Source organism: Podarcis cretensis (genome assembly GCF_951804945.1).
Source record: "Podarcis cretensis genome assembly, chromosome: 2".
Taxonomy (NCBI): domain Eukaryota; kingdom Metazoa; phylum Chordata; class Lepidosauria; order Squamata; family Lacertidae; genus Podarcis; species Podarcis cretensis.
Window position 1 is genome coordinate 47140721 of NC_137171.1, and position 288358 is coordinate 47429078.

General features: G+C 40.7%; 1 long non-coding RNA gene across 1 annotated transcript; it reads right to left on the minus strand.

The window, feature by feature from the left end:
• Nucleotides 1–48165: 48165 nt before the first annotated feature.
• LOC307209652 lies at nucleotides 48166–191751 on the minus strand. Its single transcript, XR_013835697.1, has 3 exons — nucleotides 191561–191751; nucleotides 189645–189774; nucleotides 48166–48254 (listed from the first exon to the last, which is right to left on the minus strand). It is a non-coding gene; the product is annotated as an uncharacterized lncRNA (long non-coding RNA).
• Between the last annotated feature and the right edge of the window lie 96607 nt (nucleotides 191752–288358).

Here is a 288358-nt window from a genome sequence, read left to right on the forward strand (position 1 = left end):
TGAGGCCTACCAAGCGTTGGAAAGGGTGCACCACAGAACCACGGCTGGGGCAAAAATACACACCACCAGACGCTTGTTTGAGATGAAGTTACGTCCTGGGGATAGCATCAGGAAGCATGTAACTGATATGCTGGCTGTGTTTAACCAGCTGAGACTGTTACAAGTCAACTTCTCAGAGGAGCTGAAAGTGTACATTTTGCTCAGCTCTCTGGACAAGAGTTATGATAATCTGTGTCTAACTCTGGAATCGATGGATCCCCAAACGCTGACTTTGAATTACGTCACAGGACGCTTATCAGATGAAGAAGAGCGCCGCCACAGAGAGGGCAAAGCTGGCACCGGGGGCTCTGGGTGTAAGGGCGGAGCCAAGCCAGCGGAATACACGGTCCAGGCTTTTTCCGTTCGTCGTTGTTACATCTGTAATTCGACTGAACATCTGCGTCGCAACTGCCCCCACCGGAGCAGAGAGGCAAGGCAGGATGTTGCCAAGGTCACTTCCCACGGGAACCAGCCAGGTTTCCATGGCAACCAGTCTGGCAAGGCAGCCAGACGTGGAGCTGAGCAGAGCGGACGTGCTAAACGCGAAGAGGAAGCTTATCAGCTGGCTGCCAGTATGGTTTTGTTTGAGAACAACTCTGAGAGACACACTAATTTTCGTTTTTTAATCGACTCAGGAGCTAACTGCAACCTGATCTCAGAGACCCCTGCAGTCGAGATGTGGAATTGCAAGGCAATTCTGGCTGGGAAAACTGTTCAGTTTGCAAGTGGGGAAAAGAAAAATGTGAATAACATTGCAAATGTATTGTTTTCTGTTTTGCAGGAGCAGATGGAAGTTTGCATTGTGCCAGGAGTGCAACACTGTATTTTATCTGTGCCTTATTTGTTGAAAAAGGGGTTTAAGGTTTGCTTTGAACACGATGTTTGTACAATCTCCAAAGGAGGGAAGCAACTGGTCAGAGTTGCAAAGGGGCAGAATGATCTCTTCATTCTTAAAACGTCCCTGGAGGGTGAGGGGAAGGTTGAGAAAGCACAAGCCCTGCGTGCTACAGTTCCCACTCATGTTTCATGTTCTTGTGGGTGGCATAAGAAGACAGCTCATGCTTGTCTTGAAGAACTACAGGTGCTACCTGAGGTTTCCAAAGGCTGTAGAATTGCGGAATGTGCAAGAGTCCTAGATTGTCAGGCTTGCAGACAGGCAAAGGTAAGAGGGTGCAGTTACCCCAGGGTGGAGAGGGTAACCACAAAACCTTTTGATCTTGTGCACATAGATCTGTTGGGTCCCATGAAGGAACCAAGTTTGGGAGGGGCCAGGTTTCTGCTGACACTGCAGGATGATTTTTCGCAGAACACCTGGACACATGGTCTCAAATCCAAGGAAGATGCAGCACAGCTGATCAGTCGTTGGATTGAGGAGGTGGAACTAAGGTTCTCCACCAGAGTCAGGGAAATTGCTAGTGACAGAGGTTCACAGTTTACTGGGTCTGCTTTGCAGAAGTTCTTTCACAAGAAAGGGATAAGTCACACAGTGACTTCTCCTCAACAGAGGGGGGTGGCAGAGCTCAGAAGTGAGGCTCTGGTTAAGGCTGCACAGGTGATGCTGTCAGATTCTGGGTTATCTCCGAGGTTTTGGATGGAGGCAGTTAAATATGTGAGCTTCACCTGGAATCGGTCCTACAATTCAGTGGTAGGAGACACACCGTTTTTCATGCTTCACGGGAGGAAACCACAGGTTCACTTCCTCCGTGCGTTCGGATCAACGGCCTCGCTGCCGGTGCCTGAAGCTTTGCGAGGGCCAGGTGAACCCAAGTTCCAGAAAATGATCTTCTGTGGGTATGAGCCAACGGCTCGTGCATGGAGGTTTGCGTACCCGTCAGGTGATCAGAGTAAGCTGCTGATCAGTAAACACGCTGAATTCTGTAAGCAGGAGGAAAGGTCAAAGACCCCTGCCAGACGCGATATTCTTTCAGAATGTCTTTCTGATTCAGAGCAGGAAGGTTCTGATGAGGAGGAAGGAGAGCCAGGGGCTGAGTCTGCTGATGACGATCAGCTCACTGACCAAAGTCAGGAGCAGGATGGGGCATCTCCGCAAGTTGTAAAAAGGGAGCCCAAGAGTGAGCCTAGTTCTCCTGTGAGGGTAATTCCAAGGGTTCGAAGACGCGTTAAGTCAGAGGGGGAATCCCAGGATGCAAGGGACACACCTGCTGACCACAGTGAGTCAGAGGAAGTGCCTGAGTTTGTGCCCAGGCGGTCCAGTCGCACAACGAAGGGAATTCCACCTGAGAGGTATCAGGCCACAGGTGCGTGGGTAAGTTTCGCACAGTGCGAATCTGAAAGTTGTGAGGATGTTCCACAGATGCCTGACAGGAATGCCAGGAGAGGGCGCAAGGCATTGGGGAAGAGATTGATCTCACAGAGGTCTGCAAAGGTACATCCACAGGTCTTGTCAGAATGCTCAGCAAGAGGGGGTGTTGGGATTCAGAACTTACTGGGTTAATTGTGTTCTGAGTTGTGCCTCCCATTCTGACGTTTTAGAAGGAGGGAGGAGCTCTACTTGTTGTTCTCTCTGTGTCTCTGAGAGAGAAGGACGCCATGAATGCTAGCAGTCCAGGAGAATCTGAGGAATGCTGAGCTGTAAATATTTGCTGCAATAAAGAACTGATGAATTTGGACACACAATGCTTGGTGTGTTTGTCTGGATCTGAAGCAGACTGCAACGGTTTTGATCCGCTGTGTTTTTACTCTGCAAGGCGAAACCGGAGAAGAAGAAGGTCTGAGAGCAGCTTGGCTGGGAAGCGTGCCGGACCGCATTATGCTGGGGCTAATTGGGGCCATAAAGTAATTAGACAGCCAGTGCCAATTAAGATCTTATCAGATTTCGTCACAGGAATAACTCCACACCTACTTCACACACTCTTCTGGGACAATCCCCTGACCCCCAACCAACCCAGTTTCAGGTGATAATAACATGGAACTTCTCCCCACCAAATAGTAACAGGACTGGACGGCATGCAGAAGTCCCGTTGCTGAATGGTTCTGCCTTTCTGGCTATTTCCTTCAGTGTGGCAACAAACACGCCCCCAGATGCAGAAGTATTGGGACTGATGAGGAGTTTTCATGGGCTTTTTTCCCTATTTTCCTTTGAGTACATAAAACACTGTCTGGTTTTCTTTTTCACTTTGATGAGATTTGATGAGATTGGCTGACAATACTGAATAGATATTTAATTCAAAAGGCAGGCTTTTCCATGAAGTTAGCTTTTCTAAAGCAGGGGTAAGAATGGAAAACACCACAGTAGTACTGTTTTATCACTTGCCTGGGGGCAGTACAATTTATTTCAGCCAATTAAAATAACAATTACTGTTAGTGACACTAATAGGAACACCCTTCTGCTAGTTAGCCCCACATCCCTGATGGCATGATTAAAACTCCTGAACTTCAAATTACAGCATTGTGCTAGATAGCTCTACTTCAAAAGAATATTTACAAGAATGCTGAATAAAATTCATTTTGTGGTGAATGAAATTGCTTTTTAAAAAAATTGTTTTATCATCTTTTTCCCTCATAAGTTTCCCAGTGTCTTTAATGATTGGAATTTTTTTAATGGTAGTAAGCGAATAACAAACAAGGACCACATTACTTTTCTACCACTGAACTCCGTCTCTCTCAAATTTGGCAATATATGGTATGTATGTGTAATATCACCAATTAATTTATTCTTTTCTTCTAATGTTTCTATTCCCTGTTATATTGAGCATATTCTAATCTTATAAGCTGCTTAATATAGCCACATTCCATATTCATATGCATTCATAATCATATGCACATCCATAACAATCCTGCTTGATACAGCCCCAGACTCCAACTAATTTAACATTCTGTTTTCTATAATTGCCAGGCAGATGGTACTGGGTGCCATGACTCCCTCTGAATCAGAGCATGGGGGACTTGAGGAGGAGAAAGGGTGGAAGGGAGATGGGGATGAGACATGGGAGCAGAACCCAGTGGACAGAGGGCCCCCTGGAAATGTCCAGCTCTGCTGTTGAAGCAGGAGTCCCAGAGCTTCCTCTTCCCTACCTGTGGAAGAGAGGAACATGTTAGAGACAGTGGAGGCTTCTTATGCAGTGAGAGATGGAGAACACTTGGGGCATTGTCTGTTGGGACAGAGTGAGACACTTCAGAGGTGCAGCTGGGTTTGGCGTGGTCTCCCAGGGTAAAGCAAGAGAAAAAGGAGGCATCGTGCCCAACTTTTGGCCAGCAATTCCTAAAGGGACAAGGATTTGTACGAGTAGCTTTTTCCACCTCTACTTAAAAGCTTGTCAGGTAGACGGGAAAACTTGTTGGAACAACTTTGCAGCCTTGAACTAAGGAACCTTGGCACTTGCTTCTAGACTGGCCTTCTTTCTGCCTATACTCCACCTTGTAAGATCTGCTGGACTGTATCTGGCTCTTTCCATGCTTCTGAGTCTTTACTGTTAATTAGTTTCAATAAATTATCACTTCCTTACTTGTAAGTACATGCACCTGCTGTCAAGGTTGTTTTTTTTAGTGAAAACCAGGATATTAGGAAGGCCACAATCAGAAGATAAAGGCAACAGAAATCTCCTTGTTTACCCACCGCCAGCTAGTATTCAGAGTCACAGTGTCTCTGAACAAGTTCAATTGTGGTCCCTCAAGGCTCTGTCTCTAGCCTTCTCCTATTCTCTCTGTACATGCCATCAATGGATGATGTCATCGCATTCCATGGTTAACCATATTAACATAAATTTAATCACCATAATCAGAACATGAATCATAACAATAGCAATAAGCTAGAATTGCCACTCATTTCACATAAAGCAAAATTTGAAGCAAATTCACTGGGTCCAGCCCTCTTCTATAAACCTATGGACCCTCTTACAAATATTGTACACATACAACACATTTTAAGAGGGATAGGCAGCATGGGAAAATAAGAAATTCTTCAATAATTGGAATGTGTGTGTGGATGCGATAGGAGATTATTAGAGAACATACCTCTGGCTAGGCCTAGAGGCTGTCTTAAAGGAGAAAAATACGTAAATTTATCTCTTTCCCTACAGAAGAGAGTAGCTTGAGAATAGTTCTAGTTCAAATCAAACTAGCATGCATTTTAGTTGGTATGCACCTAATTTAGATGAAAAGAGTTAGCTTGAGAAATATAGGATTGTTAAAATACAGTATCTAGATTTTTAAGAAATTGGGACCTTCCATCGATAACCAGAAATACGCTTTGTTAAAAAATGTTGATTTACAAGTGAGCTTCTTCACATAGTCACGCATCTGAGGATCTAGAGGCGGCATTTGTTTGTTTGTTCATCCATAACACAGCTTGCAATGATAAAATACATAGCATACAACCTTTAAAACACAATTTAAATAACTTTTTTTTTTAAGAAGAGCACTACCACAACTAAACAGACCATATGGTGTTTAATGCTACATTGATCCTCCCACCCACTGCCACAGATACAAGTTAACATGTGATGCAGCTGGTTGAGGCTGGTCTGAAGGCTGCAGCTGGTGCAGAACACGCTGGCTGGGTTGCATGTGGACTATAACACCCTATTGTGGGATTTGCACTGGCTGGCAATCTGCTACCATGCCAAGTGGGGGCGCGGGTGGTGCTGTGGTTTAAACCACTGAGCCTCTTGGGCTTGCAGATCAGAAGATCAGCAGTTCAAATCTGTGTGATGGGGTGAGCTCCTGTTGCTCTGTCCCAGCTTCTGCCAACCCAGCAGTTTGAAAGCACGCCAGTCAAGGGGATAAATAGGTACCGCTGTGGTGGGAAGGTAAACGTTGTTTCTGTGTGCTCTGGTTTCCATCATGGTGTTCCATTGTGCCAGAAGCAGTTTAGTCATGCTGGCCACATGAACCAGAAATCTATTGTGGACAAATGCTGGCTCCCTTGGCCTGAAAGCAGAGATGAGCACCGCACCCCGCAGTCACCTTTGACTGGACTTAACCATCCAGGAGTCCTTTACCTTTACCATGCCAAGTTCAAAGTTTTGGCACTAACAGGTCCTATGCAGCTCAAGACCAGGTGGCTACAGTCTGTGGGACAGCTTCTTTTCCAGGTTCCAAAGATCTCAGAAGCTCACTCCAGAGTAAGTCAGAAAAGGCTATTTGTGCAGCTGACCCTGTTCTGAGGAACAGCATTCCTGTTGAGATACGGCAGATATCTGCATTTGCCATTTAGGGCCTTTTTTCTTACAGCAAGCTTTCCCACATGGATGAATAGTTCTTTGCCATGAGTGTCTACTTTTAAAAAAAAATGCTGTTATTTTCTGTCTTGATTTCAATCATAGAAGCCAACTCCTAGGGCCGAGGGGGCTTTGGCTCCCTCGATAAATGATTTGAGGGGACCGGTCCTCCCTCCCCCCCCCCCAAGTTGATGGGCATTGCCATTCAAATGGTGTGCATCATGTGACCGATTATGCGGGTGGGGCTTACCTCCCCCCAGTATTTTATTCAAGTTGGCATGCCTGATTTTAATTGTTTTATTTTAGTTGTTTTATTGCCTTTTTGTACATCCCCTTGATGTATGTGTGTGGAGGGTGATGAATAAATAAATCACAACCATCATAAAAAAGGCACACACATTCCCCGATTCATAAACCATTAAAATGGACCTATGTATTAAGTATCTTTGTCACATGCTGCTGGTGTATATTGAACAGGTTATATGGGCACATGTTCCTTCCCTAGAACATATCCCATTTTCTCAGCTACCACCTTAACTTCTATAGTCAAGGAAAACTTTATCATTTTACAAAACACTGTATATGGCCTTTCCACCTATGAGACTTGTTTTCTATCTTGGGGCTTAATTAGGTCAGTCAGTGCTTGTATTAAATTCTGAATTCCCCTACCTCTGTGCACCTGATGACCATGCTTCCGCTTGCAAGTTAAGAGTGCCTAATTAACTAGGGTAATTCTCCTTGCTTATTGTGCATACCAGCCACACAATTAAATTCTTGATTGTGTAAACAAATTGAAGAATGTCATGAATGGGTAATTCTTACTGGAACACTAACACGCAAACAAATCCTGAAGAAGCAGATGTAAAGAAAAGAGAAGAAATAGACACCCCAATCATAAGAATTACATTTATTTGTAATTTATTTCATTGTAATTTATTTTCAAGTATGTTTGATTGGGATCACAGCCTTTCTTTTTTCCTTTTTTTTCTTTCTTTCTTTTTATCTTTCTTTCTAAAACTGTTCTACATCTATAATATCCCAGGGTTCTAATTACAATACATAATTATAATTTTTTTATTAAAAAATCAATTAATATCCATTAAAATACACACCAATAACATTTACAAATGATCAAATCAAAGCAATACAATGCAACAGAGCAGTGAACAATAACTACAATGATCCTGAATACCTCAATCTGTCTGTCCCAGTGTCTTCAGACACCGCTGAAACCTCAGAAATGAGGAAAAACAACCTTGTATTAGCAGGGGATTCAGCAGCTGGCATGCTACCACCAAGAAGTCACCATACAATGGGCTACTGTTATCACATGCAGCCGAGAAGCCTGATTTCGGTGATAATGATAGAGACACTGCTTCAACTATTGAAGACCTTGGTTATTCAGGGCCAGAGCTGGCCCAAGACATTTTGGTACCAGAGGCAAACCACAAAATGGTGCCTCTCGGCGGGCCAGGGAAAAAGGGGTTAGTGAAGATCTACATTAGGAACAAGAATGGGAGAAGACTAGCAGTACCTCTTATTCACCAAGAGGCCAGTGTTGAGGTGCAAGTTTTATAGCTAATGAAGCAGTATCTTGCAATCAGATGCCTGGTGCTCTTACATTCCCATAAAAATAACTGAATAAATGTAAGTACAATAAAGATTTCAACGAAGTCAGCAAGATTAGGAGAGGTATTAAATAATTACTTGAGAAAACTAAGCAAACTTGCAATCAAAATGCAGGAAACTGACAGCTGCCAAACACCTAAGGTCCAAAATTCATGTGGCAATAGAGAGATGGGTCACCCTATCATAAAAAAATTGGAGTTGTGGGTAACCTTACCAAAGAGATTAGGAACCACAGGTATAGAGTGCAAATGGAAAATGGACAGGCCCTAAGGTGACGTTGCAGGAACCTAAGACTTGCTCCTAGACTCCTGTGGCTGAAGCAGCAGAAAAGCCAAAGCCCATAGTCAAGAAGGTTGAAACCACAGCTGATTAGGCCATGGAGAGCATGAGGAAGAGAAGAGGAAAGGCTCATTCCATTAGCAGGACTTCTTGCACTAGCTCCTGCTATCACAACTGTTTGGTTGATTCCAGACCCCAGATTGAAGAGCCACAAAGATTGAAGAGCATTGCAATAATTGATCCTAAAATTTGCAGTGAAATAAATATTTATTGTTAGATCCCCAATCCACTGTAAAGTTCCCAGAGAATGGTTAGAGGTCATGTGATGCAAAAGCTTGGTTGAAACCAACCTTATTTAGGTCATATCCGTGCCTGGTTGGGAGACCGCTTGAAGGCCCCATGTATAACACATTGAGTTCTATGATGTAGAAGTACTAGGATATTATTGTGTTAAATCAACTTTCTTAAACTTGGTGCCCTCAAAATGTTTTGGACTTCCAGATCCCATGACCCCTAGTCTACACAGCTTTGTTGGCTGTGGCTGATTGGAGTTGAACTCCAAAACATCTGCAGGTTACCAGCTTGGTAAAGGTTGTATTTAATAAATTGCTGAAAAAGATTTTTTTAAAAAAATCATAAGAAGATATAAATAGGTGCATGGGGGGGGGGGGAGAGAGAGGTGTCATTAAAGAGGATGAAGAGAGAGTCACAATTGATAGAAGCATTCAGAATCAATTAGACAGCAATGATGACGTCGCATGGAAGTCCAAAAGGGACCATAAATCTTTCCCAATGTTGACAAAAATAAAACCTTAATTATTCATGTTTCAAGACAGCATTGACATCCCACTAATTTCCTCCCCATCCCAGGAGAAGCCAGGCCATGCACCCAGGAGGGCAGCCCAGATGCCTCCTTTTCAGCAGTGGTGCTGAGGCACCTGTGCAAAGACCACATCAATTCATACAAATATGCACCTGTCAGATCCTTCTAATTAAATCTGGCAGACAGGAAACCTTGCTCAAAAATTTTAGTTTCCCATGTTAGATGCCATGACAACTGTATTCAGCGAGTCACAAAAAGCATGTAAGGGAGGGGTGGGGGGAATGTGCTCTATGTTAAAAAAAAGAAATGCCCCTAGCAATGGAAGCAATGCTAACTCTTGCTGTGATGGTGTGCTGTGCGGGATGCAAAAATTAGGATTCCTGGTTAATGTGAAATGACAGGGAGACTTTAGATCGTTGAGGAATTAATTATATGAATGATGGCTGGAGGTTAGGCCCTTGCCCCTGGTATCCCCTGGTCTCAGGCCCATCACTGGCCTCACCCCCTGGGCATCCATGCCTTGGTCTGGAGTCTTTCAGGGCAGGAAACCACTGTATGAGCAGGTGAAGAAACCAGCACCACCACATGACACACAAGGGGTGTGGCCAGCAGCACAGTCACATTCTTCAGACGGAGGTGCCCCCTCCATACTATTAATATTAAAAATAATTTATTATTTGTACCCCGCCCATCTGGCTGGGTTTCCCCAGCCACTCTGGGCGGCTTCCACAGAGACCAAAAATACACTAAAATGTCACACATTAAACAGGGCTGCCTTAAGATGTCTTCTGAATGTCAGGTAGTTGTTTATCTCTTTGACATCTGATGGGAGGGTGTTCCACAGGGCGGGCGCCACTACCGAGAAGGCCCTCTGCCTGGTTCCCTGTAACTTTGCTTCTCGCAATGAGGGAACCGCCAGAAGGCCCTCGGCGCTGGACCTCAGCGTCTGGGCAGAACGATGGGGGTGGAGACGCTTCTTCAGGTATACTGGGCCGAGGCCGTTTAGGGCCCATGCATAAAGCGGACTTAAATTCTTACAGAGCATAAAAAATCTTAAACTCTGACAAAACTACAACAGTCTGTGAACTTCTGTGGGTTTGAAGCGTGTAAGTTAAATGTCCAGTCCTTAGGATACTACCTCTTTAGAGATGGCATTGCTGTTTTGTTGCTTGCTTCCTTACCTACAGCTTTGTGCCTTCAGGTTAGCTGCCCTGCAGGCCAAGCCGGATTTTCCTATAGCTGTAGGGGAGTTATGGACATGATTTTTGCCTTCAGGCCAGCGGTTGCTAACTGGCTTATTGCTGAAATATTCTGTAGCTGCAGACAGCTGTGACCCTGATTTCTTGCCTTTAGGCTGGCAGTGACACATGGCACTTTTAAAAACCAGATTTTATGCTCTCTCTAGGTATGAACTGATTCTCTCTCTCCACCTCCCCGCCCTGATTTCCATTCCTTTTCAGGCATGAGCTGATTTCTCCAGATTTCCATCCCTTTATAATTGAATCGAGTCAGGCTGTGCTGTGCTTCTCTTCTCCAGAATTCTAGTTTAATCCAGAGAATTTCTAAAATTAATTAGGGGTAAGTTACAGTGGATAAGACCATGCCTGTCAGCCTGCTGAGATTTCTGGCTGCAGAGGCTGCCCAGCTATAAGAGCAAGTCCAGCCAAGGAGGTTTGCTAGCAAGAGAAACAGGTGAGGAGGCCAAAGGAGTGAAATGAGAGATGTCACAGCTGCAGTGAATGAGATTTTAAAATGAGCCCAGATGAAACTCTGAGAAAAAGAAAACAGGGAGGAGGTGGAAGAGAGAAGACAGAGTCTTTTCTTCATTGGGGTTAGTGATTTGGGTCTTATGCATTTGTTTTCCATGTGGAACAAGAATCTCTGGGGCTCCGTGTTGGAAGTTTTCTGTGGTTTGTGAAAGATGTGGGGCTCTATGAACAGCTGTGAGTGAGGTATTTTTGTGTCTGGGTGCAGTGATATTGCTACTCCCCTGTTGCTGTGTATGTAGAAGTTGAAAGGACCACAGTACAATGTTCTTTTGGTTCAAATTAGGCTACAGCTTTATTGATTACAGATTGGTTTGGGGTTTTGGTTTAGGCATTGGGTATCTCCTATATCAACCAGTCCACCTGCTGGAAGATTCTATTGGGGTCGTTCCTGGTATAGGCCTGGCCTATAACATACATCAAATAGGTGCAACTCCCTCAGGATCACCACCTTGGTGAGTGTTATGGCCCTCAGACCCCGCCAGGGTGCATAAACAGAAGCACCTCCCTTAGGATCCTATTAATGCAGTGTTTCTCAAAATTGGGTCTCTAGCTGTTGGACTACATCTCCCATCATCCCTGGTTAGCAGGAGCAATGTTCAAAGATGATGGGAGTCGTAGCCCAACAACAGCTGTAGATCACCAAATGAAAAAGATAAGGCTCATGCCCCCTTAATTTTTGTTATGCAAGAAACATCTGTTGCAACTCCTTATTCTATACAACTATTAAAGTTGCAGGAGTTGCAGAGAGCCAGTGTGGTGTAGTGGGTAAGAGCGGTAGACTCGTAATCTGGGGAACCGGGTTCAAGTCTCCGCTCCTCCACATGCAGCTGCTGGGTGACCTTGGGCTAGTCACACTTCTTTGAAGTCTCTCAGCCCCACTCACCTCACAGAGTGTGTTTGTTGTGGGGGAGGAAGGGAAAGGAGAATGTTAGCCACTTTGAGACTCCTTCGTGTAGAGATAAAGTGGGATATCAAATCCAAACTACTACTACTACTACTACTCTTCTTCTTCTTCTTCTTCTTCTTCTTCCTGTCCTTTTCCCCATCTGTGCACACTCTTGGGATAATGGTGACATTGCTTGTGGAAGATGTTTGCAGAATGTTAGGCTCGGATCCTAGAAATTTACAAGGCTTTTCAATTTGAAAGTGAAATGGCTACAAGGGCTACAGTTACTTCTGCAGGGGAGCTAGGAGTTAAATGAAAACTCCTTTTTAACTTGTGTTTGAAACACTAGCACCATCTCACGCTTCACCCAGTCAATCCAGCACATTGATTTCAATCTTTATATTGGCGTGTGTTGATCCTGCATAGCAGTCTGTACAAATTGAAAGAGTCAGTCTGCTTAAATATTCATGGTATGTTTCTGGGTGATAGTCCATGACTTTGACAGGGAAGGAAACTCACAAAATGCAAAAGCTATATAACATGGGTAGCTGCTGTAAAATGCAGAATACTGCCCCAATGGGGATGCCACCTTTTTGTTCTGGCAAGACTGATGAGCCTTTAACAGCTGCACAGCATGTAGAAATTCAACAGTAAAAAGGACCTTCCTAGCATGGAAATGTAGCAGTTTGAATGCTTTACCGGCAGAATTACTTCTTGTCATACATCTATCAAAAGCACAAAACCTCCGCCCTGAGGGGGGGGGGGAGAGAAGCAGCGGTCATTCTGGCAAGCAAGCAGGTTATTTTCTGCTTGCATGAGATGTCTTGCTTGTTTTATCTACGATCTGCTCTGAATGTTGCTGGGAAAAAATCATTGCAGGGGTGTCGATGATTTTCTAACCACAGAGAAGCTGATCTGTTACAGGGGAGAAATGATCAGGGAGTGAATGCTGAGGAGGAGAAGGGAAGTCAAGATGGGCTAATTAGCCTTGTCCTGCTTCTAGCAAGCTGTCCTTATGTCTGAACCATCTGCTAGATAATTTAGAAAACACCTATTTGCTTCTAGTCTCAGTGCTGAAAACAAGCAATTTCTCAGGGATTGTAATTCCAACTGGTATACATAATTTGTCGTTTATAATTTCCATTCAGAGTAGCATTTATTCCTGTGTTAAGTTGCATTTGCGCCATGGGTACAGTTTCAATTTTAGCAGCTGATAGGTGGATCTGAAAAAACATAAGGGCAATCTTCATGTTGAAGATGATGCATATAGCAGTATGTTTGCTTTTATTTCCCTTGCTTGTATAAACATTTTATGCATTGTTTTACTACATATTATCATGTAGATCGTGAATTGTGCTAGACAAATATCCTGGCCATATGCCATATTGACATGGATGAAAACCAGATTCGTATTTCTGTCTCACCCATGCTTTTTAACTTTCATGGATCTAAACAAAAAAAAAAAAACAAAAAGGCTTCCCAGTTTTCATCCTCTCTCTTGCCTATGTTCTCAATTTTATTCTAAACTCCAACTCCATCATTTACGGTATTTCCCATTCTCTCATTCCTGGCGTCATTTTTTCTGTGTTGTAAAAGCAAAAATATTTTACAATTGCTGTTGCCCTGCATGCTAAGTGGACAGTCCCAGGTCACCTGTTAAAAATCAGAACATTTCCTTGGATTAAGAGAGGAATGGGGACTCTAGTTGCTTCTACACTAAATACTTCCTCTAGTTTCTGTTCAGTCAATGGATTCCCATGACATTGCTCCATTTCAGTGTGTTTTCTTCTTGTTATGTTTTTTTCATACCCTAACTCATGGCAAAAAATTATAATTTAAAAAACACAGTTGCACCGCCACCTGATTCAGTGTAGACTGGCAAATCACTATTAAGGCTTCTAAGGGCAATTATTCTTTCAACATAACGCTTCCTGTTTGCCAGTTTTATTTTGTTTTTTTGCTCAGTGAAGCTGGTAGTTTAGTGATTAATTGTCCCATTTATTTACATTGCAATCCTATACATGTCTGCTTGGAAGTAAGCCCCATTGACTTTAATGCAGGAAACAGCATACAATTGCCACCTTATTCAGTTTTTGCCACCACTGGAGGGTAGTGCCTCTCTTTTCAGGTTTGCCTTTTCGTTCTTCCTTTTTTAGTAAAAAAAAAGAAAAAAGAAAGCTTCATTTGTGCAGTATACAGTGCTTTTTTCTATAAAAATGTTTAGGGGTACTCTCATTTTGACTCAAGAAAATCACAATTTTATAGTTCAGATCGGGGAAAATAAATACAGTAAACGGACAAAAGTACGAAGATTCACACACAAAAAAAGCACTGGCAATATACATGAGGGTTACATGAAAGGCTGTATACATCCTTTTTTATTACTCTTATTTACTGAATCTCTTTTTGCTTCTCTCACATTTTCGATATGTTTATCATTTACTTTTGGAGCAACTGTGTGGCAAATCTAGTCACAGGTCTTGCATTTCCTTCTGCATGAAAGGAAAAGGCAGATGATGGCCACAGCAGTTTGTCTCTCGACTTGCTTTTATGTTTTCAGTGTCTCTTAATTAATGGATGCTTCCTTTTAAGAAATTTTGCTAGTGCTCTCAAAGCTCATGCCCTGAAATCTCTCAAGGGGAAACCAGATGATAAATCCATGGGATGTTCCAAATGGGGAGCCTCTTCAACATCTATTAAGGTAATATGTCATAGGATGGTGGCCTAGACTTCTAGATCAGCCTTGTTCAGTACAACTCCATCAGTCTTAGCCTGCACAGCCAATCAGCAGGTAAGATCAGTTGTAGTAAAAAAAAAAAAAAAAAAAACACCTCTAGACTTCACCATATTGAGGAAGGCTATTCCAGATTATTTCATACTGTACCGTGTAACTAGTTAAAGCTGTAGTGAGCGGAGAGGTTAAATGAGAGCCAGAAAAAGGTTAACATTGTCCAGACAAGGAGCAGAGAGGCTTTATGGTCCTTCCTGTTGAGGAGAGCTGATAGGCAACTTGGTTGGGCAGAGTCAGGCTAATACTTAGACACATTTTGCTGTACAAAAAGAATTAGCTGCTATTTCTGCATTATAGGGGGTTGGACTAGACGATCGTTGGGGTCCCTTCAAACTCTACAATTCTGTGAGATGCTCCACCTTGTAGTTCTGGGGGCTCATCACACAATGGGGAAGCTGGGTACAGAGCTGTCAGTTCCTAGTTCTAACACTCACGGTGGCTGACAAATGGTGAACGTATCAAAACCATCACAGCCAATATGCTGTGTCAGTATTTTCTTTGGCAGCTGTATCCTATTCTGTTTGTTCACATCAGCGAGACTTCTCTGCTGTAGCAAATATCTCTTACAATGTTTTTATTTACATGTGTTGCACCCATCAGCTTGGTGCATAGAGAGGTATGCATTCAGTTATTATACCAAGAGTTTCCCTCCCCATGTATACAGGAGAAAGACATCAGACTTGATAGACATTTCCTTTTAGTGACAGCTTCCTTATATTATACTATGTTCTCTTGCTTCTATAATTGAAAGATTCCCATTTTTAATAATAATAAAATAAAACCTGTCACCATGGAATGGATAACATTCTCAGATAAGTTTGGGTGTCTTTTTATAAGTTTCCCATTGAGTATATGGTATTGAGATGAAGGAAGCTGACACCAGCTGAATTACTTGGTGAGATTTCAGTTTTTAATAGTGTGAATGAGGGGAAGGATACTGCTGGATGATCTTTGCTGAATTCATTGGGCAGAATTACTGTCATCGTCATTGCATTGATCGAGATATATTCCTTATTAAAACAACTTAGAGTAATAGGGAAGAACACCTTCAATATTAGAAACATTTTCATTTAAAACAAATAAAAAACAATGACCCAATAGTGTTGTACACTATTGTAGCCAAGGTTTCTGTCAACAGAATGTGGTTGGAAGCAGTTTCTGACCATTCCCCCCAGTACAGCCCTCGTCCCTCAAATCTGTTGCAAATGGTAGGGGGAACACTTTAAAACAGATTTAGAGGAGGGGTGCAGGTTGAGGGGAATAACTGAAAATTGCTTCCGTCCCCATTCTGCTGACAAAACCTTTGCCATCAACCGATTGACATTGTTGGATACAACTCAATGTATACACATGTAATAATTGTTACATGCCTCAATCTCCAAGCGGTGGGGGGGCTTGGCGCTTACTCGGGATTCGTGTTTCCTCTGGAAGTTAGGCATTTGGCACAGTTTAATCAAACCTTGATTAATTCTAACTTTTACTAAATCCAGGAATTATGGGTAGTCCCCCCCCACACACACATCGTGTTCCTATTTCTGAAATGCAAGAAGAGCCCTGCTGGACCAGACCAAAGGGGCACCTAGACTAGCATATTGATCTCACAGTGGCCAGCCAGATGCCCATTTGCCTTGCAACAGCCCTCTTTTGTGGGAAGAAAATAAAGATCCATGACCGATGTTATAATGAACAAAAGAATTGGCTGGATGCCTGGATTCAAACCATGGGGTTTAACACATCCAACAGGGGAGAGCCCCCACAGAGTTTAAAACAGTCACAAAATTAAGCAGCAGTATCGCACCAGGATATAGGTTGCCTTTTCCTGGCAATGAACAGGTCCAACACACTGTTAAGTAAGTTTATTATAATAATAACTATTTGTTTATTTATTTGTCGCCCATCTGACTGGATTGCCACAGCCACTCTGAGTGACTTCAGACAATTTTAAAACTACCATAAAAATGCTTTACTTACAAAGTCCAAAGGTCTGATTCATGTTCCATTCCATGCTGCAGCTAGGACTACAAAATACAGATAGATAGTTTCAAACATCCTTTCTGGTCAATAACATGGTGTGAAGAGAGAGAAGAAGCTTCACTTCCTTCCCCACCAGAGGTAAGAGGTGTGTGACCTAACTTAGTCTAGGAACACAGTTCTACGGTCTTAACTTCTTCATGCACTAGCTAGCACTCGTGCAGTTCTGTTTGACTGCAATTTCCCACGCCTCCCTCTACTTCTGCTTCCAGGCAACTGGTATGTGGTGGCAATACCACATTTGATATCAACAGCCATTACTTGCTCTATATTCCATGAATTTGTCTAACTCCTTTTTAACGTCACTTAGGTTGGTGGCCTCTACTACATTTTGTAGCTCCTATGTTATGAACCACCCTGAGATCTTATGATGAAGGGAAGTATATAAGTCTAATAAATAAAAATTAAAAATAGTGTTGAATTCAATAGATTGAACTGTGCCCTGTGTGAATAAGTATTTCCTTTTCACTGTCCTAAATCCCCCAAATTCAATGTCACTATGCACTTTGAACAATTTATATCACAAGAGTTTTCTGCTGTGTTACAGCCACCTGTCACAAGTACAACTGGAAACAAAGTTTTTTTGTAGATTTACAGCTGTGATAATTTCCAAGTGAAACTTCTGACACACTGTGGTTCCTTGAACTTTTTACAGTAGTTATGAACTCTTGTTTTTATGGATTATTCTTTCAGTGTTGTTTGTCCTTGCAAAATATGTTGTGTTTTCCCAGTACAGTTGCTTTTGTGTATCTGTCCTTGAGTGTATGTTCTTTATAATATAGTTGTTTTTAGAAGTGTGAGCCTCTCTTTTAATTACCAACCATGGATGTAGTGGTGATCTCAGGTGATACTTACGTTTGAGATTACACCAATGTGAAATTAACTCTGAACATGCATTCCACAATACCAAGAGGAGTCACCATTCTGTCTTTGAGTGCAAGAACTACAAAGGATGGATTTTGGAATCAATACTCAATAGATGGCCCTCTCTAATTTTTTTCTGGCACATTTCCAAGGAAATAGAAATTTAGCTGTACTGTATTCTTGCTCAGATAGTTATTCTGCATAATTGTACATTCATTTTTTTTACTACTGCCATTTAACAAATTAATGCTCCAAATCTAGGCACAATTTCCCTGCGAATAACCATACTGAAAAAGAGGGCCATATTTCAGAGTAAGCATGTGTAGGATTGGGCTGTATGAATACAGTTTTTGTCCAAGTATTGTAAAAGGTTTCATTGACACATCATCATATTATATGGTGTTGTGAACATCTGTTGTTATTGCTGCACATCTAGTGTGGTGCATGTGGTCCTAGCGTTCAGCAAACGCAGGCTATGATAGTAGTGGAACCTGACAATTGTTTGCTGATTCGGTAAAGCTACTTCTAGAAATCCATTGTTTTAGACTGCACATTTTTAATGGCACTTGTTACTGGACACATCTAGATTAATGTTCCCTAGAGTTCTGCTATGCAGTCTTAACTTATATTTGAACTCAAATCAATTGCCACAACAGAAATAAGTTAATCTCTTTGAACGAAATCTGATTAAACCAGCTTCAATGCAGGCACATGTGCTTAACTGTATTTTCAGTCAGAGTATAAGGGCATTCCATCTTTCCCCTGCCTGTGTTTACATTTATATAACTTAAATGGCTGACATGTGAACTGTGATCAAGCCTTGCCAGTGTCATTGGTAAACATGCACAGACTTTGTACAGCTCTTTGATTAGGATAAATGGCAAAGTGGTACCTTGGGTTACAGACACTTCAGGTTACATACGCTTCAGGTTACAGACTCCGCTAACCCAGAAATAGTACCTCGGGTTAAGAACTTTGCTTCAGGATGAGAACAGAAATCACGTGGCGGCGGCACTGCAGTAGTGGGAGGCCCCTTTAGCTAAAGCGGTGCTTCAGGTTAAGAACAGTTTCAGGTTAAGAACGGACCTCCAGAACGAATTAAGTTCTTAACCCGAGGTACCACTGTACCACAATTTCCTTCTTGAAGATGAGTCGTGTCCATCTAGGATACTAGTCAATTTATTCTATTACATTTTATACCACCCTGCCAACCCAAGACACCACTAACACAAAATTCTCAAAATACAGTATTCAATAAAATGCCACAAATTGAAAAGCAAGCCAACTATAATCTGTAAAGCACAACATCAGCAGCATATATTTTAGTTGAATATACAATCCTGTTCTTAGATAGGGCTAATCGTTGTTGTATCTTTCTGTGCCAAAGTAATTAAGTTCCCATGGTTAATAATTCTTTTTTTTTCATCTGTTATTGTTTGTTTCTATATATTTTTTATTCCTTTCTTACTTCAAGGAGTTTAGGGTCATGTACATGCTCCACTTTATATCACCCCAGCAGCTTTGTGAGGTATATTTGGACTCTGGCAGCTACATGTCAACTGGGATGGGTTAGCCTGAGCATGCTTTTGGACACAATTCAAAGTGATGAGATTCACCTCCAAAGCTGTAAATGGCTTAGGAGCAGGTTATGTGAAGGATCATCTTCTCCCACCATTTATTGACTGTGCACTTTGCCTTTAAGTACATTCCAGCCATCAGTTCCCTTGTTTCCCTTTCTTCCCTTAGACTAGGACAGGAGATTTGACTATTCTGTTGCCCTCTTGAAGTTGTTTGACTTCAACTCCTATCAGACCCAGCCAGCATGGCCTGGAATAATGGGAGTTGGCATCAAACAACATTGGGGGGGGGGCACAGGTTAGCCCACCCCAAGGCTATTAGAAACCTTGCTACAAGCCCAAGTTAAGGGCTCTGCCAGGGATAGTAACTATCTTAGTTATCAGTACCTGCGTGGAGCCTGCATACAGTAAAGACTAAACAGCTGAGCCAGCTGTGAGTTGGAGATCCTGTTTTTGTGTGTAGGCAAGACCAAAAGGCCATGATCCTTGTAACCCTGGCATATCCAGAGGTTATGCTGACTACCAATTCCAGAGGCTGATACTAGGCCTCCGTGTGGCTCAGGGGGTTATGTATATACAAAGCCACAAAACCTAAGGTCCCCACTCCCAATCTTGACACATTAAAAAATGAGGGAAGCTCACCTAGAGATCACTTACTATTATATGGAATGTGGTTTCACAAAGTGCGTTAAAACCTAACTTGTGTTTTTTAGACCTGTTCACTGCCATCTTTTAAACTCCTGTTTTGGGAGTTTATTCAAAATTAACTCATGGCCAGACCAATGAATGGGGCATACCAATATATTTATTCTTCTCTATGTAGGGCCCTATTCCATGAAGATTTCTTCCTGCCCTTAATTTTATGTCCATTGAGTATTCCTTTTGAAGCAGAATGCCAACAGAAAGTGCCTGAAGTTAGGAATATGTATAGGTCTTTGTACGAGCAGAGCTCTAATTAGCTGCACACATCACACAAATCACCATACTGCTTTCAAGTCAGAGAGATTATTTAATAGTGAGGAGCTTTTGTGAGATAAGACAACTTGCCTATGACACCATTTATTCGACAGCAGCTTCCTTTTTCTTTCATGTGTGCTTTCCTTCCTGCATTCTGACTTGGCATTGGTGTGAGAGGACTTCCTAGACAAGTTACCAAATGCTCTTTATCACTAGCAATGTTCAAACCTGGGACACCAGCCGTAGATGCTTCAGACAGTTTGACTGTGCAGTCCTATCCATGTCTATACAGAAGTAAGCCCCAATCAGTTCAGTGGGTTTACTCTGAGGAAAGCAGTTACTGTTTTGGAGTTTGTTGTCAGCAATATGATGACACACAGCACTACTTCTTTACATCTGCAGGTGTGGCAATGAATGTGTAGGACTGTTGTCTTGCCTCAGTAATGGACTGGATGAGAGCCAACAAACTGAAATTCAGTCCAGATAAGATTGAGATCCTTTTAGTGGGTGGTTCCCCAGTCCAGATGGATGGAAGGTTGCCTTGATGGGGTTACACTTACTCTGAAGTAGCAGGTACACAGCTTGTGGGTCCTTCTGGGTCCCCTGTTGTTGCTTGAGGCTCGGTGGTGCAGAGTGCCTTCTATCAGCTTTGGCTACCAGCTGTGAACTTATCTGGACAGAAATAATCTAACTTCTGTTGTCTATGCTCTGGTAATCACTAGGTTAGATTACTGCAATGTGTTATACATGGGGCTGCCTCTGAAGATGGTTCAGAAGCTTACCTGGTGCAGAATTCAGCAACCAGGTTGCTCACTGGGGCAGGATTTGAGCATATAATTCCAATCCTGGCCTGGCTGCAGGATTGTGCCAATTCGTCTCCGGGCACAATTCAAAGTGCTGGTTTTGACCTGTAAAGCCTTAAACGGTTCAGGACTGCAGTACCTCAAGGAGTAGTTCTCTCCATGTGAACCAATTCAGACTCTGCAGTCATCATCTGAGGCCCTTCTTTGTTTGTGTCCTCTGCCAGAGATCCAGAGGGCAGCAACACGAGAATGGGCCTTTTCTGTGGTGGCTCCCCCTTGTGGAATGCTTTCCCTAGGGAGGTTCACCTGGTACCTTTGTTGCAAATCTTAAGGTCCCAGGCAAAACCATTTCTAGTCTCCTGTGCCTTAGGCCAATTAAACAATCTATGGCCTTTTAAACTGTGTGTGCAGAGTTGGGTTTTTTTTTTTTTTTTTACTATGTAATGCATTTTTCCCCTTCATGGATCACTGCCTTGCCGTGGCAAAGGGGCTTGAAGAACTCAGAGAAGCTATGAACTATGCCGAGCAGGGCACCCAAGATGAACAGGTCATAGTGGAGAGTTTTGACCAAACGTGATCCACCTGGAGGAGGAACCGGCAAGCCACTCCAGTATCCCTGCCAAGAAAACTCCATGGACAAAGACAACAGGCATATAAAAGTTAAGACACTGGAAGATGAGCCCTTCAGGTCAGAAGACGTCCAACATGCTACTGGGGAAGAGCGGAGGACAAGTACAAGTAGATCCAGAGCTGATGAAGCGGCTGGGCTAAAGCCGAAAGGACGTTCAGTTGCGGATATGCCTGGAAGCGAAAGGAAAGTCCAATGCTGTAAAGAAAAATATTGCATAGGAACCTGGAATGTAAGAACCATGAACCTGGGTAAGTTGGATGTGGTCAAAAATGAGATGGCAAGAATAAATATTGACATCCTGGGCATCAGTGAGCTAAAATGGATGGGAATGGGCGAATTTAGTTCGGATGACCATCATATCTACTACTGTGGGCAAGAAACCCGCAAAAGAAATGGAGTGGCCCTCATAGTCAACAAAAGAGTTGCGAAAGCAGTACTGGGTTGCAATCTCAAAAATAATAGAATGATCTCGATACGAATCCAAGGCAGACCTTTTAACATAACAGTAATCCAAGTTTATGCACCAACTACTGGTGTGGAAGAAACTGAAATTGACCAATTCTATGAAGACTTACAACACCTTATAGAAGTGACACCAAAGAAGGATGTTCTTCTCATTATAGGAGATTGGAATGCTAAAGTAGGGAACCAAGAGATAAAAGGAACACCTGGCAAGTTTGGCCTTGGAGAGCAAAATGAAGCAGGGCAAAGGCTAATAGAGTTCTGTCAAGAGAACAAGCTGGTCATCACAAACACACTTTTCCAACAACACAAGAGACGACTCTACACGTGGACATCACCAGATGGGCAGCATCGAAATCAGATTGATTATATTCTCTGCAGCCAAAGATGGAGAAGCTCGATACAGTCAGCAAAAACAAGACCTGGAGCTGACTGTGGCTCAGATCATCAGCTTCTTATAGCAAAATTCAAGCTTAAACTGAAGAAAGTAGGAAAAACCACTGGGCCGGTAAGATACAATCTAAATCAAATCCCTTATGAATACACAGTGGAAGTGAGGAACAGGTTTAAGGATTTAGATCTGCTGGACAGAGTGCCTGAAGAACTATGGATGGAGGCTCGTAACATTATACAGGAGGCAGCAACGAAAACCATCCCAATGAAAAGGAAATGCAAGAAAGCAAAGTGGCTGTCCAACGAGGCCTTACAAATAGCGGGGGAGAGAAAGCAAGCAAAATGCGAGGGAGATAGAGAAAGATACAGGAAATTGAATGCAGATTTCCAAAAAATAGCAAGGAGAGATAAGAAGGCCTTCTTAAATGAGCAATGCAAAGAAATAGAGGAAAACAACAGAATGGGAAGAACCAGAGATCTGTTCAAGAAAATTGGAGATATGAAAGGAACATTTCGTTCAAAGATTTCCATAATAAAGGACAAAAGTGGTAAGGACCTAACAGAAGCAGAAGACATCAAGAAGAGGTGGCAAGAATACACAGAGGAATTATACCAGAAAGATATGGATGTCTCGTACACCCCAGGTAGTGGGGTTGCTGACCTTGAGCCAGACATCCTGGAGAGTGAAGTTAAATGGGCCTTAGAAAGCACTGCAAATAACAAGGCCAGTGGAAGTGATGGTATTCCAGCTGAACTATTTAAAATTTTAAAAGATGATGCTGTTAAGGTGCTACACTCAATATGCCAGCAAGTTTGGAAAACTCAGCAGTGGCCAGAGGATTGGAGAAGATCAGTCTACATCCCAATCCCAAAGAAGGGCAGTGCCAAAGAATGCTCCAACTACCGCACAATTTCACTCATTTCACACGCTAGCAAGGTTATGCTTAAAATTCTACAAGGAAGGCTCAAGCAGTATGTGGACCGAGAACTCCCAGAAGTGCAAGCTGGATTTAGAAGAGGCAGAGGAACCAGAGACCAAATTGCAAACATGCGCTGGATTATGGAGAAAGCTAGAGAGTTCCAGAAAGACATCTACTTCTGCTTCATTGACTATGCAAAAGCCTTTGACTGTGTCGACCACAGCAAACTATGGCAAGTTCTTAAAGAAATGGGAGTGCCTGATCACCTCATCTGTCTCCTGAGAAATCTCTATGTGGGACAAGAAGCTACAGTTAGAACTGGATATGGAACAACTGATTGGTTCAAAATTGGGAAAGGAGTACGACAAGGCTGTATATTGTCTCCCTGCTTATTTAACTTATATGCAGAATTCATCATGCGAAAGGCTGGGCTGGATGAATCCGAAGCCGGAATTAAGATTGCCGGAAGAAATATCAACAACCTCAGATATGCAGATGACACAACCTTGATGGCAGAAAGTGAGGAGGAATTAAAGAACCTTTTATTGAGGGTGAAAGAGGAGAGTGCAAAATATGGTCTGAAGCTCAACATCAAAAAAACGAAGATCATGGCCACTGGTCCCATCACCTCCTGGCAAATAGAAGGAGAAGAAATGGAGGCAGTGAGAGATTTTACTTTCTTGGGCTCCATGATCACTGCAGATGGTGACAGCAGCCACGAAATTAAGAGACGCCTGCTTCTTGGGAGGAAAGCAATGACAAACCTAGACAGCATCTTAAAAAGTAGAGACATCACCTTGCCAACAAAGGTCCGTATAGTAAAAGCTATGGTTTTCCCAGTAGTGATGTATGGAAGCGAGAGCTGGACCATAAAGAAGGCAGATCGCCGAAGAATTGATTCCTTTGAATTATGGTGCTGGAGGAGACTCTTGAGAGTCCCATGGACTGCAAGAAGAACAAACCGATCCATTCTTAAGGAAATCAGCCCTGAGTGCTCACTGGAAGGACAGATCGTGAAGCTGAGGCTCCAATACTTTGGCCACCTCATGAGAAGAGAAGACTCCCTGGAAAAGACCCTGATGTTGGGAAAGATGGAGGGCACAAGGAGAAGGGGACGACAGAGGACGAGATGGTTGGATAGTGTCTTCGAAGCTACAAACATGAGTCTGACCAAACTGCGGGAGGCAGTGGAAGACAGGAGGGCCTGGCGTGCTCTGGTCCATGGGGTCACGAAGAGTCGGACACGACTAAACGACTAAACAACAACAATGCATTTTTGTGTTTTATATTGCAAACTGCCCTGTGATACTCAGGTGAGGGTGATACAGAAAATAATAATAAGAATAAGAATAAGAAGAAGAAGAAGAAGAAGAAGAAGAAGAAGAAGAAGAAGAAGATTGTGCTCTAATTTAGAAGCTTATAGGGTTTCCCAAACAGATTCTTGCTTCTGCTTCCTGTTTTTTGCCCTGTAGTGAAAACATTGTATTGGGTAATAGAGCATCTTAATGAATATGCTTTGTGTATATTTTTAAGCACTTTGTGATTTGCACATGTATGACCCACAATTTATCAGCAAGATGCTGCTCATCGGATTCAACTTGGTGATGCAGTGCTAAAGCCCAAAATAACTATTTCCCCCCATTTTTGAAATTTTATCCCAATAATATTTATGCAACATAGTACCCCCCCCCAATGTACAGCTTTAAGTGATTAATAAACCTTATTTATTTATGCCACTTTAAAGGTAAAACTACAAACCTTCTTTAGATGGTTTACAAAATAAGAACAGAAGCATGAAAAACCTCATATAAATTAATTGCAAATAACTAAAAAGGGCTTAAGAAAACATTCCAGTTAAGAGCATGACTGTAAAATATAAAACCACTATTGATTAAAGCAACCTTCTTTTTAGAGCCTGTATTAGCCTTTGGTAGGCTAGAGCTAAATCTCAGGCAAACCTTTTTGGTTCAAAAGCCAAGGATTTGAAGGAGGAGGCTCATCTTCACCTTTTTCATTTCCATTTGCTATCTGTTTATGTCCCTTATGTCAGCAACTGCAGTTCTCTCCTGTTGCTGAATCTCATTCTCTCTGTCTGTCTGTCTCTCTGTATTTAGCCAGAACAAGGTCAGCGAGCATTCCATTCACTCTTGCATGATTTCAGTGACACCGAGTAGCCAAATCTCACTGGATATGTTGCATCATCATGAGGGCAGAAGTTTCTGTCTTTCTATGCCCTTTGGTTTAAAAGTGGAGAGGGCAACAAAGCGTCCTGCAGCTGCAGGGAGCATGATCATGGCTGCAGTAAGTCCTTGCTTTCATGCCCTTCCTGTAAAAAGAGACTCCCTATCGTAGTCTCCAAAGGTGGAGAACTCCAGGGCATTTCAGTTCTAATGTTACAAGTCTGGGAGTGCACTATGTTGGCTACCCTTGATATAAGGTTTGCCCATGCTGGTTTGATAGCCTTTTAAGACCTTTCAGGGCTAAGAGCCCATTACCGCTTTCCCTGGTTTCAGTTTGCTCCAACCACTGGTGCCATGAAGCCATGTTGTTAGCCACATTTTGTATGCACCCTGCAGTTTGTTGAGAAATACTTCAAACGGGCTTCCATCTGATTTGTAAACGCAAGCTGCCATTAAGATGAAGGGTGTACAGTTCAGACAGTCATTGTGCATGCGCAGATGACAACTTCCTTGAATAGATGTGGCCAGTGGCGGAGCTTCATGCTCTGGTACCGGGGACGGAGAGCAGGCAGGGCCGTGGCGTGCCACCCGCAGGGGCGTGGCACGCGTCCTGGGGGTGTGGCACACCAACCGCAATGGGACCCCACGGGATTGTGGTGCTGGGGTGGTACACTCCCCCCACCTCTCTTTCTCTTCCAGTGGATGTGGCAGGCTGGGAGTGTTTGCAGTACAGAGAAACAAATCAGGTACAGCACACTGGGTGAAGACAACCACCCACCTCTGGTGTGAACAGCAAGCGCAAATGTGACTTGAAACGCAGTGGCAGGAGCACAGCCTCACTGCCTTTTAAGATGCTAATGTGCATATACATTCTGATATCAAGAACTATGCAGGTAGTTCCATGTACATATCAGTTTATGCATCTGCACACATAGCCAACATCTCTGAAAACTTTAGATACTTTTATGAAAGGAAGATGGGTCTGTTCTTCCAAATAAAAAGACAACTGTCATACCCAAGTTCTTTCTCATTGGATCTTGGTGATTTTATTGTTTTTCTTAAAAAGTGAAACCATCTCTCCACAGAGACAGCAGTAGAAAAGTAGTTTTGAAATTCTGCAACTTCATTACCGCAATAATGATCTTTCTTCCTATCGAGACATTAATGCTAGATGATGCTATGCATATTTCCACTTGCATGCAAAATTACATTTGAATGACTAAAAGATACAGAGATTAATTTAATTATCACATTAGTAGTCAGTGCTTCATTGTCCAGGATCATAGAACAGAACAGCAGCAAAGCGTAGTTGGCATCAGTAACGCTAACTGTACCCTGCAAAGAGCAACACACCACCCCCATATCGGAAGATGACTAATGTGATTCAGAGAGGAAGATATCCATGTAATATTCACATTAGTGCTTGTTCTGAAGTTAAAATCCCATGTTTAGCAGCAACAGCTTGTCAAATAATACTACTGCTGGTTTTGACCTATAAAGTGTTAAGCAAAACACTTGGGACCATGTTGCCTGTAGAAGACCTTATTCAGCATATTCCTGCTCAAGAGCTGAGATCTTGCCCAGAAGCCTTCTCATTGTCCTTTCAGGAATTCAATAAGTGACAATAAAGATGAGGGCCTTTTTCTGTGAATAACCCTCTCCAATATCCTCTGAAACCCCCTGACCTGGGAAATTCAGGTGGCTTCCTGACTTGCTTCATTTATGAGGTAGTTTAAAAGATTTTCTTCTCTCCAACTCCTGAGCCCTCTGATACATTTTTCTGCTGCTGTGGGTTTTGTTCTTTGTTGGTCTGTTATATTGTTCTATAATTTTTAGTGAACTCTGATCTCCTTAGGGATGAAGAGCAAGATATACATGAATAATTTTAAACCTGAAATGAGCTCTCAAACCAGTTGACTTTTTCTGTAGAATACGAGATCAGACAAATTCTGGGTTGAGACCAAGTCAGTCATAATCAGAGCACAGCCATTTTAATCAGTGGTCTTAACCTAGTCATGGCCTTTGATTTCAGTGGGTTTACCCAATGTTGTCAGCCTCCCTGAGATCTACAGATGAAGGATTGTATACACACTAACTAACTAACTAACTAACTAACTAACTAACTAACTAACTAACTAAATCTGTGATCCCCACAGGCTTGAATTCAACCCCATGAATTCAACTTCTCCTAACATTTAGCTGTATTTTCTCTGTAGATATAGTCACTCAGTGTAAAAGTCACTGAAGACATCTTGAATTTCACAGAAGAGACTTTATCTCCACTTCCTGGAAGCAACAACCTTTGGGTTCCAGGTGAGTACACAGTTACATTTTCATCATTTGAATTGCAACAATAATTAAAGATATGAGATTCTACTCATCACCAGGTATTTTTGTCAGAAATTCTGCATTGTACTACATTGAAGCTTGTTAGTAAATGTTGTTTGGTTAAATTTATATGGTTATTGAATGCTTTCAGAGTTGAGTGCAGCCAGAATGAGACAGATAATTTCAAAATGGTGCCTATGAATGAGAACATAAAAAAGCGCTCCACAAACATTTCAATACTTGAGTATATTATTGAGTTGTTGTCTGGAAATGTGAATATGAGTGAGAGTTTTGTATATTTTACATGCCAGTTTATTGCATTAATATATTCTTTTACACATTTTCTATTTCCTACCTGTTAAACTGATGTGAAATTAATGCCTTAAAAATATTCCGGATATGTAGTCTGAATTTTGAGAGATCAGAAACTTTCATATTGATATTACTTGCTTTTATGGAAAGTTGCAAAGTGGTATTCCATCTTTCTTCTGGGAAATTTATGAAATATTTGTGTAATACAATTCGGTTTGGAAAATAATATGCATAAGTTGTAGTCAACCCTCGCACAGTTCCACTCAAATATGGGACATGATTTAACAACTTTAATTTTCAGCTGGATTCTGCCAGTAGAAATGATGTTCCGTCATATTTCAGGACCAGGAGGGGCTGCAATAAGAAAGAGGTCAGAGAAAGCCTGCTTGCAGTGTTTTAGATGTGACTCTTTGGAGCGTGACCATAAAGTTATAGAACTGGCTATGCTGCTAAACATTCTTTTGAGAAGTTGTGGGTTTTTTTAAAGCAATGTTATGAGAGTGATAAAGGAACCAGGGAAGTAATTATTATGACCTATATTTTGGAGAAGTGGGATGCGGGTGGTGCTGTGGTGTAAACCACTGAGCCTTGGGCTTGCCGATTGGAAGGCTGGCTGTTTGAATCTCTGCGATGGGGTGAGCTCCCATTGTTTGGTCCCAGCTGCTGCCAACCTAGCAGTTCAAATGCATGCCAAAGTGCAAGTAGCTAAATAGGTACCTCTCCGGTGGGAAGGTAAACACCGTTTCCGTGTGCTGCCCTGGTTTTGCCAGAAGTGGCCACATGACCTGGAAAAACTGTCTGCAGACAAACGTTGGCACTCTCAGCCAGCAATAAGATGAGTGCCGCAGTCCCAGAGACGTTTGCGACTGGACTTAACTGTCAGGGGTCCTTTACCTTTACCTTTTATATTTTGGAGATATTCTTCATTTAGTGCCTTGAAGATCAATTGCTTTTCTATTTGAGATATTTTAATGGTCCTAGGTACTAGAGCAAAAGCAATACTTGCTTACCTGTTTATGTAGAAGAATTTACGTATTCACCTGAAAACAACTACAATTCTTTTGCTAACACCTTGAAGGAAATTTTTAAATGGTCAATTTATTTATAACTCAATTGTGCAAGCAAAAAACAAACTTCCTTTGCATATAAAATAAACAGTGCTTAGCTGGGATATATTCTGGGAAGGGAGAATGTGGGAGGAAGAATATTCTGTTATACTGGGGTAAAAGTTTCCTATCTCCAAATGTCTGAATAATTAGATGTGGGAAACGCAATGCTGTGGAAGAACTTATGATTTTATTTCTGTTTCACTATGTGGCAATTATAATAAGACTGAGAAACTATGGAAGAACAGAGTGATTGATTGTTTATTCATTTAGCCTACCACTAAGGCATTTCTCAGCAAAATCACCCACTGATACAAGTACTGTCTATGAAGACTCAGTGCACGGTCACTTAGCAGTTCAAAAGGTGAAGATTTATGGCTCAGTGGGGCAACCTCTAAGTGGCAAGTGGATTTGTCTGTAGCCCTTGTCCTAATTTCAAAACTCCTGTGAAAGCTATTAGTTAGCCCTGTGGCTAGAGCTGACTGCTGGGCACAAAAGGGGTGAGAAGGAGGCAGGAAGAGAGAGTTAAGTGGTGGCAGAAAGAGAAGAAGGTCTGGCTCACCACTTACCTTGACAGACTAAAGATTGCCTACTCCTATTCTATGATGTCTCTCTCCTTCTTTGGTAAAAGCACACCCAACAATTAAGTTTTGCACCAGTTTTTTTCTCATTTGTAGAATATTTTCTTAAACGTTAGCTTTCTGTTGTTTTATTATTAGTAATAATTCTGGGGGCTGTGTGTGTGTGTGTCCATATCCAAAGTACTTTCTCATTGATGTGACAATGACTAAGTGTCAGTGGTGGGTAAATGGGACATGTACTTCAAATATTTAAGAAGTATCTGTCTGAGCTTCTGGTGTGGTGTATGAATGCGTGTGCTAATGCTGTTAGCATAGGACAGAAAATGGAAGGAAGCCATTTAAAGACCAAACCCATGCCCTCTTTGATACAGGTTTTCTGTTCTCATTACAGATGCAGAAATAAAGCATCTAGTGTATAAGGCTCAAACTGTTTGGGAATGCAAAGAGCTTTTCACACTACACCGTGCACATGCCATTCTTAATAGTATATTTGCAAGCAATGAGTGGAGTCCGATTTCTGCTCTAGCACTTGCCGAAGTGCTTTTGATCCAATAGATGCCTTTGGCAACAGAAGAGCAGGGGATGAAATTTACAACAATTCCCATTCCACCCTGCAGCCCACATGCCACCTTCCATGTTGTTCTGAGGGTCCCTCAACTATCTGGGGGTGGTGATTCCCAACCATCTCCTTCCCTCCTTTTCTCTTGGGGATTAAAAGGGTGCCAGCTGGATTCCACCTGCTGTATTTATTCAATTCCCTCAATCAAAGAGGAGGAAAAATGTGCTCTGAATGATCTCACATACAAGGCTTCTTGATTTCAGAATCTAAGATTTGTGTGCACTATTCCAAACAAATTGTTTCCAGTGGTACATATCTTGTGGAGCGTAAGAGTAGAGAGCTGAATTCAGTCTGACTCCCTGCAAAAAAACAAGCATGTAAAGATAACTGATGGAGTCTCTGTTCCTAGATCAGGCTTTTCAGCTCAGGAAAATAGGATTTTCTGCAAAGGGTATCTGATGTTGCTTCTGTAAAAAATTAATTATAATTTGCAAATTGTTGGGTATCATTAGTGAAACCGTAGTAACTAAATGACTGGTAGCTAACCATTGAGGCTAATAAAGTTTAGGAATACTAAGAAATATATCATTGATTGAATCGGATTTCTCTTAGTCATTAAATTGGTGTTCAGGAAATAGCATTGCATTACAGTATTTTGCATAAAGAAATTCCCAGTTTTCCCATTAATTATCTTCAACTTGTTTATGAAGAATAAGCCTACAGTTCTCTATATCTCTAAAGGTTATCAAGTAAAAACAATAGTCATTGTCTCTTTCATCTATGGATTTATTGTCCAGCTGTGCACCACAGTTAACTCTGAATCGTTTTGGAAACCATGGTAACAACTGTCATTATTTGTGCTATATTATAGCACTGTTGATTATTCTCAAGAAGACCTCTGCAGAGCAACCATCACTTATGCATGAAAAGCTTTCTAGTGCAGATCCTGATCTATATGATTGAACTGATTTGAAGCCCATTTCATACAACCTAATTGCTAGATATAGCATGAGTCCTATGCACAAGCATGTTATCCACCAAATAGTTCACATGCACACACTATGTTTGTAGGTTCAGGTTGTTGTTCATAGGATTGACAATAAGTGCATGTATATGTTCATCCATACACAGGCATTTATCATGTGAGCTGTCCAGTGTCTGAAAATAGTTTGTCATTCAGTTAGATACCATTCAGGAGTCTTTCTGTATGTGGCAGATCCAGGGTCAGAGCTCTGTAAGTAAAATAACACTGCAGGAAACATTGTGCAAACTAATACTGCAGAGAACAATGGCCAGAGGGCTCTGTGTGCAAAGCAATAAGCATCTCAGTGCATGAATGTGCAAGACCCTGAACAAGCAAATGTGCAGTGTGAGGCATGTAAATAAAGCAAAACAGCCAGTGCACTTGGACAAATCTGAATTCTGGTATTTTGTCTCTCGTGGTTTGTGCACGAGTTTGCTTGTATTAAGAAAACAGTGCTCTCTCTGTAAGCAGAAGAATGTTTTGCATGTAGAACAACTTACCCTTGTGTTTTTTAAACTCACTTTGTCAGCTGCAAACTCGTGGGGAAGAGTTGTGGCTCAGTGATGGAGCACATGCATCATATACAAAAGGTCACAGGTTCAATCCTGGGCATCTTTAGTCTGGTCCGAGAGAGACTCCTGCCTGTGACTCTAGAGAGCTACTGCTAGTTTCTGTATTGATAATTCTGAGCTGGCTGCACCATTGATCTGACTTGCTATGACGCAAAACCCCATGTTCTTGTGCATGTCACAAAATACTGTCAGAGTGATTGGTGGCTTGTTCAGTCTTTCTCTTTACCTAAGCATAAAGGGAGGATCCTGATGTATGTTGATCATGCAATTACTGACCAGCCAAGTTTCCTCCTATAGCGCTTACCCCTTCCTATGTTATGACATCCTTTTTTATGCAGGTCAGGAAACTGCATGGGTCTTCCCTCTCCAAAATAGTGTGGAAAGATCACACCAATTGGCTGTTGTAAGTGTTACAACATACACAAGGCACCTGAATTGACATCACATGCAGTCCCCTACTACAGGGACCCATTTAGTCCTATTAACGTATGGACTGGGCCTAGATTATCCTAGATAGCCCTGCGACTATAGCCCTAAACTGCGTATTGGTTTATACCGATGCAGTTGACAAATGTACAAATGTACAGCATTTATTGTCCAATGTAGTTTTTCAGGGTGATGTGTTCTGGTATAATTACAGAGAGAATGTCCTGAAGTTGTGTGGTTTAGTGGTTTTTAAGTTAGAACTATGAATCCCTAGAGAACATCTTCACTGCATGCTGAGATTGTTTGCAGAGTCTCTCAACCATTACTGGAGAGCTTGACTTGCAAATGCAGAGAGGGCAACATGTCCATATATTACTAAGGGCCTTTCATTAAATCTTTCTTTTAAAAATAATTGGTTCTTTTAATCTATAATGGAACATGGACTTACAGGCTGCCTGTGATTAAAATTAAGGCTTATTTGTCATTTAATATGGTGCTATGTTTCTTCCGTAATTGAGCAGGGATCGATGCCAGCCGTGTGATGGACAGTAAGCTTATCCAACATGACTGAGATGGATTTCAGGGAAGACAAGCTTTGCTGTTCTATGTACAAGTGGGATGTGCTCACCATATCAGCAACATTTAATTATTTTGTAGGTAATTATTCATTTGAGGGACACAAGTTTCAGAGTAATATTAGAAGAGCTGACAGACCAGTACAGTCATTGTTTGTCTTAATACATTGTTTGGATTTCTTGGTGGGAGACAATAATTAGTTTTTCATTATATTTGCATAAAGCGATGTTTTACGAAATGAGGAGGTTTGGTTTACACTAGATCAAAATGCAGCAGCAGTTTCTTTTCTTTCTTTTAATCAGAAGAACATTGATGTGATGAGAGAGTTATGACACAGTATATCAGGAAATGCATACTGAGGGGTCATTTGTCAGAGAGGATATGGCTCTGCTTGTTGTACTTTCGGGGGATAAAAAGAAAAGAAAATAACCACCCAATATTATTCTGTGGGAGTTTTCAGGCGAAGGCATGAGGGGAAAAATAAAATGTAATACAGGCTTTCATAATGAATATGTTCCGCTCCAGCTTGAACAGACTTATTTGAGACTGTGTTTGTGAATACGATTCTTGATCAGGAAAACTGGATTTCTTTTGCTCCATTGTCTGTGTTTCCTGCACCATAAATAATTGTTATCTCTCTGCTGGTTGCTAAGCTATAAATATTAATGTTTCCCAACCAATATTAGCAGAAGCAAAAACTCTGCTTTTGGCAGCATCTGTGAACTGGAAGAGCGATGTCTCAAGCAGGTATTATCTATCTGTTGGGATTTCCATCTTTTAATTTTACAGAGCAGAGAATGTTGTGTCTCCATCTTTACCTTTTTCATACTAAACTGCGGTTGGATGCATTGGGACGCACATATTGTTAAATGGACGTGTCTCAGTCTGGTTGGTGCAAAGGTTTCTGAGTTTTTCTGTTTGTTTCCCCCCCCCCCCCCCGCCCCGAACATCTCTAGATCTCTGATTTCAAGGCCCATCTTGCTGCCTGTCAAAATGCAATATCCACTGAGATAATATACATCATTTCCATGGCTACTGCAGTGTGACATGATTTCATGCTATTTGTCATGAAAACCAATGGAGATTCTAAGAAAAGTAATCAAGGTCTTCTGATTTGGACTTTGATAATTTTTCATTAATGAAAGAAGAACTTCAGGCATTAAAAATGTGGTGATCTACTAAAACCTGGTCCCTCAATGTTCTGCCATAGACCTGGTGTAGACATTTTACTTAGCGCATATGTAAGTCCTCTTTCATATAGGGCTTAATGTTTGTGGAGCCAAGGGCAGAAGAGGCGCTCAATACAACATAGGCAGAATTAAAACAGATGACAGCAGTAGGGGATTAAACACGCCAGAACTTTATTGATTACAGATATCAGCAGGTTTTGGCGTAGGCATTGGGTATGTATCTTGACATCAACCAGCCTGCCTGCCAGTTGATGACGTGACAGGGTTGACCAAGGTTACAGGTTGACCCTTTGATTTGCATCAATTCTCAGCCACCATTTGGGGGTGCTATGGCCTGTCCGCCCCATGCTCCCTTTAACTGCAGTGCAAGGAAGCCCCACCCCTCACACACTTAGTCGAAGGATTCATCTTCAGTGCCTTGTCTGCCATCAAGTTCTGACAGTTGCTATGAGCTAGGCAGAAACCCCAGACCAGCCAATTGGCCTCAAGGGAAAATTTATTCCTGGCCCCCCAAATGGTGACCAAAGCACTTCCGTAGCAAGGCACACAGAAGCTAGCCCACTTGCACCTGGGCAGCTACCAAACACAAATCAAATGGAAGGAAGGGTAGGAATCCAGAGGAGAACTGTAGCCAAGGCATGGGTGTGGCGGGCTTAGATTTCCAGGGAGTGGACCAGAGGGAAGACTGTGAGGCGAAGTCTGCCCTGTTGCCCTCTCCCTATGCCATGCCAATGAATGCCCCTGTGATTAACTGTGCTGCCTGTGAAAGAGGCCCCAGTAACCGGCATAGCTGGCAAAAGTGGCATGAACTCACTCCACACAAACACACCAGCCCGTGCTGCAGAAGGGAGCCCCATTTGCCAGAAATCAGGTAAACAGACCTTTTAGAAATGGTTTTGCACACCAAACATACACAAACTTCAGCTTTCCACATTAGGAATCCATCTTCATGATAATTTGTTAAGACTGCCTCATTTCAATGTATACATCCACCCAAGCAGTTGCTGACTGTGCCAGAGCACCCGAGTCAAGACTATGCTGCATTCTGTTTTCTGCGGTGATTCATGACAGCAAGGAAATGGGTACGGCTGAGGAATTCAGTATTTGTGAATTCCTGTATGAAATAACTCAATATTCTCTCAGACTGATATGCAGAACAAATTCTGTGGCATCCAGGTGTCACACTGCCTGGGTGTTTAGATGCAATTTTGGGGTCAAAGATTGCGATTTTGATAAAATATGCATGTAGACATTTTCACTTGGGCAACCTCTGAACTGCACTGGGGATGGGAGACAACCTCTTCTATATTTTTCATTCCTCTCTGGCTGCTCAGAATAAATGCAAGTACTGGGACATTGGTATGGTACAAGACACATTGAGTAGCAGCCTTTAAAGAATAAAATTGCCACTAATGAAACATTGATATCTGCCTCTAGCTCAACAGTACTAGTTAAAAGTGTAAATACTGCCAATTTCTAGTCAATTTCTAGGAGATGGCCACACTTCTCAGATGGCTGAATTCAGGCAGTCTTTAGCTCTGCGTTTCTTAGCGCCCCTGAGGCATGCAGTAGTGGCTCAGGGAAGAACTATCTATATGGCGTGCTTTACTTAATATTCATTTATTCCAGTCATGCTTATTAACTCATTCATGCATTTTTTATAACTTCCAAGAGATAAGTTACCTGTAATTTACTTGGATAAATTACATGCAGATGTGGATGTTAAACACTTGCAGCGTCAGACCGCATTTCCATACTTGCTGAAAAGTTACAATGTACTCAGCAGTGGGGGGTGGGACTTTAAACCTTTTTTAATTTAATGTTTCATCATGCTTGTTTTGCTTGGGCAAGGAGCGAAACATCAGCGTAGGAGCAGAGCAAAATGTTTGGTACCAGCTTGGTTGCAGGAGTTGCTGGAAGGAGGCATGCAAGGTGCCATCCTGCCATCTTAGGGAATCCACTATGGATTTGTGTTGTTTACTCCTTAGCCTTTTCTTCTCCCAAAGATGCCCCACAAAGCAGCAGAGTTTTAGGGTCGGTTTTCCTTCTCCTAGATGGGCTACCTTCCCAGTTGATGAGTCCCATCTGTCCCTCACTTCCCTCTACAGCACATGTAGAAACCGCCTTCTTGATTGTAGGACCTTCTATTGGTCTTGTCCGCTCAATACTCCAGAGGAGGCATACAGGAGAAGTCCCATCAGCTACTCTCACCTGGTATGGCCTGCCAGTCAAAGCCATTCGCAGGGTGTAGCCACTGTCACATGCTGACAGCTTCTAGGAGCCACAGGTGAGAGCAGAGTGCAGGGTGGGGACCAAAGGTGGACAAAATACCCCAGAAGGAGCACATGTTCCGCACCAGAGGTACTACAACCCCAACACTCCATACATGCCACACCTAGAGAAGGATGTCAGAAAATGATCTCGAGGACCAGCTAGACATTTGTAGGAAGATGTGATCTAATGTGTCACCAGGCCCTGAGCCATTTAGGACTTCAAAGTCGGGGTCAGGGAAACTTTCCCATCCAGAGAATCACATTCCCTTAGTGGTAACCTTCTCTGGTGCTGGGCAGAACAAGAGGTAAAATCAGGTGGAACAACAAGAGCAAATGCTAGCTGTGTACAGTAGGTTAATTTCTACACATGCACATGCCTCTGTCCTCCACACTGGAAAGAAACTTGATGGCAACATTCCAACCAGGCAACAATACTCAGGCTGTGAAGCAGGAGCTGTGAGGAATATGAATTGGGGACAGTTCAACAGGCCAGATAGAGAAGGCTTGAGGGCCACATTTGGTCTATAGGCTTGACGTTTCCCATCTCTGCATTAGTGGTTAGCAACAGTCAAAGATTTTTAAAAACAACAACATGGCTTTCCAATTGCCCTGTGCTCTATGTTGGCTTTCACTTTCCCTTCAAGAAACTATCCTTTGCTTTCTTCTCTTCCTCCCGCCCACAATTCCAATTTAAAGCACCTTTCAATCACCTGCTCCTTTTTAAAGTGCATATTAGACCAAGGAGTCCTTGGATCATTTTGCTGTTTTCTCTAGAAAATTCCCTGTTTTTGCCTTCTGCAAAAGGGGGTGTAGCACAAGTGACTGACTTCTCTTGTAAATCACTTTGGGATTCCTTTCACTTGTGTGAAGTGATAAGTAAAATTAATAATCTGAGCTAAACTAACAAAGGCCATATACATTGCAGAAAGGGACCTTCCGACCAAATATTTCCAGATGACACATACACATAAACAGGCTGGTCACACTAGAGGCGATAGATAGGGCAGCAAGAAAATGTAGAGAAGTGTAGGAGGGGAATATGTGGATTGTAGAGTAAATGGAAATTAGTCCACATGAGAAATAATTTGGGACAGGAAAAGATGGGAATTTGGTATAACGTCCATATAATATGTCTTGTAGTGGAGGTATTTTATATCACCCATTGTTAAAATGGGTTCTAAAGGAGTAAATTCCATTGAACACATTGGGATTTACTTCTGAGTAAATATGCATAGGCTTGCATAGCTAAATGATACAAATGTGACGCTACAAACCAGAGGAGTGATCTGCACAGGTCGTTGTAAAGAGCAATTGGGATTTTGAACAAAGGATAATATTTTCAATGCAAAGGTAACATGAATTTTTAGGCTCTCATTCCATCACCCCTTCCAAAAAAACCCCAGATCCCATCCTTATTTAATAAACAATCTTGATTAAAAAAACAATGCAAATTCTTACTTACCTAATTTTTGGCTTGGCATGCCTGCAGGATTTCTAAAAAGTTTATTTTGCACCCTCCTCCAACAATTCACTTTAAGAAACCATGTCATACATTCTTCCCTATGTGGTTCAATAGAATGCAATACAGTACAATAATAAAAGACCTGGAGGGATCCAGGAGTCAGCTGAGGATGTCAGCTAAGGCTATTCTTCTTTCCATTTGTTTGTTTCATACCAAGCTCGTTGTTGGCTTTTGGCACCCCTCCAAAGAACTTCCTTCCCTTTGTCCCCTCCTCCACCCTTTCCTCTCCTGACTCCCATGTTGGACTTCATATTAGGGCTTTGAAGTTCGATCCTTGCATTTACTTGTTGCTGATTTCCCCAGAAGAGGTCCTGTTTGCCTTTAGCAAGAGACGGTCACTGGTTGCTGTTTGTCATGTACTGTGATTACTAAATGTCGAGTGGGAGGAGACATGTACATATACCCAAATACCTCTGATATCTTTGTGGTTGGGTTTTAATTGTTGCAGGCCACTTGGGGAGCCCCTCTTGGCTGAAAAACAGCATATAAACCAACTAATGAATTTAATATATTTGGCATGATTTTCACATACTGCTTTGGAGGATGTCAGTTGCGGGTGAAATGCTAGGGCACTGGTCAAAATATTAATGTTCTTCCTCCTTTATAGATTTCACTTGATAAATGCCAAGCCTACATTGCCATTCCAGCATCTTTGACTCTTTGTTTGGTTAAACAGCTAAGCTGTTTGTATAAAGAGAGCCAGACCAGTAATGAAATAATTATTATATACGTAAGGATGGAGATAAGGGAATAAATTGTTGTTTTAAGTGTATTAAACTAGAATGTAGGAGCGGGAGATGTGAGGAAGTCCAGAAGTGATAAGAAAATATGTGATATGCAATGTTAAGTTCACTTTTTTTTTTTTTACTGTAAATGAAAAATTCTTAATAAATATTTTTTTTTAAAAAAAGAAGAAATAATTATTATATAAAGCCCTCGAAGCTAGCTAATATAAGAGTTCACCAAGGACTAGAAAAGCTTTTTATAAAACTCATTAGTTAAGCCATCTGGATAAGTTGCTTACAAGTTTGGTTCTTAATACGCATTTCTTTTAGTATTATTAGTTTTATTGCTATTATTATCATTATGGAAAAATGATCTTATCCCAAAGGGTACTATACTGTCAACACCAAGAGGCGGAACAACTAGCTATAGATCATTGATAAAAATGTGTTTGCAAGAGAGGAAAAAAATAGTGGAGCCCGCCAATTCAGCTCATTGATATTAAATGTGCACTGATATGCACATTTTAAATATTTCAGAATGCTGGCTGCATTTGCAAATTCTCTGAATTTGTGTTGTACATGGGAGTAATTGCAAATGGGCTGTTGCCCTCTTGGATTACAATCTACCAGTTTAAATTCCCCTCAGAATATTGCTGGCTAGGCATGCATACTAGACTTGCTTTTTTAGACCAACTGACTTTTTATTTTATTTTATTTTTTAAAAACGCACTTACAAACTGGGAGGGAAGACATATCTTGGCATTTACCTGTGCATAGATTAGCTTAATTTTCAGCTGAAGGAGGATAGTAAACAATGGTGTTGCCAGGTTTGAGAGGATCCTGGGCAAGATGTCCCCTCTGCACTGGACTGGCCACTCCATTACCCTGTTGTTCTTCCCCACCCCACCTTGCTCATTCACTTTTCAAAAAAATATATATCATTTTGCTCCTCTTGTCCCTATTGCATGTGTGAGGGTTTTTCCGTTGTTAACTAAACCTTCCACTTTTCTCATGGTATCTGTGTTTGTCAACACTCTGTGACAGATCCTATCAGCATTATATTTCAGCAGCACTTTTCAGCTGCTTCCCTGCAAAGCAGGGAAGCTTAAACAACCCCTGGCCCAAAACTTCATATTTTATTATGTGAAGCCAGCAATGGTCAAAAACATTTTGTAATTTTGGGATTTTAAAACAGGAACATTGCAGTATCCACCACAACAAAAAGCAAACCAACCAACCAACCCTCTCCCCACAACCCTTGTGGTATCATCATATAAAAGCAAGAGATATAATCATATCAGAATCATAGAGCTGGAGAAGGGTCATCCAGCCCAGCCCCTGGCAATGCAGGAACCTTTTTGCCCAACTAGGTGCTCAAACCCAAGATCCTGAGATTAAAAGTCTCATGCTCTACCAACTGAGCTATCCTTTGCACATTAACAGAGAGCATGTCAGTAAAATACAACCTCCACTGTCATGTTTGATATAGTGTGAACACTATCAACTTTGATAAAAAATTGCGTGCTTTTTATTATTTCATAAATGCAGGAACATTTTACATTCAGTTTTATATTTTTGAAGTCCCCATCCATCTTTCCATTGTTACTGAAAATGTTATTGTTGCAATTTGCTAGTATCATTTTCCCAGTTCTATGTGAGTAATATTCAGTTAGTATGAGAATTTCTAAGGACTAGGTTTTAGTTTGTATAGCTGGTTAATGTTGTAATTTCAATATCAGTGTCATGTTGTATTGCCACTAATGTCACATAATTGATAAAACAAGTGCACAGCCAGACTAGTCACATTCATCTTACTAATTAAAAAGGTCTGATAAATTGATTAGCTTGTTTGGTAAGCAAGTCTTTGATGTGCAGAGAAATACAAATGGACCTATTCATGCATATTCCATTAAATTGAAAAAGATGGATGTCTATACAGGTATTGTAAGGTCTGGTAAAAAGAAGATGCACGAGGATTGTTTGAAACACACACTTCCAATTAAGACAGAAGTAACCAGTATCGTTCCTAACAGTACCAGCCTTAAGACCCATTTTACCCAAGGAAAGAATTGTTGATGAACCCAGACTGCCATGGATCCAGATAATCAGTCATACTCAGGAATGAATGAACCTTTATTTGTGTCAGCCATTGGCCATAGCAATAAAACAACAATGTGAGATACAAAGAATAAAAACATACTCAGGAATGTTTGCAGTTGTTTCACCCAACTGATGCATCCCTAAGAAAAAAGGGAATGCATTTTTGCATCAGTCTTCAGTGGTCAACCTCCGCCTGCCCCTTGGATTGGTGTCTGGTGAACTGAGTCAAACACTTTTACCATGCAATACTAGGCATAGTGCAACATCTTTCTTTGCAGGCCATTTTGTGACTGGACCCATAAGACTTGGGACCAGCTTTTATTAATAACATCTGCTGGGGGGTAATGAGAAGTGCAGGAAGTTAATCTTTGTTGTGGCCATGAGCCCAGTGCTGTCCATGGTAAGGTGTCTGGTTATCTATAACCCCAAGGTCTGAGCCTTGTCTTCTAGTGAGTAGGGAGGCCTTCCTGCCCAACCTACCTACTTACTGGGTTAGTGTGGTCAGTTAGCTTGGATATGGGATGTTATTGAGGCTAAGGCCACCGAACCCAGAGATACGTGCCCCTCACCTTCAAAGGTGCACTTTCCTTTCAGACAATGTGACCAATTAACCTATTTAACAACAGCCACCCCTACGTTCTTACTGGCCTTCAGCTTCCAGTGCAGAGGAGACATGCACACACAAAAGCTCCTGCCCAACTTGGCCAATTTGTGGACAGGCAAACAATTCCTACAAGGCCCCAAAGCATCTGTAATTCTGCAGTGCAATAGAATGTGGGGTGGTCAGATGCCCAAAAGGCCAAAGAGGATAAAGGAGGAATGACACGGGCTTACGAATCTCAGTGGTGTGTCCATTGATACTGACATACATGTGCATACCCTGGTGTTCCTGTGTTTTACCTCTCCCCAGCTGGCTGCAGTAGTGCTCCTGAGCCATAGTGTTGAGTGGGTGGAGGAAGCTGAAATGTGGCTATATCCCTGCAGAGAATATAATGCATTGCCCTCTTCTAGTAACATAAAACATTTGTGGATTTTAGACTATGATGATTGCAGCTACTATAGTAACGTTCTTTCAAACTGGGAGTTTGTTTTCATCAACAGCTTGGTTGTGTAATTTTTCTGGGCACAAATAAGATTTCTCACCAAATTAGTTTTTAAAGAAGATCCCTACAATTTATAAAATGTATAGATTCCACACAATGGTTTAAACAGATTCATACCCTGATTTAAATGTGCCAACTGATCATGATTTCAGGATCAAAAATAAAAAAAGCCCCAAACTTTCTTCAAGTTTTCGGATTCCAAGCTTGGAGGTTAACATTTGATTGCCCAGTAATCATATTTCTTCTGCACCTGATTTACTTGGAACATTTTGTAGATGGTCTTATATAAGAGAAGGTCATAGTTCATGCTGCAGGGCATATAAATGGTTCAAACTCCTGGAAAATTTATGGCCCTTGCTGCTTGTATTTCTATGTGATGTATAACTCAGTTCCTCAACAAATTTGGAGGATAATGATTGATCCATTCTTGGAACAGGGGTGAATGAAGTGGGGGTTGCAGGGCGCAGTGTTCCCTAACCCATTAACAAACATGTAGTTGTCCCTTTACAGATAATAAAAGTTGGGTCAGTAATATGTATCATGTTGGAACCAAATTAAGTTTACTCAGATTTCTTATTTGAGTGATTGTGATTCTGATTTAGGTTATTAATGCCATGATGTTAGTTTTGACACCTACATCACATTGACACTGTAGTTGCTTTGCTTTTGTGTAGATGTCACTATCTTTAGCGATAGCTCTGTTGGCTGGTGTGATGCTAATAACACCAGTGTTGCAGGTTCTGTACAGGACAGCATTAACACAATTCTGCGATTCATTTTGCTCTTACCTCACTTCTTTCCAGTCCCTTGCCCTCACCATATGTCTATATGTCTGCCAGTTTAAGCAAATCCTTCATGCATGTGATGAAGTGGTCTATGAAACCTTAGGCCACAAGAAAATTGTTCTTTTTATTGCTTGAGTGCCACTTGGTGTTTTATATTTTGTCAATTCATCCTGAAGTCCCCAGTGCTACACCTCCCCACTGAGCCAGAAGAACCCCCAGTCTCCTGAAACATGTGTTGTTGTTAATCATAGAATCATAGAGTTGGAAGAGACCACAAGGGCCATCAAGTCCAACCCCCTGCCAAGCAGGAAACACCATCAGAGCACTCCTGACATATGGTTGTCAAGCCTCTGCTTAAAGACCTCCAAAGAAGGAGACTCCACCACACTCCTTGGCAGCAAATTCCACTGTCGAACAGCTCTTACTGTCAGGAAGTTCTTCCTAATGTTTAGGTGGAATCTTTTTTCTTGTAGTTTGGATCCATTGCTCCGTGTCCGCTTCTCTGGAGCAGCAGAAAACAACATTTCTCCCTCCTCTATGTGACATCCTTTTATATATTTGAACATGGCTATCATATCACCCCTTAACCTCCTCTTCTCCAGGCTAAACATGCCCAGCTTCCTTAGCCGTTCCTCATAAGGCATCGTTTCCAGGCCTTTGACCATTTTGGTTGCCCTCCTCTGGACATGTTCCAGTTTGTCAGTGTCCTTCTTGAACTGTGGTGCCCAGAACTGGACACAGTACTCCAGGTGAGGTCTGACCAGAGCAGAATACAGTGGCACTATTACTTCCCTTGATCTAGATGCTATACTCCTATTGATGCAGCCCTGAATTGCATTGGCTTTTTTAGCTGCTGCATCACACTGTTGGCTCATGTCAAGTTTGTGGTCAACCAAGACTCCTAGATCCTTTTCACATGCACTGCTCTCAAGCCAGGTGTCACACATCTTGTATTTGTGCCTCTCATTTTTTTTGCCCAAGTGCAATACTTTACATTTCTCCCTGTTAAAATTCATCTTGTTTGTTTTGGCCCAGTTCTCTAATCTGTCAAGGTCGTTTTGAAGTGTGATCCTGTCCTCTGGGGTGTTAGCCACCCCTCCCAGTTTGGTGTCATCTGCAAATTTGATCAGGATGCCCTTGAGTCCATCATCCAAGTCGTTGATAAAGATGTTGAATAAGACCGGGCCCAAGACAGAACCCTGTGGCACCCCACTAGTCACTCTTCTCCAGGATGAAGAGGAACCATTGATGAGCACCCTTTGGGTTCGGTCAGTCAGCCAGTTACAAATCCACTGAGTGGTAGCATAGTCAAGACCGCATTTTACCAGCTTCTTTACAAGAATATCATGGGGCACCTTGTCAAATGCCTTGCTGAAATCAAGGTAGGCTACATCCACTGCGTTCCCTTCATCTACCAGGCTTGTAATTCTGTCAAAAAACGAGATCAGGTTAGTTTGACATGACTTATTTTTCAGAAATCCATGCTGACTATTGGTGATCACAGCATTACTTTCTAGGTGCTCACAGACTGTTTGCTTAATGATCTGCTCCAGAATCTTCCCTGGTATTGATGTCAGACTGACTGGGCGGTAATTATTTGGGTCCTCTCTTTCCCCCCTTTTTGAAAATAGGGAAAACATTTGCCCTCCTCCTGTCTGCTGGGACTTCGCCTGTTCTCCAGGAATTCTCAAAGATGACTGCCAGTGGTTCTGAGATCACATCTGCCAGTTCTTTTAATAATCTTGGATGCAGTTCATCTGGCCCTGGAGACTTGAATACATCTAAACTAGCCAAGTATTCTTGTACTATCTCCTTAGTTATTCTGGGCTGTGTTTCCTCTGCTGAATCATTTGCTCCAAATTCTTCAGGTCGGGCATTGTTTTCTTTATCGGAGAAGACTGAGGCAAAGAAGGCATTGAGTTCAGCCCTTTCTGTGTCCCCTGTTTGCATTTCACCATCTTCTCATCTGAGTGACCCCACTGTTTCTTTGTTCTTCCTTTTGCTACAAACATACACATAAAAGCCTTTTTTGTTGCTTTTAACCTCTCTAGCAAGCCTGAGTTCATTCTGTGCTTTAGCTTTTCTGACTTTGTGTCTACACATGCTGGCTATTTGTTTGAATTCCTCTTTGGTGGTTTCCCCCCTTTTCCATTTTTTGTACACATCCTTTTTTAATCTTAACTCAGTTAAAAGTTCTTTAGATAGCCACCCTGGCTTCTTTAGGCACCTTCCATGTTTCCATCTCATTGGTATTGTCTGAAGTTGTGCTTTTACTATCTCCCTCTTAACAAACTCCCAGCCATCATGAACTCCCCTTCCTTTTCGTATTACTGTCCATGGGATCTCACCCAGCACTTCCGTAAGTTTTATGAAGTCGGCTTTCTTAAAGTCAAGAAATTGAGTCCTAGTATGCTTGGCTGCTCCTTTCCGCTGTATAGTAAACTTCAGAAGAGCATGATCACTCGCGCCTAATGATCCTTCCACTTCTACCCCACTAACCAGGTCATCAACATTGATTAGGACCAGATCTAAAATGGCTGTTCCTCTTGTTGCTTCTCCCACTTTCTGGACAATGAAGTTGTCTGCAAGGCCAGTGAGGAATCTGTTTGACCTTATGCTCTTGGCTGAGTTTGACATCCAACAAATATCCAGGTAATTGAAGTCCCCCAATACTACTATCTCCCTTCCTTTTGCATGCTTGGCCATCTGTTCCAGGAAGGCATCATCTATGTCCTCCGTTTGGCTTGGGGATCTATAGTAAACTCCCACAATGAGGTCACTGTTATTCTTCTCTCCCTTAATTTTGACCCAAATGCTCTCACTTTGGCTTTGAGGTTCTAAATCTTGGATCTCTTCACAGGTATACACATCCCTGACATATAACGCCACTCCTCCTCCTTTCTTGTCTGGTCTGTTTCTCTGAAATAGATTGTATCCCTCCATTATTACATTCCAATCGTGGGACTTATCCCACCAGGTTTCAGTGATGCCTATTATGTCATATTTAGTTTGCTGTACCAAGAGCTCAAGCTCATCTTGTTTATTTCCCATGCTTTGCGCATTAGTGTACAGACATTGAAGTCCATTAATCATTCCCCCGTGTCTCTTATTTAAGGATTTTTTCCTCCCACCACTAGGTCTGCGTGCTGTTTGCTCCATTTGGTCTATGACATTTGGATGATCATCTTCATCGATTGATAGACTCCTACCTTCAGGAGCACTGTCTCCCTCCCCCACATTAGTCAGTTTAAAGCCCTCCTGATGAGGTTTCTGAGATTTTTGGCAAAAACATTTCTCCCAACCATTGTGAGGTGCAGCCCATCGCTTGCCAGAAGTCCATCTTCAAGAAACTGCAGTCCGTGATCTAAGAATCCAAACCGCTCCTGTTTACACCATTTGTGAAGCCAGCTGTTAACTTCCACTATTTTCCCCTCTCTCCCTGGGCCACGTCGTTCAACTGGGAGGACAGATGAGATGACAATTTGTGCATTTAATTGCTTCAATTTCCAGCCCATAGTCTCTTTTGATCTTCTGGAGGCTATTGCTTGCAGTGTCATTGGTTCCCACATGAACCAAGAGGAAGGGGTATTTGTCAGTGGGTTTTATGATTCCTTGCAGTCGTTCAGTTACATCTTGGATCTTAGCCCCGGGGAGACAGCACACTTCCCGAGACATCTTGTCAGGCCCACAGATCACTGCTTCTGTTCCCCTCAGTAGGGAATCCCCTATCTTAGGTCCTCTTAGGTCTGGTCGGGGTTCTTCCGTGAGCTGTCCGTTCCAAGGTCGCCTGCACATTCCCTGAGGACTGACTTTGCTGCTCATCTTCATATACCTGATCGACTGTAATGAGGGAGAGATCCTCAAATGGAGTCTGCTCTTCGTCTTCCATGCTAGGGGAGAGGACCTCAAAGCGATTGTGTATTTCTAAACAATCAGAGCGAACCCTGGGCCTCCTACTTCTTTGAGTCACATTTCTCCATATATCTGGCTCCTGTGTTGGTGAACTAGCCTCCTTCTCAGGGGAGTCCCCTGTCTCCACCTTGGTGGAGACGGTGTGCTCTGTTGCTTCCAAGAAGAGCTCCAGCTCTCTAATTCTTTGGAGCATAGCTACACGTTCCTCCAGTTGCTGGACTTTGTCTTCTAAGAGGGCAATCAACATGCAATTGCTGCAGGTAAAGCTGCCTGTAACCTTTGGCAAGATGGCAAACATTGCGCAGGAACCGCAGGCGACTGCAGCTGTTCCCTCACCCTCCATCTTGAGAACGTGTCGTTGGGGGTGGCTACAGCAGTCCTCCATCATAAAAAGTGTGAAGACGGGACAAATAACTCCCCCCCAAAAAAACCTAGGTCTCCCCCAACAAACGTTTGAGACTAGCTCCCCTAAATCTAAAAGATGGATCAAATTGCGCGTGCCGCTAGGCTCTGACCTTTGCACAGGGAGAGCAGCTAATCAGCCACAAGAAACACACACACAAGAAAACCCTTTTTGCTCCTTCTTCAGCTGCTGCCCTGCAAGCTCTGATAAGCTCCTCCCACAGCTAATCACCTACCTCAACAGAAACCCTGCCCCCTCTGACCTTTGCACAGGGAGAGCAGCTAATCAGCCACAAGAAACACACACACAAGAAAACCCTTTTTGCTCCTTCTTCAGCTGCTGCCCTGCAAGCCCTGCAAGTTTGTGGGAGGGAGAATCAGGGGAAAGTCCCCAATTGTGTTTTCTGCTGGTGGGAGTGGAAATCATGATATAAGTCTTGATAGATATCCACTCTTAGTCATACTATATCTGACCCATTGAAATCAGTGTAACTACTCGGTATATGACTCATTCTGTATATGATTAATTATGTGTTTAGTTGTGTCTGTTATACATTAGTAGTGGTGTTCAACCCAGTGAAGCAATGTATAGGAAATAGTAGCTAAAGATTATCTTTCTAAATTCGTATTTATGGCATCCAACAAGAGTGAGATAAGGTATCTGTTTGTGGTAACAATTTGGAGCTCTGAATTGACAGGATGAAGAAGTGTATCCCATTCCTCATGACTATTCAGCTGACTAATTACCACAAATGTGATTGCTTCCAGAAATGCTTTAGTACCTCAGAACACTAGACTTTTAAGGCAAGATTATCAGCATGAGAATAAATGAGTTGGCAGGAGATAATATACCCTGAAAATAAGTGTTAAATGATTTATGCATCATTCATAGATGTGATGCTGCAGAGTGTTGAAAAGGTTTTCTTCTTCTGGCTTCTGAAAAATAAGGTTAGGAATATATATGAAAATATATAAATGTTAGATTAGTTTAAAAGATGCAACAAGTACTGCGAAACTAGGTAATGTGGGCTTGACTTGAGTTGAAATTTGAATAATCTCTGAATAGAATCTATAAGATCCAATTTGGGTTGGACAAAGTTAATCAGCATAGGTGTGCCAAATTTGCAGTATTAAATATTTGAAGAAATCAATTAAAGAAGAGAATTGGAATCTTTTCACACATTAGGGACTAAAATGTAATTCCACATTTGTAACATTTGAAGCAATTTTCATTGTAATTTTGGTACTTTAAAAATAGTTGTGAAAGTAATTTCTTAAACCGAAAGAAAGAAAGAAAGAAAGAAAGCATTGATGAGCCTAATGGATTATATCTGACATACTGTTGGTCCACAATAGAAGGCTTCTTGATTCAGCAGAGGGAGCAAGGCTATTTTTACCAATTTGCCCACCCTCCTTGAACCACCATCCTTGCTGTGTTATGAAGGTTCCTACAACTGTCTGTAGAGGATTAGGTGATGGAGATTCAGGGATGAGGCTGATTATATGAAAAATGCCTTTCTTCCTTATTCTGTTGATGAAAGTCTGCTGAATAATAATAAAAAAAGTATTCAATCATTGGACATCAGTAGACACAACTCAACAAGAAGAATAAAAATCATTTAAATCAGAAATGTAAAAGACAGACCTTTTTTTTTTTAAAAAAAGTACACAATTCACCTTCTAGGACATTTAGATTAATATAGGAAGCTGCCTTGTATCTTTGGTCCATCTAACGCAGTGTCATCTACTCTACCATCTGCTCTCCAGGATCTCAAGCAGATGGTGTACCTGCTACCTCCTCCTTTTAAAACTTGCCTTTGGCATGTACAGTACATGACCTACAACAGAGAGAGAAAGAGAGATCTCCATTGAATCCCTACGCATCTTACCGTTTGCCAGCTTTAGATATAAAGAAACCAATAGAAGGATCATTCCAGATGTACACAGTAGTAATGTTGGAGGACATATTGCTGTCTTATTGCTTAATATAACTTGGTCTTTGCTAGATGAACATTTGAGTCATAGAACTCAGAGAACTGAGTTATAAGATACTTCTAGGATCATCTAGTCCAGCAGTTCTCAACCTGTGGGTACCTGGATATTGTTGGACTACAGCTCCCATAATCTCTGAGCTCTGGCCTTGCTAGCTAGGGGTGATGGGAGTTGTAGTTCAACAACATCTGGGGACCCACAGGTTGAGAAAGGCTGATCTAGTCCAACCCTCTACAGTGCAGGAATATGCAGCTGTTCCATACAGGGATTGAACCTGCAACCTTGGTGTCATCAGACCACACTCTAAGCATCTGAGCTATCTATCTCTACCAGGTTCTTTGACTTCAGGTGGATCTGAATAAGGAAACAGACTTGGTAATTGCTTTTGAGTGACAATTCCAATTGCCAGAGGTTGGACTTGGGGGTTCCTCCACACTCTACAGTTCTAGGATTCTAGGATTCATTCCTCTCTAGAAGCTGACAGAAGGTAGTAAATGTTCCAGAAAACAATTTTTCTACATAGGTTACAATTACCCATGCCTTCCCAAACAAGTAAGAATTTAGGCTCAAACGCTGGTAGACTTACAGAATCATAGAGTTGAAAGGCACCCCAAGTGTCATCTAATCCAAACCCCAGCAATCCAGGAATCTCTACATGCAGTCTCCCATCTAATTTGAAACTCTACAAGATGCTGCTTAGCTTTGTAAATGTGCTAGCAGTTTTATTGGTGCGCCACTAGGAGGTTCTATGAGATGGTGAATTAGCTAAACAAAAATAAAACAATAATAACCCTTATATTTTGGGTGCCGAATATTAAGTACTACAACCTAAATGAAGCACCTGAGTTAAGTAGGATTCCCAGTCTAATTAGTTGCTTCTAAGTTTAGTTTGTATTTTTAAATGCAAATTACTTTAATTGAAAACTAGAAGAAATAAGTCCAGTTAGTATCTCTCTTCATAACCGGCAACACTCCAATTCATAATACTCAGACTTGCTCATGGACAGCCCTTGAGTTTAAAAAAACAGATTCACAAGCATTTGCGTAAAAGTGAATCATGAATAAATTCAGGGAAATTGCAATCTACTCACGGACATTGTGTATACAGGAAAAAAAGAAGCAGAGTTTGTTGAATAAATTATTCACTGTGAATTATTTGCTTAGCTCTAATGATGGGCTTATCATGCAGTTTAATATTTGAAATTAGCATCAGGACAGCGTATTCCAGTCACATCACTTCTTCTTTCACCTGTGTATTTTTTAATTCATTGACTCCTTTTTTGTTTCTATATGCTATCCAGTGGGTCAATCCATATGCAAAATTTTCGCAACAGTTCTGAGCATACTCAGAAGTGTGATTTTAACTTCTGCAGCCAGCCTACCTCCCTGCCTGTCAGCTAGGATACTCTCCCAGTCTGCATGTCTGTCTGGGAACAAAGGCTCCCATCTGCCATTCATTTCTCTCTCTCTCTCTCTCTCTCTCTCTCTCTCTCTCTCACACACACACACACACACACACACACACACAATATTTGTTTGCTTCAGAATGGGAGCCTATGCCATCTGGATTTTGCAAGCATTCATAAGGAGTGATAACAAAACCAATAAGGCTTTTGAGATGAAGAGGTGATGTTCCTATACAGTGGTACCTCGAGTTAAGAACTTAATTTGTTCCAGAGGGCCATTCTTAACCTAAAACTGTTCTTAATCTGAGGTACCACTTTAGCTAATGGGGCCTCCTGCTGCCATCATGCCACCGCCACATGATTTCTGTTCTCATCCTGAGGCAAAGGTCTTAACCCGAGGTACTATTTCTGGGTTAGGGGAGTCTATAACCTGAAGCATCTGTAATCTGAAGTCTGTAACCCGAAGTACCACAGTGTTAGAGTTCCAAAGTATTTCCCATTTGCGTGGACAGGCGGAGTCCCCAGATCCTGAGCGGTCCCCCCCGTCATGTGGAATAACGACTCAAGACAACATGCTATGGGATTAAATTGGCCACAACTTTATTAAATTTCAAATGTGGGTAGACCTTGGCTCAGGCACTGGGCGTTCTCCCTCCCCAGTCCCCAGCCGGGGACCTAGGGAGCTTCTTCTTTTTTTAAAATAATATTTATTATTTTTAAAACATACAAAAATGAAAAAGAAGAAAAAAGACAAAAAGGAAAAAAAACAAGAAAGGGAAAAAACAAAACAATACAATATATAAACAATACAAAACACAACATTAACACATTGACCTAAACAAAACAAAACAAAAACAATTTAAAAACATACACCATACCATTTCAATACTCTATCTTTCATACCCTTGTTTCATTGACCTCCTCTCGCCTCCCTTTTTGTATTCCACTTCTATTAATTGTTTCAGCAATTCCTTTCCATCTTTCTCTATTTTCTGTCATATAAATATCTTAACTTATTTTTACCCTTATTTTCCATTAATACTATAATGCTTATTTATGCTTAACTCCTTATAACATTTCTACTAAAGCCATAAGATTTCATTCCAACATTTTTCTAACACTCAGTAATTTTACAATATTTCTATTTCTAAAAATAAACTTTAAACTTTTTCCAATCTTCTTCCACCACCTCTTCTCCCTGGTCTCGGATACTGCCAGTCATTCGTCAATTCCATATAGTCCATCAACCTGGTGATCTTCTGTCCGAGGCTCTTAACTCTTTCCAAGTCCCTTCTGCAGGTCTTCTTCATATTTATACATGCACTTTACTTTGTCTTCTACTGATCTTGTTCTTATTTTCCTTCCTTTGATACTGAAGAGCAGATCTCGGGGAAGCTCCAACCTAGCAATGCTTTTATTCCTTCTCGACAGGTCAACCAAATCTCCATGGTTAAATCTAAAATCCATAAGGTATTTCAGGACATGTTTCAAAATTCCTCCAAATCTAAAGGCCCCCACAGCTCCAATCTCCTCACGACCCAAGTCCAAATCCCAAAAGTCAGTAAATCCCTGCATGAAGGGATCTATCCAACTTTTCTTCTCCAGTCCAGGCAGGGCTCCGATCCTCAAAATCTGACTTTTTCTAAATTCAATCATAAAAGGCCTCAACTTATAGTCCTCATTTTGCCTCTGTAAGGCTGGGGCTCCCACTTGTATTACTTTAGGTTCAACAACAGCAACTTTCTCCTTCGCCTTCTCGACAATTTGCCCTGTCAAAATAGATTCCTGTATCAGATCCTGAATAATTTCTGTATTGATGTTCACTTTTTGTCCCAAATTAGTCACTTTTTGTCCCAAGTTAGTCACTTTTTGTCCCAAGTTATCAATTTTAGTAGTCATAACATCTGTCTTCTTGTGGAGTTGTTCCAACGAGTGACTTATCTTGCATAATGCAATCACTAAAGCTTTTTCTGTCGACATTCTCAAATAGTCCAAGGACAATCCCTGATTCTCACAGTCTCTTATCTTGCAGCTGGTTCCCCCAGCTCAGCTCTTATAACAGTTTCAAAGGCTCCCTCTAGAGGGAAACAGTTTCTATTTGTGTCAATCCTTTTAAGCACAGTTCAAACAGTAAATATAGTTTCAATTTTCAGTTACTTTTCCTCCTTTTTAAACGCAGAAGAGGACAATGGAAACAATATATTTCTCTTATTTAGCTAACTGTCAAGATACGTTCTATTCACAGCCAATGAACTTAAAAAGGCAATCTTACTGGCAGCCCCTTTCCAGGTTCCAGAGCGGTGGTGATTTAATTTTCATCACTCTCTCCTGTAGGCTTGCGCGATCCAAAATTTCCCCCCTCTTCTCCTGCTTCCAGGGGGGGTTTAATAGTTTTAATCGATGGAAGTTTAATCCTTTGCGGAAGACTTTCTAAGACCTTAGCTTGCAGCGTCTTTGCTTCAATCTATTTACAAAAGGGGAAGGCGGACTTCCTGTTTGAAACCTTCCTGTTTCAGTGCCAAATTAAGACATTTATAGATCCAATTTTCCGTTCTACTCACGGGTAGTTGTTTAAAATCGAATTGTCCACAGGAAAAAGTCAGCGCTCTCTGGCAACAGCAATGCGGCTTCACTCCGTGAAAGAAGCAATCAATTCGAAGCACCGCGCCGCTCACCCCACATCGCTTCGGATCCCCAAAACCGGGTCTCCCCGCGAGTAGGGGAGGCGCAAAAGGTGCCAGCCGAATCCCAAGTTCACAGGCTTCTCCCGCCTGTGATTTTTAGTGGGTCTCCGCCTTCGCCGTGGCGGCCAGACCCTGTTTCCACGGAGTAAATTCCTCCCGATCAGAGGAATTCCACCATTGCCAGAGGCGCTAACCCGGAAGTCTGGGACCAAGGAGCTTCAGGGTTATCCAGTGTGTGTGGGGGGGGATGGGCCAGCTCTGGAGAACATATGTTCAAGCAGAGATAGCCGCCCCCGTTACGCCGCCGCCGCAGGGGAGAGCAATGACAACCTTTCGGTGTACGGTCAAAGCCTCCCTTCAGAAACCCCTTTAACGGGGAACCCTGGTATGGCCGCCGCAAAGAGGAAGATGGACTAAAGGATTCTGCCCAAGGCCTGATACCACCAAAGTTGTGACGTTTTGCTACGGGAAAGGCGAAACCTGCCAATGCAGGGAAATTCCTTTCCGGCCCTTTAACAGCGACCTTAACGTAGCAGCGCCCGCATACCTGTGAAGAAAAGTTAACCTGCAAAAGAAGACATTAACTGAGGGTGGGTAGGGTGGGAGAAGCTCTGGAGCCAAGTGAGGATTCCCAGGTAAGATCCTCCCTCTATTGTGCGGGCAGGTAATCCCTCCCCTACCTGGCCTGGTCTCCTTGGCAACGCTTCCCCCAGGTGGGATTGGACAACTGACTGAGGTAGGCGGAGACCTCCAGGTATCCCACCTGAGGGAAAGCAAAGCCAAGCCTATGCTGATGGGGCCGCTCCAGATCTAGGGCTGTGCGCGTCTACGCAAAGGGCGCCCCCCGTTTTAAGCGGGGAGCGGTCATTATCATAGCCATTTATATTTCTTTTATTCATAAAAATGTTTGGGTATCACTGTTTCATAAAAAAAGCAAAGCAGTTTACAACCATACATTTACAGAATAAAAACCTTGGAAAAAAATTAACATCAGAGATCATCAGCTATCTATTGCAGAAAGATCTTAATTGCCTGCATAAGCTTGGTAGCATTAAAGTTTTTGGTAGAAGATCTTGATGATCAAGTTGGGATATAAAGATTCAGGTGATACCTGGGACCTAAGTTGTTCAGGTCTTTGTAAATTAATACGAGGACCTGAACCTGGCTCAATAGTGGATGGACTGCCAGTGCAGATGTTCTCAGCCATGTTCCCTCATCAGCAGTCTGGTATACAAGCCCAAGGACAGCCTCTCACTGAGAACATTACAGGAATCCAGCCTCAAGGTTACCAGCACATTGACTACAGTGGTCTGGCTCTCCCTGTCCAGGAAAGGCCCTAGCTGGCGAATCAGACAGAGGTAGTAAAATGCATTTTTAGCACACTTGAGCCTCTCATGACAGAGATGTATTCAGGAGTAACCCAAACCTCTGTAACAGCTCCTTCAGAGTGAGTGTGACCTTAGGCAAGTTACCCTTTATAGCTATCTCCTGAACGTATATGGGAACCACCTACCCAAAGAGTCTCTGTCTTTCATAATACAACAACCAGCCCTGTCAATTTAGCTCAAGGGTGGATGTGTTGTGCACAGTGACACAGTGTGAATACTGAGTTAATGAAAGCCATCTACTGCAAGTTCAGGGCAGAGATATTTGAAATAGGAATTGGTTCGCTATTGCTTCTGCTAGCAGCATTTTTCAGTCATCAAATCAGTGTGAAATGGCAGGGGGGACACACACATTTAATCCAAACAGCTATGGAAATAGTTCCACACATCCAAGGTGGAACTATTACCACAAAAAAAATTCTTTCCAAAAAATTCCAGGAGGATAGTTCCAGAAAGTTTGGTAACTAACTAGAACAGTGTGGGAGATGGTATGATGATTTTGCAGGGGCAATTGGCAAGAATTGCCTGCCCTCCCTTTTTCTTCCAGCAGGAGTCTATAGTGCAGTGGTTCCCAATCTTTTTTTGGCCACTTCCCACCTAAGCATCTCTAAAATCCTGACCCCCCCATGACTAATAATAATAATAATAATAATAATAATAATTCTTCAAAAAGTGAACTCCTATTCACATGGAGGAAGCCTAAATGCCATTAACTATTAATAACTCATTCTCAAATTGCTCCCCTTAAAAATCAAATTGCCTCCCTGTGGTGTGTGTGACCCACGTTAAAAACCATGGCTCTAGTGGATCTCAGTTTCTAGGGACATTTTTGGACACATCCCAGCATGTTTGGGAAGCGGGTGGCACTGTGGGTTAAACCACAGAGCCTAGGACTTGCCAATCAGAAGGTTGGTTGTTCGAAACCCCATGATGGGGTGAGTTCCCATTGCTCGGTCCCTGCTCCTGCCAACCTAGCAGTTCAAAAGCATGTCAAGGTACAAGTAGATAAATAGGTACCACTCCGGCAGGAAGGTAAATGGCATTTCCTTGCACTGCTCTGGTTCGCCAGAAGTGGCTTAGTCATGCTGACCACATGACCCGGAAGCTGTATGTCGGCTCCCTCGGCCAATAAAGCGAGATGAGCGCCGCAACCCCAGAGTTGGCCAAGACTGGACCTAATGGTCAGGGGTCCCTTTACATTTACAGCATTTTTAGAAGAGCAGACATGAATGTGAGAAGCACAATTATTTTTTAGAAATCATCTCAGGACAAATATTGCCCTCTCAAAATGCATTCTGTCTTCTTAGTGCTACGTACCCTCCCCAGTGTTACCCATGGATTGAAAGCAGTGGCAAACTAATTACTCAATAACTAACATTTAACAGAAGCTGGGCTGCAACATCTTCTACCAGCTGAAGCTTACAATAGCATTGTCTAACGTGGATTGAACAAAAGTATTATATTATTTTAAATGATGCATCCTTGTGAAGATGCTCATTGTAAGCAATGCGTATATAACGATATAACTAGAAGTGTATGTTTGCGAGGTGTCTCAAGGACAGTAGTAGAATTAACCAAAAATATTGCAGTTACAAAGTGAGCACGTTGCCTCGGTTTAAGCAGAGCAGCAAAAACATCAATGTACAAAACCAAACGTTTCCCTCCACAGTCTTTGATTGCTTAAGGGTTTTCGACTACTGTTTCCAAGCCTTTGCTGATACCTGTAAGGCACTGTGATCCTTACAAAATATCCTACACTATTTGAGGTTCATGACACAACATCACTCAGTGTTGGATGGGTGGGTGGGTGGATTGATTCTGGGTCACAAGCATCTATCAAAAAAGGGAACAACTCAGATAAAGAGCTAAAGTGGATATGATAGGTTACTGAAAAGGTTATCATGAATACATGAATTATTTTCTTTCTGGCTTTCTTTTCTGACTTGAAAAGAAGGCTAATTTGAAATCTTGACATTTCCCTTGGATGCAAGCTTCATATCCACTTCCAGCTGCAAAAGGTTTTTGCAAAACTAGGCTTGGCCCTGCCATCTTAAGTTTATATAAGGTGCAAGGTACTCAGGGCTGTTGCCAGGAACCTGGTGAAGGACTGTTTTATATATGTGATCAATAAGAGCTGATGCAAACATAACACCAAACACTGCTATTCCCTACAGGGCCTGGAGAGGTCTCTGTTTCCTGAACACATTTATACCTGCATAAGCAGCATATTGAATGCAAGTGCGCAGGCATATGAAGCGTTTCAGCAGCAGGTTGGCGATGTTTATGAAGGTTCACAAGCATGCTCTTGATATATTCAAAGATTATTAAATCCGTGCATTCAAAACTGAATCATTGTGCTTGTTTTATTTATTACCCTTATAATAACTAGCACCAATGTATATCAAAGTGGCATGATGGTATGTGGTGTTTTTCCCCCCTTTGGGTTTTTCACATTTGAAGCAAAAGGATTTCTTGCTTAGGCATGAACATAGGGCCTTTTAATTGTTCTTAAGAATGATGACTCAGGCCAAACTAGATACATGGGGCAATCAGAAGCACAGTCCTGCTCTACTCATTGATAAAGCAAGGGTAGGGAAAGTTGTTCATTACGTAAACAGGAGCCCATGAGGAAAGAGAGACAAATCCAGCCTTGTCCTCAGGGGCGAACAAAGGCGTTGTGACACCCGGGGCGGGGCATCGCTACATAGGGCGCATGTGCGGTGTCACTGCATACGACGCATGCGCCATATGTAGCGGTGCTGCACATGCACTGTACATAGCGGCTTGCCGCCGGTGCCAGGATCTGCTGCTCGCAGCTGCAGCCATGAACGGAGGATCCTCCACATGCAGCTGCAGCAGCGCGATGGCTGCTTGTGCTGCCGCGAGCCCCCACTGAGTGCCTTCTTGTCACCCCCGCAGACATGGCACCCGGGGCTAACCGACCCCCACCCCCCATTGTAATGCCACTGCTTGTCCCCTGCCTAACCTATCTGTGCTCCAAAGATTTAAGTAGTTTCCTACCTGACTGGCATTATAGCCAACTGGGCAGAGACTTTGTAAAATCCACATAGGTGTGGTGATGGACAGGTTTAAATCTGTTCCCCCATGTTCTCCTTTCCCTTCTGGGAACCATGTTCTTAATCACATGCACAGGATTGCTCCATATGTCTAGTCTGGTCCTCGAGAGTGTATAACTTGTGAGCCTTGCCACATATCAAGGTGCTGTGAAGAGAACCTGAGCTTACAGGGTTAAACAGCTCAGAGTATGTGTCCTGCCCTACTGTGGGGCGGAAAGACCCTGGTTTCACTTTTGTCTGGTACAGACATGCTTGTGCGATGTTTCATTCGTGCAGGGAAGCCTGCTGGACTTTATCTCTCTGAGCAATAAATCTTTCTCAGAGGTGCTTCTGATGAATAACCACATAGGGCCTAGGGCAGCCTTTCTCAACCTGTGGATCCCCAGATATTGTTGAACTACAACTCCCATCACCCCTAGCTAGCAAGGCCAGAGCTCGGGGATGATGGGAGTTGTAGTCCAACCCACAGGTTGAGAACCGCTGGCCTAGGGAGAGCAGTGCTTTTCCCTCAGGGGGTACTCAAGGGAACACAGTACCAGCACCTCTTTTTTGTTGTTGTTATAGTCTGAAAATGTGGCACTTACATGGTGAGCATGTGGTAACAACTTCATGGTGAGCACTTATTTTTTCTAGGGAAAAAAGCACTGGAAGAGACAAAGTTATCATGTACATGTCCAAATTCAGCCATCAAGGGTATTTGCCACCATTTAGGTTGGTTTTCAGTAATACATCTAAAGCCATTTTTCTCAGGGGCCATGATGGTAATAGGAAGAAACCCTGACTGAGTGTAGATGATGCATTCAGGAAAAATAGGTGGAAAGGGTTTTTAGTCTAATACAATTTGGTCCACATCAAGCAAAATACCACATTGCTTTTCTTTGGTGTCAAGGGCATTAGGCTGCAGCCTTGTATAGGTGCTCACCTTCACCTTATGACGAGGGCAAGTAGGGCCACATTCACTGGCTGCGCCCCCTTTTCTTGCAACCCCAGTTGCCCAGCCCTGCTGCCTTCCATGCATCAAATGGAAAAGGTCTGAAATGTGGGGCCTGTTCTGTGTGTGTAGACTCCCCATATGATTTACAACAGGGATGGGGAGCATCAGGCCCAGAGCCAAAATGCTTCTTTCTCTGCCCCTTGGAACTCTTTCCCAGACCACACCCATCAGTGGCCCCTGCTTCACACCTCACGTGTTTTTGCCTGGCTGGAATCTGTCCTGAACCTCTTGCTTGCCAGGACCCTCCAGCACCCGCAGAAGGTGTCCAGGCTAAAAGAGGTACCCTACCCCTTATTTAGAATCCTGATTGTGCCGGGATCTCCATCACATGGGGAGCAATAATGTGTAGAGTAGGTTCCCCACTTGAGATCTACCCCACCCAGCTCATGGAAGATGCCAAGCCTGGGCAGCATCATCTCTTCCCATCAGATGATTGTACTTCTCTGAGGGATAGAATTGACCAAGTAGGTCTACCTTGTATCTTAAAAGTGCTTCAGGGATTCTTGTAAATAAGCATGAAGCAAGTAGGTTAAGCACTAACAGAGGAAGATGGAGGTCCTATAATTTAACCATTGTGTAGAAGAGAGAATTGGGGTGACCTTATGGTGAAATGAGAGAAGCTGGAGCTGATCACATCCTATGTTCTCTAGAATTGTTACAGCACCCTGTGTTCCTTTAATAAAATAATACTTTATAAACTGACCTTTCCTGCTTTCAATGACCAGCATCTATACTCGAGGTTTTAAAATCAACCTTTTTGGAAGCACTACTTTTCCATACAACATATGGCTTATGATATGCTCTTTTCAGTGATATTTTGATTTTAAAATAAACCTGGACTTGAATTTTCCTGTGTTTTTACATTTTGACTTACTTTATATAGAATTAACATTTAACTTAAATGTTCTCAATAGTACAATAAAAAGATATACTTTTCACCACTGAATTGATTTAACTGACAGCAACTGTGGACGGCAAAATGGCGGTGTGGTGGGGGAGAGAGAATTAAAATAAAATGTACTTGCTGCATTAACAGCTTTACACAGGAGGGGTTTTAAAAGTTATTTTTCAGGATAAGTGGGTTAAAATTAAATGTCAAATATAATTTGGTTTAAGGAGTTTGAAAGATATGATTGTCCTTAGAGAAATTCTGAAGTCTCAGGTCTCCTTGCCAAATGGATATTTGCATAATAGTGAGGTGTGGGGTTATAGATCACTCTGTGGCAGCATGCCAGACCATAAACAGCTTGGTAAAGATGTTAAAAAAAAAAGTTCCATCGGATCCACATTAATCATAGCAAGAAATTGGAATCTTATTTAAAATATGATGTGCATTGACATCTGTCCCCCCCTTTTTTTTTTACTTTATTAATCAAGTAAAAAATCCGGAAAAACATAGATCTTTTCATTTCTTTAGGTTTCACACAAATGTGGAAACTGAATGTTGACATATATTTATGTGCGTTCTTGTACACCTTACACTTTGTTAAATGCTTTTGAGCATCAGCCTTTTAAAAACGTAATGTCTGAAGAAATTCTCTCAATCCACAGTTGTGAAAATCTTCCAGTCAACAGCTGGAGGGGGGAAGGAGGCAGATTAAAAAGTAGCGGTTGGGGTCTTTGAAAATATTATATACTCACATTTTGGTTAAAATGAAACAAGCTCCACATTACCACCTGGTTCCTTGCTTCTCCTGTATAAATTAGTACGCCTTCTTATACTATATATAATATATTGGAGAGTGACTGAGGAAAAGGCAATTTATAGTTCAATGACAAACTGCATTGTGTGAGAAAAGTACTGCGGACCTGTTTTAAAATAGCAGGCCAGCGTGCACCTAGCTGGCTTTCTTTTATATCCTGTGGATTTTCTACACGGTTGGATAGATGCACTGGCAGCATGCTATGCATCCCAAAGCATTTACCAATTGTTGGTCTCAAGGCTTTGCCTACACTCAGTGGGATTTTGTCAACAGTAACCTTGAGGGCAGGTGTCAAAAAACTGGGTGGAGAGATTTTCCCTTTATTGATCCTCTCCAATTCCACATATACTGGCAAAAATGAAGGAGATTTGTGGTCAAATACAGAATTTGCCGTATCACCCATACTGCAGAAATGAGGACTTAGGATTTTTATGTGGTGTATAGCAACCTGCTGTGCAGTTTATCTACTACAATATCACAGAGTGCTTAGAATCCTTTGTATGCACAGATTATGGTCCCTATTCAGAGAAGACAGACACACTCAGTGGGGAGTCACATTGCAACCTGCTTTTGGAATTACCTCTAATTTTGAGGGGAAGGGGAAGCATCTGGCAGTGTCATGTAGAAGTGATGCTAAAGCATGGCCAGTATACGTGAATCAGTATGTAGATATTATTGTATCACAATATTGTGATTGTTGTAACCCAAAACCATTTATTTCCTCTTGGGCACACCCTCACTTATATCTGTGCTCTGCTCTAGAGACTGCTTATGGGAATCTGAGTTCTGCTGCATTCACGGGACTCATTTGCTCCCATGAGCCTCCACTGAGCAAATGTCAATTGGATTTTCCGTGGATTGACGTTTGCTCTGCTTCAGCACTACATAGCAAGTTTTCCTGGGGGAAAGGTGGGAGAAGTGGAAAACTGTGCTTTCTAGACATGGGGCAAGCAGAAGTCTGGATGAGCCCTTAGTCTTGATTGCTTTCATGAATGGCTTTTCTTTTCTTTCTAATTCTGATGAAAAGCTGTTGTATCAAAGGGTGTAGCATCAGTGGAATGAAGAGGCAAATCCACTCCACTTCCCAGTGGGAAGGAGTTGTGGTGGACCGCGTGGCCACCCACTCTGAACCGGGGGCGGGGGACTTTGTCCCCCATTGCCTGGGGGATCCCGGCCATGTCAGGCCGGCCAGCCAATCCGCTGGCTGGGGGAAATGGCCGGGGCTGTTTAAATGGAGGAGCAAGCCAGAGGACTTCCTCTTTGGCTCGCTTCCTCAATCACCCGCCCTCCCCCCCCCCTATTTTGCAGGTTAGGCAATGGCCTTGCTATGGACTTCGGTTGGTCGTCTTGGTTGTCTGAGCGGCTTGGTAGGGATTTTTCCACTTGGCAAATTGTCACTGGCCACTTGGTTTTCGCCTACCTCGTAGCAATCGTCATAACTTTGTTAGGGTTGCAGTTAGGCATTGTTTGACCTTGTGTGGGGGAGGGGAGGTATGGCCATCACCTGCCCCTCCATGCTTAAGAGTATTCCGTTAAAGGAATCCGGGGGTGTTGATCTTGTCTGAAGCCCGGTTGGGGGCTAGGGCCTTGACACAACTCCGATGGGAACACCAGGGGAGCTTGAGTTGGTTTGCATCGACAGAGCTCCCCCTACCGGTGGTTTACCCTTACCGGACTTCCTGCACAGGGGCAGGAGACAGATATAGTCGGGTCCAATCAATGCCTAAGCCAATATCGCTCACATTCTGTAATTCAATAAAGTTGTGGCCAAAAACCTAATGTGTCCTTGTGCGAGTTATTTCCAACGAGGGGGTGCCTGCGGGGTCTTGACACGCAAGTAATTTCCACCTGTACCCTTTCTCCTTACAGCTCCTCATACCCTCTCCAAATCTGCTTCAGAGGGTTGGGGAACACTTCTGAGAAGATGGAGGAGGCAGGTATGGAAGAATGCGGAGGGGAAGGTTGGAAATTGCTCTTCCTTCATTGATCTGCTAGCAGAAGCCTTGCTGTCAGCCAAGCAATAGTAATGGGGACACACACACACACACACACACACACACACACAATTACTTTATATATCTTTGTATTTTAAAGAGCATTTCGGCAACTACACAATTCTGTTTGTTTCAGTTTCATACCATTGTGTAAGTTAAGAACGCTACACACCACATTGTTGTAGTCTATCCATTTTGCTCCTGAGAAAATCACTAGCATTGGACTTGACAGAAACAAGCGTGCTAAGAACTCCTTCCTTGTTTCTGGAGCTGTGAGTTAATATATAGCTCAGGCTGAATTTATAGCACTGGGTGGTTAATAACTAGGAAGTCACTGCTGCCCAGATTTAACTATAAAGAAGTTAGCTTACTTATTGCTTTAACCGCAGCAAGCTGATATTAAATCTCATAATACTCACAGGCAGTTTGAATGCGTTATTGAGCAGAAGCAGTACAAATGGGGTATGTATGCAGCAACCTGAAGCCAATTCATAATATTTGCCAAGAAAGTTCAGTAATAAGGGCATGGTGGTTGATTTGATACCGTTTGGATAACACTCGCTTGTGTTTTAACGACAGTTCTTGAAACATTGTGCATATTTGAGCTATATTTAAAACATTGTTAATCCTTTCCAAAAAGTCATCATGAAAAGGGCTATTTGCAAGGGTTCTTAAAATAGGTTTAAACTTTTGACTATAAAATTCTGAAAAAATGAAGTATTTGGAATGAGGTGAACACACTGCTTTATTTATTATTACTGCCTTAAGCATAAGTTTCAGGATATGCCAGTAAGTGGCATATGACATATCCAAACACTATTTTAAAATAATCTGCTTCAAGAATTCTAAGTTTTGAAAAACTTTAGTTTGCCTAAGCTTGTGGGTTATTGGCAGGGCTTGTTTTCAGCTGGAACTCACCGGAAATCAGTTCCGGTGCCTCTCAGGTGGGCGCCATTGCCATTACAGTGGTACCTCGAGTTAAGAACTTAATTCGTTCTGGAGGTCCGTTCTTAACCTGAAGCACCACTTTAGCTAATGGGGCCTCCTGCTGCTGCCGCGCCACCAGAGCACAATTTATGTTCTCATCCTGAAGCAAAGTTCTTAACCCGAGGTACTATTTCTGGGTTAGCAGAGTCTGTAACCTGAAGCGTATGTAACCCGAGGTACCACTGTATAAGAGAACAAAGGAGGTGAATTCCAGCACCTCTTTTTCTAGAAAAAGACCACTGGTTATTGGAGATAGCTAAAGATGGACGACAGAGGACGAGATGGTTGGATAGTGTTCTCGAAGCTACCAGCATGAGTTTGACCAAACAACTGCGGGAGGCAGTGGAGGACAGAAGTGCCTGGCGTGCTCTGGTCCATGGGGTCACGAAGAGTCGGAGACGACTAAACGACTAAACAACCAGGGCTGGTGTGGTTTGCCCTTACACTCCATGCCTGCTTTCATCCCATTCCTATTACCATATAGCTATGGGATTGGTGAGTTGGTCTGGATAGGAATCCCTTCCAGACCTGTGATTCTGTATTAGAATCTCAAAGAAGAACCTGCTGAACTGGCCTTGTCACCCTAGGAAAGAGAATAGGCTGAGTTTTTTTGAATGTGCAGTTTTAGGGTAAGCTGGAACCTCTGGGGAGAGGGGCTTGCCATTCTTGGTGTGCTGGATCCAGAGCTTTAGCCTTTGGGAGCTTCCAAAAAAAAAAACAACCAAAAAAACCCCAACACCTAATAAGAAAGCAATATCCTGAAGTGCTAATATTATGAGTCCTTCCATTCTGTGCTCAGGATGTAAATATATGTAAATGAAACAATATATCCTAAATACACCATAGTCTCTGTTGCCCTGTTGGAGGTGGCTGCTACCCAGGTAGTGTTGACTCATGACTGGGCCTTTTCGGTGGTATTGCACATTTGTGGAACCAGCCCACACCCACACCCACACACACACACCCGTGGGATGTGCCTGTCTTTGTCGTTGACTTTCAGAAGAAATTTAAGAACATTTCTGTATTCCTATACTTTTGATGGCTGAAAGATACTGGTCACTTTGAAATTAGCAACTGTGAGGGCATGTTTAAATGCTTCCTTGTGTTCTACATCTTTATAAATTGTTTTGAAATGTTTTATATTATTTTAATTTGCATTGTTTTATCTTTCTGATGTTTGCCACCTTGGGCAGCTTTGGGACAAAGGGTAGGATATAATTATTTTAATGAAATAAATCTAAACTCAGGAACCTACCATTTATGGATACACCTCAAGTAAGGATCATCTCAGGGTGTAACTGCTGACATGGTTGTGAGAATGGGTGGTGAATAAGAGAATAAAGGGGGCTACTTTGCAACATTTGAGATGAACCACTGAATTCAGGAGAGGCTGCTTGGATCTGGTACATAACGGGGAGCACCAAGAAACAGGCCACGTTCCAGTATTTTGCAATGCCAAAATGTAGGTGAAGGCATTCAAAACTGTCTTAAACACAATGTTAAGTTTCAGCTCAACCACCCTTAGTACTTTCTAGAAATCACCCAGCATCTGAGGCTGGCATCTGAGGGACTATAGGACTATAGGACTTGTTAGTTCTTGTTAGTTAGAGATCTGCCCTCAGAGAGGGAGATCTGTCATTGGATGCTTTCCCAGTGAGACTGTGGGGGCAGGTGGAGAGAGGAAGGATCCACATCCCATCCATTATCCTAATATTTCTCCTGAATGAGGAAGAAACGTTGCCAGTCCTGGAATTAGTTTAATTAGTCCCCCCTCAACCCGGTGTCTATGGGAGGGGAAAGGGGTTTAAGAGAGAGAGAATACTTGTATGTGGAACTGAAAATAAAAGAGGGAAAAGGTAGTCCATCTGCCTTGGGTATTAGGGTTGTCATACATCTGGGAATTCCCGAACATGTCCTCTTTTGGGGGTCCTACATACCCATCCGGGGGGAATTTTACATCTAAAGCAAATGTCCTGGATTTGGGGTTGTTGGGGGGTTGGTGTGTGTGTGTGTGTTCGTGACCCCCCGCGCGCGGATGGTTCTGGCTCTGGTGTGGGTGGTTCTGTGACGGAAGTCCTGCCGTCATTAGATGGTGCTTAGCATAGAAAAATGACACAAAGAGGCAGCGAGTATTTTCATGATGGTAAAAGCAGCTCCTTTGGCCACTCTCCTCTGATTTTATTATCCTTTGTTCCCCTCTGCCTGCATGGCTGGTCTGCCAGTGTCTCACGTTACCTCCTAGTAATGGCTTTACACTCCCATCACCATATAAGGTAATCACTGCCCAGAGGAAACACAACTCCATATAGGGTCAATACATTCTAATACATTGTAAGGCACAGAGGTGCTGGTCAACAGGTCAGCAGGCACAATACAAGCCTCTATCATGGCTTTATGACTCCCACAGTTCTGCCTTGGCGACAGCAGAGAATTATTGTATGATTGCCCTAAAAAACCTCTTTGTGTCCAGATTTTATCTCTTGAAATATGGGAACCCTCCCTCCCTCCAGCATTTTGGATTGCTCTGCCCATGAATTTGGCTTCATGCACTTGATGGTGTAATGGTTTTGATGCTGAGTTTTTTTGTTTTTTGAATGAATGAATATCCTTAGCCCAGAAATCCATTGTAAGAAAAATGAAGCTGGGGGAATGCTGCTGCACGTTTAAGTAACAGGACCCATTTGCCACTTCCTCTGTTACAGGTGGCTGTTTGGCAAGGACATGCCATTTAAGAATTCTAGGCTAGGGGATGCCTTTGGGCTGTGAACTTTCCCCCCTCCTCCTTCTTTTAATTGCTCCCAGAAGCCTGTAGAGTTACTCCTTCACCAGAAAAGAAAAGAAGAAAAGATATAAAAAAGAATTACATGTTTTTAAAAAGCACATCCAATTAAGTGCGACTTGCAGTGTTAAGCAGACAGCATTGTTAAAAAAGTCACAACAGACTTGTGAAAACATGTTTCTTCAGTATTAATTATGCAATGATGGAAGACACTGGATGTTACATACATCTTGTCTTAGCTCTAAATTAAATGCACATCCATGCTTTTTCAAGGGAAGCTGTTGTTATTTAACTTGCTTTTGGCACACGATAACATTGGTAACTCATACGTATGTGTCTTTTTTGCTGCTAAACCATGAACATCTAACTGCCATACCATCACAACATTTTATTTTTAAAGGACTTGTTTTCAAATAAATGATTGCACTACATCTACGAAAGCACCAGTAATCAAGTCCAGATCTCGGCACCTCTCATGTATGCTTTTCCAGCAGGAGTTTTACATTGAATCCCTAATTTAAAAAGCTTTTAACAGGAGGCAGCTTGAGTCTGAAGCTGTCAGTTTTCTCCTTGTCCTTGATGCATACCAAGAAAGAGATTTTACTTTTAAAGATGCTTCAGTTCCTTGAGACATTTGTATTCAAACATTACTCCCTCCCCTTTTTTGTGTCTTTCTCATGGGAACACAGCTCTACTCTTCAAATGGAAAAGAAATAATAAAATACATCAGGAACAGTGGACCCCAGACCTAGTGTTTCTCTCCTTGTCTTGGAATGTTATTTCCATATAGAAAGCTACTCTAATGGGACACTTGTAAATGGCAGGGAATTTAGCCCTCGTGGAGTCTTCTCTAGAAATTGGATTTTTGCTTAAGCAAACAGCAAACCATGCAGCAGGGAAAAAGCTATTTATTTGGCTGCCTCTTGAAGAGCCTTACAAAAATACAATTCAGTTTGCTATGATCAGTCAAGTCAATCTAGTCAGCACCATATATATATATATATATATATATATATATATATATATATAGTATTAGTTCAACTAGTAGAATCAGCTCTTTAAAGTGTAGTCAGACTTAGTATCAAATATTTTACATTTTGCCTACATTTAAGTCAGAAAGAAAGCAAAATCAAGCAGCTTTGTCACCAACACAGGGATCTTTGTTTAGAATTCATGAAACCAAGCACCAACATATAGAGGGGATGTATATTTTCAGCTTCTTCTGGAACAAGTAAATGTGACCATGAATCAGATCATCATTTAGGTATGAACTCTATGATCTTTATTTCTGCTTGCCACTTTTCCCTCTTATTTCATTCAAGGCGTGCAGAGCTCACTGTTCAGAATATTCACATTAAGGTTGGAAAAGCATGGAGTCTCAGTATCTGTGCTCATTTATACTGAGATTTCTTCACATCCATGCCTTTTAAAATCACCATGGCCAATCCAAATATTGCCTTTTCTGTGCCTTCTTCAGAAATTTAGAACTGAGAGCCAAACAAAACAGTTGCCTTAATGTACTGCTGCTGACAATGACACACATACACAAACCCATTGCTCTGGTCTGGCTATGGACTGGCAAGATGAAATGAGCAGTTGACATGATTGCTCCCAAGCATCCTTCCTGGCATAGTGGAGCCAGAGTGGCTGCTTGGTATTCTGGGCAGTTTTGGGCTCTGAATCAAGCCAGAGAAAGACCAGTGCAGAATGCTGCAACATGGTTGATGACAGGAGTGAGAACTTGTTATGATCAAAGGTAGCTAGAGGGTATAATTAGCCTATTACTTGGGATGACTTTTAGATGGTGTGGATCTCAGGGTAAAAAAACACAAAAGAACATGTTGACACTGGAATATTGCTAGCTGGAGGGAGCTGCAACTTACAGTAATATTTCAAGAATTCTAACTGTAAGACCTTTACTTAAGCAGAATTGTAGCTGCTAAGAAACAGTTTCAGTGATGTGTTTTATTTTCTCTACTCTATTGATCCTGTGGGTTTGTTTGCATGCAACTAGTTCTATCTTAAAACATTTTTTGTCCTAAGAACAATTTCTTATACTTTTAGCAAGCTTTTGACTTTGGTTCATCAGACCTATTATTCCACTCACCCCATGTCTAAGAGTCAAACTGCACATTACCCTGATATATTCTCGAAGAGACCTAATAGAGTTTCAGGCTGTTTGGCAGAGGTAGTCTGGGAGAAAAAATGCTTTCACCAGCTGACAGTGAAAGGTTCATGGGACAGGAGGATAAACCGGGGGGGGGGGCACTCTGGTTGACCTGCTCTCCCTTTCTCATAAGGGTACTGATGTAGCTGGGGACAAATGATAGCTGCCTATGGCTCAGCCATTAAATATATGTACATTTTAGAGTTGGTTAAGTTTCAGCAGTGAATGACCATGTGCCAACCTGTGCTCAACACAGTAGTGTGCCTACTACAAAACAATTGCAATATTCTCCATTTCATTTGCATGCAGAAAAAAATATATAATTTCCAGGAATGTTGGGAGATTGCCTCAAAATGCATTAAGAATATTGTGGGTTTAGCAAAGTCACGATGCGAATCAGGATCATCAAACTTTGACAGCATCACTAATATTAGTGCCTGGGAACGCTTCCAAATTCCTATAAACTGTACCAGCTACATTTGAAGGCATTCCTTTTAAAGAGAAGACAACGCCAGAAATTCACAGCTAGTGCAAATAAGTAAATAAATGGCACACATACATGTCATTGTCAACCCCACCCCCCAATAGCATTTCACAATATGGCTGACATCAGGAGGTTACATGTTTTTCTTTGTGCCACATTCATTGGTTACCACAGACTGAGAAGAAAATGCAGAGTAGTATGACCAGAGCTTTGAACGGATAATCAGTTTTCTCACTATAAAATCCTCCAGAGCGCTCAGGAGTACATCATATTCCATCAGTCTCTGAGGAGGGGCCCACCAACCTTACAGCGGGGAATTGTTGCTACCAGTCCAAACTTCACCAGAAATGGTCCAGCCATGAAAAACAAAAAGGAAGTGCATTGCTCGCCCCTGCCTTCAGACCTTCAGTTTTGGACTCTCCTCACTTGGGGCAAAGACTACATAAAGGGTATGCCCTCCTCAATGTGTTTGACAAGTGACCATTAGGGACAGCCCCATAGACATATACCCATTACACTTGTCCTTCTGAAATAGCATCCTCCCAAATCAACAGCAGACACTTGAAATACATTTAAAGATGTTTCATGTCAGATGTCTGAAATCTCTATTGCTCTTAAGCCAAGTTCACAGAAGTGTTTCTACTAGGCCGGTGGGAGGTGACCCAAATCCCATTTTCTTGAAGTATTTACCAGCCATCAATGACCTTAATGATTTCTGTTCTCTACAAACACCTAATGAGAGACAGCCATTTTGGTTTGATTGTGTGATTATTTGACCCAGGCTTGGCTGTTGTTTTTGTGAGGAGAAATATGTAGATTATTGTGAAACAATCTAATATCCTCACATAAGTAAAATAGCTGCCATAGAACTGTGAATTTTGGTTTTGGCAGTTCATATTTCTACCTTTTTTATCATCCCATATAATAAGCTAGAAACATTTTATAAACTTCCATCATTTGGAATGCCTGGTGCATCTTGTTGCAAGCATAAGAACTCATATGGTGCCCTTGTGCTTCTCTTCATTGATTTCAATTTAGAGACATCAGCACAGAGAAAAAGGTATTTAACAAAGAAATTGTTAAACCATGTTGGGTAACGTATATGCCAATTACACTGGGACCATGCATGGCTGTGGGGCGTAAGACACATTTGTCACCAAAGGCATCAAGCGTTGTGCACACATCCATGGAGTGAAATCAACTGCTGAGAAAAATACATTGCAGCTGGCTGGCTTTCAGCCTGTGCTGTTAAACAATAGCTTGTGCATAAACATTCACCCAAGTAGGAAATAAATTGTATGCTGATTTCATTTTGTTTTGTTGCGTGTGCTCGTAAAACAAAAGTACCGTCTCCTAGTGTTTAAACACACTGACTCTTAAAATGCTTTGTATTACATTAGTTTGCATTAATGCATTAATGTTTCTAATGCAAGGTTGTAAAACAGGGTCTTCTGATTCTATCTACATGTGAAAACTTCAGGTTTTGGGGGACAGGGATTGTATCAGGAATGTAAGATGATCCCAGATGCAGAAATAGGAGCTCTTTATAACAGCTAAAGCCAATATTCATTTTTTCTTCACTGGTACACCCAGTCAATCATATACATACTATTACATATCTAGTCTGTTTACCTTGAACAAATTCATTTCAGTTCAGCCATTTATCCTCTGGACCTTATATTTGTTTGCTTCCCATTTCTAAAATAATGGCCACATTATTTGATTTTAAATTACATTTTTTATTTTATGTCTAAACTTGTTCTGTTTGATGATATAATCTGCTAGTGGGGCTCCACAGATTTATTCCTTTAAATAAATGTTGGCCCTGCTAGGTATTATGCTGGTTCCCAAAACATTATGAAAAATGTATGTCATTTATTTTTCATTGTTATATATTAAGCATCCCATGTGTATGTGGCTTTTGTATTTCAAAACAAATTAGCAGGGTGAGAATAGTGGCAAAAACCTCATTTCATTTTTGACTGCCCTTCCTTGCAAGCTGAACACATGCACTGGAAAGAAGCTAGAGAGAAAGAGGGTGGAAATCTATTAACAACTCTAGGCTGTGCTTTGAATTTATATCCCAATTTTTAAAATTGTTGTCTTTGTAGGGATATATGCAGGGCAGGGGATACACCACAAAAAACTGATTGTCTACTGTGGAATTTAAGTGTTGCCTCAATTATTCCATACAGCACTTGAATATACTACTATACAATGTTATGTTACGCATCAGTGCCCGTCCGAACGACCAGGTTCCCCCAATTGCAACTCAGTCTCTTTCAACAAATATCCTGGCAATTTCAATTAACTTTATTGCTTTCAAGATCAGCCCATGTTCTTACTTACTGATTATCCTGTGGTTAATGATAAAACTTCATGTCATATCAGTAGGGACAGGAGGCTGGGTTAAGATGGAACCGCAAATGGGAATCTGTATAGTGTATGGAATCTAAGGCCACATTCACACCATGCATTTAAAACACTATAATGCCATTTTAACAGCCACAGCACCACCCAAAGAATTCTGGGAGCTGTAGTTTGTTAAGGGTCCTGAGAGTTGTTAGGAAGCGCCTGTTTCCATTCCACGGCTATAATTCCCAGAGTTCGCTGTAAAGAGGGCTTTATTGTTAAACTGCTTTGCGAGGGGACTAGGGGGTCACCTCACAGAACCCTTAACAATTTACAGCTGCCGTAATTATTCAGGGAAAACTGTGGCTGTTAAAAGTAGTATCGAAGTTGTATGGTGTGGATGTGGCCTCCTTGCTGATTCAATTAAAGCTACATAAAGGTGGCAAGAGGGAGAATATAAGCCCTTGTGTTTTTTAAACTGGGAGGCAGGTGGTGATTAATCTATTGACTTGCCCTACCAGAGAAATAATTGAGTCTGGTACATTGAAGATGACTAATGGAGCAATTCTGTCTATTTCTATACAGAAGTAAGCCATGTAAATCTCAAAGGGACTTACTCTCAAGTAAGTGTATAAAGGACTGCAGTTGTTGAGTTACGCTTCATTTCTGTTATGGGGAGGGGGAAAATGACTATGGGGAGAGGTCAGGGGATGAAGTTAGCTGCAACTAAGTGGCCCCGTTTGTTTCAAGAGCGTAAACAGTGCAATCTAGGGCTTGTATCTCTGAGAGTAAATCTTGTTCTGTTCAGCTTTAGGGGCATAAATGTCCTTGGATTGGAGCCATGGCATTTGGGTGTTCTTCTCTAAGCATTCAGTTCATGATAATTCAAGAATCGTTCACAAGGTAAAGTTGAACATGTCCATTAATTTGTGGTGCTACTGGCTGTAAATAGTATGTGATTCCTAGATGATGTTTTCCAATTATCTCTAATTTGAAGGAAGTGAAACCCCGTGCTTCATAACAAATTAGTGCTTGTGAAACTTTGGCATGCTTGCCCGTCAATTAAGATGCTCACAGTGAGTTACACGGAGCCAGACTCCGCCTGTGGATACTGCACTCTCTTCCTTCTTCATTTCTTGAAAGCACCATCCTCTTCTGCTTTTTAATTCAGCTGAATGGAAACAATGACACAGACATGGGGAATAGCTGCTCTATAAGGCAGACAAATCTATATTCAGCCATGGGCACTTTTCCCCTTTGTTTATGAGGTGCCATGGCAAATGCTAGCACATTGTGGTTGATGAGGGTATGCAGCATAAAGGGCAGGATATAACCGCACATTTAAAATAGTATTACCACCTGCCTATGGATCAGCCTTGCTAGATCAGCAGCAGTAATCAACAATGTTTCAACAGTTTGAATTTATAAAATACTGCAGTGTTGAATCTCGATATTGTAATGCTTGAGCAGCAGTATTAAAGGCAATTTAACTTGAATTAATAGCAGTAAAATGGTAGGACATCAGATAAAATCTAGAAATTCTTACTGTTATGAAACCCAGCAGTCTGAATTGTGATAGAATCTTCTTTTTCTCTTCTTTGCTAAACTATGTTTTTGTTAAAATCCAGTTGTTACAATAAAAATTGTAATTGTAGTAAGTATTGGTAATAGAATGTTTGCTCCCCCCTTTCTTCCTTTTGTTAATGTATGCTTGGAAGAATCATAGCATTCCCCACTCCCTATTTTTTTTAAACAGCAACCAAAGTTTCAAGACAAATACATATGTTCTGTGCCATGTATGTAAAGATGAATTGAAGCAGAGGGGGAAAATTTGCAAAAATTTGCTCTCTTCATAAAGAAAATAATCTTTGGGTGATGCCCCTCCCCCTGAAAGTTATATGCTGATGATTTTGTGTGAGAGAGTATGTTGATCTTTTACTTCTGTTTCCTGCCTCCACAGAGGAAGTTGACTTGTTGGATTCCACAGCCACATTCACACATAGCTGTACACCAAATCATGGCTTAGCGTGAATGTGCAAATGTGCCAGCTCCCAAAGAGGAGATTGCAGCCGCTTTGTTCTTCTGATCCTGTCAGATCAGACCTGGCAGCAGAAAATATGATTTATGATTGCGTCACATGGACTGCAACTGCTAGCATACCATGGCAGAATTTTATAACTGGTTTGTCCTCCACAAACTTCTCCTCAATCCATCCTTCCTCCTTTGATAATGAGAGGACAAAGGAGTCAGTAGGACAGCACTTTCATTACTTATTCCCCATGAGTTGGCAAGAGAGGGCTCATATAAGTGTTTGGGGCAGAGCTGGTGATGAGCCAAATCTTGTGTGAAGACAACAGTGGTACGGTGTTCAGTAATAATTATTTGCTACCAGTGGTTGATTTTATCACCAGTGTCCTAAATGCTAATGCTATCACATTCCTTCAGATAGCTCTAATTTAAGGCGAGAATGCATATGAATTCTCATTTGTACTAAAAAATCTCTCTGAAGACTTGGCAAATGTATGCAATCTGTGGTTTCAGGAACAGTGGTGCAATTACTATATAACCCTGCACTTACCAACCATTTTAACCTCAATTTAATGTGCACAGAAACTCTCCCAGAATAACCTTGATGGTACAAAATGTTTTGCATTTTTAAACAGGCTTGGACAAATATAAGGACGTGTAATTTCAATTAATAGAATATTCTATCCAACACTGATCTAATATTTCACACATTCAGAAAATGTTCCAGTATTTACAGTATCACAAGTGAGACTTAGTCACAGCGATGCCCTTTTGAATTGCACTCCATGTCTTTTCAGTTATTACTTTGAATGTGGAGTGATGCTATTAAGAGACTTGCAAGCCCCCCTTGAAGTAAATTGTACCCTGCAGCTGAAACATGACATGGTGCAAACACTACGTGCAGTGCACTGTACAGACTGTAGCGGTAGACTGCAGCTAGCAAGATCTATTAGAGGCATTTGTGAGCATCTTCAGCATCTAGTCAAACTTTCACTGAACTTGAACATTTGGAAATAACAAATGATAGGCACAGTTGTTGTGAGAAGAGGATGTTACAAAAACATCCCTGGAAAACCTTATCAAAATAAAAAGGCTCAAATGCCGTAACCACAGAAGGTATGGGGATAAAACAGATTTATTTTTATTTTTTTGCATTTTAATGAGAACTTACCCAGTTCTCATTTTTTTCTCAACACAGCTAACCTTCTAAATTTTTGCTGCTTCATATACACACTTATGGATAAATTCATGCCAAAATGCTGGTGCATGAAGAAAACTGTGAATTGCTGTGGAACTGTGAACAACTGAATTTAAGATTTGAAAAATAAGAAACTGAGAGAAACCAAAATTCACAGATTCATTAATCCCTAATCAAATACAATGAGGAAAAAGTTGGTGCCCTTGATTGGGGTGTGGTACTCATCTCGCTTTCAGGCCAAGGGAGCCAGCATTTGTCCACAAACAGCTTTCCGGATCATATTTGGTCAAGGCTTTAAATTTGTATACTTGTCTACAAATTATTTCACTGTGTCTGAGGAATGAGCCATTCTAGAACATGAATTCCTGGATGAATTTAGTTCAGATGTTGTTAGAGAAACATTTCCCAATCCATTCCTAACTATGCTGCTAGAGGATGGGTTTCTGTAGGTCTAGCCACACTGGTCCAAACTAGCAGAGTTAACAAAAATACCAAAAGGAATCAAGTAATTTGATAATAGATGAGAATGCTGATTTGGCATATACTACCGAGACCTGGGTGGGTGAGCTGGGAGTTGATCCTGACCCAGCTCTGTCCACCTGTATATTCAGCTTAGTATTAGCACAGGTTTCAGGGATGTGTGTGTGTGTGTGTGTGTGTGTGTAGTTGCTCTGGTCTACAGAACTGTTGTCTTTTTGGTGCCTACTGAAGACTTTCCTCTTTCAACAAGCCTTTTCAGATGAGATTTTTTTTTGTGTGTGTACCGTCTACATTGGAATTGTTTTAAATATGTCTTTAATAAGTTTATATCTTGGTGTTTGCCATCCTGGACTGCTTTGGGGACAAGCATGGAATATAAATTTAATGCAGAGTCAAGACATTGAGTGAGGTTAAGATACAACATAAGAAGAGCCCTGCTGCATTTTTTGGTTTTATCCATACAGCGCCACCTATATAAAGACAGCACTTTACAAAGAACAGGTGTGATATATTCCTCCTGAAGTGGTTTAACACTTGAACTAGACAGAAGGAAACAACAGAAGAAGGAGGGGGGATGCAGACATGCACATGGCTTCCCCCAAATTCCCCTGGGAATTTTAGTTTACTCCTCACAGAGCTATAATTCCCAGCACCCTTAAAAAGAAGAACTATAGGTGCTTTAACGGTGCTTTAACTGTATGCTTGGGATCTGTCTAATCCCTTTTATTTATTTATTAAATTTATATCCTGCTGTTCCTCCCAAAGGAGGCTAGGATGGGAAAACAATAAACAATAAAAACACATTTAAAACAATTCAAATAAGGATGCAGACTGAGAAAGATCTCAAAAGGCTTGTATTTTTGTCTCTCCTATATGATGCCATGCTTGTGAGAGTGCTAGAACTAGCCTCTCCCCCCCTGCACCCTAATGCAGCGCTTAAAAATAGATGTGCTGGTACTCACCATTAAGTGCCACACTTTTAACATTGGAGGGGAGGGGGGACAAAGGTGCCGGTACTGCATACCCTTAAATATCCCCTGGGGGGAAAACCAGAGCAGAATGTATATATGGAAGATTCTGTCATGCAGGACACACACACCATACACAACATGCCTGGAATCTAAACTGCAGCAGTTGAGGAACAATTTTGCCGCATCATCTGCTCTTGGTAGAGCCTAGCTGATTTTGGCTGGATCATGCTCTATTGTTCCAGAAGACTCCAGACAAGAGTTTATGCAGCTCATTTGATTTCTTTAGGCCATGTCCTTCCATGTCCTTGTCAACACTGCAAGGAGAAAAGCCGTCTTGGAAGATTTGCTAAAAGGCAGAAGCAATTTCACAGCAATCTAAAAAATCTGACCTTTACACGTACAGAAAAATCTCTCTTTAAGTAAATAACCTTTTTAGCTGTAAAATTTTGCAAAGACATTCATTTATCAAAAACCTTGATAAAAATCTTGTTGTGTTTATCTCTCTATACTATTTAAAAGCTGCATTAAGAAGGTGCCCCAGACTGCTACCAATGTATGTAGACTTCAGCAGAGAAAGTCTCCCATTAATAAATTTATCATTTTAAATAGTAGTGCAAATTTAAAGTTTGTAATATTGGGAGTTCAGCAATTAATTATGATAGGCTGTGATTTGTGCATTTACCCCCATTATCACATTCATGAAAAGTGTGTAATGAGGTTCATTTAGCTTCAGATACATTTCCAGGATATAAAGATTCAAAGTCTAATAGAATTTACCGACAAATTAATGAAGAAGCAGTGTAATTATTTATCTTTAAGGAAAACTGTGAACTTTATTGAAGAATTAGAGAGAGATTCTTTGATTACTTGGTGGGGATCTTAGATGCTATAGATTGATTTACTTAATCTAGCACCTTTTTGACTCCCATATTTTAACACCTTACAGGTGTTAAGAGGAGTATCCATCATCTCAATATCTTTTAATATTCTTTACAATTTACATCCTTGTTTTGGTCATTGCGAGTACTCTTTGATCTGCTAAATAATTACCATCCTTTTTTGTATGGAAAATTGAGAGATAGTGGCTGCATTTGGACTTTAAGATTAGTGGTGGGTCTAAACCTGCCCTCTGATTTATTGAAAGATTAGTTTCTGAAATATACTCAGAGTCGCAAAGTGATTTCATGCTCTTTATTCAGCTCATAGTGGTGAGGAGGAATGAATGAAAGTCCCCTCAAGGTATCTGCTTTATATACATTATTTACACAATGGGCTGAACATGATTGGCTAATTCCGGAATTCTACTGTAAGCCAATCAGGTTGTGGATTCACTTCTATCTGGAGCATGATTGGGTAGTTCCTGCCAACCAATCATACTGCTGCATTGTTCTAGGACCAATCAGACTGCTGCATTCTGAATCCTATTGTTCTAGGACCAATCAGGCTGCTGCCTTTTGGATCCTATTGTTCTAGGGCCAATCAGACTGCTGCAGTTTGGATCCTATTCAACCCAGTACATAACACCCCTCCCCTCTAAGTTCCAGTCCTGCCCGGGAGGTCGCATTCATAGTCCTCAAGGTACGCTGGCGGCCTACGTGTGCGTTGCGGCCTGGGGTGTTCCCTGGTCCGGGGTTCAGGTTCTGGCTCGTGTTCCAAGGATGCTGGCTGTGATGGGGCTGTTTGGTCTGGCGCAACCGGCTCACTCAGTCGTGGTTCTGGTTCCGGTGTCCTTTCGGCCTCGCAGGTCCTCTCTGTATTTACTGATTCTGCCTCTCCTGCTGGCCCCTCGTGCTCTATGGGCCTCACTGCCCCTCTGTTCCCTTGGGACTCCTCTGCCCTTTCCTCCTCCTGGTTTTCTCCTGGGAATCGTCGCCGTATCTGGTCGCAGTGGCGGCGCCAGCATTGCCCCCCATCCGTTAGCACCTCATACGACACGGGGCCAGTGACCCTGGTGACTGTGGCGGGTACCCATGCTGGGCCTGCCCCAAAATTCTTTGCGTACACTGGGTCCTGAGCCTCGAAGGTCCGGGGGTTCTTGCCTTCCCCCACCACTGCCTCATCCTGAGCTCTATCGGGGTGAAGGCGGTCCAATCTGATTGCAAGGCGCCGACCCATTAGTAGTTCAGCGGGGCTCCGGCCAGTCGTTGAGCTGGGGGTGCTGTGCTGTGCTAGAAGGAATGTGGCAAGGCGGTACTCCCAATCCCCTTGTGTCATACGGCGAAGGGTGTCCTTGGTGGTCCGCACCATGCGTTCTGCTTGGCCATTGGTGGCAGGGTGGAATGGCGCCGAACGGATGTGGCGGATGGCGTTCTGCGTTGTGAAGGTTTGGAATTCTCCTGACGTAAATGCAGTCCCGTTGTCTGAGACGAGAGTGTCAGGGAGCCCGTGGGTTGCAAACAGCCTGCGTAGTACCCGGATGGCTGCGGACGTAGAAGTGGACGATACCAGTGCGACTTCCAGCCATTTGGTGTAGGAGTCCACCACTATGAAGAATGTTTTCCCCTGAAAGGGGCCAGCGAAGTCCACATGCAGGCGTGACCATGGTGCTCGGGCGGACTCCCAGGACTGGACTGGGGCCCTTGGGGGATCTGGGCGGGATTCTTGGCAGGCCTGGCAGTGTTTGACCCAGGCCTCTATCTCTCCGTCGATCCCCGGCCACCACACATAACTCCTGGCAAGGGCCTTCATTCTTACTACCCCTGGGTGTGTCTCGTGTAGGGCTGTGAGGACCCTTTTGCGGAGGGGCTGGGGAACAACGACCCTGCTTCCCCATAACAGGCACCCCTTGTGGGCTACTTGAGTGCGCTGCTGTACTCGGTGCACCTCCTCCCTGTTGGATCCTGAGTCGTCGGTGAGGTCTTCATGGTGGACCCTCGGTTGGGATGGCTGGCTCGGCCGTGCCTCTTGCGTCGACCTCTCGGCAGCTTCCGTTGCCAGGGCCTCCTCCAGAGCGACCTGGAACGTTAGGTCCTTCTTAGCGTAGAGGCGTCGTTGCAGCTTCTCATCCCTCAGGCCACCGACGAGGCGGTCACGAAGCATGTTCTCCAGCTCTGAGAAGTTGCAGAACCGGGCGGCTTGGCGGAGAGAGGTCACAAACCCAGTTATGGTTTCCCCAGGGGCTTGCCGCTTTGCATAGAAGGCATTTCGACGAGCCACCACTGAGGGCTGTGGCGAAAAGTGCCCCTTCAGCTGTTCCATTATTGTTTTGTATGGAACAGTAGCAACGTCTTCAGGCGCAAGGAGAGCCCGGGCAATTTCAAATGTCTCCTCTCCGCAAACGCTGAAGAATATTGCCCTCTTCTTGGCGTCTTCTTCATCGGTGACCCTTTTGGCTTCTAGGAGGAAGGTGAAACGGGAGGCGTACGCTTCCCAGTCTCCGGATGCTGGGTTGAACGGTGAGAAGCTGCTGTCGGTTGCCATTCTGAGTTCCTTGTGTCCCGGAGCTGAAGCCTGGATACACGGTGCGAGGCAGCGGTGCGGCAGGCGGCGGTGCTGCGGTGCTGTGTGTGGCAGTCAGCTCAGCGGGATCCCACCTTCGTCGCCAGTGAAATATACTCAGAGTCGCAAAGTGATTTCATGCTCTTTATTCAGCTCATAGTGGTGAGGAGGAATGAATGAAAGTCCCCTCAAGGTATCTGCTTTATATACATTATTTACACAATGGGCTGAACATGATTGGCTAATTCCGGAATTCTACTGTAAGCCAATCAGGTTGTGGATTCACTTCTATCTGGAGCATGATTGGGTAGTTCCTGCCAACCAATCATACTGCTGCATTGTTCTAGGACCAATCAGACTGCTGCATTCTGAATCCTATTGTTCTAGGACCAATCAGGCTGCTGCCTTTTGGATCCTATTGTTCTAGGGCCAATCAGACTGCTGCAGTTTGGATCCTATTCAACCCAGTACATAACAGTTTCTCAGCAAAAGATGTATCTATTTTCCTGTTTCATGGCCATGGCCCTTTAGATTCTCTCTCAAATTTTGGTGAGTTGCTGACTTTATTGTTCCAAAGGAGCCTTGAGTGGGTGGTGTGTAGGAATGTCAGAGAATCCCCATGAAAATGGAAAATGAAATGGAAACTGACACACTTTATGTGTTTGTCTGTGATCAGGAATAGAAATCATTCAATCAAATAGGATTGGTACTCATTCAAATTGTTGTTGATTTCTTCAAGTATGCAAACAAGAATGGTTTTTTTTTGTATTTTTAAGTCATTTAGGTAAATTTACATTGAATAGTGGACAGTGAGATGAATAACATAGTATTGACAGAAACTGAACTGTATCAGAATGGAAACAGTGTTGAATGTGTCAAATTCAGATTGGAATGGGAATCACTGCCTTCTTGCATCCTGTGTGTGTTTTTTCCCTTTCCATTAAACATTTCACCAGCACTCTACAGCCTCTTTGGCTCCTTGAGCTTCCTGATCTGGAAAAAAAAATCCCCATGGAAGGAGTTGCCTCTCAGCCCCCCCCCCGAGCTGTAATTGAAAAAATGTGAACAGGGATAGAGTACAGGGCTGGCTACCAAATGCCTGAGATTGCAGCACTAGCTGATTTTAAGTGAAAAAACACTTTCTATATGAACAGCGACCAGAGGCATACAGTAGGCAACCTCCTCCCCTTCCTTTGTTTACATGAAAATGTGGCTGAGGCCATCACATGGTTTTAGGGAAAGCTGCAGAGTACTGATTACTGTAAAGATGGCATGTAAATCAGAGAAAAGGAAAGGCACTCACAAACACTTCAAAAGTAAGATAAGCACAACGGAAAGCCTGTGAACCTCCCACGAATCAATGAGATTTCTCTTCCATTTTTTAAAATACAATTTCTTTCTCTTATAAATAGGAAGGGGGAGGTGCAAGAATGTGGCACATCACTAATGCTGAAGGTCCTAAGTTCTACCTTCAAAGTCTCCAGTTGAAAGAACCAGGCAGCAATTAATGGGATGGACCTCTGCTTAAATTCCAGGAGAGCCACTGCTGTCAAAGTTGATAATACTGGGCGAGATGGGCCAGTGATAACATTCAGTTCACATAGATATCTGAGTTCTCAAATAATTCAATAGAAGCAGCTTGCCTCACCAACCCAGCAACTTCCATTTGTACTTGATCTTTATCTTCAAAGATGTTCTGGGGAGCGTCTTCCAGATTTGCAATCAAAGTAATTATCAAATGTGCAAACAAAATATTGCACTGGCAAAGTGTGAGTTATATAACTTTCCTAGCATTCCCCCCTCTGTGCACACATACAGTGAAATGTCTACACACAGAGAGGCTTCCTCAATTAAAGCTGACAAGAAAAGGGGGAAAAACATGAATTCTCCCAGCAGAAGACAATCTGTGCAAAGAACTGTGAATTCTTCAGTGAAGCAGTAACAAATGGCTGCAAAAATACCATCTGACTTCTCTTCCTGCTGCCTTTGGTGGTAACAAAATTGATGCAGAAGGATTGGGCTCCAGACCAAGAAAGTGAATAAACAAATCTCTTAACAGTTGGAAATCAGATTGAAGCAAATGTTATCAAGGGGGCCTGCGTTGGGAAAATGGAATAAATGTATTTGGAAGTCGAAAAGGAGGCAACCTTATAATACAGCAATGAATGGCAAAAAGGACAGAAAACAAGGAAGGCATATGTAGAATATCTCAATCATATTCCCATCTTGCCTTTTATCCCAAAGGAGCCCAGGGAGGATAAATAAAAACATCTAAAAGCATCTAGAATATGAAGAACTTTTTAAAAAATTATGCTCTCATAGCTAATATTTTCAAGGTTGCCAGGAACAGTATTTGGGGTGAGGGGACAAAAGAGCACCATGTTACAATGGAAGCTTCAATGTCATCATATAGACGATAGGAGGCTGTAGAGAATATCCTATATGGGAGAAAAGGGTGAATAGCTTTTGAAAGAGGAAAAGTGATATATCTGATATTTCCATAAAATAACAGTACTTTCAGGGGCTTAGAGTGGTTTCAGCACCAAAGGCTATTCCACTACTCTGGAAGTATTAATGTGGCCATAAATATTAATATCAACCACCAAATTAACCGTATCAAATTTAGATTGTAAGCTCCTCAGAATGGATATCTGGCCACTTGTGCCATGCACACTGATAGTAGTGCGATGATGGTAATGATTGTTATGCTTTCCACAAGAGTTGAACAAATTTAGTGTTTCTCTTGCATCTTGTTATAGACGTATGTCGTTTAGCATTTACCTTTTTTGCTTTCACACCTTTAATACAGATGTTTATGAAGGTGTTCTCCCATTTGTTGCAAATGTTCATGATATATTTCATCAGCTTTAGCATGTTTCCCTTTTACCAAGTGGCTGGAGATCCCAAAAGAAAACTGCAACCGAATGTGACGGGACGGAGGTTGTTTTTAATGTTATTCCATCCTTCTGCTTCAATGCAACCTCAGTTTCTTCGTTTATAGAATTCCTATTAGTTCCTCTTAATGTTAATCCTTTGAGAAGGCCATGCACAAATAGAGGCATTAATTAAACATTGAAAGTAGAACAGTGAATGAATATCCAAACAAGTGCAGAGATTATAAGCTTCAAGCTTTAGGAGCTATTTCCTAGCTCTTTCACCCGGAACCCAGTCACATGTAGGCTAGCAAAGCTGCTGGTACTTTGTGGTTTCTTAAAGATACACTGCCTTTTTATCGTGCTTCATTTAACAGGTCTAACTCTATATGTTTCCAATGAAAAGTTCTGATAAAGTTAGTACAGTGTTCTGAATTACCCTTTTATCAACTGTTCTCTAAAGTCCCTTCAATCCTTAGTGGCAGATTGCTCTTTCAAAATGTATTTATTTTTTATTCTTTCTCCCTTTTGTTATACAACTGACAGGTCTTCCTCTCTGCCCTTTTCTCCAACTCTTCTCTCCCCCCTCATCTTAAAAAACAAACAAAAAAACCGCATACACCTGAATTGATTTCTATTTTTCTCCCTACTACTTTCACTGGACTTTGCTCCTGGCCGTATTTTCCTACACCTTCTCCCCCTCCCTCAAGCTCTCTTTCAAAACGCATATAGAACCCAATGAAAAATTGGGGCCAAAAGAGGTCAAATTGATTTATCCTACAACTCGTTATATATTATATGTATTGTGCCATTATGAAGTAAGGTGTGTGGATAGATAATGTTTCTCTCTTACTCTGTTTAGAGCAAAACAGAAACCTTGCAGATCCTGAGGTGTCAGTAGGCAGGCATCAGTGCCTACCTGTAAAGCAACAGATTCTGGATAAACCTAGTCGTAAATAATACAGAACAGCAAACACAATTGTCTTTAGCTGATTGACAGCAACCTGTATACTTGTGTTATCCACTTTGAAATGTAAATACCAGCAACAACAGAGAATCAAGCATTTTGGGTGGCATTCACCTAAGTTTTACTCAGAGTAAATCCACTACAATTAATGGACATGGCTAATTTCAGTGGCTTTACTGTGAATAAAACTTACTGAATACCACCTTTTTAAGTTATGTGCTTATGTTTCTGTCTATTTAGGGATGTGGAGGATTGATAGGCAAAAAAGACTGCAATTCTTACCATATCTACTCAGAAGTAACTAAATTCACTAAATTCAATGAGACTTAATCTTCTGTAAATGAGGTTAAGATTGCAGCCTAAATAGATACTATATTAATCTTCTCTTCATGAACTAACGGTGAACTAATGTTGCTCCTTGCAGATTTATCATCACAATGTCCCTCAACACCGTAATAGCCATTATGATTTTTATCCCTGTCCCCCACCTTGCTGTTTAAATGCTCACACTAACAGTTACACCAAATTATTTTACCAATTATTTTTTTTTAATGAGAACTCTGAGGTAATTACAAACCATGAATGTCCTAACAAACTGAGGGGTACTTAATGCCAAGACATGAAGTATAGATAGTAGCTTAGAGACATGTCACTAACAGCTTCCTTGCAGCTAACATCCAAAAACGTGGACTTCATTAATTATGCCAAGGAAGAAGATGAATCTTAATTGTAGTTAATCCAGTGGTTAATTTATTGACTCAGTTTCACAGTGACATGCCTTTGGTATGCTTTTAAGAGGTTGCTTTTAGCAGCTAGATCTGGGTTGAATAGAGTTACGCTTCACTAATTTATAAATATTTGGTTGACGTAGAGCAGTTTTCCTAAAACCACCTAGTGAGTTGGTGGGAGAGGTGAAATCTGAACCACAGGTCTCCTGATTTGTGGCTCAGTCACTTAGTCACACTGGTACATCCTCACTCATAATTTTCTGGTATTTCTTGGCTTGCACAATGTGACAAAGAGAATGCAAAATTGCAATACTCATAAGATTGAATGTTTAAAATAGAAATGTGTGAAACTGTTTGTAGAGGATCTCAATATGAACCCTGTACTTCAACACAGATATTCCATTGCCAGTGCTTCCATTGTTTTGAATTCTCTGTGTATGGGCACATGTAAAATGGCTACCTCTAACCCAAGGACGTCATTATATATGTTAAAGTACAGCAGTATATTTATATATGTACATACACAAGCTGGTGCTTAAAATTTAAAATGCATTGACCTTTGGGTAATACAACCGTATATCTTTACTTGAAGTTTTCATATGTTCGTTTCTGTATCAAAGTGCCCTATTCTACAATATAGCAAGCAGCAGCTGATATGAAAATGAAAGGATATGACACTGTTCTGCTATGTGAAACACTGTGATGTGCCAGGTCGGTCAGCCATTGACAAATCCGCTCCAAAGGGGCTTGCATCTCAACACTACTCCTTAATTCTTTGTTAATTACGTTTTAAGGCCTTTGCACTGGTAGCAAGTGTTTTAATAATTTTAAAAAGTGACATTTGGCATAGCAAAAAGCAGGTGAGATTCAAAGCCAGTGTGATCTCCTCTTTCTCTTGTCTCCTCTCCCTGATCCAAAATATTGTAAGATCGAAGTCCCAGCCTACTTTTGTGAATTCAGGTTTTTTGTTGTTTTTTTTACATTATTATGGCATTCTGCAAAGGCAGTGAGCAAAGACTGAAAAACAATTTCTCATCACGTCCCAATGGCTGGCATCAGAATGCCAATTTACAGCCAAAGGCAGTGCTTGTCTGACTGTGAATTTGATTGCCCACTCTTTGATCAGTGCTATACCCTACCACCATTCCAAGCAAAGAGAAACTGAACAATTTCATTGTGCTTCAAAGGTGAAGCTGAAAAAGGCGAACAATAGAGCATTGGCACAGCTCAAGTGAAACCTTGTGAAGTGCCACTTACTGTGGCAATGTGATTTGAGCAGGCACTGCAAGAGGATGTGTTTTCATCTTTTCAGGAGATTGGATATTTTAGGGAAAAGCAGAGTGCAGTAAGCAATGAAAAGAATAGCAAAAACACCAGGCTAGAGATTATTGTCCCATGAAAATAACTGCCCTGTCCCTTCAGTCACAAACAGTCGCAAGACTCTCAGAATAATGGCTGCCCATTAAAGAATTAGCCAACACAGGCAAACTGAGTATTTGTTTGAGGCACAGATGACTATTATGATCCTTTGGGATTTCAGCCAGGTTTTTTTTCTTCTTCTACAAAGAAGTCTAAATCAAGATAAGAGCATCAGTCCATTTCAGGAGGAGCATCATTCATTGGGCCAGTGGGAACCTCAGCCATATAATTTGTTCGTTCACTTAATCACCCTCTGTTCCTTGAAAAGCCATTCTGTGTGTGATTGGAAAGAATAATGCGCAAAGGTATGTGGTTGCCTTTCTGTTGCACAAAAGTATAACCAGGAGCGTGGCATTTTTGTAAGATTATTTAATATATAATGCAAAGGGGAAGTGAAATTGTGGTATTAATCCCTACTTAAACACATTTAGTGCAATGCAATTATTTTCTGCCTGTCACAGTTTTGTATTAGCTTTCAGAAACACCAATAAACCCATAAACCCAAGACACTAAAAGCAGTTGAAATAATAATAATAAAAACTCAACCAGCTTCCAAAATATCCATGCACGTACACTATAGTTTATATCTGCTTCTCCCAGATTCAATCTCCTGCATTTCCAAGTGAGGCTGGGTTATAACTCTACCTGAAATGCTGGAGAACTGCTGCCAATCATTGTCAACAGTACTGAGCAGGATGGACCAATGGTTTGCCTCAGTATAGACAGCTTCCTGTGCTCCTAAGGTGTACTTCTATTACCACTACTACTACTAAATTTATATGACAACATATCAACATATGCTTTCATAGTGACTCACAGAATCAAGACTATAATCCATTCAATACATACGAGCTTTCTTTATCTTTGCCTTTCAAGCAACTAGACTGTTGGATTAATGGAAGGACTGATACATTATTTCAGCTGAATCCTCAAAGTGTTTTTTCTTAATGTCACATATACTTTTTGTTTTTTTACAGTTACTTATTCTTATATAATTTTTGTAGTATAAGCTCCGTACAAAATAATGATGATGATGATGATGATGATGATGTTGTATACCCTGCCCATCTGGTTGGGTTTCCCCAAAAGCATTACCCAAAACATAACAGGTATTTATTTATGTTTATATACACGGACTCTAGAAAATACCTCTCATGCAATTCGCATGGTTAGGAAGATGTCATTCTTTCTTTTCTTTTCTTTTCCACCAGAACTGCCATGTCTTCTGTCTTTGTAGCTGTATGAATATGAGTGGGTTGTTTTCAGACAGCTGGATCCTTCTTCCCTTCTGCCGTAAAACAGATTTCATTCCGGCTTGGGGTTATCAACCCCATCATGCTAAATGATACTGCACATAGTAGTGTCAGGCCCTATTTGTCTTCTTGGCAGAGCCTTGACAGAAATTGGTCCCTTGATTTTTTTTGTATTAGTAGGCTATATGTATATAACAAGCTATTTATTTATTTTTCAAGATTTCAAGTGACTCATTCTGGGAATGTATAGTGGGAGGAAATAATGTCAATAGTTATATGAAGACATGAATATGAAAAACTGAAAAATGATGACACTTAAATGTTAAATCATTTACAGATCTGCCCACGTTATATAATCAATACTGTGTTTGCATCACAGGTAAATTTACTCACATTTTTGGCACAAGGAAAAGAATAGATAATGAATAAATTACCATCTTTGTTCACATGGAGTAAATTTGAGCCACAGCTTCCAGTTTAGTCCTTTATTGTTGCTGTTCCAATAAGAACTGCAGAAACATATGCTCTTATGGCATAAGAGAGTTTGTACATTTGCATAATTGTAAAAATTAAATAGGAAACTGCAAGAATGGTGATTATTGCAAGCTGTTGGGACTAATTCAGCAGCAACATGGCACAATCAGTGCAAGGATATCTTCTCATCTTTAGAATTCAGTGGCAGGTTGCATAAGCAAATATTGTACCATATTCATTTCCCATAAATTATTGGTTCCACTGAATTGGGATTCATTCTGCAGAACCACAGTTCTCTCAGTGTGATTTTGAATTGCAATGAAGCACCTGGTGTAGTTGTAGTATATACTGTGGGTCAATATTTGGACTATCAAAAGAGGGGGGAAAGTGCAATAGACAGATGGTCAAATCTTGAAACGCAATCCAAGAACTGGTAGGAACAGAGTCAGAAGCAGAGGACTATGCTTAGTAATGGCAGAAGACAAGTCCAGGAGTTTGGTCCTAGGAAGTTAACAAACTCTGAGGCCTAGAAAGCAGCAGTGAGATGGGAGATCTCCAGTAGGAAGATTATCAAATTGCTGTTGATCAAAAGTCAATACTAAGTCTGATTTATTAAGTCATCCTCTCTCTGGGAGTAGCAAGGAGAGACTAAAGGACACAGAATGGGAAGAAATGTGCTGTGTTAGAAACATTCAAGGAAGATGTCCATCTTTCCTTGTGAAAAAAACTTGCTTATCTGTCTTAGTAAAAAGAATGAGTTGTCTTGTTAGTCATTCTAGCTCCTCTAACCAAGACTTCATTAACGGGGGCGGGGGGGGGGAGTTATTTATTTCACAGGGCCACAATACTTCCCCAGTAGCAAGTAAATCTGTTCTGACAGATGCCAGACTGAGCACTAGCAGTCCTGGATTCCAGGTCCAACTATCCACATGAATCTACAACAAAGTGTTTCTCTCACATCTTTTATACACAGTTTAAATGCCGCAGGATTATTCCTTTCCCCACGTAACTCTGGTTTCTAGGCATTTTAAGAGTGGCATGGTTTTGTGCGCACTAATGATTACATTTAACAGCAGCATGGCAACACACGTTTGAGCATATCCAACATAATCAGGTAACCAAAGGAGAACAATTATCTGTCATACTAATTGGCAAGTTCCTTTTAACCTTTAATTAACTGTGAATTTTCAATGGGTCTGAATGGTCTTGTTAGATGTCTCACTGATAGAAGGTCACAGAAATACCTTTTTTCCTGATTGCACAGATACAATATAAATAAAATATAGGGACATGTAGGCACTATAAGGCCATCGTCCTCATTTGCTCTTTGAAGTACATAAAGTATGTAAATCTTATGTGGTGGGAAGGCCTAGTGCTGCCAGGAGTTTGTTTTGCTTCTTTTTAAAAAAACCACACACAAACCCTTCTATCTTCAAAAGAAAATTCAAATAGATTTTACATTCACAGTTTGTTTCTTTTGGCACATTTTTGATACAATCAGCAACCACTACTTGAAAGCTTTAACACTGATTAGCATACTACTAATGTGCCTTCTTCAGATGACATCCTAGAGATTATTCCCTGTAGGGCAAAGGTTAAGATACAGCAAAAAATAAAAATAAATGTTATTTTCCTTTGCACTTCTCTATTCAGCATACTGCTTTTAAGATGCTCCCTTTTGGTAAAGGGCTCATAAGAAATCAGCAGCAAGGACTACACATTTAAAGTAGATACACCTGTTACTTGAGCAGATAGGGAACTTTACATGTCAAATATGAATTTACGTGTTTGATTTCTTGATTGTAGTGATATTCATGTTTTGCTCATATGTGGTAGGGATGGAGTACAAAAGATTGCCCTCTTTCCTTCTAGTCTGGAATACTCACTACTTTACACCTTTGGCTTTTTTAAAAAAAAGGTGAATGCTTTAGAGAAGAAGATGTGGTACCTTTATAATAGTTTATTGGGATCAGGAGAAGGACATTGTTCACGCAAGATGTCACACAAAAACTGGTACCCAATGAGTATAACTTCAAATGGTGATTTGTAATTCTGAAATGATCACCACATACCATCGTAAACAGTATATTCATTGCACTTCATATTTCAATGGAAACAATTCACACATTTAGCAAAAAGTGATGTGGATCGAAAGGATGTACAAATCACACTTAAGATTTCATTTTTCTGTTCTTTTACTCCTTTTCTAGAAAATAGCCAGGAGGGAAACAATATATTAGGTAAAGTATTTTACCTTAGAGGGGAAAGACTTGTTTGGGAAGCTCAGTCAACTAGTTCTACAAGCATGCTTAACGGTGATGGCTACATTAGGATTTTGTAGGGTTTTCCTTCCAGATTGGATTGGCTAAGTAAACTGAGATGCATACAAGTAACAAAAGACCACTCTGTGGCTTGTTGGTGAAGAGTGGGTAATAAATTTCATCATGATGATGATACATCAAATTGTCAGTCAAAAAAGTGGTCCTCATCCTAGTATACCATTAAACTTCAATCAATTGCCAGTTCTGTAAAAGGATTCTCTTTTTCCCTTCTTGATGAAATAGTCCTCCTTTTCTTCTGCCATCCCCATCACTTACACAGCAAGATCTTAAATTTAGGAATATTGGCTGCTCAGACTGTTTTGCCTCTACAGCCATAGGCACAAGCCCCACACACAGGGGTGTATGCTTACTTAGGAATGAATGAAAAATTGAGCCTGTTCTGTTGAGTTTTCATTTGTTCTCAAACAGAAAAAAAGCACTGAATGACACATGGCACCAGGAGGAAGGCAACATTTGCTCCAAGCTTCAGAGGGCTAAGTTAAGGCTGGGGGACCCTGCCAGGGACAGGCTCTTTTCTTTTGTTTGAGTTTATAACTTTCTTCTAGCAAAGTTGCCTCAGACAAACTCTGCACAGCACCAATGGGTTCCGTTTTGACCACCGCATTTGTAGCTGTTAGTCAATCATATTCATCCATCACTTATCTTTCTCTGATGTGATCAGCAGCAAGCAGAATTTGTTTTGATAAACCCTGCAGGCTTCTTTGTCCCCAAGAATTTTGGTGAAGGGGATGAAATGGAGTCCACTACTGGGAAGTGCCTTTTTTTTAATGACAGCTGCCACCATCCAAGAACAACATTCTGGGAAAATAAAATGGTGGCTAGAGTGAGCAGCTACTAATAGAAATTCTGTTGCCACAGTATTAAGAAAGCCCTCCTTTCTCAATAAATGACCCTGCATCAAATTTTCAAAGCAACAGCCTCCCATTGTATTTCCAGTCCTGCTAAAAATGCCTGAGTGCTCTCTCTGACTCGGCCTCTCAGCTGAATCTGTAGCAACACTGTTTGTCTGCTCATCTTACTACCTGAAGGGTTTCCTTCGAAAGGTGGTTATTAACATTCATTTGAAGCCATTAGCTCCCATTCAGAGAATATTTAACGGATCAGCCCTGATCACAGGAACCAATCAGCTCAAGAAAGAATGCAACCATAATGCCATCTTGGCTCAGTGGTTTGGATTAGATGTACAATGAGATGTAGTTCCAGGGTGCTGTAATTCCATGATCTGAGAGGCAAATATTTTAACTGCTTGCTTCATTCTCTCCAGTTGTATTTTAAATTAAAATCTATGTCCTCTGGTCTAAAACTGCATCACACTAAGTACGGCATAGTCTAAAACTGTCAAATCCTTTGCCTGAGTAAATTCATATGGCTGCTAGCTATACCTAGTATTTACCGTACTTAAGATTCATGCTGAGGACCATAATTCACCTTTAACCACAAAACAGAATTTATTTAATTTATTTTTTTGCTTATAGGCCTTTGTTCATCATATCAAATGTAGGTTCTTCAAGGACATGATCTAGTTTAGAACACAAGAAGAGAAAACAACACAAGGCTGTACCTGGGCATACAGTGAACTCCCTGAAGCAATCAACAGATCTACAGATATTTTTAACTAACACTTGACATAAAATATGCCATAGGTTATAGCATACCACCACCCCCTCTCTTCTTCAACTAACAACTCAGCTTTCTTTTCTGAAGGCAAAGGAACCTAGGGACTGATTAGTCAACAACAACAGCTTTCAAAGTCTTCACGACAGTCAAAATAACTCTCTTTTTTTCAAATGTGCAAATCTCAAGGGCATGTTTTCAGTGATTCATTCCCTGCCACATGTGAGCAGAGCCAGCAAAACATGTTTTATTGAGATTTTGGACTCAAGTTATCAAACTGTTGTTTGACATTCTCCAGCCCAAACCCACCCTTCTGTCCAGCTTGAACATGCTCATAAGTGGAGGAAACTCAAAGACAACAAAGCATATTTGAATAAACAACTAGACAGGATGCAAAACCATGCTACTGAAACCAAACAGTAGATTTCCAGAAAAATTAACATTGTTTCCTGTGTTCAAGTCCCAAGTAGTAGTAGAAGAAGAGTTTGGATTTGATATCCTGCCTTTCACTCCCTTTAAGGAGTCTCAAAGCGGCTAGCATTCTCCTTTCCCTTCCTCCCCCACAACAAACTCTCTGTGAGGTGAATGGGGCTGAGAGACTTCAAAGAAGTGTGACTGGCCCAAGGTCACCCAGCAGCTGCATGTGGAGGAGCAGAGACACGAACCCAGTTCCCCAGAATACGAGACTACCGCTGTTAACCACTACACCACACTGGGTCTCACTGTAAGTAATCTTTGTCTTTGATTTGCACTCTCTTAATTCAGATTCCAACTGAGGGATGCTGTTGCTAACAAAGTTGCATCCACACTACTGAGGGACTGGCATTTGCAAGCAGCTGGAAATATGGACAATACATTTAGTTCCCTGTGATCCAAAATGCAGTGCTTGATGCCCATTGCAATGTATCAGTATCCATCCCCACAACATTGGGGAAACGTTTACTGTGCAAGCAAAAAAGTCCATGCATTAGCTCCTTGTTTTTAATTTTATACATAGTTGCACCTTGCTGCAAATTCCCTCCTACCCTGTTTTGCTTCCCATCTAGGCCTTGCAGACTCCATAGGCTTGAGGGATGAATAGGTAAAAATGCTGGGGTGGCAGGACTAGTCCACTAATCCATGCACAGTTCCACATGCCCTTTTATGCTACCGTCCTATGTGCTATGTGGGAGTAAGCCCCAATTGAAGACAATGAGCCTTACTTTAGACCAGGCATAGGCAATCTCGACCCCCCCCCAGATGTTTTCGGACTACAACTCCCATCATCCCTAGCTAACAGGACCAGTGGTCAGTGATGATGGGAATTGTAGTCCCAAAACATCTGGAGGGCCGAGTTTGCCTATGCCTGCTTTAGACTGAGTTAACATTCCTTGTGTGGGCTGTCCTAGGTGCCCCATCACTGACACTAGAGCAGTCTCTTCCACCTTCTTGACACACACATCATTCCATCTGACTTTTCCAAGACTGCTAATGGAAATCCCCCAACTGGTGTGTCAGAGCAGGGCATCAGTGAATTTGGATCTCCAATCCCCCTACCCTAATCCCATTTGTGGCCAAATGTAGACAACGGATGAGAAACACAGTTTTCTTCACTGTGGTGTACAGACCAAGGTGCAATGCTCAGTGTTTCTAATGAGAAACATAGAGGCAACATGAAACAAATATCATTGCATTTAGTATCTCAGAGGCATCTATGTGGGCTGTCCTTAAAAGACTGTTCAGAAACTGCAGTTGGTCCAAAAGACAGCAGAAAGCTTACTGGCTGGGGTTCTGTTAAGAACTCCATCCTGTTTCTAAATAGCTGCATTTACTGTCACTTGGCTTCCAGGTCCAATTAAAGATGCTCACAGTGGTGTTTAAAGCATTGGTGAAGGGCAGGATAGAAGTGCAAAGAATTAATGCATGCCACACAAATGCAATCACACCAAGGCTAGAATCCTAGAGGCCAATTAATTAATTAATTAATTAATTACAGCCTGATTAATCCTTGGAAATGTGAAATGAAGCACACCTCTCTCGATTATTTGTGCTTGTCTCAGAGAGCATCAAACGCCAGGTGGCTAGTTTTGCTTTTGTACTGGTCTGTACTGAAGTTTGAGCATCGAGAACTTGGTGCTTGTTAGATCCAATGTTTCCTTTTGTATGTCACGGAAGTCTGGCTGCTTAAAATGGATGGAATGGAAGGGTTGCCACTAATTGTTTGAAACAATCATTTGCTGATTAGGAATAAAGCTGTGTTAACCTGTTGCAGTTTCCTCTGGCAGATGCCGTTGCTTTGTCCAGCAGCCTTTTATTTTCGTAACAAACTGTCTTTCAGCAGGGAGGGGGAGTAGTCTTTCACATCTCTCCCCTGTTTATGTAATAGTAGGAAATCGCCCAGAAAGGAAATATGGTTCCAAGAAGTCATATTTAGAAATTTTTAAAATATGTGTACCCTTAGTGTGTCCCTTCATGCCAAAGCTTAAAGTGCTTGCTCATTTCACAGGATGTTAGCAGTCTATTGAGGGAGGCTCAACATGCAATATACAGCCCCGGTTTTTCCAGGACAGGACAGGCTTCTTGGTGCAGACTTTCAGCTACCAGTGGGAAGGGGCCTTCAAAAACTATAAAGGAAAACACGGAGAAGGGGCAGGGACCAACAAGCCCCCACTTCTCTCTTGCATGTTAGTCATAATGGGGAGAGAAAATAATGATTGAATAAAGCTTCAGCTGGGTGGTTGCAGAAAACTAGGAGGTATTAGGAAATGTCAAAAAACAACAACAACAAACAAACCCAACCCCATACAGTTTGGATGTTTGCTTTCTTTCAGGTGTGCTTATTACAAATATGAATGACAGCACTGAGCTTTCTTTCTTTTATTAAATGGCCATTGTGATGCATTGCCTAAAAGCTCTTGGGGAGTTTTCAGCTGTCACCTCCAGCCTTCCTGTCAACATCCTGATTGATCTCTGGAATAAGGAATTGACTCTGGCAGTTGACCCAATTGCTCCAAGATATACTGGGGAGTTGCAGTCAATGAAGTGGTGTGGGTGATGACTAGACTGTATGTTGCAAAAGCAACAACACCATGACGTGTCTGACCATGCATGTGATAGAACCTATTTGGAGGCCTGCTCGGTGGCAGTGATTATGAGGGCAGTGAAAGATGCTCATTTCTCTCCCAAAAGAAACTTTCCAAGTGGCCAGGGGCTTTTTCAAACCAGCAGGAGGAACTTTTGCTTGCCCAATATCTTGCTAGATGCGCTTTGCAGAAAGAAACATTTCATCTCTATTTTGACTTGAACCCATCACTGGAGGCAGGTCCTTTATTGGAAATGCCCCATGCACCAGCAAGTGACTTTTGCTTGAATAGGCTTTAGCTGTTAGCCACACACAAGCATTTGCTTTATGTGTTTGAGAAGGCCAGTCCCTGCAGGCTTTCCTGACCTGAGGTTGGGTGGGATGGGTCTTCTCATCTCTTAATGTAACACTGCTCCCCAGGAGACATCACCAGGTGCACTTCTTCCTCTGCACTCTCCTGTTCTGTCACCCCTAAACCCCACTCATTCTCCATAGGTTGGGAAGGGCAAGACCTTAGGGTCCTGCTTCCTATGGTCCAGCTGCATCCATCAATCTCTGATGCATAGTCCCCCTCTTCTTATTCTGAGTCCTCATCCTCAAGTGCCTCCCACTCCTGCTCTGAATCTGAATCTGAAGGCCCAGAGGGAACCAGAACAAGTAACACCATAAGGTCCACCCTCCATGCATTGCAAATGTTGTCTTTGCTTCGTTTTCCATTTTGAAATACAGCACAACTTGTGAAGTTACACATGGCGAAGGCAACTGCCATATTATGCCAGTGGAGTCTTTTTACTGCCGTAGATCGTTATGTCCTCTTGGTCTGTCCTGTCAGAAATGCCTTCCCTTTTTTGTGATTAATCCCTAACAGGAAAAATTGCACTCAGTTAGGTGGAAATGATCAAGACAATTGTAAATGAAAGTTCTCATCTTCTGCAAAGGTTGCAGCACAAGGTCAGGAATAGTGACAAATGTGGAACTGCCCAAAAAAATTTTTTTTTTAAATAGTTTCAGTGAAAATCCAAGTGCTTCATTAAGGGCAGCGTGTGATACCCTTGTTCCATTGGCAAAAGATTTTACACTTTTGTAAAACGCAATGGGACTTCCCCTCCTTCCTCTGCATCCTCTCCTGATCTGCTCTGGGGGCTTAGGAGGGACCCAGAGTAGATTTAGAGGATGCACAGAAGAAAGGGAAGGGAAGTGCAAGCATAAATTATTGTGCTAAAAGAATAAAAGGCTTAGAATGGCTTTGGATAAAAGCCTGAGACCACACACTTTTTTCTGTTTCCCCCATCATCAAACTCAGTAATATATGACAGACTGTGTGTATAATTCCTCTAAATAGTTTTCACTGTATTATCATTTCTTTTGCGGCATTTCTGTTCAGCTGTCAGTTTTCAGTAGTATTTTCCTTCCTTTATTAAACAATATTATAAACTTTTAGTTCTGGGCAAGCTTTATAAGGGGTGGGAAGAGAGAAGGGTGATAATCAACTTCAGTTATTAAGTGATCATCTCTTTCCCACCCCCACCTAGCAGAAAATCCTTTACAGGTGATGTAGAAATGGTTCACTTTGTGTTGTTTGTTTCTAACTCTTCAGCTGCCTTCTGCATGCAGATGACAAACAGTGGCCAGCTGTATGGTTGTTTTTGGTAGCTTCAGGGACGTCAGTGATTTCCATCCATTCAAATTGGTCCAAGCTACTGAACTATTCCCATCTCCAGGGTTTTCAGGGCCAGACCAATTTGCCCTTATCACAACAGAGTTGCTATAGGCTTCGTGAATTTACAAGCTGTTTCTCATGTTTATTGATGGTCTGATGTTTGGCAATAGACTAAGATTTTGTTTTATTTTTTAAAAAGTGAAGAATCATTTCTACTGCAACTAAATCATTCCCTCTCCTCTGCCTCCCCCCCCCCATTTTCTTTCTTTCTTTCTTCCTTCCCCCCCTCCTCCCCCCCTCTTTCTTGGCTTACATAAAGCTCACTTTCCAAGTGTAAGACCTCTGGGAAAGGAAACTGAAGTAATTGAATTGGATTAGACAAGCCAGCAGAACAAAGTCACATTCCATGAGGTTTTTTCCAGTGTTGAGTAGCTGAATTGTAATTATTTAAGGATTAGTGCAAGTCTAAGATGTGGTCTACTCTGAATACTCGTCTTCACCATGTATAAACAAAAGCAAGCGGTAATATATGCTGTTTAAACTTCTTTTATCTATAATAGATTTCTTTTAGAGCTGCAGGAACTTGAAAAAAATCCAGCATGGTGGGTAAGCGCTCTTATTGTTTTTCAATAAAGAATTAAATCCTTGAAGCTCACAATCCTAAGGAGAGCTTAATTAAGAATACTTACTCCTGATTTGAATTTCATTCACTCCTATTTTGCTGGTTCTTTCTCTGAAGTGTTATTAGAGAAATTGGGTTATTTTATAGACCATCTTGCCTACCAGAAATTTGTCATTGCTTCCCAAAGTTACCAACTTCCCACTTTTTCCCAGACAGGAAAAAAATTGAAAGAAATTCTATAGCAGTGGTGGAGAACTTCCAGCCTGCAGGCCAAATAAGTTCCATCAGTCCCCACCCACCTGTCAAAGTGAACAGCAGAAACTATGGAAAGTCAGAGTTTGGCCTGTTGACCAGAACCAGTTCCTACCTCTGTGCTACAGGGTTTTTCTTTGGATGTGAGAGGACTGGAATCTTCAACATATTGGTTTCTAAATGTACAAGCAAAATAGGCTCATTAATTCATTTGGGTTATACTCCACACTGTCCATGTGTGAGTTGAACAGACTTCTACTCATGCAACACAAGTTCACTTGCCTTTACCTTGTACCTCCAAATATGATTCTAGGGGCATGCAGGTGACTGTAGGGGGAGGAGAGGAAGGTCAAAGTCTATTGCACCAGTGAAAGTCTGCTTGTGTAACTCTAGATTCTATCCAGAGTCCATATCACATGCAATGAAAAGATGGTGCTAATGGAATTGCATTTGCAAGTGATGCCTAGCTCCACGTGGTAAAAGTTGAGATGGGCCAACACAAAAGGAATAATTATCAATTGTCTTGTCGGGAAGAAAGGAAGGTGAAGACATGGCATGACATTTTATTCTAGAATCAGTGGAGTACTTGGTTTTTCTACATAGTGCACACACAGTCTAAATCTATTGCATATCTTTGGCTCTGAAAAGCACTTCTTAAAAAATTGTTTAGTTCGGAAAATTAAAGCTGTTTACAGATTGATTCTGCATTACTCTGCAGTGTATCCATTTGAAAACAGATGTAGGCAGTCCTAGCAATGGCGAGTCTATTTACATCTGCCCAATGGTGTTTTGGGTGGGTGCATGCCAAGATTGCATTCATCACTTCCTTTTTCATTCACCTGGAGCACTGCAGGGAGGAAAACCTAATCAAGGGGAAGGATTTCAAACATGCATTAAGAAACCATGCTCACCCTTGTGGGTGGCAGGATCTAGAATCTCAGTTGAAAGCAGTATGTTGAGAATATATATGATCAAATATTTGCTTTTAAAGACTACAAAGCTAAGTAGCTTATCCAAATGTGTTGATCTTTTACTGATGGAACTCAGGATAAGAGAACAATATAAAGTAGTCGTTTTCAAATTTTAATTTTGTGAATTGTAACCAACCACAAAGTCTAGGACCTGTGTAGAATCAGTTAGTGAAGACATGCTCATTCTCACCCTCTTTTAGGCTCCTTTTCAATACTTTGTTGTATACATTACATCTGTGCTTTTACTTTCGAACATCATTTGGTTGTTGTGAATACTGCAATATATTCTTTCTTTTAAAAAATAGTAGAGAGGAACCCAAAGCAGTTGAAATCAAATGATTTCTTCCATTGAGTTTTGTGTGTGTGTGTGTGTGTGTGTGTGTGTGTGTGTGTAGTGAGAATGCACGCGTGTGATGTCTAGCAGAACTCAGATTTTGTTCCCTAATTGGGTGACATGACAGTCATGAAAAGGTTCATTGCTTGAAGGGATCATGGAATGATGAGTCTGTCATCTCTCCACATTAATTCCTTCCCACAGCCACTGAGCTACTTCTCTCAACCACAGCATCCCACAAAACTCTTAATTTCTATCAGTACACACACACACACACATAAACCAGCTGCATCAAAGCGGAAATGGGAGATCTGTAACCTTTGAAAATAATTAGGCATATCATATGGATGGCTTTTATATTTCCAAAAGAGAGCAGATAAGTCATAATTTCTTTGTCCCAAGTTTTTGTGTAACTTGGAAAACTAGTATGCAGCTTGTGCATAAGCTGCTTGTTCTTTGTTGTCTTCCATTTTAATAAAATAATAATAATAATAATAATAATAATAATAATAATACCTGCAGACCTAGTAAGAGTTATGACTGACAACATGGAGAGAAAGAGTGTGTGTTTCCCCTATTTATCCTTGCCTCACCTTCCTCTGTATCACCTCTGTCAAATTTTACATTGTATATTCCTCAGAGCAGGGGCCTGTTCTCTTGCTCTTTATAGAGTGCTTTGCACTCTGTATTTATTTATTTGATTCCATTTATGAATCACTTCCTCAAAAATATCTCAAAGCAACTTCACAGTTAAAAGCATTAGCATTGGAACAGTTCCATATGTAAAACCAAAACCAAAAAAAACTTTCCACTGTTTGGAGGTTTTTTAGGAAATACCCTCCCCCCCCCCCAATACAGTGGCATATAAATTTTATGAAATAAAATAAAAAAGACATACATACATATACAAGCATTTCAGAGCCAAGATAGATACATTGGGTAAACATCTCCACTTTAAAAGGTTTGTTGAAAAAGGAAGGTGTACAACAGGCCCTGAAAATGCAAGAGAAGCCACACCTATCTGATGTGTAATGGGAGTTCCAGGGGACAGACACCAGCACACTAAAGGCCTCCATAAATAAACAACAGTAATAGTTCTCTGCATCTCAAAAGCTAGCATATTTCCCTGAAAAGTAGTTGATCTTGTTAAAATACACTGCTTCCCTAAGTATGTGATTTTTGTTTGTGTTCTGTTCTGCTAGGCCAACACAGATAACTTATTTTGGTAATTCCAAGCTTCCTCAGGTACTCATGCTTTCTGAGTGCATTTAAGAGCATCTTTGTTTAAATGGTTTGTAAGCATTCATAAGGCTCTCAAAGTCCCAGCCGTTATTTTAACAGCTGGAATTGCAAGATGGGTCATGCACTACATAGTACTTTGGGGGCTATTATCCACTCCTGGCAGCCTAGTGGTTTGCCTTCAGCTGTCCTACATACGTATTTACTGCAAGAAGGACTACAGTGTTTTAGCAGTCCTAGGAAGACAATAGGCTGGGAGCAAGCTATTTGTATGGTACAAATAAATGTTCCTTTTATAGCAATTTATAAAACAAACAAACAACAGAATCCCTGCTTTTAATGGTGATGGATATGTGCATGGTTCAAGTGGCTAAGCAACAGTATAGGTTTAAATAAAAACAGATCAATGCTGATGAACAAATACTGCCTTTTCTATCAGCTGCCAAAGGTCTACATGGCAGAGGATGAAAATAATGTGTGTAGCAGTAAATTCTTTAAGCTTCATTCACTTCCAGGTGGGCCACACAAAGATTTCCTACTTCCGATGTAGGAAATATCGTATTTCCTAATTGACTATCCATGCCAATGTCTTCACACAGAACTGGGCAGAATTATTAAGCACTGGCTGCCATTTTGGATTCAGTTTGCTTGCAGAATAATTTTTTTTTGCACTGTTCAGAAAGGTCTGAAAGTTTTGTTTTCTATTCAGAAAGTCAGTTTTGAAAAGGTCATTCAATTAATAAGAGAAGTGGGAAAGATTGTAAAAGGTTAAGATGGCTTACACCACAACCAGGAAGAAAAAAAAGTATCTTTGGATAGTAATGTAAATATAGGCCACTCCTTAGGTATGGAAAAACAGAGTCAACCTCTGCAGCTTTCTTTCTAAATACCTTCCAGTCGTGTTCCTCTTCCTGTGCCAGATCACCATGGAAACAATGTTAAATAGCATTATTTCCATGGAGATCTGACTGACACAGGAAGGGGAACATGTCCAGAAGGAACCCAGAAGGCTGCAGGAATGGACAGTGTCACTGGCTGCAATTAGTGGCAGACAGGGTTTTAAAAAAAGAAGTGGGGGGACACATTACATTTGTTCACCTGATCCGTAGAGTAAATTAATGTCTCCAGTCCCTGGAAATTATCAGAAATTTATCCTGTCCCACCGTAAATCTCTGGAGCATTTTCTTTCCTTCATGTTCTTCCTTCTTTCCTTTGCCTCCCACCATGAAAGCAAATAGAATCAACTTGGCTGAAAATATTGGTGTGGCTTTAGGTTATCTATTTTTAATGTTTTAATTGAACTTTTTTTGAAGATATAAATTGAAAAGGAAGCAAAACAAAACATGCAAATGGTGAGTTATTAACATGACAGGCCTAAAACAGCTTAGAAACTATACATACTGATAATCTTTACACTTTTTTCTATGTATTTTCTTTCCAGGGTTTTTCTTTAATGAAGGGATGAAGGGATAACTTTAAAGGTCCATAGTCTAGGGTGTATCAAGGGCAGAAAGCTGGCATTATTAATTACATGTGAATGATCAATACACATTTTGCATATTTTCTCAAATGGATCTTCTATCATTTGGCCCCTGGTTGCCCTTTGTTTCATGTTAGTTTCTGTAAAAGGGCGCTTTGCCGAATATTTTGGTACCACTGGTCAATATTTATGTTCTGACATTTCTTCCATTTCTGAGCGACAACTGCTTGTACAGCCAATAGTAAATGACTCATACATAAATAGAAAAACATGGGTTCAAGCCAGCATACAAAGACACAATATATGGCAAGCAAAGTACTGTACAACAAATATATTCATCACAATGTACCCGATAGTATAAGGCATCTAGTACATACAAGCCGTATTCCAGATCATCAAAATAAGTACAATATTACAATTAATGATATATTTTCATTATTTCCGACACAAGAAACATATTTAACAACACCAGTGTTGAAGATGGATGTATCCATTGACCGTGATCTCACTGATTTCCTGGCATGCCAACTTTCAAAAAACTTCAGCTTTAGGTTATATGCTTCATCTTTATGACTGATCTAGTATTCATTCAAAACTTATTATTTCTTACATCATCACCAGTGTTAAATGAGTTCATTGTTAACATATGAAAATTTGAAAATACCATGTGATTCTAGTGGCCATTGGCAGGAAGAAGGCAGGGAGACCAACAGCAAGTGGCCTTATAGCCAACTAGTTTTAGTTATGTCATTATCTTCCTCCCTCCTATGTTCTACAAGGACAACACCGACTAGGGAAGAGGAAGTTAACAAGCAGTTCCGCACCTTGGATCAGGTTGTAATAACACAGGCAGGTAGGGGCTGGCTGGGGGCAAACAAGGTGGTGGGGCAGGTCCCCCAAGAAACCTAATGGACCATCAGCAACTGGGGATGCTTTTGCCACAGGGGTTTGTGTTAGGTCTTTGACTTTTTAGATGTGAAGCTAGTTTATCAATTAGAATCCTCTTCATGCGCTCTTTGTAGATGTCTCAATTTATTTTTCGTTTCCTAAATAAATCATATCCTTATTTAGCCATTCTTCATTTGCTTCTAGGGTCTTCAAAGATGTTGCCAACAAAAAGTCTTAAATCACTTTCTTAAAGCACATTCTTCTTGACATAGTATAAAGGGAGAATTAAGAATATTTTGTCATCTCTGGAATTAAATAAAAGTGTGTTCCAAGAAACGAATGTTGCAGTCCTATGAAAGGTTACTTGTGAATAAATCATATTGCATTCATTGTGCCTTCTTCTGCATAGGACAAATGCACAGAATCCATCTTTATGACAGCTGCTCATTTTACCATTCTGGATCTGCACAAAACCCTAGCTGCTGGGCTAGAAACCGATTGGATGATGGAGATATCTTGAGTTTAATGCTAGTATGAAATCTGGTGACTTACTCTTGCTTGTGAGTATTAAAGTTGACCAGAGCTGTTGTGAGTCTGACAAGCATGTACCATCCCTGAATGATTCACTGTACTGCAGTAAATACATATCTTCTTTTACTACTTGAGCAACAGTCATGGATTTAAATAAAAACCAGATACTGATGAACAAATACTTCCTTTTCAATTAGCAGCCAAAGGCATCATTGCCGAGGATAGAAATCATCTGTACCAAGGAGTGGATGGGTGGGTGCACGTGTGCAAAATATTTATCTCACATTCATTTCCATTGGGCTTAGGTGAAAGACAAAGGCTTCCTTGTTGCTGTGTTGAAAGCAACACACACCCTAACCATCATGCCATTTTCTTTGCATTACAATGTGCCCATGACGATAACAAAGCTCATTTTAAGTTCATATAGTAAGTGAGAGAGTTTATTGAGTCTGCTCTCATTTTATATACAGACTGATAAAAACTTTAAGTGGCTTCTATGCACAAGAAGCCTCTGGTGTGATGGGCCCCGTTTTAGATAGTCTGATACAAAGACACTGTTGTTGTTTTTTTTAAAAGGTTGATTTTGGATTTTGGCACATACATTATGTACATACAATAAACCAGTTTCCTATGACTTCCCTGTGAGAGCATAATACAGCACACTTCTGTAATAGAGGCATCTTCAGGAATTGATGATCTGTGCAAGTACAGAAAGTATGAGCAGATTGCACTAGCACTACTGTATCTGTGTATATGAATATACCTAAAGCTTCTCTCAGTGGGTCACAGAGTCCAATTCTTACCATAGGGCAAGCACCCCTGACAGATATCATATTAAACAGATATCATGCCTGCTTTCACACTGGGCATTTACTGTGAAGTAGCTATTCTTTGTTACTTTCTTTTTATGAGGCATCTCAGTAATGGTGTGGTCAAAACATGCTCCTTCCATATTTTATTGTTTAGTTTCTAGCCCCCCCCCCCAAAGCTTAGACAACCCCACTTTTTAACACAGTGGAACAGTTGCTCAACTTCTCCAGTTGTAGATGACCCATTGTGCAGCTGTTCTGTGGGTTCAGGACCAGTTACGGCCTGCATAGATTATGGAAGGAGTGGGAAACCTTTGGCTGTCCAGACTCCAACTCCCATCAGCTCCAGTCAGCACACCCAGTTGCTAGGGATGATGGGAGCTGTAGTTCAACAACTAAAAGCACTGGGTTATGGTAGAGACATTTCCTTCGTTGTAGTTCCTCTTTCCCCTTTAGGAATCAACTCTCTTTAATTTTTCCCTGTTCAAATTGCATTTCTTTTTTTCTATTTCTTTTTCTCATTCTAAAGGGAAGCTGAGGGTGAGAGGAGAGAAATCAATCCTTTGTCCTCATCAATTCTTTTTTTGTTTTTAATGTTATTATGAAGGAATAGGCAGTAAAATGTTAGTGATCATCATGGAAGAGACTAGGTGGGCTCACACATTTTCTCCACAAGTTTGTGTATCTAAATCAGGGGTAAAGAATGTGTGGTCTTTCAGAGGTTGTTGGACTACAACTTCCAGCAGCCTCTGGGAAGATGGGAGTTGTAGGCCTAAAAAATCTGGAGGACCACAGGTTCCCCATCCCTGACCTAAAATCACCATTGTGGAAGGAGAAAGTGCCATTCATTTGTTTGAACCAGTCTGCCAGGGATTCCTACACTCTTACCAGGTTTCAGTGCTAATAATAATGCACCGAAGTGGAGCCTCAGTGTTTTACAACTGCCTTGCTGTCAGGAATGCTCAGCATGGGCCAAATTGCTTCCATTGCTGGGCCCCTTTTTCACATGTGACATTAAATTTTCTTTACACTTACCTAAGTGCTAGCATAAACGAGTATTAATCACCAGCTGAGATTTGTTGATGTTCTAATCTGGTTAGAAAGGGAGTTGACTAACAGTAATCACTTTAGCTACATGATGAAAAGACAGGGTAATCATCACTTACTGCACAGGAAACAGAGAAGCAACCTTTCATCTGAGCTCAATATTGCAACTTGACTTGTTAAACTAGTACCAGTTCTGATGAGTGAAGGACTCAGGCACTAAAATTTTGCACCAACTGCACTTTGATCAAAAGATGTTTCTCTTCTGTCTACCTGACATTTGCTATAATTGGCCTTACCAATTTTCTTCACACTTCAGCTGTGCAGAATATGTAGCACATCAGTAGCAGGCTGTCTCCTTTTGATAACAGGCCCTTTTAATAAATCACTCATCCTTTCTATAATAATAAGTTATTCTGCTGCATTTTCTTCCTTCAGTTTTATGTATTTATTTCATATCCTGCTACATAGCCTTTAAAAGGCCTTGGGGTCATGACAGTCATAACATTCTGGGCTGCCCCAATAGAATAATTTGGCATGAATGCTGAAATACCCTGACACTAAAAAAACTGGAGACTTCAAAATCATGTCTGAGACTACCTTAATGTAAGGGCTAAGCTGTAGGAGCTGAGAAACAGGAGCTGTGTTAGGAAGGCAGAGCCATTTTGGATGACTTGCACAAATTTATGGGAAAGAATAAGAATAAGGCTATCAGTGCGTACTGTCAGTTCTATAAGCCTCTGACAATTTCTGGGATGCACTATTGGGGAGAACCATGCTGCACTCAAGTCCATTTGTGAGCTTCTGAAGGCATCTGTTGACCACCATGCTGGACTAGATGGGCATTTGGCCAGATGTAGCAAGGCTCTTCTTATGTTCTTAGGCAGGAGTCAGAGTCAAGGAATTCAGTTCCTCTGGACTTTGTTCACACAAAGATCAAGAAAGCCCAATAGCCAGCTTGAGTGGGCAGCCCTAATCTCGAGTCTGAGTCCTAGAAGATGCTCCAAAACACAATACCTTGTGCATGGTTATTAGTTCTGCTTCAGCGATTCTTCTGCTGGGTAGAAGGATTGTCTCTATGACCAAGCACCAGGGACTTGTGTTCTGTATAGCCCATGGATTACCTGGAAATGAAGACCAAATTTACTCAGAACACCACCACAATGCTGCTCTTCCCACTGAGGCAGAGCTGAAATTTCCCTTGAATAATTCTGTTATTGGGAGTTAATAATTTTGCAAGTTGTATTCTTTCAAGTTCTCTCCCACCCCCTTCCATGACTATGATATAAATAAATCTGTATGATCTTCAGCAGAAGGATAGGGTTGAAGAAACTGGACTCGGTTTGGTCCATACCAGTTTTGCATTTGACCAACAATTAGTTGTTGTGCATGTTTTTGAAAGACCATGTGTGGTGCTGCTGTTTTTTTAAAAGAAGATTTAGCTGCTTGGAGCAGGAGCGACAGACTTTGAAATGGGGCTGGATTTGTCACTGTGGAGAACAGTATGTCATAAATGTCACAGAAACATTGTATGGGGGAAAATATGACCAATGCCCATCATTGCATGGAAGCAGATAGCTTTCTTTCCTCTTCAAGCACTGTCTTTCTGTGGGATAGTATGTCATCATCTACCATCCCACATAGGGCATTTCCAGCCCCATTCAAAATATTTGGAATCTGATTGCTTTCAAGCTGATCCAAGTACAGTGGTACCTCGGCATGCGAACGGGATCCATTCCAGAGCCCTGTTCGCATCCCAAATGGAACGTAAGACGTGACGGCGCATCTGCGCATGTGCGGGTCGTGTTTTGCCGTTTCAGCGCATGTGCATGATGTCATTTTGAGCACTGTGCATGCGTGAGCGGTGAAACCCGGAAGTAGCATACTCCGTTACTTCTGGGTTGCTGCGGAGCTCGGGCTAGTGAGAATGTGAAGGACCCATGCCCTCTTTTCTCCATGAGAAAGATTCATCAGGGCAGAGTAGAAGGGTGGATACTTGCCTATGCAGAGCAGTGTGACTCCAGTTCCACTTCTGCCAAGGTTCCTGCTTTAGGGCAGGCATGTCCATAGCACGAGACAGGCAAAAATACTAATGGCAAACTGAAGGCACATCTGAAATAAAAATAACAATTTCTCTCTGAAATTATTAATTCCCTTTAAGTTGTGTAGACCTATCATGCTCTGAAGTCATAAATGATTGATACACAACCGAATTAAAATATCAGCTCCATTGAGAACAATGGGACTCGCTCTCAGGGTGTATTATGGATTATGATCATTTCATCCAGCCCAATCACCACCTTACCAGTATGGGAATGTTGTAAAATAAAAAGTAAAATAAAATAAGCTAGTAAAAATAAGGCATTTGCTTGCAAGACTGGCTTGGTGTATCCATTTTAGAGTGACAGAAGTAATTGGCAAATAGATACTGAAAATAGTGAATGTTTTGCTGATTTGTTTTCCCCAAAATAAATTAAGAACCTATTTGATTGTTAAATATACAAGAGACTTAAATTGCATTGAATCCCAGAGTCTTCTGTTTCAAGAAAATATTTTAAATCTCATTTTTTAAAGAGATGTAATATAAACCAAGTAATGTCTTAACAGTTTGGGTGTAACAGTGAAACAATATATTGAACTTTTTTTAGTATGTGGCAATCACTAATCAGCAATCAGACATTTACGTCATTCTGCATATTTTGACGCAGCATTTGTACTGGAGACCAAAGTGAGACCCTATTAAAATATTTTTTATGTGCTTTGAAATGGAATTTGTCGGCTTGAAGTTCACTCGGGGAAAAGGACTATGGTTTTGAACTAAGACCACACTTTGTGTTTTTTTTTAAAAATAATTTTTATTAACTGGCCAATCACATCAAATTAAATCACATCATATAAATTCCGAATTACAAAGCCAAATTTTTAAATTTTGTTGGGGGAACCCATACTTCAAGATCCAAAGGGGAATTCAGATCATCTTCTTATTACTGCGTTAATGTCCAAATCAGTCCCAATCAGTCCAAACAAAGTTCATAATTCTATCCAGTCTTATCTTGGTGTTGCCACATCATATCTTGTTCGTATAATTTCTCTTTTTCCTTTACGATCTCTTCTGTTAGTCTCCTTAAGCCGATAGCAAGTGTAATAATCCTGTGTGGATTTCCCGTTCCTCCACTAAGTCCAGATGGTTTCCATATATCTCCTTCGTAGATAACATCACTTTATCCATCGTAAATTTTGGCATTTGTCGCTCTTAAGTCACACCGAGGAGTTGATTCACGATATGTAAACAACTCTATTTCTCTCTTTCTCCTCCCAGACCCAAGAGCTCCCACAATGCCTCACAAAATGGCGAACGGCATTTTTTCCTGACTGCGTCACTCCAAAACTCTTAGCTTTCCAGCTTCATCTTGAAACATTGCTTTGGATCGAAAGTTTATCTCCACACAGCCTTAAATCCACAGCTTAAGTCCTTAATTTCTGACTCATTAGGGGAGGGGGATTCTTGATAAATCACATAAAAAGGTAGAGGCAGGTTTTTTCCCCCTCCCCCCTCAGTCATTACCGTATCTTGACGTTCTTCTCGTATTTTATTGTTGTCTTGTTATCAGAGATCTCTTCTGTCAGCAGTATTTACTACCCTTTTTCCTTGATGTATGTGCAATTAATCATGTCCAAATTATTTCTTTTAAAGATCATTGCAACCAGCGGCGCGAATCGGGGACGGCGTCGAGGAGTGCCGAAAATCCCACAGGAGGGCTTTGTGCCTAGTGCCCCCACCCCCACAAATTCGGGGGTGGTATAGGGCACAGCAGGCAAGGGCCGTCCCCCCCATAATCCTGGGGGGGTTAAGGAGGCTAATTACCCCCATCATAGCCTCCAAATTACCTCGTGTGGGTCGGAGAGATGTTATTGTCAGCCATCTTCCGATGCGCCACCTAGTGGCCCCCTAAGACCACACTTTGAATGGCAACAGAGGGTCATAAGTCGATTTCATTGTAAATACACAAATGGGGGTAAAATGCTTTACACATCAAGTAAATTGCTCTGAGCAAATAATGCAAGCATTTACAGTTACTATCCCTAAGTGCTATACTGTTTGTATAAATGCTTTGTGTAACCCTGTAGCTAATGGAAAGAAAATGAGCCATAATATCCAGAATATGGCAGAAAATGGTAGCCAATTATATAGCACAATTGGACCTTGATTCAGAGAAATGCACACAGGCATCTATATTTTTCTCCAAAGGAGTCATTTGGATGATGCACCAATGGATCTCCACAACTTTCAAGTTTAAAAAGCAGTATTGAAATTTAAAGCAAAAGCTTTAATGGAGGGAAGACTGCTGGGGGGATAACATTAACCAACACTGTTTCTCTCTTAATACTAAATCCCCCAAATGCCTTCTTAACTCAGATGTGTCCAACCCACAAGTGCAGAGTGGGAAAAGGCAAACCTTAGAGGCCAAACTGAGTTAAAATGAAAGGGCACTAAGGAAAAGGAAAATATTTATGCAAAACATCCACAATAAATTCAGTATAGCTGTTCAATGCAGACATTTCTGGACGTTTTTGCAGTGCCCTGAAAGCAAACAGTAATGTTTCTGAAAACAATGGCATATCCAAGCTGTCTGTTAAAATATCACCAGATTTCCCTGCACTGCTTAATTATAACTGATGCAAAATAATATTAGCACCACACTTTTTGACCAGGAAAGTTTTTATCACATTGATCTTAAAATCATGTATCTTTTTTGCTACCATTTTTCAGCCTTTATGATAGCATTGCATCTAAGATGCAAACAGTAATTTTGTTGATGTTGTCATCCAACTTAGAGTTAATGCCCTGAATTCATATAAGGCTACTGTGAACATAAGGGTGGGGGGGTCGTTCTTCAGCCTAATCTCTCATTGATGGTGCTGTGACTGTCTTTGAAAATAGACTGAACAGTTTCGGCTGTAGAGACTTGATTAAATCTCACTTGTCAAATAAATGTAATGAGCGATCTGACTCTGTTGCATATGAACGTATGCTTTGAAATGTCCTTTTTCCTCAACACATGGCCTCCTCCCACCACTCCTCTCATTCTCCTTATTTTTATTTTTATTTGTATGAGGACAGGATCACATAAGTGAATTTCTTCTTATAACAGTTCTAAATCTCCTTGATCTTCTAACTCAGACTTAAGAAAGCTGCGAACGTTCAATAACGTTTAGAAGATATTATCTGCCTTTGTGAGTGAGGAAGCGCAATCGTGGGAATACTTAAATATCCAACCTATAATTTAGGCTGACTGACACATTAAATCATAGCCTCCAACTGAACCGTTGCTCTTTAAGAAGCATTTTAGTCTCAGATGTAACGTAATTAATGGATGGTAGAAAAAGAACTGTATTATTTTGTTTGGTTGCAACAGCAACAGTACATTTGGGAAATATTTACTGGATCACAAAGAAGATGGGGGAAAATCAGTATTACCAGTTGCTTGCCGAAATCTTTAATTCCTTGGCTACCGTCAGGTTAATTTTTTGGCATATAGATCAGAAATTCTGCTATACCATTAATCAGAGGAATAAATATGAACCAACCTGAAGAGCATCTGTATAAGAAACAAAGTTTCACAGTCAGTGGTGATCCCATATGTGCCATTCCAAGCAGAGGAATTTCTCTAATCTACCAAATTGTATCATAAGTTCTCACAAATGGAACACTAGCACTGTCAGGTCTTTCTTTAAAAGGGAAATAAGTCTTTAAAATATATAGTTATTTTTACACCACCCAAATAAATTTTCCATTAATGATGCTTCCTGTGATGGAACTCTGATCCCATGAGATTTTTATGCCTGCAATATGTCACTTGAGACCAAAACTGTTCCAAAGGTTGGATATTCTGTTGGAATATTCCAAAGGTTGGAATCTTGGCCCAAAATTTAGGAGACAATAGGAAGATCAGATAGCAGCAGGCTGATTCTACACTTGTGCAGTACCAGGAAGCTAGTGCGCCAGGACTTGTGCTGTTGAAATGTGGTTGTAACCCTCTGCAGTGGAAGCAACATCACAACAGCATTTGTAGAGATAAAAGCCAACATAGAAATGCAGGCAGCGATTCCAGCAACTGCTCACTGTATATACTCGTGGTCACTCACCAGTGATGCCTTCACATATTATCTGTATGGGGAAGGCATCAATTGGTTCACAGATATGGTACAAATGCCATATGTCAGTATCCTACCCAGAAAACACATGCAACTGAACAGACAGAATGAGAGACCTCGGCACATTTCCCATTGCAGACTGGGGTGTGTGCTAAGACGGTGACTGGTCAGGCAGCTGACTCCGGAGCTCCACAGATAACTTTGTTAAACCATTGCAGACAGTTATGGTGCAGTAAGTAGGAAAGAAGCCTCTGACAGCTTTGGCTTCAACTCCAGGGCTTCCCACATACAATGATTCAAATCATCCACAAACTTAGTCTATAATTTACAATCCCTTTGCAAGGGTAGGAAAGATAAAGATCATGCTGTTATTCACCAAGACTAATCCATGATCCAGTGGAGGAATACAAAGAGAGCCCATCAGGTCCCACTGCTGGAAAAAAATTCTCATATGGACATCTTTCAAACTATAAATGGGAGAAGTATTAAAACTGGGAAGTTTTAAATACGACACCCACTTTTTAAACAGGGCAGCCCCAATTTCATTTGGGCACAGCAACCCTTCAAGTAGCACCTACTCACATTGGTGTTCTCTGTTGCTCCTTGTCCTCCTTGCGCATACCAACCCCAGTCTTCCTAAATACACAGTTGTATTATTATTATCCATATAATGAGAAGAACATCCTTCTTTGGTGTCACTTCTATAAGGTGTTGTAAGTCTTCATATAATTGGTCAATTTCAGTTTCTTCAGCACCAGTAGTTGGTGCATAAACTTGGATTACTGTGATGTTAAAAGGTCTGCCTTGGTTCGTGTTGAGATCATTCTATCATTTTTGAGATTGCATCCCAGTACAGCTTTCGCCATTCTTTTGTTGAGTATGAGAGCCACTCCATTTTTTTTATGGGATTCTTGCCCACAGCATGAGTTTGACCAAACTGTGGGAGGCAGTGGAAGACAGGAGTGCCTAGCATGCTCTGGTCCATGAGGTCATGAAGAGTCGGACATGACTAAACAACAACAACATTATTATTGTCCAGTCGGTCATTTACACTTTCTTCATGTTTGAGCTGCAGATGTAACCAAGCTTGATAACTTGACATATAATTAGCAGCCCTCTGAAACCCTCTTGGTAACATGAGGAATTGCATGGTAGGAAACTGACAAAAATCAGGAAACACTATAAATTACCCAGAGCATTGCAGAAATGTTTGTGTTGTGTTGATTTAACTGGCCACAAATTTAAACCCACCCATTTAAACAAGAAGAGAGTTTTTCAACACTCCTCTATTTCATTCTCACTGTGCTTGACAATGACACCATAGAAATAGCAGCAAAAGTGTGAGTGTCATTGAACACTGTAAAACCTTCTCAGTGTATCAGCTGTGGAAACACCTATGTTAAACAATTTTGTATTATCTTGTGAAAAGTGCATTCAGTAGCCTTTAGACTTCCTTAACTTTTCTAAGGCAGCAGAATTTATTCAGCTGATCACTTTGGCTTCAGATGAGAACTTGTTTAAGCTTATGAAATGTGGAATATGTTATTTGGGAACTGTGTGGATTACTAGAGCAAAATATGCTGTTTTTCAGTTTATGCCAAGTGTGTTTGCAGAATCAGCTGAATAAGTGTAGTGTGTATTGATTATTGTGATCGCTGCTGTCATCTATGAAAGAAAAATACTGCAGTCCTATAGATAAGATAATCGGTACTGAAATAAAACATTATGTATAAAACTAATGGGACAGCACCATGCTGTATAGATCATAAGGATAAGTCTCACTACGAAGTATGTATAAAGCTTTTAGGACTCTTAGGTATGGGTAAATATCCTCTAATTCTACCTGCCACCTTTGCCCATTTCATGCTTTGACACAGCTTGATAGACCAGTCCAAAATCTTCATGTTGAATACAAATCACTAAAAAGATTTGTGGCATCTTTCATGGACTAGAGCCAATGCAAACCACTTTTATTATATATTAAAGTGTGGGGTTTGTGAGAGAGGGGGAGAGGGAGAGGGAGAGGCGGAGGGCACACAGAGAAGTACTATTTAATTCTTCTGTTTGGGGAGATACTACCAATAACAAAAATTATCTGAGTGGTTTACAAATGAAAACAAACAAGCAACAAAAATTCTAACTGCAAATGAATGTATATCTACTCTGATCAACCTCATTTAGAGTTGTTGGCATCTATCTGCTAAAGAGACAATGGAGTGCACTTCCAGGGGTGAAATCAAACTGCTGCGTTAGCTGAGGCAGTGTGTATGCAGGTTCTGAGGTGCTCAACGACAAGACCCTGTTCTCAGCCTCATGGATTTGGTCCAAAGAAAAGAAAAGTAATAGTTTTAGCAACAGCTTGGCTGCAGGAGTTGCCAGAAGGAGGCATACAAGGCACCATCCAACTATCTTAAGGACTCCACTCTGGACTTGTATAGGGTTTACACCTTGGCCATTTCTTCTTCCTAAGATTTCCTGAAAGGCAGCAGAGTTTTAGGATAAGAGTTTTCCTTCTCCTAGATGGGCTATCTCTCCAGGTGGATGAGCCCCATCTGCCTCTCACTTCTCTACAAGGCCTGCAGGTTTGAGACCCATCCGCTACCCTCACCTGGTTTAGCCAGCCAGTCGAAGTCATTCCTAGAGGTTGACTGCTGTCACATGCTGACAGCTTCTAGAAGTCACAGGTGAGAGCTGAGTGCAGGGTGGGGACCAAAGGCAGACTACCCTAGAAGGAGCATCACGTGATCCTACCCCTCCCTGACACCCATTCACTCATACATTGAGAGTGCTTTATAAAACTTATGGCACAAAGATACAAGTGTATCTTTCATGGCTACTGCTTACTTTGTCTGATGCATGGTGCAAGGCCAAACTAGAGGTGACACCTGTCATGTAGAGTGAACTATTTTAAACAAAGAAAAGTAGAGACTTCCGGGTTAGCGCCATCGCCGAGCTCGGAGGGAATCGGCTTAGCAGGGGTCGGGTCCTGCCACTGCGGCGACGCGGGGACCCTAAAAAACCACAGGCGCGGAAGCCTGTGGACCTGGTGACTCGGCGGGCACAATTTGCGCCCCCCGACCTGCGAAGGAGCCTTTTTAAAGGCTCTGGAACGGGGGACGGGGAGCGGCGTGGTGCTGAGAGTCCTCTGCTTCCCCTGCTGAGTGAAGCCGCATGCCATGGACGGAGAGCGCTGACTTTTTCCTGGGAACATTCGGATTAAAAGCAACAACCCGTGAGTAATACGGAAATTGGACTTCTAAAAGAAAAAAATTTTTTTGAATTTGGCATGATCGGGGAAGACGCAAAGAGGAAGTCCGCCTTCCCTGCCTTGTAAACAATCTGAAGCAAGGACTAAATAATTAAGGTCGAGAGAATATCTCCTTTTTATTGGACTAAACTATTAATTACACGGATTGACAGTATAAGTAATTGTGCTGGAGGATACGAGCTAACTTTGAGAGCTAAAGTTTCCCCCCCCCCCGAGACCCGGGAGTGATCCGCGAGAGGAGCCTGCTGAGGAGACATAGAAGACTTTGACAGCTGTCAAATTAGCTGTCAAAGTGGGAAAAAATAGAGAACTTTGTTTCTGATGTTTTTGCTGGTTACATTCGCTACAATATAGTGATAAATCGTTGAAAATAAAGAAGAAATTGAAACAAAGTAACTGGAATGTTGGGCTGGAAGTGTAAGGAATACTTAATAACCAGAATCCCTCTAGAGGGGGTTCAGGGACACTACAAGAAATGGAAATAGGCCGGAAAATACTAGCTGATCTGGATGAGGTTGCCTTTCTCGTGAGAAAATTGGTAGAGCAAAGTCATGTTTTGTCTACAGTCCAGGCAGCTGAACAAGAAAAGAAACTTGAGAAACTTGAGGAAGTGGAGAAAGGGATATTGGCTGAACAGGAGCAGCAGGAAGGAGGGGCTGAAATGCTGCAGAAGGCAAAGGAGAGCCGGAGGCCTGTCAAGATGGATAAAAAAGAAAAAAAGGACTGGATGATGAAAATTTGGTTTGAATTGAAGAAGAAGGAATGGAAAGATCCCCTTTTGTGGAGATCTGAAGGTTTTGGGACATTTGGATCTAAAAGGATTAAGAAACAAGTTTTGAGTCCCTCCTTTAAATATGGAGGCCCGGCTGGAAGGAACATGGACATTTTTGGTGGTTAATACAAAGGACTATCAAAAAAACCGGCAGATAGGAACTGAGAGAGAATTAAGAACCTCTGATGTGAGAAATCCAGGCTGATACCAGATGGACTAATGGACAATGGTTTAGGGATTGAAACCGGGAAAGGGAGGGTGGGGTTTGGGAATCCGAAGGGTGTACAAATATATTTTGATTCTTTCTAATGTTTCTTCTTTTTTGCTTTGTTATCAATACAGAGATGGGGAATCCGTGGAAGGGAAACTGGGTCGATCTTAGAAAAAGTCTTTAAGCATAATGACCAATGTATATAAGTTAAATTTTGATATATAAATTGTATTAAGTATAATTAATAAATTAGGGTTAAAAAATTAGGGATAAGAACTTGTTGAACTAATATTCGGACATGGAATACAAGAAAGGGAGGCGAGGGGAAGTCGCAGAAAAAAGTTATTGAAAATTAGGATTGTAAATGAGGAATGTTTTCTTTTCTTTTTTAATTTTTGTCTTTTCTGTTTTTTCCTTTCTTTTTCTTTATATTTTCTCTGGAAAGTTGTTTCTGGCTTTCTGTATTTTATGTGAAACTACAATAAATATCATTTAAAAAAAATAAACAAAAAAAAGTAGACGAAGGTGGGGAAGCTAGATTAGAATGATAGTGTAAAAGAGAGGGGCTTTAATGCTTTGTCCCTGCTGAATGTGAATCTGCCACCACATCCACTATCCGCAATGGGAGGAAACCTCCATTGGTGTTAGGGCCAAGGACAAGAGCAATCTGCGCCCCTGCAACTGGTACAGTGGTGCCCCGCAAGACAAACGCCTCGCAAGACGGAAAACCCGCTAGACGAAAGGGTTTTCCGTTTTGGAGGCGCTTCGCAAAACGAATTTCCCTATGGGCTTGCTTCGCAAGACGAAAATGTCTTGAGAGTTCCTGCGGGGTTTTTTTTCCTTTTTTCCACCTTTTCCTAAGTCCTAAGCCGCTTATCAGCTGATCTGCTAAAAGCCGCTAAACCGCTAATAGCGCTAATCCGCTAAGCTGTCAATGGGCTTGCTTCACAAGACAAAAAAAACGCTATACGAAGATCCTCACGGAATGGATTAATTTCGTCTTGCAAGGCACCACTGTATTTGGAAGCATACTGCCTCTAGCCATGGAGACAGAGCATAGTCATCTGGCTTAGGTGACAACTGCTTTGCATGCCACCCACCTCAAGGATTCCTGGTTCTGACAAATCTCTTCCAACCCACTGCAGCTTCCGTTTCATAAACGGCCTTGCTTGGGTATCTGAGGTTGAAGTGTAATAAGAGGAAGTGGGCTTGGCCACCACTGAAGCCATCAGCGCATTTTGCAGGGAACAGTGGTTGTTAATGGTTAGTATATAATTTGGTCCCCATAATTCAAATCAGTTTCTTCTTCTTTTGTGATTGAATGTCACCCGAAAATAGTACGTCAGTGAGATGGCTCAAGGGTAAATGTTATGGTTAATAGAAACAAAAACTCCAGAAATAGTTGTGAAAGAGAACTCAGTAAACTGTAGTTATGATATGTTAATCACCAGAGGCAGTGATTAAATTAGCCTGGCTTTTTAAAAGTCTGCCCCTTCTCCTATGCGATAGAGCTACAGAGAATTTTAGGGGAAGTTCACAATTTTCCATGCCAGTGTTAAATACAGAAGAGGGGAGAAAGCTGGGAAATCTCCACAGAACCCCCAACAACTATAGAAAGCGTTTGTCTAAAACAATGTTTTATGTGCTAAGAAATTACTTTGCAAAACATTTTTAAAGGCAGCCTCTTCACTAAAGAAACTAAGAGCTGTATCAGAAGATAAGGTGATGCAGGATATTTGGTTCTCTTTGTGACACCAGCTTCCCATCATTATATTGCAGGTAATAGTTCTCTTCTTCACCTGTGTATTAAAAGAGGGAGATCTATGGAGGCTGTCAAGTACTCAGATATCACAGGCAAGGAAACCACACAAGGCCAGAGACAGCTATGTCAGTTATCATTAGGTATAATGCAAATATTCTCAGTGTGGATTTGTGCAGATGCATGTGTACACATATTGATGAATATAATGTGTGAAGCAGCATAATTATTAGAGGAATATGACAGAAATAATAAGGTTGACAAGATGGAAATGCCACCAAAAATAAATAAATTAAATTGCCTCCATCAGGCAAAGCCTTTTAAAAACCTCTCTCTCTTTGCGTGTGTGTGTGTGTGTCTTCCCACTGCATGAGGCGGAATGCAAGTTGTTACACAATCACATCTGCACCTCAGACCAAAGGGACTCAGCTTGGAAAAGGTTGATTTTTTTGTGTCAGTGCTCATTTAATCCTCTGTGGTTTTGCACTCATTGTTGAAGGGCAAAAAAGAGTGAGACATTTTATATCTTTCTATTTTCGGGAGATAGGAAATGCTAAAAGAGATGGGGAATTTGTGAAGGGTTTTTAGTGGCGCTTTCTCAAATATGTGATTTTAGAAGACAAACAGCAGTAACACTTGCAGCCTGATCCTAACCCCCACTGTAGCTGTTATGGCACAAGCAGAGGCTTATGAAGCAACAGCTGCAAGTCGGATCTGTGGCGAGACAAATGTCTCTCAAAACATCTCTATCTGCCCTTTGCAGCATGTCACTGCCTGGGCACGTTTGTCTCCATATGAGGTGAATGGCTACATTCCTACAGCCCTAAAGTCGCTACTCAATAAGTTGTGATGAAAAATCCTGCTTCAAAGGGCCCTGAAAGTTTGCAAGTGATGAATGACTTTATTCACTTCCCTGTCCGCTAATCTGACAATGGAAAGGGATCCTTCCTTCCATGCTAAATAAACTAAACTGGCTGAACTAGATATGAGGTTAATTATGTGAATGCAGTTGATGTGCACATTTTTTGTTATGTTACTAGCAGCTTTTGGGAACCATTAGCAGCCCCAGGATGGTGGAGGTGGAGAGGGGAAATGGATTCCTTTCCTAGCCACAGCCCTGAGAAAAATCACTTCTCTAGAGATTTTTTTAAAGGATTAATAGAAAAATTTAATTATGTTCACATGTAAAAGTGAACCTAATCTGTTTTTCACTTTCCAGAGCAATGCTTGAACTGAAACACACATGTCCTTTAAAATTCACACTTTGCTGAATTTTGCAATGTAGTAGCATGTAGCGAAAATGCAATACAGAAATTTATTATATTGGAAAAGTGATAACCTGAGAGAAACTGAAATTGGCATATTTGACCACCCCTAGCCTTTGTCCATACCTTTGGAAAAGCACAAATGGAGAGACGGTGACCATGTACTTGGGTGGGCTAGTTCATCATGACGTTTACTAAGTTGAAATGCTTTTCAGTGGAACACCAACAGAGTGATAGGTGATTCCAAAGGGTTAAATAGCTCCCCCTCCCTCTCTTTATTTATTTCATTATTATTTAAAATATTTTATACCATTTATCATAAACTATCTCAAGGTGATTCCCAATAATAAAATTCACTTAAAAATATATTAAAACAATAAATCCAGCTGCATTTACAAACATAAAAAGCAAGCTGACATCAATACTTAGAAAAGGCCTCAGAAAACAAGTAAGTTCTCAGTAGGTGCTGAAATAATTTCACTGTAACACCTGACCTACTCTAGAAGGGAGGCCATTACACAGACTGGACCCCGCAAGGAAAAAAGGTTGTCATCTTGGTCACTGTTCAACAGTGGAATTGGCTTTTCACATCTTGGCATTTTTGTTCCATTATGGTAGCTATAATTTACACATCAAGGGGGCATCTCTAATTTATTCTCCTTGCCACCATAAAGTGGGGGACTCTGTGACTGCAGTGGCTGTCCCTGCACAATACTCTAGGATTTTTGCCAAGCGCCTTTCCCTGAATACACTCTTTCCCTGCCCCCCTTTAATATTAAACAGAAGATGTTACTAAATATAACTGTGGCATATATCCTTGGGGAGAGACAATTAGTAAATACTAAACATTTACTTCAACAATCTCATTTTGGGTCCCTTATTGAGACTGGTATGCTGAGTTTGGATTTAAAAAAAAAATACTAATTTTCATGGGACTGAATAAGCCAACATCCTGTTAATTAACCCCATCTGCTATAGTTACTTGCAAAGCTGTGGCAATCTGTTCACTAGAGATTCAAATACTGATAAACAAGCTCCCTGTAGTAGAAGCACCTCAAGTGTCTTAGTCTTTAATACCCTCTGTCCAATATTATTATTCTGACTTACAATACCCATCAGTGTTCTTTTCTTGAACAGTTATGGAACTAAGAGCACAACTCTCATTCTCAGGAATCAGATGTTTCTTGAAAATTGTCACATTGAATTTTTTCAAATGTTTACTTAGCCTTCCCTCCTTCTTCCCTTTTCTTATTTCAGCCTTCTGCCTCCTGTTTCTTTAGTGGTTCATTTTCTTTGTTTTCTTTTGTCCACTCCCCACCCTGTTTTGCTTTTACTCTGTTGCTCTTAATCACTCTTTTTGCATGCATTTCTTCAACATTCCTCTCTCAAGCCTGATTTATAATGGGTGTCTGTGGCTGAAGTTCTCACATACGTCAGTGTTCCTCATGTGCCTTGGCACATTTAAATGCAGTCAATGGGTGTGTTGGCCCATTCATATTTACAAAAACATTGGACACGCATCCAAACCATTGGTCACTATTATTACACATGAATGGGCACTTTGAAAGTGTGTTTAAATGTGATCTGGTCTAGGTGGAATGATTACAGTGGTACCTTGGTTTTCGAACAGCTTGGCTCCCCAACAAATCGGCTCCCAACGCCGCAAACAGGAATTGAGTGTTAAGGTTTGTGAACTTTTTTTGGAAGCTGGACATCTGACACAGCTTCCACTTGACTGCAGGAAGCTCCTGCAGCCATTCAGAAGCCATGCCTTGGTTTTCAAACTGTTTTGGGAGTTGAACAGACTCCCGGAACAGATGAAGTTTGAGATCCAAGGTTCCACTGTATATGGATAAGATCCTTCCCGGGGACATACATTTTATATAACAGTGTAATTCCAACTATGCCTATTCAGAACTGAGTGCTGTTGAAGCCAATGAGGATTGTAGTCATATGTGCTGGAGAATCATAGGTCCCTTAGTGTTAAGGGCAGAGGTTCTGAGTCCTTCAATATGGCATTATTCCTGGGATATGCTGTACTTCACTGTTGTCTGTCATTTCCTCTTCCAGAAACCTGAAGTTCTGCCCTTCCTCAGCCATCCCCCCATAATCCCTCCATCAAAAATAAATTGATAGTTCAACATATTGGATCTTACATTACTGAGCAGGAATCTCTGCTTTTCCTCTTTAATTCTGTCATCTGCATCACACATGTGCTGGTAGTAATGAGGGGACTGGAAGAGCACCACCAACCCTAAATTAGCATACTTTTTATTCTAAATAAATTTGGTTCAAGGTAGTAGACAGGTGTGTGTACTAGTAGGCTGGAATTTGTAGGCTGCACCTAGGTCTTTCATTCATGTGATGTGCAGCTGGCAAGCCAACTGCAAAGGGTTTAACTTTCCCACTTTCTTATTTTGACCACACAGCAAAATGAAGAAGCCTTGACATGAGGAGGTTTCTCTGCTTCTTCTTGCTTATTGAAATAATTTCAACGGTTAACAACAATTATCTGAATTTGGCATCTAAACCTTAGAAAGCAATTGTAGGATAAGTGAGCACATGGGTGAACAATTAAATGAGGGAAAGTAGATATGTACTATAAGGTATTGGGATGCTGGGGAAGATGTTTTTATTCTGGGAGAACAATTCTTCTCACTTCTCCTCTCCCATCCCCCTTTTATGTTGTGAGTAAATGATGATCTTGCCAACAGGGGCCAAAGATCATCTTGACTCTCCAGCTGGGTCATGCAAAAATGTGAGCTTTCTATACAAGAATCAGTGCCTTGAAACTTAAAAGTGTAAGTTAGCAATTGAAAAATGTTTCTCCCTCAAATGTGATTTGTTTGCTGATAGCAGGACAAATCTCTGATCATGGATCTTAGGTATCATTAGAGTATAGCCTTCCTGCTACAAGAGTGTGTTTACTGAGCTGCAAAGATGAAAAGTTACTCATTATAGCCAATACTAAAAAGAAAAAGAAAAAAGTTATTAGGGATCCAGACGCATTAAGATATACCAAAGTAAATTTGCCCCGGGATAAAATAGGAAGTCTGGGCAGTATCACATCAAATGTCTCCCATATATAAAAGAGAATGAAAGAGAGGGATTTCTTTTCTTCACAAATCATAAGGGTCAGTCAATCTGCTACTCTGAACAGAAAGGTCTATTTTTATAGATATGTATCTTGCTCCCATATTTGAGGTGTAAATTAAATTCTATGGTGGCTGAACACTTTTAAGTTGCTTGGTGTGAGATTTTCTAAGGTTAACAATGACTGTATGTCTGTTATGGAGTGGACATTATATTTGTCCCAGTTTGTTGTAAAAGTTTCAAATGATATAGTAAGCACTTCAGCAGCAAAAGTCAGCCTACTTATATTGCTTTTCTTTATAGAGGTTTTCTTTCTTTCTACCTTCCTGAAGCACAGAAAGGAATCAGGACCATATGTCGAGAAAAGACTTGAAATTCTTAAAATCATAAATGTGTGTGTGTGTGTGTGTGTGTACACATGAGCACTGTCTCCTAACCAAAAAATCATTCCACTCCCTCCTACACTCATCCCATCAACATACTGGGTTCCAATCCTAACTTAATTTTGTTCTTTCTGAGATAAGAAAAATTGACTGTGCTCAGGAATATAGAGTTCTTTAAAAATGTGAAACCAAAACCTAAGCCTAGGCTTGCAAATTCCAAACTGCTCTTGTGAGTTTAGTTACGTGATGGGCAATATGTGTTTCTGCATATTAAATTTCTACTTTTGATTTTCTATACTTTAATATGTGCCCAGTGTATTCTTCTCATGCAAAGCATAGCAGTGTGGATCCATGTGCATGGCGCATATTTCATAGTTTAAGGTATAGAAATCAGAGCACACTTGAAATCCCAACAGGCAAAATCCAGCAAAGGCACTTCCATTTTTACGAGAAATTACTTTTAGTTTCATATCCTTCCTTTCTCTCCGCCTGCCATATTGGTCTTAAATCTGTGCTCATACTAAAGAACCAGAATCTGGACCTTTTGCATCCTTGTTAACATGCATGTTTATTTTATAGTCCTGTCAGGCATATCCATGAAAAAAGAAACCACATCATTCACCTCGAGTGAATGTCATAGAAAGTTGGAAAGTAACAAACAACTTTCTCTTACCAGTTTTCCAGCACAGCTTTTCAGTTGACTAGAAATATCAAAATTCCAGTTAGCTCAGGTCTGTTGCAGACTCACTGGCAGCGGAGCAGCCTTCAAGAGCCTTCTTGCTGCACCCTTCTGTTGGATAACATAACAAGCCTACTTCCAGAGCTAGTCTGCTGCACTCAGGTGCAGTGGAAAACATTATCCCTCTTCCAGTATGTAAAGGAGGTGCTACTTTGTCCGTGTTCACCTCAGGCCACACAATGTCTTGAGCTGGCCCAGATCATGTTTTGAGGAAAGAAGAAATAATGTATGATTTAAGATTTAGTCTTCTAGTTTGACCAAACTAGTTTGCGGGAGGCAGTGGAAGACAGGAGTGCCTGGCGTGCTCTGGTCCATGGCATCACGAAGAGTCGGACACAACTAAACGACTAAACAACAACAAAGACTGTCTTCCATAAACATGGTTTTAACAGTGAGTCCATAAGTGACTCTGGAGGCCAATTCTGGATCCAGACGTCCTTCCACAGTGGGGATATCGGTTTTTTAGCATGACTATATTTAGTACTAGTCATGCTAACTTGGAAGTAAACCCCCATTCAACTCAGTGGGACTACCTCTTTAGTTAACATACCTGCCACTGAGCATCAGCCCTTCCCCGGAGTCAGGATAGCAAAGCCATCTTCACAGAGCATCTTTCAAGTGTGTTGGTTTTCTTACAAAATAGTATTCCTTTGCAGTTATGTGTAGGTTCCCAAGTTGTGCCAAAATTGAACATCTGTAGAGTTACCCAAATAAATAAATATTTCAAATGGGAGTCTCCAAGTTTCTGAGTCTAATAACTTTGTAACTTCTGTGAAAGAACTTCCAGTAGTCTTGAACTATATCAAAGAACTAAGAAAGTGATACATAGCTCTGAGCCCAAACCTTGAGGGATTTATCTATCATTAATAACAATACAGAATAACATTTGAAGCTCCTGAGGAAATGGTTCTGCACTCAATAGTTTTAACTCCATGCTCACATTCAGAAAACTTAGTTCTGGAGAAAAGTCATTATTTAGTGTTACTATTTTTTTTCTTCATTTAGGCCATATAAGTGCCAGGATTGTCATTATAGATGTCGGGAGAGGGAGAACCAGATTATAGCAGATTTTTTACTATAATTATGAAGTTTGATTAAAAGAAGAAAAACAAGAAACTGATTGAAGCCAAAGTTGATAGATTTGTCCATCCCTACAGATCAACTGTAAAATTTTGAGAAATGCTTATTTCCAGGACAGTTGTGGTAAAATGACTTCAGAAACCCACTGAAGAGCCTAACTATCCAAAAAAACTAAGCTGTTATTTCTCAGCTAAAACCTGCCCTACCTCTGACTATCTTATGTGACTATTTAGCCTTCATTTATCTATTTTTGTCAGTTTGTATACAACCTGTCCACCTTTGCTTTATAGCATAAGAAATCTTTCAAGAATTTTTGTACATTGTGATAAAGACAGAATATTTTTAGTTTAAAAGAAGCCAACTGACAGGATGTGGTGAATCTTTTAAATATAAAAATATAGGTTTGTGTGGAAAGAGCTCAAGATAAATTTCTTTCATACTTTCAGAACACTAGAGGTTTGGACTCATCCAATGAAAATGATAGAAAGTTCAAGACAAAAAGTAAAGTATTACTTCATGCAGAACAAAGTTAACTTAACATAAAGGTGCTATAATGACTACCAGCTAAGATGGAGGAGGTCCATAGCTCAGTAACAGAGCACAGTCCTCGGACCTTATCGTGGTTTTAAAAAATGATCAACTACAACATGCTGGATAGACCCCCATTTCAATCCCAGCCATCTCCAGTTGGGATTGCAAGAAAATCCTGCTTGAATCTCTGGAGAGCCACTCTGTAGACAACCAGGGGTAGATGAACCAAATAGTCTAACTAGCTGCAAGGCAGTAGGATTGTACAAATCCATAAAGGACAGAACTTTTAGTGGCTATTTGTCATCATAACTAAAAATGGGGTTGGGGGAAAGCTGTGGAAATGGCAAGTGGGCCCATTTTTAATTGATAGAATGTTTGTGTGCACAAGCACATGTATGAATGCTTTCTCTTTGCCACTCCATTTTCTCATCCCTGACTTCTGTAGTTTCTGCCTCTGCCTCCTGCCACTCCATTATCCTATCTTTTGTCTCCCATATCCCTGCCCTTTCCTTGCCACCTTACCTCCTTTCACTCTTCCAACATTCTCTTTTGTCCCTTGTGCTTTTAAAGACTGATTGCCAGAATGGGTACTGATCTTTTCCTTGAAAAGCATATAGAGCTGAAAGAGGAAGTGGGAAGGAGTGTTGTTCTCTTAGACCTCCTCTTCAGCTCTATATACTTCTCAATGCAGGAGAAACCTAAAACCCCTTGGCACCTCATGAAAAGAGGGACAATGCGTAGGAGGGCTCAAAGGCTTTGTGGATACCAGAGAAAGTCCTCATGGTTGCCACTGCACTCAGAGGCACTGAGGTGTTTCTTACAGTCAATCTAGAAGAGAAAATAGGGAAGGGGGTTGAGGCATGAGTTCCTAGAAAGCACTTGTTAAGCATTACGTGCAATCAACTTCATTGGTAGCAGAAAAATGCATTTCTTATTTTAGAAAGCTGAGCTCTAAAAGCTTTGATATGCTATATAATTCAGAAATCAGGGAGGGTTCTTGTGAATGCCCAAGCACAAGGGCTCTTATTGCCTTTCAAGCAGCAGTTATAGCAGGTTCAGATGAAGGCAAATGAAGCCGAGGCCTGTTTGGAAGATAATAAGCCACCTAAAGCATTTTTTTTGTTGTACAAATGCATGTATGTGGTTTGATTTGAGCCACCAAACAGTATGCCATCATCATTAATTTGAAATATTAAAAGCGTGTAAACGAGGTTTTGAAAATGACTCTGCTCTCAATCTCACCCAGGTCTCTCTTGGACTAGTGCCCAGAAAGCAGTGTTGGATCAATGACAGGAAGCAAGTCATCTCTTAAAGTGTTTTCTTGTTGAGTTGGGCTTCTCATAGCATCATGCCAAAATACTGGGAAACAGGGTTGTGCATTCCCACACTGAGGGGTTGCCCCATTGTCAGGGCCACCCTGCTGTTTTCTAGTGGTACCCTGTCCAAGTTATTTTTAATGGCTACAACAAGCAACCAGCTTTCAAATTTTAATCATGTGTATGTTCTACTATAGGGAAGGGCATGTTTCTCTTGGATAATTATACTTAGTATTCTACTGACATTGCGGTTACCGTATTGCAACCTGGAGGTGTTGTGTTTTCATTTAAAAGTTAATTACTGGCCTGGTTCTCACACCATGCTAAGCTAGGTGAGGGGAACTTGTGGACCTCCAAATGCTACTGAAGTACAGCTGCCAACGTGGCCAGTAGCCAGGGATTGCACCCCAATAGGCAAATAAAGAGGCAGACACATTAGAAGGGGTTGAACTTTTTTTTATACCTTAAATTGAAATCAACAGAAGGGCAGGACTATGGGGCAGGAACTAACTATGGGGCAGGAACTAACTTAACTGTATAACTGTAGCCATTGGGCAACCCACCCTTGCCTAAGGAATTAGGGCATGGCTTCTTAGCCTGCCCAGATTCCCAGGCCACACCCTGAAGGTGAGAAGGGAGGTCTTACCTTGCCACCACCCCCCGGGACTGCAGAACCCCAGGTGGATGAGGGAGTTTGGCTTCAAAGGAGGCCCCTATATCACCCTCTGAACCGCAGAGCCTGAGAAATGAGCCTCGGGGCTGGCCCATCATCTGAAAGGTACCCAAAGGGCATCACCAGGCTAAACCAAACTATTTCTTTTCCCACACCTAAAGTGCCACTGAAAGGGGACAAATCTCTATTTAGTCCCCTTTCCCCATCCCCGAGAGGCACTGTTGCAGCCCCCTCTGCAGGTTGGATAGAAAGATGTTATTTTCAGCATCCGTTACATGGACTCCATCTGGCTTATACAGTTCAACCCCATCTGCCACGATACCTTCATGGTGGATTACTTGACCTCCTAGGCTCTCAACTGCAAGCCGAACTTCCCTGTTGACTTTTCTCCTTGTCCTGTTTATTCCCCTTGGATCCCAAGAAACCTGTCATACCCTTCTAGGCAGTATTTCAGATCAAACTAATGTAACCGCTGGCCAACGTTGCTGGATAACCTTAAAATCCAAAATGGCGTACAGGCTCAGAGCCTTTCCTTTCAGCAAACACAGATCACTGACACCCAGGTGGACCACCAGCACCTGGGAAGGCTCAGGCATTGCAGCCTCCTGGAACAGCAAAGGGAGCAACCGGTCCCAATGCATGTCTCGGCGGCCCAACCACTAAACTGATGCCAACTGGATCAACCCTAGTTGTGTGCCAAACTTGGAAGCAGCAGCCCTCCAACTGGCTCCCAACACCATGGTGTGGCCGCAGATAAGTACCCTGGACAGCTCCCTCCAAATTTAGGCACCTGCCAAAATAAAACATAGTCAGCAACACATTTCAAGCACTAAGGCTCCCCTTGCCCCTTAGCAGCCACACCTGCCTCCTGTTTGTGATCAAGCCCTTCCCACTCACTCAGACCACCTAAGAAATGAATCAGTCAGTGCAGGGAATTTACCTGCTCTGCCTTTCTTGCCCAACAGCTCACAAAGGTGTCCAGCCTTCTGAGCACTATCTAGGCCTTTTGGCTGAATGTTCTAATGGTACTTGTAGTTCAGTAATATCTCAAGAGCCAAAGATGCACTAAGACAACAACTGTGTGGCTCCCCCAGCTGACATGTGGAAGGTGATAGAGCCACAGATTCTCCTGCCCTGTTTCTTCATCAAACACTTTGCTCCCCTTCTGTTTCCTATATAAAGTGCAGGCAGGAAGGGAGGGAGCAGGACACCAGATCACCTCACCAAAGAAGCTGCAAGTACATTGCAATTTTTGAAGGTTCAACTAGGCAACCCTAACTGGTATTACCATTGCTCGCTCCCGCCTCCATAGCCACCCTGCTCCTGTGTCTTTAACAACAGCCCAAATACACAGCAGTTAAGCAAATGAAGCTTTTCCTGACATCTAGAAAAAAAATGGGGGGGGGCAGGAGTTTTGCCAATTTCATTTTTCATATTTTTCTCCTTTAAGAAAAATAAGAAACCAATCCAAATTTATTTGAATAGATTTCCCTTGGAAGGATATCCTTTATTATCTCTGTCTAAATTGCTCAGCTTTCTGATGTTTTAAAAGGCTGCAAGTATCACAGCAGCTTTAAAATATACAGTTGAATATGATCTATCTAGAGCTACTCATGAACAAACCATAATCAACAAGAGTTGCTTTCAAGCGGGTATGTTGCATTTGCATGTTCACCCCTCCCCTGAAGCTATAATGATGCATACAGACTTCTGACAAAGGGTGCAGAATTGACAATGATGACATTATCAATTAAGACTTTAAGCAAATAAACAATTTCATTTGTTTTTCCATCTCCTTTGATAATCATGGCTATATTGACCCAACTTACTAGTCTAAAATCCCATGTAATTACAGCATTGTCTCTGCTGAGCTTGTTTTCAAATTAATTGCAGTCAATGTGGTGGCAAATTAATTGTGGGAAATCATTAGCGATAAATCGCAAGGTGCACCAACTCTTTGAAGCATTGTTCTGTTCCTCTTTCCAGAGCTTCGGTGGCCATCAGACACAGGCAGTTAATAGCAACACCTGAAGTCTTAATTGGACTCTAATTGTGCTCCTATTTGACCAGGGAAATTATGCCTCTCTTAAACACATATCATTTACACAACCTTGCAGTGATATCCTTCCAGAGGCAATGGGTCTGGAAGGCTGTTGTTGCTGTGCTAGGTTTCAATGGTTGTCATTTTGACATATTATTTTGTGCTTTTCTTCAGAAGACAGAAGTTGATTGAATGTGAGAAAAGTGGGACTTTGACAAGCTGTCAGAAGCCCTTGCAGTGCAAACTTACCTGCCAGCTACCTTGTTTCAGATTTCTTTCAAAGAAGCTTTCCAGTGCACCAGCTTCTATTACTAATCCAAGAAGCTCTAAAATCAGGAGCTCCCTATTTTGAAAAGGCCAAATTAAATAATTTACACTTCAAATTGTTTTAAATCCCAAGGATAGAAATACCTGATAGAGCAAAAAACCAAGGGTGGATTTTGGAGATATGTATGCCCTTCAGTAACCCTGGCAAGTCTGTGCTAATGCAAAGTTAGTTGGTGTTTCATTCCTGCCATCTCCCTCTTTTGTTTTTATTATTTCAGTGAAGGGGGGGGGTTCCCCCCTTCAATTCCTGGAAAACCTTGTGAAATTCAAAAAAGAAAAGAAAAGGCAGCCATGAATTGGTCAAGGAAAGGAAATATGAATAGAAATAAGCTGATTTAAAAGAAAGACCATCTTCTTGGTTTATAGTGTTTTATTATAATAAAATCTGATCTTCAGAGCTATGGGGCTTTGTTTTATTAAAAAAAAACTTTAAATATGCTTTATTTTCTTCAGATGTGATTGTTTTGCTTTTCCTTCTTCAACATGATGATACCCAGCTCTACCTCTCTTTTAAATCAGAACCAGTGAAGGCGGTAAAGGTCCTGTGTGAGTGTCTGGAAGCGGTTGGAGGATGGATGGCGGCTAATAGATTGAGGTTGAATCCTGACAAGACAGAAGTACTGTTTTTGGGGGACAGGAGGCGGGCAGGTGTGGAAGATTCCCTGGTCCTGAATGGGGTAACTGTGCCCCTGAAGGACCAGGTGCGCAGCCTGGGAGTCATTTTGCACTCACAGCTGTCCATGGAGGCACAGGTCAAATCTGTGTCCAGGGCAGCTGTTTACCAGCTCCATCTGGTACGTAGGCTGAGACCCTATCTGCCTGCAGACTGTCTCGCCAGAGTGGTACATGCTCTGGTTATCTCCCGCTTGGACTACTGCAATGCGCTCTACGTGGGGCTACCTTTGAAGGTGACCCGGAAACTACAACTAATCCAGAATGCGGCAGCTAGACTGGTGACTGGGAGCGGCCGCCGAGACCATATAACACCGGTCTTGAAAGACCTACATTGGCTCCCAGTACGTTTCCGAGCACAATTCAAAGTGTTGGTGCTGACCTTTAAAGCCCTAAATGGCCTCGGTCCAGTATATCTGAAGGAGCGTCTCCTCCCCCATCGGTCTGCCCGGACACTGAGGTCCAGCTCCGAGGGCCTTCTGGCGGTTCCCTCACTGCGAGAGGCCAAGTTGCAGGGAACCAGGCAGAGGGCCTTCTCGGTGGTGGCGCCCGCCCTGTGGAATGCCCTCCCATCGGATGTCAAGGCGATGGACAACTACCTGACATTCAGAAAACATCTGAAGGCAGCCCTGTTCAGGGAAGTTTTTAATATGTGACATTTTAGTGTATTTTTCATCTCTGTTGGAAGCCGCCCAGAGTGGCTGGGGAAACCCAGCCAGATGGGCGGGGTACAAATAATAAATTATTATTATTATTATTATTATAACATAGCTAGGCTTTTTCATACATCAATGGCTATTTACTACTCCATCTGTGATAGATAGATATGTTTAGGATTTCAGACATATTTTATTGGTGCTTTTGACAGCTTTCTTAAACTTAGAAATTAAGCAAATCATCTCATGGAAATACATCACCGGGAAAGGTTTAATTTGCTTAGTGTTTGCAAATGTATGGCTTTCTTCTCAGGCAAAATGGAAACCAAATAAGATATGATAAACCTAGTGAAATTTCAGGGGTAAATAATGAGTGGAATCTGCACATCCATAGATTGTCACCATACTTTGGTTAAAGCAGAATTTGAAGCAAAAGTGCTAGCTTCTGAGGAGCATTACACTTTTACTATCACAATAAAATAAAAGCATGAAGATAAGAACTTCACTTTTTCATAATCGTCAGGGCCAACACTACAATTAGGCAAAATGGGGCAACTATCCCAGGCTACTGCGAAACTGCAGCAACTAATGTGGGGGCAAAGGAGAAAGCCCTCTCACTGCCTTCGAGAGCCTTCTTGCTGTACCCTTCTGTTGGAGGGCATAACAAGCCTACCTCCATAGCCAGCCTACTGCACTTTGGTGCAGTGGAAGACACTATTCCACTGTCAGTAATGAAATTAGATTCAACTCCCAGTCCAGTCCAGTCCTTGTCCTTCATCTCAGGCCACGAACATCATGAGCTGGCCCAGATCATGTTTTGAGGAAATAATAAATAATGTGTGATTTAAAACTCCAGTGCTGTTCACACTTTACTTGGAAGTAAAACCCATTCAACTCAGTGGGACATACCTTTTTGGTAAACATGTTTAGGATTGTATGAGTGTATAATCTAGAAAAGCACCAGGAAAGCGACAGTGAATTCAGGGTGATTCAAAGTGGAACATTCCGTCTCAATTCAATGCATTAGGAACATTGGAAACTGCCTTATTCTGAATGGGACCCTTGGCCCATCTAACTCTGCATTGTCCATACTAACTGCAGCAGCTCTCCAGGAATTCTGGCTGGAATGCCTTGCCCTAGCCAGAGACACGAGGGATTGAAACTGGGCACTTCTACATAGAAAACTGGTATTCTATCACAGAGCTATGGCCTTAAACCCATTGAAAGAAAGAGAGAACACTGCAGCAATTGCAAAACTGGTGGGAGTCAAACAGTGCCAGCCCATGACATCTTACTGCCCTCCACTGGGGCCTGAGACTTTCTGCACCATTCAGACATCAGTTCCTGCCTTCATCTATTTCTCCTTCATGTTGCTTCCAGAAGCAGGTGGCTTCATCTTGTTTCATGGCAGGCCCAGTCTTATATGTAAAACAAACAATGGTTGCTTTTTTTTACCTAAAGGGAAGTAGTCAGAGGAAGTTGGGATTCTGTAAGCTCTCTTTGTAGTGCCACTTCACCCTGGCTTGTTTTGCTTTGCTGTAGGGCCTTCTTGCATCTGAATGTGGCTTCCAAGATGCTTTGAAAGATAGCAAAATTATTTTTGCCTTGTAAATGCAGAAAGATCTCTGGCACATTTTATAGAAATGCCTTTCAGTTTGCTCATAATTCCCACTGCTGCTTCCAAGCTCCAGTTTCACTTTAAATTTTCAAAGCTGTAACATTTTGAAAATTTACCAGACTCCAAAGGCTGATTTGCTGTGAGAAAAATCCATCAAGCTATGTGGCTAGTCTTTAAATGTATTAATCACTAAGTAGCTGTCTTTTCTAATTAAGCACGGGTCTTTTAACACCATAACATTTACTTAAACAAAATGCACACTTTTGCACTTTGCCCTGGACCTTATGTTAAAAAGCCTTTAATAATTTGTGTGTAACATTATTACTAACTGCAACTTATAACTAAAGGACAATGAATAAACAGTTGCTGGCACAGGCACATAATGGCCATGGCAGAAAGAAGGGAGCCCACAAAAATGGACACAGGAGATTAGTATTGGGTTGAATTAGGCCACAGCTTTATTGATTACAGGAAATATTAGGTTTGGCTAAAGCACTGGGCATGTATCCAGCATTAGGCAGCCCACCTGCTACCTGATAGGAACCTGGTGGAGTCGATTGTGTGTTGGGGAATTACCCTCAACATTTCTTTTCTTGAAAGTGAGGGGTGTGCCGGTGTGCATGTAAAATTCTTTAAAAGATTTGTAGGGATTATTGTCAGCTGTCACAGGAGTGCATCATCCCTTATCCTACACACACACACACACACACACACACACACACACTTTTTAGCACCTCTTACAGGCTACAACTTCCCTCCAGAATGCACATAGCATCCTTCAGGGCATGGGGGAGGAAGACTGCCGATAGTGAACATACTCAAGACCATGCAGGCCATAAGAATTATGATTGGGAGGCCACAATCCCTTATGTGGAACCTTCTGGCAGCTGCGTGCCAGTAGTGGGTGGAGCAAAAGTCAAAAGTGGGTGAAGCAATGGATGTGACTCTTAGCCTTGCACAACAGGCTACATTCCAGCCATGCAGAAACCGGGCACACATCTCTCTCCATCCAGGCAAGGAAGAGGCACAATTTCTTCAAGAGTACATTCCAGGAGAGCAGGACAGCTCAGGGATGTGTCCGGGGAAGTGGGGTGGCCTAGGGAAAGTCCCAAGGGCCAGGCAGAGGGAGCTAGAGTACTGAATTAGAACCCTGGGCCTGAGGTTGCCTACCCCAGTTACAAGGGCTCAGCAATTGCCCATTCTTCTGTTTACTAGTCTTCTTTTTCTTCCTTCATTAGGGAAAAAGAAGTATGGGATTGGCAATAAGGGCACATGGTGGACTCTTCAGGGACAATCTTATTTCCAACTTTCATTTAGAACTTGTGTGGGGATTTTGTGTGTGTATGTGTGTGTGAGAGAGACTGTGTTGGTTATTGGGGTTGCCCATACTTGAAAAAAGTCAAATAGCTGGAGACTTTCAGAACAGATAAAATGACATTAACATGAACTGTAATAATTCCTTTGCTATTTTTCTGCATTAATAAAGAAATGATACTATAAATGCAGTATACACTATTGATGGGTTTACTATAATAGTCAACTTGGAATTTTTACACCTATTTTATTTTCTACTCTCTGGGGTTTTTTCCACTCCCCCTTTATAAAAAAATAAGAATGTAAAACCTGCAGAAGATTCCATTTATTTCCCTAGGTGCTTTTCTACATGTTTTTCATGGAAGAAAATATTTTTCAATTAAAGCATTCAGACCCCATTTCCTTTATATCTCTTTTGTGAACATTTGTTTTGAGTGGGCAATTCTATAGAAGGCTAAGTGAAAAGATGGGTTCAAGGTTAACATGATAATATGAAGAAAAGTGGGGGGGGGGGGGGGGAGTTGAAAGTACTGCCAGTAATGTCTGCCTATTGCATCTGGTTCAGTTGCTTTTATTACTGAAGCCTTCTGCACATTTTCTGTATTGAATTTTCTTTTCACACACTGGAAACATTTCCCAGTGTAAGCCAGAATCCCCTTCTATCCCATTTGTGTGCTGTGCCCTCAGCCTCTACAGATGCATGTGACTTACTTTAGTCCCTTTGTTTACAAAGAGGGCAGCAAAGCAATTGTATACAAGATGTATGCTAAGGCCTGACAAGAGCTGCTCAGATGTAAAAACTAAATGCCTCTTATCTGTATCTGGGTATGAGCTCTTTGAAATAACTCAATGTGCTTCATGCCCAGAGAGAGAACACTTGAAAGCAAGCAGGTGTATGTGTGTGTTGCTCGAAGGATTCACGGAATTATGAGGGGAAAGTGTACTCTCACAATGTTTAGGAATTTTATTTCATAGAGAAATGCACATGAATGCTGCCTTGAAATGGTTTGTGTTCTCCCCTACTACTTTTTTATTATTATTTCTGAGTATTTCTAACCTGCTCCTCATTGACTATTTCATTCTGGGGGCAGGGAACAATGAAATTAATAATAGTGAAAAATATGCAGGAATTCACACACACACACACACGAATCCATAAGCGTAAGTTCAATAAATAACTCATTTGTAAAACAAACAGAATCTGTTCTACTTGCAGCTTCCAGACCAGATACAAAGGCAGGTGTACATAAAGCATGTTACAGTAATCAAGTTTCGAGGGAACTACTGTGGTCAGTCTATATATTTATAAAAATGTTTTTTAGGTGTTGATTGGAGGTTTTAAAAAAGTCAATCAACGCCTCAGATCTAGTCAGGATCAAATTAAAATCTAATTTGATGGCTTTCCTCGGGGTTAGTGTTGGGAACAGTAAATGCTCATCAGGCCCAACTGTTTATGCTGTTCTTATAGGGGCCTGTGAGAATGCTGGGAGGCCTCTTTCATACTAGTTCTTATACAAAAAGAGAAAGGGAGTCAGGCTGAGCCCTGACCAAATTGAAATTTAAAGACCTTGGAATATGATAACCCTGCCCTCTGTGTCACATTCACCCTGTACTAAGTATAATTAATTCTTCATTGGGACTTATTGTTCCCTAGAATCTTTATATTGCGAGATTCATCTATCTGGAACTGAACTTGCTGTTACAGAGACTGTAGTGCATCTTTATTCTTCTCATTGGCATACAACTTTTCTGTTAAGGGGCTGCAATATACAGCTTAGATCGGATGGTGGTGCTGCAGAAGTTGAAACCACTGTGTGCACTTCCTCTCATACAAGCCCCACTTTTGTTAATTCTCTCTTCCTGCTGCAGCTGCAGATGCCATTCTGTTTGAAAGCATATCCCAACCCACAGAAGCAGATATTTGAAAACGCACACAGAGGTATAAAGCAGGAAATCCCTGGTCTGAGAGTGGAAGTTAAGATTCAAGTCAATTCGGTAAATGATTTCTTGTCATTCACCACCACTATCTGAAGGGCTGAGTAAAAATAATGAGCGGTTTGTCATAATGCTCCATGTTCAATACAGTGGTACCTTGGTTTATAAACTTAATCTGTTCCGGAAGTCCGTTCTTAAACCAAAGCGTTCTTAAACCAAGGTGTGCTTTCCCATAGCAGCGGGGGACTCAATTTACAAATGGAACATACTCAACAGGAAGCGGAACATGTTCTGCTTCCCAGGCAAAGTTCACAAACCAAAACACCTACTTCCGGGTTTGGAGCATTCTTACTCCAAGTTGTTCATAAACTAAGCTGTTCTTAAACCAAGGTACCACTGTTTTAGCCTATGTCCTAAACCCTAACTGATGCCTGAAGCCACAGACTTATATTGTGCCAGACTATACTAGATAATTAAGCCAATTTTGCCATTACCCTCTTCAAGAAACCCTTAGGGGGCTGTAGATCTGTATAGCATGACAAGGTTGCAGAAATTGTGGACCTCTAGATGTTGAAATGCAGCTCCTGTTATCTATGACCACTGAGAATTTTGGCTGAGACTGATGTGAAATTAAGTCCAATGGCATCTGGAGGACCACAAGTTCTCCAAGCCTTACTTTCTTGTAATTCTTACAAGAATTAAAATTGCTGTGGAGCTGGTCTCATACATTCTTATGAGCATAACTTCAAGCTTTCATTCCAAAACACATCCTTTAAGATGAAAATTTGAATTCTATCAATGAATTGACTGGAATTTCTTGCCCATTACAGGATGGAAAAGAGGCTTGTCTGATATACTTTAAGTAAACAGGGAAGGGGAGAATATTTCTTTTTTAAAAATACTCAATACAGGTTTTCAAAACAGCAAGGCATAAATAGTGATGGAAATAGATATCAAGAGTTTATGTTAGTAGGATTAAAGAATTTAGACTGCAGGAATAGTTAGTGATCTTTTTTTATAATTCAGACATGGAGTATATCAGATATCATTTCTTTGTCAAATGGAGCTGTATGTCACATAGATTTCTTTTACCAGTGGAGCAAACATCTCTTCTGTCAGAAGCAAAATAAAAATAGAAAATGCTTTGCACACTGTGAAGAAGAACCATAGCTCAGTGGTAGAACATGTGTTTAAAGGCATATATATATATATATATATATATATTTGTATTCAGGCAGTTTGGAAGAAAACTGCCTGAAGCCCTGGAAAGCCAGTCCTGAACTAGATGCACTAATGACTAATGGAAGAAGGTGGCTTCCTGTTTTTCTTTTGCACACACAGTTTTCTTCATAAGTATAATATATCCTTTAAAAAAGAGAGAGATAGACTTAATAATGTAGGTTATACTTTATCTTTTTAATATTTATGGGAGCCTGATCTGCTTTTGTTAGTTATAGATCTGCACTCTTCAGTTCAGATGTAGAAAGCAAATTCAGCCAGAGATAAAGAGTATATGACCAGTTACTCTCATTGATCAGTGGATTGCCAAGTGCTTTGCGATGCTAAAGCAAATGTCAATACTATACAGCAAAACATAAGTACAATTTGAATAATCCTGCAAAGTAACTCTCTGCAGAAGACAATTGTCCAATAGTAAGTTCCTTAGCACTTGAACATCATGATCTGCCTAATCTGTTGAAGGTCTTCCATCATACGGAAAAAACCAACAACATTTGCACAAGATTGACCTGGCTTCACATCAAAATAATATCCAGCTTCTGGTGAAGTAAATTTAAACTTCTGATTGGACCCAAATACTTCTACACTAGAGCTGCAGCATTCTGGAAGCCACCTTCATCTAAATATTCCGTATGATTGGTATGTTCATGTTCCGCCCCAATCCTTGTGTCAGATTCTGTGTCTTTCCATGTTGGCCTCAGGTCACAGGATATTAAATGGAACAGTCTACAGGCAGCCCAAAGAAAAAGTAATTGTCGTTCTCTTTCTATTTCATCACTGCTTCTGTAATTGAAAGTTATCTGCTTATAATTGCATCTTTAGTGAGCAGTAATTAAAATTCTTATCATTAGCGTTTTCTTTTAATTAGTTTTTTTCCTCTGATAAAAAAATGTATTTTGCACAATGCATGTCTAACTTTATAATAATAGGCAAAACTGGAAAGGTAAAGCAGAAATGTTGTTCAATGCAAAATAAGGCTCTGTTACAATAACCTGGTGACAGAGTAAAAAAAGAGAGAGATACAACCTGTTAGACACAGTAGCACATGAGCTAGAAACAGAAGCACACAATAACTACCTTAATTTAATTTATTGGCTAACATCCAATCTTGTGCAAGTGGATTTGTACTCATGCAACAGGACTTGTTCTTTGTTCCCTCCCTCATGACTGTTCCTTGTGCCACCAAATATTTCCTGGAGGGTCCCAGAGGGGCAGGTTTTGGAGGTATGTGTGGGGTGCTGGGAGGGGGCTACAGATGAAGGGAGAACTATTTCTAGCAATAGTGTCAATTTTGTTGGTGGACTGATGCAGTTGGACTTCACCCATTCTATTTATGCTGCTTTTCTGTTGAGACAAAGTGTCTTAAAATAAAATAAAACACTTATAAAACCAGTTCTCATATGGATGAGACAGAGATTGCACTGTATTTGACAGGGCCTCTATGGTCAGTCTTAAAGGCAGATTCATATGAGAGCTTACAGTTTCTGAGTGTCCCTACCCTTTCAAAGATCAATACCAACACTTTAAATCAAGCACAGAAACAATTGCATATGATCACAGTTATATGTCCTCAAAACCAGATAGCTTGCCTCCTCTGCACTGATGGATTGATGGGTAAATAGATTATAGTCACAGGCCATACAGTCCTCTACACTAGGAATTCCAGATGTTGAGGCCTATGTGTGTCATTTATTTCCACTATATTCTGATTTTGAGCCCTACCCTGACTAAAGCAGCCTCTCCTCCTTCAATATTCTGGCCTAGCATGTTGTTTCAAGTTGTATATCCTGGCCATCTGGTCAACATTTACCAATTAAGCTTCAACAGCATGGAAATCAAGCCTGGCCCAAAGCAGAGGCAGCTGAGGCCTCATACCCAGAAGGGCCAACTTGCTCTGCTAAATGCCTGTTGTGATTCTGGCCTCTGTTCTATGCCTGGCTTTCTCTCTAATTGTGTCAAAGGAAGGCTAAAATATGACTATAGACAAAGCAGGTTGTAAAGACAGCTTGAATAGCATGATGTAGGGAACATTGTCTTAGATCTGATTTCAAAACATAATGTCCATTCCATATCTACTAAAGTATCTTATGAGTATGTTTAAGAAGTGGTACTTTTCAATTAAAATGGAAAGAGGGAATAGGCAAATAGCAAACATGAGCATATCAACTTTTTTTTTTAATGTAAGAATTATGCCTGTCAGTCTTCATTGCTTTCATTTGGCAACAACAACAAACAAACTCCACCTCAGTACAGGGGAGAGAATTTTCATTCATCAGCTTTTGAGGAAAACAGAAATGGAACCTGAAGATTGTAGACTTCTCTATGAATGATGTGTAGAAGAGGATTAAGTTCTGGAATGGTGTCTGCAGTGTATTGAGGACTTGGAATATTCTTTGGAGTGGGGAATGGGCATTTATAAAATAGGTGTTTGTTTGTGGGAAAAGTGAGCTACTGCTATGTTGCTGTTGCCATTTTAAGGATTGCAAACATCCTTATATTTTTGGTGATTTTGCTCAAGCTCAGCAGTGAATAGAAGCACTGCTGAAATGCTGAGCTCTCTGCAGAAACATCCATTAATTTAAGAATTTGTCATGACTGATTTATAAACTTCTGTTCCCTGAAACAGTTATCTAATATTATCTTGAAAACTCCTTTGTAAAATGGAAGTCATGACCAGAAAAAATGTGTCTTAAATCATTTGTTTTTCTGTTTGCTTTCAGTGAAACAAAGAACGCAACGTTCTATTTTCCAATTTATTATGTGAGGAGACGTGGGAAATGCTTTATATCCATCAAATTGTTCTTTTCTATTTTCCACAGAGCTGGAAATCCTTCTCTGCTACTGCCACTTCCCATCCTGTTTATCATCACTAAAATAGCAACCTTTCTTTTCCTTTTCTTCCCCTCCCCCATACTGAAATTTTGCATAACAAATGAGCATAAGGAGGAGGAGGAGGAGGTTATAAGGGAGATGCTAAAGTGATATGAAATTTAAAACGTACCAAATGCAAACAGGTTTTCTCAACAAATACAGTGTTGTTGTTTAAAAAAGAAATAACCAGATTAAAACTGCAACTTTTAAAGTAAGAGATTTATTAGTATGAGCAGAGCTATCAAATTGCAACAAAAGGGCAAAACAGCAATCAGATTATTTGAAATGTGCATTTGAATCAATGAGGTTTACAGGGATTACTTAGGTTATGTGAAAATCCTGGAAGAATGTGGTGACATTTCTGTCAGTATGTACTTGATCAATGCCAGGGTTGGCCAGCATGGTGCTCCCAAATGTTTGTTTGTTTATTATTTATTCTGCATTTTTTATACCAGCCTTTTCTCCAAGGTAGGAATACAGGGTAGCTCACCCCAAAGAGAATTCAGTATAGAAGAGAATATAAAAATATACAGTAGAAACAGTCTAAAATCAAATACACTTTAAACATAAATCAAAACCAATCAGCATCATCTGCTCCGGAATGACTTAAGACATGAAGGCCTGTACATATGAATGATTTTAACATAAATCTTATGTGGAATACAGCCAAATATTACTCAGGAGAGAGTTCTGTAAATGGGGTGCTGCTACCAAGAACATCCTATCTTGTGTTACTATCTTGCAGTGGCGTAGCGTGGGGGGTGCAGGGGGGGCCGGCCGCACCGGGCGCAACATCTGGGGGTTAGGGTTAGGGGGCACAAATCCACGGGTTAGGGGGCGCAGATCCACGGGTTAGGGGGTGCAAATTACTTGCCTTGCCCCGGGTGCTGACAACCCACGCTACGCCACTGCTATCTTGCCAGGGTTGATGAGATCACAAGTAGGGACTCTAGTGTTGCCTGCAGGGCTCAAAGTCAGGAGGTATTGGGGAAAGCACTCTCTCAACATGCTTGTCTCATTTCTAACTATATGATATTTGATTCCTATGATTTGGTGTTTTAGAAATTCTAGTGATCTGCAGTAACGTGGACCCCACTAAATTTTGCTGATGGTGGTAAATTGTTAAAGGTTGTTAAAACAAAAAGAGATTGCAGAAAGCTCCAAAAGGACCTTTCTAAAATGAGTGAGTGGGCAGTAAAATGGCAAATGCAATTCAATGTAAACAAGTGTAAAGTGATGCATGTTGGAACAAAGAATCTTAATTTCACATACATGCTCCTGGGGTCTGAACTGGAGGTGGCAGAGCTGGAGTGAGACTTGGCATGCTAGCAGATACTTCAATAAATATATCTACCCAGTGAGTGGCAGCCATGAAAAAGGCAAATTCCAACCTGTTGTGAAGGAACAAAAACATGTTAGTCATTTGTGCTCTGTTTCGGCTGTAAAATGTTTTAGAGGCTGTGCTGACCAGGAGGGACAAATGTTTAGCTCAGAAAGTTGAACTTTAAGGGGAAATGAAACAAAACAAAACAAAAATGAAGAAAAGAAAGACCTAGAGAACTCTTGTGCCTCTCTGATTGGCCAAATATCTGGGAGGGGGTGTATATAAGTAGAGCTATATAAGTAGAGCTACAGTTCCTAGTGTTCCCTGGGAAGAGAGGATTGATTGTTAAATCATTCTAGAAACAGTAGTTCTGGAAGGAAAATAGGGATATTCTGACAACTATCTGCACCCTTAACAAACTACAGTTCCCAGTATTCTTTGGGGGGTTAGCCATGACTGCCCTCTGCCTACACTTCAGAGCCAGAGAGTCATACGAGGCTGGGCCTCTCTTCTTCCTCCTCCTTGCCCACTCTGCAGCAAGTGCTATGAGCTACCCAAGGGATGAGGCCAGCAGTGGTGGCCATGAAGAGGCCACCACTGCTGCTGCCAGCTCATCCTCCTCCCCAAGCTTGCTGGTGGTGGTGCTGGCAGAATCCAGGATGGCTTTCGTAATTCCGGGGCTGTCCCTGGAAAATAGGGACACTTGGAGGTGTGGGTTACAGTCCATGCACTTGGTATAGGCTTGTCGTATTTCAACAAAAAACTTCTTGAGCTATTTTTGGCAGTTGTTGAGCTTTTTATTTTCCGTCAGTCTTTGCTGCCTACTGTGGTATTTGGATATGTCTGGAATATTCCGGACGTATGGCAACCCTAATCTGGTATGAAGGTTGTGGACCACAGAGACATCTCAGTCATAGTATTTTGAAGTGATAGCGATCGTGTTACATGTGGGTCACAATGGGGTTAGAAAACAATGTTGAAAAGCCCTGAAACTAGAAAGCTGAAATGTGGCTTTAAAAGAACACACACATTGGAAAAAAAGTAAATCCTGAAGGTCTGAATGAAAGCAAGCTGATGGAGGAAACAAAATTACTGTACATTATGGCATTAGTGGCTAAAGGCTGCAATCATATACACACACCCAGGAAGGGGACGGACAGAATGCCTAGGAGCTAGCAAAGCTGATCTGTTTGCCTCAGTGATAACAACACAAAAGACAATCTTTGTATAATATATTTCCAAATATTTATGGCAGAGACAAATCCACAGTAGAACATGCATTCATTTGTCTTTTTTTGGCTTCAAAGCTCCCTCTCCTTAGGTATAATCTCATCATCAGTGGAAGAGCTTTGGTCTGAAATATGCTTTGGTCCCTTAAAATACAGTAATCAGAGGTGATCAGTGGTTGGTACAATTAATGCAAAGTAACAGGTTGCTCAACTCTGTTTGATTCACAGAATGTACTACTTTGACATGCAAAAGTATGAAAACATTATAAAGTATAATTTAGTCCTGGAGACGTGATTTTTGTCAACAAAAGGCAATACCAGAATAACAATGTCTGTAACAGTTCTGTTCATGACACTTATAACTTAGAGGAGTAGCAATTTGGAAGGAGCCATTTTTCAAGCCTAAATATGCACTGCAACCTTGTCCTGGGCTTGCAGATAATTTCAAGAAGTCACTGAAAATGATTGTCTATTAAAGGGTGAGACCTCTGGTATTTCCTAGTCGCTAGAAATCATCATATATTAGAATGGAAAGACCTCTGGTATTTCCAGGTGTCAAAGTCCCAATTTAAGGGAAATGAGAGATTTTATGTAAAAACAAAAACAAATAGAGGCTGATACTTTGTTGTGGCCAGGATAATGGGATTAGAAAAAAGAAAAGATCAAGGATCGTTTAGTGATTTTCTTATTCTACCTCTGGTTCTGGTATTTTTTAAGAGAGAAAGAGAGAATAGTGAAATAAGGGTATTAGGAATAGTGAAGCACAGGAAGGACTACAGAGTATATTCAGCCTGGAATAATTCAGCTTTATCTAGAGATGGAAGGAAAATAGCAGAAAATTCAGATGATTTAATTAAAGAAGTTTAATAATGCAGACTTTTCAACAGCTGGCATTCCTGTGCATCTTTCTCAAAGAACATATTCTGATTACACAGAACTGATCCAAATTCTCCCCTTCTAAATTTAGAACTTATTTGAACCACTACTTTTAGAACCTAAATTTTTTAGCCCATTCACTTGAATGTCTCAGTGAGTGTTGTCTTTGCAGTGTAGGACAAGATTTGTGTGGATTATGAATAGTCTGTTTGTGCATAGTCGTATCATTGTTGCACCACACCATGGGTACCAATTCCCTTCCCTTCTACTTTACTGGTGTAGTCCTCTATATTTCCTGTGCAAGGAAAAAGGTGACTGGGGTCCTGCAAAGGAGCCATGAGGAATGTTTTTAGAAACTGAGCAGAGGTGCTCATTGTCTTCCTTTATTGTACTAACACACTTCTGCTTCCGACCTGATCTATAATGTGAAAATGCTTATATTGTTGATTGGATGAAGTATCAAGCCTCTTCTCCTTCATCATCCTTCTTTGAAAATTGATGCTGCATATCAAGACTTATGTCTGGGATCATGGAACTGAACTACAGCTCCCATCTTCCCAAGCAAAAAATGCCAATGTCAAGTCCTGGTAGGGATGGTGGGACTTGTAGTTCTCTCATTGAGTAAGATGTTTGTCTTCATTGGTATTGAAAACGGCATGGAAAAGGAGGAAGTGCTGTCCTTTCTTTGCCAAATCCATCACTAGAGCCACCATTACTTGCTCCCCCATTTTGAACTTCCTTCTTGGGGACCACTGCAGCGTGGTATGTGACAATACATGGCAGGTTTCACTTGAGTGGGGCCTGATTCGTATACAGGGTGAGTTGCCTTCTTTATGTAAGCATGAAAAATCTCTGAGCCCATGGGTCATTCCTGTAACCCTTCAGGTCCCTCTGTTAGGCCCTAAGGATGCTTTCACAGGCCATGCCCCACACTGTCCCTTCCTCAGGTGTTTTTGCCGGGCTGGAATGTGCCCTTAAACTGTGATAATGCCTTTTGCTTGGCGGGATGAAGGATGGAAGATTTGTGGCTGCATGGGTATGCCTTTTACATGGATGGAATGTGCAAAGACTTTAACCCATTGATCTGCTCAGTTCTGTTTCTGCCCTGCCAACAATGGTCATGTGGTTCTCAGATGGTTCCTTATGAAGGAATGTGCCCAAGGTTAAGTGATGGTGTTGTGCTGGTTCATTGTATCAACCAGTGTGTTGGCAGGAGATAGGAGTCCAGTTCCACCATTACTGAGGCAGCTCACCCTAAGTAAGGGTCTACCTGGCCTGTCACATCTTGTTCTGTATAGTTAGAGTGGTGCTGCCCTAAAATAGGTACTTGTATGCTGGAGGTATCATCCTTTCAGGTCCCAAGTTCCTTGTCATCCCATTTCTACTTCAAGGTATTGATTCAGTCTCAACATACTTTCAGGTGAGAATCATACAGACTTTATGAGTATTAGTTGCACACTCTCCTGCAGCAAAATCACTCAGGCCTCTTGCCTTCTCTGTGTTCTCATTGGGAAAACAAGACATGCACTCAAGGATGTATTTGGCCAATCCCATCTTATTTTCTGCTTGCCTTTTCAGGGTGGCATGCCACCCAAGCAGTGAGAAACCCGGGGCAGCCTGTCCTGTTTCACTGCCTGAGGCAAAACAGGCAGATGCCGTTGATGTAGCGGCTTCCAGTAAGATATTGCTGGGTGGAGGCAGGGCCCCACAGTGCCCTGTGGAATTCCACAACCTGAGGTAGCTGCTTCACTGTACCTCATGGGCAGGCCAGCCCTGGCAGAACCACCTAGTATATCCACACAGCAGTGCCCCAATCACACAGTGTGTCCTTCACAATAACAGTTGCACCCAAGGAGCATAGAAGCCCAAACAAATCTAGTCTCTTCAACCCTTCAAACAGCTTCCACTTAGTCGAGCAATATATGGCACTAAAAGAGGGTCAGTGGTACTCAACATTTGCCCAGGGAAGCCTTGGTTTCGCCAAAGGAGAAAAGGTCGACCCACACAGGGCCACAGACAACCCTCATTCACCAGCCAATGGAAAGTGTTGGGAAAGGGAATGCCCCAGAAAATAGCTAATTATCCTCAATGGGGATATGCAAGCACCTGCCACTCACAATTTGCTACAAATAAGCTGCCACAGCCCAAAATGGTTCCACTGGGCACATTAACCTTCCAGAAGGTTCCAGAAGGCCCTGTTCATACTAGGGAATAAAAGCTCCCGAAACTCAAGGCCCAGCAGCCTCACTGTTTCTTTTGCCACCGCTTCCACATGCAAGCTGTTGAAGTTCACTGCCTCAGCAATACCTTGGTCTGCCACTGCTCTTTCAAGCAATCACACAGACATTGCCTCCTGCTGCAGCCAAGAAGAGTGTAGGACAGGGAGCCTGAATAATTCTGGTTGGGACACATTAAGCCCTTATGCCCTGCAGCCTCACACCATGTTTTATTCTTCCCCAAAGGCGCAGGGCACCCAGGGCAAAGGAGGGACTGCAGAGACTCATAATAGCAGGGGGGAGGTAATTAAACAGGTGATATTTGTTTATGCATTATTTTAGATGAAAACAATTTCACAGCCTGTAAATGTAGTGCCAATTAGTTTGTTAGATGGATTAATGTCTTAATGTGTTCTGGGGGTTGGGCAGCTGAGAATGATGGATTAATTAGAAAATTGTTTGGGGGTTTTGTTTTGTTTTCCTCTTGACCATGCCTGTTATGTTTTTAATAGAACATTTTAAATTCGTAGTGGCACGATTAACATGATAGATTATAATGGCCTTAGAAAAGCCAGCACATTTTATCAGGTCACTAACTACGGATGGAAGACATTTTTAAAGGAAGAAGCAGAATGTTGTAAGATCCATTAGGTTTTGTAGGGTCAAAACATGTTTAAATAGGCATTAAGCCAATTGGCCTGAGGTGTTAATAATGTATTCATGAAATAAAATGTGCCAAAATTCAGAGCACACTGTGCTTTTGATTAAATGTATTTTCTTCATTTACAAGCACAGTCCTTAATACAGTCTTCTCCATTTTGAAAAACTGATTTCCCCAATGGAGCATAGGTCTCCCAGAGGCTCTTTGCCAATGTACATCTAGCAGTTACTTGTTGCTACTACTGGCATCTCCATTCAGGACTGACGAATGATGCTTATTACCTTATCAATGCTGGCTTGATGCTGAAGCAGCAGCAGAAGCTTCCTCAATACAAATACTGTAGTGCTTTCAGCTTGATTTTATATTAACCAAAGCTTCAAATGAATGTTTGCTTGGTTTTTGTTTAAAAAAGTAATAACATAAAATTAGACTTGTGTTAGGAGAAGCACAAACTTGTATTTTTTCTGCTACCTTGTGTTTCTGGGTAGACATGTATTGCTGTTTTATAGCAGCCACACTAAAACCTCAGGTATCTGCTATTGGCAGCTCTCATTTCTGCCCTAGGGGAGATTTAAAAGTGGCTTCCACTGAAAACCTGGGAATTCTCTATCCAGGCAACCTCACACTTTTTCAATCTCTGTGGATCAAGCAGCCATAAGGATTCTGGTAAACCTGTACTAAATATTATTATTATTATTATTATTATTATTATTATTATTGTAAAACTGAACTTTGCTCGGGAGCTCTAGGCCAGGCATCCCCAAACTCGGCCCTCCAAATGTTTTGGGACTACAGTTCCCATCATCCCTGACCACTGGTCCTGTTAGCTAGGGATGATGGAAATTGTAGTCCCAAAACATCTGGAGGGTTTGGGGATGCCTGCTCTAGGCATTCATAGAAGGTGGGGAAAAGACTTATATGTACAGAAAGCTCTTGTGATGTGTGGAAGGACAACTTCCATACAGAGGTTTGCTTAACATACAAAGATTTGTGGGGGAATGGCTGGGGAGTTTGATCCCACTTCTTTCTTCACACTTTCAGGGTGTAGCATAGGACATGTGCAAAGTTCCTTCTCTGCAAAATTCTTCCACAGTTTGCCTTGTTCCTAGTAGCAACCGAGTGGGTTAAGAAAAACAAGTTGTAGGTACTTTACTGTGGATCAAAGGGATATTTTATTTTATTTTTGAAACAGAAGACTGCTGTCACAGGATAATACTTCTCAGAAAACAAGGGCAAATGCATTATGGCTGCTTTCCTCATGTGTTTTATGGATGTGGAGGGACTGGCTTTGAATGGCTCTGCAGGGGCAGCCATAACTTGGCTAACAGTGCTTAAATGAAAGGCAGGGAATCAGGGAAGTCAACGTTTGGGCTAACATCACATTTCTAGCTCCATCTGTTTGTGACAGCAGCACAGCATGGGTCCCAGGCAATATGTCAGGCTCTGCTTTGAATTTCCTACCTTGTGTCAGTTTGTGTCATACCTTTTACTGGAAAAAAAAGACCCCAGCCCAAAAAACCCTGGTTCTTACAGTTAAGAATATACATGCTCGATTCTTCATGAGACACCCCCCAGAAAGAGGAAAGTTCTGCTTGAATACCTGTCTAGCAAGTATACTGTATGCATTTCTCATTGTGGGGAAAATTATATGTATATAAAATCTATATGCAACCAGAGGAATCTGGTGCAGGTGTCATGCAACCCATAGGAAATGATGTTCCTGAGCTTGAAGGAGTGAGCTGGCCTTAAGGATAAAACTACTTCTCCAGTTCTCCAGGAAAGTAAGATTGATTGAAATAGAGGACAAGCTGGCAGGGACAGCTAGAGACAAGCTTAGTTTTTTGTTTTGGTTTTTCAGAGTTCTCTGAGAAAGCCTGGGGAAAATGAATTAATTACAGGTTGAGCTGTGGGGGCCTCACCCATCACTAATGTGCGGAGTTTGGTTTTATAAAGGCTTAAATGCCCGTTGCATGGTTGTGGGGCTTGCAGCCACACCATAGAAATTTTAATTTTATCATAGTGGGGGTTTGGGGGAAGTGTTCCTTCAGGACCTGAGAGAGCCAGTGACAGCCACACATACCGTGCAGGTATGTTGGTGAGTTTGCACTGCGACAGCTTCAGCACTTTCTCCCCCTCTCCATCCTTGTAAGTCACAGTGATACTGGTGATGGGCGATCAGAAAAGCAATAGTGCCCCACTGGCCATTGCTTCAGCATACAGGAAAGGGAGAATGATCATTGTCTTCCCAGTGGCTGATAGAAATCTGCCCAAACCCAAGATGATAGGAGATAGGGGGAGAAAAATGCATTGTGGGGTATGTTTCTAGGGCCCAGCTAATTTTTATGTCGGCAAGTTGTTTTTTAACCTTTTTTAATATTGTTTGATAGGGACGCAGGTGGCGCTGTGGGTTAAACCACAGAGCCTAGGACTTGCTGATCAGAAGGTCGGCGGTTTGAATTCCCATGACGGGGTGAGCTCCCGTTGCTCGGTCCCTGCTCCTGCCAACCTAGCAGTTTGAAAGCACATCAAAGTGCAAGTAGATAAATAGGTACCGCTCTGGTGGGAAGGTAAACAGAGTTTCTGTGTGCTGCTCTGGTTCGCCAGAAGCGGCTTAGTCATGCTGGCCACATGACCCGGAAGCTGTAGGCTGGCTCCCTCGGCCAGTAAAGCGAGATGAGCGCCGCAACCCCAGAGTCGGTCACGACTGGACCTAATGGTCAGGTGTTCCTTTACCTTTACCTAATATCATTTGATATTAACTTTTTAATATGAATATTGTTTTTAATGCTGTAGCCCATCCTGGGATCTTATGGTGAAGGGCAGGTAATAAACAAAATAAGATGATGATACTTTCCATAGAGATTGTAGCTGGGAATGGAAAGTTTAACCCCTCTATGAAAACGCTGTGGTCCAATGGAAATTGCTCACCCTTGTGTCTGGGATTCATTTTTAAAATAATTTTGCATGGCTGCAGTTAATGAATGTGTAATTCATCTCATAGTTACCTGAAAGTAGAATGGTGCATTGGGAAACCTGTTTATTTATTTTAAATTTTTGCCTTCTGGATCCCTCCTAGTATGCTATTTGTGGAACTGTTATGGAACTGCCCTAGATGTGGGATCTATACAGGACAGCCAGCACATATCTCCTGTACTTAAAAGCTTGCAATGGCTGCCCATGTGTTACTGACCCATGTTCAAGGTTCTTGTTTTAATTTACAAAGACCCTCAACTACTGAGGTCCAGAAAGCAAAAAAGACTCCCTGGTTCAAGCACTTAAATCTTTAGGGGTGTCTGGATTCAAGTAATCTGGTGCACTAGCAGAAACAAGCACAAAGACTTCCACTAACTTCCACTCTCCCCTCCCTCAAATCTGTTCAGGACGGTCAGCAAAACCACCAGAACAGTGTGACGGGGAAGAGATGGGAGATCATTCCATCTAGCAAGCTGAAGGAATGGTCATATCAGCACAAGGTTAAATTCCACTCTGTTACTGATCCCCCATGGCTCAGGCACATGGTTCATATCCATCAGGAGCTGTGTATTCAGTACTGTGGGTCCTGTTCTGTGTAAGTCCCTCCCAGCTAAGATCAGATAGGCCTCTTCTGTGCTGAACCTCTGGTGCTTGATGGAAACTTTTTGTTTTATTTCAGCATTTTAAGTAATGTTGACTGGTGTTATCTACTGTCTCTATTTTGCATCTTTACTGTACACAGCTTAGAGGCTATGGGGTTTAGTGGTATATGAATTGTAGAAATAAAAATGTAAAGTAAAGAATCCAACCATTATATGCAGCTAAATGCAGGAGTAGCTGGTGGAGCAGGGTACCAATGTAGAACAGACCTCCTGGCAGCTTCATTGATGTCATTTACTGGGAGGGTAGGACAGGCACACAAGCAGTAGTGCTGGATTGACTCTTCCAGTGTGCCGGTGCCCAGTGCTGTTTTTCTAGAAAAAGAGACCCTGCAACTCACCATGAGTGCCTCCCTTGTTCTCTTAGAATAACAATGGAGCCCACTGGAGAGGGGCCAGAACTGAGTTCCAGAGAGTTCTGGCTGAGGAAAAGCCCTGCCTGTACCCACAAACACCACCACCCCCTGGCACCACATGGTGAGCCATAGTGACAAATTTTCTAGGAAGCTGGCTTTGCATTGTCACTTCACAAGTTGTGTCTGGTTGTCTGTGGACTGAAAGGTCTGTTTTATTTAAGTTTTTCTCCTACATGTAAGGACAGTATTAAACTTGATTTGAGATTATACAGAGGTCATCCTATTAAAAAAAAAAAAGAACCAAGATTTATCACTGTTTCTGAAGGAAATTGCAAAAGGCTGTTGCTAAGTTTTAAAAGCAACAATTAGGCGAATGCTTTTATTAGCATTTTAAACAAGCCGCAATTGACCAGTGTAGTTTTAGACACAGGTTTATCTGCTAAATAATGTACACTGGATGAATAGTGAAACACAGGTCAGAGGGCTGCTGCTGACAAAGTTAAGCCACTCAGATGAAGCTTTTAATCTATTCTTACTCTGGCCATTCATGTAATCAAAATCTTTTAAATATGAAAGAGTTCTAGATCTAGTTTGGTTCAGGTAATGTTGCATGCATCACAAGCTACCACATGCTCAGATGCACAATAGTTGTCTAATTGCTGGATGTCTAATTGCTTTGGCCTGTGATGAGCCGGAATGAAATTTATTCAGCTTATCACAATGTGATTGCCTATGTGGTTGGGTGACCTCATCGCCATATGTCCAGGTACAAGTTTGATCACTCAGTGCACACTTCAAAAGAACATAAGAAGAGAGCTGCTGGATCAGGCCAGCATCCTGTTCTCACGGTGGTCAATCATGAGCTGTATCAGCTCATGCAAAGCACAGTCCTAATTGGCCCCCACTCTCATTGCAAAGACAATTCAATAAATTCAAAATTACATACCTCTTAACAAGTTAGTGCATGTGGGGCACAGCAATCCAAACAGGGTGGGGAATGACGGCAGAAATACTGCCAGAACCAAATACCTGTCAGGCCCATATCAGCAGGGCAGAAGGTTTCCTTTTCGTTTTCCTCCCCCCCTTTTTTTTCTTTTTTTTTTGCTTTCATTAGTTGACATACTGCCTTCCCTTGTAAAAATCTGGACTTTTAATTCAGTGGATCCAAAGCTTCACCCGATCTACCCCTGGAACACATCCTCTTTGTCACCTCCAGTGTCGCTAGTACTGGCAGAGGAAGGATATTGATACATGACTGCTGTGTGGTGGTGTCTGTATGTGGAGGTCTCCTGCTCTACTTGAGGAACTCTGACTTCACCAGGAGTGTCTAATGAACCTGAGTGATGGGAGATCCAGGACAGACAATGTACTTCTTCATATATCCCATAGTTAAACTATGGACAGCTTTCCCACTAGACATGACGGACACCAACTTCGGTGGCTTTGACAGGAGCTTAGACAAATTCATTTCGGATAGCGGTCTCAGCATGCTTCTGAATACCAGCTGCTGGATAATTGCTTGTGCATTTCCTGTAGGCAAATGGTTCCCCACTATGGGCAACAGGATTCTGGACTAGATCTCTGCTCTGATCCAACAGGTGCCTTCTTATGTTTTTATGTAACATAGTCACTGTGGACAAATTGCCAAACATAGTAGCATTAATAAAGCTGGAATGAGAATGAGCATGCTAATGTGAAATTAATATGCTCCCTGACAAACTGATTACCCAAACACAGTAGTAAAGGATGGAGCATCTAAACAGTGTATAACTTGGAGAAATGAAGTTATGCAGCTAAAATGTCATTAATTAACCCAGAGAAGAGAAAACATAGCTCACAGCTTTACATGTAGAGCAGCAGTTAGTATGAGGGCACTTGGCTATGTAATCTAAGGAGACTAGTATGCAACAGACAGAGAAGAAAGTAATTATTGGCCCTTTCAGTTAGCAAAATATCCTGTTTTCTATTCCAAATTCAATTTCATAGTGAATGCCAGGACCGGGGGTGGGGGAAGGGAGCAAATATATTTCTACTGGAAGAATCAGTTCAGGTTTATATATTATACAACAGTATGATTAATCATGGTTTACAGAATCCATCCTGGTTTCTGATTCGATCCTAGAATGGCCCACTTTTCCTTAGAATGTCCCTATTTTCATCAAAAAAATATCGGAATTGGGTATGGAGTTATGTATTTCCTGATACAAAGTCAAGGAGATAATTAACTATACAACCTTTAGAAGACATCTGAAGGCAGTCCTATATATGGAAGTTTTTTAAAATGTTAAATGTTTTATTATGTTGGGAGCCACCCAGATTGGCTGGGGCAACCCAGTCAGATGGGTGGGATATAAATAAAATTATATAATAATAATAATAATAATAATAATAATAATAATAATAATAAATATTTAATAGGACATCCCTCTTTTCCCTGGAGAATGTTGTAGGGTATGGGACTGCGGCCAGTGTAAAATGAGCTAATTATAAATCTACATGCAATTTTAACAGCTGGGCAGGTCTGCAAATGGTCAGGCACACTTTAGGCAGGTGGCCTCCTGGTATTGTTTGAATTAATATAGCAGCAGTGGAATTCTCCCCAAGGTTGCAAATTTGATGAGTGTCGTCAGTAAAGGTGACCCTGTGGCTATAAATATAAGTATCACTTTTGTTAAACCAGATTTTAAATTATTGGTATGGCCTATCTATGCCACAAAACTACACAAATATTCTTAATATAGTTGCAATTATCGGGGTACCAGGTGGAGGTAAGCAAGCAGAAATACAGAAAGAAGTTTACAAAAAGAGCACGTGACATGTAAAAAAGGGGAAAGCACAAAACCTTGTAACTCTCTCTTTAAAACTAGGAAATGTCATTTCTACAGGATTTTTCAGCGAGCCTTCAGAATTGAGGAGCTACGTTTGTGCGATAGACAGACATTTATATGACAGTTTCTAAATGCTAAAGAAAGGTTATCATTCTCTGAAGGGCCTATCTATGGGGATATGGTTTCCATGCCAATGAGTGCAGTAATTATGTTCTTGAGCATCTGCATGTCTCTTTCATTGTGTCTATAGAAGTGGTGATGCACTACAAAAGCTCCATTGCCTCCCTTTCCCAGGTACTCAATCCTTACAGATGAGTTAAGATTGACTTTGAGACTCAGATGCCCAGGCAACCTAGCTCATAAGGGAAAGCCCAAGTGAATAGTTCTGTGGGTTACTTGTTTCTTTGCCATTTAGTCCAACTGATCAGTCTGCACTTGTAACATGTACAGACATGCAGGCCAGAATTAGGCATGGCGACAAGCATGTTCTTGCTGCCAAAACCACGTGTTAAGCTTACCCTCTTCTGCCCTGCAGTTGTAGAAACATAGGATGTGTTGCTAGCATGCCTCATCGTTATTAGCTTTCACAGTAGATGTGTAGGGTGCCCAAACATCACAGGTCTCCATAACTCCACATGGCAAGGAGTAGTAGCAGGAACTTGACACAGGATTGGCAGCCTTGTGTGAAGACTCTGTTGCTTGAGCTTTGTTGGTCCACCCTTCTTTGGGGGAAGGCCATAGCTTAGTGTCAGGGCGCATGCTTTGCAAACTAAAGGTCCAAGGTGCAAACTCTGGCAGCTCCAGGGAGGGCTGGGAATCACTGCTGTCTGAAACTATGGGGAGCCATTTCCAGAGGTTCTCCAGCAATGGTGTAAACAATATGGAGCTAACTGGGCTAATAGCCTATAAGGCAGCTACTGACATTCCTTCCTAAGTTCCCCCATGTAGCAAATTTCAAGCAACAAAACAAAGTTGTCAAGGAAAAGGATAGTAGTGTAATAGTTCCATAACATGCTAATTCTCTTGCTTATACAGTACATTATTGAATGCTCACCTGTGCCAACACCTCTGTTTTATACACATTTACTTTGACGGAAGTCCCATTGATTTCAGTGGAATTCCAAGTAAGTTTGCTTAGGAGTTCAGCCTCAGATTAATTGGTGGCTTATTGGCTTCAAACCCAAGCATAGATTCAAACACATTGCTATCACATGTGCATGCGAGTGAAAGAGTGACGTTTCTGATTTAATAACTACATTTTGTGTCATATGAACGGCATAACAACATTGGGGTATTTGAGTGTCTCTAAACTCTACCACTGGCTGCTGTTAAATATTTATATGCCTACTGTTAAGAACAAATCATTTTCTCAATCTATTTCACTAATACAAATTATTTATAAGTACGTCATTAATTATTTAGATTTTCCTGGTATTATATTTGCATTAATAATTCAAATTCATATAATTATCTATTAAATCATATAAATATTATTTAGCTTCAATTGTTGTCTGGAGCACAAACAGCAAGTCTGTCATGGACCATAAACACATAAAACATGATTTCCGTCACTAATAAGCATCTATTGCCTGCTAAAAGTCATGACAGTATCATGCTGAGCTAACTTGCCACTTAATATCTCTGCCATATAATTACTGTACCTCTGAAACTTCGTGGTCTCTCATGGCTGGGATGCCTTTTGTCCACTGGCTATTGTTTTATAATACAGGTAAGCCAGCAGTCATAACGAAAGTTTCTTTACACTGTTCACCAATTACTTTTATGTGTCCTGAGGGGGATTAGCACTCCCCCATCCCCCCCTTTTTCGTGTGTGTGTGTGGGGGGGGGGTATGGTAGGCAAAAATTGATTCACACTCCAGGAAACATCAGTCATCTCCTCATTAAAAACTTCAAAGCAAGCCACAGCTGAACAAAATGTATAACACCAGAGCTTAAACCCATAAGTTATAATACATCCTGAGGGGAACTTTGCTTTTGTAGAGCACATATCTGCACATTTTAAGTTGCTTGTTATCCCTAATATATTCAACTCTGCACTTACACATGATGAAATTGCAATGGGTTTATTATGGTTTAATCTGACTGACTTGTGGCCTGATCCCCATGCCCCAAAGGCACAGCAGTGGCAGCAAAGCACAACATTTCTTATAAAGGTACAAGCATTTGTTGGGGTGAGGAGGTCACAATTTCCTTTTCCACCTGTATAGTTGCTCCAGTGCACAGGATATGTGCCAGAGTGGTGCAGCTGTGGCATACAAGAAAGAATGTGTCCTACAGGCCTACTGAGAACACCTGCCATTCCAGAGCTTGGGTGTTAGCGTAACACTGAAAATTTGTGGCACCAAGGGAAATTGGTTTTGTTCAGGGTATTTTTCAATAGAAGTGTCCCATTTATCTAGCACAGGATTGCAAGTGGCAACGTAGAGGCAAGCTACCTATGACTAATTATTATTTGTGTTCAGTGTTATTAGCATTAGCATTTATTTACTATCAACGTACATAGCTATGTACAGAATGAAATTTAAAAGGTTCCTAAACTGAAGGGAGTTAGAATGATCACACTATAACCCACGGCAAACTTTCATAGTGCTTAAATGGGAAGTACTTCCAAAAACCTTAGAATTCATAATAATTAAGTAATTCAGTCTTTGTGAATCCTGACATGAAATTACCAGTTCTGCACCTGACATATGTGCAAAGGCAGTTCTCAACAATTTAAACATAAGGAAATACATATTTATGTGTGGATTTTGAAGGACAACACACATATTCTGAGAGAAAAGGCACATCTAAGTACATATTCTGATTATCCGATATATGTACGTCTGAGATAGTTGGGCAGTTTTAACAGCAGAAATGAAACAGAATTCAGTTATGGGAAACAGGCAAAAGCAACACTCACTGAAAATAGAAAGGTTCACACTTCCTGAGGTAAAAGAACCAAGTTTCTTCTGCATCCCAACCACCATGAGTCCTACCTAATGAGTTGCTGAGTTTTATTTGCATGATAAAAAAGCAGGCCCAGTTTAAGGAATTGTTTACCTGGGACTGAAGATAGCTACTTCCCCCTTTGTTTTAGTTTGGCAACAGAAGGATTTTGTAAGCTGGACTAATTAAAATACAAAGGGCTTTGGCTTTAAACAGCTGTTTTCTTTCAACTGCTTCACTTCAGCAACCCAGCTTATGTAAATATTCACTCCAGCACTATTATTAAGACTTTTCCTTTCTTTCTCTCTCTTTTTTGGTTGTTGTTTTGTTTTGTTTATACAACTGCCTGAATGCCCTTAGATATATTCTGCTTCACTCTCAATAAAAGTCCCTAGTTGAAAATTCAGCATGGTAGACTTTCTAAATAGATGAGCCCGAACAGTAGAATTTCAAAATTAGCAGTTGGCCTTCTAACAAGGATCTACTGCATGCTATGTATGGCCTTATCATTTGTCAAAAGCCAGGACTTCTGCTTCTAGAAAAGTAAGAAGGAAAACAATTGAATGACACAATTTTTCTTAGAGCTATTTCACCCATGTGCGTGTGTGTACACACACACACACACACACACACACACACACACACTTCCTTGGGATTGTAACTGTGCTGCCTTTAATTAGGGCCTTTATTACAGCCCTTTATTCTGTTAACCTATTTCCATCCATGCTAGATTAGTATACAAGTGAGAGTAATTTTAATGGCTTACCAAGCAAGAGGTCCCATGGGATGCTTTGGGACACTGTGAACTACTGTGATGAGGAGCAGAGCTGATGCCAACATGTTTAACTTTTTAATTTGAAGATTATGTTGGAATTGAAACACACTCTCCAAGGTGAATAACAAGCACTTTTGCTGCAGTACTTAACCTTAGCTGTGAGTTAACATTAATTACCTGGCACACTTGTGTCTATCTGTTGTACGTATATTAGAAAACAATTGCTCTCAAACAATGGTACATGGACCTCTGGTGACATGCCATGGTCCTTATTGCTGCTTCCATCAGCCTGATGATGAGGGAGCATTTAGAGTGAGAAGTCCCAGAAGCATCCTGGCAATCACTAATTGTGCACGTCTTTGTCTTCATGCTGAGCTCTCTTATTATGGCAGCTGACAATCTATACGAGCCTCTTCCTTTGCCTGCTGCTTTTTGCTGAAAGTAAATGACAGTGAGAGTCATGATATCATTAACACTGAACCCACCAAGGTGAATGCAGCTAGTTATAGTGGTTTGCCAGGTAACCTGCACAGTGCTTAACACCCCTCCCTATTTCTGCAGTATGGCGCAGGCAATCTCTTCTGGAAGGATATGATGTATGACTTGTGTTATGTGTTTGACTTGCTGGTTGTGCAGGTCTGGAACACAGATATGGTGTTTTCAAAGCTCAAGTCTGTTTCAGATATGTATGTACAAAATGAAAACCTACTCTTGTGCTGAAGCAGACAGTGGGGTAACACACTGTATGTTTGAGGAGTTCAAAAAGGGACACTGCACATTTACTATTAAATGTGTGAAGAACTCTGCCAATAAAATGGGGAAACTGGACCAGGCAGTGTGCAAGAGCGCTCTTGATGTATGCCAGAACATGCGTAGGGCTCTTTCTCATACTTGTCCAGCAGAAGATATGGCAGTAGAAGGGGATGGGACAAGCTTGTGCCACCTTGTCACATGCTTTTAATGGTCTGGATGCTCCATATGCTCCCATCACAGCTGAATATTTGAACCACTTCCACTGAAAAGTATTGGGTCTGCAGTGACATAAAATAGCATTTCAGCTCAGTCAGGGTGTTTCTGTCTGTGGTGATCATTTCACACATGTAAATTATGGTTTGATATTTTAGACACCGTTCCAAAAGTACATGTGTGGTCACACCTGTTGTCATCCCTGCATATTCTCGTCTGACATGTCTTTTGCCTTTGTGGGTTCAGCCACAGGTGATGGTGTGCTGTGATTGGAGTCACCCATATGCCCTTCAGTGCAAGTGCGCCTGCCAGTCCCTCTGGGGCGACACCAGTGAATGGTCTCAGTAAAAATCCCCATACACAAGATACTATTTCTCCTCCTTGTTTGCTTCTGCCTCCACTGACTCATCTTCTTCTACACTAAAGATGCATACACACACACATTCTGCAAACAAACACACACCACAATCTAGTCAGATTCTTTATAGCAAGGAGAGTGGATCCTTTGATCACCAGGGAAGGCCTATGCAGGTACATCTGCAGAACAAACTGGCACATTGCTGACTTCTGGGATACAGAATTAGATGTAAGTGTGCTGCTACCCTTTGCCACTCTCATTCTGCCCACAATTCCATTTCAACCATTCTACCAGTATATATATTATGAAAGCAGAATATCCAGTATTCTTTCAGCATAGAAGGTCTTCCGCTGAATCCTATACCCTCTGACTTGGCAGTTCTTCAATATAGGATTGCACCCTATGACATCTTAATGAAGCACACAATGCCATCAGGCTTTGTTTTACTCTGAAGAGACATCTAGACTTATTAAGACTTTTGTAAACCAGCACATTCCCTTGAACGAAAATCATTAAATTAAATGTAAATTAAATTTAAATATAGACAAAAAGTTGGCATGTATCCATTTCCATACCACAAGTCAATTGACAATGAGGATAGAAAGAAAACCTTTAACGTTAGATTGAAGGTTTCTAAACTTTGACATATGTGCACAAACAATTCTGTGTTTTGAGTTAAAAATAATTTGGTATTACATCTTTATTTATTTTACTTCCTGCCAGGGAAGAGATCTGAGGTTACTGAGCTGCCAATTGATAGTGGAATTTTCATTTAAGCTGTTTTGCCATTTAAATTGTCCTTGTATTCGGCTAAGCTGTACTCAGAGGAGACACTCTGAAATCAGTGCTAGTCAAAGTTAGCCATAGCTAACTCAAATTAATTTATTTCAGTCGGTCTGTTGTAACAGTGAAGTACAAATTTGTCACTTAGCTGATTTATTTATTTGAATATGTTGAATTACAGCACCATTTTATGCATGTTTGGTTTGAAGTAAGAGTGTTTAATGGAGCTTTCTCCCTGGTGTGTTTAGAATGGCTGCCTCAGACCTCTTTCAAAAGTCCTTAAAAACTCCCCAAGGTATGTGATAAATTTGACTGTGTCTAGTTAGTTGCTTACAAGACAAATACAAAAAGATAGATATAGTTCTATCCTGGTTCTGCTGGATAAACCATCTCTCAGATGTTTAGCATTAAAAAGTAACTTACTTTTTGTGTGTAAATAAATAGGTTACTTACTAGTGAAACATCTAAAGGATAGTTTATTTCAATTAACCTTCTACTTTTTCCTGAAAGCAAAGCAACATCAGGAAGAAATTCAACCGGTAAAGTTTTAATTGTCATGCCTGCCATGGAGTTGTTAAAAGCTTGAATTTCTACCTGCTGTGGAATTGTTAAAAGTATGCCAGAGAAAGATGACAACTAGTGTGAAAGAGTGTCTATTGCTAAGTCCTGGTTCGTAACAAATCATCTTCCTGAGCAGTGTTCTAGTGGGGTTCATATAGTTCAATGCTTATAATGCACAAAGAAATGCATTAATTCAAATGTCATCTTCGCTAGGTATCAGAGGAGGAAATTGTAGCTTCCTGTACTTTTCAATGTGAAGTTTGTGTTGCTGTTAGAGTTATGGCTCATCATGACTGTATCTTTAAGTGCAAAATTAATATTTCATCTCAGTACTATCCCTGTACAAAATGGTTTGATTTTAATGAGTGCACTTTACAAGATGAAAACTGCTTCCACCTGAAATGCTTCAATTTAACAGAGCTTATTTGTCTCCATCCATATTAAAATGTGATTAGAATTGCATGTGAAATTATTGTATTCGGAGATCCACCCTGACAGCAGTTCTAAACTTGAAACGCTGAGTATAGCTAGCTGAATCAGACTCAGAACTGTGAATTAGTACAGCGATGCTTGATTGCATTAATATCAATATTTATACCGCTATAAAGTATGTTTATGACACTGTAATTGATAAGGCTATTAATATTAGCTAAACTTAGGACCTGCAATTATACTGCTATAAACTAAAATTTATTGTTACACTAATGGTCCCTAGCACTCAGCTTGAGAGACCTGAAGCTGTATTATGTAAATCCATAAAGCTATGGACTGTATTTCCTTTTCTCATTTCTGTCAAAGACTATATTTACATTGTAAAATTAGAGTTTGCTTTCATTTGGAGTAATGCTTGCACTTTTGAGAAAGTGCTTTTAATTAATTTTCATGTTTGTTCATCTGGAAACCACATGGAAAAAGCTACGCCACCATGCTTGTATACTATACTAGTAAATTAAGCATGCATATTGCAGGCAGAGAACAATGTTCCTGGCTGCTGTGTGGGGTAGTCCCTCTCCCATATTAAATTATGAAATGAACCCCTGTACCCCAGCATCAGCAGGAATCCTCACTCTTGACTTTCTGCCTATGTAGTTGTTTGGGTTTTATTTTAATTAATCAGTCATTTTGCTTTCTACAGGTTTTGATCGCTTTTTAATACTTTTAAACTGCTGTACACTGCCCTGATATTTTATGAGGTGGTATGTAAATACCTTTATAAATAAAAACATTCTGACTAGGGCTTGCTGTGTGCTGAAGTGTTCCCATCTATGATAAGATCACTGGTAGAGGAAGGGGGGGGGGAGCGCACCGCCCCTGGCAGCGTGATCCTGGTGGGGTGCCATTGCAGCTGCCCCGCTGCCAATGCTAGGCGCCACGCCCTCAGGACGCATGTTACGCTCCTGCGGGCAGTGCGCCACGCCTCTGGGATGCACACCAGCCCCTGCCTGCTCTCTCTCTCCCCCCCCCCCCCCCGGTACTGGAGAATGAAGTTCCGCCACTGGATAAGGTAAATGTCATGCCCCACATGTTACATAAGGCCTGTGGGTATAGGGCAGCATATAAATTCAATAATACTAATAATAAAATCCAATATTCAACATTTTCTAGTTTGCCAATTTGCCTTGGAATAAGTGCCACATTTCAAGTTTTTTCTGTGTTAATCATTTTGTAATAGACTTTTAGCTATTTATTTATAGGAACAGATAGGTCTCCTTCTAACATTTCTACTAGTAATCAAAGTGTCTTGGGCTAAGTACAGTGGTACCTCAGGATGCGAACGGGATCCATTCCAGAGCCCCGTTCGCATCCCGAACAGAACGTAAGACGTGACAGCGCGTCTGCACTGGTCGCATTTCTCCTGTTTTGCACATGCGCATGATGTTATTTTGACCATCTGCGCATGTGAGAGCAGCGAAATCTGGAAGTAACGCGCTCCGTTACTTTTGGTCGCCGTGGAACGCAAACCGAAAGCGCTCAACCTAAAGCGTATTTATCCCGAGGTATGACTGTATGTGCAAAGTTTCAACTTCTGACTAGAATACAAGGAACTGAACAATTTTACAGTACATCAGAGCTCCAGATTTGAAGAAGAAATGTACAAATTTATACTTCACGGGAAAGTATTACAATTTTAATGTGAGTAAGAACAGACACACGTATACCAAAAATACTTGCTAAACCCACAAATATCACTATTATAGGCTTGTAAAAATAAAATTATATGCTTGTTATAGCAGGATTTAGACTCTGATATCTGTAGTATTTTGGTTCCAAAAATTGCAATGTTCACCAATTCAATAAATGTAGGAATGAAGTTCCCAATCAGACACAAAACACAAAATGTTTTATATCTTTTGTACATGCTTTTCAGGATACCAAACCACTCTTCTAGTTAACTGAATATACATTGCATAAATTTTCCAAAATAATATCTCAGCATTTTGACAAATCTTGAGTAAAATATAATTTATTGAAATGTGTAAGATACATACAGTGGTACTTCGGGTTACAGACGCTTCAGGTTACAGATTCTGCTAACCTAGAAATAGTACCTTGGGTTAAGAACTTTGCTTCAGAATAAGAACAGAAATTGCTCAACGGCGGAGCGGCAGCAGCAAGAGGCACCATTAGCTACAGTGGTACCTCAGGTTAAGAACAGTTTCAGGTTAAGAAGAGACCTCCAGAACGAATTAAGTTCTTAACCTGAGGTACCACTGTATTTTAAAAATCTTCCTTGTTCTGTATTCCTGGTCCAAAGTTAGGGATTTCTATGAAAAATTCATTGCCTAGTTCAAAATGCATCTGGCTTCAGTTATTCAGTGAAATGTTGAGCACAGATGTTGTCACACATGGATTTTTCCCTTGTGTTTACACTGCATAATGAGCTTTGTATTTACAGTGCTGCATAAATACTTAGGGTATTACACTGCCCTTTATGTATGGAAGTCATGGTGCACCCTGTTTGGAAAGTCTTGATATTCCAAGAATCATGGGTTAATGGAGAGGTGTGCTCAGATTGGGTTCTGGTGCAGCTATGCACAGGAGTTTTCAACTGCTCCTTTGCAGTGTTAGTGCAACTAGTATATAATGTTTAAATTTGGTCTTTCAAAAGCTTGAGCCTGTGTCTTACATCAGTCAAGTTGGAACTGCCTGGCAATTAGTAGGTTGTTTTCCTGCTTCCTTTCTAGGAATGAGAGGGAATGAGTGGAAATGCTAAATTACAATATTTGCTGTACAGTAAATGCTACATTTCTCTCATCTTATTCAAGAATGAAGTGCTGACATGTGGATTACATGTGAATATAAAGTACGCATGAGTCAAAATATTGTAGTAACTTCTGAGCCACTTTGTGTTTTCGGATTTAGTTGTTGGCATTCAGCAGTCAATGTAAGGCAGAGCAGCTGGGCTTCAGATATATACATGCTTGTTTGTTTCTGGGTGCCATTTGAAAGGGTCCTGCAACACTGTATCTCTTCTGTTTGTGACATTTCTATTTTCAGATGGTGGCAATATCACTGAGAGAACAGGTTGCACATTATTTAAACCTTAAAAACACTTCCCGGGAGACCAGAGGGAGGGGTGTGTGATATACATGAAGATAAACAAAATGCATAAATAGTCACGGAGAATTTCAGAAGGATCAAAATGCACTTTGGATTTTTTATATTGCACCAGGCTTTTTCAGCAATAACTAAACTCTTCATCTGAGAAAGAAAACCAGCTTCATATTATGTGAAGTAAAATAATGCAAAAATAAGTACATCCAAACAAGGATCTGCAACAATTAATTCTGCTTTGTTCTCTTTTCCATTTAAAAGTCTAGAACAGTGGTTGGTGCTGATGTAGAAAATTCATGCATAGTGTGTTTCTGAATTCTGTTTGTTTTGAATTCAGACATCCCACTCCAATTACTGCCGCCATATAATAACTGCATGTAAATAATATTTCGTAAAATATTGGCTTTTAATAGTGGGGGGAATTCACATCAGTCACCCTTAAGATTATCACTGATGTGATAATAAAGTCCTCACGGTCACACAGCTGAAGGGGGCGGGGGTTCAACAGATGAATACCATCACAGAGAATGTCCTCCACTGTATCACCAAATAATGGACATACCTTAATGATAGAATGCAGAGGGAAAACCCCCTTTGTGGTTCTTAAGGCACTGGCAAGTTCATGAGTGACCAGAGTGGTGCTGTGCCATACTCATGTTGCTTTATGGGGTGGGACTGGACAGCAGCAGGGTTGGGCTGCTCCTGAACAGACTAGAATATCTGGGGGCCCAAAGTGGTCCATGCAGTTACCGGGCCTGCAGTGCAATCTGTGCCCCTCTTATGAACCACGTACCAAATGAAATATGTGAATACAAAATGTGGCGAATAATGACTATGTGTGACAGGAGCACTTTACATTGAGGCCCACATGCATGAAGGACTTATGTTAGGACCCATATTATGGAACTCAAGCACTCAGTTGTATATATCGTATTATAGAGAACTAGCATTGAGAGCAGAAGGAAAGCCTTGCCAGATCAGGCCTGTGACCCATCTCACAGTCACCAACCAGATGTCCCTCCGGAAGCCAGCAAGCAGAACCCCTGAGTGCAACCACATTCTTCCCTCCTATATCCAAGTTTTACTCAGAATAGACCCAATTAAATTGGTGAACGTGACTAAGTTAGGGCCATAATTTTAATAGGTCTACTCTGAGTGAAACTTAGTTGGGTACCACTGTCTGCTATCTGGGAGAAACTCTATTTTGCTATTTTAATGGAAGGAAACGTGGTTACATCTAAAGCATTTGTACTGATGTGTGGATGAGTGCTATTCAAGAAGTGTATATTAGTCATCTCAAATTCTGTTTGAGTGGGGGGGGGGGTTAGTTTTGTAATTGCATGAAAAATAAAATAAAGATGTTAAAAAAAAGCTGGTTTCAAAACAGGCTAAATACTATACAATATGATAAACTACAACCGTTCTTACCATTTTTTTTTTTAATTTATGTGTTGTGATAGCCATGGCTTTTGTAATATACCTCAACAAAGGTAACTGAAAAATAGCATTTCCTTTCTCTTTCTAAAAATGCTTCATCTCTCTCTCTCTCTCTCTCTCTCTCTCTCTCTCTATCTCTCTCTCTCTCTCTATCTCTATCTTTATCCTGTGATACTGGATATGACATCAAAAACTTATCTATCATAGCTAGAATATTCTGGATGTTATCCAATTTTGAAATTAAAGGTAAAGGTACAGGGCTTATTTTTGTCCCCCCCCCCCCTGTTTTTTGTATGACATACTTTCCTCTATCATCACCTCACCCCTCAAAAAGAACCAACAATTCTCTTCACTTAGCCATATTTCTCTAATCATAACTGGGACTCCTTGTTTTTCAAAGAAGTCATTTGTGCAATGACAACCAGTCAGGGAGTCATGCAATGAATAGAGGCCACTGATTTGTCTTTTTATTGGGGTGGGGGGTGACTGAGCCATGCATATATATTTGGCATATATACTAAGAACCAATCATCACTGGGCATAAAAATGTGACAGTGCTTTTACCAAAAGGAAACAGGAAGAGGTGCTGTTGTCTCTAAGCGAGGCATAAGTAGCATACTGTTAAAGAGAAAGACAGAGATGCTATCATGAAGCAAAATCTGACATTTAACTTAGTTAACTGTAAGACAATGGAAGTGTTAATTTAAATGAAAAGTGGGTCTCCTGTGGAACTCATAGTGCAACCAGCGATTAAAATACACAGAATTTTTGTGTGTGCAGGTATCCAAGACTCATTAGCTTGAGACAAGGGGATTCATATTCTATTTAGCAAGATTTCATATTGAGCCATTTTCCATTTACAGTATATTCCTAAAGGTGGAAGCAGCAGGGAAATGAAATTACTTCATTTACTGGAATTACAGCTTCTTTTGTGTAAAACTTTAATCATCTTATATATGACAACCTTATGCTTAATGTTTTTGGAACACTCTTCATAACACATTATTTAGTGAATGCATAGACTCTTCCCACTGAGCTCATTGCTGCTTTCAATGGTTGTGCTAATCTAGTTTGAATATATGCAGTAGTTAATCTTAATTATGATGCCGAAGTCTATACCATGTTAATTATTCATTTCACATGTTCCTTCCACTTTATTGTAACTCCTAATTTACTTTAACTAAATGTAGCTTTTAATTATAGCTTTGAGAATTTGGTGAAATTTTGTCTGGCAAGCACACATGAGTTTGGGGGGAGGAAGATGGGGGAAATATGCCAAATTGGCAAGAGAGGGGAAGCTAAATAACATAGGAACTCAACTCGCCCACCATTCCAACTGTAGCAATGGAATTATCCGAGACACTTCTTATGAACATTTGCTGAGCTGGAACAAAAAGCCCTGTTTATTCTGCTTGTGTGTTGTATGTATGCTAGATTCTGGAAGGCTGCATTATGCAAGACATCCATTTCTGAAAATATCATAAATAAAAAATTGTCCAGTAGCACCTTAGAGACCAACTAAGTTTGTTCTGGGTATAAGCTTTCATGCGCATGCACACTTCTTCAGTTACACTGAAACAGAAGTCACTAGACCCTTATATATAGTGGGAGGGTGGGGTGGATTTTTTCTCAGAAGGGTGGAAGGAGATGGGTGATTGACTCAGTGGGTATGGTAAACCTGTTGACGACTGTTAACGACTGCAATTAGCCTTACAGGAAAAAGCAAGGGATAGTATGCAGATGACCAAAAATAGCTTTAGCTTTGGCTATTTTTAGAGACAAGAATCCAATATCTCTATTCAGACCAGGTCTCGCCATAGTTTTCAGTTTAGTAATAAGTTGTAATTCAGCAACTTCTCAACATGAAAAATACCATGTCAGTCTTCAGCATATTAACAATGGGGGGGTGGGGGGGTGCACACACATAAACACCCACTGGGTAGGTAGGCAACTAGTGTAAATACAATGCTGAAAAAATAGTGTTCTATGGGAATGAATGCTACCAATGCAAAACTTAATACAAGCATAATGGATGCTGGACTAGACGGGCCATTGGCCTGATCTAGAAGTCTCTTCTTATGTCCTTATGTTCTCTGACACCGAGCTATGGATCCTCCTTCAACAATTCTATGCATGTTTACTCAAATGTAAGTCAGACTGAGTTCAGTGGGGCTTTCTTCCAAATGAATATGCTTAGAGTTGTATTCTAAAGGTATTCTTTAATTTTAGAATAATTGAAATATCCACGGGATAAACTTACCTTGTTCAAAGTATGAACTCAGATCTCAACCTGAAAAGTGGCACCAAAGAAGCTGCTAACATGTGTTGATATAATAAAATAAAATAAAATAAAATAAAATAAAATAAAATAAAATAAAATAAAATAATAATAGGAAATGGCACATATGCTTATGAGGATCCCCTGCATATTCTTATACATGTTTATATTTTACCCAAATATGACAAGACACACATGTCATGCACCACAGTAAGTCAGATATTATTTTGTGCAGTAAGTTTGATGCACTCATGTATTCATTACACTTAAAAAGGCAAGAACTGGCTGAAATTGCATAGTCAGGGTGGCAGTTTTCCAGAAAGGAAGCAGCATCCTGATTAAGGATAAAGATCCCTGTAATCATGATGTCAGCTTCCCTGTTACACAACTTTGGACAGAGTAAATGGAGAAAGAGGCTCAGAGAACTGAGCAACTGGAGACAGCAACACTATGAGAACTTTGGGGAAAGAGACATTTTCAGGCAAAAATTTTGGCAGCACTTCGTCTGTGCTACTAGACTGGCCATAGAGAAGGAAACTATCATTTGTAATTGCATCCCAGCCAAACATCTGGGAATGCAATGCATAACTGATAATTTTTGAATAGGTGAAATTAATAAATCACTTTTTACTGCTGGTACAGTTGTCTTGGTCCCTGTGCTTTCCCCCTCCAATCCCTGGTTGTATTCATGTCACATAGATATTTTGCCCTTTCAGTCTCTGGGCAGGAAAAAGGTAAAGGAGAAATGCTAGTTACTAGTGTAGGTTGGGTCTGCTCAGATAAGAAATGTCTATGACCTCATAAGGAAAATGATAGTTTTGGAGCACTTGCAACAGCTGTTGATTGAAGCTGGTTATAAAATTGCTGGGGGGAGAATTAATCTTTTTCCAGTCTAAAAGATATACTGCCCCAAATGAACAGCCACATAAACTTTGATGTTGCTTGTAGCTTCTCATTTTGCTGCAATATCAACAGTTGAACCTTGGGGCAGGTGTGTCCTAACACTTCCTAGATGGCTCAATGAGTAGATGCTCTTTCATTAGTTATGAAGCAATAAATTAAGATTTAAGGAAGACCACTATAAACTATATATATAAACATAAAAGTGTCTCCAGAAGTATCATTTCATTCCCTCCTTCCTTGTCTGCAAGCCTTGAAAGCTCACAAGTGCAGTTTTACAATAGAAAACTTGGGGCGGAGAAAGAGGCTTACTCTTAAAACATTATACTTGTGCTATATTTCCTCCAGTGACATTCGTGTAATGCTGAAAGGGTCACAACTGCATAGTCAGGGCAAATCACATGGACCTTCCCACAGTTGGCACACTGTTGGGAAGAGATGCCAATACCACAAACATATAGGGTTAGCTGTGCCCCCAATGCAAGCATTGCAAACTACACTCTTCCATGGTAGAAACCCACAGAAAAGTATTTTATATTGTGCTTCTTCTAAGTCAACAATCATCTTTGTTTGACCACCTTTGGCCATGAATAATAACTCTATAGTGTTAAGTAAAAAAAGCAGCTTTAAAATAGTCCAACAATCATTGATGGCTGTGATTAATGGTGCATTCAGAATATGGGGACTATTGCATTAGGTTTCCTGGTTATAATGCTAGTGCAGGCATAGGCAAACTCGGCCCTTCAGATGTTTTGGGACTACAACTCCCATCATCCCTAGCTAACAGGACCAGTGGTCAGGGATGATGGGAGTTGTAGTCCCAAAACATCTGGAGGGCCGAATTTGCCTATGCCTGTGCTAGTGCTTCTGTCCTGGTTTCTAATATTCTCTTTACACTGCATTACCTGTTGCATTATGGAACTGTGCCACTTTGATCAAAAGACTGCCATGTTGCACTAAACTTCATTCACACCAGTGGGCACCTGGCCTTCCACAATTCCCTAGAGATTATTATGGGGCATCATTAATTTTGCTGAATGAAGTTACATTTTAGTGAAGATTTACAGAGCTCTCACTATGGAAATAATGATAATAATAATAATTTATAATAATAATTTATTATTTATACCCCACCCATCTGGCTGGGTTTCCCTAGTCACTCTGGGGAATGACTGAATGAAATATCTGCCTCGGCACTACGTGAGAACTACTGTAATATTTCTGTGACACAATCTCATTTCGCATGATTAGCATGGGAACAATATCCCCTTAATTAAGCTTTTAGATAAAACTAAAAGATGTTGAACTAATGGCAAATGCACGACTATGCACCAATTAAAAATAAATAAAGAAAATAAATATGTGAAAACAATAGTAAAATTATGTGGAGTCAAACAAGAAGGAAACCACAGTTCTGGGCTAAGCTACTGCTGTGTGTCTGCTATACATCTTCAGTGGGGTCCCCCTTCATCAACACCTGTTTTAAAAGTGCCAGAAATGAAGGGTTCTGATTGTTGTATTATTTCAGCAGCTTCTCTTTAACTTCGCAGCATGCTACTCGTACTAATTTTCAGACTTTGAATGATGGCATCTATATTTTTGTATTCAAATATACTCCTCAGTAATCCTGGTTCAATTTTAGTTCTGAGCTACCCCAGGACATGCAGTTCAATATTACTAGCGGTCGGACCACTGCAACAGCCTAATAGCTTCTACTTAGTGGCATGGTTGGTGGCAGCACATCATGTTGGCATACAGGGACTAGAGGTTTTTACTCTTAATATGCCTCTGCATTTTTAGGCAGCACACTGCTTGAGAAAAGATATATTGCAGGAGTGATATGTTCATTATCTTGGAAAGGAGGCTGACAGTCCTGCTGAAGGGCACTGGCATCTCACTGGCAAAGAAATAGTGTTTTATGCAAGTGTGGAATTGAAAATGCTCATTGATGATTCCCTCCCAACCAAATGGCATTAAATAAAATCCAGCTACAGAGAGAGATGGCATTTCCTATCATTATTTGTCATGAGACAGACAGATAATAGAATATGGTCCACAATATCTAACTTGGTCCTGAAGAGAAAACTACCAGTTGGGTTGTAAGGTCCAGTTTCTTAAGCTAATGCAAACACCCATGGAAATCAGAAACAAACAGGAGGTAAGAAATGTACCAAAGCATAAAAGTTTCCTTTGCATGTAAAATTAATCGTGCATTAGATTGACTGAAGGCTTTCAGTCTAAAACGGCCTCATTGCGTGTCACTGACACACCAAAATCATTCATTTTATGGGCCAGAAGCGAAACAAGAAGGGCCAGCCTATGTCATGCAATCTGTAGCCTTTGCAGTGGCAGCACTACCTGTGTATGTAGTCAGAGGTCTCTGCAAAGGCTTAGCAAAGTCAAGCACACTAGGAAGGCCACCTGGAGCCTTCAGTCTGGAGTGGAACTTGCTGGCATGTCTAGGCAATTGTTTCATCCTGATTTATTATTTATAAACACACCTACTATCTGCCAGGTGCTGCACAAATCCCTCCATACAGGCTCACAGTCTAGGCAGCATGAGACAAAAGTAGCAGACACTGTTTTGGATGGAGCCCTTTGGAATCATAGAATCATAGAGTTGGAAGAGACCACAAGGGCCATCGAGTCCAACCCCCTGCCAAGCAGGAAACACCATCAGAGCACTCCTGACATATGGTTGTCAAGCCTCTGCTTAAAGACCTCCAAAGAAGGAGACTCCACCACACTCCTTGGCAGCAAATTCCACTGTCGAACAGCTCTTACTGTCAGGATGTTCTTCCTAATGTTTAGGTGGAATCTTCTTTCTTGTAGTTTGGAACCATTGCTCCGTGTCCGCTTCTCTGGAGCAGCAGAAAACAACCTTTCTCCCTCCTCTATGTGACATCCTTTTATATATTTGAACATGGCTATCATATCACCCCTTAACCTCCTCTTCTCCAGGCTAAACATGCCCAGCTCCCTTAGCCGTTCTTCATAAGGCATCGTTTCCAGGCCTTTGACCATTTTGGTTGCCCTCCTCTGGACACGTTCCAGTTTGTCAGTGTCCTTCTTGAACTGTGGTGCCCAGAACTGGACACAGTACTCCAGGTGAGGTCTGACCAGAGCAGAATACAGTGGCACTATTACTTCCCTTGATCTAGATGCTACACTCCTATTGATGCAGCCCAGAATTGCATTGGCTTTTTTAGCTGCCGCGTCACACTGTTGGCTCATGTCAAGTTTGTGGTCAACCAAGACTCCTAGATCCTTTTCACATGTACTGCTCTCAAGCCAGGTGTCACCCATCTTGTATTTGTGCCTCTCATTTTTTTTTGCCCAAGTGCAATACTTTACATTTCTCCCTATTAAAATTCATCTTGTTTGTTTTGGCCCAGTTCTCTAATCTGTCAAGGTCGTTTTGAAGTGTGATCCTGTCCTCTGGGGTGTTAGCCACCCCTCCCAGTTTGGTGTCATCTGCAAATTTGATCAGGATGCCCTTGAGTCCATCATCCAAGTCGTTGATAAGGATGTTGAATAAGACCGGGCCCAAGACAGAACCCTGTGGCACCCCACTAGTCACTCTTCTCCAGGATGAAGAGGAACTGGAACTTAAGTGCAGTTGTGTGTTAAGAGTTAAGCTTTACAGTGTGTTAAGAGTTAAGCTTTACAGGACGAATAAATCATTCTAGTGATTTCCTTGAAATATATAGGCATCTGTAGCTCTGGGAGGACTGGTGCCCAGATGATTGTCACGAATTCTTCGTGGCACTTTAGCAGAAATGCTCAGAGTTCCAGGTTCTTCAGTGTAGTATATTTATTGTGAGCTATATATACAAATAGGGACGTGGGTGGTGCTGTGGGTTAAACCACAGAGCCTAGGGCTTGCCGATCAGAAGGTCAGCGGTTCGAATCCCTGCGATGGGGTGAGTTTCTGTTGCTCGGTCCCTGCTCCTGCCAACCTAGCAGTTCGAAAGCACGTCAAAGTGCAAGCAGATAAATAGGTACCACTCCGGCGGGAAGGTAAACGGCGTTTCCATGCTCTGCTTTGGTTCACCAGAAGTGGCTTAGTCATGCTGGCCACATGACCCGGAAGCTTTACACAGGCTCCTTTGGCCAATAAAGCGAGATGAGTGCCGCAACCCCAGAGTCGGTCACGACTGGACCTAATGGTCAGGGGTCCCTTTACCTTTACCTATATATACAAATATCTACAGGCTATAATACAGTTCATACAGTCAAACAGAGTACCTGGCTGCACCTTAATGCAAATAGGAAGACCTTTCTATCTCTCTCTCTGACCACACTCTTTTACACCACACCCTTACTGCTGGACAGGTTTCCCTTTTAAACCGATGACACCCAATCAACTGACAGCACATTACTGCTGAGCCATTCTGACTCAGCACTTCCATACAAAGTATTGCAGGCTGACTGCATCAGCTGGTTGCATCAGCTAGCAAACTGAAGCCTGCAGACTTACTATCTCACACAGCATTCTGTGAATCCCGACAATGATAGCCATAGCAATGTATCAGTTGGGAGGGCAGGGGAGCCGCACTGTCTTTTTATATTCCATTGGTGCCACTGTTGAGTGCTGAGAGGAAGAAAGAGGAGGTAGCACCAAAGACCAAAGGAAACAAAAAAAAAGAAACAAAGGCTCAAAATGGTGCTAGAAAATGAGTCTTGAACAAATAACAGCAGTCCTTGTAAAACAATAAAATGCTGATATATTTCTGTTGATAACAACCTTGATCAGGAACATAAGATTAAGGCTACCTTTCAAGGCAATCTCTCCCTTGACAGGGAACCCTTAATGGCACAAACCTCAAGAAGGTTCATTTTGCAGTATTATTTTGAGGCTTTGCATTTCCTTTTACTTCTACTGGTAAGTGCAACCCAGATAAGTGGGTTTGGAAAGGTGGGTAGATAGATAGGTGAGGGATATGAGGTTTTGAGGTTCATTTGAGCAGATAGGGAGAGTGACCAGACCTCAACATTGGTTTGAAAAATGAAATAAACAAGATTTTTTTCTTGAGATTCCCCCCCCCCATTGTGTTCTGAGCCTAGTTCTGCGTCTAACTGGGTTATGGTCCAACAATATCTGCAGGACCACAGGTTCCCTATTCCTACTCTAAAGAGATGTGTAAAAGTACTGTGGGAGACAGAGAGCCATTATTCAAGCTGAGGTTCAATAGAATCAGTATGCAATTGTAGCTCAGATTTATTGGTTGGTTGTCCATCATCCTCAGTTGGGGTGTTAGTGGAAATCATCCAACCCTGGCATAGGACAGAGGAAGGACGGATGATCCCCAAAAGTGTCTGTCTCAAAGTTTGTTGGCTTCACCATTAAGCAGAATTTAGACAAATATGATGTCCAAACAGAGTCAGTATACAAGCCTTCAACAAGCGCTATGATCAATAAAATTGAGAATATCAAGACTCATTTGGCCAGGCTGTTTTTACCGTGGCAGAGAAACAATCTAGAACTCTTTTGTTGCTTACATATATGTAAGTCAATGGTACTAATAAGAAAGAACAATGTACTCATATATTACATGGGTTTTTAAATAAGACATTTGTTCTGTTTCCATAGAGGGGCTTTTAAGGCAAGTAACTGGAAACACATTATGCCTGCCAGGTATGCCTATGTAATCTCATTGACAATATACAGTATACTATTCTTCCGAGGAGAAATGCAACATTATTTATTTTTAAAGAAAAATGAAATAATTTCTCATAAGTGAGTAAAAACATTCCAAAACAAATTACAGGCTAGCTTTTCTTTCCATTTTCCCCCTGCCAGTTTAACAGTATTCTTTGTAAACAATTTGAAGGGATCTTATTTGAATCAGCTTGTACTCAGCTGGAATTTGCTTTTAACAATAACTTGTGCTTTAATAAGCTGGTGCCCAGAGTTTGTGCCATGCTGCTTCAAAGAGATAGCAAAGCTATGAGTAAGATCAAAGCAAAATGGTCATGGGATCTTAACTATTTGACAGAAGAAGAAACAGAGAATTATACCAGCACAGTTTCTATTTTTCCTGAAGAATTATTCACTTTGATTTCCTATGAAGAGTTTACATCACTTCTTTAGTCAAAAAGTTCTCTTTTCTTATGTATCAAAGTTTTTAAAAACTCTGAAGACTTCTTTATTGCCTTAACAGAGTGTTCCCACATGCTGAGGGGCTGCAGAACATTGGTCCCAGATACAGCAAAAGACAGGTGCCAATTATATCAGTAGAAGTCTCTCCCTTTTTCTCAACAACTAGAAAATAAAACAAAGTATTCAAGTATTTTTTTCACTAGTTAGGACCTGGTCACAATGCTGTCTCCAGCTCTGCATTGTATTCTGCTTTGTCATGCTCATACTGATCAAAGTAATCTGTGAGAAATTCATTCCATACTCATGCCCTTTATTATAGAGCATCGTGTTCCTCAAGAGTTGATCACTTCTGCCTAATGTCCATTTTCAAAGAAAATTCATAGACACAAAAACTAGTCACCAAGACTCGTATTTCTAGGCACAGAAATACTAGTATGGGAAACTTATAATACTCCAAATACAGGGCACAGGTTAAGACTCCTGAATTCCTCTCTGTTTCAGATTTTTATCAGAGATGGGGAAGAATTTCTTTCTTACTCCCACCAAAGCAGCTTCTATTAACACTACAGAAGCCCTTAGGAAAGCTAAATAGATACTAGTAAGTAAGCCTCATTGACTACAGTGGGACTTATCCTAGGATAGTTACAGGATCACAGCCTTAGGAGTAAATTGAAACCTGTGTACGGTGGTACCTTGGGTTACAGACGCTTCAGGTTACAGACTCCGCTAACCCAAAAATAGTACCTCGGGTTAAGAACTTTGCTTCAGGATGAGAACAGAAATCGTGCTCTGGCAGCGCGGCGGCAGCTGGAGGCCCCATTAGCTAAAGTGGTGCTTCAGTTTCAGGTTAAGAACGGACCTCCGGAACAAATTAAGTTCTTAACCCGAGGTACAACTGTACTGTGCAATTTTAGGTATTGGAGAGGGGACAAGGCTGACTCAACATGCACCCACAGGCAGAAGAAATAGAGCTTTCCACATATAGAAAGCAACTTGCCTGGGCGTTGAATCTTACTCCACTGCTTGTCACAGGAGTGCATCCCAAGCACACCTGAGGGCAGCAAACTAACAGAGGATGAAGGAAGGCCATGTGTCACACATGCTTAATGCAGCAATGGTCACTCCCCATATATAACAACCACAGGGTTGATGCCATTGCCCTCTGGGATCTGCTTTCTGGAGTTATTTACCATAATGGGGAAGCCAACTGGTGTATTGTCAGGGGGAGAGAGAGACTTCCATCTCTTCCTTTCTCCTGCTCGCTGCCACAATGGGAATGTAGTCTGGTAAGCGTGTGGGAGGGGAAGGGGTTTAGTGAATTAGAAGGGAGAGAAAGAGGAGCATATTCAAATGCAGCCCAAAGGTTGTGGCTTGCCAAAGGCCATGCAGTAAGATCCTAGCAGAGGCAGAATCTGAGTGCCATTTCCAAATCACTATGGTATAGCAGCTCTTGAGAGTGGAGGGTATTTTCTTCACAGTAACTGCATTTGTATCACTAAAATCCATAATTGGAGGGCAACAGAGAGAAAAATGGTGTGATGTTTACTCCTATGAGCTTACAAAACTTGAATGGTTTTTTACCCCTTCAGGGCATTCTTAAAAAAAAAATACTCAAAATATTATAGGAAAATGACATATTACATGATTTGGTGCACTGTTATGTCATTGCATTTCCCACTTCTCTGCCTAGGATTTCTTTGCTTGTCCACTCTGTTGATTTTATTTTGTTGTATTTAAAATGGCAAGTTGTATATATACATTTAATAATAAATAAATTATAGAAATATATTGTAAGGTAATAAATAGCATGCAGTTCTACAGAAATATCTTACCGAATATAATTGTTTTCAGAAATACTACTTACATTTTTCATCCCCTGTTTAATGCACATAATGTGCAATGGAAGTTGATTGGGTTTTTATATGGCTGTGAGCTCAGCAGAACTGCATTTCTGTGGCTTAGAATTTGCATCCTATAATTGCATTTTAGCACATTAATTGCATTTAATTTGTTATTCAATCTAAGAGCAGAACCTTCACCATCAGTGCTCTTGAGCAGAGTTTAAAGCAGCAACTGTCACTTTAAAATTAATATTCCTAGTACCTAAAGGTGAAAGGATAATGAGTCCTCACTCCTCAAATTAAAAATCTAAATTGGGGAAAACTCTCCCTGGACTTTTGTATTTATTCACCTTTGCCCCTTTGATGAAAAACAAATATAATTCCATTAATAAAATATCCCCTCTCCATGATGATCTTTAGTCTTCCCATATTTTTCTACTTCCTGCTTTTTTTTTTTTTTTGCAAAGAAAAAAAGTGATTTGAGAATTAGATTGCAGTGAGACATATTTGTTGCAGGTGTTAACTTGGCAGATGCAGCTTGTCACCAAAATCAATTCATTTTACTGCTGTTGTGTATTATTTTGGTGAAGATAGAAGGGGTAGAAGACAAAATAGTGCAAATGTGTATGAACAGACGCACAACTGGTGCAGGGCAAGAATTAGAGGCAGCTATGCAGAATATATAAACTCTTCAGTTAGTAAACCTTTTTACAACTAGCATAGAAATGTTGTTCATAGAGAGGCAATGAATGCCTATATTTTCTGATTTTGTGCTTTTACTATGAGTGCACTTATGCTATCCTAGTTATGATATTTGGGTGCTTAGCTGCAGTCTTTATTTTCCCATTTATGACTTTTAACATATAAGCAAACATTTCTTCAGCTCAGGAGACATGTCTCATAACTAGGAGATTATTCACAGCACTTTTTGTATAAGATGGCTGTCATGTGAAAGTGTTTCCACATGGCTGAGGTATTGTATTTGGTCTATACCAGGGATCAGCAACCTTTTTCAGTCATGGGGTGGTCCACCATCCCTCAGACCTTGGGGGGGGGCTGGACTATATTTTTTGGGGGAAATGAGCGAATTCCTATGCCCCACAAATAACCCAGAGATGCATTTTAAATAAAAGCACACATTCTACTCTTGTAAAAACATGCTGATTCCTGGACCGTCCGCGGGCCAGATTGAGAAGGCGATTGGGCCGAATCCGGCCCCCGGGCCTTAGTTTTCCTACCCCTGGTCTATACACTACATAGATTTGCCCCCACCATATGGTTGTTACCAAGAAACTTCAGGCCAACATCAGATATAAAGGTAAAGGTAAAGGTACCCCTGCCCGTACGGGCCAGTCTTGACAGACTCTGGGGTTGTGCGCCCATCTCACTTAAGAGGCCAGGGGCCAGCGCTGTCCGGAGACACTTCCGGGTCACGTGGCCAGCGTGACATCACTGCTCTGGTGAGCCAGAGCCGCACACGGAAACGCCGTTTACCTTCCCGCTGGTAAGCGGTCCCTATTTACTTGCACCCGGAGGTGCTTTCGAACTGCTAGGTTGGCAGGCGCTGGGACCGAGCAGCGGGAGCGCACCCCACCGCAGGGATTCGAACCGCCGATGTTTCGATCGGCAAGCCCTAGGCGCTGAGGCTTTAACCCACAGCGCCACCTGCGTCCCAACATCAGATATACTTTATGGCAAAGGAGCACACAGAAACTCTTACCAAAGGGATCAACAGACACACTTTCTGCCTGCTTTCATAAGGTGGTTGTAATGTATGTAAATTGGAAAATATCTAATATACAAAGAGAAGATTTTGTATGTAGAAAAATGGTGTCTGCTGAGACTCAGTATAGAGGCCTCTCATAACTAACCTCAGATCTGTGGATCAACAGTGAAATGGTCACATCATGATTATATTTAGTATGGCAACTAGATGAATGCTCTGAAATATCCCACATTAATGGTTGAATCATAGCTCGCCACTAGGCCTGTCATGCAAAATGAAGCAACCTGCTTCAGGTGGCACCTTTAGTGCAGCAAGACTTTTAAAAATGTTGACCCTACTATTCGAATGGGTGTGCCATTTGAGCTCTGCTTCATTCAACAAAATGTCTTGGGCTTCGCTTTGTGAGTTGTGTCATGAATGCATCCAGATATCAAAGGCGAATAGCACAAAAACCAAGACAGTGGTGCCAGTTATTTCACCTGTTCAAGGGCTGTCAGTCATACAGCACATGCACAGATGCACTACAAGGATATGGTTGCAAAGGTAGTTGCTCTGTCTAACGACCAGAGGGATAGACAGAGTGGGGTGATGGTGGATGTTTGACACTGTGAAACGGGGTTGCTGTACAGGTCTCTGCCCCCAAACATCTCTATCTTCAGGGTTCTGAAACTTAGCTCAGTCTCTTATTATGCAACAAGTAGACTGACATATTGATTATAGACTTTTTGGATTGCACAGCCCTTTTCTGGCTACGTGACTCAAACATCATCACTTATCAGGGTGTCTCTAGGCAAGTGGGCATAATGGTCCTGGAATGTGCCATTTTATCTTCCAGAGGAAGTGGTTCCCTTTAATCTGTTGTTGACATTGTTTATCTGAGAGAGCCTTCAGTCCCCGGAGGCTATTTACTTTCTCTGGTAAATTTGAAGACCTCCAGCTTTCATTCATTCATCACAATCCCACAGTTCATAAGTGATTACATTGAAATATAGTAACAAAGCATTCCAGAGATAAATGAATGCATGAGTATATTTACAGAGTCTTCAGAGGGTTTTGCAAAAATCCTAGGCATGTGACTCATGTTGGAACTAGGGATGGCAAGAGCCCGCTGGTCTTGGTCACCATTGTCCCAACTCAAATGTCAATTTAGGTATGATTCAGATATGACTTAGACAGCATCTTAAAAAGCAGAGACATCACCTTGCCAACAAAGGTCCGTATAGTAAAAGCTATGGTTTTCCCAGTAGTGATGTATGGAAGTGAGAGCTGGACCATAAAGAAGGCTGATCACCGAAGAATTGATGCTTTTGAATTATGGTGCTGGAGGAGACTCTTGAGAGTCCCATGGACTGCAAGAAGATCAAACCTATCCATTCTTAAGGAAATCAGCTCTGAGTGCTCACTAGAAGGACAGATCCTGAAGCTGAGGCTCCAACACTTTGGCCACCTCATGAGAAGAGAAGACTCCCTGGAAAAGACCCTGGTGTTGGGAAAGATGGAGGGCACAAGGAGAAGGGGACGACAGAGGACAAGATGGTTGGATAGTGTTCTCTAAGCTACCAGCATGAGTTTGACCAAACTGCGGGAGGCAGTGGAAGACAGGAGGGCTTGGTGTGCTCTGGTCCATGGGGTCACGAAGAGTTGGACATGACTAAACGTCTAAACAACAACAACAATGACTTGAATTAATACACTGAGTTTGGTCCTGATTCAGATTGGGTCCCATCATGTCTTTACTTGCCCTTGCTTCTTCCAAGCCCTTTAAATTTGGGAGAAAGGGTCATCCCTCTTCTGAGGAGGGGTGGCAGTGGCCAGATGGAAGCAGCAGGGCAAAGGGAAGATTATTATTGAGGATGTTGGGGGTGCTGAATCAAGTCTCCTCCATCTATCAGAGACAGAAAAGCAGGAATTTCTCTCCCACACCCCTCAATTTGTAGTCATTCTTTACAGTCCTCCCCCCACAGCAAGCCAAACAAGACTCCCTGGTGCCACCAAACAGCTGCCAGTTGTTCTGTTTAAGGACAATTTCAGCAGGAGTCTTGAGTCTCACTGAGAGCCATTCATCTGTTTCATCTGTTATATAAGGAATCCAAGGCATGTGGAGATAACACGATCAGAACTATACTCCCTGCCATAGACAGCAGCAGTACTCCATGAATGGGGGTGAAATCAAGTTAGGATCAATACAAAACCAACCTTTTTTATTTTCAGGATTTTGTTTTGTTTTGTTTTGATCTATGAAAGTCTGTTTTAACATTTCAGCTGAATGAACAAGCTGAATGAATATTTCAGAGCAAATCATGTCAAAAGTGGGTGGCACCTGAAGTAATATTTTGGTGCCTTTTGTTTTTCAGATAGAGTGATATAAGTTTAGACTTTACAAGGCATGATATTCTTATGAATTTGGGGGAGGTAGACTGTATGCCTGACCCCCCTTTCTAACCCCTGGATCCAGTAAATGTTAACATATAGCGAGCCTAGCTTCCTGGGTGATGGGCCATTAAGGGAAACAAAAAAAGGGGGCTCTGTGTGAGATGGCAAGTTGGTTGGAAATTGCAGCGATGTGAGCTAGAAGTAAAGCAGCAAGCAGAGACAGCAAGCCATGCCAGATTTCTGCTTGAATTTAAGACTGTGACTATGGGAGAGAAAAGATCCACTTGTGGTGTTGATGGTGTGAACCCCTTCCATCAAAGACTCAGGTTGTAGATATGTGTAAATAAACCATATATCATAAAGGCACCACAGTCTCTGCTGTGCCTCATTTCCAAAAGGAAACATGAACCTTGGATAGGTGCATGGAACGCCTGGAACCTCACACCACTTGGAGATTGGGATGGTGTGCAACAGTATTAAGGGAAAGGTTATATTGGTACTGTTGTCACCTTGGCAAAAAAAAAAAAATACACTAATTAATTTGACATTGTATCCATTCCATTTCAAATGTGTCTCAGTGTTCAAATTGGTTCCTCACACTCTAGTCCTTATGACATTATTGGTTCTGTGGGTGTCTCCTTTAGTCCTTAGCTCTCAGGCATTTTGTTTGCATATGCTCTGAACAGAGATATCAGAGTACTACAGAGGAAGTAGAGATGGATGAAGCTATCAATTTTTGTGTCTCTCAATTTCCCCCTTTTTTGTGATCTTAAGTACACTTCTCCATTCTTCTGCATTGGTTTATGAACTGTTTGGAAGTCCTCTTAAAAATTCATCAGCATTTTACGTAGTTCAAATTTCTTATAATAATTTTTGCAAGTCATTTCCCCTACATGTTATTTTCACCAATATATGCATTTGTATTCACACTTTCCACTAATATACACATTTTTGTATACATTATTTGGATGGGAAACTGCATTACAAAATTCTATATTGTATTCATTTTGAAAGATAGCTGCATTTCAATTTGTATATTATTTTGGAAGTGTAATTTGGATGAAATCAAATTTTCCTCCCATCCTTACCAGGAAGTTCAGATTTCTATTTTTTCCAATCTTAAGTTCAATTCTACACATTTTGAATCAATTTGTAAATTAAAAATAAACCAATTAAAGCCATTTTATATGCAGTTTTAACTAATATCCACATTTTCTCTAATGCAGGCATAGGCAAACTCGGCCCTCCAGATGTTTTGGGACTACAGTTCCCATCATCCCTGACCACTGGTCCTGTTAGCTAGGGATGATGGGAGTTGTAGTCCCAAAATATCTGGAGGGCCGAGTTTGCCTATGCCTGCTCTAATGTATGCTATTTTCACCAATATCTTCATTTTTATGCATACTTTATGCATAGATGCATTTTTTAAAAGCATTGACTGGTTGGAGAAATGCTTTGCAACATTTTGATAAGTGTGAATTTCAGAGAATAGCTGTGTTTCACATACTGTTTCTGCAAGTGCAAATCTGATAGATTCACCTTTAACTGTGTACAGTGGTACCTCGGGTTAAGAACTTAATTCATTCCGGAGGTCCGTTCTTAACCTGAAACTCATTTTAGCTAATGGGGCCTCCTGCTGCCACTCGATTTCTGTTCTCATCCTCTCATCCTGAAGCAAAGTTCTTAACCCAAGGTACTTTTTCTGGGTTAGTGGAGTCTGTAAGCTGAAGCGTATGTAACCTGAAGCGTATGTAACCCGAGGTACCACTGTACTGAATTGAATTTCTACTCTATCTCTACTTCCGAGTCTGTTAGGCAAAAAGGAAAAACAAAACATAATATCAGCACATTGATTCCAGCACATGCTCCCCTTGTTCAGGTATTACTGGCAGGAAGATGAAACATAAATGGAATGTGGGGGCCCCTTTACCCCACCCTTCTCATCAGACAGTTCCTTATCAGTGTTCCTTTGTTCAGCTGCTGCATCTGAAGCAGGAAACCTCAGGATTCACAGTAGTTCTGTGTGCATTGTATAAACAAGTCCTTCTAGGGTTCTGAAATGCAGAGGGAACCTTAACAAGTACAAGAGGCTCCCAACTTCAGATGTAGCAGCTGAACATGGGATCAGCAAGAAGAACCATGCAATGACTAAAGGCATGGCTCCACATCACATTTCTCTTACTGCCAGCAATACCTGAACAGGGCTATATTAGTTTCATACAAATGTTGAACAAGAGTGAAGAAAGAAGTAAACTGCTAGGTTCAAATATAGGTTAACTTATAATTAGGAAAGAAAGTTGTTCTCTACTAGTAATATTTTCCTTCTATAAAATTCATCCTGATATGCTTCAGTACTGTGATCGTCTGCATCCAGTTTTACATTATATTTTAATTGCTTAGCATTTATATATTCATACTTGTATTTTAATAGCCTTACCTTTAACACATAACAGGTTATATGATGCAGTTCTATGTTTTAAAGTGTTGCATAAATGAATTGCCATGATTTATCCAACACCTGATATCAGCAGGAAATATGGTTGTAGAGTAGACATGTATTAAAAATAATTATGCTTACTTATTATTTTGAGTGGTTAGCTCTGCTTGTCAGCAGAATAAGTGAATTGGAGATATGGTTGTTTTTATTTCATTCATATGTATGTGTGTATTTCTGTGTGTATCAGAGGTTTTTTATTTTAAAAATCATGCATCTATTCAATTGTAAACTTTATTTGAAATATTCATCATCATATTCACAGTAACCTTAATAATAAACAGTGCATCTAATTTCTATATGCATAACATAGCATATAACTGATTGCGATATTTATTTTCCTTTCTGTGTATATGTATTCCATTCTAGCATTAATGGGTGTCATACATCAGGCTGTGAGTGGAAAGAAATATGAAATTGAAGTGTCAAGATCCTGCTGAATAAGACATGCACACTGTGGCAAATCCTGACACACAGGTGAATGAATAGGAAACTAAGGATGTGACCCTTAGGAATTAGCTTAGAGCTCCAAATTCCTTCAGGGCATGCTTCATAACTGTCACTCATCACAAGGAATGCCCTTGATTTGAATCCAATTTTAACTTCTGCCCACATGGAATATTAACTCCTGCCCACCTAGAATTCAGTGCTGGCTCACTGGGGCCACTATAAATTATTTACAAAAGAGTTGGATCAGACAACCGAAAAGTTAGAAAATAGCATAACAAATAAATAGGTTGAGTGTGTGTCATTCTGGGAATTTCTGCTTAATTAATAATGTGTGACTCTTCTGTTATATTTGTTTGGGGGGGGGGGACTAAGCCAAAACATAGACAAGTTGCATAGATGTTGTCTAATTACTGAAGGACACTTAGTATAAAGGCTAAGACTGAAGATTCATGCAAGTAGCTTCCCCAAATAACTTCTTGCACAGTACCTCAATCACACTATAATCCCACATTTTGGGGCAGCAAATCACTTTTCAAAGCCATAGTAGGTTCACATTGTGATATGAGGGTCTGTGAGCTGATATTTTTTAAATACAACATATTTTTTATTTATGCAGGCAGTACATAAATCTTCTATATGGTCTGAGATGGAGCGTTTGCACAGAGAACAGACATGTATAAGTTATCCATGTTGAGCAACTAGTAGAAGTGATCAATGTCATGCGCTTAAACGGTTTAACAGCTATCCCAATCCTATCAAAAACTGGGCTCTAACAATGCTAAGAATGCAAGTGAGAAGGAGATTGACAGATTAGACTTTTCTTGCAGTTTAAATATGTTGGTTTAAAGAAAGACCATACTATGGTATTTCAGTTTATTTGTGGTTAGCTTTCATCAGACTACTTTGGGTTTGATTCACAAGTCCCAGCAGCAGAAGCTATGCACAGGGTCTCCCACTTGTGCAACAGGGCATCCCTCCTCTCCTCCTGCTACTCCCCCCCCCCCAAAGGCTTTGTGGGAGGGGGAATTGTTGCCTCTGGCAAGCTTCTACTTAGAGCCACATCTTCTCAACTAATATGATCATTGCTTTATATTCACTTAGTCTTAGCAGGCAGAAAGCAAGCTTTCTCTGTTGGCCTTGGAGATTGTAATGGTACACAAGAGAGTTACTATTTCAGTGGTGTCTGGTGTCCACTGGAACCAGGCAGGATGGTCAATGGGAGGTGGAAACAGAGCCACAACCAACTAATTCCAGTTTTTGTTCCTTTCTCCCTCCCTTCAATGACATGGAGGCAACAGCAGTAAAATTTCATGACGCTGAATTTCTAGCTGAATTTCTTGGCTCAGTATACTTGGGCACTGTCATACTTTCTTCTCTGCTGGGAGAAAGGCAGGGCCTCTCAACACATCCTTCCAGCTCCTCATTCCAAAAAGAGAAAGTGCAGGGCCTCTTAAGCAAGAGGGGTGTCAAAGAGCATTTTTATTCTTAGTTTATTTCTATGCCACCTTTCTGCCAAAAAGGTCCCCAAGATGGTTCACAAAGGGTTTTAATGCTTATTTTTGTAAGTTGCTTTGAATTCGCATTTCGGACAAAAGTGACTAATAAATATAATTAATTAATAAGTGAATGAATGCAGACTGAAGGCGCTCCCATCTCAAAAGTAGAAGCTAAGCAGGCAATGCATAAATTAACCTAAGCAAAAATCATTTTACCAAAACGGCGACTCTTTTCTTCCCCCCTACTTGTTCCTCCTAATATTCCATTTTTTCTTTATAAGCAATGGCTACATCTATCCTTATAGAACCTTCTGTTTCTTGAGATGAGTAGGTGCAGAATTTCACTAGGACAAGACTGAAGCTGGCCAAGCAGAAGGTTGTTGGCCAGTACCAGCAGGTATCTCAGTAGTAAATAAGTAAGCCGTCAGACAAAAGTACTCTATTTGCCCTAATGGACCAATGTCCCCTGTGTACTTCAGGTGACTGCTTATTATTAGCGAAAATACCTGTTCATTGCATTACCCTTTACATTTTGGGGCACACACTTAAAAACAACAACACCTAAAAGGAACAAGAAATATGATGAGGAATATGTGATATATATCAGCTACAATGTAAGAACAGGTAGGTAGCTGTGTTGGTCTGACGCAGACGAAATAAATTAAAAAAATTAAAAAATTGTCCTGTAGCACCTTAGAGACCAACTAAGTTTGTTCTGGGTGTAAGCTTTCGTGTATCTGAAGAAGTGTGCATGCACACAAAAGCTTATACCCAGAACAAACTTAGTTGGTCTCTAAGGTGCTACTGGATAATTTTTTTAAAATTTTAAAAATTTATTCCTTAATGTAAGAACAGTTTGCAAGGGCAAGTCCCATGTTGAGTGTAGCCTAGTCTCAGTACTACAAATAGGTTTTAGCCTGCACTCAGTAGAATCCCTTCCTAAATGTTCAGACCTAGCAAAGAGAGAAGAAGAGAGCTCTTGGGCTATAATTCCCAAACTTAAACCTAAATGTCCCAGAAACAGCAAACACCATTTGTGGTAGATGCTTTTATCACAGCTCGTAATTTAGCATTCCAAATGCCAATCTATCTTCATCCTCACTCTAGCATATAGACTGCTTTACTTGGATGAATATAATGGTGCATTATTGTGACATCTTCCTTGAACAGCATTGAAAACTAGGAAGAGGGACTATAAATAGCAAGGCTTAATTTCCAGTCCTAGGGGCGCACAAGCACTCTCAGTCCACTTAAAGTCAATAGAGATACATGAACAAACTGAAGCGCTTAATGATTCACTTTCTTCTGCTTACTAGAGTTGATCATGGTAGTTACCAGAGTGATACTATTTATCTGCAGCCCCATTAGGAGATCTCTTATTGGTCAAGTTAATACAAGTCATTACTTGACTTGAAAATAATGATTTGCAGCCACAGTAACTCCCGGTAATGTTTGAGCAGATGCTGAGGATCAGGGACAAGGGTTCTTACTAAATAAATTGCAAAACATTATTTGCCAAGCAGGGCCACTTGTCTAAGCATTATTCAAACTTCTTTTATAAATTTTTCAAAACCCAGACATATTTGTATTGTTAAAAAAATGTCTGTATTTGCTTTGAACATCCAGTGCGTAATGATAAACGTAGCTGTTTTTTCCTGTCCTTGATGTACAATTTACAAGCTGAGTGAATATTGATCCCACTTACAACAAGATGTTTTTGTAGGAGAAGAGGTAACAGCAATGGAGTGCCCACAGGGCTGGTCCCACCATTAGACAGAACGAGGTGGCTGCATCAGGCAACTGATTTTGTGTGTCACGAAGAGACAGCAAATTGTTATTTATTTAATTTGTTATTGTTGGGCAGGGGCCAGGGAGGAAGAGACCTGCCTGTGGAATTTTCTTTCTCAGGTTTCAAAATAAGAACATAAGGAGCCCTGCTGCATCAGATCAAAGGTCTGCATAGTCCAGCTTTGTGTTCTCATAGTGACCAACCATATGTCTGTGGGAAGCCCGCATGATGGAAATAAGTTGTCTGGCTTTGGGTATCATAGAACTGTAGAGTTAGAAGGCACCGCAGGGGTCATCTAGTCCAACCCCCCCCCCCAATGCAGGAATCTCAACTAAAGCATCCAAGACAGATACTGTGCATCAAGGCTGCCTCAGACAGTAGATTATTTGGGCTTGGTCCTGAAGTGAACCTTCTCTTTCTATAGTCAACCAATTTCCAATTTTCTCTGTATGTAATACATTCCATAGTTTAAGATTCTCATTTATGCCAATTTTATTATTATTATTTCTATCCCTTAAGATTGGCTAGGATTGGGGAAAATTCAGTGTAATGCTTTTCCCATCATTCCATCTGCACAAGCATTTCAGCTTGCCAGACGAAAGAATCCGCTCTGTCCTCCTCCTGGAGGTTCTTCCACCCTCACAAGTGCAAAATTCATGGGTTGTGCAGGTGGGGGAGGAAAGCCCCATTGCACAAGTGGAAGTCCTTGCTCTGGGTTCTCACTGATGAATCCTACCATATGTCATTAAAATCCCCTAACAGTTGTGCTCCCACACCCATATTCTGCATTTGGAATGAACATAGTGCTTTGCTATCTTCCGTACATGTCTAGGTTGTATTGTATTTTTTCAGGGATCCTTGCCTTATTAAGCAAATGAAAGATCATGTCAGAAGGACAGTCTTGCAATGTGCCTCAGATTTGCAGGTAAAAGGACTCCCATTATTTGTGTTGGGGCTAGAAATCCTTAGGCCAGCTCCATGCCCGGGCCACACGCATTTGCTGGACCTGTACTTCTGGGGTCTGACTGTAATATGTCCTTGAACCGTGCCTCTTGTTGGCCTGGACTAAGGATGCAGAGATGGGTGGGTGGATGCAGAAACCTCTCACATTGCACAATGGGCATGCAGCCTACTCCAGAAACGTAAGAGGAATGTCTGCTGCATGGCTCATATTTGCTGCTGACCCTCCCTACATTTGGTTCTGGCCTGCCCACAGCTTCATTGTGGCCCCCTGGAATATTTCCAGCAAGGGAACGTACCGTAGTCCTCAGTCTGACAAAAGGGTTCATTTGCAGTCCTGTGCATGACTTCAAATCAAGTGAGGGGAACCTATGACCCCCCCTAAAAAAAAAATGTTGCTGAATTACAGCTTCCTTCATCCCTGGTCATTGGCCATGCTTGCTAAGGCTTATGGGAGCTTCAGTTCAGCAACATCTGGAGGTATAACATTCCCGTCTCTTACTATAAACACAGGGTAAAAAAATCCACTGTCTTGCTTGTGAGCATGCACATGGATTTTAAAGAGTTATTGGATGCATATTTTTTTTCCAACAATGGGGGCTCTCACGTGCTCTGTGCACTGAATTCCTGTGCTTTACACATAGGGAACTTTTCAACATATGACAACATGCAATTCCAGCTGCAATTTGAAATGACACCATCATAAGAACCATACATCACACCCCTTCCCTTCCTGTACAGTTCAAACAGCTTACCTTTAGAACAGTTGACTTTGATTTTATTTCCTCAGCCTCAGCTGAGGTCTTATTTATTTATTACATTTATTAGTTGCCTCAAAACCAGAGTTCTCTAGGTGCCAGAAAATTAAAGCTATTTAAAGCACATATTCAATCAAATCACAGCACCCAAAAAATCCTGTAAAACAAAGCACCCACATCAGAGTAGAGGTTAGTAATACAGTAATATAACAAAAAAAAAACCCCACAAAATAATCTCATAGAATCAAAACCACACCCTAAACCACTATGAAATGCATAGATCAACAGCTCCAACAAAGCCTGTTTTTCAGCACACAAGCCTTCAAGCCATGACAATCTGTCCAGCAAAAGCATCTCCCATCACTTGGATTTCCCAGGTTCAAATATCCTTTTGCCTTTGAGTCTGCAAAGGTTGCTGAGCATTTTGCTCTGCAAAAAATAAATAAATAAAAATAAATTCAGTGTTGCTTTCCAAATCCCACAATTTGGAAGAGGTGAACTTTGTATTAAAGGTAGAGCAGCTTCTAGCATGCAAACAAGTACTGAATTAGGAAGCACCATTCACAGTAAATTCTACAGAGTTCAATGAGGACTAAATGCCCAGCTAGTTCAGCATTCTCTTCTTACAGTGGCCACACCCAGATGTCTATGGGAAATCCTCAAATGGAATTTGAACACAGCAGCACTCTCCTCATTCTTGTTCCCCCAACAACCAATGTTCACACAGGTAGTACAGAGCCATCATGGCCAATAGCCACCAATAGCCTCATTCTGCATGGATTTGTCTCATCTGCTTTTAAAGTAATTCAGATTGGCAGTAATCATTAGTTCTGGTGGTAGTAAATTCCAGTTTAATTATGCACCATTAACTCCCAAGGAAGTATCTGAAGAAGTGTACATGCACACTTATACCCAGAACATACTTAGTTGGTCTCTTAGGTGCTACTGGACAATTTTATTTATTTATTTCAACTATGTCAGACCAACAAGGCTACCTACCTGAATCCCAAGGAAGTACTGAGTCACAATTCCTCTTTCATTGCTTCTTTTATAATGTTCCAAAGGAGCATAATCATCTCTTCCATACAGAGATGCTACCTAAATTGGCACTGCACAAAAATCAGGTGGGATGGGTGGAAAATCATGAGCTTTCTTTTTGAATGTTATAGAACAGGTTTCCTCAACCTTGGCCCTCCAGATGTTTTGAGACTACAATTCCCATCATTCCTGACCACTGGTCCTGCTAGCTAGGGATCATGGGAGTTGTAGGCCAAAAACAACTGGAGAGCCAAGATTGAGGAAGCCTGTTATAGAATAACTGCTGGAACAGGAATCGTTGCTCACTCATAATTCTTTTTATCCTTTGGGTCATGATCTCAAATATGTGGTGAAAAACACATGGCAAAAAAACTGCAGATTTCTTTGTATAACGTGTTGGAAAATCCATCCTGACACTGATAAAACTGTTGATGAGAGCCAGTTTAACCACGTGATATTTTAACCAAAACATAAAATAAAATGCTCAGTACAAATGTACATCCTATATCTTTATTATTTCAGAACTGTAAAAACAGTCATCATCTGGAGAAAATTTATCTGACAATTTATTAATGACAGATACTGCTGGAGATATGCTTCCTTATATCAAAGACACATAATTTTCCTTGCTTTGGGGTGTTACGAATGACATTTAGTTTAAAGTTTTATGTCTTTCATAGCATCCCCACATGATTTAATATTCCCATTTTACAATGACAATGCTATCATGACAATAAATTTTTTAAATGACAGTGGGGTTTTTTCCTAATGCTGAGTTCTCAACAGGATTTGGGCTTATACTGTTCAAATATTCTGTTTCATACAAAACATTCCACTGTATATCAGAATTAAATAAAAAGAACAGGCTCTGAAAACAAACTTTACCAACAGCAGGAATGTTTTCATAAGGATGCATCCTTTACCGTATGTCTTACTGAGGAACTGCTTGCAAGCTTCCCATCAGCATCTGGTGGCCCACTGTGAGAACAGGATACTGGACTTAATGCACATTTGGCTTGATCTTATACCCTTTATCACATGATCGGATCTGACTGTGTGGTACCTACTTTGGATGACTTACATAGGGTTAGTATACATAACCCTATGTAAGTCATCCAAAGTAGGTAAACACAACAGTAAAGTTTTCAGATTTTGCTGTACACACTTGTAGCTGTCAAATTTGGACAAATTTACATCATAGTTGTGGAACTCAAGTTTTGAAATTTGTACAAATATGTTTGCAAACGTACCAAAACCTTGATTCCCCCCTCTCCTGCAAAGGAAGAAGGGACTGCTGTTTTTATTATGCTAAGGAAAAGGTACATCCAAACTGTTTTCAGCTGGGAAGACTGATGCGGGCTTTCATGCCCTGACCTTCAGAGCTGCTCAGAAAGCTACAAGAAGCCTTGCTGTTTTCAGGCAAATTGTCTTACTGCAGCACCAGGGACAGCTCCCCTGCCTGGAGTAGTGAAGGGACTCTCACAGACACTATTCTGACTGTGGAGACACTCTAAAAACAGTGAGATTCATCACAATTTTCTAAGAGACTTTGATATTCAGCACAGTATCAGGGAAAGTCTGTGCCTTTCTTCCTTCTGAGCCTAGAGAAGAACTTGGACTCTTCCTCCCCTTGGCTGTCTTCAGAAGCACTTGGGAAGCAGGAAGTTTTATCCTTAACCTGCTATCATTGTAACTTCTGCCCAGTTGCAATTGATTTTATTACTACTATTATTATTAGCAAATGCAACAAAGGGGAAAAGGGGGGGAAATGAATCATCATGAGGAGCAGCAGATCGCATTAAGAATAACTATCAGCCTACATACAACTTAAGTTACATATGTACATTTATGGAAGTCTTTCCGATGGTGACTATGAAATATAGTCAATTATAGCCACAGTAGTGAAGTACAGACAGTGAGTATTATATGTCTCTTAGTAACCATAACAGCTTGTAAATCTACTTTTGTTGTCCCCTCATTAATCTCCATACTACAGGAATACAATTTTAGAGTACATCAAGGATTTCATCAATACAAAATAAATACAGATAACAACTTCAGACCATAGGGAATTACTGGAGAAGCTGGCTACAGTTTTAAAGCTACTGACATTTGCCACATGCGTTCTTCTACAATGGGCATGAGGAACTTTTGACCCTTCAGATGTTGTTGAACTCCAACTCCCATCAACCTCAGCCAGCATGGCCCATAGTCATAAGAAATGCAATTCAACAACATCTGAGTAGGCACAGGTTCCCTGCTCATACTGTACTACCTCCCTCAGGCAAGAGTATTTCTCTTTCAATCATTTTGTTAAAATGTGGATACATACCTAGGAATGTACTATTTTTCTCTTCCGCAGTTCTGAGGAGTGGTACATGTAAACAACAGCAAACCTTTGTCTGCTGATTTGATAGCCAAGGCCACCTTCAGAATCTGAGTAAAAAGTGAATTGTGTTTCTAACAGCAAGTGGGTTGTGTTCCGGTTTTTTTTTTTACACTTTTAAAACTCTGTACCCTAACCTGCTCTTTAACATCTTTGTTAGCATTGCACCAGAATTACCATTTTAGGAAATCTTCCTCCCTTCTCAGAAAAAAATCCCTACTCTCTCCTCAAACATTATGCACTGATAGTGAGTTGATTTTACATATTCTGTTTTTCTTACAGTTGATTTAAAATGAGTTTTCTGCAAATTTACTATTTCTCCTAGCTCTTTGGGGGTTTAAGGATTTCTCATTGAACTGAACTTCCACACACTCACACCACTAACTAGAATTGCTTCCTTATTGTATCCATCTGTTATATCCTTGGTAGTGAAAAGGGGGACTGGTTTCTCTCAGTGCTCTTCCCATGTTTACTGCTGTTGTTTAAGGTGGGGGAAAGTCTCCCTTGTGACATCTATCTTGTGTCAGCAGCTAGAAGAGGGATAATGTTTGATGTTTTATTCTGTTTAATATTCTGTTGGGAGCTGCCCAGAGTGGCTGGGAAACCCAGCCAGATGGGCGGGGTATAAATAATAAGTAGTAGTAGCAGTTGTTGTTGTTGTTATTATAAGGGACCCATGGCTCTCCAGATGTTGATCAACTCTAATCAGCCTTGGTCAGTAAGAATGTGAACTGTAGTTTAGCAACACACAAAGTGCATCCCATCTTTGTTCCATTAATAGGCTTCTGAGTTCAACTCTGCTGCATTGCCACAGGTTAAGCAGTGGATTCAAAAAGAGTTCAGTCTTAAAAGGGCAAAATATGATTGATTCACCTTGGTAACCAATTAGGGGCCCAAGGAAATGGTCTGAACTATGTAAGGAAATCTTTACATGGTGGCCTCTGCATGTTTTGGGCTACAACTCTCATCAGCCACAGCCAGCATGGCCCAATGGTCAAGGATGATAGAGAGCTGTAATTCAAAATGTCTGAGGGAAACAGGTGGGGGAAAGCTGTTCTAGGAGGACTCTGGAAATCCAGAAGAGGCAAACAAAGCTAAAATTGGCCAAGCAGAGATGAATCCTAATGACTGCTTGTAGATACTACAATTTCTATGAAAACTAATAGCCTAGTGGTATGCATTTTCATTATGAATTCTGGTTTTTGTGGGAGTGGGGGGTGGGGAGAGCATTTGCCTACCTGCCAGATGGACCATTTTCTGAGATACATCTTCCTGTAACTTCTTTGAAATAATTTTCATTCTGCTTTGCATCTAATGCCACATTTTCTTTCTCTGTGAAGCTTGTAGCCTTAAAAATAGTTCAGCCACCTGTTGCAGGAAGTAAAGGAACATATCATTTGCAAAGTTTCTTAAAAACAAAACCGTTGTGTGGGTTTAATAGTTGGTTGTCAATAGTCATTACTTAATTAAGATTAACCACAAATACCACCCTTCCCCACTGCTTTTTGGTGATTATTGTTGTGTGTGTGTAAGATAGGGTAACGCATCAGTTGTGAAATTCTCCATTAGTGCTAATTTGGAAATGGGAATATTTATTTATTACATATATAATCCACCTTTCCTCCAAGTAGCTCAAGGCAGAGTGTGTGGTTCATTCTGTTTCCCATTTTATCCTTAAAACAATTTTGTTGTGATGTTTAAAAAGCTGGTGGCAAGAGAACTGGGCACACGGTGCACAGGGACTGCGCAGGCAGGTTGATGCACACAAGGAGATTGGGGGCAGGGCTGCTTTGCACGCCCTTCCATGTGCCCAATTTTAAAAATGGTGTGTCCAAGCTAGTGCCTGAACTAGTAGTGAGTGGAGCTCTTCCGGACAGTTATTTATTTATATTTTAATCCTTTAAAAATAAAATAAATATAAAAGGTTACTGTGTGCCATCACCTACCCGGTTCTGAAACCTCACAGTCTGTGTTTCCTTCCTAGCAGGAGCCACAGGCTGGGGGGTGGGGGACACAGGGGGGCGAGTGAGCTTAGAATGATGTCTAGTTTTGCCTTGAAGCACCTTGAAGTAAACCCCCTCGCACAGGGAAATTGGGATTTCCTTGGCACAAAATACTTCCTGTCTTATCAGTGCCAAAAAGTCAGCACAAACTAATCTTGCTTCAGCAAAATGGATATATCTGCTATATGTGAACTTTGCAGCACTACTTCTGTTTTGCAGTGTGTACATTCCATCAGATATAAAATATACTTTGATGCATTATATACTAGAACATTGGAAAATAGCAGTGCCTCTGCACTCTGGTAATTTTCTACCCCGTTTGAGAGATTGCTGCAGTCGCTGGGAGCTTTAAGTACCTGGAAAGCCCCAGGCTACACTTGTAAATGGAGACACATCTGTGTCACAAGCTCTATTTACCTGCTTTTGATCGTCATTTTTGTCAATGGTCCATGAAAATGTGTGGAACCAGGACAAATGACACTGTGAACTGATTACTTCAAATTCATGGAGTAATAAAAACTGAAGGCTTTGGTAGCTTAAGAGAACATGACAGTTCTTTTCAAGGAAACAATGCTTTAGAAAGTTACATAATCATAATTGTCGTCTGCAGTGTCTTGGCTTCAGAACAGATTTTCCCAGACTACAAGGAGCTGTGTCCTTGCAAGTCCCCACAATAAATGTTAAAATGAGTTCTGTATTGCAATTATAATACTAAAATTTGCAGGCTCTGCCTGATGATTAGGAGTAAACAGATAAATTCCTTTTCAGGTGGCAACAGGGAGAGGCCTTTGTCTTTCTTCTAGAGTCGTGTTACGCACATATCTGCAAAATATCTCATTTATATTGAGATATGAACAAAATTCCCCTGTTCCCAAGCAACATCTTTCTTCTAGCTCATGTTTACATTATTCCATATGCTATTTCTGAGTCCCCAGCATGTGCAAAATTATAGCAAAGCCAGTCTTTGAGTGACATACTGATTTTGCATCCTATAACCATGCCACATCTTTCTTTTTTAATATGCAAAATGGAATTTAATTCACCTGTGCTACATTTTAAAGGTTCTCTTTCCCCTGAAGCTTCTTTAAGGAAGAGCTTCTCCTACAAGCCAGACAGATATATGTGTAGGCAACAGCATTACTATTACTTACATCACATTTGAGCGTCTCTGGTTTCATTCATCTTTAGTCTCTATATGTCTATTTCCCCCCTGCTAACAACCGTCGGCACTGATGAGCTGTAGTATATCCTGCTCTCTCTCCTTCCGACAGCAGTCATGAGCTGAGTTTATGCCACCTTCCATTGCATCCGTATGCAATCTGGCCTGATCGCATTTGTGCTTAATTTGTCTAGCCATCCAATCTCTTTCATTTTCTCCTTGGCTAGGTATGACACTGCAGATTTCGCTTTTAAAAAAGGATTCATCCTTCTTCTGTCTGATTCTGCTTGCGCTGCTGCCACCACAAAAATCTGGGGCCAGACACAGCATAGTGGGCATGAAAGGTGGGGATGAAAATAGAGCTGGCCAGAGTGAAGAAGGCAGGAGGTGTTCCAGGAATGAAATGAAAAGAATGGATGCTCCCTAGCTTTTATTTTATTTAGATTGTGTTCCAGCTTTCCTCCTAGGACCGCAAGACAGTGTGCGTGGTTCTCTCCCACGTTTATCCTCACATCACTCCTGTGAGATAGGCTGGGCTGAGGAACAGTGACTGGTCCAAAGGCACCCAGTGATCTTCATAGCTGAGTGAAGGTTTGGACCTGGATCTCCCTTCGCCACTACAGTGCACTGGTTGTCAGTAGAAGATTGACATACAATATGGTAATAAAAGTGTCAGCTATCTTCACTATTTCCTACCAAACAACAGGCTATCTAGGCTACTTAATCCTTGTGCTAACAAAGACTCTGTTAACTCCAGTGGTCACATGGCCTGCTAGGTTAAATATTAGAGGAATAATCTGTATCTTATTTCTTTATCCCTTTGCTGAAATTTTAATTTATTTTTCACATAAACAGCAAACAATCCAAGGTTACCAGTCAGCTTCACGGCTGAATAAAGATTTGAAAGGAAGCCTTCCCAGTCCTATCCCAATGATTTAGCCACTACACCATACTGACAGATCTACAAATCAGAAAGTCCCTCTTTCAAATTTCACAGTTTCCCAGCCCCAACTCCACACCTGCAGTATGTAGGCAATTATATTTGCCTCTCCAATACACTCCAACAACCCCTATTTTCTGGTATCATTCTGTCTCCTGTGAATCCCCACTTTCCCCTTTAGGATGCCTTGTTAAAACAGTGTTGGTGTGGGTTATTTATCATCTCATTAATTAATTAGAAATCCCCACAGATTCTCTAGATAATCTCTGAAGGCTAAACAACATGTGATGTTAGCCACACGACTCACTAAATCTAATTAATCTGTCCCCTTTGATGACAGCAGCCTTGGGGTCTTGATCCAGAATGGGGGCCCACACTGCTTAATCCAGATCATGATCCAGAAGTTCTAAATCTCTAAAAATGACCATAACGTCCTTGTTTTCCACACACACATATACACTTTGTTGACATTGCAGCACACACAGATTGTTATATTGTATTCATCCTGTCAAATTTCAGATGGATTTTCATGTTCCTTTGAAATTTGATTTTTCCCTAGAGTGGTTTAACGACAAATCTCTCTTCCCAGGGAACTCTGAGAATAGTAGTTCTGTGGGGGGAATAGGGGCTCTCCTAACCACTCTCTACACAAACTTGAGCATTCGTTCTGATTTGTTTTGAGGAAGGTTCAATAACTGTATCATGCAAGAGTTTTCAGTGCATTTCCACATCACTTTCCTTATCGCAAAAAGTCTGGTTTTGGTGAATCAGGTTTGTTGCAAATGAAATCCCAATTCTATAATTGCTCAGCCTAAATTTTCTGGTATGTGATTAAATCCCACTCAGAAATAGTGACAGTCTGGAAGCACCCATTGATTAATCTGTCAGTTTCACCACACTTCATTTGTTCCAAGATAGATGGCAATTTTGCTGTTAGATGCTTGACCCATCTTTGTTTGCCACCAAGAAATTATATATTAATGTCTCAGTCTCTTCAATTGTCAAAGTAATTCAATAACACATTTAATGAATCCAATAAAGATTATAGTACCCTCTTATAAGTATAAACTTAGATGTCAATGATTTCAATGGGTCTTACTTCCTAGTATGTTATGGATTGCATTCTTCATCTCTGGCTTGACATCCAATAGATAATTCCCAGCTTAAAATAAAGATTTCAGCTGTTTGGAAACAAAAAATAGAGGGAAGCATGTAGAAAGCAAGTTAAAAAGGAATAATGTGAGCAAATATGCATTAGACATATAGCATTTTTCTTTTTTCCCCATTTTAAAAGCAAAAGTAAATGCATATTTGTTTTAAGTGTGTGATGATTAACTGTACATTTCAATCAAAACAGCATTAAGACATCAAGCCTAAGAAAATAGAAATAAAAAATAAAAATTCCCATAGTATTTCCCTAGACTTCAGCTATGGAATATGTCATGCCCCTGGGGAGCGGCAATAAAACCAAGATCTGAGCGACAAACTATTGAAAGCAACATGTCCAGTGAATGAAGCCAAAGAGGAAATCCAAAGCGAGCAGACAAACACTAGGAAAAGCACAATTTCTAATAAAAACAAAGCACTTTTGATTGAGGAGGGCAGATAAAATGGAGATTAGAACAGAACAAAGGGGAAGAGGCAGCACACATCAAGCTGTGGGAGACTTGAAGAAAAGGATCATAGAGGACATTAGGAAATAAAGTGTCAAGTTTGTGAACATAGTGCGGAGTACTCTTAAATGAGAGATCTACAAAAGACGGAAAGCTTTTGATGTGGCTCTACCAGCAGATGCTCTTTGTGGAAGACAATGATTGCACAGCGTGCAAAGAGAGATCAAAATGGAGTCCCACAGAGTGCTGGAGACTGATTCCAGTGACTTCATGCGTACCGCACTGGGGACAATTGACACAGGACTCCTGCACACCATTTCATTCTGAGAAGGAGAAGCAAATGGGCAGGGCTATCCTCCCATCCTTCTCATTTTCCTAGAAGACATGGGAGAGAGAAGACAGGCAGGGGAAAAAAGGATAAAAACAAGATGAACAGACCTAGAAAAGCAAATACTCAGCTGAAATTAGCACAATAAAGAACAGTGGGAGCTCAAAAGCAGAAAAACTGGCAAAACTGCTCTCAGCATGCTCCAAGATTTACTGCAAAATTAAACATCAGTGTATTTTTGAGAAAGAAATTCACCTGTGTAGCATCAGAAAATCCTGCTGTTTGTCTCGGGAGTAGCAAACTTTGAGGATCATCATGAATTAATCCCACTATAACTTTCTAAAGCAAATTAGTAGCATAACCTCTTGTTTGCACCAAGTATGTTGGGATTTGGGAAACTTTCTCTTGCTGCTAACTTCTTTGACCAGAGGCATACTAAATGCAGATTTATGGACTTGTTGCTAACTGGATGCTTGCCAGTGTGCTAGTGACCTGCATGTTTTGCATTATTGTGTTTGGCAGTAAAGAGGTAGAGGCTGACCTTGGATTACAACTCTTCAAGGGTTTATAGTCATTTTATACAACCTATCTGCAATTGGTGAATATAGGGGAGTTAGGGTGATTTTTCTCTACTTTCATCCACCTAAGGAGCTGGCCTAGTCATCCATGCCACTGTTACCCCTTTGGCAGGGCTCTAGAGCCTTCTGGCTATAGTAAAGCCATGTGCTTGGGCCCCATATGAACTATTCATTTAAAGCAGTACAGTGGTATTTCAGATTAAGTACTTAATTCGTTCTGGAGGTCCGTACTTAACCTGAAACTGTTCTTAACCTGAAGCACCACTTTAGCTAATGGGGTCTCCTGCTGCTGCCGCGCTGCCGGAGCACAATTTCTGTTCTCATCCTGAAGCAAAGTTCTTAACCTGAAGCACTATTTCTGGGTTAGCAGAGTCTGTAACCTGAAGCATATGTAACCCTAGGTACCACTGTACTGCACCATTTTAAACAGTAACGGCTTCCCCCAAATACCTTTGCGTTGCTTTCTTGCTGTTTTGGCTTCAGGGATAGACACTAGGTGTATCTTATGGTCGGGTGCGTCTTATAGAGCGAAAAATACGGTAGTCATGGGAACTGTAGTTTGTTAAGAGTACTGAGAATTGTTAAGAAACCCCTATTCACCTCCTAGAGCAACAATTCTCATTCCTTCTTCCCAAGGAACTCTGGAAATTGTAGCTGTCTGAGGGTCCTAGCCATCACAAAGGTTGGTGTATCACCCACAATGCCTGGGAAGCTTCTGATCCAACTCATGCAAAAGCAGCCATCCCATCAAAGGAGGGGGTAAATAGTGGGGGGCAGTGTTGTCTTTTCTCGCTCTCCAATCCTCCCCCTCACCATAGGCTATGGCCACAGGCTAGGGGCAATTTCCCCATGGTATAGGCAGGGAGGACATCAGTATCTGCTGATACCACCTTCCTTAATTTTCTTAACATGATTAGTTGTTTGGCATACTCACGATTCCTTCTTATAATGTGCAAGGATGTGGCATTTCTGGAAATATACTGTATATGTGGCTATCAACACCATATTTATTTATTACCCTTTGGATTTAGAAATGACATCATCCAATATTACGCAATCGAAAATTAATAATATTTGTAGAGAAGAGTTTGGCATGTTAATGTATTATATGAGTATGTGTGGTCACATTGTGCAGGGAAATTTAAATGTAACCATAATTATTATGAACTGTTTTAAATAAAGGGCAAACTATATGAGGCGATAGACTGGCAGTTCACTTCTGTCCAAAAGATATAATGTATGGAAGTTCAGTTGGCAGTCAGACAAGAAGCCACTTCCTAAGGAAACTGCTCAAATTCCACAGGCCAGTCTCATCTGATTGGCAGTCCCTCCTTGTGGCTGGGAAGTCCATCTGGTGTTTAATTCACATGCAGTTCCAATGATATTATGCATGTAGGTGCATGAGTAGCTATATTTGTGTACACAAAAAGAAGGCATCAGAGACAAACGATTTCATTTCTTTATCTTTCTCATTCTTAGATACACATAAGCATATTTTTAAAGTTCCTCCTAGTCTTGTAAGTACATTTGCCTTGGGGACTATGAAATAGTGAGGCATAACACATAACAAGAACCTATGTGATGAATATGCTTTCAGAAGCCATACAGACTCCTCATACCATGAGATAAACATGATACAGGTAGGTCAGTCAATAGATAATTCAGGACAAGCAGATAACAGAACCCTATCTCTACAAAATAGAATTCACCACTGAGAGATTGCTTTGGTAAGCTTCAGGGTCAGAGCCAATCTTCCTTGTAAGGTGGGGGCTGCATGAAATAAACTAATTTCAAATCAGTGGCTTTCTTTTAAAAAAATAATAATAACACTGGTCAACAACAAATTTGTTGTCTGCATTTTTTTAGTTGATTTAGGACGAATCTGATGCGCTGAATCCCAAAATCACATTGGTTTTGCTCAATCAGGTCAAGTTTTTGAGCTATGCCCACATGTCATTTTTTTACGTTTTTGTTCACATGTACACTTGTGTGGAGCATTTTAGAAGAAGTTAGTGGGAGTAAAATGCCATGTCGAATAATTGTTTTGATTGGAAATGATTATTTTAATGACAAGAATTATTCAGGTCCGATAGTTCTGGGTGATTATGTCGAAAAGGGATCAGTTTGAAGTCATAAAACCTCAAAACCTTCCATAAATTGGTGCGGCAAAGCATAAAGTTATTTTGGTATTAAACTTGGTGACCAGGATAAAGCTTGGGCACCACACATGGTGTGCAAGGCATGCCCCGAGACTCTACGTGGGTGGACCAATGGCAAGTGGAGTCTGAACTTTGGAATTCCCATGGTTTGGAGGAAGCTGACAAACCATGTCACTGACTGCTACTTCTGTGCTGTTGATGTGACTGGGATTAAAAAAAAAACCAGAGCAGCCTCAAGTATCCTGATCTTCAATCAGCACGTCATCCTGTAGCTCATTGTGATGAAATTCCAGTGCCTATCTTCGGAGAACTTCCTGACATTAGTGACGAAGATGCCTCCAGTGTTGAAGGACATGAAGAAGAAGAAGTGGTTCTTGAAGATGATGCTCCACATCCATTTTCCCAAAAGGAGTTGAATGATCTAGTTCGCGACCTCAGCTTGTCAAAGGACTCTGCCGAACTGTTGGCATCCAGATTGAAGGGAAAAAAACCTCCTCTCTGACAGTGCTCGCATCAGCTTCTTCCGCAATAAGGCATGAAGAGTACCTCCGTTTTTTCTCGGAAGAGAAGGACTTGGTGTACTGTGCAGATATTGCGCAGCTTCTGCTCAAGCTTGGAGTGCCACAGTACGAACCCAAAGATTGGAGACTGTTCACTGACAGCAGCAAGCGATCACTGAAATGTGTTCTGCTACACAATGGCAACCAGTTTGCCTCTATACCCCGGCTCACTCGAGTACACTGAAGGAGAACTATGAAGCGGTGAAGTATGTGCTGGAGAAAATTGGTTATGATCAGCATAAGTGGTTTCTTTGTGTTGACCTGAAGATGGTGAACTTTTTGTTGGAACAACAGTCTGGCTTCACCAAGTACCCATGTTTTCTGTGTATGTGGGATAGTAGGGACCGTGCTCAGCATTACATGAATAAGGACTGGCCTGTGTGGGAGGAATTGGTGCCTTGCAAAAAAAGGAACGTCATCAACGACCCTCTGGTGGACAGAGACAGAATACTCTTCCCACCGCTGCACATCAAGCTCAGCTTAATCAAGGTTCTGGACAAGGATGGTGACTGCTTCACTTACTTGTGCCAGGCTTTTCCAGGATTGACCATGGAGAAGTTGAAAGCTGGCATCTTTGACGGTCCTTTTTTTTTTTTTTTAATAAGATATTTATTGAAATTTTCCAGAATAATACATTGTAAAACAACAAAAAAGAAACAACAAAAATACAAAAATACAAAAAAGCAAAAAAGAATAAGGACAACTAAAAACACATAGAATTTCCCTTTACCTATTTTCTTTTAACTTATTTTCCGGACCTCCTCATACCTCCCTTTCTTATATTCCAATTCAAATTATAAATTCCGCAAATCCTCACCATTAGATTTTGCTTATTTCAAAACCTTATTTTCCATATCTCTTAAGGCATTACAGCTGGAAACCACTTAATTTCTGTCCAACATCATTCTAACATTCATTTATTTTACAATATTTCTGCAAATAGTCTTTAAACTTCTTCCAATCTTCTTCCGCCGACTCTTTTCCCTGGTCTCGGATTCTGCCGGTCATTTCTGCCAATCCCATATAGTCCATCATCTTCATCTGCCATTCTTCCAGAGTGGGTAGATCTTGTGTCTTCCAATATTTTGCGATAAGTATTCTTGCTGCTGTTGTCGCATACATAAAAAAAGTTCTGTCCTTCTTTGGCACCAATTGGCCAACCATGCCCAGGAGAAAGGCCTCTGGTTTCTTCAAGAAGGTATATTTAAATACCTTTTTCATTTCATTATAAATCATTTCCCAGAAAGCCTTAATCCTTGGGCACGTCCACTTTGACGGTCCTCAGATCCGTCAGCTCATCAGAGATCCAGAGTTCGGAAACTCAATGAACGAAGTGGAACTGGAAGCGTGGAAGGCATTTGTTCTGGTAGTGAAGAACTTTCTTGGCAACAATAAGGCCAGAAACTACGCAGAACTTGTCAACAACATGCTGACTGCTTTCAGAAACCTGGGCTGCAACATGAGCATCAAGATGCACTACCTATTTTCACATCTGGACCGGTTTCCTGAGAACCTGGGTTCAATGAGTGATGAGCAGGAGGAGAGATTCCATCAGGACATGAAAGAGATGGAGACCAGGTATCAGGGTCGCTGGGACACAGTCATGATGGCTGACTACTGTGGGACTCTGAAGAGAGACCTCCCTGCCGCTGAGCATTCCAGGAGTTCCAAGAAACGGAAGTTCAAGCCCTGAAGTTTGAAAAATGGTGAAGCAACATGCAATTACGTGTACTTACCTTTATCAATGTCCACCATTCAGTTTACAGTAATCGATGTTTCTATCAGGTAATCAATATATGTTGTTGGAAAAACATTTTTTTTCTCTTGAAAACATATTTAGGCTGATATGTGTTGACAAAAATCAGCTGATAATGCCACAAAAATGTAATCGATTTTGTCACAAGATCTGATTTTTTTCAAATCAACATAGCACAAAAGCCTGACCTGATGGAGAGAAACGGATGCCATTTCCTGATTCAGCAGTGCAAAGATACCCTAAATCAATTGTAGAAATCTAGACAACATTCAAAAAGTAAAAAATTGTTGCCCAGTGTAATAATCTATACCCCCCCTTCACCTTACAGTTTTCTTAGACGGTGCCCCTTCTTTTTCTTCAGTGATATTCCTGTCAGTTTCTGTCTCCTACTTACTGCCTCCTGCTCACTGAAGTCTCACACAAGGTTGGAATCTAGACATGTATAAAAACGCTGTGGAAAAAAAATAAAATATATATATTGAATCATCCATTAGCTCACCATTATACAAGTGCATTGTATAATGTACTAAAAATGCACTTAAAACATTATATTTGAAGCTACATAGCGCATTCCCTAGGTCTTCATTCTGCAAACAGTTTATATGCTGAGGCAATAGCTGGCATTAGGGCCAGGCACCAGTGCTGGCTGAATTGGGCAGATTCAGAGAAACCTTTTCTTAAAAAAAAGTCTATTCCTCTCAAAATGCCTACAGCCAATGGGATGTACTTTGCAGCACACACAGTATATAACCAGGTGCAACATTGTCAATTATTCCTCCCAGCCAAACTTGACTTTCTGAAGGTCTCTGTCTCATTGGCTTTCTTTCCTTTATTGAAATTTTATTGTAAAACATCAGTTTGCCCTTGTCTGTTATTCATTTTTCTGTCTCTTCTTATTAACCTTAGGACTTAACAATTTAATATATTCTCTGTACAATCACTTTCAACTCATTTTACATCAGTGGGTTTTTTGGGGGTAGAGTTCCCCCCACCTCATAATGTATGCCTTTCTATTATTATTTCTGTAAAGTGCTCGTAAGTCTGTGCTTTTGGAGTTAATTAATGCCATTTATACTGGCACCAACCATTTCCTGCCTCGTAAGGAAACTCTTTTCAGTTTGGTATTTTCACAAGACAGCAAAGCACATCTTGAACTTATCAAAAGGATTTTTTTTTTTTTTAACAGCCAGAAGAATCATGTTGGCAATAATATCACCTGTCCTTTCAAAAACGAGTTGTTCAAATTTCCCTGCTCCAGTACTTAAGATTCTGGCCAACCATTATATTAATTTGGGCTCCTAGTTATTTGTAATTAAACTTGTCAGATTAAAGTACTGACTATGTCTTCTGACAGTATCAGTTGTACATGGTGAACAAGATATTCCCTATATTTACTCGTAATTTTATGCCCAGTTTGTGGCCTGAAGACATGTCATCCAGCAGATTTGGTGAGATTAAGCAGCTCTAAATCTATCCAGGGCTTTGACAGGAGAATGTTTGGGAAGCCAATATTGTCTTAAGTGGTGTGACATATCTGGGTGATGTTGGTGACGGCATCTTTCCCTATTGTTAACCAGTAACAGTTGGCAGGGTGAAGCAGTGATACATACTTGACCAACCATCACCGGTGACAGGAGACGGGACAGGCAAGAGGGTGGTGTGTTGACAGAAGGCCTCTCCCTTCCCCCTCCCCCTCCTAGTAAAGTAACACTGGTGATGGGATCTCAGGTAAGCACTGCGGCCCATCTGACTGCTACCGCAGTTGACTCCCTTTTTAAGTGTTCCCCAGAAAAGCACCCTTAGGCTGTAATCAGTCAGAACCTTCTGATGAATTCTAGGCAGTCTACAAGCAATAACCCTTGTATCTATCCCAGCTTTGAGGTGAAATAAAGAGAAGAAGAAGAGTTTGGATTTGATATCCCGCTTGATACTCCTGAAGGATTCTCAAAGCGGCTAACATTCTCCTTTCCCTTCCTCCCCCACAACAAACGCTCTGTGAGGTGAGTGGGGCTGAGAGACTTCAGAGAAGTGTGACTAGCCCAAGGTCACCCAGCAGCTGCATGTGGAGGAGCGGAGACGCAAACCCAGTTCACCAGATTACGAGTCTAGCGCTCTTAACCACCAAACCACACTGGCTCTGAAGTTTTCATTTTATTTCTCCCAAGCTGAGAGGACACTGTAGGCTTCTTGACATGTTACACTGAATGCAAATGTACAGGTGTTTGTGAGGAAGAGTCTGCACTTCTTGATTTGTACAGCTCATCTTACAGAGAATGAAACAGTAAAAAATCAATCATAAAAACAAACAGAAACCCCAAAATCACCTTAAAATGCATTAGATGAACTATAGTCTGAATCAATGGCAAAAGGAGCAACTGTCTCTAATTAGTCAAACAGAAATGTGCTTAGAAGTTAGTTTCACCATCATAAAAGTTCTTAACTTCCCTTACAGAAAAGTAGACAGTGTAGAGCAGTTGGACTATTATTTAAGAGGAGATTAAACTCGGAAAAGAAGATTGGAGGTGTAAAAAAAGGTCTCTGGATTTTTGTTTATTCAGGAGTTCCAAATGTTCTATTTGCTGTTGTTGATCTAGTTTGCATGTGGGGCTGTGTCACAAGTTACATAAATGAATGAATTAAATTGATTTAAGAAATGAATACCCTACCTAGGAACATAGCCACCAAACAAAATGTCTGCAAAATATTTCCAGCACTTCTAGGTTCTTGAATTCTACTCATTTCTTGATTGGAAAAGTTGCCTTTATTGTCTTTGGCAAGCTTCCAAATACAGATTGGTCCACCATCTGAACAATTCATAAACTCAAGAAGCATCTACTGCAAGCTGATTTGAAAATGTTCCCCCTCCTACCACGGTGGGAGAATGCCAACCTTGATTTATATGAATTTACCATATATTTAGGGTTGCAGCTTTCATCACCGCATTTCCATGCCAGTAAAAAGTACACAGGCTGAATTTATATTCTACTGTGCAGGGCCTTAATTCAGGAAAGAAAGTAGCAACTTTATATTCCAACTCTCAAGCAAAATTTTATTAAATTTTTCAGCTCATTTATCATGTGATTCATTTATTGGTCATCTCAAAGACTCCTTCTCATGATTAAAATAACAAAAGCCTTGTGCCCAGCTTGGGGGCAATAGGAAATTGTTGAATAAATCAAGCTCATGCAATACCAGTGAGCTTAATATTATAGTCTGGCAAAAGGAAGACAAACAGAAAATCATTAACCATGGATTCTGAAATCTGAGCTGTTTCAGTTAGTAGCTGATCTTACTAACAGGGTTAATTACAACATAAGTATTCCCAATATGAAAGATTCCTCTCAGGACACTTTCTCCATGTAGCACAGCCACAGTTAAGAGACACATTTGGTCCTGTCCTCGTAGTTGTATTGGAACAAAAAAGTATTGAAGGCTTGGGAATGGAAGCCGCTAGTTTGAGAGTATAAGCAACACACAAAATTCATGCCTCAGTGCCAATAAGGATAGAGCTATTGTCTTCACAAAGATAAATTCATCGCAAACTATCATCACGTGTGCAGCTTATTTCAATTATGATAAAGCTTTACGAGTGTTGGGAAGCTACCCTTTTAAACTCATTTCTGAAAGCTATTCTATCCATAATTACACTCCCATAATTAATTAATGTTCCTTTTGCAGTTTAATGATTGCAGTACTTTTGTTAGGCTTTCTTCTTGATAAAGGAAATTAAGATTCACAGATATACTAGGGGTACAATGTGGCAGCATCAGGGATGGGAGTCTATAGAGGAAAGCTGTAACTGTGTTCTCTGTTGTTGGATGTCTACTTTGTTTTGTCATTTAATAATCTAAGCTATCTTTCATCTGTCTGATTCTTGTTACGTTTGAAACATTTTTATTGTCTTTGGGCTTGAGAATAGTTTCCCCACGCACACCAATTTTAAATTTTATTCCTAGAGATAATTTATTGCATGCAAATATTTCACTAATGTTGGTGCTAACTGGAGCCAATGTGGTGTGATGGCCTGGGACCCAGGAAACTTGAGTTCAAATCTCAACTTCTTTGGTGGACTTTTAGCAAAGAGCTTAACTAAAAGGAAACCATCAAGCCACCACAAATCACCAAGGATACTCGCACTTTATTCAGGAACTCCAAAGTTGGGTTTTTAGAGGACTTGTACAAATTCTGAAAGTCTTGTGATACCCTGCCTCTTGGCATCACCTGGCAAAACCTCTGTGAGGATTTCAAATTTGAGTTTTTCGTTCGTTCATTCATTCATTCATTCAAGTCTAGTCTATATTCAAGCGGATGTGGTGCCAGCATTCTTTTGATACAGGGTTTTAGATCACTCAGAGCATCTGAAGTTTTGTTTTATAACTCTTTGCTTCTACCTGCTACAGTATTATTGATAATATTTTAAAAGCACACAGAGAAAGTAATGCATTCCCTGCATTTAAGTCAACTTGTTTTGGAATAGATTGAGTTATAGCAAGGCATTGGTTTAAATCTAAACCCTCTACTAAAGATTAAAGACGAGATGGCAAAATCCTATCGTTTTCTGCAACCTTTTCTTAAGCCTCTTTTTTAGGGAGGGGAGGAAACATTCAAAAGTTATTGGCTTTAAATAATCTTCATCAACTTCTCGCCTTACGCAACTTCAAAGACCAGTGGCCAATGCATGGCAGCTTTTGAGACAGAGGATTACTAAAGACTCCCACTGGAGTAATGCTGTATTCATTTTCTGTGTAAACCGTGGGGATTCTATGCTGACAGTTTTGTGGAAGCCCCTTTCAAGGCAGATGCTCTACTAAGACTATTCCAAGTGCGGAAAGAGAGAAACAGCTTGTAATATTAACAAGGCTAGATCCTTTTCAGGACTCGCTGTATCCTTTATTGAAAATACAAAAACAAAATTGCTTTCAAAGGCTTATTTATAACTGCTTCAAGCACAGATTGCACTATCATTATTCCACAATAAGAGCATGCGTTATTCTTCCTGATATTAAGCAGGGTTCCTTTCTAAAGACTGCTTTCTAACAGAAATCTGGTTAATGGTGCATGACAGCATGAACCAAAACATGCCATATTTTAACACTAATTTAACAGAAGTGGGGCAAAATACTATTTGCTAGAGAGAAAAAGCAACAGTAAGAAGCTTTTCCTGGGCATCATTAAATATATATATATATTAAAAACCCTCTAAACCTCTCCAAAATCATTTATTTTGAGAAAAGATTGATAATTATTTTATTGATTTATTTAGTAAAAAAACTATAAACCACTTAATAAAAAATCTCTGTAAGAGTGCAAAAGCCTTGAATCAGTTCTAAGGATGGGGGACCTGTAGCCCTCCAAATGTCACTGGACTACAACTCCTATAATCACTGACCACTGACTCTTCTGGAGGGGGCTCATAGGAGATGGAGTCCAATCCCAGTTTCCCCAAGCCTGGCCTACTGAGTTCAATAGCATGGACCTTGGATCTGTAACCATATGACAATGTAAGATATTCTTATAGGTTAGTTATACTTTACCACACAATCAATTTTCCCCCATGTAATTCATACCTGCAACATTTCTGCAATGAAAATATGGACATCCTAAGGAAAAACAGAACATTCTGGGATCAAATCAGAACCCAGGATGGCTTTTGTAAATCCAGGACTGTCCCTTGAAGGTAGGGGTACTTGGAGGGTCTGGTAAATGGATAAACATAAGCAGCTTTCTATATAAACAGAAAGAAAACAAAAGAGGGTTTTTTTCTATCTGTAGTAACTGAAGTCCAAAAGCAAAATGGGGGGAGGAGGAAGTGGAGGTTAAATAGCAGCTCTGAAGCAGAGCTCAGAAAAGCAGCTTGATCTTGGAAGTGAGAAATCCATGTTTAATCCACATCAGCTCGTGTGGAAAATTGTTTGAAATTTCTTTGCTTAGTTAGGCCAGCTGTAAAATGTAGCTAATAAAACTTAACCACCTTTGTAAATTGCTTTGATATCTGCATAGAAAGTGATGGTGTTAAAGGAATTGGGCTTTGTTGCTTGTTTACTCCACCGTCAATCAGGAGTCACTTTTCCAGACCTCGGTGCAGTTATTGTAATGGAAAATTGAGATTGCCCTGTGGGAGAAAAAAAGAAGGACCCGGATATTTTTATAACAACCACCTAGTAGAAGGTAAATGTATGAAATACATATGGAAAGTGTATTAGCAAATTAAAAAAGAGTATATTTTTTGCATTTGGGTGTAGGCTGTGCTGTGTGTTCAGTGCAGAGGGAGGGATAAAATCTGGGGAAAATAAATGTGTTGAAATAAACACATGTTTGTCTGACTATCCTGTATTTACTATGCTATGCTGAACTGGCAGTGAGTAACCAGGGAGAGCTTAGAGTTGAGATGGGCACCTGAAGATATTGAGTTAGTGTGTAGGGACAGCAGGAAAAGTGAGTTTCCCATTTGGGATTAACAGAAAATGGAAAGGAATGGAATTGAAAATAGGAAAGGAACAAAATAAAATGGAAGGTTTAGCCTGGATCTAACAATGACCTTAGATTTCCAGATCGCAGCTGTGGCCATGAGTGTCTTTGCCAAATTTGGTTTACCAGTTTTTAGAGAATTCATATTCAAATAGTGATTAGATTGCTGTAATGTGTTTTAGGTGGTTGTGTCTTTGAGCGGTGTGTGGAAGCCCCAGCTAGTCCAGAATGGAGGACAAGAAGTTTGGTCAACAGGAACATGCAAATCTGTTATCCTAGTAGCTTCAATGGCTTTGCTCAAACTTTGAGCCCAATTCAAAGTACTGCTTATGACCTGCAAAGCCTTAGATGGTTGGAACTGTAATACCTTAAGGCAGGGGTAGCCAATATGATGATTTTGTTTGACTACATGCTCCCATCAGCCCCAGGCAGCATGCTCAATGGTCAAGGATGGTGGAAAATGTAGTCCAACAACATCAGGAGGGCATCAGATAAGCTACCCTTGCCCTAAGGCCTGTCTTCTTCCATATGTGATTGTCTGTTCATGGCACAAAGGTTTTGTAAATTAACCATAAAACTCTGCAACCATAAAACCCTGCATTTTGATGGACTTCTACCACCGTGCAAAGTGTTTTCTTTTTCAACAGATGTTGTCCTGTTAAGTTTTAATCTCTCAGGAATACTAATTCTGAACTATTTTATCTGCTTTATCTATACTAGGGGTTTTGTTTTTTATTGTAATTATTTTATTCATTGCTGTGTTGTAAGCTGCCTTGAGCATTTTTAATGAAAAGATTTTAATAAACAAACATTGCATTTGGATAACATTTCCCATGAGAAAAAGCTGGAGCATTTGGGAATTCTTATTTTAGAAGCACACGGGGGTGGAATCGTAGAAATTTATTAAATTATGAATGGTGTGGTGAGAGAGACTTTGCTGCCTGCCTCTGAAAGTGAAAACTTTGGAGTCACCCTGTGAAACTGAAGGAAGTTGATTCAGGATAGATGAAATTGAGTACAGTGGTACCTCGGGTTAAGTACTTAATTCATTCCGGAGGTCCGTTCTTAGCCTGAAACTGTTCTTAACCTGAAGCACCACTTTAGCTAATGGGGCCTCCCGCTGCTGCCGTGCCACTGGAGCACGATTTCTGTTCTCATCCTGAAGCAAAGTTCTTAACCCGAGGTTAAGAAAGCTGTAACTGTGTTCTCTGCCGCGTCACACTGTTGGCTCATGTCAAGTTTGTGGTCAACCAAGACTCCTAGATCCTTTTCACATGTACTGCTCTCAAGCCAGGTGTCACCCATCTTGTATTTGTGCCTCTCAGGTCAGGATTAAGAAGTTGGAAATGAGGGCAGCACCCTTAAGAGCATTAGTCTAGCTCCTGAGGGTAAGTCAGCACAGGTTAGGTCAGAAATAATAGTCTAGGAAACTTGGAGGTTCTCTCTCTCTCTCTCTCTCTCTCTCTCTCTCTCTCCATGTGCCTCCAGGACAAACTAAGTTGCATCCAACTAAGTTGCATCCAAAATTAACATTTGAAAGTCACTGCTACAAGATAAAGGAATGACCACTAGGTTAGATAACCATGATAGTTAAATGGAACTTGGGACACTTTCATTGCTTCTGTCCAGTTCTGACTGTCATACCTGATCCCTGAATGCCTGAATTGTGACTCCTGGACTCGAATTCTGTGTCCACTGTGAAGCCTGTATTGTTCCTTGCTTGCATGTAAGAGCCTCTGTTCATGTATAGGGTATGAGGTAGGAAAAACTCCACCACACACAAAAGAACATACCATTTGTCTTGAACCCCCAACAACTAAAAAAAAACAGCATTTTATCGATGCAGCTAAATTTTATCTTCATGCAATTCAAAGCACCGTTTCCAGCATTTTCACCTGGTTCCTGGCCAATGTAGTCCTAATGAGTTGTCTGCTCCAAAGTGCCTCCCACTTCGCCTCATCTATCTGATTATCCACACCAAACTCCCACACTTCCCTTGTGACTCTCATATTACAACTTATTTCCAAAAACTGCATTTTATATAGAGCTGAGTCTTCCTTCTTTCATGCTTCTATCATGGTGTAATGTAGATTTTTAAATATCGTTAATGATATCTTTTGAGAAGGCCCAACTTGACCTATTCATGAATGTATGGATCTGCATGATTTAGATCTAATTAGTCTACTCCCCATTCACCATTTTGTGTTTTACTTTGCTCAGAGGTTGCCCTTTGTCAAATGAATCTCACAGCTTGCACAAGCCTTTCAATTACCCATCATCTTATTTCCTATATTTATCAATATCAATACCAACTTGGGCTGTTTGAAAAAATGAAGTAGATCTTGCAGGTGCCAGAACATCAGACCAATTTTTAGGAATGGTGCCTGGTGGAAACAAGTCTTAGTCTATTATTTCAGCTTGGCGTTGCTGATACTATGTCCATCTGTTTCAAATGTCACCCAGTTTTAACAGTAGTGAGAAATATTACTGAGGAATAGTGGGAAATCAGTTCCAAGTAAAACAAAACATTTTACAAAGTCAAGGGCTGACCAGTGAAATATTCTGGTATGCTAGCTAATGATTGCATGAAGTTTCAATCTCACCCACTCCACCCACCCCGGTTCCTCCTTGTACAGTTCTTCAGATTTGGGGTGGGAAGTCAAGTGTGCGCACAAAAGTAAATGCAGAGATAGTGGTCAAGCTTGAGTGATCATGAAGGAGAAACCACCATAAAAGGTCTCCTTTGTATTGTCTGGCCTTCTAAGAAGCTCAGTCCTGTGCAAAGGAAGGAAATATTTCCAGTCAGCATAGTTTTAATGTATCGGAAATCACCTGTATAAGCCCCCTTAGCTCTCAGTCTTAAATTCTAATTGTGGCATTTAAAAGCAGCTAATAGCCTTCCAGGGCATTCATAACCATTTGGAAAATACACTCTATAACAGCAGAAGGGATTTGATTTCTTAGCAGAAATGGCTCGCAGTTGCAATCTGACATTTTTATAGGTTAGTTTTTCTTGCTATCAAATGACAAAATAATTTATATTTTATGTAACATTTGCTCGTTATGATTGCCACAGTTACCGTAACAAGAAGGAATACTGTGCAAATAAGTGATCCCTGGTCTACGTTCAACATTTCTTCCTGGAAGGATTATATGGACTATCAGAGGGTGGAGGGCTCTATGGCACAGTTCCATCAGTTTAGAGACCATGAATGGATATTAGAAATTCAGGAGTTCGAGCACGGATACAAAATGCTCACTTGATGTTTCCGCTATAAGCAGATCCACACCATTCCTTTAAAGCACATCCTAAAACCATGAAAGTACGTGGCTTCCCTTAATAAATCCTCGGAAGTATAGTTTGTCGAGTGTGCTAGGAAGTGTAGCTCTGAGGTGAAACTACCATTCTCATGATTATTTGGAAAAGTCATGTGCTTTAAATGTGCATCTATATATGAGCAATGCTTCTAAATTCTAGTTGCTGGAAACCACAGGAGGGGAGAGTGCTCTTGCACTCAAGTCTTGTATGAGGCTTTCTTATCAGCACCTAGCTGGCCACTATGAGAACAGGATGCTCAAATGGATTGGCCTGATCCAGCAGATTCTTCATATGCTCTTATATGAATGGTGTGGATCTGCCCTATATGTTTGGCTTTGCATTGTTAGTCTTACAATAATCCTCTAAGGTGGCCCAGAATTATTTCCCTCCCAATTGCAAATCAGTGGTTGAGGCTGAGATAGCTGTTTGCTTAAGGCCAGTTTATGGGTTTATGGATGAGTAAAGACTGTACCTTTCACCTCAGATTTAAGTTCCTACACACTTAGTTACATGCACGTACCCAAATGATGAATTCAAGATAAACAAAAAGTTAATGATAATAGTTTAAATGCAAGTAGGGACCTTAGTGTTCATTGTCCCACTTTCAAATTTGCCTTGACTTCTGCTTTAATTCTTTTTTAAAATAACAATGAGAGGTAGAGAAGAAAGAACCAAGTATATTAAAGTCATGGTTTTTTTCACTGTAGAGTCTATGCCAATGGCAGATGGTGCTAGCCAGTGCTTTTTGTCGCAATTTTGAGTAACTGAACAAGATTGTAGCTACAACTGTCCCCTTTTAAGATAAACCCGTTAACAGTAATTGTGACCTAATACAGAATTGTCAGGAAGCGCAGTATGTTTTACCTTCATGAGAAAACCTCTCTAATTGGAATCATTGGACCTTGACGTAGTTGTCATAGCTACATTCAGAATGAGGGTGAAATCTTTGAGAAGACTGTTCATGAAAATTAGACCACAGCATCTCTGAATAAAAACATTATATGAGGACACATTCACATGAAATAAAAGTTTTCTTCTTGATTACCTTCTTTACTTTCTCTTCATTTTTCTATGTGTACAGGAGGAATGGGGAGGGAGGGACACCTGGACTAGGCAGGTCTTCAGACATACTGCACAGTCCATTATCAGTCAATAGATTAAAATGTTGGCATTTCATGTTTTTCTATGGATTCTTCTAAACCTGCATCTTTATTATTGATACAACTGGAAGGGATGCTGTAAAGGACAATGAAGTAAATTGAAACTGGTCAGAAGTTGACAGGAAATGTGTAACTCAAACAGGTAGATGCTCTCCCTGAGGTTCAAGAAAAGTGAGTGAAAAATAATTATGTTTTCATTATCTTTGACTAGGTAGGATTCATAACAATAATATATCCAGAGCCAGAGTAGCACTGTGTAAAGCAGCCTTCCCTAACTTCTAACTCTCCAAATGTTTGGAACAACAACTCATCATCAGGCCCAGTCAATAGCTGATGGGAGCTGTAGTCCAGAACATCTGGACACCAAGTTGTGGAAGACTGATGTTGAAGTCTTTACTTTCCAAATGTTATTTTTCAAATTCCAGAGTGTCCAGAACCCTGGCATAAGTCCTGACAGTGCACACACAGTCCTAAGGCCAGTCCTGAAATCACAGTCCAGTGGTGTTTCTGAAGCAGCCAAGCCGTAGTCCATTAACAGAGAAAGTTAAGCAGACCCAGAGTCTCTGCCCTGCTTCCCTTCTATCCTTTCTAATTTTGATTTCTACACCTGAGTTTGCTCTACCTGAGCAGTGGTGCCTTTCCACTTAACGAGGCATGTGATCCTCACCTGCCCTGAGCTTAATCCAGCTGAGTGACCACAAACCTCATCTCAGACCTAACGGGCCTCATGATCTCCAGCTGCTCCACTGGTGAGCTGGGCTGTGTTCATTTTCCTGCCTCAGTTTCTTGAAGTGCACTTCCCACTTTTCCTGATACCTCAGAGCCTGCCATGTCCATGGAGCTGGGGGGGGGAGTACTTCTGGTTCTGGTGATGTGTCCCCATCCCCTGAGTCCCCTGAACTGTTGGCTGCTCCTGCAATATCCTCTGGTGTCCGGTGAGTACCTCCCAAGTCCCCAACCTCCCCTTCCCTATCTTCAGCTTGTCCTGGTGTGTACCAGTTGTGTCCACACACCTCACCAGGATGATCTTTTCCTCCCTCAGTGTCCTGCCAGTACGTGACACAGCAGCTCTAATGCTAGTTAAACTAGTTCCAATAATTCTGATTTATATTTAGCAAGAAAAATGTCCTATAAGTTGAGGAATGTTCTCATCATATTTACCAGTTGTGAACTCAGTTCTCTGAGTACTGGTCTTTCATGAAGCCCGAAGTACCCACCCAAAATTTTCAGTTTCTGTCCCACCTTTCTTGTGTATATGCACTATGCAAGACTGCTTGCAACAGCAGAATGCTTTTGCTCTGGCTGTTAAAATGCAGCTTTTGATAAAACAGAGAAGTCCAACAGTCAAACATTTCCCTGATAAGTAGCCTGCTGTGGATTTTTTTTTTAAGTTGAGCTCATTTCAGGAGCTTGCTTATTTATTACTGGATGGCATCAGTATCCACCCCATAAAGGTTACTCTACCATAAATATTACCTGTAAGGTTTCCAGACCACTGACAAAGCTAATCATGTAAACATTCATGCCAGTTTAATTAACACATTCACCACAGATACTTAATTACGTGCTTTGTGTCACATTGAAGTAGCCATCATAAATTTAAGGTCCTACATACTTTTAATTACCACCGTGTAAAAATTCTAACATTGACATAGAAAATAGCATTTGCTTTCAGAAGCTTAACCAGTTGTTTGTGAATCTAGGCAAGATGTATTTTTTTCTCATGAGAGTGTTTGCTATCAAGTTGTGCTCACTCAATTGAATTATTACAGCATAGATAAAGTGGCACATGCAATGACCTCAACTCAATAGAAATGTTATTTATTGATTTCAAAGTGTATATGATCGATCCATAAGTCCTCTGAGTTGACAGTTATCCAAGGCATGTGTTTAAGTGCTTAGATCCTTGGTTATCTTTTGATCACAGGATCAAAGCTTTGTTGACACGCCCAACATGAGACCAATCTGCTGTTTTCTGCTGTGTGTGTTCCGTAATCATGCTGCAGATTATAAACGTAGTAGTTGGTAGATGGAGGAGGAATTTCCTGTGTATTCTGTATGCAGTGTGAAGCAAATAACAAAGAAACCATTTCTGAAATGGAAACTCCTAGTATCTATATCTAAAGTAGTCCTGAAAGTCAAATGACCTAGAACAGGGACAGGGGACAGTTTTCAACCTGAAGGATACATTCCAGTCTAAGCAAGCTTAAGGGGACCACATGCCAGTGGCGGACAGGGCCAGAGACAAAGTTGGGCAGAGCAATAAATGTAGATTTTCCTTCTGGACAATAGGCTAGCTTCTATACACTCTCACATACCCCTTTAGATCCTCCATTCAGGCACACAAGAGGCATTGTCAGAATTCAGGGCCACATTTCAGCCTGACAAAAACACTTGGGTGCAAAGCACGACCCATGAGGGGTCAGATAGAATGGACTCATGGGCCACACTTTGCCCCAAGGCCTGATGTTTCCCATCCCTAACCTAGTTAACAGTTCTGAATATGCCCTTAATAAAAAAAGGCTAAGATGTAATTATTTAAAAGATTGAACCTAACTGGGACAGGGAAGGTGCAGAGGGGCAGATTAATCACTGCATCTACATCCCAGTTGCAGTGGCGAAACTGCATGCTCTGCTACCAGGGGGCGGAGAGCAGGCAGGGGCGTGATGTGCATCCCGGGGACGTGACATGCCACCCGCGAGGGCATGGCTGTCAGCCCACAGGGGCGTGACACGCTGCCTCTGGGGGCGTGGGGCCCAGCATGCAGGGGATTGCGTGGCGTGTGTCGGGGGAGCGCCGCGATGGCACCCTACCAGAATAGTGGTGCCGGGGGCAGTCCACTCCCTCCGCACTCTCGTTCCTCCACCTGTGCCCAGTTGGCGTCTGCTGCCCAGTTTCACACACTCCAGGCCTGGCACAGTAGAGGGCCCCAAGGATCAGATCACTTGGGTGCCCTGCCATGAAACACTCCATTTCAGATTTTTGCACCACCTGCCAGATGCTGGAGAACTGCTGGGGGAAATTGCAGCCTTTGCCATGACAGTGCTCCCTTCTCCACTGTGGTGCTCTTTGCTGATAGAGACCATCAAAGAGGTGAATAGAATACACACCATCCCAGCACCTCCAGCCAACATCAGGAATGAGGAAGGTTTGGGGACGGTTGTGTAGGACACAGAATGAATGACTTTCTGTATATCATTTCTATAACTGAAAGAGGCAACATGTGGAGAACGGAAGCTATTTTCTATAAACAGATGGGATGTTTCAGCTTGTTTTTTTTCATCTGGAGACATTTGCATATGAATATAAACATCATTAGTAGTGGCTAATTAGTAGATGACAAAGGTGCGAAAGGATTACTGAAGGAGGATAGGGAGATTGCAGAGAAAGTTGGATAAAGTATTTGCATCTTTCTTCACTGCAGAAGACCTTGGGCAGATGTCCACAACCTAACTGCTCCTGTTGGGAGGGCATCTAAGAACGAAATCAAATAGATGAGCTGCAGATTTTGGGCTAATGACAATCCCTGCTGTTCCTCTTCCAGGGGTGGTGGGTCCTGCTAAGATCCAAAGAGGTACACAATGATGTTGACACTAGCCCTACAAATTACATGATCTAGCATAGGGATTGAGTTTTCTGAAAATCTCAGGGCTGATTTTACCCATCCCGCCCCCCGCCCCCCGCCCCCATTTCTGTCTTAGCCCTTGACCTCAAAAAGTAGTTGTTTTTGTTTTGTTTTTCCTGGTTCCACTATTTTTTTATTATTATTGCATATTACAAGTAATATAGTACCACATAGAGCTTGACTCTATTTTATATATTTTATCTGTATTATTATATATATATATATATATATATATATATGCATATAAAATATATTTTTTAATATAATTAGTTGGCTCAGAAGGGCTAAATTGGTTAAATGCTAAGATTGCAACCGGTGTAGAATTTCACTAACCAAGTAAAACTGGGTGTGTGCAACTTGTTTTGCCACTTGTTTCAAAGCGTTACTGTTTTATTTTGGTAATTCATATTTTCTTCAGATAACAACACTAGGAATTTCATAATCAAAACTAAACCCATTAAAGAATGACTTTTGGAACCACCACAGAAAATAACTCTATACAGATGCATATTTAGCTGGATGCTTCATCTAATATTCACTTGTATGTCTGGGTTCATCAGAAAGAAAGAGAAGTTTTGTTTGCCTGTCACTAGAGCAATCCCAGAATTACACTAAATCTGCAAACCCGTGCATATTTTTCTTTGTGTAGTCCCCACTGAACACAGTGGGATTTACTTATGAGTATATATGCACAAAATTGCACCGTTAAGTTAAAAGTTAGTGAAATATTACACATCACCCAAACACTTATTTTTAATGGTTCAAAGATCCAGTCTATTCTATAGAAATTAAGATCATAAATGTTATGTTTCCTCTTTTCATCTTCTTGACTGAAAAGGTCAGGGTCTGATTGAAAGGATAAGATTATTTGTAGGTTGGTACCAATATATAGGGGACGCAGGTGGCGCTGTGGGTTAAAGCCTCAGCGCCTAGGACTTGCCGATCGAAAGGTCAGCGGTTCGAATCCCTGCGGCGGGGTGCGCTCCCGCTGCTCGGTCCCAGCGCCTGCCAACCTAGCAGTTCGAAAGCACCTCCGGGTGCAAGTAGATAAATAGGGACCGCTTACCAGCGGGAAGGTAAACGGCGTTTCCGTGTGCGGCTCTGGCTCGCCAGAGCAGCGATGTCACGCTGGCCACGTGACCCGGAAGTGTCTCCGGACAGCGCTGGCCCCTGGCCTCTTAAGTGAGATGGGCGCACAACCCCAGAGTCTGTCAAGACTGGCCCGTACGGGCAGGGGTACCTTTACCTTTACCTTTTACCAATATATAACTGTGATTAGCATCTTTAGTACAGACTCAGCATGAGAGATTTTATGAACCTATGTTGTAAAGAAAATGAAAAGCAGAGTAATGTTTACAGTGATGTGGTAATAACAGAGAATGATTCTGCTCTTGAACTGTTGCAGGGTATTATTGTATTTCAGAATTTGCCTACTTCCTTATTTGAATTTTGGGTGGTGGCAATCACCAATTATTATCTGCACTAGAACCAGTGTGTTAATTTCTAGAATAGAAAAGGTAAAAAAGACAGGTCTAGACAAATATGGTTCACTCTTTTCCTTAAAGAATCCATTAAGCTTCAATATGAAATGCTTCCTGTTCCAAGCAAAACATACAGCTAGCAAGTATTTCCTACATAACATTTTTGTGGGATCAATTAAGGCAGCAATCCAGAAACCAATTTCTTCAGAGTGGTTTGCTGAAGCTAGTGGGGGCTACTTCTGAGCAAGTGATTTCAATATTGGCGTCAAAGTAGTTTTTCTCAGTGTGATGGTAGAGGGGGAAACTGGAAGCCACTGATTATGGGTTATGGTATTTTCAGTGATAGTTTCAACTCCTTTTCTTTCTGTTTTCCATTTGCTTTATATGCCCTCTTCCCAACTCATCTTCTTTCTCTGATTCTCTGTCTGTATCCTTATTTTTCTGTTCATTACTTCTGGCAGTTTCTTGCTTGTCAGATGATGGATACTTTCAGATATGGTCTGTCAGAAAAATAACGTTGAGGTTCTGGAATTGGGAGTTTGCTAGAAATGTCCCATGCCTTAGCCTTTGCCTGAATTGTTATTTACATGCATTACAAACTGTAAGAGTATCTACTATTTGGTTGGGAGTCTAGTGGTGAGGGATATTCTTTATGTCCTAAAAGCTCTTCATAAGCTTGCCTGTGTACCAATCCATCTTGAGCTTGACATGTTTTCTGCCATAAGAGCATGAGTGCTTTCCTGCGCCTCCCCCTGCCATAACCATTACAAACCAAGTGTTTCGGAAAATGTGAGCTTAAGTGATTGTCCTTCCTGCTCCGGACTCTGAAACTTTAAGGGTGGGCTTTGCCTAACCCTGTCAGTGGAAGTCTTGTGCAAGGGATTCATCATGCACAAAGGGCTTTCGCCATGCACACCACTGTGCCCCCCGAAAATGTTTCTTGGCCGGGTGTGTGTGTGTGTCAAGAGAGCTTCTGGACCAGTGCACAGGGGGAGGAAGATTGATCCACCTGGCAAGCTGAAACTCTTACACAGACAAAACTTTTGTAATAATGTGGCATTGAATTGCACCATGGCACTTTTTATGGAATTCCTAGGTAGGAAATGAAAAATATGATGTAAATTTTGGGGAAGCAGACAAATATATAGTAACTGAGCAGAACATGCTATCTTGCAGAGATCCCCATTAGCACAAAGGATAAGAGGTAAACTAGGTGATGTATTAAAGGTAAAGGGACCCCTGACCATTAGGTCCAGTTGTGACCGACTCTGGGGTTGCGGCGCTCATCTCGCTTTATTGGCCGAGGGAGCTGGCGTACAGCTTCTGGGTCATGTGGCCAGCATGACTAAGCCACTTCTGGTGAACCAGAGCAGCACATGGAAACAGCACTTACCTTCCTCTGTTTACCTTCCCACCAGAGCGGTACCTATTAATCTACTTGCACTTTGGTGTGCTTTCAAACTGCTAGGTTAGCAGGAGCAGGGACTGAGCAATGGGAGCTCACCCTGTTTCGGGGATTCGAACCACCGACCTTCTGATCAGCAAGTCCTAGGCTCTGTGGTTTAACCCACAGCGCCACCCGCGTCCCTATTTAATGTATTACATGGTAGGAAATTACTAAGACTGCTGGTTTCTGCTACATTTTTATTAACATAAAATTCTACTGTTCTGTTGCTGAAAGTTGACCTGGTGAACTGGTTAGACTTGGAATGTTAAACTGGAGAGCAAGATCCATATCTCCATTAAACTCCCTATTTGGCCATGAGGCAGTGCAGAACTGATGGAAGGCAGCACTGTCCTAGGAAGTAATCTGATGATCCTCATTATCAGCTTTCATACATGAACAATGAGACACAAAGTCCAGCCACAGGGAACTGTTCTTGGGCTACTACCCTGAGGTATTGGTAATAATGATTTAAGTTTTTCAGTGAGAGATTCAAATCTTGCGCTAGTTGTATGGCTTCACTGTCAATTATTCAGTGCAACTGCTGGAATGTTTTTAATGACATGACACATAGTGTTTATTGAAGATCCCCCTGACCAGTTTTTGCTGTGCATTTCATGGGCATGAGCTGGGTGGATCCCTTCGATATTTATCGTGTACTTGTAAAGCTCTACAGGAATTTCCCTCCTACATTTGGTCTTTGATTTCCCTTTCTTCACTTCTTGTTTCTTATTGTCAAATGCAGTTAAGATGATTTTTCTTAAATGTGCTTTTCTGGCATATTTTGTTGAAACTTTGGATGGGGCAAACTTCCTGAGAGCCCTGGTATGTCAGAAAGCAATTAATTCATTATAATTGGCTTCATAATTTAGGGTTTTAACAAGAGATGAGCAAGTTATGTTATCTATGGGGTGAGGGATTAAATGAAACAGGTTAACCTGCAAATAAATTCATGGAGTAAATTGGAGATGGAAAGGAAGGAAGGAATCAAATGTCTTTCTTTCCTACCTCAGAATGAATTCCTAATCAATGCCTATTACTTTGGCAGTGAATGAATCTCTTCCTCTTGATGCCGAAAAGTTCCTCATAATCACACAGTGTGTTGATCACAGGGTGCACATCCTAGGATTAGGTTTGGGGAGAAATTTGGTTAAGTCTGCATTTCTATCTAAGTCACACTTCCTGAAACAATATGTGAACTGAGGCAAACCTTTCCTACACCAGCATGGTGTAGTGGTTAAGAACGGTGGACTCATAATCTGGTGAACCGGGTTCTCTTCACCACTCCTCCACTTGCAGAGAAGTCACACATCTCTGAAGTCTCTCAGCCTCACTCACTTCAAAGAGTGTTTGTTGTGAGGGAGGAAGGGAAAAGAGGTTGTTAGCTGCTTTGAGACTGCTTAAGGGGATTAAAAGGTGGGATATCAAGTCCAAACTCCTCCTCCTCCTCCTCCTCCTCCTCCTCCTCCTCTTCTTCTTTGAAATTCACACTTCAAATGTTGCAGTGTGGTTTACCAACTGAAAAGTGTGCACAGAAATACTTTTTTGGGGGGGAAGAGTGCATGAAAATGCATACACTAGTAAAAATGCATTAGATAATGTAAAAATGATAGTAGTGTTGTGTACTAAATGTCTGGCAATTATTCATTTTTACCTTTTAAAAGAAAAATCACAATTTTTATTCATTTATTTGTTAAGATTTATATACCACTTACGAAACTCTCCTAAGCAGTGTCCATAATAAAATAATTAATACAACACAATTAAAATCTCAAAGCACAGCTAAAATACACAAAACTGCTAAAGAAACAGGTATAGATAAACTAATTATGAATAAAACAGATAAAGTAGGCAAAACATTTAAAAACAAACATAGATATCTAAATTATATGCCTGGGTAAACTTGCTGAAATACAAATGTTTCCAGCAAGCATTTTAAACAATGTAACAAGGGGCCCTGCCTAATGTACATAGCACTACGAAAAAGGCATTATTACAGTAATTCAGTTTTGATGTTAGCCATGTCTGAACAACTGTGGTCAAGCTATCTTGGCCCAGGAGTTGGTCCAGTTGTACAAACCACAGCTGGTACGGAGACTGATGTGTAAATGTGGCAAACTAAACAAGTTCAGAAACATGAGAAACTGATAGAAGCCATCATCAACAGATTCACCAATCCCTTCCTAAGACCCTTCACTTGCAAATGTTTAGATATCCCAATGAGGGAGGAAACCCTTTGTTGAAAAAGCATAATTTTACAAAGTCGTTGTAGATAAGAAAAACGCAAATCCTCTTCTTGGTATTCTGGGGAGAGACAATCCCTTATTTGCAAGATAGGGGCTCTGCATCACTAGGATTGCTTCACACACACTCACTCAAATTATAGACCCCTGGAATATAGCAGTTTTATTTTAGTAAGTGTTGGGTGGTTCTGGGAATGCTTCTGAGGGATCCAGGAAAAAGCAGCTGCATGTGCCATGGAAATTGACTAGTGACTTCTTACCCACTAGTTGCCTGTGCAGTTGAAATAAAAAGCTGTTGCCAAACATGACCCTGAAAAAACTGCCTTCCTTCCGCTAGCTTTTTATTCTAGTTTCTATTATGCCAATTACCTAGTAATATGGTGAAGGATTAAATATATGGTCTCCGAGGCTAATATTATAGGATTTTTATCTGAGAAGTAATTTATGATAATAACATAACTGAAATCTTAGATGCTTTCCATCTTTGTGTTCTGAAATATTTGCTTGAATTCTCAGATCCCCTTATCTGCTATTCATCATATACTTTCAGTTTCCTAGGAAAAACACACTATTGTTTTAGTATCCTTGGAGATTGTGTATAGTGCTTGTTTATTGAAGAGTAATGCTTAGAAAGACCTTGCAGACAGCAAGTCGTTTAGTAGTAACATTTCCCCCTCTGTTTTAGCGAATGTCCTTGTTCTGCAGTACAGTTAAGTGACTCATCATGTGATTCTTGCATGACACTTGTGGCTCAGAAAAGCATTAAAGGAAAGGTGTGAATGCTTGCTGTTCTATTCACTACAAGAGTAGGTGATAGGAAAAGCTCATAAACAACCTGGGTTCATTTCTGCTGTCAGCTAAGCTGCATAAAGTTCAGCAAAACAGATACATTTAATGTAGCTAGATTATATTTCCTGATCAATGCTACAAAATGAGTTTCAGTTTTAACAGTGGCAAGGTTAAGTAAACAGGCCTGACTATTTTTTATAGTTCAACTCTAATGCCAGTAGAAAACTTTAAACTGTATTTTTTACAGGAGCAAATTAACAACCCGTCCTAGGTAAAATTGGATTACTCAGAACTGTGAACGATAATTCTGAGCCACAATGCAAAATGACCCCCCCCCCAAACACAGCCAGACTGCAGTATATGGCTGCAATTCTAACTCCACTTACCCCCACTGAATTAAATACAACTTACTGAGTAGATATGGTTAAGAGTGTAATGTAAGATGGCAACTTGAAAGTTCTGGAAGTAGTTTGTTTCAGATACACAAGGGGGAATTATTCTAATCTTAGCCACCCCAAAACTGCAATAGAAGATCTCCTGATGTTTGATAGGGTTCATCCATGCACAAAAAGATACCATTTGTGCAAATTTCATTAAATTCTACCCAAAATGAAGTTATAGAAGTTTCCATTTTAAAAAAAGTAGTCCAAACTTTAGAAGAACCCAGCACAAAAGACCCTGGATCTATTTGCATACAATTTAGCAGGTTTATTCACTTCAGATATTTGCCTGCAAATTCTATTCATTTAGGTCAAAATGAAAACAATCTATAGTTGTTAATTTCTGATAAAATGAAATAGGGAAGACAAAATTTATTTTCTCTGATGTGAATTTGGATTTAGGCTATAAGCTGAATAGGGCAGCCTTTGAAGTATTTCAGATTGAAGCAGACTGTATTATGAAGTGCCAAATCAGGGTTCAAACAGAATCTGCAGCTGGTACAGAGATTCATCAGGGCAACAGCAACTTAGAGAAGTCTTTGCTAGAATTTTGTATGTCACATTTCCATCATTTGCTTATCTAATATGTTAGTGACATTGTTCACCTATGCAGGTACAATATGTACTTAAGAGATATGATATAAAACTACAAAACAAGTGTATTTTAAGTCACAACTTAGTAAAAGATTTTTAAAATACAGAGCATCTGTTAAGTACATTACTGGCACATATATCACTAAGGGTAAGATCATATCAACTCACAGTTTATAAATTAAGCTGCAGAAGTATATATTTTCCATTTCTTAAAGGTTGAACCACATTTTGGTAACACTCCTTTGCCAAAGCATTAAATGCTATTTGCAAGTTACAAAGTAAAAACACACTCTTCTTATGTTATTAAGAGTTGCACATTTTAAGTCATTTTGTTTTGTTGCCTGTATGTGTATTGTGTTTATTAACTGCTTTGGTTTTAATAATATGTACCAGTACTTAAATATACTTGAGGTTATTGTGACTTTTAATCAACTTGTTTTGCACAATTTCCTAACCTAAGTCTTGAGTATATCATAAAATGTTTTGGTTAGAAATGATTTTTCCTGGTTTTAAACAAGTGGTTTAAAGACAATCTATTCTGGTACAGCTCTGGTTCTCTTTCTTAAACCACTAAACTGTATTGTTCAGAACAAGAGTAGCCAAGCGCAGCTGTTTTCAGCCTCTATTTTCAGTGTGTGCTGGAAAATACTGTAATGAAGAAAAGGCAATTAAATCATCATTTTACCATGATCCTCATTATCTCCTCCATCCTTAACAAGTAGAAATACAATTCAGACACAGATGGCAACTGCTAGAAGGGGGGGAACAGTATTCATGTACTTAGATTGCCATCAGTTGTACAAAAGCTTAAATGTGTTCATTAATACCATGGAAACAATAGCTTTGCAGTGATTCTTTAAAAAAGAGTCTAGATAGAATTATTATTTCAAATAATAGTAAAATATTTTGTACCCAGTTGTAATACAGTCGTACCTTGGTTTTTGAACAGCTTAGTTCTTGAACATTTTGGCTCCCGAACGCCACAAATCTGGAAGTGAGTGTTCTAGTTTGTGAACTATTTTTGGAAGCCAAACATCCGAAGGGGCTTCTGTGGGATTCAATTGGCTGCAGGAGCTTCCTGCAACCAATCAGAAGCCACACTTTGGTTTCTGAATGTTTTGGAAGTCAAACGGACTTCCGGAACAGATTCTGTTCGACTTCCAAGGTATGTATACAGGAAAAATGTGCTTTGTGCATCTGTGCACAAATGGATCTCATTAAACACCTCTCAGGCATCTGGAACTCTTGAACATGTATACTAGCATCTTTGTTTGCTTCATCAAGGTAAACTTTGCCACAGTGGTGTGTTTAGCAACAGTCAGACTCACTGAAATCCAGTCCATTTTCATCCTGTCCCATTTTCCAGGGGGACTCTTAATGGAAAAGTATATATAGTTACATACATATACAAACTATGGGCAGCCATGTCCTCCACTCTTTTGATATAGGCAGCATGTCATCAAGTACCATCACTTCCTATGGGACTTGCTCTATATGCATTCAAAATGCTTGGAGGTAAGGAGCCCCATGTATTAGTCACTCCAGGCCTATTTTGAGAAGGGTGAAAGGTATGTGATAGACAGACAGACAGACAGACAGACAGACAGACACAGAACATTTGCAGAACACAACACCCGGGAAGTATGCTCCTGTGTGAGTCATTTGCCTCCTGCAAGTGTACAACCCTGAAAGACATGCATGCCACTTTTCGTCTGTAGATAAGGAATAGTTCCATTCTTATATTCTCATGTTGCCAATTTGGAAGTGGACCATCAATTTTATCTCGGTCATGGTCCACCCAGATCAGGTAAGGTGAATCCACTTCGGAATGTAATTAAGATGGATTCCTCTCATATCCCCAGCTGTGCTGTCAGAGTTGTACCATTCCTGTGTTACAGGTGCCAATTAATATGTACCCTTTCACACATCACTGGTTACACTCCTTTCCCCATTCTCCCCTGGACTTTTAGCCTTAAAAGATACTACAATAAACTACTAGCTGCTTGTGTTCATTTCAATGCAGGGTGTGGATGTGAAGCCTAAAGACAGGGATATCGGAAACCAAGTCTGAACTCCTGAATTATATTAGAAAGGCTTAAATTCTTCTTTGAAGGCTGAAATAGATTCAGGTCTATGAGATTAGCCACAGGAAATTATCAGTTAAATTAATAAGTAATTGGAGAATGAATGACTGGAACAGTAGAATTTTAAAGACAAGATTTCTGAACAAAAGACAGACTCTTTCCTTAGAAATTATAATGTAGGCTATCCTTCCAGGGTCATGATATAACCTTTCCCTATTGCTAATGAAAATCTAAGAAGCATAACACGTCAGGAAGATGATCCAGCTAGTGCTTTTCTGAAACTTGCCCTCTGTGAAAGTTTTCTTCCTCTGTGAAAGAGGCTTTTCTTTTCCTCTCTAATTCTTAGGTTGACCTTTATCATTCTGTGGTGGCTGGGTATGCTGGGTGTATTTTCATTTCCAGTAAACATTTCTCTAGCACTCTGCAGTCTCCCTAGTTGCCCACACTTCCTGATTTGAATTAGCACCATCGACACTGGCCCAGACATCAATCTACCAAACTCAATCTAATATTGTGATTACAGCTTAAACAGAGTTGCACCACAAAGGGCTTGTGTGTTTTGCAACAAAGAGATCACAATTAGCATCATTCCTGGCATGAAAAGATCTGAGATGAGGAACTCTAAGAGCTTTGGAGTCCCTGTCCCTGTTCAGTCTGGAAGCTTTTCACATTGTCAAACTGTATTTTTAGATTTCTTTAGATTTCTAATTTAGATTTCAAAGGAATTATGGTTACTTAGTTTTTCTGACCTGCCATTCACCGTAAGGTTCCAGGGAAATTTACAGCAATGTGAAAACACAATATTAAAATCAGTTAAAACAATTTTCAAACAGAAGAATAGCATACTCACCAACTGTCTGATTTGAATGGGACATGCTGGAATTACAGAAACTCAGCTACTGATTGGATCCTGGGATGTCCTGTTTTGGCTCCTGTCAGAGTGAGGCCCTAAAAATGCCCACAGGGGGGGGGTGTTGCTCTTGAGCAAGTCACCTGCCTGCTGTGAGAGCACAGCCCCCAAAACACCCGGGGAGTATGCTCTTGTGTGAGTCACTTGGCTCCTGCAAGTGACAACCCTGAAAGACATGCATGCCAATTTTCGTCTGTGGGTAAGGAATAGTTCCAGTCTCATATTCTCATGTTACGTTTCTCATATATCAGTGGTTCTTAGGTTGTGGAGCAAGGCCCTCTTAGGTGATTGTGAAACTCTTCCATAGAGCCACAAAATTCTAAGAAAGAATAGGACCATAATAAAGATGGAACCTGTTTCCCCATCACCCATCAGCCAAGGACTAAATTATTTGAATACTCCTGGCAGAAGACTCTCAGACCCTAATTTGGAAAGAAGGAAGCCCAGGAAGAGCTTTGTTCAAATGATAGTTCTCTGGTGGTTCAAAAATGTACTTTTTATTTTTCTGTTGCAAGTTTTGAATAGGCCCCAGTCTGTGGATGCTCAGGTGCAGCAATAGGCTTTATGGAAATACATGAGGATCTTTGAACATTGGTGGAGGCAGGGCAAGGAAGAGCAAACATGTTGTTGTTGTTGTTGTTGTTGTTGTTTAGTCGTTTAGTCGTGTCCGACTCTTCGTGACCCCATGGACCAGAGAACGCCAGGCACTCCTGTCCTCCACTGCCCCCCGCAGCTTGGTCAGACTCATGCTGGTAACCTCGAAAACACTATCCAACCATCTTGTCCTCTGTCGCCCCCTTCTCCTTGTGCCCTCAATCTTTCCCAACATCAGGGTCTTCTCCAGGGAGTCTTCTCTTCTCATGAGGTGGCCAAAGTACTGGAGCCTCAGCTTCACAATCTGTCCTTCCAGTGAGCACTCAGAGCTGATTTCCTTCAGAATGGAGAGGTTTGATCTTCTTGCAGTCCATGGGACTCTCAAGAGTCTCCTCCAGCACCATAATTCAAAAGCATCAATTCTTCGGCGATCAGCCTTCTTTATGGTCCAGCTCTCACTTCCATACATCACTACTGGGAAAACCATAGCTTTAACTATACGGACCTTTGTTGGCAAGGTGATGTCTCTACTTCTCAAGATGCTGTCTAGGCCTGTCATTGCCCTTCTCCCAAGGAGCAGGCATCTTTTAATTTCGTGGCTGCTGTCACCATCTGCAGTGATCATGGAGCCCAAGAAAGTAAAATCTCTCACTGCCTCCATTTCTTCCCCTTCTATTTGCCAGGAGGTGATGGGACCAGTAGCCATGATCTTCGTTTTTTTGATGTTGAGCTTCAGACCATATTTTGCACTCTCCTCTTTCATCCTCAATAAAAGGTTCTTTAATTCCTCCTCACTTTCTGCCATCAAGGTTGTGTCATCTGCATATCTGAGGTTGTTGATATTTCTTCCGGCAATCTTAATTCTGGCTAGGGATTCATCCAGCCCAGCCTTTCGCATGATGAATTCTGCATATAAGTTAAATAAGCAGGGAGACAAAATGCAGCCTTGTCGAGCAAACATAGGAGGTATGTTTTAAAAATAGGAGAAAGGCTGCCCTGTACAGAATCACAGCTGAATAAAGGGAAATAGTACCCTAAGAAGTAGCTCTTTTAGTACTATCATCTAGAGCTATAAATGTTTCTTTCTTCCTGTGCATGAACATTGTTTTTCATCTCAATGTGCGATTCAGGAAGAACAGGCAGGTAGAATGGGTGGTGTCAAGGTTCAAGCATTAGATCAGAGTGACCCTGTGCTACAACTCTCATCAGCACTGACAACTGGCTGTGCTTGCCAGCATTTATAGGTGCTGGAATCTAACAACACCTGGATGGCCTCAATATCCCCATATTAGCCCAATCCTTAGTGCTGAACACTCTCTGACATGTCTAAATGTTCTCATCCAAATTTCTCCCTTGGGCTTGGGCTTCTGAAGTGCACGCTCTTGTTTCCAAAGTGGAACTGATGCATTAGATTATATTTTTGGCTTCTGAAATCTGTTACAATAGCACTGTGTGTGAACAATGTGCTACAGAATTAAGTTCTTTCATAGCTTTGTATTGCTGATGTGCATCTGTGCATTGTTAAAGAACAATATATTGCAAACAAATAAACAAAAGGGGGAAAGAAGCAATTGTGATGTCAATGTATATAGCATTTTATCAAGATTCTATTGTGTGAACTTTATACCAAAGTGCACATTGACACATTCATACATGCAATAGGTTGAAACTGCTTTTTTTAACAGTATTTTTTTTGGGGGGGGGGGGAAGTTTCCTGAAGGATTTCCTTCTCCCATATGTACATGCGTGTAGCTTAAGATCTTCAGAGTCCCTTTCCAAGTTCCTCTTTCCCTCCACACAAGATGATTGTCCAATGTTCACATTGTAGTCTTTGAGGTACCTTATCCTCCCCAGCTTTACTACAGACTTTTTATTTTTAAATCCTTGCATCATTTTCTTTTGTCATTGCTGCTGCTATTATTTTATGTCTCTATGTTTATGTTGGACTTTGGCTTTTTGTGTGTGTGCAAATAGTTGGGCTTTTTTAATGGATTGTAATTTTGCATTTTTAATTTATTAGGTACCCAGAGGACTTAAGTGATGCATGGCAAATACATACTGTAAAATGAATAAAATCATCAGTGTGCATGTTTAAAATGGTTATGAACCCTCCACCCTGGCCAAAAAATAAAAAAAGAAACCAACTCCCATCCCTGTCACTACAAATGCATTGAAAGCAGCAACTAATGGCATGTTTTCTAGTTCTGAAATTAAACCAAAATTCCAGAGGAGCAGAACCAGTGGCAGAGTGAACCAAAGGAGTGATAAAGAAATAGAATGACAGCAGCGCTTGAAGTTCAACTGCCATCAATGGGATTTCCCAACTGGTATAAGTTAAAGCACATGTATGTGGATAGTGTGAAGCTGAATGGGGCACAGATAAACTTGTAGCACTGCAAGCTTGTTGTTGTTTAGTCGTTTAGTCATGTCCGACTCTTCGTGACCCCATGGACCAGAGCACGCCAGGCACTCCTGTCTTCCACTGCCTCCCGCAGTTTGGTCAAACTCATGCTGGTAGCTTCGAGAGCACTGTCCAACCATCTCGTCCTCTGTTGTCCCCTTCTCCTTGTGCCCTCCATCTTTCCCAACATCAGGGTCTTTTCCAGGGAGTCTTCTCTTCTCATGAGGTGGCCAAAGTACTGGAGTCTCAGCTTCAGGATCTGTCCTTCCAGTGAGCACTCAGGGCTGATTTCCTTAAGAATGGATAGGTTTGATCTTCTTGCAGTCCATGGGACTCTCAAGAGTCTCCTCCAGCACCATAATTCAAAAGCATCAATTCTTCGGCGATCAGCCTTCTTTATGGTCCAGCTCTCACTTCCATACATCACGACTGGGAAAACCATAGCTTTAACTATACGGACCTTTGTTGGCAAGGTGATGTCTCTGCTTTTTAAGATGCTGTCTAGATTTTTCAGCACTGCAAGCTAGGTGTTAAAATAGAATGTTGATTCTAGGCCACCCATTAAGTGATCCAGTTCTTTCATATTCAAAAGCCCCACCATCACATATGTTACACTGAGGATGACAGACTGCCCTCTAGATGTCATTGAGCTCCATCAGCCACAGTCTGCATTGCCAAGCAAGGTGGATAATGGGACTTGTGTTGCCACAGCAACATCAGGGAGGCCATAAGTTTTCCACCCCTGGCATAGAGCCATCTCTGCTGCAACTTCTGTCCAATTGCAAATATATACAACCACTGGAGGCAGAAGAACTTCCACACCCTGTGATGTTGTAGCAGTAAATATTAGCGTTTTGTACATGTTCATTTCAGGTAATGCCTATTATTTCTATAATAGAATTTCTAATATGCACTTTAAGTTCTTTTTGATTAAAAGAAACTAATTTCATATGCATAGAAATCTCAACAGGCTCCAAATTGTATCTTAAAAGAGAGAGAGAGTTAAAAGTGCTAAACAGGGGATTTTCTCATCTAGTTAAGGTTCTATATTTGCAATGGCAGAGGGAAGGAAAGAATCGCTTCCCAGCACTGCTTTCAAAAATTCAGCAAAATCCTGAAAGGCCAGCACAATCATTAATTTCACACCAGTATAAAATGTTAGAGTCGATATTGCTTCTTTCATAATGTATCTGCTTCCATTTCCGTATTTATATTAAAGTTTATTTCTCCCTGTGTCTATGTGTGTGACAAATGAAAGTTCAAACTGGTGACTCACTGTTGTGGAATAGGTTACTAGATTATTAATATTTTAACGTTTTCCTCTGGCAAACATTAAAGCAATTGCAGTCAGAATAGGGCTTTGGAATAAATGGCTGCTTGATACCACCAGTGCAATTGTTGGGGTATGCAATAGCATTGTTTTGAAAGTTTTATATATTTAAGTCAATACTGTTTCCATATTCCAAAGAACCTTATTTACATAAGGAGGGAGGCCAGAACTTTAAGATGAGATAAAGTTGATTTTTAAGCAATGCAGTGCTTGTACTTATTATGACAGACCTATTATTCTCAAAGGTATTCCATTGTGTTCTTTCTGTGAATACAGAAAAGGTGTGTTTACAGACTTCATGAGGAATCAGAACAAATGTTCTCGTCACATAATTAAGGTCATGCATATCATGAAGATAGTTCCTCTGGCTGTTTTTCTAATTTAACATAGTTATATCACAGAAGTTAAAAATTATGCATGCTGTCTTTATTATATTACACACATAAGTTTGAAAAAGCCTTTGCATGCGCTGGAAATAATAAATTAACTAAAGAGATTCATTGTGTAAAGAACTAAATTTTTCAAGCCTCAAATAATTTAATTCATTTTTATTCTGTGCATAAAAGTAATTTTCTCCTAGGGGAAAATTACTTCTTAACTACTGTTATGTATTCTCAGGTGGTTCTGGGCACTCTCACAAGATAGTTATAATAAAAAGCGGGGAGAAGTGATTGAAGTGAAACCCGCCAACTCAATATTTCAAACAAAAGTTGGAATTCAGACTTGATGTGTTTTGTTGCTATTAGATTTGAAGAAATGGAAATGGTGTTATCAGCAAGGAGTGTGGACAATGCAAGGCTTGAGCCACCTCATCCTCCTTAAGCAAGTTTCTTTTTGAAAGAACTATTTCAAATGTAAGGACTAGCTCTTTTCAAATTGCAACTGGGTACTTACTGCACATGTCCACTTAACAAATTTTTGAGTTGACATACTTCCTTCTCCTGGGCCAATATGGTAGATCAACCTAGAGGCCTTTGACATGGAATCAGTTTCCTAAATTGACACTAAGAACAATGGCTCTGTTTTACAACTGTTTAGCTTTAAACTGATAAAGCTAAACTTGTGTAAAACACAGCAGTGGTTCAGTTCCAATATTTGACTCATCTGTATGCAGAATTAATATCAAATACAGGGTACCTCGGGTTAAGTACTTAATTTGTTCCGAAGGTCTGTACTTAACCTGAAACTGTTCTTAACCTGAAGCATCACTTTAGCTAATGGGGCCTCCTGCTGCTGCCGCGCTGCCAGAGCATGGTTTCTGTTCTCATCCTGAAGCAAAGTGCTTAACCTGAAGCACTATTTCTGGGTTAACAGAGTCTGTAACCTGAAGCGTATGTAACCTGAAGCCTATGTAACCCGAGGTACCACTGTAATACATCAAATGATAATAGAGATGGAAATAATTAGAAAAATAGAAGAAATTATATCACTAGTGCTTCAGTTCTTTTCATATTAGGGGAGCAATAACCTCAGTGTTGGTGACTATGCTTTGCCTCTATGGTCAGAGGCAACAATGCTTCTGAATACCAGCTTCTGGAAAGCACAGAAGGGGAGAATGCTCTTGTGCTCAAATTGTGCTTGCTGGTCGTGTATCAGTTGCTGAGACTGCACGTCCCCACCCCCACAGCCCTCTAAGCCCCCTCCTCTCCAGGGCTTTCCCAAACAATTGGAGACTGTGCCTGCGTGAAGACAACCTCTCCTCCACCTTCTCCATGCCTTTTCTGTTTCTGGGAGACCAAGGGGAGGGAAGCTTGTCACAGCAGCAGCAGGAGGAGACACCTGTGACTCTTCACCTGCCTGACTCATCTCTGTCTCTTAGTCTCCCTCCCCTGCTTCAGCTTCTGCATCTGATTCTAGACTTCTCTCTGCCACAGACTATCCCAGCTCACTAAGCCCTGTTACATCTTCAGCTTCCGACACATCCTCTTCTCCATGTTTTCCCTCTAACCACTCATCATTGTCCCACCACGACTCTCTGGGCTCTAAGTCTTCTTCCCTTGAAAGTTCTCCAGCAGGTTCCTCCCACCATTCCTCTGCATCCAACCTATGCATGACAGAAAGAGTAGCTGTAGAAGTAATTACTGCAAAGAACTGGAAAAGGAACAGTACACCATTTTATCTGTATGCATTCAGAAGATAGGGCCTATTGTAACAATGATTAAACAACCTTAATAGATGTGAGGTAACTTGGGCAAATAGGTGTTTTCCATTTATGGTGTTTTCCATTTATGGTGTTTTCCATTTATTGCAAGTTTGTTCCTTTTGTATTTATGTGGTGGGGGAGTACAATATTTTAAGTACACTTATTGCTTTGTTATTAAATCTTATTTTTTGTTAAAATTTGTTTATACATATATTTAAATAATTAAAACACAAATGTTTAGGTTTTGCTTTCTTGTATGTAACCTAGAAATCTTACAAATCTAGACATGATACTTGAAATCAGTTGCAGCCTACAAGCTGTATATTCTGACCAAGTGTTTATCACTGCCTGCTTGAGCAGGAAGATTGTCAACTTACCTTCCAGCCACTTCAGATCACGCAAAATTGGTCACAAATGCCTGTTAACCATGGGTTACTCAGTGTGTTCTGATAAAAGTAACACATTTTAGTGGGGCTGCTGTGTATGCATTGCAACCCAGTTAGTTTAAAAAGTCATGCAATTTTTGATTTATCTTGGAGTGAACTTTGCATAGAACATCTAATTCAGTTTCTGCTTGTGGCAAAGTCTCATATGGAATTGCTGGCCATGCTGCTAGGCCACACCCCTCCAGGAGTGTGCTTATTTTGATATGTGAGATTCATGTGCATGTCAAGCTTCTCAGGTCTGATTTAGATGCAAAGCATTCCCATAACCCACATCCTTATGTTCCTCTGACCTGACTGGTATGCTAGACTGATGAAGAGCCCATGTTTGTGCATGATAAGAAACATAGTTTCCTTGACATGCATGAGTTTGGCAAGTGGCAGCAAGTCTTGGGCTCATGTCTTGAGCTTCCCTCTGTTCCTCTTTAGCAGCCAGAAGAGGAGATAAGAGTCCTGCTTTCAGATTTAAGCTAAACAGTTTCCCAAGATGATGAAATGTGGATACTGGTGGTTTGTTTAAATTATGGTTAGTGAAGACCAGCTAAGATCAGACTGTGGTTTCAAATCCTCACCTGCTCTCAAACCACAGTCTAAACAAATTACAGCTCTCTGAGTTCAGACATGGAGAACTGCGGTTAGCTTAAAAATAAAAGCCAAAGTGATTTGTTACTCAGGCACACAAGGCAGAAGGAAATGGAAGGTGGGACTATTCAGGTTTGAGTCTCACTATGGTTCATTGTTGTATCAATAAATTATGATTACTCATTATAAATTAACCAAAACAGATCCGTTGTTTCTTGTTACCTGAGCTAAGCATAGGTTAGATGCCCTGAGCCACATTTCAATAATAGTCTTTTGGGCATATCAGAGCTTCTCTTTTTAGCAATTAACTTTAAATGCGAGTAGGTTTTTTTTACAAATAGTTTTTTTAAAAAAAAAATTCAGAAAAATTGTGAAATGACTCACAGGAAAGGTATTAAATGTGTGAGAATCAGGAAATACTAATATTTTTGAAAACCATAGAAATCGTAGAATCTGTAGAGTTAGAAGGGACCCTGAGCATCATCTGGTCCAACCCCTGAAATGTTGAAATATGCAGTTGCCCCATATGGAGATGTAACCTGCAACCTTGGTGTTATCAGTACCACACTCTAACCAACTGTGACCTAATCAGTTTGTCAATGGAAGGACAAAAGATGTTTGTAGTAGGCAGAAGTCTTAAGGAATAATTTATATTTCTTATAACCTCAGTTGCTTCTACAATATGGAATGGTAGTGCCAGTTTTGGCCAGTAGGCCTGCACAGGTGGGACTATGTTGCTCTCCCTCCTTTCAATGCCACACATTGCTGCTGCCTACCAAGAGGGTGAGGCTGAGGGGCAAGGCAGTGGGAGCTCACCATGGTGCGGCACCATTGTGGAGCCAGTGCAGCGTCCCCACTGTGCCCACAACACACTAAGCTTCTGCTGGCTTGCCTTCCCTGATAAGTGCAGCAACACACAGCAAACAAATTAATACTATTTCAAACAGTTCTTGCCCAAACCTTGAAAAGTGCTTACATTTAGAAGTCCAGCAGGGTTGTCACACAATCCGTGAATTCCTGGACATGTACTTTTTGGGGGGTCCTACATGCCCATCTGAGGGGAATTTTACATTTTAAAGCAAAAACAAACAAAAACTGTTCTTTTTTTTTTTAAAAAAATGTGCATGGTAGGCTTTGGTTCTGATGCAGATGCCCCAGGCTCTGGCTCAGTTGACCTGTGCTTTGACTATGGTGGGCAGCTCAGACTCGGCGGTAGGGCTATTGGGCAATTGCCGTAAAAAAGCTCAACAACAACCCTAAGCTGGACACCCTCTCCACAGGAGCATCTACCACCAACTGCCCTATACTCCAGTAGAGAGAAGGGGGCATACAGGCAACTGCCACCTCAGAATCTTCTCCAGTTGGACCTTCCCTTTCCTTACCTGTCACAGGGGCACTTACCATCAACTGTCCTGTGGAAAGAATGATGGTAGAGGGAGGCAAGCAGGCCAAGACCACTACAGAGCCTGCTCCTGGTGGAATTTTCCTTTCTCACCACAGGGCCCTTTTAGCACCAGCAGCATCGTCTGTGGTCACCTGTGGGTAGAAAACAGAGCCAGCCCCCATAGTAGTCTCCAAAATAATTAGGTGGAGACAGCTGGTGTACTAAATATTGAGATGGTATTATGGTACAAATAAATTTAATTGCTTTGTGATGGCTGTAAAGCTACCCTGGGTATAATAATACCACCAGAAATTTCTAACTTCGATTCCATAATAATGTTAATATATGGATAAGATTACAAGGGAAATGTAGGCATGAAGCTGTCTCTCAAAAATGGACCCAGGTGGAAAGAATGGGGGTGGGTTGGGGGAATTGTATTATTAGGATTATCAAGATGATGAAATTCATGAAAATGCATTTTGCAGAAATTGTTCATTTTAGCAGTCCTGGGTGAGCTGCAGTCACTAACCATTTTGTCAAGATGGACGGGAAACCTAAAAAGACGGGACTTAAGCTAAGCCAAGAAGAGTGGGGGGATTATTTCTAAAAATGCAATAAATCCTAGAGGGTTCAAAATGAAATAGCAAATATTTTGATCGGAAAAAAGTGTATGACAAAAACATATGTAAATATTGCTATACAGTGCAATCCAATGCCTGTTTACTTGGAAGTAAGTCCCACTATGTTCATTATTTTAACAATACTACTCAATATGAAAATAAAGAATAGGAACCCTAAAGGCCTTAAGGACCCTAAAGAAGGACCCTAAATTTTTCTAAATTTTTTTTTTTTTGCAGATCACTATAAACAAGGCCTTACACCTATGATTCAGTAGAAAAAATAGGGTTTAACGGTTGCAGATTGGATGTTTTTCAGTGAGTTACATGCCAGTATTATGTGCTAGTTTGAGCACCAGTCACCTGAAAGAACAAGGTTGGCAGGATATGCAGGCACATGTGACAATATAAATATTTATGTTGAGCATGCATTTAATTTTTCAAGGGAATAATCTGAGTTATTTCATATTACAATCATTTATGTGATGAATTATTATTATTGTCTATATATTCAGCACCATGCTGTTGTGCATATCCATTGTAATATGTACATTTGCTGTTTACTGCCTCTCTGTGTCAAGGAAATGGCATATATATTGTTCATTTCCTTGATTTGCTGGTATGGTGTAATGATCAGTAACTGAAATGCTAGCCTTGACTTTGTGTATTAGCTGGTACAGAAATAATTTGATTCCAGTGGCATTAATTTCATAAAATGCTCATTCACTCTCAGTTTTGTTTGTTGTTTTGAACCTCAAAGAAGGGTGAATGTTGGTTCAGTTATAGCTTGGGGTAAACTTTGGCTCCAATTTATACTGCTGCTAACTAAAATATATTTCATCTGCTAAATGGATTTCATCAGAATGTAATGCAATTTGTAGAATCATAAATTCTTATGGTCATGATTTGATATAGGAAAGTAATATTTTTCCCTCCAAAATTTGAAAATGAAATGTATATTAATGCTCTAAATCAATAGTTTAAAAACTAGAGTAGAAGTGGCATGTCACTTGGAATAGTAATTGTCCTGTTTTGCAGTACATTCCCCAAAGAGGAGTCTATATGTTGGACTCCCATTATTCATGACTGTTGGCCATGCTGGCTGGGACTGATGGGAGTCCAACATCTGAAGGGCACTAAAAGGGGGAAAGAAGATGTTCAAAACTAGACTGAGCAGTCTGATTAGAATAACAAGAAGACAGTAGAAAAGGTTATAAAGAAATTGAGGGCCGTTTCAGACACAACACTAAACCATAGTTTAACATCATGATCAGGGACCAAATGAAGTCAACCCCCAGTTCCTTCAGAATAATTGCAACAAACTGTAGCTTATAGTGACATGTGGGCTCGGAGAAACTCTGAACAATCTTATCAAAGTAATTTCAAGTTTAAACTATAATTAAAGAACAAGGCATGTTTCAACATACCATAGATTAGCTGAACCAGAATTTAGGGTTCTGATGACACTCTAAACTGCTGCTGATCTGAAACCAAACTGAAATCTTTCAATCTCCTCGTGGCCATGCTAAAAGATAAGAGAGGTTTGGGGGAGCTCATGGGAATGGGGCTTGCTGTAGCTCATTCTAGTAATACTAAATAATAGATTATCCCATTCTGTGCAACTTTTATCAGCACAGAACACTTTTGGGGACTGCATCTGGCAAAGAGGACAGAAAAACAAAGGTACTGGAAGAACTGAGTATGTATTTCATTTACTATAACTGAACAAATATTTGAAATATTTGTTTGAAGGGTCCTTGTCTTAAATTTTGTTCACTGACTGAAAATTTACTCCCTTCAGCTTTGGCACCCCTAGCAATGCTGTACATGTAGCAAAAATGCCTGTTTTCAGAACCCACAAAAGGCTGACAGTCCTATTTTGTTTGTGTGCTGTAGGTAGACTGATATTGCAATATACTGTAAGAACTGTGTGTATGGGCAAATGCCACACATAATTTCTGCAGGGCAATCTGCAGACATCTGTGCTGCATGTTGCAATGTTAGGCTCTGAACGCTTTGATCTGGAAAACCTGGCTGAGCATAAACAAATCCTCATGCCCATTATTCATGTGAGTAAGATATTTAAGAGCCTTTACCCATTGTGGATCTATAGAGCATGTTTCAACAGTGCATCTGTTCCAAGTGCGTCAATTTATCAAGGCAATACAATGGAACACTTGTGTAGCAGCCCCAGAGTGTCACCACTCCTTCTGGTTTTTATGAAGATGAGCCACAAAATGCTGAGGACCAGGTTTGATGAAGGTATCTAAATCAAGGGAACTCCATTGGTTTAACTGACCCATGTCAAATTACACCTGATGCCAATCTGGCTCAGAAAATCTATATCTCATACAAATTTAATGCAATGCTGCTTTATTTTTAACTGTCAATGACAGCAAGGTCATGTTTCCCCATGCAGTTCCTCACAGCTCACTTGTAACTGGCTGGTGCTGTGACAGATGAAATTAAGATTTTTCTACTGAACAATAAAAATGCAAACCTGGGACTATGGTGCCATCCTGTTGGAGTGTTTCTGCAAGAGCTTAACCAGAACTTTGAAAAAAGGAGGAGCAGAAGCATGAAAGTTCAATATCACAATTATCTTTAAAGTACCCCACTAATCTTTATCTAGTATTTAATACCTTCCTTTTCAAAGGTGTTGGGACAAAAGTAAAATGTCTTATTTAGCCCAAAGTTTGGATGTTTTATACCACCTTTCATTCAAATGAAAATACCAGGATGGTGTACAATATCAATATAAAACCATTCCAAAGAAAACATTAAGGAAAATACAATATGCATATACAGTAGGCAGAGGAATAGGTATCTGTGGCCAGAAATAAACATATTTTGAACAGATGGCAAAAGCCCATCACCATTGGTGCCTGCCATATGTCATAGGAGGAGCTGTTCTATGTGTATCACTGTAATAAGGATTCCCATTGGCTTCTGGGGCTCCCTAGTCCTGCCCCAAGTAAACCTGCACTTTCTACCACCCCTCTCATCTTCCTCTACCTTTGTCCTGTTGCAGTCTCTATGCAATCTCTTAGCAGGACCTGAGATGGAAGGAGAAACTGAGGCTGAGAGATCCAGTCATCCAGCTAGGGAAAGTTCTTGAACATTTCTTGCAAAAAACCGACCAAGCATTGTCTCATCAGTTGCTGTGTGCTTAGCCCATCATGGTTAGGTGTGGCCCACTGTGCAGGAACCCAAAGCGGGGCTTTCTCTGTTTGGTTCCCTAGCTGTGGAGCTCCAACCTTCTGTTGGAGACATGGATATCTATGAGACTGTTGAGCTTTCAGCACTCAGTGAAGACTTACTTGTTTTCCCAAGCTTAAATAGATTTTAAAGGTAGCTTAAAAGACTAGGACCAGATGGGAGACCCTGCACTGTTGAAGCAGACAGTGAAGTGTGTAAGGTGGACAAAACGTATTTGTGTGCTCTGAAAGAAGAACCAAAAAGCTGTGGCTTCACTAATGTGAAGCTTCTGACATACATAATAGAAAGATCTGTTCTGCATGAACTTGGAAGCCTGGGATCTAGGAACGTAAGTGCTTGACATAAGGCATTACAGTGGTACCTCGGGTTACATACACTTCAGGTTACATACACTTCAGGTTACATATGCTTCAGGTTACAGACTCCGCTAACCCAGAAATATTACCTCAGGTTAAGAACTTTGCTTCAGGATAAGAACAGAAATTGTGTTCCGGCGGCGTGGCAGCAGCAGGAGGCCCCATTAGCTAAAGTGGTCTTCAGGTTAAGAACAGTTTCAGGTTAAGAACAGACCTCCGGAACAAATTACGTACCACTGTAATTGCAAAAATAGTTTTACCTGCTCATATACAGATGACATAACTTAAAATGCCAATTGCTGAAGTGAATTCTAAGCAGTTTACAAGTGTAAAACTATTTTCAAATAATTAAAACAAAATAAAAAAATTCCTTCCAGTAGCACCTTAAAGACCAACTAAGTTAGTTCTTGGTATGAGCTTTCGTGTGCATGCACACTTCTTCAGATACCAAGTGTGCATGCACACGAAAGCTCATACCAAGAACTAACTTAGTTGGTCTTTAAGGTGCTACTGGAACGAATTTTTTTCTTTTGTTTTGACTATGGCAGACCAACACGGCTACCTATCTGTAACTTCAAATAATTAAATATATATAATTAAAATACACAATACACTAATGATTCAGCTCAGATTAAAAGTTAGCATTTCACTATCTCTAATATGGAAACTTGGAACTGTAGAGTTGAAAGGGATCACAAGGATCATCTAGTTCAGGGTTTCCCAAACTTGGTCTTCTCTACAAAAGAAAAAGAAATATCTTATGGGGCAATCATAAGCTGCTCCACCACTGTTATAGATCTGCCACTGGTTTTCTGAGAGTGGTAAGACCAAGAAGGGAGTATTCCTGTGTGGGTGGGATGAGTAAATGTGTCATGGACAGATCTGCTAGATCATAAATCCTTTAATTCCTATGACGTGTCTGTAAAATGGGGTAAAACCCTTTTAACCCTTTCTCTTTTTTGTATGTATTTATGAATCTCCTCTGCCGTCTCAATATAGGTTTGTAGCTCTGTTTGTATTGATAATTAAATAAAGGGAAATTAATAATACAAAGACAGAATGGGGTTAAAAACTACACCAGCTTTGGGGCTGCTACAGTTATTTCCCCTCCTGGTGGAACCAATGGGAAAGGGTAATTTAATAAGAGAACTGTTGAGGAAGACAACAGGTAAAACCCCTCCATTTCTGCTTTGGCTGGCATGGGCCTGCCTAGGCTTTGGAAGTGGCAGTTACTGTGTCACACAAATCCCTGCCCCCACCTCACCCTGCCACCCCAGGTTGCTCTGAGTAGATATGTCAGGGATTTCAGAGTTACTTAGCAAACTTATCCTGTAATTAAACAATATTCCTATTTATCTCAAGCAAAAATGCAATCTATAGAAGTAGAGAGAGAGAGAGAGTTTTTCCAAATCTGTAATGGTAGAAAGAAGATTGTGATCGAAGTGAAGGAAATGGGAAGCTTGCATTGCCAACATGGCTGGAAAAAGACTCACATGACAGCAGTTTGGAGAGAGGCTTTATTTATTGAAATATAACAAAACTTGAGGATCTGCAAATCAATAACCTGATTAACCAAACTAAAATACAGTCCAGGCAGGGAAGCTCCCTGATTAAGAGATAAATTCCTTCACAAGTGATGGGTAGGTTCACAGGCTTTGCCTCTGGTGTCAGAAAAGGGGATTGGAAGGAACTCTTCATCCTTGCTCTGAATACTTGGGGAATCTGGTCTTGGCATGTGTACTGTGGCCCTGCCAGTTCAGTGTTTACCCCAGGATGCATGCCAGGAATAAGGCTACCCCCAATGACCCCCACACAGCGAAATGTGACAGAGTGCCCTTAACGCAGCACTACCTTATTGAATTACCCATTAACTCTCACTCAGACTTTCCTGCCCAAACTAACTGCAAATTGAACCAAATAAACAACACCAAACAAGACTCCAAGCATTATGAAGTAGGCCAAGCTGGAATGCGTGCAGAGGAAGGCATACAAGGATAAAGGGTCTTGAAATTGAGACTTATGAGGAACTGTGGAGGGTGTTGGGTATGTTTAGCCTAGGAAAGACGAAACTGAGAGGAGGGGTGATAGCCATCTTCAAATATCTTCAGGGCTGTCATATAGAGGGCGGAGCTTCTTTTCTCCTGTGGAGGGTAAGACACGAACCAATGGCTTCAAGTTACAAGAAAGGAGATTCCAACTAAATATCAGGAAGAATTTTGACAGTAAGAGCTGTTTAACAGTGGAATGGATTCTCTCGGAAGCTTGTGGGTTTTCCTTCACTGGAGGTTTTCAAGCATTTGTTGGATGGTCATCTATCATGGATGCTTTAAGATTCCTGCATTGCTTTGCAGGGTGTTGGTCTAGATGACCCTTGAGGTTCCTTTCTGACTCCACATTCTATGATTATACAATTAAAAGGGCTCCCCCCCCCCAATTCCAACTTAGCCCCATGAACAGGCAACTAACAGAGACCATACTGCAGAGGGAGGGAGGGTGCAGCACAGGAAAAACTGCAGAGCTTAAGGAATGGAGCAAGCTTATAACCCTAACCCCTCTACTCTCTAATTGGCAGCAGATGCCACCTGATGGAAAAGTCACCACCCCAGGACAAACCAAGTAAATCTTTTTATTTGGGGAACTCAGGTCTGGCAAAGGTGCTCACACTAATCAGGTGGAAATGGCATTCTCTCACACACACTTCCACTCTCTCTCTTAAAGTTGTCAGTTATTATTTCAGTTGACATCTTATTGAATATCATTGTAAGAAGGTAAACAAGTTCATAATTATTTTTCTAATATTGTGTAAGTGTGGTTAGAAGGGAAAATATAATTCAGCTCATAATTCCAAGTGTTTTATTTTGGGTCTGCCTGAGTGCACTTGTTTCTTGTTTTTGTGTTTGAATGCAGTGATGCATTGATTCAACAAAGACGTGATTGCTATCAAAGGCTTAAAATTCAGATTAACCACTTTTTGGCACATCACCCCCATTTTCGGTTTGAACTTGGAATCTATTCTGTGTCTAGACCACTAATGAGAAAATCCGTGCTTATGAATTCAGTACAGAATGGACGGTTTTTCCCCCCTTTTGCATAATGTCTGCTTTGAAGTCAGGCAGTCCAAGAAAATGATTGATCTCGCACAAGTTCATAACTTTTTCAAAGTACTGCCGATATCATTAAATTTTAATTAACCCTTTGAGCTCCTTCTATGATGTAAAGATGAGGGAACATCAAAGGCTTGTGTGTTAGAGCAGCAGTGGAATCTTTTGAGCTGGCTTAGCCTTATTGAAGATATCTAAGCTTCAAAATATTCTTGCTCTGTAGTCAGCGCATTTCTAGTTACTGCCTTGGCTCTGTTCTGCCACCCTCTCAGCTAGATCTATTTATATACTCTAGTAACGAACACTCCTTAAACCATGTTCCTTCCCTACCTTTAAAATAATCAATTAATAATTAAATATCTGTCTTTTCTCTCTGTGATTTCACCCCCCCCCCCCCCATGTATATCAGAACATCAAATGTTGTTCTCAGGGGAAGATTGGCTATGTGATCTTTTGAACACTTAATTTGCAATTAAACAAGAATGTTGCTATGTGAATTCATCAAAAGCCAACAGAAGAGAATGCAGAATGATTGGTTTCCAATTCTTGGATTTCAGTTGTGAGCCAAGCTACAGAATTCTTATTTTATCTAGGGTAGCGCCAAGTGATATTTGTTGTGATTTTTGTTTTTGAGGGGAGGTTCAAATCAGCTTTTTTTTTTTTTTGCCATGTGGTTTATGTGAATCATTTATGCTATTGCCAGATAATTGTATCATTACATTTATTTTACTATGTTTGTGATGAGACTTGGGGCATTGCCTGTTTGTAGAAAAAGAGTGAAAATTATAAAGACAAGAAAATATAGTAGCTACATCAATAAGGATCTGAGTTCTCATCCTGGGCTTTACTGGTTTGACAAGGATTATTGCCAGAAAGGTTATCGTTGGGCTCTAATGCTGTGATCTAATTGAGAAACCCAATATGTATTCTGAACAATAGTCCGTTCACACACTCACACTGGAAAAGGCCTCATCTCCCCACAACAACAGGAAGCTGGGTCTTTGCCTGTGCAAGAAGGCTCAGATAGTAAATTTCAAGGTGATAGAGACCCCATTACATGCAAATATGTTTTTACTAGGATCAATGTGTTTCCTGACATTTATACTGTAAATAATAGGTTTGCAGAATGCAAGGGTCAAAACCATAGCTGTGATAGCTTATAATAATTTTGAACTGAGTAATAATTAACATATAGCATCTTATAGCATAATAATTAGAACCTTGTTTCCTTAGTATTTTTGAACCTAAGAAAAGCAAAAATGTTTGTGTGTGCATAAAATGACAAAAATGTTAGCAGCTTATGGATTAGTCAAATCGTTTTTCAGTATCTGTCAGCTTTAAATCTGTTTCAGGGTTACAGATGGGATACATTTAGAGGACAGCATCAAATTTACTATGTGACACATGAATGAAAATGAAGTTGTGACATCTGGCAAAGAGGGTGAAAACAGGCATATGGAAAAGAAGCTTTCATGAGGAATTGTCTCTTACAAGGGTCAATTTTTTTCATTACTAATGTGATGGCCGTTCAGAGGAGCTGTGTGCTTGAAGCAGTTGTATTTTAATACAATTTTGAAATGGTGAACCCAAGAGTAATGTTATTTCTATTGTTGACCTCTGTAACACCACTGGGACACCAAATGTGAAAGATGGGGGAGGAGTTTTATCCCCTCTAAACCTCCCCATGCTTTGAAGGCTCTAGCTTACCCTTTCTAAAACCCTTTCTAAAATTGACTATGCATAGACTTCAATTTTTTATCCCTTAAAATTCTGCTGCCACTATAAATGCTTTAATAAAACCTTATCTCTTAGTACACCATCAATAATACATTAGTAGGGTATTAGTCTATAGGCCAAATATGAACATTATTTAAACATTTGTTTAAAATTTAAACAAATATAATTATTAAAAACCTGATTTGCATATAATGCATGTTAATAATATATGAGACTAGATGTTATCCATAAGTTTCAATAGTTGCTTACAATGAACTGTTTCTTTAAGGAATCTGATACAGCCTTTTCCCTCTTTTCTAATTATTCTTTTCCTAATTCAACCTTCCAGAGTCCTGATTTGACATTTACCATCTGGTCAGGAACTTTGTGAATGGACACAGGGTTGAACCTAATCTCTCAACTGCTAGGAATGGGGGGGGGGGCGCGGATTGATTTAGTTTGTATTTAAAGGTGAACTTACTAAATCTGAACTTTCTGAAATAAAATGTGAACTGAAACAGCCATCCTTCAAAACATGCACTTCTGAAGTGCAGTTGTGTAGTCAAGTAATGAATACAGAAATACACATACAATGGTAAAGTATGCATATCAATACATATATTAGTGAAACTAACATACAAAAATGCATTATATTATTAGAAACTGCTTTGCAGTTTTTCCTCTCACTCTTTCACTCTCTCTCTCTCTCTCTCTCTCACACACACACACACACACACCTCTGTCCCTTACAATGGACTTTTTTCTTGAGACATGTACTTTCACTGGCAGGGCTGCTTCAGCTTCCCTTGAAATCTTCTGGTCAGGGACTTGAGTAACAGGTCATAGCCAAGAAGATGACATATAGTTGCCTCTCTGAGGCCAACTGCCTACAAATGTTGCTCTGGCTAGAAACTACCCTTGAAAACCACCTCTGGAGTCTTCCTCTCATTCCTACTTCTAATGTTTTTGCCTTAATGCATCAGCTCTCCCTAAGCTCTTCTGCAGCAGCAGTGGCCATCACTGCTGACCACTAGATCATACAAATCTGTGCCTGCCATGTTATACCATTTCAGTCAGGATCAATGGCTTTGAATTACTTCAGTTCTCTGCCAGCCCACATGGCTACAATTTTAAACCAATGAGAGCTGATAGAATGTTCAGTAATTGGCCTATCAAAACTTGACCTTTTGAATTCTCCTGTCCAGCATGGGAACTGACAGATGTAACACGAACCACTAAGGCCAATGAGAGCTTTCTTGTAGCTGTAAGAACTTACAGGCACCATACAAAAGTAACAGTTAGACTTCATATAGAGCAGGCTGACCTTTTTCACCTCTCTCACTGATTCCCACCTATAAGCACAACATTTGCTTTCAAAACATATTCTTCTTTTTATATTTACACAACATTCAAAAATATTTTACCTCAGACTTTGACCCACCAGTCCTTCACCACACCTCTCATTGCACACCTCTAGGCCTAGGCAATATGTTACATTCACCACAGGGAATCTACATCACCCTAGCAAGCTTTTCCACTCTTCAGCATAATATTTAGAATTGTGTGGCTCATGTGAGTTTCCCTTCCATTGCTCTTTGGCATTAGAAGTGTTGTCAAATTTGATAAATCTCACTACATCATAGCTTCAAATCATGCGGAATATATTGCTGCACAGCACAGCTTTGAGGGAGGGGGTGCATTTTGAATTGGGGACATTGTATAGGATAACTAATTGAGATGCTAAAAGTACAAGTACTTAGAAAGTACTTGAGAAAGGCCATGAGGAAGCTTTAATTTAACTGCCATGAGGAAGACCATGGATGTGCTGAATTAAAACCAATACTATGCTACCCTTGGTATGGAGCTTCTGTAACTACACATGCTGAGTATTAAACATCTCACTACCCATCCATCTTGCTTTGTCCATCTCTTTTCAAAATGCATCAGTGCTTTATACTCCAGCGCTGCAATTAAAAACACTTAATAGGATCTGGAAACTTTACAGATGAAGTGGTGACAGCAGCAGAACATATCACAGTTGCCTTAAGTATAATCATGTCTTTAATTGCCAAAGCAATGCTGTTTCAAAGTGAAGCTATGGAAGCTGAACAGATCAAAGCCTATTGGACAGATGCAAGTCAGTAAGATCCAGTCTATGTACTAAGAAGAAAGGTAAGAAAGAATTTACATGTGTTTAAAGTTGCCTGATAGCTCTGGGCCTTTTCCATTTTTCAATAACTGTGTTTTCATTTTGTAGCCCACACCTGCTTTTTATGCTCTGGAGATATTTGATACTGTTACAGAAAAGTATCAGTAGTAACTCTTGCTCTTAGCATCATGGGGTTAGATTAGATCATCCTGAATGTTCTACTTGTAAAATGAAGACGATGTAATGAATGTGAATGCTACTCACTGTGGTTGACACACTATTATATGTAGCATAAGACTATAATTGAGTGAAAATGTCGATTTTGTTTTATTTAAATGATGTCAGTACTTTCTAAAGGTTGCAGCATCAATGGAGGCTGAAGTACTTTCTTATGTCAGAGGGTAACAAAAACAGCCTTTGACTCCAGCAGTGCAAATCAGTGGGCCACTTCACCTGAGTACATGCTGAGTCTTTGACATGTCTTATTGAGACACATACAGAGGTTTAAATTTTAAATATTATATAGTGTCAGATGCTAGATTAAAAACAGATTGCACTTGAGGAAACTGTGATACATTTTGCTGCTTTCAGGGGTCAGTCTGTTTGGCAAGGGAACTGAGGGCTTTCCCAGAGTTTGTCTGTGTCCAATGAATGGCACAGTAGTTGTAGTTAATCCACTGCACATTTCCTCTAGGAAGTGCCTTTATAAAATAGAAATCCTATTTTCTGATTACTTAAATTGCAATATTTTGTTGCTGTGAAAAAATTGTTTCCCACCACCATCCCTCACAGTATGCCTGTAGTAATTACCCATGCAATTTGGATCATGCTTACATCAATGTCACAGGTGCATAGGCTTGCTGCAGATAAAATATTTCAACTATCTTACTATGGTTAGCAAATTGGGAGCATGATGTTGGCTTCATATTTGCTTTTTCCATGTTAATTTCCTTTTCTTAAACCATCGAGTAATTATATCCATGCACTGCTGTTCATGAGGAAAACTATACCCTGGTGGCATTCTCTCCCTCCCTGTCTTCTTTGGGGCCACTATGTGAGATAAAGAGAAATATAGGGAACTGACTGGAAGTTGTTGTTTACCGTGATTTAGGAAGGTACAGAGCATCCACCTTGATGTACATGTTGTGATCCCTACAATTATGGCTGGCTTGGAGTTGGGGTGACTGTTGCTGTCAGAGGAGGAGGGTGCAGAGCTCCAGGACACTGAATTCGCTCTTTTGCCTTTAGAGGCCAGGGGGAGCAGTCCTGTCAGCTCCCTGTCCTGCCCCATTAATAGAACAGATTCCCTAGCAATGAGGGAAGTTGTTCACCACCCAAGAGGGGAGACTTGACAGCTGGAGAAGGAGGATCCAGAAGGAATTATACCTATCTCATGGCTGACAACTCAGTTCCATTTATACCATTGGCAGCAGACTCTGGCCTCTCAGAGAAGTGCACCACTCTTATAGCAAGACAGAGTCTGATGATTGAGTATGGCATATCTCGCAATTAGAAGCTGGCAGGGGGGCTATGACCATTTGTTGAAACAGCTTCAGACCCAATTTTGTTCTTGAACTTTCTAGCCTTCCCTTTGGTGTTCTGTATCCATAGCATTATCTATCCCATTGTAAGCCCTTAATAAAGTTTTATTACTTTCTCACACATAAGAGAACGGGTCAGGAGCCTTGGCTGTACACAATTTTCAAAGGATCAGGCAAGAAACTGATAGTGTGTCACAGATGTAGATGACTCCTTATGGTGTTAAAATTTATTCTTTTGGAATTTGGTCATGCATACTGAGCCTCAGTGATTGTCAGTGGAATTCCTCCTGGTTGGATGGGACCTTGCGACTCTGAAGTTTATTGAGAATAATGTTGTAAACTGAATTATTTAACGTGGAACGGGCTGTAGTTCCATGGTAGGACATTCACTTTATATTCAGAAAGTGCTAAGATGAATCCTTGGCATCTCCAGATAGAGCTGATCAGCACCCCTGTCTGAAACATTTGAGAGCTGATGCCAGTGAACTGGATGGACCAATGATTCAGCTTGGTATAATTCAGCTTCCTGTGTTCCTATGTTCCTAATTCATGGGCTTTCTCAGTCATTCTGTGTCACACTCTTTTTGTAATCTAGGTAGATCATGTTTTATATTTGAATGCCTTTCTGACCCTTAAGAAAATTAGTGCGTGACTTTCTAAAGCATTTTTGGATTTAATAGGCATCTCTTGGATATTATGAGGAGGTGCTGCCTCTTGTAAATAAGATTCATATTAATTCTTCCTTATAAAACACTTCAGTAGAAAAGACTGCAGTGCAGAGAAGCACTATTTAGAAAACATCCTTGTCCTTCAGAAGGAGAAAATACTTTGGGAAGGATGGAAGTGAGAAGAGCTAATTAGTTATATGAATTACTGTGGAATCAGAGTGGTTGGGAGGGGAGAACATTCAGGTTTATGCCTAGCTGCTGTGGTGGATGCATTTCAGTTGCAACTGTTCTGCTATATTAGTTGCCCTCCTACAGTCTGCATACAGCACACATATCTGTTTAAAACTATATAGGACTGATGCTCATATTACCCAGAACTAGATTCAAAATGTAGGTTTTCTGTGATATATGAGCAAATCAGTTCAGGCTGAGGACATCCGATAGCGAACAATATATATAAAGTCATGCTGTAGCATATATTGACGGATCCATTACACCCGCTGCAAAGTATTTACTTCAAGTTAAATTGGTACAAAATGATATTCCTAACAAGTTAGTTGTTAGTTTCTTGTCACGTTTTCTAGTTACAAAATTTGGTAGAGGATATTTCATTTGTTGACTTAAATAATACTAGATGCTCTAGGTTTGGGATGGGCAACCTGTGGCCCTCCCAATGTTTTTAGAGTACAACTTCCATCATCTCTCATTATTGGCCATGCTTGTTTGGATTCTTATGTGTTTTCAAGTGAGTTGTACCTTATCCCCTTCACTGCTTGTCTCTAAGTACTGGTGTCAGAAGTGGAATCAGTGCTTTTCCTTAACTCGCTACATCATTGTTCATGGCATATCTCATAAGTCCTACAATCTTTCAAGTCTTGGTTTTATAAATCTTCTATTCTTACCCTTTCCATACTTGGGAGATTCACCTGCTGCCTCCTCCTTTCACTTACACTCAGGTATGACTTGATCAGTCTATTTTGATCTATGTTAGTTTCTTATATTTCCTTCCATAACCCCCTTCTGTTTCATTTGCACATCTATCTGCAATATATTTTTTAAAAAACTGCAGGGAAGTCCAAATGTTTTTGAACCTTTTGGTCATAAAATATATAGGGTGGAATTCAACACTGCACTATGGTGAATATCCCAGCAGCCCAAACATTGCAGCTTGCCAGCTGGAATGATCCTCCCATGGCATCCTCCCACACCCTGTTCTGGGGCTTCTCTCACCCCTCTGTAAGAGCCAGTTGCAGAGGGGTTGGGGGTGCAAGAGACAAAGAAGAAAGGAAATCCTTATTTTGCAAGTGGAAGCCCTCATGCAGGGCTTGCACTGATGGAACTTGTTAGGTGAATCCTTCCTAAATTTTATCCTAAAATGCACATTTTTGTATGCATCGTAACATAAAATAATCATTTAAATACAGTGGTACCTTGGGTTACATACGCTTCAGCTTACAGACTCCGCTAACCCAGAAATAGTACCTCGGGTTAAGAACTTTGCTTCAGGATGAGAACAAATCGTGCAGTAGCGGCAGCGGCGCAGCAGCAGCAGCAGCAGCAGCAGGAAGCCCCATTAGCTAAAGTGGTGCTTCAGGTTAAGAACAATTTCAGGTTGCTGCTGTAGTGGCATACAAAAACAGTAGAACATCCTTCTTGGGCAATTCCGGTCATGTTATTCCAAGTAGAAAGGCTTCTGGTTTCTTAATAAATGTATTTTTCAACATTTTTAAAAATTCATTATAAATCTTTTCCCAGAAGCCTTTCATCACCACATATGATAAAAAGTGCATTCTTTCTCTTTACATTTCCAACATAGATTATCATTAGTGTGGAGATTTTTGCTAGTTTCACCGGGGTTAAATACCATCTATACATCATCTTCATAATATTTTCTTTTAATACAGTACATGCTGTGAACTTAACCCCTTTCTTCCATAACCTCTCCCAATCTTCCATCATTATATTGTGACCTTAGCCACCATTGGTGATAGCCACCTGGGAGTTTTTCTTTCCAGGAGATCTTTATATCTTATCCAGACATTATAAAGAGATTTTCTAATTACATGATTCTTAAACCCTTTATGTGCCGATATCTTATCATACCATAGATATGCGTGCCAACCGAATACATTGTCGAAACCCTCCAAGTCTAAAACATCCGCATTCTCAAGTTGTATCCAATCCTTAATCCAGCAGAAGGCCGCAACTTCAAAACAGATCTTTAAGTCTGGCAGCACTACAGCAGCAAGACTTTTATTAGCCAGAAATTAGAAATCGCAAGAAATACCGACAATAGAAGAAAAGCAGATGAAGATGATGGACTTTTCAGAGCTGGCTGATCTGACTGGAAGAATCCGTGACCAGAAAGAGGGGGAAACACAAGAAAACTGGAAGAAATTTAAAGAATATTTAGTGAGATATTGTAATATAAGATAACTAAGAAATCCCTAGAAGTAACAGATTAGGCTAAGAGATAGAAAAAGATTAATAATAAAGATTATTATGGATTACAATTGGAAGTAAGGTTAAGAAGTATGTAATGAAAGAAGATATTGATGTTATAAATATGAAATTGGGAACTGCTAAATATGTGATATGATGAAATTCAGATTGGAGGGTGTCGAGGAAGTCTTTTAGCAATGTAAATACACCAGGATATGAAGAAAAAATTCTTTTATTTTGTGTATTTTTCTTGTTAAGTTTTTATGTTGTGTTAAATGTAATGTTTTTCTTTTGTGTTATTGTCTGTGTGTTATACGAGGAAACTAATAAACTTTTTTTGGGGGGGGCAGTTTCAGGATAAGAACGGACCTCTGGAACAAATTCAGTACGTAACCAGAGGTACCACTGTACCCATTTGGCACTTTTTATAAGCCAAGAGCTGCATTATAGCATTTGAAGAAATGTAAAAAAAAAAAAGAATAAATGTGTTCCAATCTGCTACTGCAGGAAGTTTGAATCAGGTTGGTTGTAGCTTAAAAACACAAAACCCTGCAATATCTTAAGGTCCATCTTCATGCCTTCTACCACACTGTTCTGTGTGATTTGGTAAGAATATCACTCTTTGTAACACCCTTCATTTATTCTCTTTGAATTCTCCTGCAAGACTATAACAGAATATTTCCTTGAGCACCCTGTCTTATTCTTACCATCTGCTTCACTGCTACATGATTCCCTGTACCCATCATCTATCCCTGCTATTCATTATCAGTCGCTGTCTTCTCCATCCTTGTCTTTTCCATGTTATATGGATTTTTAAGCCTTCTGGGCAAACAATGACTTGAACATTATTTTCATTGTGTGTTGTTTTTTTTAAAAAAATCTGTGTACATACGTAAGTCCAACTGTCCGCTTTTACCAGTAACAGTCTCCCCCTATCCCTAGCACTCATATTTCCTTTGTTTGTGTTTTTCTTTCAATATTTCTAGCACTTGCATTCATACTCCAATATGTAAGTGCATTTACATTAACACAAAATGACAGTGCAAAGATTCCTCTACCTCTAGTTTATCACTCTCTTCCTCCAATAGCCACGTGTCCAAATTTCCTACAGAGATCAGGACAATAAAGGATATTGGAGAAAACAGCAGACAAAGAAGAACCTTCATTAATTTGAAATAGTGTGCATGCGTGTGCGCGTGTATGTGTTCTCAAGACAATAATCAGGCATGAAAACAGGGAACATTCTATATACACTGCTGTTCTTATTTTCCTCTGTGAGATGCTGGAAAGCATTATGTAGTTAACAGGCATGGCCCTGTTTTTTTGGCAGGGTATAGTGAAAAATATACAGTTAAACTAGTATCAAGCTGATTGTTTTGTGTTTTAGTAGTATAATTACAAGGTGGGGGTCCATATTATATAGGAGACCAAAATATTGTTTACTAGTTTTACCAGTGCAGTATTTTGTGGATTAATGTAGTATCAACAGCTTTAAAAAAGATTGATGTACTTGTATTTAAAAAGGTGTACTATAAAGCACAGCTAATACTGGAACAGAATATTATCTGAAATGGAAAACAAGAAAATATTTCATGAGTCTTTTAGCATACTTTTTCTTGTCTATAGATGTACTGATGATATTCAGTTTTGCATGCTCAGATGCTAAGTGATCTTACCATTGCCTTTTTCATGTTTGTCTCATACACCAGAGCGTTAGGTGCTGTAACATTGAAGAGATGGATTACCACCCCATAGGTCTTATTATATAAGGGCAGACAAGATGGAAGAAAGATTTCAAATATGTTAGGTGATGGAAGATGGGAGTCATGTGGAACTGGAAATGTAGACAAGGTGAATCTAGAAAAGCCTTGTCAGGAATAGCTTGGTGTTTTGGAACATCCTTGGAAGAGATGGTGGTAGTTTGATAATTGGAGGGATGAATGAATTTATTAATACGGTCACAGACCAGCGTCAACATACACAATATCACAGATCATAAAAAAATCAAAAATACAAGGGACAATATGATTATAACAAGGATTTAAATATAAAAATTAAAAATTAATTGTTATCGTGCCCCCTGTAATTAACATTTGGGGGTTTGGTCATTATGGGGTACCACTTGCTTCCTGCGATTGATTGCAGACGCACAAAATTTAGCTACATTTAATGTAGTCTTGGGATTCTTGTCCTCTAGCAGTAGTTTTAAACTATGGTATTCCAATTCTTTCCTAGACTTTTGCAGAACAGGTGTAATAAAAGTCAAACGTATATCCTCATAAAAACGACAACGTAATAATACATGTGAAGCAGTTTCAACTTCCAACGAGCCACAAGGACAGACCCGTGCTGTGTATGGTTTACCCTCAAATCTGCCCTGAAGTAAGGCAGAAGGGAGAACATTAAATCTGGCGAGGGTAAAAGACCGTCTGTATTTGGGTACCTGAAGAGCTGACAAATAGTTAGCTGGGGAGAAACCTCTCCCATGGTCCCTTATTACTGGATGTTTGATCATTTCGCTCATGTGGCATTGTAATTCTACGTCCCAGATACGCTGGTGAATTGTAGTCCTGGCTTTCTCGAAGCCTGTCGCTATCAGGGTCTGCTGTGGGATCCCCAAGCCTTTAAGCTTTTCCAGCAGTGTAGCTTTCCAACTGGATTGGTAAGTATCTAATAAGGTTAAAGGTGCCAGCCCAACAAGGGAAAAAATAAGCTTTAGCCAGTAATGGATCTTCAATATCCATATCCGGGTACTGATAGGAATTTGCCCAACCTCCAAATGAACCGCTATGTTGGATACGCAAGAGGGGATCCCCAGCAGGCAGCGAAAAAACTTAGTTTGGAATGCCTCTAAAAGAGTAAGGTTTTTAAAGCTGCAGATCTGGGATCCATATAACAGTTGTGATAATATTTTGGCAGCAAAGACCTGGGAGGCTGCCGGTATATATTGGCCCCCTTTCCCGTAAAAGAATCTTATTAACGCTTTGGTAGATCTTTCTGCATTTGCAATGGTATTATTAATCTGAAAGCGCCAGGAGCCCCTTTCCTGGAAGGTTACACCCAGGTATTTAAAGGTTGCTACCTGTTTTATTGAGCGATTGTCTATTCTCCATTTGTGCCTCCTCCTTTTTTTGGAGAACACCATGACTTTGGTTTTGTTGTAGTTAATTATTAGTTGTTCGATGCTACAGTATTTGGAAAAAGATCTCAAAAGTTTTCTTAATCCAACACAAGAAAAAGAAATTAAAACTGTGTCATCTGCATATAAAAGGACCGGGAGGGGCGTACCAGCCAGTTTGGGGGGATGGGCATTTTCTTTTTCCAGATTTCCTACTAGCGAATTGATATAGAAGTTGAATAAAGTAGGCGCAAGAACACACCCTTGCCTAACCCCCTGATGGATTTGGATTTCCTTGGATAGGTGGCCCTGTCTGTCACACCTTACCCGGATCCGTGTATTTTCATATAGACTGTGGATAAGATACAGTAGGTGTTTATTTATATTTGCGGCACTTAGCTTTCCCCAAAGCCTGTCCCTTGGTATTAAATCAAAAGCAGATTTGAAGTCTATAAAGGCCACATATAAGGAGCCTCCTTTTCTTGATGTATATTTCTCCGCAAGATGTTGGAGAACAAGGCCCTGGTCTAATGTTGACCGATTTGCCCTAAAACCCGCCTGTGCTTCTGAGAGAATATGGTTTTGTTCCAACCAGTCCACTAATTTATCGCATAGGTGGGCAGCGTATAATTTGCTAATGATACTTAGGAGGTTAATTGGCCTGGAAAAGCGTGGCCAAAGGGATGGAGACAAGAGTTGTGGAAAGAAATAAAGATGACTGCGCATACGACAGAGTGGGGGGATATGAGAAATACCGTAAGTACGTGGGGAGAGAAAATATAATTGGTGTCAGATGATAATCCAGAAAACAGCTAGCAGAAGCAAGCAATATTGTGTTCTCTAGGTTGTAGAAAAGGAACAGAAGTCTGAAATTTAAAACGAAGTACTAAGTAACCCATGCATTGATATAAAGAGAGAGATATAATGTGATGGGGGGGGGGGAGAGAGATCAAATAGATTTAGGGCCAAGCATTGGTATACATAATGCCCATAACATATACAAAATGCACATTCTCCCAAACCTGTTTGTGATTATGCATATTGACCAGAGAGTATCCAAACATCAGATAACATGCATATTCCTCAATTTCTCTTGGAGGTTATGTATATGTGCACAATTCCCTCTTCATGGACAATGTGCATGAGGCATGGTGAATGTGCACAGCTGCTGGTTATTAGGTATATGTATATCCATTTGTATTCATTGACTAGCACAGCTCTCGGTGTCAATTATGAAAGCATTTGCTACTATTCTTTTTTTAAAATTAATAAATTGAAGGCAGGCTGATGTACTTGATCCAGATTCGTGAACTTCTCTGGCTCTCTCTTTCTTGAGGCTGTGGGCTGTAGAAAGTATTGTCGCAGGTTAAAACCACAGCATGGTTCTCTCTAGGTTGGCATGAAGTTTCAGAATTTTCCTAACTTAGTGATGATAGGCTGGGGGATGGGGAGGCAGTTTGATATAATGTAAGTGTTTCTAAAAAGGCTTGTATCTGTTCTGGTGGCACTGGCTTCAAATGATTTGCCTACTGAGAACAGTTCAGTTTGATATAGCCAGTTTCATAAAAGCTGAATCAGGATTTAGACTCCTGCAGGGCCCTCATAAACCGAATCTCAAATAAATAAAAAAGAGAGAACAATCTGAAAGATTTAATACAAAGAATAATTTCTTTCTAACGGAAAGTTACCTTTTTTCCCAGATACAAAGTGCCTATACTCTTATGTTTATGTGATTCAGGTGAAGAATAAGTCTCAGCAGGCTTTGCAGTCACAAAGGATTCTACATCAGGTAGTTGAAAGTGCCTGTCTTCGGCCATGTACCTTGCAGTAGGTACAACTTTCTGCAATTCTAATGAAATGTTCTACCAGATCTAGCAAATGGACCTAATGCTAGAGTGGGTGGATATTTCCTGGTCTGTACATTGCTTCTTAATTTTTCTATCTTGTCAAAATCAGAACTCTGTAATTGCCTTTTCAGTTACAGGCAGATTCCAGACAATCTCTTTATTGTACATTCATCCTGATCTGCCGTATAACTTCCACACAAGCCAATCTGAATGAATGCTCGGTAAAGAGCAGACATTGTATGACCTCTGCACAAGCTTAAACAACGTCTGCTCTTGGTTGAGCATTCATTCTGAATTGCTTGCATGGAAGTTATACAACTTCCACTAGCATTCATCCTCCTCCTTTTTTTAAAAAAAGTATCTTCATGCCATGCTTTCTGGTGCAGGACCTGAGTTCAACAACACTCTCCCCACTTGTAAGTCCCAGCAAGTGGCATTCAGATATATACTGCCTCTGGCAGTGGAAGTAGAATATAGCTATTATGGCTAGTAGGCATTGATAGCCTTATGCTTCACAAATTTGTCTAATTATCTTTAAAGTTATCCAAGTGCGGAGCCAACTATTTGTTTTATCCTGCATTTTTATCTTGTGAACCACCCTGAGAACTTCGGATCAGTGGTGGTATATAATAATTATTATTATTTGAATTCATCATCATCATCATCATCATTACTACTTCTTCCAGGAGCAAATTCCATAGTTTGCTCTGTGTAAAGAAGCTCACATAGTTATTGCCCTTTACTTTCAATGACTGACATTAATAATGTTTCCCACCAATATTTGATGAATGGATATTTTAATTTCTGTAGTTCTTACTAGATAATACCTTTATTTTTGATGGTATTATATATTAGCCTGCCAACCTTCAAATCCTTTTAATGATGTCATATGTTATCATTAGAACATGGCTGTTGTACTGGTCAATTCCTTCTTTAAAAATTTCCCTAGCTTTTGGAGTACAAGCCTTGATTTGCTAAAGAATTAATATATTTGTTATTTATTTATTTTTAAAAAGCATCTAAGGCTGCAAAACTATATCCACTTATCTGCAACTCAACCACATTGAAGAGAATGGAACTTGCTTCTGAGAAGGGAGGTATAGGAAGGAAGGTATAGGATTGCACTGTTACATGCACTAGGCCCCTCCTACTCACAAGTTCACAATCTAGAATGCAGAGCATGTGTACATGCTTGGCAAAGAAGTGATTAAAAATGAAGCAACAAAAATGCAACCTGAATGACCTGTCAAAGCTGGATACATTGCGAAGGTTCTGTTTTGCTTCACTTTTTTTTTTTTTTTGACGCACTGACATGCACTCAACTATGTTTTCCGGTCATTGCAATGGGGATGATACATGGCAAGTAATAAGAGCTATTTCAATTTACTGCAAATGACTGCAAGGGGACAAGAAAAGTTTTTCACAACTGCCACTTTAGGCACAGTATAAAAGAAATTCATCAGTATAGACCCATATCTACCATATTACACCAGAAACTGCCTGGCTGAACTATCAGATGAACTTGCTCTGCTTTTGAAACTTACTGCTTCCTGCAGTTCAAGGGAGGGGGCATTGATGCTTCACATCACAACGTTTCAAGATTTTATTTGTGTAGGAGGTTTCTCAAAGGAGGCCTTTCTGTGACAGCAGACTTTATTGCATTTGTATGCTTCCCCAAATAGTTCTGCGATAAATTGGGAAGCGTAAGTTATGAACTGTATATGTACAGGGTGGTTCCAGACTCTGTGTGTTTGCCTCACAGCCAGTTCTGAAGTCCTTTATGATTCAACATAAATGTATTTTCTTTAACAGGCAGTTTTGAGAAAGGTTTATTAAATTTGAAGTGTTTCTCTGACTCTACAAGGGACTCGACCAAAGCCTCACAACCACAGCTGATATCTTAAGTTCTTAACTATGAACGCCTCAAGAAAGCCATCATACATTATCCATCCAACACAGGTCTAGAGTTTTTGCTCAGAACAATTGGGAAACATTCCCCCAGTTTCTCCTTTTTATAAATTAATTACTTCCATCTAATTAATATTTCATTAATATATCCACCATGCTTGCAGTCACCAAGAGGCTTTATTTAGTTTTTGGACAGTCCACCAATATAATTTTATCAGTGTGTGTGGGACAAATGAATTTCTATCCACTGGGTGCTAATTGATAAACCTTTATTCTCTAAACCTACAGTAAGGGCTTTTAGACTATGGAAACTTTCAACAGTGTGGAAAAGAATACCGTCCTCATGGATTGTGGCAGTTTACAAGCTTACAATCTGCCAGATATATGGAGCAGCATGAAACAAAACAAAACTTTCTTTTAAATGGTGTGTTCAGAGTTGTCTCCGTATCCTAGAATAAAATATTTAACTGGAACCAGACTCTGACGGGGGACTTGCCACCCAGAAACTCCTAAATAGAAATTACTGTACATTTACACTCACAGTACCATCTTCTCAAAGAGAAAATATAGGGAGAAGGTACAGTATCTGGCCCAGTGGTAACTGGGGAAATTTATTGTCTCACCAAGGATATCTCTTCCCAAGTGTCCAAAACCACTGTCCTAAAGGTATCTCTGGCCTAGAGGGAAATGGGTATATGGAAGGAGGGGCTAACAATCTGAGCACAAATGTATCAAGTTGAGATACATATTAGGTCAAGTAAGGCCTGGTGCGGGAGGATTCCCAAGTAGTGGTAGCCAATATGGTGTCTTCAAGAAATGGTTGAATTAGAACTCCCATTATTCCCAGCCAGTGTAGCCAATGGTCAGGGACAATGGGAGTTGTAGTCTAACCGGTATATAGAATCATAGAGTTGGAGGAATATGAAGTTATCCCTTTTGGGAATTGAACCTACAGCCTTGGCATTATCAGCACTCTGCTCAAGCCAACTGATACTCCTGCTTACCTGTTCTTTGCAGCATTCCTCTCAATTCAGTAGCAGAAGAAAAAACAACCAGTTATTGAAGGCTGCACAGATTGACCACTATGTGGGACTAGTCATATCAGCCTATATTTCTAATCTAAATTGTCTTGAAAACAGAGCTATAAATGGCCAAAGCTTTCTGTGGCTCTGGAATAGAGATGGAGTCTCAGTGTCAACCACAACATTGTTATCTAATTCTTATCTTTTCTCTTAATATCAACCAGAAGTGATTTCTTTTTTAAAAACCAGTTTCACTAAAATAACAATTATTGTAATTATACATATATACACATTATACATATGCATTTCCTAAAGTAATCAGTGTACAAATAGAGGCATAAAACAATGTATAATGTGCATATTTTTGCACATATTTTTGCATTTAATTAGGCTTTTTATTTTTTTTTAAAAAAAACCTGGGAATGTATGACCAGCTCAGACATTAATACAGGCACGTCATAACCATTCAAATTCCTTCATTCCCATTCTAAATTAAGTGGGAATTTTCAACCATTTTTTAAAAGTCCATAATAGAATATTAGGAGGAATGCAACACTTGCAATACCATAAGCATCTTCATTAAAAAAAAAAAGACTCTAAGAATGTTTCTGTAGCAAATCCAAAGAATACACAGGAAGACACCCTCTGTGCTAGTACAGGCTCTTGAGTATCTTACATTTAAGAGTGGCCAATTTATTTCCAGATGCTCAGAACCCCCTGATGTTTGGTTGTAGTATTCTAAAAAGCAAATTGATAGTGTTAGCCTTTATATTACACAAAAAGCTTCAAGGACTAAAATAAAATATATAGGAATGTGTGATCCAGTCTGGAAAGCATTTTCCTGTAAAGTGACTCAGTGAGTGAGGTAGTGGTGATGTTCTTCAAAAGCACTTTAAGGAATGGTATTAAATTAATGACTCAGGCATGTGTAGGAAAAGGGATGGTATGGGGACTGTGGCATACAGAGGAGGAATCTGATTTCCTAAGGGGAATCCTTCAATATTTTCAGCATCACTAGCACACTTTGTCACTTACTGTGAATTAAAAATAATTAAAGTGTGTCTTGAGTACACACAGTTTGTTTGATCTTTTCCGTGTGGCAACACTAATGCTAGTCATGTTTTCCCTGGCATTATTAATGTGAGAACAAAAAAAAACCCAGAAAAAGAATATCACCCACCCAAACAGAATCCTCCTTTTTATTAATGCATATTATAGAGAATTCCCAACAGCTTGCAGAGAAAATTGCATTGCTGTTACAACATCCTATAGCTATATTTAATGTGACTTCTTATGCAGCTGATAGAAATACCATTATTATTTTAATAACTGTTTCTCAGAGATGCTTGAAATATTATGAGCCACATTGCTCCCCCTTTTTGCTTGAATGTACAAAATCAGCCTCCCTTTTTCTTCAGGGCATAGAGTGGTCCCCCAAAGTCACTCACAGCAATTAAACATAAAACAGTGCATATAAGACACAGGCTTCTAAACTAAACAGGACTCACAGTATAGGACAGTAGAGAGAAAAACAGAGAAGAGAGGCCAGTTGGTCAATGCAGGAATGAAGTGGTGAGTTGTTAGTGGACATTTGCATCCAGCTGGGGCCATGTTGATCTTCAAGATAGGTCCATTTCATGCAATTCCCTATGCATTTTGAATTTATATTTTTCAAGTAAGAGGTGCTACATTTTCACCTTAATGAGGCCCTGTGGGTAGGGTGGGGGGCACCCTGACTGAAGTAGGCCCTTTGCCTGCCTCTTCCTTCCCAAAATCATCCAGTGGTCCTTTTTCCTTTTCCTTCCCTGTGGCAATCATCTAATGCTCCTTTTTCCTCTGGCTGGCAGCAAAAGTGAGAGTGATATTCTCTTCATAATTGGAAGGCAGAGAGGAAAGTAGTCTTCCTGCAGCAGTTCATTCTCTTACAGATGGTAAAGAGCAGACTAGCCATCTTCCCTCGCCGTAGTACTTTTCCTGGGGGGGGGGGGGTTGCATTCTCTTAGTGGCTCTCTGTTCGCTGGCCAGTGGGAGTGGACCACCCTGGTATGTGGAGGGTAGTCTAAACTGAGAAAACTCAAATTACCAACATACACACTACTTTATATTGATTCAGCATCTAAGACAGGGAGGTGTTCACAATTTATAGAGATGTTTGAGAAATTTGCTCTTTGTGAATTCCAGTATGAATGAACTTAATTCACACTTCTGGACACAATCTTCAGCTCAGGAAATGTATGAAAATACATTTAAAATGCTACAGTCCAATACCAAGATGAAGGTCTACTAGGCTCGCATGTTGAGCCAGCTGCTTATGGAAGTGAGTTGTGGGCAACTAACAACTGTCAGGAATGATGCCTCAACACCTTCCACATGCACTGCACCAGGAAATTTTTGGGTATCACATGGCAGGACAGTTTCAAAGATGTGCTCTCCCAAGCCAACAGTCCCAGTGTTTTTGCAATCCTGTCTCAGTGATCTCTATGCTGACTTGGTCATGTCCACAGAATGGAAGATGGCAGGATCCCCAAGGATGTGCTCTATGGGGAGCTGGCTTCAGGCACCAGCCCCTTTAGCAGACCAACTCTGTGTTACAAAGATGTCTGCAAATGTGACATGAAGGCTGGCAACAACAACCCTGCCACGTGGGAATCCTTTGCAGACAACTGCAGTACCTGGAGACAGCCAGGTCATGTATCCATAGCAGTGACCAGAGGAGAAATGACCCCTGGGAGAAGTGCAGAAGAAACGCAATGGTGCATCTGCAGCAGTACAACCAGACACATTCACCTGCCCTAGCTGCAACAAACATGTCTCTTCCATATTTGTCTCTACAGCCACAGCAGGCACTGCAGCCTTCCAACACTGTGACTTTCCCCCCCAAAATGCAATCTAGATGCCAGCCTCAGGTCATGTTCTAGGTGGCATCAATTTTGCATAAAGGTCTCCAGGTGTAACTGAGATAGTTCCCCTTTTGAACAAAACAAAAAAGTCACTGCATGATGCTGTATATACACTGCCTGGTTTGATTTAGCAGCTTTGCTCTTGGAAGCTCAGCTAAATAATCTTAATTGCCATGTTTTATTGCAAGCATACTGTAAAACATAACACTTCAAATTATGTTATTTCTATGTTGGTTGGTGTAATTTAAGCTGCAAGTAATAGATAAAATTAAAAGTAGTAGGGTGACAGGTCACTCCTAATATCCCTTGCTAGCTTCCCCAAAGAGACAGAGTTCACAAATCTGTACTGTATACATTTGTGCTGGGGTGTCCATTTTAAGCACTGTTGTCTTGTTGTTACAAAGCTGCACATTAAAAATGACTGGAGAGGAGACCGTGCTGTGTGATCTGATTGTGCCCTGGCCAATCTATAATAGAAACAAACAAATAGGAGTGTGAAGTTCAGATCCAAGAAACTAAATTAAAGAGTCCCTGGCATCTTGAAGTTTGTTTTTTTCTTTTTAAGCATCTAAATAGCTAGGCTGGGAAAGAACTTAGGCAAGACTGCTGCTGATCAGATACTGATTGTCTGATTTAGGAAGGCAACTTCACATGTTCATATCAAGAGGGAAGGAAAAAATCAACAGTATATTGAATCCCAACTGAAGATGGATGTGTTTCCTTCCATACATTCTCTAATGGTTTTCCTGCAACTAACAAGAAGACATGAGCTTATAGACTTATGCATTGTATGGAAAGAACACAGGATCACTCAATGAAGCTGTTTAGCAGTGGACTGAAACCAAAGACAAATGAAAGTATCATTTCACACACATGTATAATAATTAGCATAGAATTTGGTGCCCAAGAATGTGGTGATAGCTACTGGGCTACATGGTTTTAAAAGTGGATCAGGCACCATTGTGGAGGACAAATCTACTAAATTGCTAAATGAAACCTCTGTGTTCAAAGATGGTGTGTTGCTGAGCAGGGTTGAAGCAACTCAGCTTCATTGGAATTATATTTGTCTAAAAAAAGATAAATGTTTCTGTTACATCCCTCTAAAATAACCTGTTCATATGGTATCTGAATGCAAACTATATCATAATCTACACCAGTGGTGGCGGGTGAGCATTGGACTGGTGGGGTGGAAGTAATGAGGCCAAGAGTAGGCACAGCCAAGGCATTCTAGTCTTTCCCTCATTCTCTTCCCTGCTGGGTTCCACCAGGGCATTACTGAGACTAAGAAAATGGAAGGTGGTCATTAGTCCCACCTTATGAACTAGGTGTAAAGTAAGTGGGCAGATGGGGACTGCTGAGGACAGACTGAAATTGGTGGGACAGTGCCCTATTCCCCTAGTGAACCAGCCAGTACTGGACAATGCTCATAATTTTGTAAAACTGAATCTATTTTTCTTTTTTGAAAAATGAATTAGGGGAAAATGTGATTTACTGTATAGTAAAATATTATAAACACAACACAATATTACTTTTATTACTGTACAACTAGTTTTAGACTGTCAGCTAAATAACAGGGCATTTACTTTCAATTTCCTGAAAAAACACTTCTGTACAGTAATTACCAGACCTTGATGCTGGAGGCTTGATACTTAAGTTTTCAAGGAAGTGATCTAGCTTAATGTCCTTAGATGTGGTGAGAGTGTGCCAAACAGTAATTCAGACTGTGAAATCCTATGTATGTCTACTCAGAAGAAAGTTTTTTTGAGCTCAATAGGATTTACATGCAAGTAAGTGCAAACAGGATTGCAGTGGAGTTCATTTCACAATTGCTTATAGAATCATTTAAATTTTTGCAGTTCTGAAGGTTTGGGAACTGCATGGCGAGAGGTCTCAGATTCTACCATGAGTGCTGTAAACATTCTATTTCAATTGCAAATGGACCTGTTTTAATTGTCATACCAATTGCTGTTCAGGAAATACATGCATTATTTATTTATCATTATTTATTAACACATTTTAACCTTCCTTCCTGTCTGTATAGGGTGCCCAATGATGCTAACAATGCATGCATGCATAAATAAACAAACAAATAAGCAATCCAGAAGATACAACCAGGTATCAAGGAACACCAAAGGCCTAAGCAGTAGAGACAGTGCAGTTGCCATCTACCTTGTGGACATGGCAGAATGGTAATAGCTTAACCAGAAGTCTGAAAACAGAGGAGGAGAAAACAGGCTTCCCATGCACCTATCCTGTGCATATATTTCCTCTGAATCTCAGATGGTAAGGAGATTCAAGTGAAGACAAAAGCAAGTAGGTAGATTCCTTAGATATACGTTCCTGGAGACGTCCTAGTCCCAAATTGTTTGAAAACTGGTTTAAATTTAAAACGTGATGCAAATAAATGGTGAGGATAATAGGATCAATCTTCTACTGAGTCAGACCATTCGTCCATCTAGCTCAGAATTGTCTATACTGATTGGCAGTTTAGTCAGGGGACATTCCCATACTACAGGGATGCTAGAGATTGAATTTGGGATCTTCTGGATACAAAGCAGATGCTCTATGGCTGAGTTACAAGCCTTCCTTTAAATTTGTTTTGTTTAAGTTAGTTGGTTTACATATTCTCCCATTCTTTAAATGTCTGTTTTTGGGAGACAAGTGGTAGGGAAGGGATGTTGCAACTGTTGAAAACAAGATGCTGGACTATATGAATCCTTGCTCTAATCTGGAAGGACTCTTCCTGTGTTCAATTTCGTTTGTAAAGAGACCCTATCCCTATTTGTATGGTGTATATAGCAACCTGGACAGATTCAGATAGTTCTCTTTATCTGGTTTCATCCTCATTTTCTTCGCTGTATAAAATGTTGCTCAGGGCACCATTCTTCCTTAGAACCGACAATCCCTTTTCCTGTTCCTTCTAGAAGGTAAACAATATTTGCATAGTAAGTGATATGTCTTTTACAAAAGAACGTGAAATAATTATTACATTTTTCTTGGAAGCTGATATGAAATTTCATAAGTATTGGATAATAAATCATTGCAAGCCGAGTTATCTAGGTGATGCTATACATTTAATTTAGGCTATTCCATAACTTGTTAAACAACATAATTCATTTATTATGGTACCTCTGTAGCAGTAGCTCTAATTATATTCCATCTTCTTGATAGTAGAATCCCAGCACCCAGAAAAGTGTGGGGAAATGCTTGCTTTCCTTTTGTTATTCCCAGTATTTTGTTCAGCTAAAATGCACTGTTGAGAAATGTTTAGTATGTTTTGATTAAAACAAGAGTAGCACTACTTACCTGACCTGGTGACTGCTGAATTTTTCATCAAGATAAAATAGAAAATTAAAGCATTAAAACAGGGGTTTGTTGCTTTGCGATGCCTTGCTTTTTGGCCAAAACTGATTCCCAAATTGGCTTGTAAGAAAATCCACACAAAGTTATGATATAATTAAAAAGGTAAAGGTAAAGGTACCCCTGCCCATACGGGCCAGTCTTGACAGACTCTGGGGTTGTGCGCCCATCTCACTTAAGAGGCCAGGGGCCAGCGCTGTCTGGAGACACTTCCGGGTCACGTGGCCAGCGTGACATCGCTGCTCTGGCGAGCCAGAGTTGCACACGGAAACGCCGTTTACCTTCCCGCTGGTAAGCGGTCCCTATTTATCTACTTGCACCCGGGGGTGCTTTCGAACTGCTAGGTTGGCAGGCGCTGGGACCGAGCAGCGGGAGCGCACCCCGCCGCAGGGATTCGAACCGCCGACCTTTCGATCGGCAAGTCCTAGGCGCTGAGGCTTTAACCCACAGCGCCACCTGCGTCCCATGATATAATTAGTGATCTGCATTTAAGTGAATGCCTCTTATGTCCCTTGCACTTGATGATATTCAAGGTTAAAGACTCTTTCCTAACCTGCCCCAGGGCTCCAGCCCAGGCAGCAAGCCTCAGACCTGCCTCTAGTTGACTCAGCAACCAGTGGAAGCTTATGGGGCCATCAACCAAACATGGTGGAGTGGAGAATTTAAGCAAAAGTTTGATAGTTTTATGGTCAGGTAGGAACTTTATGTCAGTGAGTACAGATTGGGAATTGACTCTCAGTGAGTAAGAGAGGGACTAACTGTCAATGTAGGCAGTTTCAGTTGAACTAGAGTTAGGTAGGCAGGGCAACCTGGTTTTGATCCCCTGGGGAACCTTAAATCCTAGAAGTGACTGAACAGGTGTTGCTGCTTATAAACACTAAAAGCCATTTTAGGTGGGAAAAGTCTGAGACTCAGGTTGGTAAATAGTGCTGTTTTAAATTCTCTGTAAAGGCTTTGTGTCTTGAACTGAGCGTTGTGCCTCTCTTTTGAAACCATCACACTTTTAAACCCTCAAAAAGTGTAAGCAAACAAACATTTAGTTTTGTTTCAGAAGTGCCTCCTTGTCCTTTGAACACCTGGGCATGCAAAGAAATGACACTGGGCAGCCTTCACAGAAACATAATACCTTGCTGCTGTTTCAACATAAATACAACCATAAATAGCTAATTCTAGAACACTCCTAGATCACAAGGAGAATTTATTTATTAACATACCCATGCAATTGGCCAGCTCACTAGCACCAATCTTCAGTGAGGGTGTCTGTCACAAACCTATTCCAAAAAGGCATGGCAGACCACCTAAGCCTGCCACTTAGTTATTCAGTGTGGAGCAAGCAAAGAAAAACGCAACCCACCAGCCAAAATGTGGACTGGTCAAACATTTCTACTTAGCCCTGAATGAATCACTGAAAGACAGACAGCAGGGAGAGAGGGGACTGCAAAAGAAGAGGATGGAGAGCACCTGACCAACTCTTAACGAGGGCTCTGATTTTGACACGCAAACCCATACCACACAGAAGGGTGTGCCTTTTACTGCTATCCAGGCCACAAATGCGTCCCACTACCCAATACCAGGGCAGAACAGGTGGGGGAATGATGCTACTCGGGAAGAAGACAGTTCAGTTACTAGAAATTGACTTCCAACCTCTTCCTCAGCATCAGTTAGCTTTTTGTAAGTTTGTTGGTACAGACACATATCTTTTTATTTATATCAGTTTGTAAGTCTCCAATAAATAATTGAAATATTTGTTGTTCACAACCTGATCATTTGAATTGGCGCTGCTGTGGATTCACCTTGTAGACAAAAAGGAATGAATGGTAATTACTCTCACACTCTACAGCTGAGATGAAGTTTAGAGCCTATGTAAGAGGAAAAGTTAAAGAAAAGGATCATGAACAGCAAAGAATAAATTATCTGTGTTTCTCTGGGGACTGGAATTAAATATTTCTTGTATAATTTGATTTCTTATACTCAAATCTAATTAGTAATAGTAGCATTTACATACATTTCCATCTATTCAATTTTATCATAAAGTTGCTTTGCTGAGTTGCACAACTTATATTTTAATGTACTGCACTCCTTATTGACACAATGTATTAAATATATTAATGAGAGATTTTCATTTTTTTATTATTCCAAATGGAAGTCAGAAGTTTGAGATGGAGTTGGGGTGAACATAAAATTGAGTGCAGCCCTTAAAGTGAATGCAATATGGTTGTAGAGGGTTTTTATGGGGGGGGGGGTATCATGTTTAACCAAATGTAGAACTTGTCATCAATGTATCATTGTAAAAGGAGATATAATCCCAGGACTGGCAGGGTGTGGAAGAGGAGTTGGATTGCATAGATGAAGTAACACTCAGCAGGACTGAACACTCCTGCTCTCCCCAGTGTGTTTGGGAGCAGGGAAAGGGGGTGCCCCGCCCCCAAACATATAGCTTTTAAAATGCCTTAATTAAACATAATCCCTACTCCTGAATTGATTTTAGGCTGGATCCTGTTTGGGTCTTTTCCAGATAAGCCCAGGTCAGGATGGTGGTACATGCATACTTTGTCTGCCTGCCTGTCCAGTGCCACAGTGCTTTCTGCTCTCTAGCTTTATAAACCAACGGAAATGCCATGCCACCCAATAATGGTACAATAATGTTATGTGGCCTGCTGATGTCCTTGATCACAAATTGCATTTTAACGTGTGCAATGAAAGGTCACTACAGAGATAGATATTTTGATATCTTGGCCACAGGAAGTTGCAAAAGTATTTTTACTGATGAGGGAAATTAGTAGTGTGCACCACTAACAAAATTTGGTTTAGACCTTGATTTAGTGCTTCAGTAAATAGGTGGCACTGTGGGTTAAAGCCTCAGCACCTAGGACTTGCCGATCGAAAGGTCGGCGGTTCGAATCCCCGTGGCGGGGTGCGCTCCCGCTGCTCGGTCCCAGCGCCTGCCAACCTAGCAGTTCGAAAGCACCTCCGGGTGCAAGTAGATAAATAGGGACCGCTTACCGGCGGGAAGGTAAACGGCGTTTCCGTGTGCTGTGCTGGTGATGGCTCGCCAGAGCAGCTTTGTCGTGCTGGCCACGTGACCCGGAAGTGTCTCCGGACAGCGCTGGCCCCTGGCCTCTTGAGTGAGATGGGCGCACAACCCTAGAGTCGGACACGACTGGCCCGTACGGGCAGGGGTACCTTTACCTTTACCTTTAAATAGCCTGGCCTCCTTCTTTTTGCATTGTGGCTATAAGACTACAACCTGTGGTTTGTCTTATATATACATTTCTATACGGTGCTTAGAAAAGTTTAGGTGCACAATGAATGATAATAGTAATAGCAATAATATAATAAATCATGATTCCTGTATGGGATTAATTTACCTTAATGATGGGCAAAGTCCTTGTAATTAGATTGAAATTACACGAACTATTTCCACAGCAAATAGCATATCTAGGGACAAACTGCATCCATGGTTGTGATCTGGATTGTGCATCCCACCTCCCACATTGCTGTTTTTTCTAATGAAAGAGACACGAGACTCATCTACATTCATGGTTTTTAATGTTAAAATGAGTTTAAAAGGGCTTATGATAATCATATAGCTATATGGCATTCTTTTAAAATGTCAATAATGAGTTATTAAAATGTGACACCAGAGGGTGCTGCAGAGTTCTTCCCGTGAAATAAGTGGGTAGTCCTTGTAGAAAAGGAAGTGAAGGAAAAACCAAATGTTTTAGAACGATATCAGAAACATAGTTCTAAGAACGTTTAAAGAGTGAGTATAGATCCAGCCATGGTCAATTCTTTTTAATGGCTTCCTTTGCCAGGAGTATTAACCTTAAGGTCTTTAAAAAAAATATTTCAAGTAGTAGTTTTACCAGACTGTTTATTTCTACACTCTGTTGCAATATGTATATATACCAGACTTCACAAGTATCTGGATTTGGCAACCCTGTAAGCAATTGGATGGATACTGTTCCTTGCTGTTTGAGTTTTATTGTTTTTATGGCTGCTGCTGGTGGTTTTTGTGCGGGAACAATTTTTGTATTGCTTGGAATATTTAAGATATTTGTATTTATTGTGTTTTTTTAAAAAAAAATGTGAACCAATCAGATGACTTGGTTTACTCAGTAATATGCATGTGCTAGCATACAAAACAAGCCTAACAATAAGGCCTGATGAGCCTGACAGTGTGATATACATAGTTAAACTATGAATGTGGGTGATAAGACTAGCTTAATTCTATCCATATGGTGAAATCCTCTCTATGATAATTTTTGTGCTTCTTCCAGTATCTTTTCTGTTTTCAAGGACTAATGAGCAAACAATTACCTTCAATAAAACTCAGATTACAAACACAGAGAATGCCTTTATAACTAATTCTTGCAGTTCTCTGCATACACAAGAGTCTTAGACATAGCAAATAAAAAGGTACAGATAAGCAAACATGTATGTATTTGATTTATATAGATAACAGATCTTTCCACTGCAATATGGCTTTAATATAGAAAAATATGCATTTATTGTCTTTTAAGTGCTTTGCAAAAATATTGTTCCATGCAGCGTAGCATGGAACAAGTGTCTGATTACTAAAAATGGGTGTCTTTCTCATCTGCAGGGGTTGGAATACTCGTCTCTCTCTTAACATCTGGGGTAGAAAACATTATCTTGATATAAGCATCAAGCTTTTCTTTTGAACTTTTTCTGGTTCCTGTCCAACTTTTCTCTTTATCTCCTGCATACCAGCTTCTAGGTATCTGTCTCCTGACAGGAGAGATGTTTAGAGGATTAATGCCTTGATTGGCAGGTTGGCTAACATTACAGTTCTATTCATGGAGAGATCTTCCTTCATGTTGGGTTTTCTTTTTTTACAGAAAAAGGGTTGTTGTTTTTTAAGAGAGAAGCAAAGTCTGCCTCCCATGTTACCAAACTATTCAAGCAAACATAACTTCAAAATACTGTATAATCTGATCCTCAATGGCTTTTGTTGTAGACCTGAATGTATAAGAAACAATAATTTTCATTTCCCCTGTCTAATAGAACCTGGAGAGATGTCAGGCTGTGTAATGCAAAAGAAGAAATACTGGTGGCTGAAAAACTTTCCCTCATTATTTGTTCATAAGCATGAGTTAAAGGCAGAGTGGAGAGGGAAACGGGAAATGATGCATCTTGCTTAAAAGACACTTATCAGAGCATTAAAGTTCAGTCCTGTGGTTTTGATTATGGAGTGAAATTCTGCTTATAGATGGGGCCAACTCCTTCCACTCCGAAAGCCCAAATGCCCTTCTCTTCCCTGGTCCAAAACAATGTCAAGTTGCTTCTGTACATACCTTCCAGCTTATATTTCACCCAACCAGCAAGAGACTCCCAAGAATATTGCATGGAGCTGCCACACCTTCAGAAGCAAAGCAGCTTAACATATGCAGCAAAAAGCCTGAGAGTAAATGGTCTTCAGTCTTTTCTTCTTTTGGTAACATTTGCTCATTCAGCCTTTCCTAATAAGCCCCAGGGTATTACCATGGAATAGATACTCTAAACATGGTTTATGCTAACATGGCTCTTGAAGAAGTAAAAAAAAGAGGTGGAAGGTTTTGAGGGGTCATCTCTTTGCTTGGCTGAGGTTGCAGCCAAGACAGTAAACAGGTAGAAAAAGAGGGTGTATGGGAAGAGCAGTTCAGAAGAATCAAGGCCTAGGTTATTTTTAATTAGATCTAGTTTGGAGGTCTAAAATAAGGGGAAAGGCATGGCTGATAGGATGCTGAAAATTAGCTAAAACATTACAATGAAATAAAAAAAATCCCTGATAATTTTGCTAATTAAATTGTTATGGAAAAATTGCAAAGCAGTGTGAGCCCAAGGGAAGACTTACTGCTTTTTCGGAAATCTTCCTACCAGAAACCAATCCTCAGAGCACTTATGAAACATCATGCTGCATGCAAACCAGATTTAGATTTGTCAAGTTGTTTTGAAGTGGCATCAAATAATTGATCAGCAACTATGACTGTGATTATAGTATAAAATCAGAGCTGAATTGTGGCAAATAATTGCAAAAATAATTAAAGCCATAAATCTTCCTAGTAACAATATGAAACAATTCCTCTTAATGCCCCACAGGGATAGGGCTGTTAGGTTTGATTGGAATTAAACCCAGTGATGGGAGAGGGGAGGAGGGGGGAATGTAGGATGAAGAAAAATATACAGTGGAATACTTTTTAAACAGATTAGAAACACACTAAGCTATCCTAAGAGTGAAATCCTATGCACACTTACCTAGAGTAAGTCCTGTTGAATTCATTCTGCCTTACTTCTGAGTAGACATATATAAAATTGCAGTCAATCTATGTACTGTATATATAATCCAATTTTAAGTAAAAATTATACTCTATTTCATGGATGTAGCTATAATAATGCAGCCAAAAATAACACTTGTCCACATTGATAATAGAAAATTAAGTGTGGATCTATGATTAAATGTAGCACATTTAGGCTACAATCCTATGCACACTTTCCTGTGAGTAAGATTTCTTGAACTCAGTGGAACTTAATTCCGAGGACACATGCATTGTTAGTGAGCCTTACTGTGAAAATTTCATATATACCCTATCCACAGCCATTAGAATTTTTATAACTAAGCCATGAAAGAAACAATCTGCAAGCACTGTGAAGGATTTGCTTTTCTCTTGTGAATATACCATGATGTCACAGCAGTGAACCAATTACAAGGTATGATTACTCACAGGTGACAGGCAGTAAGTTTATTGCCTTTTCAAAAATATTGGAGGAAATGGATGTCCAAGCACCTCAGTGGTTAAATAGTTCCTTCTGGATCTTAGAACAATATCAGTCATCGGGTGTCAACAGGGGGCGGGGGTGGAGTGTTGAATCTTTGACAGAAAAGAATTACTTCATCTGGGACAGCTACATTTTGTCTGATACTTGTTGGCAGCTTTCCGTGGAAGATGAGGAACTTACAAAATAGATTTCATCAAAATCTGAGATAGAAGGAAATGAAATCTTAGAAATGAAAGCACATTATGCTTCTGGAATGGAATTGTGCAAGCACAAAGATATATTGGGTGAGAAGTGGATGTTAAAATAATTTGGCTGCCAGTGAAACTCTCATGGTTTATCAACTGGTCACTGGTTAAGATGGCTTTAAAAATGTGAATAATTGCTATTACCCATGTTTAATCTCTCCCTTTAATGAAATTGGTCCAACTGCTTGCCCTGGACAGGGTTGCTTTCCACTGGAGGAGCAATTACAAAGTTTGAGGATGCTTCTAGATCCCGCTCTGAGGCCCAGGTGACTAGAAGTTTCACCTGCTATGACTGGTGCAGAAGCTACAGCCATTCCAGAACCAGAAACACTTGACCACCATTGGTTACTTTAAGGTTGGATTACTTCAGTACGCTCTGTTTGGGGCTTTTCCCTTTTGCTTGATCTAGGCCCAGTCACACATCTGTTTAGAGATCTGAACTATTTTCCTTTTTGCTCCCAGGTCAAGTTCAACCATTTGAACCATTGGGTTCAATCAAAACCTACCTCTCCCATCACCTGAAGCCATATATCATCAGGTAAACCTGTGGGGCCAAACTGGAAAGGAAGAATCAATAGTTCACCTAAGTGCACCCCCAGGTCTTCCTTCCTAGTCACTGGCAGAATTTGGTGCTTTTTGAATTTGATTCTTTTTCCTGCCACCACCTATTTCTTTATTTACAAAAGTTATTAAGAGCTTAATCAAAAGATCTCTAAGTGGTGTGCATAAAAGCCCCACCTACATATGAAAGTGGCCAACAGAGGATCTAGCCTGCTGGCTAGACCCAGTTCCCCACCCTGCTATAAACGACTATCTCTTAAAGAGATGCCACATGATGGGAAGCAGCTGACTACACATAATAGCTGCCATATGGAGGGGATTTTCAGGTCCTAGTTATACAATTGAGATATGAAACAAACTTCATGGCTAATTAGAAAACTGTACCAAGGGTAACTGACATGCCAGATTTGTTGAACATTTTCTTACATGGCAAAGCATGTGATTCTTTGCACTAGCCCCCAAAAGGGTCCTGTTGATTTCAGGGAGATGGAATGAGTTCCAAGTTCTCTTTTGGGGATAAGGTTAATGTTCTCCTTCCAGATTTTGAGCTTATACAAGGTTTTAAACAGCACACATTCAAATTGTAATAGGAAGTAGGATCATAATCCTACAAGAGCTTTTATGAAGGAGTCACTCTGAAGCCTCAGCTGTGCGTGGATTGCCTGTGTTTGGTCAAGGATTGTGTACTTCAAGTATCTCCTTTTTAAAGCTCAATAATGGTTGTACTTTGGTTATCATTTTTGTTCCTGCCTTGCTTGAGGGTCAGGCGTAGGTCAGGTCCTTAGTATTATTTGTATAGCAGTGAAATCGAACACTGAATAGAAAGTGGAAAATTGCAATAAATGTCACTGCTTTAGCTACTGAGAAGGGGGAGTATGAGAGAATATAAAGAAACACATTAAATATATTGAATTTCTCAGAATACTGTTGTCCTTGAATGCTTCTCAGCATATGTTCTGGAAAATCTGCAGGCAGGCAGGCAGAGCTTTTTTGTTTTGCTTTAGCACTGGAAGTGAATTTATTTATTTAAATATTTCTGTACAACCTTTCATATGCACTGACAATGTAGTTACAAAAACAAAACAAAACCCAGAAGCCTAATCAAATTGTCAGAATAAAACAGCAGTGATGGCAAATGAAAATGAACCATCTATGTCCCAGATCACAAATGGGTTTTAATCAAATGCCAAAATGGCTTCAATGTGGGCATTTGCCGCATTTTAGGGAGGATGTGGTTGCACAGAGATGGCACCACTATTGAAAAGGCAGTTACTCTTGTTGCTTCTTGTTGAGTTCATGCAGGTTGTGGCACAACCAGGAGGACTTCATCTAACGAGGCAAGTTGATGAGGAAACACAGCCCTTTGGTTAAGCTAGTCCCAGGATGTTTGGGGTTTAGAAGAAGAGTTTGGATTTGATATCCCGCTTTATCACTACCCTAAGGAGTCTCAAAGCGGCTAACACTCTCCTTTCCCTTCCTCCCCCACAACAAACACTCTGTGAGGTGAATGGGGCTGAGAGACTTCAGAGAAGTGTGACTGGCCCAAGGTCACCCAGCAGCTGCATGTGGAGGAGCGGGGAATCAAACCTGGTTCACCAGATTACGAGTCCACTGCTCTTAACCACTACACCACACTGGTGAAAATGTAAATGTAATCCAGTGTTGGCAGCCAGTGCAGATTCTTTAATAGCACTGTAAGATGCACATGGCAGGATGACGCACTCAGCACCCTAGCCACTTAATTTTGCATGAGCTGTAGCTCCTGGACCCACTGTTAAAGCCCCCCACATACAGCACATAACAGAAATCCAGTCTTGATTTTGCCAATACATGTGTCACAATACCAAGGTTATCCTGGTCCAGGAACAGTTGAGCTGTCACATTTCCATAGGTATTTGTCATGACAACTAGGCCAATTTGAAGAAATGCCCCCCCCCCATGTTGATACCAAAAGCTTCTAATGTTGTATTTCTTGTAATAAATGTCTTTTGATTCTAATTATATTAGTCTTCTTTTTAAGAATCTTTAGTGCAAAGTCCAATTTGGAATGTATGCAATGTTTTGTCAATGTTTTAGTGCAGAATAAAAACCCTGGTGCCTAGATATTCATCTGGTCCATTGAGTTCAGACCGTCTTAACCCAAAAAAGACTTTTGCCAACACATGCTGAGTTAGAAAGAACAAAGGGGCTGTCTCTATTTGTTTAAATGAGTGTGTAAAAGCTAGCAGATAGGGTGGGATGTCATTCCTTAAAAACTCACACAACATTTGGGAATTTAAATCAGTAATACATATTTATGTATTCCAAATAGATATAATAAGTAGTTGTTTGATTAAAATAACAATGGTTGTCTCTAGTATCATAGCATAACATAACTGATTCTCCTTCCTAGCTCCAGCTTTTTTATTAATCCTTTTCTCTCTCAAGTCCTACAGATTTGTCCTCTAAGTCTTCTTGCTCTGTCCAACTGTCCTTAATAAACTATCTCCACTTGCCACTCATTCTGACTCCACTCATTCATTCATCTCACTCCTGCTGTGTACCAACAATTCTTCCATTCATTTTCCAAACTGTATTTGCCAATATTTAATCCTACCTGCACATAGTTTCAATCCAAAAGTCTTGTTGTGCAGCATTTCCCATCCAAAAGATATTGAGGAAAAGGTAATACCTGGTGTTATCTGCATCAGGAGCAGGGAACGTTTCTCAGTCTGAGGGCCACACCACTTTGTAGGCAACCTTCTGGGGGCCACATGGCAGTGATGGGTGGGGATCAGAGGCAAAAGTGCAACTCTTACTTTTATATTGTAGGCTACATGTAACCTCTGTTGATATGAGCCTACTAATTTGCTAGTATCACAGGAGGCTTTGTCTGATAAAAGAAAACTGTGTAACTGAATGGACTAGTATGAGCCTATGGATTAAATACCACTAGGCCTATGCAGTTAAGACTACATTCCCCACAATGGTCTGTTGATGTTTGTTTTTAATTTCTTTTTGCTTTAACTTTAGGATGTTATTGTTGGGTTTTTAACCACTGTTAAATATTTTTATGATACCGTGGTATATAAATATTTTTTATAAATAAATTAAATAAAAATAGTTAAAAAACATTCCAGCATACAAAAGTTTAAGGTTTCTATACATAAATATACATCACACATCAATTGTCCAGGCAATCAAAAGCTATTATCATAGTTTGTATTCCAGCCAGGCAAAGGCTCAAGGGGAACATGGCACAGGGCTAGTGAGAGGTGTGGCCTAGTTAGAGTTCTGAAGACCAGACAGAGAGTCCTGCAGCATCACGTTTGGCCTGATCCTCCCTACCCATCCCTTATTTAATAATTAAGCGAATATAGATAGCTTAATATAGACAATGTTCTCTCCCCCCATTCTGTAATGTTTTCCAACTCATAGAAGACATCAAGTTACCCTATGATTTGCAGGACTGTTTTGTAGACTTAAAACTTATTTTCTATGTCTGTTCTCTGCAAACTTGTGAAATCTATAATGGTCTATAGTGCTTCTAATTGTTTCAGCCTGCTCTGTGTGATAAAGGAGTGTCAACTTAGTAGAAATCTTTAAATTTCCCACAGATTTCTCTGAGAAATAAATGAACTATTTTGCTTGAGTTCTCTGAACTAGATAAGGGAAGGGGAAAGAGAATGAAATATGTCCTAGTGGCAGTGTCTCTATGACTGTGATGACAGTGCCCTAGACATTTCATTACTGCCTGTAAATCTTTTGGGAACTGCCTGGTGTTATTTACAGTACTGAAAGTATGACACAAATGTAACAACCATTTGTACAAGCAGAAAAGTATTTGTTTTCTTTGAACAGAATGTAAGATAGTACTACTGCAGGTTTGTTTGGTTTTTTAAAACCTATTATTATTCCTAAAGCAACCTATAATATGTTCTCCATATTCTTACAATTCTGTGTTAATAGGACTTTCGTTGGTGTAGCTTATATTTTACCTGGTGAGCTAACCTAACGGTTTTAATTTTCATGAAAATTCTTTTATGCTCTCAGAGTGGGCCATAGTGTGTAACTACCAAAGCGATTCCATACTCGTTAAGACTTGCACTATTATCATTATCATAGAGAGAAGTCACATTCAATACATATAGCAGCAAAAACTTGTCAAACAGCAGGAAACACACTTCTCTTTGATTTGGAAAGCAGCAATGGACGTATATCTAGCTAGAAAGCTATGCATCTCTCTGAACTACTAATGGTTTGTGAATGTGGCATATGCAACTAAATTCATGTTAGTTTTTAAAATGTTTAATTTGCAGTGAAATCCTAGGAGTGTCCATCTGCCATGTAGCATGTTGCAGATATTGTTGTTTATGAGGAATATATGGGTAAGGTGTGCTGCTGAACCTGGTATATCCTTGTGCAAATTAATTGAAACAAAGCATGTTTTCTATCTTACTTGTAATCCTGTACTCAAAACAAACATGAAAAGTCAGTTGATCATTATGATGTTGGAAGCCTGCAGCCATTAGAAGGAATGGTGCACTCGCCACAATATATTGAGGTTCTTCCAGAGCTGGAAAAGAGGTATCCTAACAGTACTGGGATATTGCAGCAGGACCTAGATCCCTGTCACAAATCGAAAGTGGTGAAGAAATTAATGACAGAGCAGCAAATACAGGTACTTGACTGGCCAGGGAATTCCCTGGACGTAAATCCCATTGAGAATTTGTGAGCTATATGCAAAAGTAGCCTCCGTGCTGTAGACTGTGTACGACTATGGAGAAGCTCATTCAGGCGCTGATTCAAGTGTGGTACAGGGATCTGAAAATCAATAGTGACTGTTCGAAACTAGTAGACTCCATGCCAAACTGTGTTCAAATGCTGCTTCAAAATAGTGGAGATCATATCCATTACTAATGTAACCAATATGTGAGTTTTGTACGTGTATACAGTAGAACCTCTACTTACAATCACCTCCACTCATGGACGTTCCAAGTTGTGACCATGGCAAACCCAGAAGTAACCAGTGACTGCCATTTACACATGCGCAGGAGTGGCGATCACTATTTGTGCATGCGCAGACGTGGGAAATCGCCGCCCGCACCTGCGCACAACAGTGCCTCTCCCAGCGACCTATTTCGCCATACGGATGGGCCTCCGGAACGGATTGTGGTCGTGAGTAGAGGTTCCATTGTATGTGAGTACAATAAACTTCATTGTTTGTTTCAATTAATTTGCACAAGCATGTGTTGGCACAACGCCTGCCCGGGAGCATTGCCAGCCTCCCGAAGCATTCCGGGGCAAAGTCCGGTGGTCGTCCTCTGGCTGATGTTCAGGAATCCACCTTCGGTCCAGAGAGACAGTTAAAATAGGCAGCTTCTCTCTTATGAGAAAAGCATACCACTTTCCCTTGACAAAAGCATCAGAGGGGAAAAGGCAGTTTTGTAGATCCAAACTACTTTATTAAACTGCATAGAAAATCAACACACGTGACTGCATGACTTGAGCAGTCTAGCTTTGAGTTCCACGACTCAACACTGCTCCAACCCAAGAGCGGAAGAAAGAAGAGAAACTCCTCCCAGGTTACACTGAGAACAGCCTGAGAATTGGCTCTGACTTCCCTTCCCACGCTGTGAGACATCACCTGATGTAAACAGCTCTTGCTGTTTCCTGCCAGCATGGCAACTGGTGGGGGCTGAAATCCCAACAGCATGTATGTCTGTTTAATATTGGGCCAGAAAGTAGGGCTGCCATATGTCCGGGTTTTCCCAGACACATCCGGGACCTGGCCCTCAGAAATTGTGTCTGGGGATAATTTCCATTAAGCAGTAAAGTGCCCAGGAAAACAAGGATGTATGGCAACCCAATGCAGCCTCCCCAACAGCTCCAGTAACAGATGCAGCAGCAGAAGCAAATGCCTAATGGAGTGGGATTTTTTTGGGGGGGAGGGGGAGAAGCCAGGTTAGAGCCCAGCTGGGTAGGGCACTTCCATCAGGGCAGGTGAAGCAGTGTGATGGGGTGGCTTCAGAGTGAAGAGGCCACCTCAGCCTCAGCTGAGCCCAGCACACTAGCAGCCTCAGTAGATTGTCTCAGCTCAGGATGCAAGTCAAAAGCCAGGCAGCCTCTGCCAGCAAGTTTACCATCAATTTATGTTTGGTGACCCCCCCCCCCAAAGCTCCAAAATTTACTTTAGCTCAACAACTTTGCACCCTCCCTTTAGGTCTCTGAAAAGCAGTGACACAGAACACACCCAGAGGTGTCAGTAGGGACATACAGTATGTGGCATCTCAGCTGGAATACTGCTTTTGCCTTTCAGGACCATACAGTGGTACCTTAGGTTACAGGCGCTTCAGGTTACAGACTCCACTATCCCAGAAATAGTACCTCGGGTTAAGAACTTTGCTTCAGGATGAGAACAGAAATCGCATGGCAGCAGCATGGCGGCAGTGGGAGGCTCCATTAGCTAAAGTGGTACCTTAGGTTAAGAACCATTTCAAGTTATGAACGGACCTCTGAAACAAATTAAGTTCTTAACCCGAGGTACCACTGTATTGCTATATGCTATGATATGAGTCAGAATATAACAAAATGTTGCCTTATCCTATCAATTGATTTAATCATAAAGTCATTGGTGGCTGGGTATGAGTTTTGAGCAACCTTTTCAGGATGCAATCTGTGGTAGTAATTCAGAGAAAAGAAAGTATTGCAATAACTAATGCACAAAATACTTCCAGAGAACTCTAGCTGGATAAAGGCTATGGTAGAATTTTCACTTCTGTCGTCTTTATCCTTCACTCACTCTTATATCCAGGAATGGAAAAAAACAAACTGAAGACTAATCAGAACCAGATGCTCTTTCAAGATCATCTGTAAGGCAAACATGAGTTATTATCATCAAGAACCAGCCACAGTAAAACTTAAGTGTTCAGAACACCGCCTGGGTGGTTTTATGTCAGATGAAATAGCACACTTTAATCTGAATTTTGGATTATTTGTTTGGAGTGCCCCACTAACCATTGGCATGAGAGATGCTGGTATGAATATACCTCTGGTTGTCTTAATTTTGTGCTTAGAAATATGTTTTGCTAAAGTGTCGCCGATTTTGAACTGTTCTGTGGGGAACCTTGTGGTTCTTTTAAGTATTATAAGGGATCCTTGGTGAAAAGACTCGTGATGTTCCTGTGGCCAGCTCTACCCAGTTTGCCAGCTACAGTTGTTCCTGGAGGGACATAGCCTTGTCACAGAGGAACATGCTCTGGGAACCTCCCAAACTGGATTACTCTAATGTGCTCTCTGTGGACCTGTCCTTAAAGGCAGTCTGGAACAATATAGCTGTGAAATTGTGGAGTGGTACACCCAGTTGGATCCCTATAACATCAGTTCTAAATAATTTGCAATGGTTGTTTCTACATTATCAAACCCTAATTTAAGGTGCTTTTGTTGTCAGTGTTTTAAATGACTCGGGCCCCAATACTTGAAGGAACACTTTTCATCATACGTGCCTGCCTGTGCATTAAGATCTGTAGGCTTTTTCATTGTCCCCCTGCCAGATGAAGTACAGTGATGTTGGATAGGACCTTCTTTGTGACAACACTCTATTTTTGAAATACTGTCTCTTCTGAGAGGCATTTTGTGGTGACATTACTTATTTTTGGGTGACCATTGCCCAGAGGAAGAATTGCTTTTGAGCTGATTGCCTGCTATATTCTTTTTGATGTTGTTGTTAATTTAAATCCAGTGTCTAATACTATCTGTACACATTTGATTGCAGGGATGGGGAAGAAAATCATTCAGTTCTCAGTTTAATGTGTAGTTACCTAATTCATACTCCCTGAACAAATCCAGAAAATGAAATGCAGCTATCTTTTGCAAATTCACATTTCTCTGAATTTTGTGATGCAGTTCTCTGACTGTATGCATTCATGTATTCAGAAATGCATAAATCATGGAAGTGTATGCACACAGATGCATACATTAGTGCATATAATGTACAAATGCATTATATAGGTAAAATCACTTGCAAAAATTGCATAAGTTAAGCAAAGCAGCATGCAAAAATGGTTTTATTAGGAGAGATGTACACAAAAAGCACACAAATTTCATGGGGACTGATGCAGAAATAGGGGAACTGCACATAAGACTGAAGAAATGAGAAATGGAAAAATTAAATTCTCAGATCTCTTCATCCCTAACTTCTAACTGCGCTACAGATCCATAACTTATCCTTAATAATCATATTACAATATTCTTAGCTTGCGCCTTTTGAGTGCTCTATGCATCCATATAACTTATTTCCTGATTTTTATTTTAAAATGAAAATCAATTATGATTTTAAACAAATATGCAAAGGATTAGAATTCTATAAAAGCCATTAGGTTGATTACAGTGATATATCATTGTCAAAAAATAATTTTGATTATAAGAGCTGTTCAAAAGAGGAACAGACTTTCTTGTAAGGTGGTGGACTCTCCATTGGAGATTTTTAAGCAGAGGTTGGATGGCCATCTGTCATGGATGTTTAGTTGAAATTTCTGCATTGTAGGGGGTTGGACTAGATGACCTTTGGGGGCCCTTCCAACTCTACAATTCTATGATTGGTAAGCTCAAGTAAGGAGCACTAACAGCCTCACACACACACACACCACCGCAATACACACTTTAATTGGATTTTATCCAAATCAGTTTCTTGCTAAACAAAAAAAATTACTGATTTCCAGGTTTATAATGTGAATTTTCCGCCAATGTCTTTATTTTAGCTCTGTGTTAATGCTGTAATTGTGTCATTATAAAAGGAAAGCAACTTCTCCCATTGATTAACAAGGCAATTTTATCAATGGAAAGCTTGATTTGCTACTTAGCTCTACAAATGTCTCTCTTGGTAGCAATTTTTTCCCCAGTACTGTGACCACTTCCATTTTCCCCTCTGTTTCTGGGTAAACCTTCATTATCCATTTTGTCAGGCTTCTAAGTATTGCTCATACAAACAGAGCACAAGGGAACTCAGGGCAACACTATAATATGTGGCTTTCCTTCAATTTCTAGTGTCAGCTGTAGGCCAATATTTAGACATAGCAGCCAGACCCACTTTGAGCTTGTGTTGTTCTGCTTTTTGAAGAGACCATACTGAAGAAGGTCAGCTTTGAGAAGTGTTTGCAATGTTGCCAGCTTTACAAAATTCAACCCATCCTGCTAGCTATATATCATTACAACAAAGTCATTATTACTTCACTGCAAAAATATTTTCTCTCACTCCCCTTACCAAAAACAAAGCATTGCTGTGACAGTAAAGAAGAGTGGGTAGAACCATCAATGTTATATTGAGCCCATTGGTAGAAATGCAACATATAAACGTAATACATAAAATTGATTGTGCTTCTTTCTCTCTATGTTCAAATTCTTCTTCACTCATTCCATTCTGTATGACTTATGCCTACCCTCTTTATCCTCAGCTCCCATCTGTAACCAAGCTTCGAACACATGTAGCTGCATTTGCCGACATTCCTACCCTTGTCTCTCCCTCTCTCCCTTCTTCTTATTTCCCCATTGTCTATCTTATTTTATAACTTTCTTAGGGAGAGGAAGCTGTCCACGTAGCTCTGTAAGGACTCATATACACTGATGGCAATGAGGGGAAATAATTCCAAATTAAGGTAAAAGGCAAAGATAAAGGAGCCCTGGATGGTTAAGTCCAGTCAAAGGGACTATGGGGTGCGGCGCTCATCTTGCTTTAGGCTGAGGGAGCTGGTGTTTGTCCACAGACAGCTTTCTGGGTCATGTGGCTAGCATGACTAAACCACTTCTGGTGCAACAGGACACTGTGACGAGTGCCAGAGCACACGGAAATGACATTTACCTTCCCACCATAGCAGTACCTATTTATCCACTTGTACTGGTGTGCTTTCAAACTGCTAGGTTGGCAGGAGCTAGGACACAGCAACGGGAGCTCACCCCATTGTGTGGATTTGAACCACTGAACTTTCTGTTGGCAAGCCCAAGAGGCTCAATGGTTTAGACCACATCGCCACCCGTTCCCTCTAGTTACCTATTCATTAATTACCTTTAATTACCTTTTAACTCCAAATTATATTGCACAGTATATATTTGGTCTACATAGAATTACTGCTCTAAAACCACTTCAGCTTGTTTTGTCAGAGAATGGGGTAAACGGACAAATGGCTATGCCAAAAGCAGGTGCTTTAGTAATTTTAAACACCAGTTTCTATTTAATTGTTATGCTGGGCTACTAATATGCCCAGACCTTCACAAATTATCAAATTAAATTTGTTACGAGGTAGACAGCACAAAATAATGTACGTTTAAGCAGAAAAAATAGAATTTTAAAAAAATAGTCCTAAACCCTAATTTCTTCTCTCTTTAACAAATCAAACTAGGTGAGGCTTGGGAATGGGATTAAACTTTTATATTGCCTATTTAAAAGATGTATCCAGGTAAAGCTTGTTTTAGAAACCAAGTTAATGCATCTATAAGGATCACTACTTTCAAATTTTCTAGTCATGCTGTGGTCACTATTGCTATGCAGGATGCAATTGAAGTAGCTAACATCAATTGTTACTTCTCTTTTAATACATTACATTTTCACAGTGGGTTTTTTTAAAAAAAAAACTTAGCTTAGCACATTCATAAAATATATGAATATTCACTATTTTTCTTTAAAAACAAAATGCCTTCAGCATCAAAATAGCATCAACACATTCATCACGGAGAGCATTTGAAAGGTGGGGTGTCACCACTAAAAAACTCTCGACATGCCAGCCGACTTACCTCTGAGGATGGGTGAACTCAGAAAAGAGTTTAAGATGTCAACAGAAGGCCCAATACTGTGCACTGTAGTAATTTAACTTAAAACAGAGGTTCCCAAATTTATTTGGCGTATCCCACTTTTCAGGGGGGGGGGAGTCAGCTCCCCCCTGGGGATCTACCTTCTTTAGACAAACAAACAGAAAGATGCAGTGACAAACCCAATGAGGAGGTGGACTAGGCCCCGGGATTAAAAACCCATGAGGCAGACTGGAGTGAAGCCTGCCGGCTCAGTCCGATCCACCCCACGGGTGGCACCCCAACAATATAACTATGGTCAGGCTTTCTCAGTCCAGGAGAGGGCATGGTTGATGTATGGGCCTTTGCTGATTGAAGGCCCTCTGGCCCATTCAACTTCTTGAAATATATTGCTCTACAACCAGCCGCAACTGGCTCAGGGGTCCTTTGTATAGAAGGCAACTCCTTCTGGAACTGGTTGGGCATTGAGCAGAGAAATTACCTTCTAATAGCACTTTCAACTCATCAGGACTGACTTTGAATTGATTGGCCTTATTCAGTCCATTGCTGCTCCCAGATTCACCTTCTTCTTAACAACAAAGACTAAAATACCCTTAAAAAAAAGTCACAGCATACTTCTTGCAGCCCATGTTGCTGTCTATAATTTGTATCTTCCTGTTTTACCTGGATGGGCAGGGCCACAGGCTTTGTGGTAGAGCTTTGCATTCAGATGCTCCCAGGTTCACTGCAGCAGTGCTGAGAGAGAGACCAGTCTCAACCCCTACAGAGTCACTTCCTGCCTGTGTAGACAATACAGAGCTTGTTGGACCAATAGTATGATTCAGTATAAGGCAGCTCCCTATTCTCTTATGAGGGAGGAAGTATCAAGTCAATTGTGTTGATGTGGCTGGTGTAACTTTCCAAAAGGAGCAGACATAGGGGAGAAAGAAGCTGATTTCTGCATCCAGACACTCTCCAGAATTTCCTTTTGAACTAATTCATTTACCCATGTTTACTCCCTACAGCCTCCAGCAGCTAGCTTGATGTTTTGAAATGCTAATGCTGTACTCAGGAAAAGAACACACAAAACTTTCCCATCTCATGAGATAGATTTTGTAATCACCCCATATACTAGAGGGCAGTCTTTGGAACGGGCCTTACATACACTTGGCTCTCTTGTCAGTGTGACCTTGGCCAGCTCGATTTTTGAGGCACAAGACATAGAGACAGTCAACACACACAATCTCACAAAGAAATTGATAGGGAGGCAGACAAAAGAGTGGTGAAAAGGAATGATTAGAACAAGCACAATGAAAAACAACAGTACAGGCAAGGATTTTCTGTCAAAGTTTGGCAGACCTTTGACCTGAACATCACAATGAAAGCTGTGTAAGAATCAACAAAGAAATACATCCTCCTCTTTTTAACCATGAAAGATCATTCTGAAAGCTATAGCTTCTAAACCAAGACCAATTCAATGACAAAGAGCTCGGGTATCTGTTCAAGGACAAATGTAACTGTAGAGTACTGACGTAACTGTAATCAAACTGAAGAATTTTTCCCATGCATACAAATAATTGTTGGTGGGGAAAACACTCAAGTAAAGAAGAATGGATGTTATACAATTATCTAAGCAGGGATAACTGGTATGAAAATGGCACGCGTCAGTGAATGAGAACTGTCAGTCTGCAAATGCCAGGGGGAGGCGGTGCTGGATGAAGGGACGCTTCAGAGGGCTGTGCCTGAATGACAGGCAAGGCAAAGCAACAGAAGATGGCCAAAACTGGACCAAGTGGTACTGAAGCTTTTATAGGTTGGAAATGTTCAAGCTTTTCACTGCTGACGATTATTTCTAGATGTTTGAGGAAGCATGCATAGGCACGCTGCAATCTTGTTCACACTTATCTATGTCACATCTAACTCAATGGGCTCACTTCTGCGTAGGTATACATAGGATTGTGCTAAAAAAATAAACTTTATTTTGTTCATATATTTGAAATATTTTCAGTCTAAAGACCACCAAGACAGCTAACAATTATAAAGCAATAAACACAAGTGTATTGCAAGTGTATTTCATTCCTTTTAAAAGGTATCCTACTAGAGATGGATTAATCTTGTCATTTTTTGTTTCTTTCAGTTTCTCTTCTTTCCAGTTCAGTTCCCCCCTTACTCATTTTTTTAATTTTATTTTTAAAGTACTCATTAAAATCCACCATCATTTTAGCGGAAAACTGTCCTGATATGCACATTTTGGTATACAATTTTGCCCAATATAAGCATTTATTTATTTTTTGCAAAGCACATTTCCCCAAGTTTTTTATAGTTTCCCCTAATATTCCCTAAGTTACTTACACTAATGTATGCATCTAATATACATTTTGCGTTAGTGCATTTTGTACACATAATTGGCTGGAGAATGGCAATGCAAAGTTCATAGAAGTGCAAATTTTGAAGGATAGCTGTGTTTCAGAAAGTGTGAATTGGGTAGCTTTGCCTTTAAATGAAACAGAATTGAATTTCTCCCCCATCCCTACACCTTACAGTTTGGGATCCAAATTTATTTATTTTTCTTGAAGTATGCATGGACACACACTACTCTTTGCCATCTACAGCAGCTTGATTGAAGTATGTGGTAGAGTCAATTTACAAATGTTGCTGCTATTGAAACTGGGAGTGAAGTTCAAGCCTTCCCTATCTCATGTCCTTTACAAATTTCTCAAACACAAGCTTTTATTTCTTTGTCCTGCTCAGCTGATGTTAAAGGCCGCAAAAAAGATTTATCCCCACCCACCTCTCTCTCCTGTTAAGTAACACCTCAGGATTCCTTGCCTATTTGGCAGCTGGAGGAAAAGAAAGCAACTGAATAACTGAAGCTTGTATAGTATAGCCAATAAGATGATGTGGAAAGTCACCAGTTAAAATTGCAGCTCGGCCACGAAATCATTAGGTGGTTCTAAGTAAGCCATCATATCTGAGCCCTCAGGGCACATCAGTAATATGGGGATAATAACGTTGGTTTGTCTTAATTTCTTTTTGATAATTAGAAAACAATGTATGTAAAGTTCTTTGAACACCTATGAAAATATTAAGAATTGTTCTTTGGTTTTGCATTCCGGATTGCCCCATTCCATAGGCTGAAGGGGGATATTCAGATATTTACCCTGGAAGGGAAGCAAGCAGCTCATGTCACAAATCCCATGTTTGTAATTCAGACCTGGTTGAGGTGCATTTTAGAAAGGACATAGGAAAGGACACAGAAAGATGTGCAGTTTATTAGGTCTTAGGGCAGCTTCCCATGAATTGCAGTCAGCGCTTGGGGACCTTTGGGAGCAACATCCTGGTTAAAGATGCTGCAGAAACAAGTGGAAGATCAGTGGGCTTTTAAAGGCCAAGAGGTTAATTAAGTCATCTCTCAGTGTGTTAAAAGAAATAATGTTAGATTTTTACACACCAACAGCATTTTTCATGAAGTATTCTACTATATAAACTCTAGCCTCCAACGTGTAAGCTGAACCCATCAATCGTCTGTAGCACATTTAAATGAAAAATAGTTAGGCTCACAAATTGTGCCAATGAAAAATTTCTTCAGCATAAATAAGAAAATTGACAAGTATTTTTAAAATGGCACTGTCCAATGTCCCCTCTTGAAGAAATAGTCAAGTTAATAAACTGGATAATTGGAAATTTCACACTTTATAATTTGTAAAATAGCCAAGGTCCAGTTAAGGCAGGCAATAGTAGTATAAATCTTTTTAGGTCTTCAGGCAGACATAATAAGTAACCATAAAAAGATGTAGCCATTTATGTGCTCAAGGAATGTATTGAAGAGAGCGTGCTACATTAATATAGATGCACATATTTTTACAGAAAATTATAACTCTGCTATTATTTTGGACCAACTCTAATTGCTCTGCATGTACTCTTCTACTTTTCAATCCATCAGCAGAATCTTACTTTTATTTGCCTTTTTTATCTACACAGTTTGAGTCATACAGAACTCTCACATACTTTTCCCACTTAAATTGATGTTTGTTTCCCCCTTAGTTTTTAGAAGGCCTTCTGCATTTTTAAAGCATTTCATATAGATTAAGGAGACAAGAAACTTCACTTGAAAGCTTTCACGGGTAGGGTGACATTTTTAGGGATAGGGTGCAGTGCTTTTGCGAGTGTCCCAGGGGCCAACACGTCCTGAAAACCCCGTAATGTCCTTGGCTAGGCTTTCCTATTAGTGTAGGAAACTAGGGGAAGCTGTCTACCATGCTCCTGACAGATGGTTGTGTGAATTTACTTTTAAATTCATCAGTGTAGAAACATTTTATCTGAAGTGAAAAGGATTTTCTCATAATTTTCTCAACTTGGGAAAAGTTCCTTAGGGACCTGCAAGACATAAGGTGATCCCCTCAATGTCTTCTCCCCATGTGCATCTAACTCCTGGTGCTTGGGAGAAGCATTAGCTCTATTACCTGCCTCCATTACCTGCCACCGCCACCAGTACTACTCCTGTAAAGCCATCCACAAGCATCTCCTGTTCCTTTCCTTCTCCTTGCCGGGATTTTTGGTGGAGTACAGAAACAGCAGCAGCAACAGCAGACAAGAAAGGGGTTTTGTTTCCTTTCCTCATTCCCCGCTGTACATCATCCTAAGTGATGGGCTGTAATGTTTTATGGGAGGAGAGGGTAATATATTTACAGTGACTCAGATATATGTAAACTCCAGAGGTTGTGACATTTTATACAGGACAGAGTGGTGGGGTGGAGGGAGGCAGTTGAACACTGGTTTGGACCAGAATGGACATAAGAGGAATGGTTATTGTAATGGGGTTTGGGGTTGCTTGTGCGTAAGGGACAAACTGCTCCAAGCTGAGTAGTTTGGTTAAAACTTTCCCCTGGCTGGATAGTCAGTACTCCGTGACTCTCTCAATCACTGGCAGAATCCGTCAGTGGGCGTTTCCTGAATTTCCTCCAACATAAGAGTTCTTTGACACCAAGTCTCCGCCTAGCTTCCCTGCGCGGAAGCTTTCTGCGCAGAGTGGGCGTCCCAAGGGGAGGTCCAGTGCTCTCCCCGCTGGTCTCGCTGGAACCGTCCCTGAGCCTTCCCTCTGAAGTTCCCTCCGCCTCCCTTTCTTCTCTGGTGTCACGTCTATTTCCTTCCCTATCAGAAGCTCTCCCTCTCTCCTTGCTGGTTTCCTCTCCAGCGTCATCGGGGAGCCTTACCACCCCCCCCTTGGCTCTGATGGCAGTTCCCTGACATTAATGTTATAGTTGTTGCTTATCTAGATATGTTTAAATTATTGTTTACAGTTTGAAAAAGGGAAAAGAGAAAAAGAGAAAATGTGAAATAGTGGTCTTCACTCTTCTTACTTGCAAAATTGTATTACAGTAGTTCTTCCAAAGACTCTTCTTCCTCTCATAGCTCCATCACACTATTAGCTTGGGTGATGTGGGAACCACCAGATTAGACTACAGTACTGCAATATGTAACAGATGATGTTTCTGCCTTTGAAGGTTAGCTAGTTCAAAATAAAACAACTAGGCCTGTGAGTAACACCTATTGCACAACTGTTCAAAGAATGTTTGAAGGAAGGGTTCAGTCACCAGTATCTCCAGGTAGGACAGGCAGAGAACCCTCTCTGAAACCCTGGGCAGTCACTGTCTGTCAGTGTAGACAATACTGAGCAAGATGACTCAATGGTCTAACTCAGTAAATGGTAACTTCCTATATTCCCAGTCCTTAACCTACTAAAATTCAGAGTGATTTAAAGCACTGCAAGATTTGGGACCTGCTTTTGCCTTTTGGAGACTTCTAGTGGCTACCATACTTTTTTTATTTCTCCAGCCTGTAAACCTCTGGTGGTGTTTCTTTTATGCTGAATCTATACCTGTTGTTATATGCCTAGTTACTTATTTGTAGGGTTTATTTTGTGGGAGGGGCTTACTCTAGGTTGTTCTTTAAATACTTGCATTATCTTTCTTTCTTTAGTCGTTTAGTCATGTTCGACTCTTCGTGACCCCATGGACCAGAGCATGCGAGGCACTTCTGTCTTCCACTGCCTCCCGCAGTTTGGTCAGACTCATGTTTGTAGCTTCGAGATCACTGTCTAACCATCTCATCCTCTGTCGTCCCCTTCTTCTTGTACCCTCAATCTTTCCCAACACCAGGGTCTTTTCCAGGGAGTGTTCTCTTCTCATGAGGTGGCCAAAGTATTGGAGCCTCAGCTTCACGATCTGTCCTTCCAGTGAGCACTCAGGGCTGATTTCCTTAAGAATGGATACGTTTGATCTTCTTGCAATCCATGGGACTCTCAAGAGTCTCCTCCAGCACCATAATTCAAAAGCATCAATTGCATTATAGGGTGGGATATAAATCTATAAACTAAATAAATGTAGTTGCACATATTGTGCTCACTTATAATTTAGGCTACATGTACTTTTATTTCATTTCAGCTTTTCAACTGCAATCATCTTTCACTGCAGTTTCGGGAAAACAGAACTATTATCTGACAACAAACTTCTTGAAAAGTTTACCCTAAGAGACAGAGTTCAGTCCTATATTTGTCTGTCAATAATTTGGTGCGCTGTGGTTGTCTAAATTTTAAATCCCTAATTCTGACAAGCAACTTCTTGTATATCTTATCTTAAGCTGCAGAGTTCAATCTTGTGCATGTTTTATAAATAAAAAGTAAAGCCAGCAAGCATTCAAGCATTATCAGACTATCGACTTGCTCTGCTCTGTTTGTAAATTCTAAAGATTTAATTAATTCATTTTAAACAGAGAAAAGCTGTTGCAAAGGCCAATTCTGTGTATGCTTACTCAAAAAACACTTTCCTCCTTTTTTCCCTTGTTGACGTATGTGTTGCCTTATGAGAAGACATTACCATATATATCTCTGCTCCCAGTCTTGTGTTCCTCTCTACATCAATCAACCTTGCTTTACATATAAGTTGCACCAGTAGTACTAACAAATGTCATTCTCCCCGAAGCAAATTAAAACATTTACAGAAATCAGTGGGTCAGTACACTGCACTACTAGCCCTTGCTCTCATAGGGTCCTGAATGTCAGTGATACATAAAGAGCTTGGACCCAGAAGATCAAGGTATGGGCTGTAGTAGTCA